General features: G+C 36.2%; 1 protein-coding gene across 1 annotated transcript; it reads right to left on the reverse strand.

Annotated features, from left to right (window-relative positions):
- Nucleotides 1–48,459: 48,459 nt before the first annotated feature.
- LOC145686026 (cilia- and flagella-associated protein 70-like) lies at nucleotides 48,460–190,904 on the reverse strand. The gene is made up of 20 exons (XM_081758876.1): nucleotides 190,798–190,904; nucleotides 178,822–178,944; nucleotides 176,438–176,621; nucleotides 164,220–164,333; nucleotides 158,671–158,921; nucleotides 150,969–151,087; nucleotides 130,952–131,104; nucleotides 125,787–125,998; nucleotides 116,579–116,754; nucleotides 113,558–113,694; nucleotides 107,552–107,867; nucleotides 102,829–103,014; nucleotides 98,091–98,224; nucleotides 97,369–97,541; nucleotides 96,471–96,613; nucleotides 87,913–88,074; nucleotides 76,857–76,987; nucleotides 65,990–66,110; nucleotides 61,778–61,927; nucleotides 48,460–49,029 (listed from the first exon to the last, which is right to left on the reverse strand). Exons 1-20 carry the CDS (start codon nucleotides 190,813–190,815, stop codon nucleotides 48,820–48,822), a joined length of 3,213 nt encoding a protein of 1,070 aa, XP_081615002.1. The 5' UTR covers nucleotides 190,816–190,904; the 3' UTR covers nucleotides 48,460–48,819.
- Nucleotides 190,905–274,983: the final 84,079 nt, after the last annotated feature.

Consider the following 274,983-nt stretch of genomic DNA (forward strand, 5'->3'; position numbering starts at 1 on the left):
GGTTAAAGGAGCAGTTCGAGTCAAAAACAAGTTTGGTGCAATGGAAAGAGTAACAAAAAATAAGAGGCCTGTATTTTTTATATCTTGATAGGCCGTCTCGTTCAGCTTCTATAGACATTTGTTTTTGATGAGTAGTAAATGCTGACCTCACGCGTGGGCTACGCGAGGAACTCAATGTGAGTCAGCAACCACTCCCTTGTATGCAGCTGATAAACCTTTAATAGTGCAGTGGATTTAATAGATTGTGTTTTTGGGTTCGTTAGTAGTCTTGCTTTGTGTTGAATTCTTGAGGGACGTTTTTGTTAGTTGTTTTACCTACAGTATTAGTATAAAAAAAGAGTAGAGAGGGAGCAGTATGGTAGTGTTGTGCGAAGCAGTGTTTCTTCCAGACATGTTTTTAGGGGGACACTGTCTTCCGGAGCTCTGAGAGTGCCCCCGGAGGAGACCAAAATAATAGTCTATTATATAAGTAATAATATAATAGTACTAATATATAATAATAGTAGTAATATATAATGTAATAGTACTGTGCGAAATTAATGCGCCTCTCTGAATACTAAAAGTGTGGCCCCCAGAATTTTTTTTTCTGAAAGAAACAATAGTGTGAAGTAGAAAACACGTGTTAGTACAGCGCGTGCTGTGTGAAGGAACGTAGAAATGCCTAACACTTGCTGTGTTTTCGGTTGTAATCAGTGATCGAAATGAGACGGTATGCGTGGAATGCCATACCTCCTCTGATTTCTCCGTCATGAAGGCATACCGCCTTTGGTTTTAGAGTGATCAAGACATACCGTTACTGAAGAGTAGATGCTAAATACATTTAATAAATCCATTTTCTTCCGCAGTAATTAACGAATAGCTTTGTACGTAAAAAGCTTATATAGAATTAATTAATTTTTAAGTTGACAACACAGACATTTTTGTTATCTTTTTCCTAACTTTTGTTCTTAAAATGAGGTGTTTTCAAAAAATTTCATATACTTTATAGTTTGATGTGCCATATTGAATTGTTTATTTCTTATGTATTTATGTGTCTTCTTGCTTTAATGTATGTAAATGTCGTGTTGTATACATGGGTGGATCTTCCTGGGTTTGGAATACCCCTCAGTCGAGTGGGGGGTCCGGTAGTTTTCCTGCAGGAAATTGTTAATATAACTAAGTTTTTGAGCATTTTGATGAATAATTTTCTATAATGTAAAATAAGTGGATATTTTTATTTTTTTTTTCAGAGAGATTTTGGCGGGGGTCAGTTTTGCCATGTCTCTCCCTCCTGTAACTACAGAGAAACTCTGTAATCATGTTTAGTCATTATGTAAATAGAAATGCAATCTTTTAGGCAACATACCTTGTTGTATTTCAACATTTAGATAGCCGGTATGTCGAGTCAAAATCAAAATGAAACATACAGCCTCTGCTTTTTCCCCACTTCGAGCACTGGTTGTAATTCTCGTGCAATTAAAACTGAGGACCTAAAGTATGTTTTTTTACGTTTCCAAGTCGTGAGAAATCACCAGATCGATATAAATTATGGCTCAAGAAAAACAATGAAAAAAATGTACCAAATAAAAACACTCGTGTTCCAAACATCTTGAAGAGTCTGCCTTCGAAAAGTCAGGTTTACTGAAAGAAAAGCCAATGCCAGTGGCGGATCTAGGCTGGGTCCGAGGGCCTAGGTTTCCAGGTTTTTTAATGACAAAATTGATTTAAGCTATTTTTGAAAGTTTTTAATAAACATGATACACCTATCAAAGTCTGTGTTCTGACTGCCCCTCCCCCGAGTTTTTATCGTGTAGATCCACCTCTGGTTAATGCCAGGAGAATTATTTACACTCAAACTGAGAAAGAATGCTGTTCCAAGTGTATTATTGAAAGGTTTAGAATCCGAGCCATTGAACAAGCGCCGATTTATGTCCAGTTACCAGCGTAAAAATATCGTACAAGACGCAATTGATGGTTGTAGTCAAGACGAGGCATTAGAGGGTATAGCGACGGTGTCACTCATGATTCTGAAGGTACTGCTTTAGAAATAAGCTATACAATATGAATTGGGGAGTGAAATATACCGGCTTGTAGAAGGAATTAGTGACGATGACTGTTCCTCATAACATTGATTCATCGTTTCATTTTCCTGTATTAAGTGACAATGATGATGAAACGGGTGATGAGAGTTGTTCCGCGGAGAGCGATGCGAATAAAAGAAATTTAACCGGTAAAGTGTTTTTCGTATTCTGGCAAACTTTACAGATGTTATTTCAGTTTTGCCTCATATGTCGCTCCAGTGGCGTATTTAGGGGGGTGGCTTCCGGGCTTAAGCCCCCCCGAAATCTTACTTAGTATAGTAAAGTAAATGAAATATCTTGGAGAATTTTCACATTTCCAGGCAAAGCCCCCCCCGAAAGTTAGCAAAGCCCCTCCCGAAACAAAATCGTAAATACGCCACTGTGTCGCTCTCCTGTACGTACCGTGTAGCACAAAATTATAGGGTCAGCGTTAAAAATTGCAACAAAACGTGAAAATGAACATACTTATGTTTGGGAATCGGAAGAATGATTAAAAGAAATGAAATTTTTGAGTTTCACGTCCCACGTTTATGCCGGTTAGACTAAAGAGGACGGTGATGATGAGTAATGAACGAAATGGTGGAATGAAGAAAGAGGGAGAACCCCGAGAAAGCCCACGCACACGGTGTTTGTCCACCACAAAGTTCATTTGGCGGGGACTGGGATTGAACCCGGGACCCCAAGCACCAGAGGTGAATGCTCTACAACTGAGCCACCGCAGCCCCGAAGAATGATTAAAGAAAAGGTACTTAGGTGTTGTAGCAATCTCGTCCGCCATTTATATATGTTATTGGTTTCGAAATTTTAGCTCCTTTTTTGAAACGCTGAACTTACGCTTTGTAGGCTACGTTTTATAATATTATAAAAAATTTGTGCAGCCCATCATCAGATAGTATCATTTTCTATATGTAGATGACATTTCTAAGTCTTCGCAATCAGTTTTGGGAAAGGAAATCGCACTTTAGAAACGCACCGCACCTCTCACAAACGAAATGCGTGGCACTGTGTATGGAAGCTCGCTCTCGCTGCTTACCTACGTATGACGTCATCACAAAATCTTTTTTCCTCTGTTACTCGCTGACGACTGAACGTATCACCATCAAACAAACACCATTCCTTTTAGAATTTTCAACTCTACAAATGAAAATAATTTGTAATAAATGCATTTCTAAGTCGAACTGCTCCTTTAAAATAAGTGAGTGCATATTTAAAATGACTGCACTAGATACTATTTTTCGCCGGTAGAGTATTTCTGTAGAGTATAAAAGCTTACTTTATGTTTACAATTGTAGTGTTACTAGTGTAAAATATTACCCGCCTTATGCAGAGTCGTTTTGACGTAATGATTAGCGTCATACTAAAAACCTAACTACTGCAGAGAACATATGTTAGTCGAACTCTTTAGTATGCTACTAATCACACATCAAAACGACTCTGCATAAGGCCCTACAAGTGCAGTTGGAGTTCATTTCGAAAATCCACATGTTTTCATTATCCTCGTATATAGTGGCTCTGTACCACAAGGCAACTATAGGCACTTGGCTAGGGGCGAAAGGCTAGAAGGACAAGCTATCAGTAAATAAATAAATAAATTGATAATTAAAAATTGATTATTTTTTCAATCCTAACGTTTCATTTGGTTTTAGTTTTGTTCGCCCTTAAGAATTTGTGCGTGTGTCAGGTAAAAACACTATTTCTTGGTAACGAATATAGAAAATAAACGTGATAACTGTGTCGTTTCTTAAAAATGACACATTCAGCGAGAGCTGGTGTTTGTAAAGGGCTCTGGTTATATCTTGGAACACAAAGTTCGATTTCACAGGACTGACATGAAAAGAAGTTGGTTTCATGCAAGGAGTAGTAGGCCCCGGCGTATATTGCGTCGAGTCAGCAAAAATTTTTGTGACGTCATAGGTCAAAGGTCAATGACCTTGGCCCGGGGTCAATGACCTAGGGGTACATAGGACCACCCCCTCTAAATTTTGGCAGGGGTACCTTGGCCCACCCCCTAAATTTTGGCAGGGGTACATAGGACCACCCCCCTTAAATTTTGGAAATTGCCAAATTTAAAAATTTGGTATGGTAGCCTGGGACCATAGTATGTATGTATTGGGGGTCTATGTCGTTCCCTTTCATGGGTAAAAAATTGCCAAAAAGTCAAATTTCGGGGGTTTTTGACCTAAATTATTCAATTTGATGAGGTGTTATTACCCTATATAGTTATATGGGCGTATACAAGGGTCCATTACCTTTCATAAAACATGGGTATATTAATGCACCCCTTTAAATTTTTGGGAGAGGTACCTTGGCCCACCCCTTAAATTTTGGAAATTGACCAATTTAAACATTGGGTATTATAGTACAGGACCCTAATATGTATTATGATAAATTTGGGTGGTCCACCTCATTCCCTTTTAGGGGTACAAAATTGGGCAAAAATATAAACGTAAGCAATACGTTGTACCACGTGTTTGGTTTTCGACCTAATTATCTCCTTGGATGAGGTCCTATTACCTTATATAGTTATATGATCATGTATAGGGGTCTATTACCTATCATAAGACATAGGTACATTTGTGCACCCCGGGAGGGGTACCTTGGCCCACCCCTTTAATTTTACAAATTGCCCAATTTAAACATTTGTTATTATAGTATAGGACACTAATATAGATCACTATAAATTTGGGTGGTTCACCTCGTTCCCTTTTAGGGGTACAAAATTGCCAAATTTTAGTACAACCACGTGTTTGGTTTTTTGGCCCAATTTATCCCCCTTTGATGAGGTTCTATTATCTTATATAGTTATATGGTCATGTATAGGTGTCCATTCCCTTTCGTAAGACATGGGTATATTGACGCACCCCCGGGAAGGGCACATTGGCCCACCCCTTAAATTGTAGAAATTGCCCAATTTAAACATTTGGTATCATAGTATTGGACACTAATATAGATCACTATAAATTTGGGTGGACCATCTCGTTCCCTTTTAGGGGTACAAACATATTGCCAAAATATAAACGTAAGCAATACGTTGTATCACGTGTTTGGTTTTTGGTGCATTTTATCGCCTTTGATGAGATCCTATGATTAGAGGGGTCCATTTCCTATCATAAGACATGGGTATATTGTTGCACCCTTCTTAAAATTTGGCAAGGAGTTCACTGAAATTGTCCAATTTAAGCATAGTACAGGACCTCAATATGTTTCGGTGGTTCTATTTCCAAAATTTTTAGTACAACCACGTGTTCGGTTATTGACTCAATTTATTTTATTTGATAAGGTTATAAGGTATGGACGGGTATTCCCTTTCAATTTGGTAGGACCCTTCGGGTGTAGTACGGTCACGTGATCGATGATTTGGTTTTGATGCGCGACGAGGTCCCTGGTCAATGTTCTCTAGGAATTAGGTGGAAACTTTGCCCAGGGTTCTCGTCTTATATCGCACAGTTCTTTAGGAGAATCTGATAACGCTGTATGTATCGTATTGATGGAATGAACAATAAAAACACATAGATCAGCATAAATTGTATTTTATTCATTTTTCTGGTTTCTTCTTTTTCTTTCTTATTGACAATGTTGTATATTGAGCTGGATTTCTTCATTAGACCTCCTCCTCTTCTTGATTGCGATGATTTGTTTCCATGTTTTGCAGCATAGCACCCGTTTGCAAAGCTTCGTATTGTGAATTCTGTAAAAAGAACGAGGAAAAAGATGATTAGAATAGAAATAGATGATGATAAAAACAAATACACTTGCAATGATAAATATGATAAAATTACCTGGAAGGTATATTGCAACAGTCTACGATCATTAACCGTGGGTACTGTTGTGAACAAATATTGAATTTCACGCAGAGATTTTCCTTGGGCTTTACAACACAAATAAAAATAAGCATAATAGCCACATACGGATGAACCAAGACTTTGCATTTGGCTATTATTATATTTATAGTACATACAATGAAGTTTTAAGAATGCAATATGTTGTGGTACATAAGGAGGAAGGCCATAGCTGTCAAAATATTCTCCAACACCGCGATTATCAATATAAATTGCAATCCAATGACTTCCTAGTTTTGTAGATGGATCTGTATTTACAATGATTGCCAGAGGAAGAGAAATCCGTGAGGGCAACTCGTCGCTTGCAAGTACCCCGGTAAAATGATTTCTGAACAATGGACTACCGTTTAAAGCACTAGCTAATTGTAATGTATTCAACAACGTGAATGGAAATGATACATAACGTATACGTACCTTGTAATTTAAAAGTCCAGGATAATGTTGCGCTGGTGGTCGATCTCTAGGAGTGAGGAAAACTCCACATACACAATACAGTTTGCAGGTGCTGCTAATTTCTCTTGGAAATGAACTTCCAATCGGATGGCTCCATGTCGTTGTAAATTCCAATAGTGACAATCTCCAGCAGAAGAATCGGGAGTTAGGTCAAATACAAACAGTGTATATCCATTCTTATAGTCGGCTCTTGAAATTGTATTTCCAGTATTGGTAAAATGTATGCCAGAGCCTGAGAACAATGTGTGGTACGATGAAATGTATAGATTTTCTTCAAAGTTGGGTTGCAATGGTTTCGAAGGTACAGCTTTTCCATCCACGTACAATGTAAAGAAATTAATGTTTAGATGTTGAAATTCAAATGGATTGCTGGTAATAGTTCCACTGGATGCTTCATTCGATGTAAATCCTGCAATAATACGATTTGGCAATGTTCCCATAAACAGATTATCAATAGTTTTGGATTGTATATCCTTCGGGATGGTAAATGATTTCATTTGAACCCTTGTCAGAGGATACTTTGCCGGTGTAGATTGTAAAATTTTATTTTGTGCCAATTTGACACTAGGGCTGATGATGACTTTTTTCACCTGCAACGATGCATCTAGAATATTGATTTTTGCATTGACACCACTTTCACCGACCATGAGACAAAAGTTTGGCTTTGCAGGAATAAGTTTCACACGTAATTCCACTCCATGAATTAAAAATTTATCTTGATTAAAAATGTCACAATGATGTCCAATCATATCGAATTTCATACTTTGCTTTGTCAGTTCATAGCGTTGTTGAAATCCTTTGTTCTCACTTGTGGTTGCGTTCATATGACCAGCCGTATCTTGAAACCACATTGCTGTTTGTAAATGTGTATTTTTAGCTCCATCACTATAATTGAGCAGTTTTTCCAGGTACGAACGATATGGATGATTATGTGACGGAAATGAAATCAGTTTATTGTTCAAGTAGATTTGTACTTCACTAAACATAGCATTTAGAAAATCATTGACAGGTGCAATTGCTTTATCCGTATTGGTGAAGGAGGAACCATCTGGTTTCACAATTTGTGCTTGGATGTACAATAAGGTTTGTGGCAAATCAATATATTCATCACTGCTACCACTCACTACAAATTCTATTGGTGAATTTTCAGCTATTGAACTAATTGGTTTGTAGCCAATAATACGATTGTCCAGAACACTGGTTTGCGTGGGTAACGTTGAAAAAAATGCCCAATTCACTTTTTACACATTCACAGGATTGATGATGTAAGAAAGCCATCGTTGAATTAATCAAAAATATCTGGTGACGATGCCAATTATCTCTTCTTCTTCTTATGTGATAATTTACGTCTCTTTGTAGGATTGATGGTGTTGTTGATCGTTGGAAGGTCAACCTCAAACTGAGAGCAGTCATCCCATTTTCGTTTATGATATCCACTTCCCAGCATAGTTTTCAACTTATTTTTAGCTTTTTCTTGTAAATTTGTTTTTGCCTCTTGCATCCGTTGATGAAACGATTCTTCCAGCGGTTGATTCGAGATCACAACATCATTAATCATATTGGCACCTGATTTTAATAATTGTTTTCCCACAGTTTTAGCTCCTTGCTTCACAAGTGGTAACACTGAACGAAATAAGCCACCAAGGAAACTTCCAATGCCATGTTCTGCTTGATAGGGACTTCCCACATAGACGTTGCCGTTGTTTTTGGTAGTATTGCAAATACGGATCAGTCATGACGAGGACGACGGAAATGTAGTTTTGTACACACCGTTCCAAAGGTGAATGGCATCCGATGACCTGTGCTATCCCTTATATCGATTTGTATTTGCTCAAAATTCATTTTTTCCACCGGAACATAATGTGCAGGATTAAAGATTTGTACTGCATGACTTCCAAAAGTATGATTCACAGGATCCATGTTGACAATTCGTAGCAAGGGTACCATTGTATCTCCAACAATGACAGATTCAATAATGTCACGGTAGACATACATTTGTGATGGTAAACCTAATCGTACATCCGGTGCATATTGTCCCTTTTGCATATCTTTTAAATCACTTTTCGGTTCAAATCCAAGCATTAAACTAACACTTGGTGGGAATTGTACAGAAGTATGGATTTCCTTATTGGGATGTCTTATGAGGCATATATTATTAGTTGCATCATGGGATATAAATAAATTGGTTTCTTTATGATGTATATTAATTGCATGAATAAGATCCCGTATATTGTTATAATAGCGTACAGGGATCGTTACAACCTTCCACGGTTCCTGATCATTACTACTTGATGATTTGTAATATATTTTATTGTTTTCACTGTTAATGTTCAGTAAAGAATGTGGATAATGAATCTCTACAATTGCCACATCCCATTTCTGGCGAAACTCTACACGTCGTTGTAATTTCGTAATATATGAAGTCAATGTATTTTCTGGAAAATAATCCATGGAACTATTACTGGGAAGTATAATCTTGATCAGGTTCCATTCTTCTTCTTCTTCTTCTTCAATGAAGTTGCAGGGATCCACGAATTGAATGAGGAAGGATATCCTTTCCACTGGACGAGATACTCCTTTCTGCGACCTTTTGTTCTTGTACGTAATATTTTATCGATGAGGAACGTCGAAGGGAGCGGCACTGGTTGTAATTCTTCTCCGTAGAAAACGCCATCGATGAGTTGATGATTTAAATCCTCTAGTCGATACACTGGTGGGTTTCTTGGTACAATGGCTTTTACTCTAAATATTTCCCAAGTCCAGTTCTCGAGGTAACCCTTGTCAAAGATACGTTTTGTTTTACTTATACGAACAGTATCACCAACAGATAAATCCGTATCTTGTTTTGAACGTTGTAGCTTTTTGTCGTATAAGTTATGCCACACCTCCAGTAAATTGTCCTGAGAAACGTTTGCAGGTGCCATTTTAATACTGGAATGCCGACTTTCATTGTATGCTATTACAAGTAAAGGCAATACTTTGATGTAATTGTATGTTTGATATTTGGTAAAGTATTTCCACATACGATGTTTCAATGTCTGATTAAATCTTTCTGCGATGCTGGCTTTAATATCTGGATCCTTTGTTGTAACATGTTGCACGTTGTGTTTTCTGAGAAACTTTTGTACTGTCTTGTTCGTAAATTCAGTTCCTTGATCACTACGTAGCACAATTGGTTTCCTGTCCTGGAAAATCATTTCAAATGCATTCACTATATCCTCGGCACTTTTTGATTTTAGTTTTACAGCCCATCCGTACCGACTAAACACATCAATCACTGTAAGAATATAGCGGTAATTGTCATAGTTTTGAAGTGATTGTAAATAATTTAAATCACATTTCCATTGATCATCAATATTGTTGACAAGATAAAAACCTCTATGGAAACGACAACGTACAGGACGATGTAACGTGTAGGTAGGTTGTTTGTTTAACCAAAGTTTATTTTGGCTAGAGGTATAGATTTTCCTGTGGCTTGCCATAATTTCTTTGCAGTAGAAAACGATGCAGGATGTGCTGGATTGTAATAAATGAATTTCAACCTTTTGTTCATTGTTTGTACGTTGACCATTGTGGAATGATACGTTTTCTTTTTGGCCGGACTTCTAAAACATCATCATCATCTTCTTCTTCTCCGGAAGAAAATAATTCAGGTGACGGTTTTGGTGGTGCAAATCCTTCAGATGCTGTTGTACTATTATGCTTGACAATATAGTTTAATCTCCGTGGATTACCAATCAATTCTTGAGGTGTGTTTGACGATGCAAGGTAGTTGCAAAACAATTCCCAGCCTTGAGGATTAGAATGTTTCCTCGGTCGAGTCACATCGCACATTAAATCTAAAATATTGGATCCATGTAGTTTATTATCGTTGATGTACACTGTTCCTTTATGATCCCACGTAATTGCGTCATCTTGTTTTAAACGACGGAATAGTAGTTCGGCTTTCTTACGATACATTTGTGGTATTGCGGCTAAAATTTCTTGTTTCGTGCTATCGTCAACATTCGGGACGTCACCATCAGGTTTCATTGATGTAATTGTAAGTGGTATTGGTTCTTCTTGTTTACGTATCACATAAAGATATTTCTGTAATATTCTATTGTACTGATTCCATTTTTCTTCATCACTTGGATACGATGTATTCAATATAGATTGCATTTCACGATCGAGATTAGATTCTCGATTTTCACTCACACGGGATGATGATGCATGCATTCTTTGAAGCATTTCTGGTCGCACTAAAACCATCTTCTTGCTATGTTCCATGATGTTTATTGTTTAAACAAAATACTGGATAACACACTTCCTACAATAGGTGCAAGTAATGCAGGTAAGAATCCTCCTTGTTGTACGGCTAAATGTTTCTTCTTTTTTCCAATGATTTTGTATTGTCTACGAGATAGCGGAGCGTGTTCTTGTAACGCTTTAATGTTGACTTCTGCGCACTTGTCAGTGGAACATTGCCTTCTAAGACATTATAACAACATTCACAAATACTATGAATTAATGAAGCGTCTGCATTGGCAATAATAGCTTTACGCAATCTTGGTTTAGCTTTGTGCAGAGCACGTAGCAGATCAGCGTGTTTCACTGTAGGAGACATCGTGACAGACTAAGTCATTCTTTTCACATGCACAATAATTTAAACATATTTTGTTGGTACGTAAACATAATGATGCAAATCGTCGGGAAAAATATTTGTACGAAATCGCATTTCATCGGGTGTATCTTGTTTAAGATCCATCAGTAAATAACCATGTGGACTTCTTGTTGCGTCTGCATAACTTTCTTGTAGAAACAGTGGATGCTCAGGCATGATTTGATAACTCATATGCTTGATTTGTGACTTGTCACGTGGATTTTTAAACAACACCAAATACGAACAATTTAAACTCATATTTCTATTTGCTTTACTTTGATGAAATACATTTTGTGTTATAAAAATCACACTAATATTTCGATGGTGTGATCCTTTTGTGAACATATCAACAATATCACTATTCACTTCTCGCATATGGTCATCAATAATAATCAAATCTGGTCCATCTTGAGACTGAAAATCTTTCATTCGTGGAAGTCCTTCGTGAAATTCTACTGGAACCGGCATTGTTGCATACACGTCTTGCCATTCTGCATAATACCAGCATATCTTACAAAATTTTGCATTGATCATGGTTGGGAGATGTGACAGTAATCGTTTAACAAAATACGTTTTTCCACACCCACTAGGCCCTGCGAGAATACAGGTAAATGGATGTTTCCACTGTATATCCATGATGAACACTAACACCTTGTTTCAAAAATGATGCGTATTTAAAGCGAGTACAATTTTTTTGTTGTTTTAGTTTGTAAATTCTTGCACTCACTGGTGTGAAAAGGAAAAAACCGTTCATCTGTTTATCGAGTAGTTGAAAACCGTTTATTTGTTAATCGAATAGTTGAAAACCGTTTATTTGTTAATCGAATAGTTAAAACCGGATAAAGTTTAACGGTTAACCGTGAAAGCTGATTACTGTTTGATTTAAATTCTATTTGAAAAATTTTTCGTTTCAAATTTGTTTTGAAATTTTTTTCAAAAATTTTGTTTGAAAATTTTTGTTTCAAATTTTTTTCAAATTTTTTGTTTGAAATTTTTGTTTGTAAATTTATTGTTTCAAAATTTTTTGTTTGAAAATTTTTCGTTTCGAATTTTTTTGTTGAAAATTTTTCGTTTCAAAATTTTTGTTTCAAATTTTTTCGTTTCAAAATTTTTCGTTTCAAATTTTTGTTTTGAAAATTTTTTAGTTTCAAGATTTTTGTTTAAAAGTTTTCGTTTCAATTTTCGTTTTGATTTTTTTTTAGTTTGAAAAGTTGAAAAAAAAGTTTTAAATGCCAAGAATCTTGTTCAAAGTTTCCACCTAATTCCTAGAGAACATTGACCAGGGGCCTCGTCGCGCATCAAAACCAAATCATCGATCACGTGACCGTACTACACCCGAAGGGTCCTACCAAATTGAAAGGGGATACCCGTCCATACCTTATAACCTTATCAAATAAAATAAATTGAGTCAATAACCGAACACGTGGTTGTACTAAAAATTTTGGAAATAGGACCACCGAAACATATTGAGGTCCTGTACTATGCTTAAATTGGACAATTTCAGTGAACTCCTTGCCAAATTTTAAGAAGGGTGCAACAATATACCCATGTCTTATGATAGAAAATGGACCTCATCATGTAATCATAGGATCTCATCAAAGGGGATAAAATGGACCAAAAACCAAACACGTGGTACAACGTATTGTTTACGTTTATATTTTGGCAATTTTTGTACCCTAAAAGGGAACGAGATGGTCCACCTAAATTTATAATGATATATATTAGGGTCCAATACTATGATACCAAATGTTTAAATTGGTCAATTTCTACAATTTAAGGGGTGGGCCAATGTGCCCTTCCCGGGGGTGCATCAATATACCCATGTCTTACGAAAGGGAATGGACACCTATACATGACCATATAACCATATAAGGTAATAGAAGCTCATCAAAGAGGGGATAAATTGGGCCAAAAACCAAACACGTGGTTGTACTAAAATTTGGCAATTTTGTACCCCTAAAAGGGAACGAGGTGAACCACCCAAATTTATAGTGATCTATATTAGTGTCCTATACTATAATAACAAATGTTTAAATTGGGCAATTTCCAAAATTAAAGGGGTGGTCCAAGGTACCCCTCCCAGGGGTGCACAAATGTACCTATGTCTTATGATAGGTAATAGACCCTTATACATGACCATATAACTATATAAGGTAATAGGACCTCATCCAAGGAGATAAATTAGGTCGAAAACCAAACACGTGGTATAACGTATTGCTTACGTTTATATTTTTGGTAATTTTGTACCCCTAAAAGGGAATGAGGTGGACCACCCAAATTTATCACAATACATATTAGGGTCCTGTACTATAATACCCAATGTTTAAATTGGTCAATTTCCAAAATTTAAGGGGTGGGCCAAGGTACCCCTCCCCAAAATTTAAAGGGGTGCACAAATGTACCTATGTCTTATGATAGGTAATAGACCCCTGTATACGCCCATATAACCATATAAGGTAATAACACCTCATCAAAGGTGATATATTAGGTCAAAAACCTCCGAAATTTCAATTTTTGGCAATTTTTTACCCATGAAAAGGAACGACATAGACCCCCAATACATACATACTATGGTCCCAGGCTACCATACCAAATTTTTAAATTTGGCAATTTCCAAAATTTAAAGGGGTGGTCCTATGTAACCCTGCCAAAATTTAGGGGGTGGGCCATGGTACTCCTGCCAAAATTTAGAGGGGGTAGTCCTAGGTACCCCTAGGTCATTGACCCCGGGCCAAGGTCATTGACCTTTGACCTATGACGTCACAAAAGTCGGGGTCAAAGTCCAAAGTTAGGCAGAGTGTCGCAATTACTACTCAAGGCTATTAGATTGTCGATAACAGTTTGAAAAATTGCAAACAGCATTTACGATAGTATTTTGGTTCTTTATGTTGGAAAGATTGAATGCTGTATGTAAAATGCTTCAATCTGTTGTAGAACTCTATGAATCTCATTGAGCTAATTGACACAACTAACAGGTAAGTCTGATTTTGATGCATTTGAAACAAAAGTAATGAAATATCTCATGTAAAAATTCAAAGGAAAAGGAAACAGAAGTCCTACTTTAATGACAGCGAAGAAGAAAAGAAGGAAGAAGAAACACTAACTAACAAAATTGAGCAAGAAAACTAATGGAATTCGGCGGTGGCAGTGAAAGTGATAACTTCATGTTAGTGTTGCTGCATAGAGGAAGAAGGATAAGTGGAAAATTTACACTTTACACTACATATACACCTATATAAGTCTTCACAAATACACATACAGACGTCCATAAGTACCTCACATTTTTTAATTTTACTCTCTCTTATTTTCCCCCAACTTTTCTGCCCCAACCATCTAGACAACTAGCCCTGTTTTAGCGCTTGAGCTCCTTTCCCGATTAAGACACTTACACATCCCTAATATGGACAATTTATTTTTATCTCGATTTTGATATTATCTATATCTATATCTATATCTATATATCTATATCTATCTATACTTATACATGATTCTGACTCAATTGCATTATATTTATACATTATATCAATTATATAAACTATAATTCCGGCAATTTGATCTTATTGTCGGCCAATAAATGCAAATAGCGGCGACCGCATTTGTAGTTTTTCTTATATTTTTTGAAATATATAATTCAATTTTTTAAATGCAAAATTCAATTTACATACATTCTCGCCACTCAAATGTTAATGACATCTCGCCGCACTCATCTCAGCCGGAATACCTGCAATAAGAGAACCCATTGGTGTAGCAGAACACATGGAAAAAGACCAGATTGGATGACTCTGTTACCGTGGAAGAGAGGTAAAGAACTAATTTGGGACTTTACATGTTCAGATACGTTCGCTTCTTCCAATTCCTTTTCTTCAATTCAGGTGGGAAATATGGCCAGCCGAAATGAAATGGAAAAGAGAAGAAAACACAGTAATCTTGTGGAGAAATATCACTTTGTAACTATTGCTGTTGAATCCAGTGGTGCATGGAGCAGAGAAGGTATTAGCTTTATAAAAGAAAAGGCAGACGGATCACGCAGATATCTGGTGATGACAGAGCAAGCACTTTCCTCATACAAAGACTAAGTATGGCAGTTCTAAGAGGCAATGTCGACTTAATACAGGATACATACCCAAAGGCAAAGAAATAGAAGTTTTCCTACTGTAAGAATATATTTATTATTTATGTTTTTATTTAATGTTACCATTTTATGTTCATTCAAATATTTTCCATTTGTTTGGTTTTCATCTTGGTTTGCTGCTTTCATCAGTGTAAAAGTTTTAGGATTTGCAAGATTTACTTATTGTGTTGTTAAGCTTAGACTAGAAATATTGTGGACACAGACTGTTAGTAAAATTTCGTATTATGAAAACATTAAAAAGAAGAGATTTTGGAACAACATATAAAATAAAAGAACAATAGAGCATTTGATATTTACTTACATTTTAGCTTCTAGTAATGGTAAATAAATAACTTCGAGCGTCTAAAAAATTACATACATTCGTATTACATAGGAACATCATATCTGGGGCACCTAATTAACACCACTAAAGTGATTAACACCAGACAGGTCAAGAAAACTAATAAAAAGGGAAAAAACTTCTCATCATTGAAAAGTTTGAGACAAGTTTCTCGGTACTGTAGAGCTTATAAAAAATATGTTGAAAATTTTACATCGTTTAGGAATATTCTTTGGTTAGATGGAAACCGTAGTGTAAGATTTCAGTCACAGACGGTCTTAAAAAGATATCCAAAAGGCTTAGAAGAACCCTTTGTGGTTGAACATGTCAATTTCCAAACTCATCTGAAATCACAGAATGTAAATCAGGCTGAAAGTACAAGTATTTTCTTTCTCTTCATCCCTGGTTGTAAATGAGCAGGGGAAGAAAAAATTAGGAAAACCTAGTAAGCAAACAGTACTTCATCTGAATAAACAAACGATAATGGAGTTTCATGAAACAATCAGACTAAAGAGAATGGCTCTCGAATTATCAGAAATGATGAAGGAGAACTTGAATCCATGATTATCCATCTATCCAAATGTTAAGATCACCTTTTGGTTGTTCCTGTGCACAACTACACTTTCAAAAGTATGTGGTGAATGATCTTTCTCAGATTTAAAAACAGAGAATTATTTAAGATCGACATTAACAGAAGACAAGATGCAAAGTTTTGTAAGGTATAGTTCTTTTAAATTTTAAGATTGAGATTTGAAAGTGATGATTAAGACTTAGTAGTGTTAAACTAAATTTTTTTGGATTTTAAATTTAGATGGTCACTGTAAAATTACAGGCAAATCAACCACAAATTTGGTGTTATCTATCTATTAAAATGCTACAATAGCAATTAAAAGCGTTTTTTACAGTCTACCCGTCTAAAGGGTTGCGCCCTTTCTTGATATTGTGGAGGCTATAACAATTATGGTTGGTCTAAGGGTTTTTTTCTCTTTATTCATTATTTTGAAGACATGAACACATATACATGAGAAATAAACTTGAACTGGTGATATACATAAATAAAATAATAATAACAGAAAATGTGCATGAAGGCGACGAGTAATGTGAAACAAGAAAATAACAAAATTAGTGCAGTGCATTAGGTTCAGTGCGTGAATATAACAACAAATATGAAAAAGATTAAAAAGGAATAACAATTCATAGCAAAAACATAGCAGGAATAATAGAACTCATAGGAATAATTATTTGAAATGATGATGAAATGAGGATGAATTGTTCTGGACGCCACACCACGAGGTTCTGCTAGTGCACAGATGCGGTTATCTTCTGTTCCTGGGGCTATTCAGGAACTGATGTAGACAGGAGAGGTCCATGTTAGTAGGTATTTACTGTGCATATGACGGATATATGGAAGATGACAGATGACGTGGATGATATATAGCAAATACTTCTCGGTCTCGTTCGGCAGGATCTATTTGCAAGTGGTACAATGTAAGATAGTGCTGTAGCGGAGAATCGACGTATCGTGGTGGTGCATCATGGTCTCGGTCATAGCGTATTACGTCCTAAAGCATGGGGTGTTTTAAGTCAAAACGTTGCGTAATAACGGATGCGAAGCTGTTCTAGATGGGTAAGCAATGGTGGAAAATCTATCAGGTCATAGAGAAGCCTAGTTGGACTTAGTAATTTAATTCGATAGGCCAATCTGAAAGCATGTCTCTCCATTATAGATAATTGTTTATAAAATTTGTCGGGGGCAGCAGCCCAAGCTGTATGGCCCTAAGTTAAAGTAGTCCTCATAAAAGCTTTGTAAGTATGGAGGACAGTAGGTGGTCGTAAACCCCAGCTGGTACCAACTAAGCGTTTAAGGAGATTTAGTCTGTTCTTGGCTTGAGTAATAATTTTCTGAAGATGCGGTGTCCAAGTGAGCTTTGTGTCAAATATCACCCCAAGGTAGGTAAGAGAAGATGAAAGAGGAACTGGCGTGTTGTCCACATGAATGTTTAATAGATTTGGATTGCGAAGCAGTATGGATCGTCTACCAGGTAGTAGAAATACAATAGATTGTGTTTTCGCAGAGTTAATACTGAGTCTCCATACGTCACACCAGTGGACAAATTTGTCGATGGCTGGCTGCATTAGTCTGCTGATACGTTGGATAGTACGAGCCGTTGTTAGAAATGCTGTGTCGTCAGCGAATTGATAGACTTGGGCGTGAGGAGTGACTCTGAGATCAGCAACGTAAAGTAAGTACAGCAATGGAGACAAAGAAGAACCTTGAGGTACGCCAGAGTGTAAGAAAATTGGGTGTGATAGAGCGTTATTAATAGAGATGTATGCAATACGTCCGGTTAAGAAGGCATTGATTAAGCGTATATAAGATATGGGTAGCAGATAATTATGTAATTTGTGTATCAAGCCAGGATGCCAGACTTTATCAAATGCCTTTCCTAAATCAAATGTAACTAAACAAGAAGGAAATCCCTTATTGTATTGGTTATAAATGGCAGTGGTAAGTCGCAATAATTGATCTAGTGTGCTGAAACGCGGTCGGAAACCAGCTTGATGGATTGGCAGAAGATTGTATGTAAGGAGGTGTTCCTGAAGCCGTCGAACGAGTATACGTTCGAATACTTTGCAAAGACAGCTTGTTAAATGGATTGGACGATACGACTGGACATCAGATGGTGGTTTCTTTGGCTTAGGAAATAAAAGAACTTTGGAGTATTTCCAATCGAGCGGAAAGAAACCAGTTCGAAGGATGAACGTATAAATATGACTGAGAATCAGAATGAAAGAAGGGGGTTAGTGGATTATTAGGTTCCAGAACATGCTGGTCAGATGGTTGTAAATGAGCATATGTCGGATCAGCGTGACGGTTGATCGAAGATTGAAGGCGTTGCGGTGTGTGCCATCCAGAAAGCAGAGTGAAGATATCTTGAAAAAATTCAGCAAAAAGATTCGCCTTTTCGATGTCAGTATTAAGAGATTGATTGTTGTGAATAAGAGGATAGGGCGTACGAGACGTTTTGCCAGTGAGTTGATGGAATTTACGCCAATATTTGCTGGGATGAGTTTCCTTGGTAAGGGTGTTACACGTGTGAATCCACTGTCTTTTCTTGTAGGCTATAATATAGTTATGTGTTATTCGGAGATATTGACGGTGTAAACGAAGTGCCTCCAAGTTGCCGCTTGTTCGATATTCTCGGTAAGCTCGACGTAAAGCAGAAATTAATGTAAGATACCTTGGCGGCAAGGTAGGATTATTCGGATGGACATGAGTAGATGGAATGAAATGATCCGCTGCTCCTTTAACTGCGTCAGTAAGTTCCGTGATGACGTGATCAAGACTATGATGCGAGGTAGGTACAGTGAGTGCGGTAATGGCATCATCAATGGTAGATCGATATTGATATTAATTAGCCTTATGATAGAGATAAATTTTCCTAGCTGGTAAGGGATTTGTTGACTTTGCTGTACATTGTAGTTCCAGCTTAATAGGAACATGATCATTGCCGATTGAGTCCAGTACAGTAATGTTGATAAGAGGAGATAAAGAAGACGAGGTTATTACTACGTCAGGATTCGTGTTAATAGCTGGTCTCGTAGGCTGTGGCAAATTGTGAAATTCCCCAGTAGTGGAAATATGTATAAAATGAAGGAAGAGCTGCTTGTCGCGTTGTGTTCGACTATGAAAATTTAAGTCAGCCATGATAATATAATGCCTAGATTGTGTATCAATGAAACGAAAGAAATCGTAATTGATAATATTTCCGGGGCGAACATAGATTGTAGCAAATGTGATTGTGCGACCGCAAAAGTAGATAGTTGCTATATTGTATTCAGGCAGATTGAAATCGTGAGGTATTGTAACAGTGCGGTATGGTAGACGACTGCTAATGCCGAGAGCTGTACCGCCATATAGTCGTGGCCCGGACGGAGCATCATGGTGTAGTAAATTATATTTTGGTATGTAACACTGTAGGTAAGGAGCCAGATAAGTTTCATTGAGCGCAAACGCTGAGGTATGTTCTTCCTGTAATAACTGCGTAAGCAGCACTTGATGTGTCAACAGAGAACGAATGTTCATAAATAATAAGTTGTAAGCCATCACGAAAATATAGAAATAGTAGCAGATAGGAGCTGCTATATTACACGTAGACTTCAAGAGGTTGAATTTGAAAATGGACTGTTGGTCCAGAATAGATGGCATGTAGCTGGAGATTAAACAAGAGTTTAGCGTGAATGATTTGGTTGAGAATGTGAGTGCGAAGAAACGGATGGATGTTCTGTAAACTAATTATGAGAAAGCGGAGCAGATCTTCGACAGTAACAGGATGAAGTAAAGAATTAGCAGGTGGAGTTGGACGGTCAGCAGACCTTCTGGGTGCAACAAGTTCTGGTTTGGATGGCTCAGGTTGTGGCTTAGCCTTACATCTGTAGCTATAAGTTGGATGCTTCTCAGGACATGTACTGCATTGTGGCGGTGCCTTTTGATTGGGACAATCCTTGGTAGAATGTTGTAATGAACAATATCCACATTTAATATCGTTTGTACATTCGGATGTGGGATGTGCATTATAGAGTTGGCATCTCTTGCATCGTAACGGTAGAGGAGGAGGTGTACAAGAGGGTTCGACCTTATAACGTCGTCGATAAATGTAAGCTCTCGTGGATAACAATTGGTCTATTAATTGTGGCTGATCTGTGAGTACCCTCATAAGATAAGTTGCACCATTGTTGTTCCTTATCCTGATACATTGTTTTACAGGGAATCCTTCCTGATGTAATTCCTCACAAATTTCCTCATCGGTGAGGTCCGGTTCTACTCCGCGTATAACTACTGAGAGCATTGGCGATCGTCTAGGAGGAGGAGGAGTTTTGCGTGTGGTAGGAGTTAGTGCTGTTAGTTTAGCCTTTGGCCCAAATATTTCAAAAGTGGCCTTGTTACGCACATGCGATACAAAGTTTGAATTGCTAGACTTTAAGATTATGCTCCTGCGAGTTTTGATTATTTCACATATCTCAGGACGAGATACATATTTAACAAGCTGCTGAAAAACTGCGCGAACGGTATCATACTTCTGGTCATAATCTGTTAACAGAAAATTATATACGGGTTCTGGTTGGTTGCGTGTGTTAGAAGTATCGACTGAAGTTGATGCCCAATCCATGTTGGAGCTGCTACTCTGATCGATTATAGGATTAATGCGTTGTTTCTTGAGATCTAGAGATTGTTCTCCATCCGAGAGAGACCGAGAGCGAATGTGATGACCTTTACTAATGCAATCAGCGCAACTAAGCGAACTAGAGGTGTTGAGTCCTGGAGTGCCGGTAACAATCCGGGGTTTAATTTTCTGACGTCCATTTGGTCCGATATTAACAGGAGGTTGTTGATCGAGATACAGTGGTCCGGAAGCGTTGCCAAGGTCAGTCATGATGAGTAACAATCCTAGGGCCGAAGCCCAAATGAAGATGGAAACGAAAAGAAAGATAATTAAATGATGTTCAAAAAGCAAGCTTGCCCTCCGAAAGTGAAAATCCCCTAAGTGTCCTAATTGTGTTATGCTCGCAAGTACGTGTTGCAACACTTGGTCCTCGCTGACACAGTAAGAAACACAAGAGAGGCTAGGCTTCTTGGTTAAGTATGAATTAAAAGCGCTTTTTTTTACCATGCAAAACCCGTAGAAGGGAATACCTTCTCTTGGAAGTGAAGTTAATTATATAGGGAAACTAAGGATAAAGTAAAAGGACAAAGAGGTTTTATTTCATTTATTTGATATATTTATTTATCCATTATAGGGAGATCTTAATTCATCAATTGATTAATAATCGTCAGTCAACGTATGCTCATTATTTGTCATTGTGTATGTATGATGGGATGAAAGATGTAGTGCAAGTCAGACGCCACAACACAGTGATATTGGTTAGTTAGACAGATGAATGGTTATCTTCTTGTGCCGGGGCGACTCGACACATAATGAGAGACAATATGAAGCCCTTGTTAGTGCGAATTACGGTGCAAACGATGGATAGATGTTGGGTGATAAATCTGGTGGTTGATATGCTAGTAGAAAGTCGTCTATGTGTTCGTCAGGATGTGTAAGAACATACAGTGTAATTAAGTCCTGAAGTGGCGTAGGTTGTAGACGAGGTGGAACGTCTTGTTCAGCATCGATACGTATACTACTGCGAAGGATGGGATGTACCTGGGTACCTGCCTCCAACGGGTAGTGATGTACCTGGTACGCAATTTTTCTAAATGAAGAAGGAGATGTGGAAATGGAATACGATCATATTAAAAGTTTAGCTTAGCTTAGCTTAGCTTGAAAGTGTGGTTTTGTGTCGAGTATCGGACAAAAGTCCCTGACTCGATGACAGCTATAGAAAAGAAAATGATTAGACCTGTGGGGGGTGAGTTAGAATATGACGACGTCATGTGACCTTCAGCTGCAACTGTCGCAGTGAGGGGGAGAGTGTGGGTAAAGAGTTATGCTACAACCGTGGCGTCCTGTAAGTTCGTCGGTGTGTATGCGCTGTGCCAATGGCTGCTATAGCGGGGTTGACGTGGCGGGGGAGGTTGGCCCAAAAACGAGTATGGTGTTGATGTAACACGTCCCGGATAGGATATATGTTTAAGTCCTCTAAAAGTTGACGATTGCGCGTATATCGGTCATGGCCTGTTATGATACGAGCTGCCCTGGTTTGCACACTCTCGACTGTGCGCAAGTGACTGAGTGCCGCATGTTGCCATGCTGGACATGCGTAGGTGATTGTGGACAAAATTACCATTTTAAAGACGTAGAGTCTTGTTTCATGACTTAAGGCACTGCAACGCAGAATAGTATAGAGGGCAGACAATTTTCGAAGGGCTCGGTGTTTAATGTCCCTGATATGAAGACCAAAAGTAAGGCCTCTATCTAATATAACTCCCAAGTATTTAGCATGCAGACGGTGCGGAACTTCAATGTTGTCATAGTATAAACGATGGATGACTCTGCTGCGTCTTTTGCTATAGCAGACTGCAACGCTCTTATCCGCGTTGATTTTTAGGCGCCAGATGGTAGCCCAACGTTGAAAGACATTGAGTTGGCGCTGCATGTAGTGGTAGGAAAGACGAAGATTGCTGCTGGTCGTAAAGAAAGCAGTGTCATCGGCGTATGTTGCAGGAAAACAGTGTGGCACAATGGGTAAGTCTGCGGTGTATAAGGTGTAAAGCAGAGGCGAAAGAACCGCGCCTTGAGGCACACCAGCTTGAATTGGTTTGGGAGCAGACTTGGTCCGTCCCACAGACATGGAAAAAGCGATGAAAGAGGTATGAAGTGAGGAGTTTGAGATAAGGTAAAGAGAAGCCTTGTAAGCGAAGTTTATAAATGAGGCCTGGTAACCACACTTTATCAAACGCCTTCGAAATATCAAGGTATACACCCACAACATATTGTCGTCGATTAAAAGAGGTAGTCAGGTGGTCGACTACCCTCACTAATTGGCTTGTTGTGCTGTGGTTAGCACGAAAACCAAATTGATGGTGGGGGAGTATATCCAGAGTGGTGACGTGCTCGTGAAGTCGGGCGAGAAGTACTCGTTCGAAGAGTTTGCTCACATGAGATAATAGGCTAATTGGTCTATAGTTTTCTGGGAGAGTCGGATTTTTACCTGGTTTAGGGAGAAGAATGACTTTCGCTTCTTTCCAAGCACGGGGAAAATAGCAAACCTGAAGGATGCCTGTAAACAAAGCAGCAAGATAGAGGAGTAGCTTCCGTGTCCCATGTTTCAGTAGTTCTGGGCGGATCTGATCAACTCCAGGCGCTTTTTTGTTGGGCAAGTGACAAATTTGACGCTCAACTTCTCTTGGTGTTACGACCTCAGGCAGGGGAAGTATTGGTTGAAAATGGAGCATGCGCATGGTGGCTCGAACGGCCTGCCGAATGTGAGGAGCGACAGGAGTCGCATTAGGTGTAAACTGGCGCTCTAGAGATGCAGCAAATAGATCTGCTTGCCCTTGGTCATCATGTATGACCCCATGCGGACCTTGCAGTATTTGAGTTTGACGAGAAGTCTCTCGGCGCTGGAAAAGGCGGGAATACTGCCAGATTTTAGTGTCATTAAGTGTGACCCCACGAAAAAGTGTCTCCCAGTACTGCTCGGTTTGTCGTCTAGTGATGGTCTTGATTTTGCGGCTTGTGTTCCATAGTGTTTTGTAGAGTGGATGTCTGGTGCGCTGCCAAGTACTTCGAGCCCAGCGTTTGAGATGGATATAAAGACGAAGTAATGGAGAGTCACATTGTGGATCGGACTGCGAGTCAGGAATTATTGATGTGCTGAGGGAGTCAGCCGTACGTAGAGCAAGTGTGAGATGGGCGACCGCCTGATCAATTTCCGCAGGAGAATTTGGACGAGCGGCTATGTCGAGCAAAGAGTTTAATTCCTGCTTATAGACATCCCAGTTCGTAGTTCGGGAGATATGAGCGGGTGCAGGACGGGATATATGACGATGCGAAATTTTGAAAAGGACCGGATCATGATCTGAGTCCAGTGCTGAGATCACGTAAGGACGTGTAGCTAAGATGGTATCTTTGCTTAGAACTATGTCCAACACATCCGGTTCTCCACCTGCTTTAGGATGGTGAGTTGGATCAGGTGGCCCATAGGCAATGAATGGAGATGTGTGCAGATACCGGTGTAATATTCGTCCGTTTTCGTTGGAACGTCTGGATTGCCATTCCCCATGTTTTGCATTGAAGTCCCCTGCCAATATGATTTTGGGGCCCAAAGTCGAGATGGCGTCGAAATCATTGGGATCTAAGTCATGTGCTGGAGAACGGTAGCCCGTGACCAATATTAGAGGAATCCCGGGGACGAAGACTTCTATAGCAAGAGCTTCTAGTGTGTGTAACGGGGGTAAAAGGAGTTGTCTAGCCTTGAAACTTCGTTTCAGGGCAATCAGTAATCCTCTTTTCCGTCCTTGAACTCGATCGAGACGAAATAATTGGTAGTTTGGCAGTCTCCAGTGTGTAACCTGGGCAGTGAAGTGAGTTTCCTGTATGAGTATGATATCTACCTGATGTTCTGCTAGAAAACGGATTAGGAGACGCTTCTGGTCGGTAAGACCATCTGCACTCCAGGTGACAACAGTTATGGTGTGATGAATGAGTGGTTGGTTAGAAGCAGCCATCAGCAATCATGTCAGCGAATGTCTCTATGACGACAGCAGCCTTAGACGCAGGATCCGTGGCTTCCCGAAGTCTAGTAAATCCCTTCTTGAGATGAGAGATAATGCGGCCAAAGTTGAAGGTTTTGATGTAAGTGAGGAGTGAGTGGAGATTAAAGTCACTAACGGATGGTGTAGACGCACTATCTGGTGTGCTCGACGTAGAGGGAGCATCCTGATTTGGTGGTGGAGGACGGTCGCTGCGAGGTGCCTTATCGTCCAGTGAAGTTGATACAGTAGGACCGGATCTGCGGCTAGAAGGAGTTGATTTCTTGAGAGCATCTGAGTAGGAGCGAAAGACGGGACAACCGCGATAATTGGCTGGATGGTCCCCTCCGCAGTTTGCACAGGTTGCTGGCGTGGATGCATCTGGTTTGGCACAGGCTTTTGTAAAATGACTTTGCCCACACTTGACACACTTAGGTTGAGCTTTGCAAGTGTCCTGTGAATGACCAAGGCGTTGGCACCGGTAACATTGCAGAACACTCGGCGGTCGATACGGCTCAAGTGTAACTTTATAATGAAGCAATGCTGATATTTTGTAGATCTCTTGTATATTTGGAGTTTTCTCGAGGGAGATGAGAAAAAGGGGCATGGGAACCCTATCTCCACCAGTGGGGCCCCGACGAGACATTTGATGAATCGTGAGCGGCTTAAAGCCTAAGGTGAACAGTTCAGACTGAAGGTCAACGACGTCTGTATCAATGGGCAATTTGCGAACGACAACCTTTAGGGGTCGGTCACTTTTGGCGATGCCAGTAGCGTATTCAGTTTTCGTCTGTTCGCAGTAGTTTTTTATAGCTGTGAAGTCGTCCCTAGAAGATACCTGAATCACGATACGTTCTTTGTTATGCCGAACCTGAGGCGATTCTCTGAGGGTCTTGGAAAGGCTTTTGGTAAAGTTGTAAGTGTTTTTGATGCCGTAAATGTAAATAGGAGGTGGTTTAATCTCTTTGGTGCTTTTGGGCCGTGGCTCTATCACAGGAGACTCGTCAGCTGTGAGAGTAGAGAGAGGCTCAAATCGGTTGCTCATCGGTAAAGCAGGGAAGTCTGATGAATGTTGTTGGCTCAGTGTGGACTCCAAGGACGAGCGACGTCGCTTGGGTGTAGTAAACAGGGTAAAGTCCATGGCATTGTCGTCCTGCGGTGAAGCAAGGGATGGAACGTCTGTCGTCGACCGGTTAGTCGAGGATGATCGTGACTTGGCAGTAGCGCCGGAGGTGGAGGGCCGCCCCAGCGGAACAAGGAAGTCCTCAGGCCGGTATTGAGATCGGCTGACTATCTTCGTTGGGATTTTGGTCTTCTTTTTCGAGATGACTGGCTTGGACGTAGCCATCATAGGAGCTCAGATGACGAGTGAAGCTGAGATGTCAAATGTATAAGCTACCCTCCGAAGAGGAGAGTAACTTAAGAAATCGTTTAGCCAATAGAAATTGCAAGGTCGTCAACAGATAATATCAATGTGGTGCGTTAACCTCCGTGGAGGTATTAAATATAATTCGACGGTCGTTTCCTCAGCCTCCAAGAGGCAAGTAATCCAACCGTATGTACGAAGATCGCGACTAAAATAAACCAATGGGAATGAATACCTAAGTGACTTGGTTATTTTTCTCCGCCAGCTACGGATACCCTATTTTTTTTACCTGGTTAGAGATTCCAGGTGGCCAGTTATATATATAATTAAAAGCGCCTGAGCTCCAACCTATAACTTTAGCTTTCAAATATTTCATTTACGGTTATGTGTGATTTCATGTTTAAAAGAGACAAACATGTTAAGTATTTGTACTTTAAATAGTCTAAATTAGTTAACTATATCTTTTTCATAAAGTTTATGATATAAAATTATTGTTCAAAGCCTTTGTATTTTAATAAGCCTTCTCTAAAATCAATGCATGTGAGTTGTGCTTCCATCTTCCGAGTTGTTTTAAACTATATGTTTGTGCCTTCCTTTCGACAATGAAATCTCGGAAACTAGATTCTATAGAAAGATGACGTTTTCACTGATCGATTGGAAATTTTGCGTAGATTGTCCAGTTCTAATTGAATATTTAAAAAAAAAACATGGTCATTATTTCCTTATTAAATTCTTTTAGGGTACGCTGAAAGCGTTGGATTTTTTTTAAAAAAGCATCATATCCTATGTGTTATACATTCCAACACCACAATGTTGTATATTGGGGTTTTATATGTCTCAGGCGTTTGTTCCATGGCCAAATAATAGTGAAAAAGGAAGGATAACCATTTCTCGAGTCTTAAGATAAATCTTTATTTTTTGAGTGTTTTGCCCAATGAACACCATATATAACTGACATTATAATTAATTGTATATGTAATGTATTTGCTTATTACATACTGCATGCAAGAAGAAAGAAAACACTGGTCATACATGAATTAGAAACTCCAACTGGAAGTAGGCTCAAATCTTGCAAACGGTGCGAGATATCGGGAAAAAATAATCGACAAAATCTCCCCTTTATGATACCCCTTGCCGATTTTTTAAAAAATCAAGATGACTTTCACTTGTGTTTGTAAAGGGACATGTACATATGTTGTGAGAAATGAGAAGGAGATTTATGCTCATATGCGAATGATGCGCTGTGTGGAGAGCACAGGTTCAGCTAGTCTATATATTAAAACGCTAAGTTTATATGTTTGTCTCCAATCCTTTCGACAATGAAATCTCGAAAACCACAAGTTCTAGAAACGTGCCGTTTTGGCTGGCCGATTCCAAATTTTATGTAGATTTGCCAGTTTTCATTCCAATTTTCAAAAAAGCTTGTTTTTATTTTTCTATTCCACATTTTAGTCGTCGTTTTGACCCTATTAGTTTAATATTGACACTAGGACGTTAAGGTTGGTACCCTCATGATGGGCAACCAATAGAGGAGCTACGTATAGCGGCTTGATGGACATTTCAGGCGCTATGCTTTAATCTGACGTGAGTGACAAAACCTATTGCAAGTTGGCAATTTCGAAGGCTTGTGGACCAACAATTTGAAGCATACTCGGATATAGAATTATAAGAAAAACATTTGTATTTGGTATCATCTATTACTTATCCAAGTTTGCCACAAACTCATCCCAACATTTTATATATTGAAATTCTATATGTATATGTTTGTCTATAGAATTCACTCCCCTTGAGACTTCTTGTCCTTTACTTGTGTCCGTAAAGAGACTTGCACAGATATAGTAAGAAGTGGGAAGGAGATTCACGCTCATATTAGAACTATGCACTGTGTAAATAGTGTAGGTTCAGCTAGTATAGTTATAAAAAAGCTACTGTAGAACAAATTTATCCGGCTACAAACCAAAGCCATATTATTTTTATTTTTATTTATTTATTTATTTCACAGGATGTGAAATTTGTGCATTGAAGTCAGAAATGAGTTTAGAAGAAAATGTGCGAGTGGAGCTAATAAGTTCTTTGTCCGACCTTCTTCCGCACATGGTATTCTGAATTCATTCATTACATTCGAAATATGTAAGTTTTGTAAGTTTGTCACTTCTCAGTTGGTATGATCGGGGAATCAGGGCCAGATTTCCATGTTTTGCGCCCATGGGGCCTAGCGAAATTGCCGCCCTAACCACACTAATCGTATCGCTCTCCAAAACTCCCATTGCCCTGGATTAATTCTTAAAATATTACTTTTACGTTTGCTACTAAATTATAATAATTATTATTACTAATTATTACTAGTACTAGTTATTATTGTTCTTATTTGTTATTACTCATTTTATGTAATATATTTTAATTCTTATATCTGACCAGCATTTGGAGTAGATTCACTAAAACTTACCTGGCTTCTGTATAACCTATTCAACATTATATGGTGTAAAAGACGGTAAAATATAAAACAATCTTAAATGATATAAAGGGTTATATTATTGTACCTAAAATTTTACAAAATTACGTTTCTGAAACTTTTGTGTAACAAAACTGTTTACTCCTTGCTTAGACATTGGTAAAATCATTATTAACGTCAACAAAATCAAGTTTAACAGTCAAGTTATTTTCGATGGCTAAAACAGCTAATTAAACTAGCCTCTTTTGAGAAAGAGTAGATGTCAAATAGTTTTTGATTCTTGACAGTGTGAAAAATGATCTTTCTGCCGCACAGTTAGTTGCTGGTGTAGTATATAAAAACCCTTTAAGGCAAGTACTTATGTTAGGATATAAGTCCTGAAGATTCTTCGATATAAGAAATCGGTTAAGTTGCGATAGTTACATTTGTTCAGCTTCCCAACTTGAGCTAAAAGTCCTTTTAAATGAAGGCATTCAACAACAAACGAAGATTTCTTGATATCAACTGCATATACTTCCTGCAAAGAAGTCACTGCTATGGTGATTTCTTTGGCACTCGAGTGGCATAGATTTACTTAGAAGGAAAATCTGCTGAGAAGTTCATTGTAGACTGCAATTCTCTTGTTCAATTCGGAAAGAAGCTTGTCAATGACAACAACAAAGGTTTCTTGAAGACGATGATCTGGGTTTTCTATCTCCTTTTCCTCTTCTGATTCTGATGATTCATCAAAGAATTTCTTCCATTTTCTTAATCCTTTAATCCTGTTCCCTATCCATTCATCATCAATTTCAAGAACAGTCTGGACAGTCTTTAGTTTTTTCTCAAACCACCATAATTACTAACTGACTTATGACAATATTTGCTAAAACTAATCTGCTACAATATTATTGTACTCACGGCCATTAAAAAAATGGCTTACGCTTATTTTATTAAGTTGTTGGTGAAATATGTATTTTCAATAGTTTTATCGTTATTTAAATAAAATTGCCGCCCCTTAAAATTTGCCACCCTGGTCCCTGGCCCATGTGACCAATGCCTGAATCCGGCCCTGATTGTACCACAAACGTTTTTCTCTTTATAGTCAAATTTGGAATTCACCAAGAAGTTGTAAGGTAGCCTTGAATTTCTGCTGACGACGTGATTTTAGTTAAGTGTTCTAGGGCTAACAGCAGGTGAAGATATTGATGTTCGACGTTTCGAGTACAGACATTGCATTCATCTTCAGGGATTGTGATGCAATGTCTGCATTGGAAGTGTCGGATGCCAATATCTTCATCTAGCTGATCGCCCGAGAACACTTACTAAAAAGTCGTAACGTATCATGAAGTTCTTCTTGCAACACAAATCGCTGAAGAAAATCCATGGTTGCATGCTAAATACATCGCATGTACTTTGCTGTTCATACTCCTCTGTAAAGAAATGGTGCTTACATTTTAAGTGTGGTGATTTTTCAACAGCAGATGGTGAAAGGTGCGGGAAGCCAGGTCAGTGTCATCTCTGGAAAAATGGATCAGGCTCATGACCTGATTCTGGATGACGAAGTTCAATTCAAACGAAAGCTGAGACCTTGCAAAATAAAAAGAACGTATCTGGTCAATAATCCATGATCAGTTGGACATGCACAAGTTTTCTGCGAAAGGGTACCCAAACATTTAAATGCCGATGAAAAACACAAACATATGACATCAGAGGCAATTCTAAGGACGATTTTTTTTACCCAGTACGAAAGTTTGTTCCACTACTTTGATCCTTACAAGGAAGGTGTCCGAAGTTTAAATCTCAGATTTCAAAAAGGTTTATGCAGATTGTTAGGGGGCTCATGGAATAAAGATCGGCACAACAAATTTCAGCGGAATCCCATATTTCGGTGGGGCAGTGTCCCATTTGCGATTTTCGACTTTCGTAGGAAAAATCGGCCTTTTGATTTGAAAATTGACTTATTGTCTACAATCGTTGTCATTTGTCTTCACTTGCCTAAAGATGCTTTAATTGTGGGTCTGGGATCCCTATGCGTGTGGAGGCTCCCTCACAAGTTTGATACATGTTCCCCGTTCATTTTGACAAGCTGAATTCAAATATGTGATTAAAAGTACTTTGTGGAGCACATGTGCTGCACAGGTCTCTACCTAGTTTCTGGGATGCTAAATTAGAAGTTGAAAGAGAACTGAAGGGCTTGAAATAGGAGTTTGGCAGAATCAGTGTTTACTATATGGATTGTATGTTTTACAGAAATGGAACGCTCCCACGGAATTAGTAGCAACAACGATATTACAATGTAGGTGATGTCATATTTACTTTAAATTGAGTTCATATTTGATATTTTGTAATTAACAATTAGCAAGTATGTACTGCAGAATCTTTTGATACGTGAACTAGAAAGCCCATTTGTTACTTAGTGGCTAATAGAAATAGTATAGGGAACATAACGAACAAACAAACTACTAAAGAAAACGGCAGAGACGTCAGCTAATCCAATGGCTTTGGATTACTCAGGGCGCGGGAGAGAGGACCTCTCTCCACTTGCTTACCCAACTGCTGCTTCAGCGAAGCCTGTCTGACCATAAGCAAATAAACTAATTTAGACCTGGACAAACTTTGTACATGCATTTATTTGGTACTTATGAGTATTTTAAAATTATAAAATTAGTATTCAAAAATAGAGCACAATCAATTCTATATTGTACAAACAAAATTAAAAGGAACCCCAGGCGTTATAAACGACGAAAAGATTGCGTGTACAATGTTAAATACTCTCACAGTCCATTTGGTGCTATTTAAACCATGCGCGACAAACCTATTTACTCCATTCGCGAAGTGAACGCGTCCTTGGACAGACACTGTTTCGAGTTATCGTCTTATATAGAGATTGCATATCTGTTATTAGGAAGCCAGTGTCTTATGTCGCGTTATGAATTTCGTTTAGGTTCACTGTACTTACGTATTTACATACGTCTTAGTAAATTGGATACGTTTTGAACACATGAAACGTCATACTGAGTCCTGTGAATATCATTTCACTTTACAAACTGCATTTCCTGTTGAAAATATGTAGCAAAGATTATTACAGATAAGGAAAAAGAATTGGCATCATCTTTCATTGATATTTTAGAATGTTGTATGAAAGATCCCATTTTTGTTGTCGAAAAGACGGCAGAACTCGACATCGATAAATGCTTAACAGTGACCATAGACGATCCGGAATGCGAAGTTGTAGATGATGACATCCCTAAAGGCGATGCAGTACCAGCAGAGTACAAGAAAAAAAAGTCGTCAAGTTTTGGAAATCTAAATCAAGTCCTGGAGGTAAAAAAATCAAGTGTACAAACTAAATTTAAAAAGTAAAACATGCGTCGCAACTTTACCGGTGGGAAGCTTAAATTGATAATCAAGGAACACGCAATGACAAATGTTCATCTATTTCCAATTTTGTGTATGCAAAGTTCATTGAAGCCAAAAGAGATTTGATGCCTGTACATGACATGGATCTCCGAAAATGAGCAATTGAAAAAGCGAAGGAAATTAATCTTGAAAACTTTAAGGTTTCCAAAAGTTGGTGCTCCCACTTGTGAGGGGAACCGCCCCCACACACAGGGATCCCCGACCCACAATTGAAGTATCTTTAGGTAAATGAAAACGAATGACAACGATTGTAGACAACACGTCAATTTTCAAATCAAAAGGCCAATTTTTACTACGAAAGCCGAAAATCGCAAATGGGGCACTGCTCCACCCAAATATAGGGTTCCACCGAAATTTATTGTGCCGATCTTTATTCCATGAGCCCCCCTAACGATATGCACAAATCTTTTTGAAATCTGAGATTTACACTTCGGACACCCTCCTTGTTAGACGAAACAACAGTTACGCGATAACATTGGCGCCATTCAGGACATCCACATTCAAAGAAATTCAAAGCACAGAGGTTAGCAGGCAAAGTGGTTGCCTCAATACTCTGGCACGCAAATGGTGTTTTGTTATCATACTAATTTCCAAAGAAACAAACCATACATCAGAATATTACTGCAGTATTCTGACTCAATTAAAGGACACTATTAAAAAGCACCGGAGAAAGTTGAGAAGAGATCTATTCTTTCTGCAGGACAATGTTCCCGTTCACAAGACTCGAAGAACAATAGATATAGAGACCTAGGTTTTCAATGGCATGACTACACACCTTACCCGCCAGACCTTGCGCTCTCTGACTATTATATTTTCTGTAGAATAAAAAGGTTCTGAAAGAACAGAAATTTATCATTAATAACAAACTTATAGTAGATGCAGGAGAGTTTTTTTCAGATGAGGTGAAATGATTTCTTTGGAGGAGTTAGAGAAGTTGGAACAAAGATGTACCAACTATATTGACTTTCGGAGAAAATACGTTGACTAGCCTGAAACTCCCATGCTTGTAGCTGAAGTTCCTCTGCGTCGGGTCGAAAACTTATCAGCACCTTCTCGTACAACGTTAAAAGTCTAGAAAGAAACAATCTTACGCTCACTTTATTTTGCTCACGCTTCTACAGGTAAGCGGCTTTCTATCGGTAGCTCTGTATTATTTCTGCTTCTTAATGGAAGCTCTGCAAACTAAATGTTATTGAAGATCGGAATTATTCTTCTTTAGAGAGTAAGGGGTAATAGAAAACAAATCTATCAAGGTAACCAAGAAAGTTCTGTCGCTTTATGTGGAGGTCTGTATTCCATTGGGCCTCACACCGGCAATTGAATGCGAATGGAGATAAGGCGAAGGTCAGTTGTTGGTGTGGGTATATCCAACATACTGCCTGGTTGTGGTAGTTCAGTTACACCCAACTTGCGAAAGGACAGAGTGAACATGGGACCTCCACAGAGAGTCCTAATAGCGTATATGCTGTCCGAGTTCAAACTGAGGTCAAACGCCGCTGCAGCGAGGCAGAACTTATGCCAGGCCTTTGGGGAGGGTGTCGTGACTACGTGGGTAGTGCAACAGTGGGTTACAAGTTTATGGACGGTGACGAAATACTCGAAGACGCACCAAGTGCCGGAAGACAAACACATGTACAAAATGAAGATCTTCAGGCAGCAATTGAGGCAAACAGTGGCTAGACATGTGAGCAACTGGGACTACAATTCAGTGTGAGTGGAGAAACCATTCGGCAGCACTTCAACTGCAACTACATTACATTACAAGTTGGCTCGATGGGTCCCACACGATTTGACTCCGGGCCAGAAGGCAACGCGAGGAGACACATGTGTTTCTTTGCTGTCTCATCTGAGGAAGGTGCCATTTCTGGATAGGGTGTTGACATGCGGTGAGAACTGGGTCCTGTAGAGAAGTTCCATGGAGCTGTTATCGTTGGTCAGCATACCATGAACCGGTTCCAAAACAGCCGAAGCCAGCACTGCACCAGAAGAAGGTTCTCCTGTGTGTTTGGTGGACTGCTCGCCGTATCGTTCATTGGGAACTGCTACCAGCTGGTCAGATCATCAATGCAATTGTGTATTGTCAGCAGTTGAGCCGTATTCAAGAAAAACTCAAAATTCTAGAGCATGCACTTCTGATTCGCAAAGGAGTCCTCCTGTTACAGGACAACGCTAAGCTCCATGTGGCTAGGATGACGCAGGACACAATTCTACGCATTGGATGGGAAACACTATTGCATCCTCCATTCTCTCCGAACATTACACCGTCCGAGTATCACCTGTTCCATTCCTTGGACTATCACTTGATAGGACGCCGTTTCAAATCCCTAGCAGAGGTGTAAAAGGCACTTGATACCGTATGCGCTCCAGGGCCCACCAACTTTTACCGCCACCAAGATGGAATCCATGGTTTTCCAGAATGTTGGCAGGTTGTCGAAGCTGATGGGAACTATATTTTTGATCTTCCAGGTATGTCTTAGGTGACATATCGATGTTCCAAGGTGGTGAGGGAAAAAGAAACAGAACTTTCTTGGTTACCTTTATAAATTCTGAAAATATGGTCAGACACTATATATTTGCCAAACTCGTCGACATCTACGCTGAGTCAAATAAACAAAAGGAAAGAAAATGAAATGAAATCTTTCAGTTTAACGTCCTACGATTATGCCTTTTAGACGGTTAAAAGAGATGGCAAGATCATTAAGGCAAGTGAATGATGAAATAATTGGTAGAATGAGTATGGGGAAGAAATGGAAGTACCCCGAGAAAACCCACGGACAAAATGTTGTCCACCGCAAAATTACTTGGGCGGAGATCGAACCAGAAACTCTACATACAAGAGGTAAGCTCTCTACCACTAAGTCAGAGTGTCTCCCAAAAGACAAAGATAAGAAAATTGCTTTAAACTAATAGCGTTTGATTACAGAAGAATAAGTTATTCACAGCATAAAACTATCTATATTTGTAAGTCTCGAAAGAGTCATTTAAAAATCACAAACGAAGTTGCTAATTGGACTTTTTTATGATCATAATCCTTCCAAATTGGCAACACTGATTCTTGTATCCGTTGCCTGAGCCCAAACTACGAAGTTTATCTTTTTCTTCATCTTCAGAATTTAATGCCCTGGTCAAGGGCGCCCATCAGGGGGGGAAGAGGTAGCGCTCGCCCCCTAGAGGAAATTTTACTTCAGAAGATCGAAAACTCAATAGAATTTTTAGAATAATTACAGCAAAATTTGCAACAATATTTGAAATGTCTCTTATACTTGCCCCCCTCTATAAACCACAACATGGACGCCCTTGGCCCTGGTCCTTATTATATATCAATCTACGTAAAATGGATGCGTCTGATCAGTCTGATGCTGTGCATGGAAGAAGCAAGCGAAAGGTTTTCTTTAAAATTTTACATCTACATTGCCTTTTTATTCATCAATTTCAATTCCTACCAACAATCATTGGTGTCGGCAGAGGGAGGAGGGTCTGAAGGGGTCAGTCTACTCCCTTGAAATCTAGTTAATATCACTTTCGAAGTGTATTTTTAAATATACAGGGTTTGTTCGTAAAGGAATGAGACTGGGCCTTGTAAAAAGAATTTATTAATCCGATCGGTACAAATTGTTAAAATTCTCAAAATAGTCTCCTTGGGTGTCGATACACAACTACCAACGCGATTCCCACACTGCAAAGGCTCCCTGGAAGTCAGTTGCCGTAACCTCTTTCAGCGACTCTGTGATAGCACGCTGGATGGCGGGAACATCGTCGAAGCGGTGACTTCTCAGGCTCCTTTTGAGCTTTGGGAACAGAAAAATGTCTGATGGGCTCACATCGGGGCTGTACGGTGGCTGCGGCAAGGTTGCAACGATTATCAGGGCCAGGTAGGCGGTCACAACGAAGACGGTGTGGGCTGGAGCTTTGTCGATTTTGCATATGTTGAGGTCTTCGGCGATTAATCTTACATTCAAAGGCGTCCAGAGTTCAGGAGATTTTTCACTTTAGCCACATATTTGTCCAAACCATTCGTTGCTGGGCATCCAAATCGTTCCATCTCTTCAACGGTCTCCCGTCCGTTCTTGAACTCACTGAACCACAGAGAAACCTAGGCCTTTGGCAGGGCATCGTCTTTGTAAGGCACCTTGAGCAAGGCAAGCTTCTCGGAAGCGGTTTAGCCCAGGTGAAAGCAAAATTCAATCGCGTAGAACTGCTCCAGTGAACGCTCCATTTTCCAAGTTTTCTGATGTGACAAAAACTCAGAAACAGCTTTTGTACCACTTGTGATCGTCGCTGCTTCAGAGTTCAGATGCGATTGCCGCCCAGAGCGTTGCTTAGCTTAGATCCCTCACCACAAATCTCCCAGCCAAGAGCACGCTGCTGGGGACTGAAGCGTCTCGTGGCGCTCAGTCTCATTATTTTACGGACAAACTCTGTATACACGTGTTCCCAACAGAAGCAGAATCTTATAGTCAGAAAGTAATGTAAGTACATATGTTATATTTATTTTAAAACGAACTTACGAAGAGAATGCCTATGTTTCTTTTAATACTTAATAGGAGTTCCTGTTTTCAGGAACTAAACTTTCTGGAAAGAATCAAGCAAAACAGGCGACCTCAAGCCTTGCCATAAAGGTGAAGGATCGTCTCGTACATTTCTCAGGGCTTCCTTTGTAAAACCGAACTAAACAGACTTTCTGACTCATTTGACTGATCTTTGCGACAGTTGTAGATGCATCTAACGAGAAACCCATTTGTGAAATGAATGAGCTTGCCGATTCCTCTGTACTTGTTTACTCTCAGGACATAGTAAGATGATATTGAAATACTCTTTTTGTATAGGAGCAATTCTAAGTATGTTGTTGGTTTACAGGCAGGGAAAGGGAGGGGGTAAGAAAAATAAGACTCCAAGTGAAGTAGAGACAATTTCTCAATGAAGTCAAACTTGGCTTGTTTTCAAGGAGAAAGTAATTGAATTTAGTTTTACTTTTCTTTGTTGACACCGTGCTTTCAAGTACTACGTTATCTGCAGTGAATGGAGGTTGCTTAGACAATCGACAATTTTCGAGGGCTTTGTTCGGTAAGATTTAGTTTGATGCTTTGAGTTGATTTTGAGTTTAACGTCCCGTTCTGCAGCGAGGCTATATGAGATATGGACCTAGGGTTACCATATTACCCGATTTTAGAAGCTACCACTCGATTTTCAGGTCCTATATTCATCCCTCGCTTAATCATCTCTTAATTACGAAAAAAACACCCGCTTTTTTGGATTGGAGAAAACTCTAAGGCGACTTTGTTGATAAAGTATTTTTATATTCAACGTAAACCGTTACATCTCTTTGTCAACCTCAATCGCGATTGAGTTAAATTTGGACTCAGCGCCCGACTGAACAAGTATATGTTTTTACCCAGTCTATGCGTTCACCTAGTCTTTATATATTCAGAAATGATTGCAAATTGAATTAAATTACAATCCTTAGCATTTTGTTTAGACTAGATTCATTATTAATATTTTCTCTTTTAAAATGTTCATGCTGTATTTCATATATTGTGAAGCCATGAGAATTTTGTATGTTAGTACGATTTCAAGTAGCAATCTTTAAAAATGATTAGAAATTTTATGAGATGGACCAAGACTCCTAAATATGTTTTACCTTTTCTATGATAAAAATTTAGGAATTATTTCGTGTTTCTTAGAGAGAAAACTGTATGAACAATATCTTACATATATCACTTTTTGTTACGCCTTTAGTATGACGCTAATCATACGTCAAAACGACTCTGGACAAGACAAAAACCGCGTTATGCAGAGACTTTTTGACGTATGATTAGCGTCATGCTAAAGGCCTGACTGCTGCAGAAAACGCATGTTAGTCGAATTCTTTAGTATGGCACTAACCACGAGTCAAAACGATTCTGCATAAGGCCCAATAAGTCATGAGGCGCCCGACTGGTCTCGATCAAATTTTTAACATAGATGAGGTTCTGACCTGTGGAAAGTAATTTATCATTTCACTTTGATGGTAGAACTTAGGGGAGGGGGAGATAAAGATAAATAAAACTTAATGGGCTTTATACACAGTCGTTTTGGCGTATGATTAGCGTCATACTAAAGGTTTGACTACTGCAAGAAACATTTATGTTAGTCGGACTCTTTAGTATGGCACTAATCACTCGTCAGAACGACTCTGCATATGGTTCAAATAAGATTAGTATCAAATTGTTCCCATCATTATTGGACGGAGAAAAATGAATAATCCAGTTCCTTTGTGCTACGTTAGTGCTGGATAGTGCCCAAATTTGAGTGTTAGTGCTGTTCAAATAACGCCGTTATAACGAAATTAATTAGCTCAAGTTGGCCCCGCTTTTTCCCTAATTGAGATAGAATTGATTTTCTAATGCCAAACGTTTGTGCTACGTTAGTGCTGGTTAGTGCCCAAATTTTGGCGTTAGTGCTGTTCAAATATCGCCGTTATAACGAAATTAATTAGAGTTAAGTTGGCTCCACTTTTTCCCTAATTGAGATAGAATTGATTTTCTAATGCCAAACGTTTGTGCTACGTTAGTGCTGGTCAAATAACGCCGGTATAACGAAATTAATTTCCATGAAGTTGGCCCCGCTTTTTTCCGTAATACAGGTAGAATTTTTATAATGCCAAACGTTTCTGCTACGTTAGTGCTTGGTTGTGCCTCCATTTGCCCGATACTGCTGTTGAAATTTCACCTCCCTGAACTTGGTCTTCACTTAACGCATTAGCAATAAAATTAGTGTCAATCGTTTGTTCATCTTACAAGGAAATGGTCCCAACCTGACAAGTTCGAATTGGACGAAATTTCGTATAGGCACTACTTTGAGGTCGGTGAATAACGTCTGAATAGCCATTCGATTAGCTTTTGCGTACTTTACGAGATAAACAGAATGTAACATAAGACAACTATGTAATCCGAGTCTGAATTGCACGAAATTTCGTACAGATACTAATTTGAGTGCACCAACCCCTAACGTTAGTGCTTCAATAGTGTACATGCTACAAGGAGGAAACCTTCAGAGCTCCAACTTCAACTGGCTCCCACTTCAAACACTAAGGGAATAATTAGTGTCATTCGTTAGTGCATCGTCAGTTCTTGTAGAAAATACTAACCGTTTCATTATTGTTTCAATATTAGTGTAGTTATGACCAATTACATTTTAGGAAATTTCCCTAAAGAAATATATGGGTAATTTTTCATTGCGTTAAATTCCCTGTAAATTCTAAAGCACTTATGATTTCTTATAGTGCAATCGTTAGTACTTCTTAGTGCACCAACCCTTAACGTTAGTTCTTCATTAGTCATTAGTCAAGTAAAACATGTTTGGAGGATCAGCGTGAACTTAGCCCCCTTTAAGCACTAACGAATAAATTATTGTTATTCGTTCTTGCATTGTTAGTGTTTCTTGAAATCTCTGATAGTTTCGTTAGTAGTGCATTATTAGTGTAGTTATGGGCAATTTCTGATTGCGACAAATTCCCGCCAAATTCAAGAGCGCTAATGATCTCTTTTTGTGCAATCGTTACTGCATCGTTAGTGCTTGTTTGTACAGCAACCTCTTACGTTAGTGCTCATTAGCGTAGGTGCTACAAGTAAAAACCTTTTGGGGATCAAGTTGACGCTGCACCCGCTTCAAGCACTAACGAAAACGTACTGTCATTTTTAGTGCATCGTTAGTGCTTATTAATGCACCAACCATTAACGTAAGTGATTATTAGTGCATGCTTTTGAGCCAAAACCATAGTAGGGATTAGTGGAGCCAAAACATTCTGCCCCCACTTCTAGCACCAACAAAAAGTAGTGTCATTCTTTAGTGGATTGTTACTGCTTTTTAGTGCACAAACTCCTAACGTTAGTGCTTCATTAGTGGAGGCTCTAAAGCCAAAACATTATAGTGTGTAATTACACTCTGGCCGCCACTTTAAACACTAACGAAAAAGTTAACAACATTCGTTATTGCAGCGTTGGTGCTTCTAGAAAACACTAATAGTTTCGCTAGTTTTTCACTATTAGTATAGATATGACCAATTACATGTCATGAAACTCCCGTAAGAAATACATTGGGAATTTTTTATTGGCTCAAATTTTGGTCAAATTCAAAAGCACTAATGATCTCTTTTAATGCAATTGTTATTGCTTCGTTAGTGCTTCTTAGAGCACCAACTCCCAACATTAGTGCTTCAATAGGTTGGACGCTAGAAGCAAAAAAACCTTAGTCCGTAAGAAAGCACTAACGATGAAATCTACTGAAATCGATAGTGCATAGTTAGTATTTCTAGAAAACTCTAATAGTTTAATTAGTGCTTCGCTATTACTGTAGATATGGCCAATTTTATATTACGAAGCTCCCATAAGAAATACATAGGCAATTGTCTCAAACTTCTGCCAAATTCAAAAGCACTAATAATCTTTTCTAGTAAAATCGTTGGTGCTTCTTGGAGCATTAACTCCCAACATTAATGGTTCAATAGTTTGAATGCCAGAAGGAAAGAACTTTGGGAGGCTTAAATGCACGTTAGATTCTTGAGAAAACACTAGCGATGAAACCCAGTGCATCGGTCGTGCTTCTAGAAGACACTAATAGTTTCGTTAGTGTTTCACTGGTAGTGTAGATATGGCAAATTATATCATGAAACTCCAATAAGAAATACATCGGGAATTTTTCATTGAGTCAAATTACCACTAAATTCAAAAGTAGTAATGATCTCTTCTAGTGCAATCGATAGTGTTTGCTACTGCACAACGTCCGAATACTAGTGGTTCTTGTCGTGAATGCTTTTGTGATCAGGAGCTGGCGTGTAAATAGCTTCCCCTGAGTTTAATCTTTTAGCGTTCATACAATTGGAGCACTAATATTAGGAGTTGTGGATAAGACCCCCTAACGTAATAGTTACCATTACACTATATATGTTATTAGTGCTTTTAAATTTGGCGGGAATTTTACAAAATGGAAAATGCCACTTTTCTAAATTTAGCCTAGCTCGCATCTGAATTACTACCAAAATATTTCACATGGTTAGTGCTTCATTCACTAAGCACTAACATTAGTGCTATGATAGTTTAGGAACTATTAGTGAATAGCTCTCGTGGGACTAAATTGAAATTTATTGAATTCTACAATAATTGTCTTACAAAGGTGGGATAAACGTCCAAAGTTAGTGCATCGTTATTGCTTACCGAAACACCAAGCACTAACGTTACTGCTATCATAGTTTAGGAGTTATAAGTGAATAACTCACTCGGGCCTAATTTAGTTTTATCGAATTTTACAATATTTGTCCCATACAGGTGTAGTAAACGTCAAAGATTAGTGCATCGTTAGTGCTCCGAAAGACACTAAACATTAACGTTATTGCTATCGTAGTTTAGGAGTTATTAATGAACAACTCGGGTGGGGCTAACTTTAAATCTTTGAATTTTATACAATTTTATACTAATTGTCAGACAAAAATTAGACAAAACTAGAGGTTAGTGCTCCATAAAGCACTAACGTTAGTGCTATCACAATTTAGGAGTTATTAATGAATCACTCGCGCAAGGCTAAATTTAAATTTATTGAATTTTACAATAATTGTCAATCAAAAAGAAGGTAATCGCTAAAGATTAGTGCTTTGTTAGTGCTCTAAAACATAGTAAGCCCTGACGGTAATGATATCATAGTTTAGGAATTATTAGTGAATAACTCGGATGAAACTCAATTAAAATTTATTGAATTTTACACTAATTGTGTAAAAGTTGAAAAACCTGATTTTATCCCCACCGAGTTATTTATTAATAATCCTAAACTATGATGGCACTGATATTAGTGATTAGTGTTTCATGGAGCACCAACAGTGCACTAAACTTTGGTGGTTACCTCCTTTGTGGGACAATAAGAGTAAAATTCGATAAATTTAAATTCAATCCTGTCTGAAGTATTTATGAAAATACAACGACAGTACTTAGTGTTTTATAGAGCTCTAGCAGTGTAGTGAGCGCTGGCATTTGTTCCACTTTTGTGGGACAATTAGTGTAAAATTGTGTAAGTGAAAAATCTAATGTGAATCTAAATTACTGTAAAATGAATACTCTCGCTTGAGTTATTCATTAACAACCCCTAAAATGAGATAGTACTAACGTTAGTACCTAGTTTTGTTTTGTTTCGAACTGCTAAGGATACACTAATCTTCAGCGTTTGTCCTACTTTTGTCAAACAATTTGAGTAAAATTCAATATAATAGCACTAACGTTAGTGCTTTGAGTTTTATGTAGCACTAACGATGCACTAATCTTTAGCGTTTGTCCTATCTTTATGGGGAAATTAGTGTAAAATTCAGTAAGTTTCAATTCTGTACCGTCTCTGTAATTCAGTAATAACTCCTAAATTATGATAAGACTAACGTTAGTGCTTGCTGTTTAATGGAGGTCCAACAATACACTGACTGCTGGTGTCTATCTTATTTCTGTCTGACAATTAGTGTAAAATTCTACAAAAATTGAAAGATCTAAAGGTAGCCCCATACAAGTTATTCATCAGTAACTCCCAAACTATGATAACACTAACTTTAGAGCTTTAATAGCACTACCGTTAGAACTTTTGGAGTACTAACGATGCACAAAAATTCGATGCTTATTCTATCTTTGCGAGACAATTATTGTAAAATTCGATAAATTTAAATTTAGTCCTGATTGAGTTATTCACTTATAACTCCTAAATTATGTTAGCACTAACCTTAGGGCTTACTGTTTCATAGAGCTCTAACGATGCACTTACCGCTGGTGTTAGTTCCACTTTTGTGGTACAATTACTATAAAATTGTATGAAAGTTGAACAATCTCAACTTAGAACTGCCCGAGTTATTCATTAATAACTTCTAAAGTATCATGGTACTAAGGTTAATCTTTAGTGCACTAATGTACACTAAAGAAGCACTAAACATGTAAAAGGTTTTAGTAGCATTTGAGGACCGTGTGCTGCTAACTTTAGAGACGTAGCATTTTTAATTTTGTAAAACTAAGGCCAAATTTAAAAGCACTAATGACTACGTGTATTGTACTGGTTACTACTTCGTTAGTAGGAATTACTGCAAAACTTCCATTAGTGCTTCAATAGTATGGACGCTATAAAATAAAACTTAGGGGATGGTAACTACACGCTAGCTCTTCCTTACAAAAATATTCACGATGAGAAGCTCTAATGTTCGGAGTTGGTGCACTAGCAGCCACTAACGATTGCACTAGAAGAAATCATTACTGCTTTTGAACTTGGCGAGAATTCGACTAGTAGAAAAACAGTTGCACTTTGAAACCCGAAAAACGTAGACATTTCTTGAACACTTAGACCCTAATGAACTGTAGTCTTGCTTAGGTGTAATTATCGAGCACACACACACGCACAGATTTTTTAAGGGCTTTTCAGGCAGCTACCCCGTATAGCTTCTACAGAGTCGTCACTTGCCGCTGGCCTACCACAACAGGGTTTGTCCAACAAACTGCCGGTATCCTTCAACTGCTTATCCCACCAAGTAATGTAATGGCGCTTCGTTGTACACGCGACGATATTCACGTTGCACTTTGGTCACGGATTTGAATTTAGAAACCCACAGAACACACTGAACTTTCCTCTTCACCGTCCACATCTTGACTGGCGTGCACGTGGGATACTACCCAATTCGTGGTGTTGTGTCATCATCTGTGCACACGCTTGCACATCATACTACGAAAACTGGGAGAATTTTCCTTTTCTTTGGTGAAAATTTCACATTTCTATCTTCTTTTTTGCTTTGTTTTCCTGTTGCTTACCTGTGACCGGTCAAAAGTGCACCATGACTTTACGGATATACTATACATCGTTTAAAAGGCTACTTACCTGCAACAGTGATTGCTTCTGTAATTTTCCTTTAAAGATATAAATATTTTCCTCCTTTTTGAGAAAGGAAAAATCGAGTTGAGTTTTCATTTTGCCAAGGACTCCGTGACCAAGGGACCCCCAAAATTTTAAAAATTACTGAAAACGTTTTGACCATAAAAGTTTAAAAATATGAAATCAATCACTCCTATATAAAACATGGCCCCCTTTGAACATGTTGAGAGAGGGCCCATCATAGGAGTTTCTGATGGGGTCCCCTTGTAGTTTCCCGCTCCAGGGCCCCCAATAGTCTTAGTCCGGCCTGTATATTTTCTATGCGGGAACCAACGGTGATGTAAAGTGTAAATTATTATTTAGTTTCAAGTTATGACATCATTTGAAATTCCGATTTACCGGAATACTTTAATATTAGCAAAATTGTAAAGCAGGGTGGGAAATCAGTAACCTTTCAAGGTTTGAATTACGAAAAAATGTGAAATATTCATGGGGCAACAATATTAGTTTGGGATTACCTGACTGTATTACCGGATCCCGACGTATTATCGTCCTCCGTTTCGTTACTCCCGTATGCGAGAAATGCGTGACGTATGCCATTTTTTTTTTTTTTTACATATACCGCTACTTAGCTTACGAATACAGGGCGGAGGACCCACTAAAAATTCACCTTTCAGGGTCCACCGGAAAATTTCTCGGTTTCTTGCCTGGCCAGTACAGCCCAGGAAACGGGTACTAAGCTGTGACACAATACAATCCAGAATAGGATAAAATACAGTGATACGAAATGTATCTTCCGATACATCTAGTCTACTATCCGTAGCCAATTCATCAAAATATTTCTTTACAAACCTTTTGCGTTTCTCTTGAAATGTTTCTGAAATACTCAATTTCGAGCACAGGTCTTTTGTGTATTTTACAAGTTCGTCATATTTTCCCCGAAGATCTTTCATTTGCTGAAGAGATTTCTTCAGATTTTTCTCTGCTATTTGCAGATCAATATCAGAAGATTGCAAACTTCTGAAAGATACATACAGGGACATTAGGATTTTTTCCCAAATGACTAGCATCAACACAAATTCAAATGTCTCTATCTTCTTCTTCTTCTTTAATGCCTGAGCTGCTCTCAACTCACCTGGTTTCTTACTTGTCAAACAAATAGCGGTGAGGGATTTTTGAACATCTTCATTTTCTCTTTCATGCAGCTAACAGCAATATGTTTTGTTTCCCATCTAGTTATATATATATAGTTTTCTTCTTTAATGTTAAAGCCATTTCAGCACAAATAGCTAATAGTGACCATCTAGGAGCACTAGAACTGAAAAAAAGGAAAATATCTTGAAGAACATCAAAATAATTGGAAACGTATGTGGAGACTTTTGCAGCATCGGCAGTAACAAAATTCAGATTATGCACACAGCAAAGAACGCACGGAGTGTCTGGAGTAGTATTACTAATTCTTGCTTGTATACCACTATATACTCCGTTCATTACTGATGCTCCATCATATCCCTGCCTTCTGCACCGTTGTATGTCGATTTGGTTGCTGAGTAAAATTTCACGAACGAGATGTTCATAATTCTCGGCACCATGCTTATCTAATGTATAAAATCCTACGAAACTTTCTTTAATTTCTAATGTCGCTTCTTCATAATATACAACAACGTAACGGAGAATGACACTAACCCGATCAGTTTTCTTATGTCCAATGTTGAAACCATGATTATTGAAAAAAAATGAGATTTTCGAACATAAAAAATAAGGTTTCTCAAATTGCTAGACAGAATGTAAATGAGTTCGTTCTGAATTGCGGAACTCAGATATTTAACTTCCTGTTTTTGTAGCAGCATGTTCAAAATCGGATCAAACTCTGCGACTAACTTTACTGTTCGTAGAAAATTCCCTTCTGCAAACTCGTCTTCATTTTTTTAAATCTTCATTTCCTCTTTAAGCTGTGTTTCCAGATATTAAAAGAAGTATTATATTAATGAGTTGTACTAAAACTTCTCTCCAAAACGCACTTTCTTCTGAAATTTGATGCTCAAAACCCGTATCAATTGTTTCACTTTTCATCCAACTAACTCTAACCTTCGTAGCATCCATGTAAATCACACTTCCCTCATGAACAGTTATTTTCTGAGAAAGATGACCCCAATTATCAATACTATCAATCCATTCTGTCTTAAAATGATTTGCACTTCAATCACTAAACAACCAACAAGTTTCACAGTACACTTTACCCATGAAAGGAGAGTAACTCAATCACAGTTGACGAACTTAACTTCTGATTTTGTTCTCATAAAGTAATAATCTTCAGAAAACTTGCCTTTTTGTAACTTCATTAACAAGAAAGTTAATGTATGGTTGGCAAGGTCCATAAGACAAAATGCTTCGCTTCAATCTGTCAGAAACATTTTTCCTGAAGTGCCCTCTATCTGTTGGGTATTGAAAGGAAAGATCTAATCTTGTCAGAGAAAGGAGAATGAGTGGGTAGAAGGAGAAGGAAATTTCAGTCAGTGTTTACAATCAGCTGTTTTTTCCGCTTTGTCATGAACACAAAGCAAACCAGTTTTAGGAAGTAAATAACAGATAGCAGGGGCCACTGGGCTTGGGGGCCCCAAAAACAGAACAGAATGTTACCAAAATTGCTAGTAATCTAGAATTTCACAATGATAGTTTTTCTCACACATAAAATGTGACAATATATGCTTGGGAGGGCCCAAAAAATTGTTATTAAAATGGCTGACAATTTTGACATTCACAATGATTTTTTCCCCACATATAAGAAGTGAATAACAATATAAGTATTCAGTACTGAGTAGGTCTAATTAACAGGTTAAGCGAGGCCTCTAGGCTTGGGAGCCCCAAAACAGAAAAAAATATTAATTATAGTCCGCGTCACCTGAATTGGAGTGTAGCATCAGCCAATAAGCTCGCAGTGCGCTGTTCCTGAACCTTCAGGGAGGAATCTAATCATTCATAATTGATTTTGTTTGTATTTGAGGACAATTATGAATGATTAGATTTCTCCCTGAAGATTCAGTAACAGTGAACTGGGAGCTTTCGACTGATGCCACACGCCAATTCGGGTGACGAGGCCTATAAAATTGCTGGCAATTTTAAAATTGATAATGATTTTCTCTCGCACATAAGAAATGAATAATAAAATATAAGTATTCAGTAGCGAACAGAGCAATTAACGGGCTTGGGGGCCCTGGTGCGTTGCATCGCCCATTGTTACGGCACTGCAATTGAGTAAAACAGTGCCATATTATCCGAGGGCGAAGTAATATTTTTCTTTCTTTGTTTAAATAAAGCTACTAGCTTGAAGAGAAAAAATACTTTGAGTAATGACTTTTTTTCCAGTGTAGCTGGATATATAAATTGTCCGATATAATACATTCGAGATAAATTAGTGTTTCTATAGTCTACTAGGGAAACGATTTGTTATAATCTCATACAGCAAATTAAGATTGCTTGACAGCTGTAAGAAAAATTGCTATTTGTAAATAATTGAGAAATAATAAAATATAATAGGTCCAGTTTAAAACAAAATATTTTACTAAATACTGAACAAAATAATTTACAGATTATTTTTTCAAAAAAATGTAACTAATATTTAAAAAAAAATGACATATCAAAAATTATTTTTCTGTACCATAAATACATTGTATAGATCATTTGTCGTTATCTTTCACACAACGGTCATTTTTTTCTGGATAACCCTCTATATAACTTAATAAAGCGGTTTACACTTACGCTGATTGTCCATGTGTCCCTCTGGGAGGCCAAAAATCCCCAAAACTACTTGATGGAACACCTTCAATTTTGGGCAAGATGTAGACGATCGTTGATTGAGGTAATATTCAAATCGGAAGTGGTAGAAATAAACTATTTCCGGTTTTAATGTTGATCACTATAGACGAAAAACGGTAATAGATAGTGGAAAGCGGTTTCTTGCAATTGATTAAGCATTCCAAGAATACGTTTCATCTCCATTCTTAACTCTATGAAAACTGGAGATTATACAAGTCCACTACAACTTCCAGTTTCAATATTGACCCATATAGACCGAATACAATAAGAGATAGTGAGAAGCGTTTTTCTCTGGAATCAATTTAGCATTCTAAGAATAAATACCACCAGTTCTCTTAATCCTCTATTTAAATGGAATGGCAGAATTCAACCACTTCCGGTTGTAATTTTGATCTTTGTAGGGTAAAAACTGTAATATATAGCTAGAAGCGGTTTTCTGCAATTAATTGAGCGTTCCAAAAATATATCCCATCTCAACTCTAATCTCCCTACTGAAACCGGATGTGGTACTATCGGATGTACTTCCGCTTTGGGTTCCAATATTCAAAATACCACACCATACAAACCAAACTCTTCCACGTCGTGTACAGTCAGCAACAAAAGTTGTTTCAGTTTAATGAAATTAGTTTCGTAAATAACTTTAGAATGGAAGGACAATTTGAGTAGTTTCCAGTAAATTAAAAAGAATGTAATTTTCTCCACGTCCCAACCATACTACCGTTATACGTTCCAGCTATACCACAGTTATTCCCAAAATAAATTTTATCAAACGGAAGGGACTTTTGTAGCTGACTGTACATGGATATTGTTCTGTATTGTTATTTTAACACATAACAAATAATTTGTTTCTGTGAAGTATATAGGATATATAGAGAAATTTCACTATAGTAAATAAATCTTAAAACAAAAAGAATCATAAACATAACTTAAAGAGGAAAATAATAATAAACTGGTCACTGTAATGTTCATTTGTATTTCATATTGAAATGAAAATAAGTTTGAAACAGATTTTCAACTGTAACCTAAGTTACATAACATTGCAAAAATCATAACACGCAAGTTCACAAGAAAATAAATTGAATCTTGATCCCTCTCTAAATATCTAGATTCTTTTTTCTCTGTAATGTTTTCACTTTAATGAATATCTTCGACGAAATGTTTTTTACGTTATTAAATCTTAGTCTCCATTCTCCTAATTAATTTTATAGATTAGTTCAGAAATACACGTTAACTCTTTCTCTCTCTCTGTCAATTAGCAACAAAGTGCTTTAAGTTAGATTTGGTTTACTTTATTGATCAAATGAGGTTTTCCTTCCCTTTTTTGTCTGCTGCGATTTCATTTCTTTACCTCTATCTTCCTCTTTATGTTCATCTTTATCCTTACTTTCATCTTTATCTTCTTCGTGTTCAGTATCAAAAGCAAAAATTTGGTCTCTATAACCAAGCTTCTTCATTAATCTAATTATCTGATCAAGTAAGGCATTGTCACGAAGTTTGTACTGCAGAGAAAGAAAGAAAAAGTGAAAATACTCAAGAAATGAAAAAAAGAAAATGCCTTTTATTGTACATGTGTCTGTATTGTAGGAACAAAAGTAAATTATGTGTATTATATGGAGATCCTCATATTTACGTATGCTTGTTCACAGAATATTTTATTAAAGATTATTTCATATTAAATCATCTCATTGATTTGCCATGCATTTTAGGCCTTGTATGTTTTCGTTAGCTATAGGAGTCCTTCTTAAACAATATTTACTAGTAGGAGTGTTTACACTTTGCTACGCACTTAAACTGACTGTATAAACATTATCAGCCCTATTCAGAGTCGTTTCGACGTATGATTAGCGTCATACTAAAGGCCTGACTACTGTAGGAAAACATATGTTAGTCGAACTCTTCAGTATGGCACTAATCACGCGCCAGAACGACTCTGCATAAGGCCCTATGTCTCATTTTCACACAACTTTGGAAATTGGATTTGAGTATCTTGTACGTTGAATGCTCCATATATATTTTTATTGGAAAGTAAACTTATATATAGATCCATTATATAGGGTGAGGTCAGTGTTTAAGTAGGTACCGGGTCCCGTAGAAGTCCCATCCGGCACCTACTTATATCATCGCAAGTATCTAATTCTTATCAAGAAATTCCGTTACCTGACAGTCACGATCATCGGTCTGTCCGATAGCCAACGTACCGTACGCATTCATATTGATGACAATAACGCACTATGAATTAGATTGACTTCCAGAAAGGTTTGAATACGGGGAATATATAAGAAATAAAGTGTAATCGCTCGAAGAATAAAGTTTGCACCGCAGTTACTTGCAACCTTGAGTTTGTAATATAACAGAAATAAAAGTCATTGAGTATAGCTATAGCGTCACCGCCATCAGCACAATTATAGTGTGCTTATCGTACCTGTATCCAGTGTAGTAAGCAAAACAGATAACTGTGTAGGCAAGAAATGAGTTCCTTTCGAGCAGACAACTGTCAGTGATTGGTAAGAAATTATTTATTTCAATTCTTCAAAGTAATTGCTGAAGCCGTTAAGATACTATTGAAGAAGTGCCATTTTTACGTAGAGAGAGATTGATGTTTGAGACGAACTTTGCTTTGTGAATCAATTACTGCCCACTTGCTATGGATTAATTCGTCTTCTGACCTATTAGATTTCACTGGAATTTATGGTAGTTTGGAACAAACGGAGACGTTATCCTCCTTAGGAGAGGACAGGGCCGTTAAGACGACGACATATGCTGGTTTAATTTGATGGGAGTAGTTTATGGTGAGCGATGATGAGATGGTAGTGGTTTGAGGCCACTGCTACGAACAACGTGTAATGATTTCCAGGTTCGTTTGATAAAGCAACGATTGTTTCTTAGGACTCTAAATAGTGGAAAGTTGGGCTTGCGTTGAAATATTAGAAATCTTTGTTGCTACAGTTTTTCAAAAAGTAGCGACAAAAGCTGCAAAAAAGCAAATTTGAACTGTTATTTTCAAGATAACGCTTAGCATTTAAAGCATAAATTTTCTTTCAACTCTTGGATACATTTTTCTCCCTAAACGATTGAGCAGTTTCTAGGCCAAGAATGGTTGCTCTTGCAGATAACAAGAGGATTTTGTCGCAGGACAGGGCTTCGTATCATGGCCACAATTCGTAAACATAGCAGCGTTGCATCACAATACATGGTGAAATGCTCGAATTGCATGAATTCAAAGCAGCAAAGAGCTACAAATATAAAGACGATCTTTGAGATGATAGTATCTAGCCTTTAGGAATTTCGGGATTTTGAATAGAATGAAACTAAGAATAAGTGACTGAAAGTAAAAGCAGTTCACTTGGCTTCTTTCTTTTGATCCTTAACCTGCCCTGCAGTGTAGCTAATTCCTGAATCAAGGGCAAGAGACAAATCCTTGACGCTATTGGGACAACTAGAGTTAAATACTTTCATCTGTTTCTGTCTTTTTTATCATAAGGTAATACACTACTGAAATCGCAACATTTGTCTTTTCCATAACATCTTTAGAAATAGATGCATTGTGGTCATGCTTTTATGTTTGTACTTTTTTCGAGGAATCTATGGCCCAAATAATTAAGATTTACTCATGAATTAAGATAATATTATTTTTAGTAAATTGAAAAATGCATATCAACGCTGCAACAGTACACCGAGGCGTGCGCATGGACGTAGGCATGCCCTCTCCAAATGATCAGCCTGGAGCCGATATTGCCAACAAAAATGGAGAAACACCAAACCACTATTCCTGTCAACAGATGATCAAGAAATAAAAAGAAATGGAAACGAAGGAAATGGAATGGTTAATAAAAAGCCAAAAATAACAAAACCACAACTTAAAACAAATGATAACGTAGGAAAAGAGTGCAGTTTCTCAACATTTTTTGATATTCTATTTTTCTTTAATTTAAAACTTTCTTATATCAAAAATAAACAAACCACAGGAGCAAACAAAGGAGATTGGGACAGTCCAAGTCCAGAGTAAGACTTCCACTGGTCATCCTCTTGTAAGACTCCCAGTAAAAATTAAAAAAAAAAAAAAAAAAAAAACGCGAGCTCTACAGAACATGAGTAGTAATGGCGATACTCTGCCGAACTCTTAATAATCCAATTTGGGTCCCCATGCACCATAGTGAATGAATTAGGGATGCTTTGGCCCGGGATTACGTCACCTATTGAAATTTTTGCTTATGCTTATTCAGGGGCCATGCACGATGGTACGAATGAATCAGAGGTACCTTGGTCAGGCTATGACGTCATTGAATTGGGAGTATTGGATCAGAGGTCATGATGATTCTTTAAAATTACTAAAAATATGATCTTGATGATTCATTACGTTATGAAATAGTACAGGTTTACGAATGTTTTCGTTCCCTTTTATGGCATAAAATTTGGAGATTGTTATGCATGGACTAACACGGGTGCAAATGAAATCTTTAGTTTTACGTCCCACGATTAGGCTAAAGGAGACGGTGACGATGAGGCTAAAGGCCCATACAGCAGAAGTGAACGCTCTACCACTGAGCCACCGCACCTCTACTGGTATGAATGAATTAGAGGTAGTTGGTTCGAGCTAATATGTTCGTTTGACGTCACTGAACTGGGATTTTTTTAGCTTGGAGCTTATGATGGCTTGTTTCGTTCCCTTTTATGGGTATAAAATTACCAAAACAAGGTTTGATTTCTTTCTTGATGACCTATTACATTATGAATTAGTAGACCCCAGTAATAGTATAAATTAGTATTAATATGAAACTTGAAAACTTTGGAGTTCCTCCGTGGCTAACCGGTTAGCGTATGCGTCTTTAACGTGAGAGACCAGGGTTCGATTCCCGGAAGGAGCTCATGCGGTTCGGATTGTTATCCCTTTGATGAGATGGACTAACACTGGTGCAAATGAAAAATCTTTACTTTTACGTCCCACGATTAGGCTAAAGGAGACGGTGACGATGAGAAAGGAATGAAAGTATGGGAGAAAATTGGAGCATAATGTTGTCCACCACAAAACTATTTTTCGCGGGGTTTGAACCAGGGACCCCATACAGCAAGGTGAACGCTCTACCACTGAGCCACCACGTCCCTTATTAGTGCGAATGAAGTAGAGGTATTTGGATTGAGGTAATGTGATTGTTTGATGTCGGGGTGACCTTATTTCACTTTTGGGACCCCCCCACATGGACCATAGTGAATGAGTTAGAGATGTTTTGGCCCGGGATTGCATTACCTATTGAAATTTTTGCTTATGTTTACTCAGGGGGCAGAGATCACTCAGGACACATAAGATCACATTGATTTACATCAGGAGTTGGGGGGGGGGGAATGGAGGGGAGTATCGCACCTCGTACTCTTTGATGAGTATAAAAATATTAAAATTTGAACGTTTTTAACTTATCCTATTATCTTTCACGAGACATTTTTGTTGTATAATAGAGTACAATGATTTACTTTTTGGGAGTTATCGTTCCCTTTGGAGCCTTATTACGTTATATGGAGACATATTTAAAATTATTCCATTAAATTTGATAAGTACTTTGTGATCCATTTTGTTCCGGTTCAGGTGTGAACATGGATACCTTGCAATCGTCCCGAGTTCAATTCTTGGTGCTAGTTTAGGAAATGTTGAATTTAATGTCTCCGCCGATGATGAGAAATGATGAAATGAGAAAACATCATAAACTTACTTGCTTGCGGATTGAAGCAGAGACCTCACACATCAGAAAAAAAAAAACGCTGAGCCACCATGCCAACTTCAGTGCGAGCAGTTTTGCGTATGAAAAGAACATGATCAGATTATGTTACATTACACATTTCTGCTTGTTGTTAAGCATAGAAGTTTGTTATTGTGAAATTGCAGCATGTGCTTTTACTACATCAGCATTTTTCTCAGCTGACGGACTTTTAAAGCTCAAATTTACATTTATGTCAAAGACAGTTTCATAACATATCGATGAGTGTTACATTTTTCAATCAAGTTTAAGGAAAATGAATCACATTTTAGATGTGTTAATTTGAATGTCGTATTAAACTAACGAGTCAACGGTATGATGTCATGATCAGAATTGCGATACTAGATGTCGTAACGATTGATGTGTAAGGAGAAAAGACGTTACGATCGATTGTTACATCACGTTTCGGCTCATGATACATGATGAATTCTGTGTTTTCATTTGTTCTTCGTGATGTCATTTATTAGTTTCCTTGTTTTTGATTGGCTGATAGTGATGTCACTTTATAGTTGAACACGTTTCTGGCCTAAATAAAAAATCCATTTTCATTTTTCAAGTCCTACTTCCACGAAGATCGTGAATGAGCGAAGGTGTACCTCTAGTGACAGCGTGACTTTACTCTGTTCCTTGAATTTGAGGTAAGTATCAACCGCGTTTTCTTAATATCAATGGAGTGCTTTTGAAATGTGGATAACATTGTTATCACTGTTTTTATTTTAGCATGAAATATTTAGCAAATGAAAGAATAACCCTCACTTACTTGACCGGGGATCGAATTAGGAATCCCACACATTAGAAGTAAGCACAAGAAATTTGTTGATTTTGGTTTAGCGTCCCTTCAGCGTTAATGCTAGGAATACAGCTTAATGTTGAATCTGAGCGCATACTGGGTGTTGAACCCGGGCCAGAGGTGCGTAACGCTATAGCCACTTAGCTCAGTTTCTGAAAGTTACCATTAACGTAAACAAAGAAACTACGCACGAATTTGTTCCCTACAACGTGAGACGTGGACTTGCAGTTTAATGTGGGATCTGATCTCCCGCCGAGAAACGAATTCGAGTCTTTATTGCCTTAGCTCGAGAAAAGCAAGCGCAAGAGATTTTGTTTTCCGTTTCATGTTCGTCATACGTTTTAAAGTTCAGTGTCAGAGGAAAAAATGCTTACTACTACAATGATTCTCTCAGCACAGTTAGAAAAACAATTTCATTCATTCTTTTTATCACTACAGAAAGTTAGGTCAGTTACATGTTGGTCCCGGGTTTGATTTCCAGTATGACGACAATAAAACGTTTCAGTAGTAGAACTGTTTGAGATATGATAATTCTTTTTAGGATTGATCGTGTAGTCATTTTGATACCATTAAACGTGTTATCGATCTCTGAATTCAATTTTAATTCGTGCTTTTTTTCGTTTTAGATATTTGTTTTCTTTGCCTATTCCTTTTCTGCTTACCTTACCTTTTTTTCTATTTGAATATGGCTACTTCTGGCTTTACTGTCTTGCGAGAAATCAATAGACATTATCGGCGTTTTAATCTCGAAGGACGAATGCTGGAAATTCAAATCAATGCTCCGACCAGTGGCACCGATATTGTTGAGTGGGTTCAGGCCTCCTTTCAACAGATGCTGGATTACTTATTGGAAAATGTCGACGAATTATCGATGGTTGGATTATCTATTTTATCTCATGATGAGAAGAACAAACCGTTTTATTTATCTTTTCGGCGTGCAAGTAATCTGACACTGGAGACTTTATGGGCTTCCTTTGATCGCATTCTTCAAAGTAACGATAGTTTTCTCATGAACGAACCTTTCATTGTACATTTTCATCATGTGGCTGTGCCCCGTGGATTTGGGAGAATGCGTCGAGGTCTTTTATCAAACGACGAATTATTAAAACGCAAGACTGGCATTTTAGGTGTAAAAAGCACGGACAAGAAATGTTTAGCGTATGCAATTGTGATTGCTATTGGCCTAAAGAAATATAAGGATACGAACAAGAAACTGTACAGACAATATCAGGACCAGAGCAAGTGTGTTGTTATTCCAGACGTACATGAACTTTTGTCCAGATCATCAGTGAATTTAGATCATGGGGGATCTGTGGAAGAATTGCGACAATTGCAACGCTACTTAACCGATTATAAAATTACCGTATACACCAGCTTTTCCGGAGAAGATATTCTGTATGAAGGGCCTGGTGGCGAAGACAAGATTCCAATCAATTTAATGTGCATCAATTCTCATTATGACATCATCACGTCATTAACGTCTGTTTTTTCTACTGGATATTATTGTGTAGCATGCCACAAAAAATATGATCATCTTAATAGACACGTTAAGAACTGTTCGGCCATGTGTGAGAAATGTTTGCAAAAACCGCCATGCAGTAAGACCAATACGGAGAAACAGTGCCTAGAATGCAATCGTGAATTTTATGGTGAAACATGCTATACAAATCATCTAACTGTACCATATCATAAAGGCCAACCAATATGCAAGATGGTAAAACAGTGTTCCAAATGTCTACGCATTTATTCGTTTGTCCATACAGGGGAAAGAAAACATGATTGTACAGATTATTTTTGTAATGTGTGCCATAAACACGTTACGTCTACTCACCAATGCTACATGAAGCCTGATACTACTCAATTAAAACCTGGAGTTCCATCAGTGTTACATGCCAAGAAGGCTATGATTGTCTTCTATGATATCGAAGCCACACAGGATACTTTCTTCGATGAAGACACGTTCATTCATAAGCCCAATTTACTGGTGGCCCAACAAGTATGTTACAACTGTGTTCAAGATGAGGATATACATCATCCGTGTGAAGTTTGTGGACAGCGGGAACATATTTTTCAAGATGATCCGATCAATGCCTTTCTTGCGTATTTACGTCAACCACGACCCAACATCAAACTTATTGTATCTTTGGCACATAACTGTAAGGGATATGATGGTCATTTTATTCTTAAATCTTTAGTGGAAGAACATGAATTGAAACCTACTTTGATCTTGAACGGAGCAAAAATTTTAAGCATGAAAGTGAATCACTTATCGTTTATTGACTCCTTAAATTTCATGCCAATGGCTTTAAGTAAATTATCCAAGGCATTTCATTTACCAGCGACCAAAGGATATTTTCCACACTTTTTTAATACTGCTGCAAATCAAGCGTATGTGGGAAAATTACCGGACATCCATTATTATGGTGCAGATGAAATGAAAGTGGATGAACGAGAAAAATTCATGACATGGTACAATCACGTCAATCCTTTCCTGGAGACTATCACTTTGGCGAGTGCGTGCAATTTAGTATTTCGACGAAATTTCTTAAAGCCCAATACTATTAGCATTCTTCCTGCACGAGGATACCGTCACAGAAACAATCAGTCACGGATTGCTTTGCAGTGGCTTGCCTACATGGAGGAAAAAGAGGGTCATCCAATTCTGCATGCGGCCAAAGGTAAAGAAGTTTATGTTGCTGGTTTTCATCTGGACGGTTACTACAAAGATCCCGACACTAAAGAGGAACACGTGTATGAATTTGAAGGCTGCAGAATTCACGGCTGTCCTCTATGTGTCCCTACAGGCCGTGATCAGCCCATTTATGAGAACTCCGAAGAAACGATGAACTATCGCTACGAGAGAACACAGCGTAAAATGAAGTTATTACGATCCATGGGATATAAAGTACATGAAATGTGGGAATGTGAATTTCGTCAAGTGTTAAAATCCAATCCAGCATTGGCCTCTTCTTTAAGCACACATCCTTATACTAATAAGACACCATTAAATCCAAGAGACAGTTTCTATGGTGGCCGTGTTAATGCCATTAAATTGTATCACGTCGCAAATGAAAATGAAGGCGAAGAAATAAAATTCTTGGATATCGTTTCCCTGTATCCTTATGTGAATAAATGTGGACGGTATCCAATAGGGCATCCACGAATATATCTACAGGGAGATCCAGAAATGCCCGACATTCAAGATGTCAACGGATTGGTCAAGTTGAAGATTTTGCCTAGCAGAAATGTGTTTCATCCAGTGCTGCCATTTCGCTCAAATAAGAAGTTGTTGTTTCCACTTTGTGCTGCCTGTGCCACAGCATTAAATCAAGATTCTGAATGTACACATTCGGACAGTAAACGAAGTCTAACAGGAACGTGGGTGTCCTATGAAATTCAAAAAGCCATTGAACTTGGGTATCAAGTCATTGAAATTTACGAAATTTGGGATTACGACATCACCGTATATGATCCAGAAACCAAGACTGGCGGATTATTCAGCGAATACATTAACACATTTTTGAAATCTAAGCTGGAAGCTTCTGGTTGGCCTGCCAATTGCGTCACCGAAGAAGAAAAGCAGCAGTATATTCAAGTGGTACAACAACGTGAAGGCATAACTTTAGATGCAGCAAATATAATGACAAATTCAGCACGTCGTAGTCTTGCAAAACTCTGTTTGAATGCCTTCTGGGGACGACTCGCTATAAGAGACAATTTCAGCCAAACGACCATCATTAACGACCCCAAAGAACTGTATCAGAAATTAACTGCTCCAGACATAAAAGTCAACCAAATTTTACCTGTTAACGATTCGTTGTTATACCTTTATTGGCAGTAAGAAGATGATGTTCCAGTACAAAATCACAATGCTAATGTTGTCCTTGGAGCATTTACAACGTGTCAAGCTCGTCTGGAACTCTACAAATATTTAGAACTGCTGCAAGAAAGAGTACTATATTTCGATACAGATTCCGTGATATTCACGCAGCGACCATCACAGCCCACAATAGAACCAGAAGTATTTCTTGGTTCAATGTCAAATGAACTGGAATCAATTGGACCAAAAGCATACATTAAAAAATTCGTGTCTGGTGGCCCAAAACAGTACGCCTTGGAAATCTACAACCCCGACACGAAATCAACCAGTTATGTATGCAAAATTCGTGGATTCACACTCAATTATACTGCAAGTCAAAAGTTAAATTTTAATAGTCTGGAGCAAATGATCATAAATCAATCGAGTGAAAAAATCTCCATTAGCACGCCGCACAAAATTTACAGAACCCACGATCATCATCTTGTCACAAAACCTGAAGAAAAGAAGTACAGTTTCAACTATTAAAACGCGCCGATTAATACCAGACACATACGAGACATTGCCCTATGGGTATAAAAAAGCCAGAACAGAATAACAGCCATATTTTCCCCTAATTCCACCAACATCACCTCCCAAAGACGGGGCAAAGAATCAACGCAACACGGGACATGCTTCAACGAGGCCACAGCGGAAACAAAACTCAGATGACATCACCTTGCAGAAACCCGTGGAGAAAAAAAAGGAATTCAGGTACGTCACATTTGCGTTTCTTTTCTCACCTCACTCTTTCTTGATCAGTTAGTTCGATGTTAATAATCTGTTTTTCTTCTTTCACAGGAAACAAAATAAATATTACCATGTATATTCATATGTTTTATTTTCTCTTTACAGAATTTGTACCCGTCACGGACACGTCTTCCTTTGAAGAAAAAGAAATTCTGTATTCTATTTCACTTGCTAAAAATAAATGTACAGAAACATGATTCTGTGTTTTTATTTCACATCCTAAAATCAAATTCTTTTTCCTGTACTGCGATTTCAATTTCTTTTTTCTGAATCAGTTTACCGATAAAATAAATCAATGTTTTGCGGAAAAAAAATCAAACTAAATTTTTGTTTCAGAAAATTTTTTTGTGTACGAAAAAAAACTGATTCAGAAAATTTTTGTGTACGAAAAAAAAATGTTTTCAGAAAAATTTTTTGTGTACGAAAACAAAATTCTGTTTCAGAAATTTTTTTGTGTGTACAAAACAAAAACTGTTTCAGAAAATTTTTTATGTACAAACAAAATTCTGTTTAAGAAAAAATTTTTATGTACAAACAAAATTCTGTTTCAGAAAAATTTTTGTGTGCAAAACAAAAATCAGTTCTCGTCACGAAACTGCTCCGACTAAATGAATCGATTCATTCTGATAGTGTTGGCAACACTGGAAAAATTTTGGTAAGTATCGCTCAGACCCTGAGTTACAGCGAACACAACTAGATTCGAACCAGCAACCTTAAATGTCTGATTCATCTCTAAATACAGCAAATTAAACAATAAGATTATGTGTATACGTCAATGCTTTGCACTGAGTCAACAAGGTTTTCTTCAAGGTCAAAAATCGCACACGAAGTAAAAAGATGACAACACAGATCTTCTATCTTTCTATATGAAACATAAACCTAGTATAAACTGCTCGCACTAAAATGTGTAATGTAACATAATCTGCTCGTCTTCTTTTCATACGCGAAACTGTTCGCACTGAATGGAGTACGGCGGCTCAGCGCTTCAATCCACAACGAAGTAAGTTCATGTTTCCTCCTATCATTTTTTTCATCATCGTTTCAAGGGGACGTTAAACTCAACATTTCTTAAACTAACATTAAAAAAAAAATCGAACTCGGGACCATGACATAGTAATCAACAAACTGAACTTCTCAATGTGCCATGGTGACTCAGCTCTTATTTCTGATGTGTGAGGTCTCTGCTTCAATCCGCAAGCAAGTAAGTTTATGATGTTTTCTCATTTCATCATTTCTCATCATCGGCGGAGACATTAAATTCAACATTTCCTAAACTAGCACCAAGAATTGAACTCGGGACGATTGCAAGGTATCCATGTTCACACCTGAACCGGAACAAAATGGATCACAAAGTACTTATCAAATTTAATGGAATAATTTTAAATATGTCTCCATATAACGTAATAAGGCTCCAAAGGGAACGATAACTCCCAAAAAGTAAATCATTGTACTCTATTATACAACAAAAATGTCTCGTGAAAGATAATAGGATAAGTTAAAAACGTTCAAATTTTAATATTTTTATACTCATCAAAGAGTACGAGGTGCGATACTCCCCTCCATTCCCCCCCAACTCCTGATGTAAATCAATGTGATCTTATGTGTCCTGAGTGATCTCTGCCCCCTGAGTAAACATAAGCAAAAATTTCAATAGGTAATGCAATCCCGGGCCAAAACATCTCTAACTCATTCACTATGGTCCATGTGGGGGGGTCCCAAAAGTGAAATAAGGTCACCCCGACATCAAACAATCACATTACCTCAATCCAAATACCTCTACTTCATTCGCACTAATAAGGGACGTGGTGGCTCAGTGGTAGAGCGTTCACCTCTGCTGTATGGGGTCCCTGGTTCAAACCCCGCGAAAAATAGTTTTGTGGTGGACAACATTATGCTCCAATTTTCTCCCATACTTTCATTCCTTTCTCATCGTCACCGTCTCCTTTAGCCTAATCGTGGGACGTAAAAGTAAAGATTTTTCATTTGCACCAGTGTTAGTCCATCTCATCAAAGGGATAACAATCCGAACCGCATGAGCTCCTTCCGGGAATCGAACCCTGGTCTCTCACGTTAAAGACGCATACGCTAACCGGTTAGCCACGGAGGAACTCCAAAGTTTTCAAGTTTCATATTAATACTAATTTATACTATTACTGGGGTCTACTAATTCATAATGTAATAGGTCATCAAGAAAGAAATCAAACCTTGTTTTGGTAATTTTATACCCATAAAAGGGAACGAAACAAGCCATCATAAGCTCCAAGCTAAAAAAATCCCAGTTCAGTGACGTCAAACGAACATATTAGCTCGAACCAACTACCTCTAATTCATTCATACCAGTAGAGGTGCGGTGGCTCAGTGGTAGAGCGTTCACTTCTGCTGTATGGGCCTTTAGCCTAACCGGCATAATCGTGGGACGTAAAACTAAAGATTTCATTTGCACCCGTGTTAGTCCATGCATAACAATCTCCAAATTTTATGCCATAAAAGGGAACGAAAACATTCGTAAACCTGTACTATTTCATAACGTAATGAATCATCAAGATCATATTTTTAGTAATTTTAAAGAATCATCATGACCTCTGATCCAATACTCCCAATTCAATGACGTCATAGCCTGACCAAGGTACCTCTGATTCATTCGTACCATCGTGCATGGCCCCTGAATAAGCATAAGCAAAAATTTCAATAGGTGACGTAATCCCGGGCCAAAGCATCCCTAATTCATTCACTATGGTGCATGGGGACCCAAATTGGATTATTAAGAGTTCGGCAGAGTATCGCCATTACTACTACATGTAACTGTACACACAACAAATGAATGAATTAAGCTGCCCTCTCAGCTCTACCCTACTCCCGATGATGGCAATCAACTGCATGAAGCAATATTGATAATTCATGCACACCTAAGTTATCACGCTTTTTCACATAATTTAGCAATCCATATTATGCAAGTATCTGATAAGATTGAAAAACCGTATATATAACTGTGTTTTGTGTATTGGATGCTAAAACAAGAAAGAATAATTTATAATATAAGATTATGGATACAGCAATGGAGACAAAAATAACTAATGTTATTCCAAATGTTTTGGGAGCCTTACCTTTAGTGCATGTTTGTAACATTGCTGAGATTGAACTGGCCTCAATAATCGAAGATTCACGAGACACAAGTACCCCCATACTTGATTATTCGTGTTATCTAGCAAATTAGCTTCTGCAAGAGCTTCTTCTGCTTCGTGATAATTCTTCAACTGAAAAGAATTTATAATAATCTTAAATTTTTGTGGACAAAAAATGACATTATAGATGAACCAGATTTAATTTTGTCATTGAGACAAATACAGTATATTTCAGAATCCAAGAGTTTCCCCCCCCCCACACACACACCAATTTCGTACTCAAAACTATGGGGTTACTTTGCTTTCGTTATGTTCGATGAGGCGTTCTTCACTGACCAGAATCACGGGTTTCCACTAAACTTTAACTTTAGTCTATCCTCTTCCTACCGTGTTGTTTTAGCCTTTAACTTTCACATATTCAATTAACCCTTCCAGTAGCGAAGACTAAAGGAAGTCTGTACCTGAATTTATTTTTAGTATAGTTTTACAGCAAATTCTGAAACTATGGCCTAGTATATACTGTAAATGTCTTTTTCGGTCTTTCTAAATATATGGGGGCTTGTCTTATGTTAGATTCGGAGTCGTCTTGGATTCAAAAATATACGGCACTACCATGAATTATCCACTTCACTGGGGTAAATTAATTAAAAAAATAGTAATACGTTTCGTTAATCAGTCACTTTTTACTATTACTAAAGCGCTCTCTGATTTTTTGGGTCATTTTCGATCACTTTAACATTTCTCTCCCCTCCTCTCCCCTATGTGGCTTAGCTGAATTTAGATTTAAAAGGTATCAAAAATGCCACTATTCTTCAGATCGACCACGAAAACTATGGATTTCACACTGATATTGGTAATTTCGATTATTTTTATATATCTCTCCCTCTCTCTCCCCAAGTTCCAAGTCTGAATTTGGATTTAAACAGTGTGTCACTGTTTATCTCTATGGATTTGGCACTAATATAGATCATTTTCGATGATTACACACACACACACACACACACACACACACACACACACATATATATATATATATATATATATATATATATATATATATATATATATATATATAAAGATAAAAATTTCATATGGACCTATTGCGAAAAATGCATAGTTTCAGAGCTAGGGCTGTCCAGAATCGCGAAAAAGCCAAATTTCCAGAGGCCCTATTTCGAATTCAAAAGGCTGTGGATGGTGGTTCTTATTAGCGTAAAGGAAGTCACGCAGTTCAAACGTGCATATTTCCTTAATATTCAATGGGTGTACAGAGTATTCCATACAAGGTAAATTTCCCAGACATGCCATCAACCAAATTTTGAGATATGCTCTGACTTTATGATTGGTCTAAGGTAGACAAAAGATAAGTCTTGATAGCAGTGAACAAGGAATCCTTTAGCGCGATGTCGGAAGTATTAAGGATCGTCAGCAGCACGGTCTCTCGTACTCGGGAAAACGCATTGTGCGATGTTTTCTTTCACGCTTACTAATGAAGAAAACGTGAAATATACCATGACGAAATATATGCTATTGTCATCACAAGTTATTGCGAACACAAAGAAACATGGAGCTGCCGGTTCCTAACACTTCCGGCTTCCCTCCGAAACATTGGATTTCCATTGTTGTCAAGGTTTACCTCCTGTCTACTTTGGACCCTTCTTGAAATCAGGGTATATCTGAAAACTCTATTGAAAACATATCTGAGAATTATACCCTGTAGGGAATACCTCCTTTTTTTATATACCTATTAACAATTGAAGAAATTTCCACTTTTGGATTGTGTATGCTTGGCTTCCTTTACGCCGATAAAGACCACACCATTTACAGTATCTCGAATTCGAAATAGGGCCTCTTGAAATTTGGCTTTTTCGCAATTTTGGACAGCCCTAGTTCTGAAACTACGCACTTTTCACCATAAAGTTAGGCCCATATGAACTTTTTATTTTATGTTGATGTGAGGAATCACCTCTTATCGGTATAGTTCATTAACACTCTGTATATATATATATATATATATATATATATATATATATATATATATATATATATATATATATAGATAGATAGGTAGATAGATAGATAGATATATCGGTTGGACAAAAAATCTAAAACGTTTGCAAAAGTGTGAAAATCATACCTAGTATGGTGTGAGGCCTCCTTTTGCGTCCAAAACAGCTTGGATCCGACGTGGAATGGACGTGTACAGCTCCTGAATCGTGGTGTGTGAAATTTTGTACAATTGTTTCTCCAAAACATGCTCCAGTTCCTTAAGGGATGCTTGTGGAGGGTAATGAGACCGAACACGCCTTTCTAACTCAGACCACAATGGCTCATGGCTCAATGATGTTCAGATATGATGATTGTGGGACCCAGGAGAGATGTGATAGCTCCTGGTCATGCTCCTCAAACCATGATTTCACCGTTTTTGCAGCGTGACAAGGTGCCAAATTATCTTGGTAGATGCCATTACAATCAGGGAACAATATTTGGGCCATGGGTACAACCTAGTCCCCCAAAATGGCCTCATACACCTTAACATTCATCATTCCATGCAGGGCTATGATGGGACCTGCAGAAAACCACGATATCACTGCCCATACTGTAACAGAACCAGTTGGGAGCAGATAGTCTGTATCATAGGTCTGCGACGGTGTTCTCTATACGTAAACACGACCGGTTGTTGGAAACAAGGTGAAGCTCGATTCATCTTACCACATTACGTGTTTCCACTGCTCATGAGTCCAGGCCTTGTGGTCCTTGCACCACTGGATACGCCTCTTCGCATTTACTGCTGTGACCAGGGGTTTGGCGATAGCGGTCCTATCATGAATTTTCCTTTTATGAAGTTCCCGTCGCACTGTTTTCGATGAAACCGGGTTCTGTAGGCAGGAATTGAGTTCAGACGTAATTTTCATTGCAGTGGTCTTCTTTTTAACTGCTACAATGCGTTTTAATGCCCTCCGATCCCTATTTGACAGGATTGCCTTTCGATCACTGTTGTGCTTTGCAGACGTCGTTTGCCCATGAATTGTGTATGCCCTCGTGACTTTGGACACAGTTCCTTTCGATACCCTCACAATATTCGCCACTGTTGCCGCTGAAGCTCCAACTAGACGGGCACCAACGATCATGCCTCTTGGAAAGTCTGTCAGGTCGTCCATTTTACCGCACCACTTTCACACCACGACACTCACAGGTGAACTTTTTACTGCTGACTGAAGAGGAAGGTCCACATGACACATTTAAAACAAAAAACGAACGGCAACCGCAACACGTGTTGTACAGTGGAGGGCCAAACTTAGGTGTCCTGTATGAAGAGTTTTTAGATTTTTTTTTCATCCCTGTATATATATTCCCTATCTCTCCCCGTGTTGCGAGGCACGGCATCGGACGTGTCACTGTTCATCTCAGCGACAGCGAATTCGATACTGATATTCGTCATTTTTGATAATTTTTATATATCTGCTTCCTTCTCTTCCGCAAGTTACGGTGCTGAATTTGGATTTAATCAACATCAGAAATGTCACTGTGCATCTAGGCAATCCCGGAAATTTTAGATTCGATACTATATAAATGTTCCTCCTATAGCACTAATCTAAGTTCCACCGTCAAAGTGATATGACAAAATCATCTCAGATCTGAACCTCATCTATGCTGAAAATTTGATCGAGATCGGTTGGGTGTTTCGAGAGTTATCTCTCTCACACACACACATACACAAAGGGAAAATGAAAAAGAAAATGCTTTTCAGTCCTGAATCTAATCTATGTTGAAAGTTTGATCGAGATGGATCGGGTAGTTCAGGAGTTATTAAGTTGTATTTATTTTTTCTATCTCCCTCTCCTTCCCTTCCCTTAAGTTTACCGTCGAAATGAATAGATAAAAACACTACCAGGCCAGAACCGCATCTACATAAAAAATTCGTGAAAATAATGGTTTTCAACCTCTTTTGAAAATAAGATTATCAAGTTGAAAATAATTGTTTTGAAGTGATAGGTGACAAGAATTTTTAAAAGCAAGACCTTATAAACTCTTTGATATTTTGAAAGCAAAGCTTTGTCTTCTGAAGTGAACTATTACTTCTGTTCATTTTTAGCATTTACCATTTTTGAGGAAAAACAATATTAATATTAATAATAAAGATGAACAACAGAACTAAAATCGATAATGATTTAATGCTGAAATGATACATACCTTGTAAGAAGCAATGCCAACACCTAACCAAGTAGCTGGTGATGGTGAATACTTGCACGCAACCAAGAACATATTTTTCGCCTTTTGGAAACTCTCATTTTTAAGGTAATACTGGCCAAGTCTGCTTAGAATAAATGTTACGAGAACATCCTTGTAAAATAGACAGTGGCAAGTACAGAGGTATTGTACTCTAATGTAAGTATTTTATTTTAATATCAATGTAAATCTTATGTAGTTAACTTCTTATAACTAAAGCCCGGATTTTTATGTAGTACAAAGTACCGAAATATGTACATAAATATGTAACAAAAATCAATGAAATATGTAAGAAATATGTTAAAAATATGAAAATATGTTAAAAAAATATTTTTTTCGTGTTTGTTTTGTGTCTGTGCATTTTCTTAGCTAATAAATATATTGTAACATATTTATGTAATAAAAGCTTAACAAGTGTAAATAACTTCCTACAGATACGTACAAATTTTTAAGAGAAACAAATTAAAATATGTATCAAGAAAGCAAAAAAATACATTATTGACCATAAAAAAAATATTGAATTTTTTTCTAGCTTCTCGCTAACATTTGCAATCCACCCGAAATTACTTGCAATGTACGCTAGTGAACATTGAACAACAGGATTTTTGAGCGTAATTTGAGAATCACGCACTGCTGCACTGGTCTCTGCAGGAAATGTGGTGACAACTGACTTTAAAGCATCAACATTTTCATTGTAGAAGTTAACAGCCTGTATCCAGGTGCCCCACCGTGTCAGTACAGGCTGCGGTGGTAGCGACATATTTGGTAGCATATTGTTGTATAGCACTGCACACGACCAAGGGCTTTCACAAAAACTTTCTTAGTAGAAGACACAAGTTCATTGACTTCAGGGAAGTTGATCCGCACTTCCTCTGCTACACGATGTAATCCATGGACCAAACAGTACATATGAATGAGGGTTTTGTAGAACACTTTAAGCTCATTGGCAGCTCTTAACATGTACGCCGCAGCATCAGAACACATCAGAAGCACTTTTTCTGCAGGAACACTTTCTGGCCACAACACTCTCAGTCCATCATTTACGAAACGTGCAACTGTGGAATGGTTTGTTTTGTCCAAAACTTTTGAACAGATCAGAAATGGTCGTGATGGAGAATCAGGGTCAAGCTTTCCTACCACCAGATTGGCAACGAAACATTCTAATACGTCTGTAGTTTCATCACCGTAAATCATATATGCGAATCACCAATTTCAGCTCGAATGTGTTTGATAGTATCTTCATAGCACACATCCAAATAATTCTTGCGGAAAGTAGCCTAGATTCGTCAGGAATGTGTCTTTTGCAATGTTTTTCCAAAAAGGACGCGAACTGTGGGACTTGCAATTTGTGCCACGATATGTCTGCTGCTATGAACCTGCTATTGGCAAGGTCTTTATAAAATTCACTGCTGTTTTCAGATGCTGGGTTTGTTTGGGTTAAAAGTTTTGCTTTGTGGGACGCTGTAACACCTTGTTTTTCATATGAAGAGCTGTTTTCATGTTCTGATCCAATTGCGACTTAATTGAACAGCCCACTTTCTTATCGAATACTTCACAAAATACAATTTTACCGTCTGTGGTATAAGAGTCATCCATAGCTATTCACGATTTCAATTTTGACGATAAAGAGGAGCCATCATTGAAAACAAGAAACTGAATCGGTCACAAGCTGCACACTAACAAACCGGTCGCGAAACTGAATCCTTTTTCGTTTTGTTTGAAAGAAGAAGTGGCGGAGTAGCCACCGAGTCATACAAAAGCGATTTTTTATTCGATTTAAGAAACAAGTTATAAAGCCTAGCCGCTCCAATCACCTCCCTCTCACCGCCACCCCCACCCCCACCCGTAGAGGTTGCACATACAAAAAAAAGTGAGAAAGCCAGGCAACTGTGTGCGTTTTAGTTTGTTTTGTCGGCACACATCCGAGTGGCGTCTGCTTGCAAAGGCGATAAGCACAAAAATCCTTATATTGTTTTCTTTCTTTATATATAAAAAACAGATTTTTTTTCAGGATTTCAGGGTGTATGAGCTTTTGTGAAGGTATTCCTATTTTAATTCATTTTATAAGTTATTTTTATTAACTTCAAAAATTATTTCATAATCATAAATTTACGTTTATATAGCTCTAATACATGGAACGTAATATTTGTTATGAAAAGCTAAATGCATTATGCGGTGTAATGTGTAACAATACTAATAACGCTTGGTAGGTGATCCCCGACCAAGATAAGAAGTAAAGTCAATCTGGATGTAGAAATGCCTTCTTTCGGCTATATGACCAGTCAAAAATTTATCGAAAAAATCCAAAATATCATTCGGATTATAACTCGAGAACAAAATGGCGGATCAAAGTCGAGTAAAAGGGAATGCTTAGAATATTGTTCTTAGTCATATATTGTGGATGAGGTGCAAGGGTAACCACGAAATAAATTTAAAAAATTCCTTAGGGATTTTATCAAATGTTCAAAAAGGAAATAAAAAATAATAAAATAAAATATTCCAACAAGTAAAAGTCATAGAACATTGGTCAGTTAGAAGAACACTGTTAGATTAGACATGTTTCATTAATGTACTCTTTCTCTCTAAGAAAGAACTGAATGAAGTCGATGTCTCGCGATTATGCTCCTTCGGTTAATGGAGAAGGATGATTAATAAAAGTGAATTATTATTAAACAATTGAAGAAATAAGAGTGTGGGAGGAAATGGAAGAATCTCCACGAAACTAACGGACATCGCATTATACTTATATGGCTTGGAATTGAACCAGGAAATCCTTCGCACCAGAGGGAAGTGTTCTATTACTCACAAACCGTTTCCCAATTAGGAAGAGAAATTGATTTCGATAGATACTGTATATCGATTCAGTAAATACTTGGTGTGAGAGCAATATACTACCACCAAGAAAACTGCATCCAAACTTCCAATTTTTCACATCCTACAACATTAGACAACAAACAACGCAGTGAAGATTGTTTGTTTGAAAGCAAAATAAGGCGTTTTAGAAGTGCTCTAGTTGGTTCATAAAATGTCAGTATAGCAAACGGGAAAAAAGTAGATTAAAATTCATGCCTCTGCAATAAATAAAAAATCAAGTAGAAGATCCTGTTTAGTATCTACAGAGCGATTGATATCCTGAGAAAGTTACAAAATGCTCTTATTTAATCTTAAACACGTTAAGGGAAAATCAATGTTGGACAAGCATTCATTTTGTTTCACAGGATACAGTATTTTGTAAAATCTCTGCATGTTTTACATTAATCGTTTCAATATTGCCTTCACTTTTGTTAGTTTTCAGTTTTAATATCTCTATCAAAAAATATCACGTCGTGCGAGGTGATTTGACTTCGATCTTTGTTTTGCGACAATTTCATTTATTCGCAACACTATCGTAGTTTTAATTTTAAAAAGCATCATTATGTATCATTTACTCATTAAAGCTAACAAGAACATTTTCCAGTGTTATATTATTGGTTCCTAGTGTGTTTGGATAATGCAACCGAAAAAAAAAACAAAAGGACGATCTAAGTAAGTAAAGATAAGATGTGCAGTGTGTGATAATTTAATTTGTGAAAATTATCGCAACAATAGAAAATATGTCATATGCTTCAAATTTAACAAATAGTAGAAATGTATAATTTTCAGCATTTTGTGAACACATGAGTTTGTGTAATTATTAAAAGCATTTACTATATCAAAGAAACACGAGTTCTCTCTTGTAAAACGCCATGACATATTATTCACTATATCTTGCCACAATCAATGTTGGACAAGCATTCACATAATAAGTAATCGAGAACTGTAATTTCGTAAAGAAGAATAAACAGAAATGAACAAAACCTAATCAAACATGAATGTGAATGAATGTTTCTGATCATATTTCAATAATATCTATCTCTACTCTCTTTTTCTCTCGGTTATGAGTAATATGTGAGTGATTCTTGTATCTTATCTCCAGATGGAGAAATTTGAGCAAAGGGAATTTGTGGTTCACCTTACAAGAACAAATTAAATTTAAAAATATTATTTTGAATCAGTGGATTTGAACTGAACACCTCACGATTTTTAGACCAGCGCCTATAACAACTCGACTATTTTTCCATTACTGGCACAATTGTTTAACTGGATAGTTGCCTTCATAAAATGAGGATCGGAGACAGAAAGAACGGGAGGGGAATATTTGAATAAAATAAACACAGAAGCATTTTGCTTGCCGAATGAAGATTAAAGTATCCACGTCTCAGTCAGGACAACCCTTTTTTAATGAAATCTTGTGGGGTACTAGTAACTAAGCAGTTTTTGGAAAATCATACTTTGCTCTTTTAATCTATTTTTGGGATACTAGTTACCCAGAAAATTGGCAGAAATACTTTAACCAACTCACTCGGTAGCTTTAGCTAAGAAAAATAAGGCTTTAAGCTGTTTTTTTAATTCTCTATTAAAAAGTATTTTGTTATCCACTCGGCTAAATAAGCGAAGTAAATTTTGCCAAGTAGTGCTCGATTGTTAGTAATCGAGAGTTTGGCAAGGTATAATTTAACCTAGTAAGTTGGTTACTTGCAATACAGTATCGGCTTATTTAAGGCTGCAAGTTTTGTCAGTAAACATAAGTGCTAAAATTTTCCGTGTAGATTGTTTTATATTGAGTCAATATAACTACTATGATATTGTAAACTACTTGAAGTCGTACATTATACTATATACACATTGACGTCGTTAGCGGGGTGAAAGGAGATGAGAGTGCACCCCTTGAGTGAGACTGCGCAGCGTCTTTCACACCCTAGCTTTCGAGGAAGATAAGAATGAAGTTATAAATGAATATTAGAAGCATTATAAATTTTATTTCTAAGTAATAAGCCAACTTCCAACTAAGATCTTATAAATTTAAAAGCCTTTCGTATAGGAGTCTTGTCTTTACGAATTGCATTCTTTTCAATTCCTGTCGCTGAAATTTGGAAACATTGGTAAATTTGAAAGCTCACTGAGCTCTTTCCCACCGTTTTCCGCTGAACAGCATTTTTGAGTGATTTTTAAAATAAGTTTAATGTATTTTGTGTAAAGATTAGCTTTCAGACTTCATTTCTCTGATTCTTCCAAACGAGTTCAGAAAAAAAATTAATGTTTGAAATGCAGGATCTCTCCCGCGTAGCGAAGTTGCTTTTAAACCCGACTGTGTCTTCCTTTATTATCAAAATGAGAAAAGCAATATAGCATCTGATATAAACGATACGTCAAAATTGTACATTTATATCTGCTTTCTGCTTCTATTGAATATACATTCTTTTTCTTTAAATCCGTTCAATTTCTATGCTGAAGGATCTATCAGGTAATGCGTTATTTTAACAATGCAAAAGAGCACCTTCATATTTAAACGAGCACATAGAATGTTATAAATTGTTTATTGCAGCGATGCACAGACAGGACGGGGCACCTTTTTCCTGAACCACCTAATGCTTTGCTATTTGTTAAATAATATACTTGTGATTTGTCTGCACCAAGAACTTACAGAGGTACATTCAGTTCGAAATTTGGACCTCCAAAAAATTAGAATTAAGGAAAGTCGCACCAAAGTAGAAAAATGAGATTATCTTTGTTGAAACGAGATGTTTGGACATATTTGTCTTCTTGTCAGCAAACGAAAAGATTTCGGGATGTGATCGGGATATTTGCGTCCCCATTCAATCAAATTCATTTTAGGTATCAAGTCATCGTAACCGCTGAAATTCGTGCAATTCCCTAATATACGTACGTGGGTAGCAGAATAGCAGATTGAATTCACATTGTATAACAGATTGTGTTCTAAATTATCTGATAACAGCGTACTCATTTGTGTGTGTGTACGTGTCTGTGCTGTTATTTCACAGGGGCCGTTGAAGTTTTACTTTTCTTAAGTTATTAGCTAGAAACGCTTCTTTTATTCACAATAGACTAGAAACAACCTACTTAATAGGTTCTAAAACAACTCGCGAACAGTGCTGTATTTTAAGTGAAATACAAAAGCAAATTTCCTTGTATATAGTATTGGGTTACATTTCGAATGGGGTATATATTGCATGTGTTCGTACTTCACGTTAAACCATAAAATCATGTGTATACTTCTTTTCGGCTGAATGGATAACTGGTGTGCTTTCTTTATGCGTGATTCGTCCTCTCTTTGCCGGTGGGAACGCTTGCTACGGATAAACACTCAATTAGTGGTTTGCATTCCACTTTAAACAGTAAATGCAGTCTCATATAGTTTTAGTGCTAAAAGTTCTTTAAATTTCAATCAAATAATTAAGTATAGGTCTATATCTTAATAATTTCGATGCTTCAATAAATTAAACTAATCCCAACAGTGAAGATTTGTGACAGTAAAGTTGTGTATTTATTGATCAATCCTCATATTTCCAATGCCAGTTCTTGGAACTAATGTTTAGCCAGTCGGAATTCGCAGAAGAGCGAAACAGTGGAATTTTTCTACCCAGAAGGTGCCTCTTTCTTCAAGACATTTCAGCACCTCTCGCCAGATCATATTTGGAAAGATATTTGCTTGTTTCCTCATTCACACCTACGCAAAGCTGATTCCCAAGCAACAGCAGTGTATCATACGTTATAATGTCCATTTTTATTAATAATCCTTAATTATTTATATTATTATATGCTTCAATATGATCAAGGTGACCAGACGTCCCGTTTTAGCCGGGACAGTCCCTTATTTTCAACCGTTGTCCCGTTTTTTTCTGATTCTCAAACGGGACAACTAAATGTCCCGTTTTTAAGCAAACATGACCCAGGTGTCCCGTAATCATTATTCAAAATATAAATGGTCAATGCTAATTCTACACTTTTCCGTACCAACACTCATTGGGAAGGTTCAGCCGTGCCTAGGACTTCTGAATATTCAAATGAGAATTCAGTGTTCTGTGGTTCAAGTGGGAATTGAATGGAAATTCTGAGTGTTGAAGTAGTTAAAAGTATTGTTGGGTAGTACTTAAGTTAGAAACGCTGTGTTATCATTCTTACTTGTGTATTTTGTAAATTGAAAACTGCAGAGTCCCAAAAAGCAATGTGGAAGCCCCCCCCCCCGTCACCGATTCGTATGCGTCCCGTTTTTGAAAGTAAAAGTTCTGGTCACCTTGATATAATGAATGTGCTTTCAATCAAATGATAATTAATCAATTATATCTTATTATCAAAGCAGTTATATAAAATCTAAAATTTTTGTGGGAACTATTTTTTATTCCAATAATGTATCTATGAGCCTCCTTTGTGTAAGCGAAGAGAGCAGCATAGAGAAAGGCAGTGAGTGGATTCATGGGTACGATAGTGATTAGAACATACAACGACCCACTCCGACATCTATGTGCAGTAATAATGTCAAAACCTTTAACGCAATTACTGTGTGTGCTTTGTCAGTAATGTTTCAAATGAAAAGTATTTTAGAAGAACATTTTACATGAATCTACATGCAAGTAATTGGCAACCATCATGTAGAAGGAGTAAACATTTTAATAAACAGTGCAAAACATTCTCGTCATCAGTGAACAGTGTTCTTGCCTACGTTATCAATTCTTCGACTTTCGTAACCGTGAGTACGCGCGCGGAAATAATATTCGTTCGTCGCGCAACACGGGGCCACATCATTGCAATTTAAAAAGGTATCTTAGTGCTAATAAAACGTAAAGTGGCATAGTATGTGAAAAGTTTAAAATACATATATTAATCATATTTTGTATGAATTAATTAATATACAAGTGCCATAATAGTGTGCATGCTATATAATAATATTTTGTGTTAGAAGATAAGTATTCTGCATGTATTTTATTTATTATGTTTGCAGTTTCAGCAGTGCAGCAGGTTGGTATTGCTTTTCGTGGAATACATGGGAAAGAAATATACGTCGCACCCAACGTTCCCCGAACACTGACCGTATACTGGGTAACCACGAACGGAACAATCAGCTGATCCAGCTGAGGTGAATACAGGGAGTAATCACGAACACGATATATATCAAAAGTCCATGGTTCGAATCCTAAGTTTCACCAGTTTAGTTCTTAATTGGTTAATGTTTACTTGTGGGTTTGTATTTTGTAGTCCAAAAGTCTGTTTTCTTTCATGAATCAGTATAAGAACATTCAGGGATCAAACCCGATACCATTAAATCTGTTTACTCAAACGGTAGCCCATAGAATCGAACCCCAGTACTGTCATAGATTCTAATGATTAAATTACGTCTCGAATTCCTTATTTCTATGAACTACGTGTCATCGACAACTTGAGAATAAAGAAATACTTACACGTATCAATAATGTATAGTTCCTATCCATAGTATATATGATGAAACAAAATTAAATGTACTTTTATTTTACTACTTGTGCTAGTAGCAAATTCCACTTGTTGAAGTCCTGTTTGATTTCTGGTTTGATTTCGAGTTTAGCATCGTTTTAGCACCAAAGTTATATGAGACTTTGATCTACAGCTCAAGGTGGGATCCGAACCACATGAGCTCATGTCAGGGGTCGAATCTGGGTCTCTCGCGCCAAAACGCATATGCTAACCATATAACTCACTGGGAGCTCATTGTTGAAATCCAGATTGTAGTGTACCACTTTCTTCTATACTGACAGCAAGGTCAGTACATTCAGTTTCTGTTTCTCCCGTTTAAGACTGTCTCTATACTATTATTCGGCTTAGAGTGGAATCTTGTCGTTTCCTCAATCTAATTGTAATTATGAGTATTTTTAACACCGCCCTACTCTGAGAATTTTCGTGTATGTTGCCTAGAGAGGAACAAAGATATGAAGCAAGTATTCATCAGTCTCTATTATCAATGGCTCCACGCTCTCTCTTTAGTAAGAGGGTTCCTGAGTTTGATATCTAGTACGGACACTCGGTTGACAAAGTGTAACAGCGCTTATTTGGACAGCCATTCTGAATGTAGTTTCCTGGTTTTTCCTAACTCACACCAGACAAATGTCGGGATGGTACCTTACAAAATGGTCCCAGGTTGCTTCTTCATTCCTTTCTTTCTTTCCCATTTCCAGGGTAATGTGACCGTCGAGGAACGCTTTCTGAACTGCCAACTATTGTTCTTATTATATTCAAACAAATGCCGTTCCATAAAACTTACATTGAGACTCCGTCTTCATACAGTTTAAGAGCATTCTTAATAAAACTAAAACAAAACAAAACAAAAACAAGTAAACAAACAAGATAGGTTGACAAACTTCTTGAGGTTAACGCTGCATATGTCTTTGTCGCGGTGAATAAAATCAAAGAAGATTGCACATGAGTCATAAGTTTATGGTACAATGTAAGTCAAACTGAGGACGGATATTTCACTGCCTGAACAAGCCCAACAAGCCCAGCTTCACAGATCTCTGTCGCCATTTAACCCGTTCTGTAAGGGTAGGGACATGCCGAAGATACATCGCGATCGAGGTTTAAGTCGCGGTTGCATCTTCGATACTGGCACAAAAACCCATGGATTCAAATAAGTAAGCGCATGCCGAAGATGCACGCTACATCGCGACCTAGAGGTCGCCGCGAGGGTGAATTAGTGGTCGCGATGATGTACAACTGAGTTTGTTTTTACATCAATGTTCAACGGAAGCATCGCTGTGGCTCGTGTTCTCATTGGCTCTCCCTGAAGCGCTGCACGGAATAACGTGTTAATTTGTTTAGAATTTCGTCTGCATTGGATTGTGTGTGTCTACGCCCTAGAGGTTTTGCTGCACTATTATATTTGATTATGAAAGACATATTAATAGAACTAATGAGAAATGTTTCAGCAATATGGAATAAGAAACACAAACAACATCATAATAGGCACGTTTTAAATAGAGAATGGAAGAAAATAGCAACTGAAATAGGAATATCAGATAAGTTATTTATTTGAGAATTATACTGTAGCTTATTCTTATAAGGCAGTGGAGGCCACAGGGAGGGGGCTGAAGTCCGTAAATTGTAGAACTTTTAAAGAAAAAAGAAGCTGCGGTTAATCATATCCATGCTTAAAAACTAAACCCTTCCCAATTCTGAGATTAATAAAAAGGGTTTCTTCGAAATTCGTTATTGATATAAGGTAAAGAAATACCTGTAAAGGTTGGCACGTAACCATAGGAAGTAAACATCGAATAATGGAATTTCAGTGCCGAAACTTCATTTGTTGCAGTTAATACCCTCTCCACCTCGAAACCTAAATATATACCTGATTTAGTTATTTATTAAATTTTACTGGGAAATGATTTCTCTCTTGAGTGCTGAAAGAGGGCATTTCTTCACAGAAAATTGAATAAAAGGTAAATATCTCTGATTTAGAATATTGATAGAGATTAACTGAGAACTTAGCAGCGAGGGTGTGACCTCCTCGCTATGTGCGTCCTTCATCCAACGCGACCTAGACATCGAGGTAGCGACCGCGACTTAAACCTCCACCTCGATGTATCTTCGGCATGTCCCTACCCTAAGACAGCGCGCATAGCGGCATAAAATCTCATTATTATTTAGTCGAACCCGATGGAACTAGTCGTAATACCCGTTTCCTTCAACAAATCTGATGGTACGACAATGAAACGTAAAATGTGCAGCAGAATGAGGCTCTCATTATTTTGCCAAGTTTCGTCCAATGTATAAACGTAGAAAAAGGAGCCTGAACTCTCTTCATTATTTTCAAAATTAAAGCCAGTTAATATAGTACATGTGCATAAACGTTATAATTGTAGGTTATATTTCTTTCTTGAATAGAATAGAGGCAAACGTGACTGTGTAACAACATAGTAGAGCCACACCTGATCATAATCCTTCTTAACGTTTCATAAATAAAAACAATGGAAAGTACTGATCATTATACCTTAAAGAAACCAAATGCGTATCATCTGGGCGTTTTTCTATGTCGATCGCACATGTAAACGAAAGCATAGCTTCTTCCAGATCGTTTTGTTTGTATTGGATATGACCCATTAAACTCCATACTTCATAATCCTAAAGAAAATAATAAATAAACACAGTAGCATATTAAACACGTGATTTAAACTAACTTGTTTTATTTTTATTTTAAGTGCAAAAGCAGCATATATTATCATTGACTATTTTAATGCTTGCAACTCATGTGAAAAGAAAATGCGGCAAAATATATGTAACAAATGTTTGAGTGAATCTGGCTCGATACTCGTGGAATATTGCTTAGGATCGAAAATCGAGTAGCGGCTTAAATCTCATTTTAAAATTACAGATAGCATAGGTGCCACAAAGGTGTTCTAAACTAAACTACTCACTTACTCATATATCGGGTGTTGCAAAATAAGTGTTACAACTCTTGGGAGGTGACTCCTGACACTGAGACAAGGAAAAAAGTTCTCTTGAACTTTCGGCTATCGGACATAGTTTCAGATCTACAAGGTGCCGAAAGCGTGGGAAAATGACTTTCGGACGTCAATAGTTCGGAAACTATCCAACGTAAAGAGGGCGGGTAAAAAATTCACTGAAGAAGTCATACCTGCTCTATTGAATTTTACATGTTTCACAATCCTACCATGCACGCGCAAGGGATTTCCCAAAGGAACGTAGGGAGTCCCGGATAATCTGCCAAGTGAAACTTGGTCTAAATGGATATGAATTGATAGGCTTTCTACCAGGTAACAATAATTCGTTTGTATTAAGTCGATATCTGGAACAAATACAAAATGGCGGACACCTTCATGCCCGTTGTGTGTGGTTGCATAATCGCCAGATACGGATGCCGGCCAACATTGACGTTCTGCGTATTAAGTGTAGCGAATTTGTACTCAAATGTTCTAGAAAGACATCTGGAGTGTTGATAGAGCATAACAGATGAAGCAGGGTGATTCACATGTGTGGAAACACTTAACGAAAAATGCCCAGAAATGCACACATACTCAGTAAACGTGAGTTCAAATCGTCGGAAATATAAGGACTAACGTCAAGAACATGAAAGCCATTGCCAATTCACCAATAATATTCCCTCAAACCGATGCTATATGATGTGCACGGTTGCATACCAATAAGGATCCAACAACTGAAGCCAAGTTGAAATTGTACAATTGGACTCACTAAGAAACTGGGTAAACTAAAGGAATGTCACTAGTGGGATCACATGATCGATATTGAAATGTGGCCAATGTGTGTGTTGATATCAACATGTAGCTAATGGACAAATGTCAACATGTCCCACTACTGCTGGGACAGCGTTCCACGTGCGAAAAATAGGAAAATAACTACTCGGGTCTTGAATCTGAGGCCGTGGGCTGCCAGTAGGATTGGAAACTGCGACCACGCGAGCAAAAGCGAGCGCTCTAGCCGTGAGGTTCGAAGGAGCCTCACTTTCTATGTATTAATTTCTTTGAGGAGTACCCACTTTGTTTGGCAAGCGCTCTTGTACAGCCTCCCGACATGCTTGTGTGTTTCATTTTGTTACTCCTACTGCACAGTTGTAAACAATCAGAGCTTTAAGACGTTTCTTCCTATTTCTCATGTCGTTTTACTTTCCATATGTATGGTGTTTCAGCTGTAGTGTTAAATGTGCCAAATCGGTTCATTTTCGTCTTTGTCTTGGCATGTGCACGTGTGTAAGATACAATTTCTGGAGGTATTTTCCTATATTTCGAGTACGTCATATGTCCTAGAAGACGTGGGACATGATACAAGTTTGTTATTTTTACGCTCTATCAGAATTTGAACCATGCATTAAGCGATTTCTTTTCATATGTGTCGACTGTGGAACAATGTCCCAAACAAAGAGGGACATTGATACAATCGTGTTCTAGTTATGTTCTACCAAAAGGTGCACCAGATGTAATAGCAGAATGTACAATGTTATTTTCCTAGTTTTCACACGTGAGACGGTGTCCCAGCAGTAGTGGGACATGTTGATATTTGTCCATTAGCTACATGTTGATATCAACACACACATTGGCCACATTTCAATATCGATCATGCGATCCCACTCGTGACATTCATTTAATTTACCCAGTTTCTTAGTGAGTCCAATTGTACAATTTCAACTTGGCTTTAGTTGTTGCATCCTTATTGGTATGCAACCGTGCACATCATATAGCATCGGTTTGAGGGAATATTATTGGTGAATTGGCAATGGCTTTCATGTTCTTGACGCTAATCCTTACATTTCCGACGATTTGAACTCACGTTTACTGAGTATGTGTGCATTTCTGGGCATTTTTCGTTAAGTTTTTCCACACATGCGAATCACCCTGCTTCATCTGTTATGCTCTACCAACACTCCAGATGTCTTTCTAGAACATTTGAGTACAAATTCGCTACACTTAATACTCAAAACGTCAATGTTGGCCGGCATCCGTATCTGGCGATTATGCAACCACACACAACGGGCATGAATGTGTCCGCCATTTTGTATTTGTTCCAGATATCGACTTAATACAAACGAATTATTGTTACCTGGTAGAAAGCCTATCAATTCATATCCATTTAGACCAAGTTTCACTTGGCAGATTATGCGGGACTCCCTACGTTCCTTTGGGAAATCCCTTGCGCGTGCATGGTAGGATTGTGAAACATGTAAAATTCAATAGAGCAGGTATGACTTCTTCAGTGAATTTTTTACCCGCCCTCTTTATGTTGGATAGTTTCCGAATTATTGGCGTCCGAAAGTCATTTTCCCACGCTTTCGGCACCTTGTAGATCTGAAACTATGTCCGATAGCCGAAAGTTCAAGAGAACTTTTTTCCTTGTCTCAGTGTCAGGAGTCACCTCCCAAGAGTTGTAACACTTATTTTGCAACACCCGATATAAAAACGTACTACCATGCGCAGACAATGTTCCGTGTAAACTATTGTTCATGAATTTTTGCATTTATTACATTTTCCCTTCCGTCCTAGGTTAAAGTCTAGTGATTAGTAAATGGAGCTGATAGAATGCATTCCTCGTATAAAAATGTTCCCAAGAAATATAATATTGTAAAATTCTGTTCCATACAGTTTATTGGTAGAGCTAGGTTGAATAAAAGACTGTTCGGAATCTACTCCCACTACCGGTTTTATTAAAAATCTAATATTTTACAACAGTATTCACATACACTTAATTTACAATTTCTCTAATATAAGGTCTTGGGTAAATACAGGTGTCCCTTCACCTATGGTCTCCTTAAGGAATCATCAATAGCGTGCTACGTGAGGGGTTGTAGGAACCTCTCTACTTCACTGCAAGTAGAGAGGGGTTAAGAATCTCGTTATTGCTGCAAGCATAGCCGGGTTGTGGTAGGATTCTGCCGCTGCTCCACTGCAAGCAGTAAAGAGAGGAAAGGCTAGGAATTGTTAGCTGCGCTGCAAGCTAAGGCTCTGGGGAAGGGTAAGTACCTTCTAGACTCCACTGCAAGTCTATAGAGGGAGCACCAGAGAACTAGTAAAGATCTGCAGGCTGCGTCCCATTATATGGTCGTCCTGGCGGGAGTGGCGCTGTTGCTCCGATGTCATTATGTGATTCGTAGGGGGAGCCAGTGGTCTGTCGTCTTGTGCTTATAGTAAATCCACGTGAGTAAGTACCTCCTACACTTCACTGCAAGTCTATAGAGAGGGCACCAGAGAACTGGTGAAGTTCTGCAGGCCGCGTCCCATTATATAGGCGTCCTGGAGGCGGTGGCACTGCTGCCCCTATGTCATCTTGTATTTCGTAGGAGGAGCTAGTGGTCTATGGTCTTGGTTTATAGTAAATGCACGTGGTGCGTAGTACTTTGTCGTAAATCCATTTGGTGGTATTTACATACAAGAGCATAGAGTATTGTTTGTATATAGTAACACATGGTACATTACAATATACTAAAAATAAAAACAAAACAAAATTAGGCTCGATTGGTGTATCCTGGCAATCATGCTTTCGAGGAGTTTTACAAGTAATAGAAGGAAAGAAACCGCGATATTGACTTAACATTCACTTAAATAATCTGAATGAAAAAGTAAACCTAAAGCAGAATGTTGTGCCACTTGGTGTAAAATTAGTGGCCGTATTTTTTGCCTTTATCTTTAGTCGTCTGTAATCAATATTTTGTACACATATTTTTTAAAAAAATACCTTTCTTCTAGACTCCAAGCGATGCATTATGTGAGATTTTTTCAATATATGTTAATAGAAACCAAGTGTCCCTCTAAAAATCTGGCTGGCTCATTGAGTAAAAAGACTGAATGCGAAATAAAAAAATAAAAAGGGCTTTGGTTCTAAGAGCAACTTCGTTTCTCATTTCTTTTTACTTATAAAATATTTTAGTAAAATACATAAGATATTCAAATTAATGCAAATTGAAACTAAAGGATAATGAAGTAAACGTAACGAAAGTGTTTCTTAAATGTGACTAACTTCAGTCACATATTGACCATTTTTTTGCTTTTACGTGGAGATTACATTCAAAAGACAAGACATAAAATCTGAAGCATATTATAAACAAGCATATTTTCAGCATATGTAATCATATTATTACCAAATTATGAAAAAAACCATATATTGAAAGCTTAAGCATATTATCATGACACCTATTTTCTGCAGAATTATAGAAATAAATTTTTTACCATTTTCGATTTTAGTAGAGAGTTCATTCGTGGCTAAGCGGATAGCGTACGCGCCTTTGGCGTGAGAGACCCGGGTTTAATTCTCGGTGGGAGCTCATGTAGTTCGGATTCTATGTTAAATAGTAGGTCTCGTCTCATATAGCATCGCTGCTGAAAGGGATGTTAAACTCCAAATCAACTTAACTCAACGATTTTAGTAGAGTAATTCTGACACAGATGGCGTGTTTACTTGAAATGCTGGATCGAATCCAGGAAACTGTTTGACGCTGCTTGTTATAGATTTTCTTCTATGGCATTGAACGTTGAAACCGAAAATGCTTTATTTCAAAAACTTTCGGTTTGAATAGAGGGTTAATGAAGAAGATGGAACAAATTTTTGGAATGTTTAATCGATTCTAAACAATCGCTTCTAGATATATCTTACTTTTATCTATGGAAAATCAATACTGAAACGGGAAATACTAGAAAATTTCTACTAATTGAGGTTATAGTAGAGTGTTACGAGTGAAAATGATTTCTTGAGACGTTAAATCGATTTAAAGAAACCACATCTTGCTATGTATATATATTGTTGTCTTTGTCGTACAGCGATCAGCATTGATACCAGAAGTGATAAAAAAATATTTACTCTTTCGGTTTCAATAGAGTAATACGAGCGAAGATAATATAATTTGTTAGATCGATAAATTGAACAGTTTCTAAATAACTCTTCACAGTTTTGTTCAAAGGAGTTAAATTTTGAAAAAAGAAATTCAAGTAAATTTTTAGTACAGTGTTACTAGTGATAATAATTTTCCTAACGTAATAAATCAATGCCTATCACTACCTATTATTGTTTTTGTATGGATATCAACGTTGAAACTGGAAATAAATAAATGTGGCTATTTCCGGTTTCAGAGGTGTAATGCGGCTAGGGATGAAATCAATTCTTGAGACATTGAAGAAACTTCTTCTCGCTATCTGTTATAGTTCTTGTCCTATAGTTATTTAATTTGAAACCAAAAATAGTTGGTTTCTACAATTTCCGTTTTGACTTGAAGGTTAACGGAGGAGATAGAGCCTGTTCTTGGAACGCTGAATCAATTTCAGAAAAAAATAATCTCGAAAACAAATATATCTTACCGCTTTTGCTTCATGTAATTCAATACTGAAACCAGAAGTAATAGGAAGTGTTGGCAGGGAGGGTCACGAAAGAATGTACATGCAAATGAAGCATTAGGTTAATGGTAGATCAGGGGCGTCATTTCAGACTTCGCTTGAGGGCGGCAAGAGCACCACCAACATAAGACTTTCACGTTTTATACTAGTATATTAGTAGACAATCGATTAAAGTATATGTATTCCTCAAACTCTTGGGGGGGGGCAATTGCCCCCTCCTGCCCTCCCCAAATGACGCCCCTGTGGTAGATAGTCTGTGTTGCTACGAAAAGCAAGATGTAATGAAGATAGAATATATGTCGTAAGGACAAAGAATAGAGTTTATATAAATGTATGAATTCGTAAGATTCAAAGAATACTATTGTTAAGAAGATTTAAGAGCACAGGTGCGATTAATGGAAGAATCAAGAATCCAGATTTATGTAAGATTGAATGCATGAGTTTTGATTAGTGTTGCAGTACAATTTCAGACAGTTTAAGATAATTGTTATTTTAAAGTACCAACACTAGCCAAATACGCTTTTAGTAAGTAACATTATATCATTTTATAACGTAACAGGAAGTCTCGTCTACTTCCAGTTCTGGGAGAGTGCTATCTTGTCGCATGGTACTTTTTTTTGAGGCTTCAATCGATTCTGAAAAACAGTTTATCATTGGGTATTACCGTTTTTGTTCTATGACGATCAACGCTGAAATCGGGAACGGTTTTTTATTCTACTATTTTCGGTTTTAATAGAGTGTGAATGGGGGGATATGGAACACAATCTGAGTAAACTGAATCATTTGCAAAATTCAGCTTCTTGGTATCTCTTACCGTATTTACTCTGATGTGGACAGACGGGAAGGGGGACAGCTGCTCTGTAAGATTTCCAACCTTATGCTTTGTATAGTTTAGATCTCTAATAATAGAAATATAAACTTTTGCTTCTACAGTGCACAACATTATTAGTTAAAAAAAAACAAAGAATATTTCTAAATATCTGCAACTATTCTATCATGTCTGAAACTTCATGATTGATCAAAATTATTATGAGGTTGGGTCCTTTCATTTCACTAATTAATGTTTCTATTGCAAACAGGGTAAAAGTGAGGGGGAACGCGGGTGGACTTCGTCCCCTCACCTCCAAAAAATACATACCGCATCCTCCCAGTTCATAAAAAATTACAATGTGTAAATAAGATTGGCAGGGGGACTGCGTGACGTCATGCAGCTATCTACCGTTCCCCTACCTTTTCAGATCCACTTTTACCCCTGATTGCAAAGAAAAATAAAAATCCTTTGCTGACAGTTGGAATAGGTTCTATGCATTAAAAGAAATAAACCTAACATGAGCTGGACTAATTTCTAATGTTTGGGCTTCAGATCATAGCCTTTATACAGTTAATGAATTTAAACAAAAAACTGTTTTATTTTTCACGTAAGGTGTACGGAACCCTAAAACCTGCTGTCTTCAAAAAAGGATAACCTGTTGAACGATGTCAAACGTTTAGCTAGAAATGTCGTAACTTTCCACAGTACGAGGTCCTCGACACTGCTGTAAGACAATATATTCAGTTTCTTTATGACTGTAGGGTATTTGATTCTGTGTGACCGTTTCGCACATAGATACAGACAGGAGAGTGTCGGAGAAGAAAATACAATTCATATGCCTTTTATGAGACTATACACATTGCAAGCCAAGTAACATGTAATCATTCGAGTGTGCTATCTGCCTACAGGCCACATCATTAACAAGGTTTTGAAGAATAATAAAAGAAAAAAAAAATAAAGGAAAAGGGCTAGGATTCGAACCGGTCAAAATATTTATTACATATTTTCGTTTCACAAACGATCGTCCTACTTAATCAGCCACCCATACTTTACTCGGAAAGCTGGCTTTGTATTGCCATACATTGAGCTATACTGTCCAGCACATCGCTTCCAGCTAAAGAAAAGAGCTCTTCTGTGTTGTTCTATATTTATAAACGAAATATTGATTGCCGGAAAGTAAATATGTTTGGCAAACGTGTAGCTATCAATTGAGAACCAAGCAATACAACATTCTGGTACAGTTTCATTTCTTTATTCAGGTGTTTTTCCTTAAGGTTAAGTCAATTTTGTACTTTCTTTCCCTCCGTCATGTTGAAAAATCCCTTCAAAGTGTGATTGACAGGTTACATTCAATCGAACTTAATTTTGTTTTCTGCTTGTATTTTTACTACCAGATAATTTATCTTGAGAACATTTTCATACAGGAAAGGCTTTCTATTATCTACACCTACTAATGACTCAACTTTAGCAAAAGGTGGAAGGAAAAATGTAATATTTAGATGTGACAAATCATGAATTAGAGTATACGCACAAGTTTTCTGGACATGTATATATATATATATATATATATATATATATATATATATATATATATATATATATAATACAGGGTGTTAATGAACTAAACCGACAAATTGTAAGAGGTAATTCCTCACATCAAAATAAGAGAAAAAAGTTCATATGGATCTGTGGGGAAAGTGTATATTTTCAGAGCAAGGGCTGTCCAAAATCGCGAAAAAGCTAAATTTCAAGTGGTTCTATTTTGCATTCGAGAAACTGTGGATGGTGGTTCTTATCAAAGTAAAGGAAGTCATGCTTACGCAGTCCAAAATTGCACATTTCATTAATGTTCAATGGGTGTACAGAGTATTCCCTGCAGGGTGAAATTCCCAGACATGCCATCAACCGAATTTTGAGAAATGCTTTGACTTTAAGGTTGGTCGTAAATAGGCAAATGATAAGTCTTGATAGCAGTGAACAGGAAATCCTTTGGCGCGATGTCGGAAGTGTTAAGGATCGTCAGCAGCACGGTCTCTTGTACTTCTGAAAACGCATGCTGTGATGTTTTCATTCATGCTTATAAGTGAAGAACACGTGAAATATACCGTGACGAAATACATCGCATCACACTTTATTCTGAACATAAAAAAGCATGGAGCTGCCGGTTCCTAAAACTTTAGACTTCCTTTCGAAGCATTGGGTGTCCACTGTTGTCAAGGCTTACCTCCTGCCTGCTTTGAACCCCCCTTGAATTCAGGGTATGTCTGAAAAGTCTATTGAGAGCACATCTGAGAATTACCCTGTAGGGAATACCCTGTACACCTATTGAAAATTGATGAAATATGTATTATACTTTTGGATTGTGCATGCCGTGCTTTCTTTACATGATAAGGACCACCATCCACAGATTCTGGAATTCGAAATAGGGCAGAATGAATTATTTGCGTACACTTTTCCCTTTAGATTACTCCATAGATAAAAATCACAAGTGGTCAGGTTCGGTGAACACGGCGGCTACAATCATTTCCTGACAGTTCTTTCTTCTGTGAATCTTTTATGAATTCTTGGTAGTGAATCGCGTAAAGTGTGACAGGTCGCCCATACTGTTGAAGGAAGGCATAGGAACGTTCATGGGGCGTCAACTGCGTGTAAAATTCCTTTAATATTCGCATATACACATCACTGTTTACTGTTGTTTCAAAAAATACAGGACCCACAATCCGATATGCTGACACAGCACACCAGACTCCTATTTTCTGATCGTTAAGATGTTCCTCACGAATCTTATTTGATTGGTTGTTAACCAGTATCTGCTGCTTTGGGTGTTTACATGTGCTGTCAGATGGAACCAGCTTTCATCACTCATAAAATACAGCATTGGGATCAACATTCCATTATGACCTATTTCAAGTAACCACGTACTGTAATTCACACGTTTTTGTTTATCTCCCTACTTCAGTTTTTGTACACATGCCACTTTGTACGTCTACATCCGTAGATCTTTTAAGACACCTTGACAAGACCTACGCGAAATGTTCACTTGTTGCAACAATTTCCTTGTCGATTTCTTTGAACTCTGAATCATTCGTGTTTGAATATCTGCGATCACAGCAGGTGTACAAACAAACAAATCTCGATTCTTTTTTTATTTTGGTTACACACTGCACCTGTAGTACGCCACTTCTTTACCAAATACTGTGTAGTGCTCTTTGCCAGTACGGAAACGCCAGGAAACTTTCCTGCAAAAATGTTCTGCCTGACATGAACGGGTAGACCACGCCTGCACTATTGCGATTCTTTTCTGTAGAGAATGCATTTCGCTGAGATTTGCTTCATACGTCTTAACAAAGTCTTCACGGCTTTCTTACTGAAAACTGATAACAAACTACACAAACGTTGTCGCAACAATAGACGACAAAAAAAGTTATCGCAACAATAAACGATAATGCGCATTCTGCGGTTTTTCGTACGCCACCTGGTATATATATATACGTATATATATATATATGTGTGTACATACATGCATTCATATATACAAAAAATACATTGGGTGATTGGGTACATACGTACATGAATATATGAATATATCTATCCATACATACAGTACATATTTACATAAATAAATAAAAATATTACATTACACACACACACACATCACACCACACTACGTTACGTTGCATACATGGGTCTTAATGGCCGAGTGGTAGTGCCCTCAACTATGATGTGTAGTCCCAACTCCACGAGTAGTGTATGCCCAACTCCCACCAAGTGAGTTTTGTAGTGGACAAACACCGTGTACGTGTCCTTTTCCCATCTTCTCCCTATCAACGTCATTTCACATCATCCTCCATCTTATCACTATCATCTCTCTTAGCCTAGGTGAATTATCATGGAACACTAAACTAAAAAATACATACATTATATACATACAAATATTACATACTAACCTTGCCCACTGATCTAGTGACTACCGAGTGCGGCTTTGTTGAACTTTGTTCCGGATGCAATTCTCAATGGAAGAGCACAAAAATGTCAGTCATTTACCTACATTAATTATCTGTCTCATACGTGTGGAACGTTAATCTAAAAAATAATTTCATTCAAATATTGCATACTATGTATATACGTTACATACATACAGTATATGCCTTACTTATATTACACACACACACACATACACACAAACATACATACATACATGCATGCATACATATATACATTACATACACATATACACTACGGTATATACTAATATATATATATATATATATATATATATATATATATACATGCACACATACATGTTTATATACATTACATCAAATCAATGCATCCTAGACTTTTCTCCTTAGGGAAGAAGGTAAAATTACTATATGTTTACTTACATTATGTCCGTCTATCCTTGATTTCAAAGCTTCATTTAGATGCTCATTTGCCTCACTGTATTTTCCATCTAAATAGTGCGTGACTGCTAAGTAATATGAATATGCTGTTGTCTCTCCTTCAGGATTGCTTAGAAGTTCTTGAGCTAATGCTCCTTCTGCGAACTGAACAATAGAGAAAAATGATAAGAAATTTATTATAAAAGACTCTAGTTGTTATCATCATCATTATAGATATTCTAATATTATTGTCAGATTACTTGCAACAAACTGAGAAAATACCATGTTGCATACTCAACCAACCTCTTCGTATTCACGTAGGACTTCCCTGTTTTAATACCGGCTATTAAGTATAGCTCTTTCTCTGTTTGCTCTTTTTACCTGCCACCAGTGGCGGCGATTGGACGTTAAAAGTGGGGGGCAAGACATAATTTGAATATTTGTATATCAATATTAGTTTTCCTGCTTGATGCTAACACTTTGACGAAAGGTTGTATAACTAATAGGATATTATCTTTTTCAGTTAAAATAACGTATATCGTATTTCATATTTTATTAAGTAAATTAACAAGAGCAACGTAAGTAGGTACTGGCCTTTTGTATTCTTAAACAATGAAAGTGTAAGAGTAGAGTTGACTTCTTGCTCATGAATATCTTAAAATTCTGTTTGGAAACTTGTGTGATCAGATTATTTAATAACAAATTTGCAAAACAAATAAATAGAAAGGATAATATTAATCATAATAATGAATAATGAGACTTGTTTTGCTAAAGTTACATTGAAACCGGGGGTTAATGAACAACTTATATTTTTAATTCCACACATGCTATTAAATATATGTTGCTACTCTAGAAAGACAGTAAATACTACGAGCGTATGCTACGACATTTAAACAAATATTTTTGTAGCTTCCCGAAACATGTTCGCTGCCATTAGGTGCAGTTTTCACTTTGTTGGAATACATCTAAACTCAACAACACTTGGAATCAATCCAGTTATACAAAATAATCCTGAAACCAAGAATTATGTTGAATTCAGTAAATTGAATTGTATATACACTCGTACACCCCTAAACACACCACTTCACTCGTATATTACACTGTAAAACAATGGAAAAAATACAAGTTGGTTCTTATTACTCTGTTTTTAATGAATATTCCTTGCTATTAGAAAAAAGAAAATACATTTTAGTCAATTTTTATGCAATTAAATATTTTTTTTTTTTTTTTACAAAGTGTTTTCTGAATTAGTTCTGAATTATAATGAAAGCTGCTGACTAACATTATAAGAAGAAATGAAAGTACGCTGGAATTATTGCGCTCCAATAGGTTAAATTTTGGACCACTTTCCGTGGCAATTAAAACGCAATTCCTGTAGCTTTCTTAACACCACGGGAAGAGAAATAACCAACACGTACTTACGCAACGGCAACTATATGGCATCATTCTTTTCTATGAATCAGTAATATATACAATAACTTTACATTTCCAAATGAAACTATATACATCAATGGGTCACTTGAAAAAAGTGAGGGGGCAACTTCCCCCTTTGCACCCCCCTAATCGCCACTCATACCTGGCACTGTATCTTCTAGCATGTCCCTCACGATAGTTTATTCTTAGCCAGTGTCCCAACAAGTTTCTCAACCTGTTTTTCAATTACATCTAAAATTATTAGTTTATTTCTTACAGTTTCCAACACTTTCTCATTTATGTTACGTTCAATTCAGCTAATTTTGTCAATTCTTCTCCATACGAACACTTCGAAAACACCCATTTTTTCTTCATTGTTTTTGCATAATGGCCATGTTTCTGCTCCACAGAATTCAATATTCCACACGCAACATTTTATATGAATCTTTTTATTAACTTTCTATGCAAAGATCCACAAAATGACTTTTCCTCTTACTAAATGATACTTGCTAGTGGTAAGACGTATTTAAATGTTCAGTAAGCTTTGTGTCACTTCTTATGAGAAAAGTAAAATCAATTGTTATTTTCATTTGTGTGCACATCACATGGGTATATTGTGTTGCAAAAGGAATGATAGTTTTTTGTGCAATTGACTAGTTGATGTACGTTATTTTTTTAATATCAAACATCTCTTTCAGAGAGCTTGACATATCGTACATTTACATTTGCATTATTAAACTCAGATTTATATATTTAAACTGAGGAACTAATCTAGATTGCATTATTGTTTATTAGGAATTAAGTTTGTTTCTGTGACAGACGATGACATTGGAATATTTTGTTTTTCGAATGATGTTTTTTCATGAAGATGAGTGGTAGATGTTTGTTTTAATGAAAATAATAATCATATAACAGTTATTATTCCTACCACCATCTCTATCTGACGCGTTGAGCAACCTTCTCAGCACGGGCGTGCCCGCCCGGGGGATGATGGGGACGCGTCCCCTCAGAAATTTTCCAGGAGGGGATTGTCCCCTTCAGAAAATTGTATAGCGGTAGTCTTCTCCAAATTCCTCGGCAAAAAAGATGAAATACTGAAATGGGAACGTCGATTGTCAATTAATGATTCCTGGAATGGGTAAAAAAATTACAATTCTTTGAAGAAAATTCTTCAAAAAATATCATAGTATATAACTGAAGTACAGAACGTAGCGAGATTGTATTAGATATACCAAAAATTACCATATAGCATGCACATGTTCAATTGCAATATAAGAAGGTTTGATGAAAATAGTAGATTTAGTTGAAAATACGCAGTTCTTAGTGTGTCTTTTTATTTTGTACAGCTACCGATTTGTAAGAGACTTACAACTTGCTTCCAAAGCGAAAATATTTCGAATTCTTGCCTAAAGAGACCCTTTTCTTTATGTGAGGATGTGTAGTTCTCTTTGCGTGTTCTTTCTAACGTATTGTTCAACTTCATCCACTGTGCTGTGCGCGCGTGCGGCACTGTTCTTGAGAGGACTTATTTTGCAGCGTGTTTTCTCCAACAATAACGTTGTTTAGATAGCTATGTCCATGTGTGATTGTTAATATAACATTGATCTGAAATTTTTAATCTCTTTCTTGTGTTAAGTGTCGTTTTATTGTTTGAAATGTATAAATTTGTCATAAGAAAAAGAAAAGAAGACAGTACGTGGGCAAAAGTAGTGCCATTATTGTAGACAAGAAGAGAAAAATTAATTCAAATGATAGTTCAGCTGATGGATTACAACCTGAAACTGACAATGGAAATTCGAATTTCCGTACCAGGTCACTATCCCCATCAGTGTCTTACAGGAGAAACCCCTCAATCCCCATGTTTAGCAAGTGGTTAGATTTTCTCCATTCTTTGAACTTTTCGAAACCCAATCAGCCTTTAGTGCTACCTACAAATTTTCCACAACAGTCTCTGAAAGGTCGAACATTGAAATTTGTACCAACCTGATTCCAGATTTCCATTGCTGCATGTTGATCCAAACAACACTAACAGTCTTTTCTGTTTTTACTGTATGTACTTCTTGAAAAACAAAAAAGAACAAGTTCATACTAGAAACATTGAAGACGCTTTCACTATTGTAGGATTTTGCAACTGGAAGAATGTTAAAGAGAAATTCCGTATACACGAAACTTCAGAATTCGCTACACGCAGATTAAAAATCCAATGGAAAACCAACTAAACAGTTGATCAACTGAACACCAGGAAAAACCTGGAAAAAATAATTTCAACTATACGCTATCTTGCAAGACAGGAACTCTCATTTAGAGAGCATGATTCCTGGTTCGGGAATTTCTTTCTGTTGATAAGCCTTCACTCTGAAGATTTTCCACAATTGAAGAGCTGGATCGAGTTAAACACGAAGAAATGTAATTTTATGGATGGTAGAATCCGGAACAAAATTCTGGAAATCATGGTCCAAGAAACTGGTTTTCACATATGCAACAAGATCAAGTCTCAAAACTCTTCTCTGTTCCCTATCATGTGTGATGGTTCCCATGATGTGAGTGGTGAAGAACAATTAAATATTTGTGCCAGGTGTTTGAACAATAAATATTTGATGAAGATCTTTGTCCTCATGAAAGTTTTCTTGGGTTCTATAGTAGTATGTCAAAAACCACTGGTGAGTTTATAGCTTAAGTTTTTCTGGGTGCGATTGTGAGACCCAAGCTTTCCATTGCTCAACTCAGAGGACAAGGTTATGATGGCGCTCGAATTATGAGTTGTGCAGATATTGGTGTTTAATCTACTCGCATTATTTGTAAACAACAACCTCTCGCCTTGTACGCACATTTTAGAGCTCACTGTACTAATCTTGTGATTTAGGATGCTTGTTGTGCGTCAGAAGTACTAAGAAACTCTTTGCAGTGGGTGCATGAACTAGGAGTATTGTTTTCGCAGTCACTTCAAGTGAGATCAGGATTTTCTTCTCTGATCGAGGCTAATGCTGGTGGTTCCGTCTCAAACATTATAAAACATTTAACCTTTGTGTCCCACTAGGTGGATTGTGGACTCACATCAGTCAAATAACGGGAGTTGCTGAACATTATAAAGAAATTCTATACATGTTGGAAAAGCTGAAGACTGAAGGAAATGTCAACACTTCTTCAGGATCAGCATCTGGACTTTTGCGCTTTTTGAAGAAGGATCTACGTTTCTTGAGTTCATAATGGCTGAAGATATTATCAGCACGTTGGAACTACTTAACAGGACACTTCAAGGCACACTTTCAGTGCCAAAATAGGAAACAATGCATAATGTTTCCCATAAATGAAGACATGAACTCGAACAATATGCTGAGTTACTGACCTTAAATTCATTGTGCTGTCTCGAAACATACAAGTCAATATCATCACCCTGAAAAACCCATTAATTTTAGTATATTTTGTCAACATCTATAAGTAGAATTTTTCGTGCCGCTGGAATAGAACCAGCTATCCCATTGATAGGATTTATCCCAAATAGTAGAATTTAGTCATGTGACATATTGAAAATTTCTGGAAGGGTGTAGTGCCATCAGCCTTTCTTTAATTTTAGCTCACAACGTTGAGTGAAAGGTACTGTCCTCCCCCAGAAAATATTTGGTGGGCACGCTTATGTTCTCAGGAAGTGTTGGATGTTGAGAAAGTAGAGATTGTCACAGAGTGCTTTGGCAATAATTTCGTAAATGAGAAATCTATTCATCGAACTTTTGTCAAATAATTTTGAAAGTGAATTAGCGGTTACGGAACGGTTGCTTATAATTTTGTAAGTTACAGAACCCCACAGTTAGGTAGGCAATATGCATTACATTAAATAAGCTAAGTCAGGAGGAATGGGACATGCTTAATTTAATAATCTTGAATTTAACATCCCACGATTTAGCTTTGCTCTCTGGGATAACAGAGATGGATAATTGTTTTAAAAGAGTGAATGGTTATAAATGAACTAATTGAATAAGAATGCGGGAGGAAACAGGAGAAGCTAGGGGAAACCTATGAACAAGAAAACTTTAAATAAAGATTTTTTGAGAGCGGAGAAATTTAATCTGGCAACACTGTTTTCTGTGACAGTTAAGATTACAGTTCTCGATTGTTTTGAGGTTAGTTTGGTTTGGTAAGTCATCATGAGTAGACTCACGCCGGAGCTACGTTGGCAAATTATTCATTTTTTTAAAAAAAAAATATGGTTCAATCCGACAAACTCATTGGGCATTACGAGCATTTTACGGTACTCACAATCGTCCATAGAGCGATTAATGCGAGAAACTATGGATCGTTTTTGCAATACGTTTACTCTAAACGGTAGGACACATCCCGTAAGACGTCGCGCAGTGCGGGCACAACAAGCGATTGATGATGTGCAGCGTAGTGCTGGTTAGAACGTTACAGCCTACGGTGAGCGGTACAGACATGATTACTAAGTTTTTCTTGCCTTAATTGAAAGACATTAGTGTTGCAGACATGTGGTTTCAGCAGGACGGAGCCACATGCCACACAGCACGCTCCACAATTAATTTACTGAAAGAAACATTTAACGAACGATTAATTTCACGAGGTGAACCTGTTAACTGGCCACCTTGTTCGTACGATTTGACGTCATTGGTTTATTTACTTTGGGGATATGTAAAGTCACATGTGTAAGCCGAGAAACCAGAAACAATTGAGCACTTGGAAGCCAACATTTGACGCGTTATTGTCGAAATACAGCCTGATTTACTGCTAAGAGTGTGTGAAAATTGGACCTCCAGATTACACCATATACGTGCCAGCCGTGGTGGCCATATGCCGGAAATCATATTCACACATTAATGTCATAAAAGAGATTGTCAAATAAAGCCAATTTCATGGATATTAAAAACATTTTTCTGTGCTTTATTTCAACATAAAGTTCTCCGCCTCTAAAAAAGAAAACACCGTTTACAAAGTGACATGGCTTTATATCAAACTAGTTTTGTTTCACAAAGAGGTGCATGCTCCATCACTGAGTCACCGTGGCGCCGAACACTGTATTTCTTATTCATTTTATACGAATAAAAGAATAGATCACAAAACTGTAGTACAAACATTATATCATATACAAATGCGATAAGTAACAAAAAAAAAAAAAAAAAAAAAAAAAAAATCCGGTTGGTAGGTAAACGCCAATACGAACTACGTCACCACATCTTTCTTGTACTATATTATGTTACGAAAGTAAAATAAAGATAGGAAATGGATTAATAAAGGTAAGAATATGATAAGAACAAAGGATGAATGAAAAGGACAAGAGATAGGCCTAAATAAGAAAACTCAAAAATGAGCAAATGAATTATAGGAATGACTATGTACTGGTTAGGCGAATAAATTCTGATTGCTACAAATAAAAGAAGCACATCGGTTAACGACAGAAAAAGGAAAAGCTGTATTTTCCCTTATTGTTAGATCAAAATCGAATGATAATGGTCTTTATGATCAATCGAACGAATTAAAAAAAATCTATTTAAGAAAACTTAGGAAGCATTGCCGCGGAGGTTCCGTTTTATATAGGGACTCCAAAAGTGTAAGTATGGTTTGGGAAGAGACACGGGGTACTGAGGACATCAAAAGTAGGGCGATTACGGACAACAGTTTTAACATTTGTGACCTATGTGATATAACACTTGAATGGTCCGCGGGGAGCAAGACGTCGTGGGGTGTGAAGTAGCCATAGAGCAACCCCATGTGGATAAATAACTCATTCGAAACATCTAAGAAATCAATATTTCTTGCAAAAGGGGTATTTTGCGGTTAATGTGAGATGTGCAGGCCTGTAAATTATAGGCTCATAGGACAATGGCCATCCATTCAAATTCCTCGTAGTTCGAGGGAATCATTGCAAAATCAAACTTTCCTACTCCATATGGTACGATACAAACACATACGTATAAATGAGGTATGGAATAGGTTAACCATTTCAAAATAATACACCTACACTCACACCCATACCCATACATACATACACACATTCACACACAACTCCTAAATGAGATCTGGATCCTTTATTAGGATCCTCAGAAATAATATATATTTCTTGAGGTTTGAAGTTATGTCAAATAGTGACTCACAATTTAACTTGTGAAGCATGGAATTTCAAAAAGAACACGAAGTAATGAAAAATGCTGCTAGTGTTACATCTCTAATCAAAATATCTTTTTTTTCCTAAAATGAATCCTAAATGCAATCTGGGCACAACTTTATTAAACACTAACTAACCTAAAAGAAATAGAATGTTTATTAAGGTATTAAATTCTTGAAGGCTCAAATTTCAAATTTGATAATTTAATAGGGGGCTCAATCCATATTTTTTTCTGGGGCCCAAATATTAATGCTTGTTTCTCCAGGAAAAGTTTCAAGTTACGACGCTGATGATGTGTATCAGGTATTGCTTCGCTGAAACTTTGATGGAAAGAGGAGGAATGATTTCTTAGCCACCAACAAATTTAGACCTGACTCCTTGTGAATTTTGCCTTAAGAGTCATAGAAATAACATAATGTACAGTAATAAATAAATAAATAAATAAATAAAATTACAATATCAACCACTTCAATGCATCAATCTGTGCGTTATTGAATACTTATTTTTCTGAAACAATGGACAAACTTAAGTACCGTTATTACATGTGTCGTATTGGATAGTTGATTTGGAGTTTAGCGTTCTTTTCAGAAACAAGGCTACATGAGACGTGAGTCCCCAGATAAACTACATTAGCTCCCACCGGGAATCGAACCCGGATGCACCGTTGCGAAGGCGCGTCCTCTATTCATATAGCCATAAGGGAATTAAGGTGGTTTGTGCTGTCAATGTGCCATATATCAGAAACCTACTTAACTACATATTCGCTTTTCATGTTTCTTTCCACTTTACTTATATTGCTACGGCGAGTTTAGCTCCATCGTGGAAATTATTTGAACTTCCAAATGCAAGAAAGTAATTTTTACTTTATCTCATGTAAGGTAGGATTCACAATAACCCAAGCACATCACTCCATTGTTCTGCAGAGACCATGTAGTTTATTTTCAATGATTCTTAAATTAATTTAACTAACAGAATGAATTTAATTAATATTTTGTAAAGTATATGTATATTGTATCTTCACAATGATAGTACTTACTTTCAACGCATTAAGACTAAGTAGCAATGCTGTTGCTCGAATGAAAATACTTTCATTCTCATTCAAACGTAACCAACTTAAAGCTGGATCCACTGTTATTGTATTTTCCTCATTTGTAAGTTTATCTTCGAGACAGCATTTAGCTGGGAAGTAATGAAGACATGAATTAATTACAGAAATTGCAAAACTATTAGAAAAATAGAAGACATTGCACAGTTATTTGTAGATACTACCTTTCACTCTATGGCAGATGGTATACACTGACAGAATACTCAATTTCAAATGTATTATCTTATGTCTCATTCAATCTCAAGGTGTCGTTTGAATTTGATACATGAAAATAGTAAAAGCAGTCAACTTGTGATCGTATTTGTGCTTGACGCCCTGATACGAGAGTGAGAATATGAAAAACATCCATTTTTACATTGAGTAGTATTCGAAACACCATTCTAGTTTGTACTCAAAGTATTATGCTGGTATTTGGAACCTATGGTTACTCGTACTGAGATCACATTACAGAGATGAACCTTTTGCCCTTCAAATGCGGATATATCTACGTATACTTATACCGTATTCAAAATAACACAAATAGTATTCCAATATATATTTTTCTTCTGTCTTTTAACATTTATTTTTGTTGTTTCATTAAAAATGTGAACGAACACTTAAGTTACGGTACAGTATTTTAAGTAAACCGATGACCACAGCGACTGTTACAACAGCGATGTGGTAGTGAAAAAAAATCGAGTATTCTTGTATTGAATGGAAGATAGAAATTTGGTAAGCAAAGGATTATTAACGTTTGTCTATATACATTTTCTTACCAGGATCTTAATTCTAAATTCAACTGTCGTTCTACTATTTACTTTGAGCTATATTGGAATGACATGTTGTGTACCTTCTTGGAGAGTTCTATCAGCCCCTATTCTGTTCTCTGTGAAAAGGTAAAAGACATGAAAACAAGTCCAGCCTTCACACAAATACGGATAAGTGGTAGTAAGAGTTTCAAAAACTGTTTCAGCACCATAGAAATCATTCTGCTCATATAATAATGTAGCATACAGTATAAGTCTGTAAGATATTAAAAATACATATCTATTAAGGTTTGTCTAATTTAGTTAAACATACACTATATTATAATATTTACAGGCAAGTTTTAATAATGGCAAGGAAAGAAGTTATTTGTTGTGTACGACTTTTTAATACAAAAAATGTAACCAATATGCCATTGATAAAAGTTGCATAACATAATCGCTATAGTACAAATTTGACAGAATAGAGTATAAAACCTATTTAAATATAGTGTTTCGGATATATGTAATTGAATTTTAAATAAGTATCACAAAATAATTTGAAAAGCATAGGACAGATGTTATGAGCATTTTTACACATTTCATGTGTAATATCTTCACTACTAAAACTTTTTTCAAAATAGTTTTCAAATAACTCCAGTTTTCGAAAAGATATGATTAACCCTAGGACTCCCGGTGGGGTCTAATGGACCCCAAGACTAGGTTTGACAGTTCGTCAGTATTATTTTCCGGGATTCTAAGAGTTAATTAAAATTCAGAAAATTTTCTTATAATCTACAGTTATGTTGAAAGAAAATATACTTCATACCCTTTCGTGTGATTTTTATCAATTGACAAGACTTCCTTTAGACAACTTAATGCTTTCTCTGTTGATTTTGTCCTCAAGTAATATATTGCATAATCCAAAAAATAATCAGCATTTTCCGGATCTCTACATATCCTCTGAAAGAGTATAAAAATTATATATATATATGTATATATATATATATATATATATATATATATATATATATATATATATATATATATATATATATATATATATATACAGAGAGAGTGTTTCAAAACACCAACAATGTTTGGAAGGTGATTCCTGACACCAAGATGAGATAAAAAGCATAGACCAACCTGCGTGCACAAATGCTTCCTTTCGGAGTTACAAGCTGCCGAAAACATGAAAAAAAAATGTAGTTTAAAACTATGGGATCTACCGTAGTCTGGTCAAGACTTTACTCAGGAACTAATATGTGCGCTATTCAAAAATACATGTTTCAGAATCCTGTGATTCCTTCCGCAACAATTTTAAAGGTAGTTGGTGAGTACTTCAAATTATATGCCCGTATCCACACTGTCTTTATAAAAAATGTTGCGTGAGTACCTTAAGGTTTTGAAACATATATTTTTGTATAGCGCACGTATTAGTTCCTGAGTACACATATGTGCATGCTAATAAAATCAAAAGATGCAGATTTTGAGTATCACAACTTATGTGGGCACATGTTTGTGTGTTGGAAAGGTCAACAGTGTCAGGGTTAGTCTCTCTTCTAACTTTCCTAAACATGTGCATGTATAAAATTATAATGTTAAAATAACATTTATACACGAATATGTTATTGACGATACCATAGGGAAAACATCACAAGACATTTATTGTTATTTGGCCGGAGTTAACAAACTATTATCCTTGTCATTTATGAAAGTTCCTTTGTCCATTCTTTTAATGAACCACTTCCTAAAAACCAAGAACGCATTTGAGGATTGCACAGAACAATTACTTGTTTACTATATAGATGAGGTATTATGTACTCCTGGTTTCAAATTATCACTATCGTTTGTAGTCACATTTAAGTGTTACTTTCAAAAAGATTACGTGATTTAATATACTTTTGTTATAGATAACCGATGTTTCTTTGCTATTGTGCAGATTGCATGGAAGCTGGGGATATCAGACATTTTAAACAGGATGCGGACAGCCATAGTTAAAGTTACCGTTACCCATGTTATTGGATGAACTGCATTAACGAATTCAACTAAAATAATCGCTCTAGCTATTTATTGCAAAAAACGGAATATACATTAAGCAATGCTCAAGCCCGTAGTGAACACACATTAAGCAACAGTTTCCCCCCATTCACTATGGCATTTCAGCCCTTACAATAAACATAGTTAAATTGAACCACAACACGTCAGTTTTGATTCAAGACGTATTTTTTCTTTCCTTAATTCTTTTTCTGAAAGCATTTCTATTATCCACCACCTATGAATCCCGTATTTTCAGAACTGGCATTCTTCCTGCTGCTCAAGTGGCTAGCACGCTCGCCTTTGCTGCATGAGATCCCGGGTTCGCTTCGCGGTTAGAGAACTTTGAAACTTAAACGCATTACGGTGGTTTGAATGTTACTTTACATTTTAGGTTGACTTTTCATATTGCCTCGGTGCTGAAGAGAAACAGTAAACCACAAACCCAACGAACTGATCTGACAATCGGTAACCGCAAAAAATAAAGAAAGAAAAAAATGTATTATGCAAGTAGTGGTGACAAAAATATAGGTTATTATTCTTTTACGATATTACGGACTCCCTATCATAAAAGCAATAGGCGTTGGTAGGGAGGGCTAAATAGTTTAGCCTATTATGTATCCTACTGTGATGAATTACACACTCATCACTCGTACGATCAAGCTGCTTGCACTCAATCTGTAGACAGATCCAAAGTTTATCCCATTACATACCTACCGATAAGAATTGAATCTTTCAGTTTAACGTCAAACAACTATGTCCTTTAGGCTGATGGAGACGCATTATTAAAACAAGTGAATAATGATGTAAGAATTGGTGAAATGAGAATGTGAAAAACGGAGTATCTCGAGAAATCTCACGGAGATATCCGAATGCGAAAAACGGAGTATCACGATGTTGTTTATCACAAATTTACTTGACCGGAGATAGAACCAGAGATCCCACGGACCAGAAGTAAGCGTTCTACCACTGAGTCACCATGTCTTCTGATAAGAGAACAATGTTCTTAATACCGTTGTACAGAGACAAATACATTTCGCAACAAGGAACGCACATAATATCTTTCGTACTAATTATAGCTTATTTTCTTACGGTTCTTTTCTTCAGGTTAAGAATTTAAAAAAAAAAAAAAATATTTCCTGTCCTTCCTTGCAAGATTTTTGCCCCAACATTTTTGCGCCTCTCGGGACATTCTTATTATTTTAAGCTTAATGTTCCACGATTATGCACAGAGGGTAAGGGAGAAGGTGGGAATGAGATGTATGATCATAGTAGAATGAAGAAAGTGGAAAGAAACGAGGGAAACCCGAGAAAAGCCATGTACACAGTGTTTATATACCACAAAGTTTAATTGACGCGGGCTGAAATCGAACCAGTGATTTCATGTACTAGAAATGAGCGCTCTACCACTGAATCACTCCGGCCTTGGCACATGCCTAATATGCCCCATTTATAAAGAGGCTTATATGAACCAAATTTGACTTTCCACTATTAAAGAATATGCTATTATGTAAATACATCGAATACAGTCATATTTAAAACATTTCAATAGACCTTTGAAACTTGGAAAGCTGGATATTAAAAATCTAATTAATATTTTAGTTTCCTCTCTGAAATCTGTATTGTCTTTTTAAAGTTTGTTTTACGACCTGCGAATTAGGTAATTCGTCTCTCCTTAATCTTGTTATGTTTTTCTTAATTTTTATTTGGTAACTATTTCTTTTTAGTTGGGAAGAATAAAATTATAGTAAAGAGGAGACGAGTTTCAAGGTAGGATAGTGTCCCGGGATATGTTTACCTGTTGAGATCCTGTATTTAAAATGTTTGTTTAAAAAAGAACAGGACAGTTTCCAATTCCAAAATAGTTTTGCTTTCTTTCCTTAACTTAAAACTATTTTGAAATTGGAAACTGTCCTCTTATTTTTTAAATAAACATTTTAAATACAGGATCTCAACAGGAAACATGTCCTACATTTTGAAAGTTGTACCTAGATTTAAAAAAAAATCGTTTTTCTTTTCTTTTTCAATAAACTGCACAATATCATTACAGTAAAGTTCTTTAGAGAGAGAAATAAATGACATTTTAAATATAATATTGTTAATGAAATTACATGCCTTCAATGATGTCCGAGTTAGCTATTTTCAAATTTCTTTGTATATTTTACACACCGGTCAGCCACACTGCAGAACGTTTGTAATTTTATAAGGGTGGTATCGAAGAAACGGAAGTCATGCTCTAACAGTTGAATGAAAAAGTCAGACAATTGAAGTGTTGTCCCCTTCAATGTACTCCCTTCTCGATTCCTACACCACTTCATGCGAATTTTCCACTATTAGGAGCAGTGCTGCAGGTAATTTTGTCTTATACTGTTTGAGAGTTACGTCACTTTTGTCTTCATCACATCCACGGACTCGAATCTAGTTTCTTTCAGCACTAGCGTCACTTCCGAGAAAAAAGTCGCAACTTGCTAGGTCCTGCACGATGGATGCACCATTACTGGAATGTTTCTCAGCAACTATTTCACAGATATCTCGTTGTGTGCCAGTGTATTCTGCTGATGAAGAATAATGCTGTTGGTGAAGATAGTCTTCTTCACCACACACGTTCACGGGAGCTTTCAATCACTTGTAAAATAAAGTAAATTCAAAATCTGGCCTTCAGGCACACAGTCAAGTTAGAGAATACGTCGGATGTAGAGGCAGTTATCATTGCTTTAAATTTTAACTTGCTCAAGTGCGCTTTATTGTTCGTAGAGATTTAGGGACACTTTCAGTACACGGATTGTCGCTTACTCCTTGGATCATAATGAAAAATCCAACTTTCATCACACGTAATTACGTTTTGGAGGAAATGAGGATAAATTTCAACGTTTCCAAGAACGTTAACAAGCAATTCAACGTTAACAAGTTGCTTTTGTCCGAGTGCGAAGATTTGTGGCATCACTTTACCACATACCTTTCTCATGCTCAGATTGTGGTGCAAAATCTGTAAAACGGTTTTCTAATTGATGTTGGTAAGCTAAGATACAATTGTATCGATTTTTTCCACATTCTCCTGAGTTTTACAATGGAAAGACGGACCTGAAGCCTTGTCTTTCCTCCGTATATTTCTTTGACAGTACTCAAACACTTATATGCGAGATAGATCCTGATTACAATAAACTTCTGTAAACAATAAAGTTTGTTTGACAGATTTTCCCAGTATTGTGAGAAATTTGGTATTTACATGTTGTTCAACTTTAGCATTTAACATATTTCCGACGTAGCACTCACACATGATCTGCTTCTTACACAGTCAGATTAACCAGTGTGTGTGCGTGAAACTTCGTGTGAATGTAGAGGAGAATTCACAAGTTATAACCTGTACTCTTGGTCTCGACATAACTGAAGTGATAAAAGAAATCAACCCGGTTTCATTATTGCCATCTGATATTGTGTTCATTCTTTGGGTAAGTCATAAAATTCAAGTTGTGAGTGAACAATGTAGAAAAAAGAACAAAATAAAAAATGGTTTGCTTAATACTTACCTCTTGTAGGAGCTTCTCAGCGCTGTGGAAGTTCTCTTCTTCGATCGCCTCTTTCGCAAAATAACGTAAGTCTTCGCATGTAACAAGATATGGCAACGGTTCAGGAGGCTCTCCACCTGCTATTAGACTATTAAGAACTTTGTGCATTTCTTCTACTAAGTAGATGTAAATTTCGGATGAAAAGTTCTGAAAATAAATGAAACATGCTAGATGTAAAGCTTTAGTTGTATTATATTTCTTAAGGTATCCAGGATTCTAAATAGTTCTGAACAATGATATAGAAAACAGAAATACATTAGTCGGGAAAGGAAAAATATTACTTTATCGAATGGAATGAAGAGTTAAATAATTGAAGTATAAAATGAACTTTTGATATACTGTGCATCAAAACGCCCAACACTGCTCGCCATTAAAAATGCAACACCAGGAAGGAAATATCGTAGTAAGTCCAAATGTACAGAATATGTAGAACGTGGAAGGACAAATAAAGAATTAACACAATAGCACCGTGAAGCAGGAGAGATGCCAGTTATGCCGTCTAGTGTCAGCAAGCGGAGGATGGTCAGCGAGCCACAGTTCAATGATAGACGTGGGTTGGTGTGACGTGAGTGTGTAAATAGGATCAAAAGATGCCTCCTTGTCAAACACAGACTCCTTCAAACAGGTTTTGACCTCTTCGATCGCGAACGAAGGAATGGTGTATCGCGAATGTGGCTTATTCTTAAATTACACTGGTGCCCGTATTGGCGGAGTAAGACCAGAGTTATAACATATGGATTAGATGAATCCACGAATGCAGTTCACAATGACACGCTGGATCTGAACGACCGCAGTATACGACAGACCACAGGGGCAGACGGCTTATGCCTTAGCTCTGGAGAGTCGGAGAGTCACATTCCACACACTGGTTCCAACACTGAAGGCTATTGCACAGTGTCCAATTTCCCCACGAACAATTCTACGCCATCTTGCAGAGCAGGGCATATTTGCACGCACCAATTTCTGTGGCTTCCGCTGATCAACAGTATAGGCATGGGAGAGACAAATGGCAGGACATATTCTTTTAAGGTGAATCCAACTTCTGTATGGAGCGTCATAGCGGCCGCATCTGTGTCTGGTGCTACCGAGACGACTGTATTTGGTTGGGGGACGACTACATTTTCGATTGTCACGTTGAACCGTCACCGAAATGCGGATGTCATTGAGTGCCGTGTTTGCTCCTTCATTCTATGTACTGACTTACACTTGATCAACGAACAGTCCATTATGAGGTGTTGGATGCGATTATGGTCCCTTTTATGCAGTTCTTGCTCGGAATTATATCTCAGTAGTGTAACCCGAGCCTTCATGTTGTACGTTCTGACTTACCTTCCTGGCCAAAAGTATTGTTCCCTTGCTTCCTTGGCCAACACATTGCTCCGATCTCTCGCTGATCGAACACCTCTAGTCGATGGATGCACGACGTCTCTCACATCAGCGATTTTCGCCAGCTACAGTTGATGAGGCGCAGTAGCTTGTCAAAGAAGCATGGTTTGACATACCCCAGGAGGGCATCCTCTCGTTGCTTCGCCATGTTGCAGCCATTCTGACCGCTAATGATCGGCCCATATGCTACTAACCGTTATGAGTTCTGATCCACTGTTGCCACATGCCACGCGTCACAAAGAGTTGTAAGTTTAATTATTTGCTACTTATACCAACAAATCTCTTCCTGCCTTCTTCAATGGTCCTATCTTATTTTCTTCTTGATGTACATTTTTTATATTTATTTCTTCATTTAATAAATGCACATTTACGTATTTCTGAGGAGGGGGTAGAGAAAGTCTGTAATAGTATAAAATTTTCACCTTTTCACTTCACAACATAAATCAAGAGTTTGCAAGAGAAGAATTAATGTTCGTGACAGAACCCTTTAACTTTTATATATGGAGCTATACAGCAACTACCCACAAGGCTTGATATGCAAACGTTATGGCAAACAAAAATTTACTAATACTAGCTAGTTAAGTAATGAAATCTATAAAAACAATGTAAGAGAAAAACATCGAAACTTCTTACACTGGATTACACATAAAAAGTGAAAAAAAAAGTATTGGCAAAAACGTTTCGCAAACTATATTAGTCTTGAGGTTTTATTTAATCAATTTTAAAATGTTCGTCATTTGTTTTTAAAATTTGTCACTCAACCAATTATACCACAATCTGTAAATATTAGTCCCGAAATCAGTCCTTTTAATAAACAATTTGAAACTACTTTTTTCGGAATTTTCCCTGTCCTAATATCAGGCAGTTATTAATTTCCCCTAATCAATAGTTTCGTTGCTTCTGTCAAGCAAAGCGACCTTTTTCAAGTAGAGCAAGAAAACAATAGCAGTCTTTTGAGACTATTTTGAATTAACGGATTAGAAAGGGAACGATTCCATCTACTCGGTTTTTTCTTTCGATTTTCTTTTTAAAAAATAATATCGTAATCTATACTATTATAAATAGGAAAAGAGTAGAAGTGAGTGACTCACCATCACCCAGCTTATACTACTATAGGTATTAATGTGAAGTGTGGAGAGGGAGGAAGTGTGGAGAGTACTCCTATTATCACAAAAGAAAGGGATAACGAAGGAGTTTTATAAGTGCCAGTCCTAAGGAGGGTAAAGGCAGGTTCAAAGTTTGTCCCCGATAATAATGTATCTAACGGATGCTTGGCGTTAGAGCGATGAAATTCGACACGTGAGCTCTTCTTTACAAATATAGGAAACGTGTTTCAGTGCTCTTGAAACTTCTAGCATAAAGGATGGAGGAAGGAGGGGCATTTATGAAATATTCAAATTCCACTTTGTTTAATGCGAAAGTATCGAATGTGAACGTTCGCTTAAGTTGGGGATATAAAATTCGATATACAGACTTTTAATTAAGAATAAGTACAGAGGTATTTCAGCGTGTCTGATTAATTCCCTTCAGAAAGGGAAAAAGAGGGTTATTTCAACCATGTTGAGAGGGCCTACCCTGTTTGCCATAAGGACCAGACTGTACATGTCATCAAGCCAAAAATCATGTTGCGTGCTAAATCGAGTATGGAGATTCCAAATCCAGATGCAACGTATTTCAACCACGTAACCTCTGCGTGGGGCCTCCTTGGTAATTCGAAGAAGATGCATGTACTTTACCATTATTATTGATTTAATTCAAACAACCTGACCTTTGCCAATGTTCTATCCATATTTACCTTACACATTATATATCGTTTTTAAGCTCTTTATTTTGTCTTTGCAATAAGCATTCAATTAGCCATCTCCTTAATAGTTTTTGAGATATGTGGATGACTTCATTGTTTTCATTGATTTTACATTGACTTTAAAGTCCATGGTTTGTAATTCTTTTACTGTGTTCCATCCATTGAAGGACAATTTCTTATTTGAATGTATAATCTACATAGCCTTTTCTATATTTAAGCTGATTTTCAGTCATCTTTCTCTCTTTTGGTTTTTGGGATAAATGGAGAAATTATTTGTTTTCCCATTGATTTTCCATTGACATTAATGACATAATGTTTCGTACTTTTTGACTATGTTGCACCCATTTCAGCACAATTTGCTTTTGCGATATAGAATTTACATTGTTTCTTCTATACGCTTTTGATATAAGTGGAGAAATTATTTGTTTTTCAATGTTTTCCATTGACGTTAATGTTAATGTTTCGTGCGTTTTGACTATGTTCCATCCATTTAAGGACAATTTGGTTCTCGAATATACAATCTATACAATTTCTTCTATATTTAAGCTGAAATTCAGCCATCTTCCTCTTTTGGTTTTTGAGATAAGTGGAGGAATTGTTAATTTTTCATTGGTTTTTCATGGACATTAATGTTAATATTTCATGGTTTCAAACAATGTTCTATCCATTTTAGGACAATTTGCTTTTGAAATATAGAACCTACATAGGAGCTTCTACATATAAGCTAAATTTCAGCCATTTCCCAGCCAAGTCTGTTCACATCATTGCAGCCGGATAAGTCACATCTATTTAATTAATCACAAAATGCCGAATGTGAGGACTTGCGTAAGTTAGATGTATAAAATTCGATGTATAAATTCTTGAATAAAAGTAAGGGACACGTGTTCTTTAAGCGTTTCCGAAAACTCTGGTTCTAAGGGGAAAAAATGATAATTTCTATAAAATCTAAATGTTTCTTTCTTCATTTAGGAAGTGTTCAATGAGAGAATTTACTGAAGTTGAAGAAGTGAAATACGTTATACATAGGGTCTACTATTAAATAAAAGTTAGGGGAATACACGTTTCAGCGTTTACGAAAATTTCGCGCCTAAGGGAGGAAAGGGGGACAATTTTAGTAATATTCAAATTACCTTTTATTTATTCATAAGGTGCTGAATATGGGAATTCGCTCAAGTTGGAGATGTGAAATTAAGTATATAAATTCTCATATAAATATAAGGGAACACACTTTTCAGAATTTTCGAATATTCTGCTCCTAAGAGGGAAAACTGGGGTAAATTTTATAACATTCAGATTTCCTCTTCTACTTATGGGTAAGTGCCCAATGTGAGGATTCGCTTAAGTTGGAAGTGTAAAATTCGGTTTATAAACTGTTAACTAAAATAAGAGTATACATATTTCAACGGTGGATTTACTTGAGCCAGAGACGTGAAAATTGATCTCACAAGATTGAAGAAGAAGAGGAAGATTAATTTTACCAAAAAATGTTCTTACCTGAAACTCATACTCTGTCTTAAACTTCATATTATGGCCACATTTTTCTCTAAGAAGAATGGCAATTTCTTTCCTAAGCTCTTCCTTGATAGACTGATAAATTCCTTTCTCAAGAAGATAAATTAAAAAATCATGTTTTAGTTTGTCTTTGGGAACGCTGGGCGTCTTTTTCGACTGTTGTATTTCATAATGTTTAAAATGCTCGGTAATCAAATTAGAAAGTTTATGGATACACATTCGATAGTGTTCCTCAGCAAACTGAAGAGCTATTACTTTTTCTGGTAATCTCTTCCTTTCGGGGATGTAATCTGCAATGCTATAGAAACAAAAGAAGTGATAAAAATACAAGTATTTTTTTAATTTTTTCTTACAAATTGCTTAATTTTCAAAACTAATTCAAGTAGTATGCGTATAGCTACTAGAAGCATATGTGTCACCTTTAAGGAAACACAAACAAGAATAGATATAGAAAGCGCGCTCGGATGATAACCAGTCGTATCTCAATCTGTTTTCCTTCTAAGAGAAGGAATGAAAGAAAAAAGGATCATTCAAAAAGATTTGGCTACAGATTGGGTTCAGTTTATTGTCTTTAAGTTAGTTTTCAAGGGAGAGAAAAAAAGAAACCAAACAGGACAGTATGAAGAGAAACTGCACATAGGGGCGGCTTCCCTTTGTGAGCAAGTGGCTGCTGTCTTTAGATCGAGACTACAATACAATGTGTTATTTAAGGGGTATATTTTTTACATTTACAGTATAGAAATAAACGACATTTTCGAGCGGGACAAACACTGCCAATTGTAATTAGCAACGAATGAAATAGTTTTTGGCATCATAAAATTAGCATAAATGGGTTCACATTGGATATTTTCTCTAGCTTATTATCATTTATTGACTGATAAGTGTACCAACTTTGGACAATATTTTAGTTACATAGGAATTAAAGTTTAGGCTTTAATGTGTATTTTGACTATATCCCATTAACTCTGAACAACAGTTTAGTTACACAGGAATTAAAGTTTAGGACTTAATGTATAATTTGTAATATATTTCATTAACTCTGAACAGTATTTTAGGTACACACGAATTGAAGTTTAGGACTTAATGTGTATTTTGTACTATTTCTCATTAACTCTGACAGTATTTCAGTTACATAGGAATTAAAGACTTAGTGTGTATTTTGGACTATATCTCATTAACTCTGAACAATATTTTAGTTATACGGGAATTAAAATTTAGATCTTAATGTGTATTTTGAACTATATCTCATTAACTCTGGACAATATTTTACTTGTATAAGAATTAAAATTTAGGACTTAATGTGTATTTTGGACTATATCACATTAACCCTGGACAATATTTTAGTTATACAGGAATTAAAATTTAGGACTTAATGTGCATTTTGAACTATATCTCATTAACTCTGATGGCCGTATGCATCAACGAAGTTCAACTGTTTAACAAGGGTCATAACCAAGCTCGGTATAAATGTCTGTTACACCAACAACTTTCAAAGTTAAGTCTCGGACAAATATTGGATAAACTTGGTTTTAGCTTGAACGGCCGAATTTGCGGGTTTAACTTTCGTTGATCCAAGGCAGCCTGTTTACATTCAATAATGTCTTTGCATTTTTCCACTAATGAAATTACAATATATTTATCGTGTTCGTAAAAAAAATTTTGCTCCCGGTTTTATTATTTTCTCCATCACAATTACGATCACTGAAATTAGATTACTGACAACTCTATGCACACAATCTCGAAAGTCGAAAAGGCCGGCATGCGGTATGCTATCTTTATTTGTTACTTTGTTAAACGAAGATTAGAGACAAAAGACGACAACCAATCAGAGTCGATTTTACAAATTGACCGAAGTTTACTTAAACGACATGTACTGAGCTTCGACTTTCAATGGCGCAACAAAAGTCCTGGAACCACGTTTAAACTTGAAAGTTTAATGTAGAACGCGTTTAAGTGAACGCTCGTTTAAACTTCGTTGGTGCACACGGCTGTGAACAATAGTTTAGTTAAACAGGAATTAAAGTTTAAGAGTTACTTTATATGTTTACCTTTATCTCGTAAACTTTACTATATCCTGTCATATTGCTAGTTTCAAAATAGAAATCTTGACGAGGATTTGCTTCAATATGAATTTTACCTTAATAGATTGCGTGATTGTCTTTCTGAATCAAGTTTTAAGTTTACAGGCTTAAAGTAAGTTGTAGATGTTCATTAGATAATTATGAAACACACACCCTTATGTTTCAACAGTCATTCCCGCTAAAATAAATCATTAAATATTTGGGAATTGGCGAATGAGAACCCTACATTCGTTCTTCAAAATTCAATTATCTTTAGGAGGTAGGTGTTCAGATGAGTGTTAAGAATTTTAAAATGGTGAGGACAGTGACGCCGATTTAGAGTTGGAAACTGATGTTAAACTAAACTATATTTTATTGGTGTTATTAGTAATATTATGCTTGTTTATACAGTCTTCACATGCATAACGAATATATAATAATTTTTTTGTAATATACGATAACTTTGACGAAAGTCGATAATTTTACTCTCTGAGTTTGGCAAATCTTGTTTTATATACACAGTCGGTTTCCCCGATTTTCTTCAACACTATGTGTTAGGTTTTACATTCAACCATAGTATTTTGTTTAGGTCAATCAGATCTATCAATTAGTTGCCTATATCTTATCTTTGAAAAATCTTTTCCCCGTTAAACAGTAATAACTTTCTAGTTTTTGAAAAGAATAAATTAACTTTTGGAAACTATACGCTATGTTCAGTGGTCTTTCGATAATGCACACCACATTTCGGCATAACAAACCAGGATGTAATTTAACCGTCAGACCTGGTCTTCAATAAATTTTAACTTCAATACAAGTTAACAATATGATTCAGTTAATTTAAAACATTTATTTATTTTCAAAATCACTTTTATAACACCAAATTTACCATTATCAGTCGAACATCTTATATTATCCGAGATATTACTTAATACGAAATTAATGCTTATCAATCAATATATATAAAATTGAAAATCACTATATTTGTGACTCTAAATCTCCTGAACTGCCTGACCGATATCGACCAAATTTGTAACATGGATGAGGTTCGAGATTGGGCTGGTTTTAGGCTATTGACATTGATGGTAGAACTGAGGGCTGGGAGGGGGCATAAAAATAAATAAAACTTAATAACTCCTGAACCACTCCACCGATCTTGATCAAATTTTCAACATAGACGAGGTTCAGGCGTGGAATTGTTTTTATGATTTAAATTTGACGAAGAAAAGTAGTGGAGGAGAAGGAGGAGGAGATATATAAAAATCAATTTATATAAGACTGAAAATGACTATTTTGTAACTTAATAATTCTTGAACTATCCGACCTAATTCAATCAAATTTTCAAGATCTATGAGGTTCGGGTCTGAAAAAAAATTGTAATTTCACTTTAACGGTAGATCCTAGGGGAGGTGGAGAGGAGAGGGACGTATAAATAAAAACTAATAAAACTTAACTTTTGAACCACGCAACCAATCTCGATCAAATTTTCAACATATATGAGAGTCGGGCCTTGGGTGTTTTTTATCGTTTCACTTTGACGACGCAACCTAGCTACGGGGGAGGGGGAGATGTAAGTAAAAGATTAAAATAAAAATGACTGCCTTTGTGACTTCATCACTCTTGAACCACTCGTCCAATCTCGATCAAATTTTCAACATACATGAATCTAGGGGCAATGATTAGTTTAGGCTATTCATTTTGACTATGCAATGTAAGGGAGGGGAGGGGGAGAGAAATATAAAAATGATCATAAATGACCGATATTGAATCCATAGTTGTCGGGGTCGATGAGAGAAACAGTGACACTTCTGATACTGTTTCAATCCAAGTTCAGCCCTGATAGTTGGGAAGGGGAAGGTACAACGTAGGGGAGGGGATAAACATTTGAAAATGATAGAACCAATATTAGTGTCTAATCTATAGTTTTCTGGGTCGCTTAGATGAACAGTGATTATTTCGATCCCGTTTAAATTCAAATTAAACCCGACAACTTGAAGAGGGGAGAAAGAAATATTTAAAAATGATCAAAAATGGCCGTTATTAGTGCTGAATGCATATTTTTTTGGAGTCGCTGAGATGAACGGTGACACTTTCGATGCCATGACCAGCAAAAATGAGGAGGGGGAAATAATAAAATGATCGAAAATGACCAATATTAGTGTCGAATCCATGGTTTTCGAGGTCACCGAGATGATCAATGATCTTTCCGATGCCGTTTAAATCGATTCCATTAAAAACGAAAACAGCATATTTTACGGGTACTAAACACATGAGATACGGACTTGTGCATTTAAATTTTCATTTCAACCCAGCGAAGCGGGTACTATATGCTAGTACAGGTATAAAACTTAAAGCAAAATATAAATCTAAACATTCTATGATAAAACCAAGAAATACACAATGAACAGTCGTTAATTACTTGTTACTACTGCAAAACAAAGTTACTTACTACTACAAGCATTTTACAGTAAAAGTTTCCAGTACAAATTCTCTTTTGAAAAGTCTCAAAACTTCATCAGAAAAAGGTGTAGCATGTCAACTTAGTAATTAAGCTCCTTTCCTACGTAAAACTAGAATATTTCAGTTTATATTTTCTCCGTGCTGAAACGTAATTCATCAATTTCTTCAAAACATTTCAATAAGTAAGTGCAGGAATTAAGTATGTTAAGAATAATAAAATAAGAAAATAATAGAAGTAAAAGTAAGCAAGTTAAAAATATAAGTAGAAAAAAGTTAATAAATGTTTTAGAAAATATCATTTGTGAAGGTATACACTGACTATACTGTTGAATATTTATATATTATTTAATATCTTACCTTAATTACTGTTGTGCTACATACTCCACCACAATCGAGGACGTACATTAGTCTTTTAACTCATTGTATGAATATTGTACGTATTACTGGTAAAAGTTTATTTGTTCGTTTTAGCACAACTACTATCAAATCAGGCTATATTTTTCAGTACGTACTATACCTTAGTAATCATGTAATGCATCAAGTTAAATTCTTAACTTCATGCATCTATCACCCTGACCGATGGTCTAGCGGGTAGAGCGGCCTTTGGTACAAGAAGTCTCGGATTCGATTCCTCCTGAGAGAGCCTTGAAATTTTACCGCATTACGATGGTTTGGATTCCACCTTAAACTGTAGTTCACACCTCATATAGCGTCGCTGATACAAAACACACAAAACTCTATCCCAAACAACCAATCTACGCTCGTATCGATTTTCCACTTATTACATACTATCTGGAAACAATACCACGACATTCTGAACTTATCAACATTTCCTCGCACAACTGAAAAAAACTCCATACACAGTGGAATAGTCATCGCTGCCAGATGTACAAAATAACTTTTTACTCCTCAGATGGAAAATTAGTGTGTATAAAAGTGTTGAATTTCCGCAGATGGTTTTAACATCTCTTTGGTAAAGATAAAGTATATTACAGCTAAATTATTCAGTATATTATATATATGAATAATCTTACACCTAAAACACTTGCTGAACTTTCTAACACGTGTAAGATGAAGGTTTACTATTGTTATTTAGCTTTTTTCACTAGGAAATATGAATAATCCAGAAACCAGAAAAACAAGTTGAAACTATAGACACAAATAATTATAGAAATTATTAACTTCATTTTCGTTTTAGTATTGATAGGAGTTAAAGTTGAGTCTAGCTTAGTTACAATAGTGCAACAAAATCTGGAAGTAAAGTGCTATGTAAACACTTAAATAAATCTGGAATAATAATATCTAGATAACTAAGTTTACTATTTACGTTTCGCAAAGTTCAGAAATCTTGAATACCTTTACAATGTGAATATATAGATAACTAAGATTTTGGCAGACGCTTCACGAAGTTCAGGAAACTTTAGGGATACGTTTACAGTGTGAATATTTAGGGAACTAAGTTTTTACTTACTCTTCACAAAGTTGTTCGGGTTTACGTTTCGGAACAACTGGCTTGTGAAGTTCTACCTCAGCGACTATGAACATCGGATCTCCTTGTTGAATTTCCTCTGCACTTAAGACTAATTCTACCGATTTTGAGGGTGCTCCCTGCAAAATACTATATGTTATACAAACGTATTTAAGAGGTACAAACGTAATTGATATCATATTGAAAATAGTTTCTTACGAAAGAAGTGTAACTTAACGTAAAGAGTAAATTTTTAATAAGATAAAATTTGTAACATGAGCACATAATTTTTACATTAATGTATATTTTCTAATACAGCAAATTGTTCAAGTTCTCAATCAGACAAGTCTTCAGAGTTTGTGAAATGATAATTTATAATACATTTACAAAGATACAAAGCTAAAACGCTGAACACATCTCATATAGTTTCGCTGCTGAACAGGACGCTAAACTTAAATCAAATTCACATAAGTTTCAATTGGTAACTATTCAACCGCAAGCACCAGGCATTGTGGAAAAAACTCCAATAAAGTATACAGCGTATTTTTATCTAAATCGAATTATTTGTATGGAAGTAAATGTGAAACATTTTTTTTGAAAATCGGGGACAAGTAAATTCACTCCTTACTCTTGACAAATTGCAGTCTCAATCAGTCGGAATTATTGGGAAATTCCAAAGAAAATGAGTACCCCGGCAAAATATTACGAAGTGTGGATATTCTAGGGGACTTGTGGAAAGTGATCTAGCAGAACAATACGCTTGTAGATACCGCGGATATGAATACCGTTTGTTACTTGTGACAGTTTGTGGCTAGTAAGACACGTATGCTGATGTCTTACACGTATCATTTCAGTGGCTAGTAAGACAAGAATCATTTCATTACAGGTTGAACCATAGGCCGAAGAAGGGATGTGGCGGAGTGGCAAAAGGGAACCATTGTCTTCGTGCATGAACATGGGCATACACTGTGGGGGAAGAGAGTGCAGTTCGTTAACATGTCCGAATCCACGATCAGTACTGTCTATACAGAGTGAAGTTCTAGCAGAAGTCAGTGGATATTCTAGGGGACTTGTGGAAAGTGATCTAGCAGAACAATACGCTTGTAGATACCGCGAATATGAATACCGTTTGTTACTTGTGACAGTTTGTGGCTAGTAAGACACGTATGCTGATGTCTTACACGTATCATTTCAGTGGCTAGTAAGACAAGAATCATTTCATTACAGGTTGAACCATAGGCCGAAGAAGGGATGTGGCGGAGTGGCAAAAGGGAACCATTGTCTTCGTGCATGAACATGGGCATACACTGTGGGGGAAGAGAGTGCAGTTCGTTAACGTGTCCGAATCCACGATCAGTACTGTCTATAGAGTGAAGTTCTAGCAGAAGCCAATCATCTTGGAGCAACAGTGGCAGGAAACCGATCAAGCCCTAGCGCGTCCATAGATATCTGGAGAGAATTTCTACCTCTAAACGGTTCCAAACACGGCGAGAACTACTGCAGAAAGAGTTGTTAAGACTTTGAACGAAGTCTGCGACGAGAACTGCACCGTGTAGACATATTCAGTTGCGTTGCCAGGGTACGTCCCAGGCTGACTGCCATACAGAAGAAAAATCACCTATCGTGGGCGAGGGAATATCGCAACTGTACTAGAGACCAGTGTCGCCGCATACTCTAGTCACACGAATCCCGGTCCTGATTTTATTCCAATGACGGCCGTTCCAGGGTGATGGAGCGGCCCAGAGAAGCCTACAAAGCTGAATGCGTGCAAACGACTGTACAGAAGGGAGTAGCATTGTCATGTTGTACGTGTGTATTTCGAGTGCTGGTGTGGGTCCCTTGATAGAGGCGCCCAACTGCATGCAGTTTTTGGATTACATGTTCATTCATGATAATGAGGTGTCCAGTTTCTGGGAGATGGTCATATCCCAGAGTCCCAGTATCAAGACAACAACTGCACCTTTCACCGAGCCACTGTTGTGCGGGAATGGTTTGCTGAACATGAGATGGATATCCTACATCTCACCTGGCCCGTTAATTTACCTGATCTCAACGTTATCGAGTAAATTTAGGACATGTTGGTACGGGCGGTGAAGAGGAGACATCAAAGTACTCTCATGTTGGCTCTCTGCGGGTCCAATTGTTCCAGAAATGGGTCAAACGGAACTTGAATTTTATCCTGTTCCACATTGACAGCATGTCATAGAAAATCAAAGCTGTAATTCATGCCCATTGTGATGTAACACCTTATTGACCGATAAAGTACACACTTCGTATTTTTTATCCTTGTTTTTTTTGTCCTGGGTGTTTTAGTGAAGAGTATGCGATGAAAATTTCAAATAAGTTTTACAACGTGAAGCACAACTAGTTTAAATTAGGGAACTTCGAATTTTATAGGAATATACCTCTCTTTCACCTGTAATCATTCAGTTTTTTAATCTAAACAATGATTAGAAGGCACTAAAGTAAATATGCATATTATTTCAAAATTGAAAAACTCCTATTATAGGGGAAAACTAATTTACAGTGCTGTCAGGCCATATTAAGTTGTATTATTTTTCAATTTTGCATGTCATATTTCAAATCTGCACGTGGCACATGTGAAACAAAAATGTGTGTTACCACATTTGCTATGCAGTGTTACAAACTAAGAACGTATTTTTCCCCGCGTAACTTCTTCCTACTTATTTGAAATCGTCGTATCATGGTCCCAGTAATTGGCACTACAGTACTTTGCATGTGCTTTGCCAGTTCCTCTCACTGCATTATTACTGGTGTAGAGACCTTGAAGTTTGGATGCTGAAGATACTATAGCGTTCTTAGTTTCAGACATTGAATAATAAGTATGAAGTATGGCATTGCAAATTTTTGTTTGGTATATATATGATTTATTCCTGTCGATATTTGCATCGTACAAAGTTTCAGCAATTTTTATCTATTAATTTATAATTTACATGAGCATTTGAAGCTAAATGTTCAACCCTGTGTATAAAAATATAATAATTATTAAATTGGAAGCAAAACCTTAGTAGCAGGTTTCGAATCTCCTTTCTCCCCTTTCTTGGATTTGACGCTACCTAGGGAAGCATCTGGAGATGGAGCGGTGGCGGTTTCGTAAATTGATGTCTCCAGACTTGACCTCTTCTGAAATTCTTGAACAAAGTAAGTTTGCAACGGACATGCCACTCGAACCTTCGTTACTGAAATAGAAAATAATTTACACTTCACTAAGAAAGAAAAATAAAACTTGTATCTGTTTTAATCACTTTGGTTTAGCATCCATTTATAACACCAACTATAACAAGCCTGGATCATCAAGCACGCTACACTGAATGAGGACACGTTTTTGGTGGAATGTAACTTAACACGTGCAGTGAGAAAAATCTATTATCCGAACAGCGCTATATTACACAAATATACTGAATCCATTTTTTACTATGAAATTCTGTACAGAGCATACCTTATCCACGTGCTACATACACACTGTCCTATTCCCGCTTAGATGTTACATAATGTCGTTGCTGGATATCGAACATCTAACAGTCTTCCGTATATTACATACGTTTATGTATGTTATACACATCTATCTGTATGTGAGATCCTGACCGCCTATATACAGTTCTTTCTTCCGTACGAAAAGTACCTATATGCGGAACACGTACATGGAGAGCACGTATAAAACATACGTTTTCAGTTATACATTTGTTGCAGAGTGTTATATGCGGTTGTAAGTCCAAAAACTAACGGATATATGCATGTAACCTATGTTTTTACGTATTGCACATAAGTTTCTTTTCTCGATGTGCTGAGTCCCGAGCGTACTACTACACGCCTGACACGCAGTGCGCATCCGGGAATTTGAACATAACAATTCACAACCATATTGATTCCTGATAACAGAGTGAAATTGGTTGTGCGTAGATGGTTATACTCCCGAAAGACGGATTTCTATTAACACGGTATTTTAGAACTTGTGTCACAACGGGAGAAAGGTGTTAAGAGACTTGATAGACATGCTGGAAAGTAGTTTTAATATGAACCTTTACTTTGTAGTTATACATGAGGTGTGTACTATAATGATTTACAGTTTCTTTTCTCGTGCCATGAGCAGTGGATCACTGTAGGTGGAAAGGCAAATAACTTTTATAACCAATTGGGAGAGTGACTGGGAACTGGGTTCGGAACGGCTGGCCAGGAGAATTTTACTAACGGACAACATGGAAAGTGATTATGAAGGACAGTGCTGGATGGACATCGTGGATATTGTAGAAAGAGGGCGTGGCCGTTGCTGAAATCCATAGGCAATTTGTAGCAGTGTGTGAAGAACATGGACCGTCGTGGAAAACTGGGTAGAACTGGGTAAGGATGGAAAGTGGGCAGCACCTCGACCAAAAAGAGGAGCAGTTCTGGAAGGAAAACAACAGTAACAACACCAGCCGTCATCGCCGTGATAGAGAGAACAAATGCATCACATTTCCTGATATGGAGGCTGTTACAGGACAGACCAGAAACACTCTGTAGCGCACAGTGCACAACCACTTACAGTTGGGGAAGGTCAGTCAACATAGGTTTGAAAACTCTTGTCTGCAGAGCAAAAGCAATCTCGCGTGAACTAGTGCAGGGAACTTTCGCAACGCCACGATCATGATCCCGAAGATTTCATGTCTAAGCTTGTGACTGGTGATGAGATTTGGCTCCATTATCATGAGCCGACGATGAAGCAGCAATAAACTCAGTGGAATCTCATGACAGTCCACTGCCAAAGAAATTTCGAACACCTTCAACTGGGAAGCGTATGGCGACAGTGTTCTGGACATGAGAGGCATTATCTTGATCGACTGCCTGAAAAATTGAACCACAATTAACATAGCAGCGTATGTGGAAAACCACAGGCGGTTTACGCCGTGCTATTCAAAAGAAATGACCAGAAAAATGGGCGAAAGGAGTGCTCCTGGAACATGCTAATGCACGTCCTCACACTAAGCAAGAACACCCTACTGCCATTGATCAACAAGAGTGTACATTACTGACACACTCTTCCTACTCTATGGACTTGAATCTCAGTGGTTAGTACCTGTTTGGGGCAATAAAAAACCCTCTGCGTGGTTGTCGATTTGGAGGTCCTTAAGAACTTGAACTTGCTGTCCAAACATGGGTATGTGGGCTCCAAACAATTACTTTCTGCAGGATCTCTTCAAGCTGACACACCGCTGGCGAAAGTGTATAAAGGGATATTATATTGAGAAGGTAGACATATCAATTGCTGTGTATTCTGTGTGAGTATGTCTGAAAAACAAAAGTGTAAATCATTCTAGTACGGCCCTAGTATTATTAAATGCTACTTAGTACACTTTCTTCAAATTATGATGCATTACATACTGATTTGGCCTCGTATAGACTAGGAATCACTTTTTTCTTACCAGGAATCGAGGGGTTTTATACTAAAGATTTGATTTCTGAACATTTCAAACCTTTTTCACAATACTTTTATTAGATTACTTTTCTTTTCTTCTTCCTCTTTTTTTATAGCATCAAATGTTTCAACTTAAATTTTACGCGCTTGTATACTAACTAGAGCTTGAAAATTGTAAACAGATACAGAAACTGGATGAAAATACATACATAATTGGTACATAATTCTCATTTTCACTTATCGGTTTAGTGTAAAATTAATTAAGTTACTACAAATGTATTTAGATTACGTCAGTGATAGCTAAGTTCTTGCATTTGGGGCGGCCAAAATGTATAAATTTATGTTCTGTTTATTTGGATAAGTTTCTTTTAAAACTAGATTTCATACTTATTTTTGAGTATTTTGTTGGCGGTATTACCCCCCTCCTACGTATTTTTCACAATATGTTCTACTTAGTAAAACATTGTATATTGCATTTGATCAGTTTAACATAATTTGTGTTTTACACTCATTGAAAGTAAATAATTTCAACCAAGGCCAAGTAAGAAATACGAATAATTCCTCGTAAGGACATGAAGAAGGATTGTTATTTATCTTGTGTTATTCTTCAGAAAGAAGGATTATCGTGAATTTGACTAGTAGTACTAGCTTTTCCTGTAGCCCATACTGTAAAAGTTTAAGGTACTAGCAGACTTATCTTATTACTGTATAAATATCTAAATAAAAAATATCAGGCTTTGATAAATAATCACGACTATCTGCAGATGCATCATATAACCTACATATGGTGTTTTATATTTCTGATGTTATATTTTTTATTAGTATATCGGTAAATGAAAATAGGTTCTCCCTTTCCTGCAAGTTCCATAAAAGATCACATATCATTTCTACATGTGTTATTTAGTTTATTTCTTTAGAATAGAAAGCAGCTACATAGTGGTGACCAGTTACTTTTTTCATACATTACCAGGAAAATTTCTGCTTTTACATAAATTCAAAAAAGTATTTCATTGTGAAATAAGATTTGCCAGCCTTTATATAGCCCCTATACAGTATGTGTGTGTGAATAATTAAGTGAATCTTTATTTAAATGTAGTTTCAGGAATACTAGTTGCTGGACCCAAGCCTTTGGCCCGGTGTACACTATTGGTTAAAGTCATGATAATTACAGCTCTAATTGTTTACATTATAAACAGATTTGTTTATTTTCTTTGACTTTGCCCACGAACCACCACAAACTTCATATCATATTTTTTATACAATTATTAAAGGTCTTTCTTATACACAACAGTCGCTCAGGTAGCGACATCCATAACTATCAAGCATGCAAGCGATAGCGCATGTAGCAACATTTATTAGCGTGACCTTTCTAGTCCAGTAAAGATAGCCCATTTTTCTACCAAGAAAGGAACAAATTAGTAACAAGCTGAAAATTGGTATGAAAGTAGGGAGATGTGTTACGAATAACATACTAAAAGTCCTCTAAAATCCCACTTTAGCTTTTCCCGCAATTTTGAAAAAATGTCCGCCATCTTTAGACCACTACAAGGAATTTATGGAAATCGTCACCCTTTATCTTTATTCATCTAGCCACCGTTCTAATTATCACAAAGCCACGAATCATATATGGTTGGAAAGCTTCAAAAGACAGAAAATCTAAATAAATAACATATATGCACATTGTGCTAAATTTCTAGAAGAAGAGGAAGATGAAACAGTTTTTTATTTAAAAAAGATATATTTTCAGAAATCATGAGAAGTTTGCAACATTGACAGTTATTGCACACCAACGAAACAACACCAACAGATGTCCTTCATATTTATCTCAATCATAGCCAGCAATGACACAAATCGGTGCAATACAAGCTGAGAAAAAAATACAACTAATGTTACTTTCTGACGTCTTTGTACAAAAGTTCATAAGGTGACATATACTTTCACGGTTCTAGTCACCTTCTTTTATCACATAGGACCAAGAGTTGTATAACATTGGAAATCTTAAGAAACGTAAATTCGAACGAGGTAACACTTATACTAATCAATCCCAATTTGTGGAAGAAGCGCAAAACCCAAAATTTCGGGACAAAACGTGATTTTCGCATAAGTTCTTTAAAACTTGCAACATTGACAATTATTGTATGTTAACAAAACTCAGCCACCGTTTTCACTATCATCATTATTAATTTACTTTTAAAATGGCCAACGTTTTTCCCAATGGAGTAAACTTTTATGACACATAATTTTACATCAGTTAAATATAGCACAACAACTATTTATTGACAGCATTAGAAATTAAGAGAAATTGGCAGTCTCCTATTCATAGGAAAATCGCAATTCACATATTTAAAATCACTCTCAATTGCAATTTTTCTCCTAGCATTCTTCAAATCAACTTAATATTTACATTAGACGTTAGTATGAACTTTAATAACATTTTTGTAACTAGTCCATTCAGACTTAATTTATTAGAAATCAATGAGGTTATCATTATCTCGTTCATCTCTATGGTCTTCATCATTTATTTTTGCATTCATACATCCAATTCCTCGGAACCGACATAAATTAGAGCACACAATTCCTGCTCTCCGACAACCGTACATACTTTCACAGCCCTTTTTACAGTTACAGGATATTACTCGGAGCGGGTTCCTTGGTCATTCTTGCTGATACGAGAATACCTCCTAATGTTGTCCATTCATATTCAGTCGCTCGTAAATCATTTCCACGGTAAAATTGAACCTGATGATATGGTGTTTCGCAGCGTAACTGATGGGTGGCAATTTTGCCAATTGCATTTCGTTCTGAATGGGGAGCGACATACTGCGAGGATGTATGAATTATACTGGAATTCATTGTTGGAGAATCGTAGTGTGCTAGTAGAAATGATGTGCCAGCTTCATAGATTGTACACTAGCATTATCGTCGTTCAAAACTTCAAGTGATCGGCATAAATCGTCCCGTTTTTGAAGTAATCGCAATGGCTTTTTCTTTCCCTGTCGATACAAACCATATGATGTGTCACATCCAGTTAAAGCATGGTAACTGAGCAAAACAGTTAGTATATTTGTCTGTGTATCTTACAACTTCTTAGTACTAAATTCTTTACTCACGTCTTCTCCACGTCCAAGCTTTCGAAATGTGATGTACTGATTATTACCTTGTTCAAGCAAAATGATTAAAATATCAACATCCTCGCCAATTACTATGACGTGCCTACAAGGATTTATAGACTTGGCTACAGCAGTTTTAGCTATAAGTGCGTCAGCATCACTTCTTGCTTACTGGGTTTGAATTCCAGCTTGTGTCAAATGAACCATCAACTCACGAGCGAAACAATCCTTATTTTTTAAATTACCTAAGAATTTATCTTTTTTGTTAATAGTGCGGTTTCATTTGTGAATAACACCAAAGCTAATTGAACCTTTGACTCACGTTGCTCCCGCTCAGCGGCTTTTGTACAGTTTTCTGTGCAACACCCATAAAAAAATAATTGTTGCTTTAGTTCCTGAGTTTGTGAGTACATAGGTCATATATGAGTTCTGTACGTCAAGATATGTTCCATGTTGTGGCTAAACAACATGATGTAGAAGCTAGCCTCCATCTATAAAGTACACAGTGTTTTCAATTAGAGTTTTAAAATTTATCCGATATTCAAACATGTCGTGCAAAGCAGACTTTTTCGTTTTTGTCATGGACATTTCTGTGAAGAAAGAAAGTGAATACGGGGCAAGCTCGTAAGCAAAACACTGCTGGAGTTCTTTTTCGGACTACTACTCATATGATTCAGTTGAAGTATGGTGTATACAGCCAGTAGCTCATCACGGATACGCACTACATTGTGCATTATGGATAGTGGGATGACTTTATCTTTTTGTTTAAGTTTCACATTTACAAAAGTCTGTCCAAACATTTCTTCCATAGCAGCCAATCCGATTTCCTTAGATTTATCAGTTGACCATTTCATTACTTACCATGGCAGTGCTTAGGAAGCGAGCTCCGGATATGAGGGGAATGGAGAATACTAGCAAAACAGATGTAATATATCACGCGATTGACTGCTTTGGTACAGGCACACATGCCGACCAGTGTGAAGTTCATGCCTATCTTTGTTTAATAATTTTTCAAGACATTCTCGTAAGTGGCACGCTGCTGGCATACTTGACACACACCTAGATATTATCTTTTCAGTTATGCCTTTCCTATGGGTCAGTCCACCGCTGCTCTTCATTGTTCTAGCTTAAACCTGCTCAATCGTCATATCAGACCATGTACCACTCCAAAATATATCTTTTCTACGAATAGTGAAGTAACCGTCTCCTGCAAATAGCTGGAACTCATGAAGATCCATTTCATTCTCCAACCGCAACATTTCATGTAAGTACAGATGTGCGTATTTGGTATACAAAAGATGCCCAGTTGCATAGAACTATGGTAACATTTCTCACATGCAGTGAAGATGAAGATTCAAGTCTCCAGTTCTTTCGAATTAAAAGACGCATAATTTCTACGTGACTAAGCACGCTTATTTGCTTATTTCATGCACATTCTTTGCTGGCAAACATAAGCGCCGAGTATACAGCATCCATGCTTATTTGCTGAAGATTGATGAAAGGTTGAATTACTACTTGATATGTTTGGTACTTATTTTTGTTGCTTGTCACCAGCTGCATAAATACATTCCAATTCGGGCAAGTTGGTGTCTTCAACCACTTGAGAATCATCCATGTTACATCGTACAGAAGATGGATTTCAGTTTGGATATTCAGAACACGAAGGTATATTATATCTTCAATGATTAAATCTGAAAGGCCATTATCTTTGTGTGCGTACGTTAAAAGTGGTATATTCCATTCATTGTTTGACAGTGTACGTTTTTTGAGCCCAGGTATTGCTCAATGATATGCGAGCGACTGAATATGAATGGACCACATTAGGAAGTATTCCCGTACCAGAAAGAATGACCAAGGAACCCGCTCCGTGTAATATCCTGTAACAGTAACAAGAGCTGTGAACGTATGTACAGTTGTCGGAAAGCAGGGATTGTGTGCTCTAATTTATATCATTATCGAGGAATTGGATGTGTGAATGCAAAATCAAATGATGAAAACCATGGAGATGAATGAGATAATGATAACCTCATTGATTTCTAATAAAATAAGTCTGAATGGACTAGTTACAAAAATGTTCTTAAAGTGCATTCTAACGTCTAATGTAAATATTAAGTTGATTTGAAGAATACTACGAGGAAAATTGCATTCTAGTTATAAATAAGGCATTTTTTAAAAAATATACTCAAATGACTATTGTAGTTGAAAATGATTTTAAGTATGTGAATTACGATTTTCCTATAAAAAGGAGACTACCAATTTCTGCTACTTTCTAATGCTGTCAATAAATAATTTTTGTGATATATTTAAGTGATGTAAAATTATATATCACAAAAGCTTACTCCATTGAGAAATACGTTGGCCATTTTAAAATTAAATTAATAATGATGATAGTGAAAACGGTGGCTGAGTTTTGTTAACATACAATAATTGTCAATGTTGTAAGTTTTAAAGAATTTATGCGAAAATCACATTTTGTCCCGAAATTTTGAGTTTTGCTCTTCTTCCACAAATTGGGCTTGATTAGTATAAGTGTTACCAGGGGCGTAAATAACTGCCCCGCAGACCCCGCATTGCAGGGGTCCCCAAATCGTGAAGTGGGAAGTAGAGACGGGGCCCCATTCCTCGTCGTCTGCAGTGGGGCCTTCAAGCCTTTAGTTACGCCACTGAGTGTTACCTTGTTCGATTTTACGTTTCTTAAGATTTCCAATGATATATAACTCTTTGTCCTATGTGATAAAAGAAGAACCGTGAAAGTATATGTCACCTTATGAACTTTTGTAGAGTACAAAGAGGTCAGAAAGTAACATTAGTTGTATTTTTTTCTCAGCTTGTATTGCACCGATTTGTGTCGTGGTTGGCTATGATTGAGATGAATATCAAGGACATCTGTTGATGTTGTTTCGTTGGTGTGCAATAACTGTCAATGTTGCAAACTTCTCATGATTTCTGAAAATATATCTTTTTAAAATAAAAAACTGTTTCATCTTCCTCTTCTTCTAGAAATTTAGCACGATGGGCATATATGTTATTTACTTAGATTTTCTGTCTTTCAAGCTTTCCAACCATATATGATTCGTGGCTTTGTGATAATTAGAACGGTGGCTAGAGGAATAAGCATAAAGGGTGACGATTTCCATAAATTCCTTGTAGTGGTCTAAAGATGGCGGACATTTTTCAAAATTGGAGAAAAGTTACAGTGAGATTTTAGGGGAGTTTTAATATGTTATTCCTAACACATCCCCCTACTTTCATACCAATTTTCAGCTTATACTAATTTGTTCCTTTCTGAATCCTATCTTTACTGGACTATTCAGTGCTAGGAATTAGCGACGCATTGAGACGTTTGTCGTTTGTTATAATCGTCATTGTGCCCCTTCTCTGCCTACAACCAACATTACAAATCTTTTAAGCAAGGTCGTATAATATTCCAGCATAGTTTGATGTAAAAAGCAGGGGTGCTCACAAAGTGGGGCTATGGCGCAAACTACGTCATTGAAATATTTGGGGGGTTAAAAATCTATATAAATATGTTTGAGGGGGGAGTAAAAATTAATCGAAAAGATTTTTTTCATGGAAGAACATCTACGGATAGACAATTGGGGGGGGGGGTGCGTAATGGACATAAGGAGGGTGGGCACCACTGTAAAAAGTAACGTATCTCCCTTTTATACTTAGGAATTATCATCACTTATGTATACCTATGGCCTACCTCCTGGATAGAGAAGAGGTGTTAGATCTAGATAAGCAACAAAATGTATATAATGATTTGCAGGTTCTTTCTCCTCTTTTTCTTTGTCCTTCTCTTTATCCTTGTCCTTACTTTTATCCTTATCTTTATCCTTGCCTTTACTTAGAGATTTAGAAGATCCTGTTTCAGCTACTCTTGAAGTCATGATAACCTCCAAAGGCCAACAATAATATCTATATAAAGGGAGAAATAAAAAAAAAATGTTGACAACTAATAAACTGGACAAATTAAAGGAAATAATAGTAGCATAAACACTGATCTAACCTACTCTCGAATTTTACTGAACTGAATAATAATTTGAGAAGTCCAAAACTCAGTCATATACATAGTTACACCATTTATTCACTAATTTTAAAAGAAAAATGAAATGAAATCTTTCAGTTTAACGCCCCCACGATTATGCTCTTTAGGCTAAGGAAGACGATGATTAAAGCAAGTGAATGATGATGGAAGGGTTGGTGGACTGAGAAATCTGGAGGAAAGGGGAGTACCTCAAGAAAACCCACGGTCATGGTGTTGTCCACCACAAACTTACTTGGTCGAGGATCAAACCAGAGGTCCGACGCATCAGAGGTAAGCGCTCTACGACTGACAAGGAAATGCTCCCAACCACACACACCTGAATTGGACAAAATTTCGTATAGATGCTAATTTGAGGTCGGTGAATAACCTGGGAATAGTCATTCGATTCGCGTTTGCGTACTTTACAAGATATACAGGGTGGTGCAAAACATAATGCAACATAAGACAAGTAGGTAATCTGAGTTCGAATTGAACGAAATTTCTTACAGATACTAATTTGAGGTCAGTGAATACCGTGGGAATAGTCATTCGGTTCGCTTTTTGGTACTTTACGAGATATACAGGGTGATGCGAAAGTAAAATAACATAGAAGCATTCTGTAATTCACCGGTATAAAACGACGAAAGCCTACACGTGGATACCAAAATGAATATGCGTAATCTCATGGCGATAATGAGGAACACAGTGGCGTCACAGGAAAATCTCCCGTTGAGTAAAGGGGGTTTCACATTAAAAAAATAGGAGAAACACTGTTCGATGTTGAGATCCTGGAAAGAAGTATGAGTCTTTGAGGATACATGTCCCTGAAATTGCACCATTTACCAACTGCAGCAGCACCTTGGAAGGTCAACAACGGAAACTGGGTTCCACCGACTGTAAAGTAAACAGTAATAGATGAAGTTTGGCAAAAGAAACAGCCCAACTCACATATTCGCTTGCGGCACGCCGCGTCTTGCTTGTGAATGTCGCTTGCTGTGCATGTCATACTGTCATTCTGCATACACGATTCAAATATAGCAAGTCTCTCTCTTACCTACGAACAACAGATTCGTACGACAGGCTAATCCAAGCACATTCGAAATCATCGTTGGAGACGCGCACATCGATCACATGATACACAAATGAAACCTTAATCTCCGCCGGCAGTCATAAGTCATAACGGATGATATACGGAGGATCAATATCCCTGGTTATAATTTCTTGTTGGACTCTGATTACATAGTTGTCTTCTGTTGCATTCTGTTTTGCATCAACTTGTATATCTCGTAAAGTACGCTACAGCGAATCGAATGACTATTCCCACGTTATTCACAGACCTCAAGTTAGTATCTCTACGAAATTTCGTCCAATTCGGACTTGTGAGATTGGGACAATTTCTTTGTGAGCCACCGCGCAACCTAACTGGAAAAGAATAGTGCTGTTTAAATTATTGTGGAAGAAACTTTCATTTGTTTATTTAATTCATCGGCGTCGTAAATTATAAGTTTACGCTTGCTGTCTACTGTAATCTATACGGAGTCTACGTTTACAATTCTATCTAAACTATGTAATGGATCATTAATATATATATATCTTACAGTAGACAATCATAAATAATAAAGTATATTCGCATAAATCAATAACAATAATAAAATCATAAAACATCATGAAAGAAGATAAACGACTATTACTCAGAATTAATAAAATATATTAATGAGATGTTTGTGAAAAGAGAGGAAGGAAAGATATAATTATTACTCGTCTGATGAATTAAAAGCATATACAGTTTGTTACTAGCAGCATCATTTCAAATTTTGTTAGGAGAGGGGAGAGTCTCCATTTATGTATGTCTTCACGTTTTCATTACTGTATTATTATATTATTGGCAATGGAATTGTACATATAAACAGGAGGCAATTGACGCACTCAAAGCTTTTACGCCATTTCTTGTACATCTGTATCAAACCCAGCAAGCTTATTTTTCTTCGATGGACTAACCGTGACCAGATTTAGAAAGTAAAGAAAAGGACTACTCGGCAAATTGGTTTAATTTGACAATCCACCTAACCACCTATAATCATTGTTGTGCCGTTATTTGTGTCAGTGAGAAAGAAGTCTCTAGGTTTTCAAAGCAACCACATTATTACTTATTTAACTACTTTCTAATTTTTAATTTTAATATTGCGTTTTAACACTTAACAGTAACGAGGGTTGGGATCGTTGATTAGGCCCCACATCTGGAGTGTCATTGTTTTTTATGGTTGAATTTATTGTAGAAGGCTTGGTATTTCCCTTAAAAAAAGAACTAGAAGTCTATACAAGAAATGGCTAGTATACTACTTAATTACGACCCAAGAACAAATCTCTTTTTTTAAGGGACATTTTGTGTTCCGTTCGCATCCTTTTCTTTACACTGTAATTTTTGTCGACACCGGACAACTTTCTGAAGAAAGGGGTAATCCAATTAAAAACAGGACATCTGGTCACCCTACTAAGTTAACATTGAGTTGAGTTGATTTTGAGTTTAACGTCCCGTTCTGTAGCGAGGCTATGTGAGACTTGGACCTACTAGTTAATGTGGAATCCAAACCACATGAGCTCCCACCGGGAATCGAACCCTAAAGTTAACATGAAACACGCACATAATAACTTAGAAATGAAATTATCGTAAAATTTATTATTTTTTCCTCTTTGGATGGTACTTTTAAAATATTATAAACATATTGTATCGTGCAGCTTGACAATAGATCTATCTAAGTAACAAGATGTGTAAAAATATTGTCTTTTGTATAATATCTACATCTATACCATAGAACTCATTCCACTAGCTATTTTTTTAAAGAGGTATGAAAATTTGTTTATAATTCACTGGGCGGAGCTATAGCCTTTGTAAAATTAAATCAGGGGAGCAGCACATTATCCTATTTCTGAATATATAATGTAGCAACTGCCACTAGGTGTACCTTTCTTATATGTGATTGTAGTAATTCCTTCATTTATTTATGTTATTTGCAAATAATTACTACGGTTAGAGGTGCGTCAACTATGTGAATAAACTCCTCACATATTATTTGTATATATATATATATATATATATATATATATATATATATATATATATATATATATATATATATATATATATATATATATATATATGTATATGTGTGTGTGTGTGTGTGTGTATGGAATTAAAAATATTAAGATCAGTTTATTAAAAAAAGACTTATACACTTGTACCGAATCCATTATTATCCTCAATGTTAATAACATTTTGTATAATAACCTATTTTACAGTGTTGATCAACATTTAAATGGAAGTGAGGTATGGTATTAAAGTTATTACTTCAATTAGGAGTCATCCTATTTAGTTTTAGTACATTTGAGATTTTCTTTTGTACATTACATTTACTTTATCGAGCTTTTATATGTACACAGTATATACTTTTACTGTGTTGTATTGTATATGTAGTATTTAATGTATGACGAAATAAGTGTGGTACAACACACGTTAAGGTGAATACAAATCAAGCAATTAATCAATAATCACACGAAAGTTTACAACATGTTAATATTTCTAACGGTTGTATTGCAAATATTGGAAGATAAATAAATAAATAAATAGAATAATATTAATATTGCAGCACCATATAACATTTCTATTACAATGCAATGTTAGGAGAAACATAGATTGCAGGTCTATCTGTAACAAGTAAAAGAAGTAACTTCTCGCTTACAAAGACGGACCTTTCAAACTGAATTTCTTCCATCTGACTTAGTTATTGTAATGTCAAAAGTTCAGAGTGTTAAATACTGCAATCAGTATATTAATTGTATTACACATTGTGTACAGAGATAAGGGTTGCCAACCTAAATTTTATTTTCCTGCGAGATTCCGAGTTAAAACAACGAAAACAGCATTCAAAAACCAGATCGTACTTTATCATTCATTATTGTAAGTAATAATAATAATAATAATAATCGTACATATTTGCAATAGGTCGTCTAATATAAAAGTATATTTTATAGCAGTGTTAAAGTTTTAAATGATAGTCTAAAACATTTTGCATTCTAATTTTTCCGGCGCATGCTTAAATAATTGTTCACAGATTGGTATTATGCGTCCAAACAGATGTGCCATGAAAACTACTATTCATGCAAATAACACAGATGAACGTGTGCTAGAGCAGAGTTGAGTAGGTGAGGTTAGTAGAGTAGGGTAAGTTAGGTTACTAGAATAAAATAGAGTAGAGTAAGTTAGTGCAAGACTGCGAATACACTAAGTATTAGTACAATTAGAAATAATCGAAATAATCACTTCAATAAAATATACATTTGTTTTTAAAAGTTGAAAACTAAGTTATTATTAAATATTTAAAAGAAAAACTAGCTTTCAACTATATGATATTTTAAAATAACTAGATTTTCCACTAGCAATCAAAACATGGATTCTCACTACCAACTAGACAATCTTCCAAAAAGACTAGATTTAGTTGGAAAACAACTAAATTGGTAACACTGACATGAATTGCTTAGTTTAAGTTACCTACGCGTTGTTTGCGAGCAAACGTGGACTATATATTTTTAGCCGTAGACACATATCACTGATTTAATTTTTGGGGAGATGTATGAGCGATAAATGATTAATACAGTGAGATTACTAAATAGTAGGCGTATTTCCTCAAGGCAGGAAATCGATACTTTTTAAAATATTCCTGACTATAGAACTGAATAATTTTTGTGTGTTTTCGAAATATTTTTGGGAAACAAAGCTATCTATATTAATGAATATTAACTTCTTTGATACCTTAATGTAACTCATCTGCTTTCAACGTAGTACTTACTTTCCTAAAACCCTGTGGAAAGTGTCAGTAGCTGCAGAAGTCATCCAGCATCTGCGAAAAGTGTTCCATTCAATTCTGGGAACATCCATCTCTAATACTTCAGGGATGTTTAATCTTTGCTCACCTCTTGCTGAAGTGGCTTCTTCATCAATCCTATAGCAGAAATAATAGACTTGCTTTTCATTGTACGACATCAGAAAACAAGAATCAAGTTCAGTTGTATTCTAATACGGATAATGGGGTCATATAGCAAATATTGTTGAGAAACTAAAATTTATATTCTGTTATATTATCAAGAATAGATGAATTACAAGCTAGGGTCAAAATATAAATATTAACTTTCATTAATTCTAGCATATTTTAAATATCTAGTGAGTGCAATTGAACTATTCCACCGAATAAGCTTTGTGTTACATTTCAGTGGATTGGAGAGAAACGGAGAAAACGTTTAGTGTGTTCGTAGACTTTAACAGAAATAACACAACATGCAAGCACATTATCAATGGCTGAGCAATAACTTTACTTATGAGTAGCGAGTTTGTATATGCCAATCATTTTATTAAGTTTTTAAATGAGAGCAAGAATTCTCTAAAATAAAAATTTAATAAAAAATAGAGTGCAAAATTTTTAAATCTGAAATTTTTTAATAAAGATGTTCAAACAAAAAAATGAAACAAATTCAAAAATTTAAAACAAAATTTCACGCTCAGCAAATCAAATTGACGAAAGATTGCGTTTCAATAACGACTTAGACTATGAGATGTGACTAAAGTTCAAAATGTGAAATTATTAGTAATTACATATTTGGTTTCAGGTCCTAAAGTTTTGCACCAACGAGCTTAGACTCGTAGCTACAATACTAAGGTTCAAAAAATTTTGAAACAGTGATCGAGAAAAATTAAGCAAAAATCTTGAAGCCTTTTAAATACTTTAAACAGTAATTTAAAAATAATCGGACGATAAGACTACATTAAGAACAACTTTATTACAGTATTTACAGTATGAATCGTAACTACAAAACTAGGATTCAAAAATTTTCAAAATAAATATTTTACACAATTTTTTCAAAAATCTCAAATAAAGATTTGAAAGTGATCAGCCATCAGATTGTACCAAGAATAATTTTGCACCAATGAACACAGGCTATGAGTCGTAACTAGTGTAAAATTTCCAGAAAGTTTGAAGCTGATGGTAGAAAACCGTTGGAGAAATTGGAAAAAATAAAAATTTTTGTATTAGGTTCATTTTACTAGTAATGGAATCTAGTTTCCTTGAACACGTGAAAAATGTAAGTTCAGAATTCCAATATTGCGAATGTTGTTTTTAAAAGCACTCGAAAATAAAACTGTTGAAATTTTTCTTGAAAACTAATAGTCTGTACTAATTTCTGTTATGTGCTTTTAAGTTGTCGATTTGTGGATGTGCATTAATTACAGAACTTATACAGTTACATACAAATCTACCATCATGAAGCTTTTCTGTTGAAGCAAATAGGTCTCTTGACTGAAACAGTTTTTAATATATTCTTTGATATGGTTAAGTTTAACAAAACTTAAGCAGATCAAAGAGTATATTAAAAACCAAATTAACCAAATTACTTCTTAAAAGAAAGAGAAGTAGGCAAATTTCACCAATACTCATGTACTAAAACATATAATTGCTGTTATGTAATATTCCAATATAGACTTTTATATAAACTTTATGTACATGTATGTATGTAAACAAATACCTGTTTTCTAGTGCGACATTTTATCTATAATGTATTAAAATGAAAGTGATTATGTTTGTAACTTAATAACTCTTGAAAAAATCAACCGATCTCGATCAGATATTCAACATGAGGTTCGGGATGGTTTTTATCATTTCAGTTTGAAGATGCAACTTGAGGGAAGAGGAGTGGAGATATATCGTAAACGACTGATATTAGTGTCAAATCCGTAATTTTCAGGGTCACTGAGATGAACAGTGACACTTCCGTTGCCATTTAAATCCAAATTCAGCCCCATTTGTCTCTCCTAAGATGGGGATGGAGTTAGATAAAAAATAATTGAAAATGACCGATATTAGTGTCAAATGCAGAGTTTTTGGGTCCATAAGTTGATTGGTGACAGTTTTTGTGTCCTTTATGTCCAAAATAAAAGATATTCTCCCATTGCGAAGAACGAATATTTTGCAAGTCTGTAATAATAACGAATGGAAGCTTGACACATTCAACCCGTTAACACTATAATCGTAATATAACACCTGAAACGTTAACTGTAATACGCGGCCTGTGAGACCGCTACATTGATTTTTATTTATGAACCATATATTTTGATAATTTAAGCTACAAAAAGCAACCAATATCTTTATATTATTCTTTCTACGTTTATACAAAATGTTTAAACTTATTTTGTGAATGAACTTCTTCAGTATATATGTAATTCACGAAAGTATACACAAATGCAACAAAAATAATTAAATATATGCTTTAAGAATTTTTGTTAATTAGAAAACCATTACGAAAAAGGTACAAATGCGCTATTATATGGTGGACCATTCTTATCGTTTCTCAATCGACCAAACATGTACTCAGAAAGGTTATTATTATCAATAAGTAGTCCAGTCTTCTCAGGTATCTTACATTCCATTTCATCATCTTTCTCATTTTCATCTACACAATCACACACGTGATTTGAGTTTTTCTTCTTGTGAAAGTACATAATCCGGATCAACGTCGGAGTCATCCATAAGATCACTTATTTCACTACCACTGTCACTAAGTTCTCCGTCATATAACATCAACCTGATACGATCTATAGGCACAGATTTGTTATCTCTAACTGAAACATTTTTACTTGTACTTGGATGTTCCAAATGTCTCTAGAAAAGCATATGTAACTAAAATAATAACAAACTTACATTACTATAATAAAACTAGTCGAAATAGCGTATATGGCGTACAACGTAATATGCGGTACGAAAGACCGATATGAAAGTGACGTATACTGTAATATTCGGTATCTGAGACCAGAAATGTTTGAAAAAGCAAACTGTAAAGATCGAGTTGCCCACTAAAACTGCGAAACAACAAGATTATTACCTAGAGGGTTAAATGGGGAGAAGCTACTGAGGCGTAGAGGAAGCTAAGTGAATAAGGGTTACCGCACGATAAAAATAAATATTGTTGAAGGTCTCACAGACCGGTATTACGGTTAAGGTTTTAATATATTTCTTGCTGCGCAAATTTATTCACTTGTGCGATGTATGTGTGTATGTGTAAATAAGATAATATCTCTTTTTGAGTTATTTGAATAATATACAAATAATAAACAGGGATTTCAACCAGAAATCAAAAAACAAAAAAGTCAAAGTGAAAATTGTTGCTTTAAGTATTTTTCCTGTTAGAGCATGACATTGTATATACGCTGCAGACACGTTACAGCAAATAAGATTAGCAGCATGCGAAGAAATATTTTTTTTAAATTATATTTTTCAGTTTTGCCAATATTTCAGAACAAATGATATTTTCTAATGGATTCAAAATTTCTACAAATTTTACATAACACAAGGAAGATATCTATAAAATATATGTTTGATTTAACATAGTAACTACAATGATTCTGGCCCGTTATTTTAACACTTCCCTGTCATCAGAACTTCGTAAGATTGCTTAAGATAATTTAAATGCGTCTATATTAATTACGATAACTAGGATTATATTTTAGTTTCTTTTGTAGGCATAACTATATTCTATTACGGTGCTAACATTAAAGTATTTGGATGAGTGGTGCACATATATTTGTTACAACAAAATTTCCCTATTCTTATACAACAAACATAACTAATCAATTATCTTAACTCTAAACTAGTAAATTCAAAATATTTATCATTTTAAAAGGATAATATAGTAAAATATTTGAAATTTCAATTTTTCCCAAACTTTCTGTTTTTTCCAAGCTCGGGGGAAAAACCGTAAGAAAAGGGTTTTTACCCAATATTTCCGGCTTTTTCCAGATCTTCACAACACTAGTAACTATAATAGGGTTACAATTTTTTTGAAACTAAAATTTAAAACTCAAACAGCGATTCAGATAAATTTAATTTAAAACTTTAAACTTAACTTTTCAAAAGCTTTTTGAAATATTTAAACAATGGTTTGAAAGTGATTAGCAATCAGATTACTTCAAAAATAACTTTCCACCAATGATCTTAGGGTATGAGTTTAAACTAAAGTACAAAGTTTAAAATTGTTATGGTTTCATATCAATCCGTTTTTACTAATTATCTATCAGATTCCAAGTCCTAAATTTTACACCAATGGCCTTAGGTTAAGTTGTTCTTAAGTTTCAAAGTTTTAAGATAATACATTTTTCCAATATCTTCAAATTTGAATTTTGGATTTTTTAGCCATGAAATTACACAAGTTACACAATCCAAATTTAATCGAATCGAGAGGACAATTACGAATTTATATTTTTTGACAATTACAAAATTTAATCGTGGGTCAAATGTACTCCTAGCGAAATTTGAGAAGAATATCTCAAGGCACTAATGTTCAAGGAAAGAATATGGGACTCTGCATTCATCCATAATGATTATATGTTACAGCCTTAGTAAACATTAAGTGCGACATTCAAAGTTCGTACCTCATGCTAAATTTAATTTTCCTATCAAAATTTAAAATTTTCTCAAATATCAAAATTTGACAATATATTTTTGACAATTCTATGCCCATAAGAAGGGATAAGCAGAAACCACAAAATTTTCAGAGTTATATACAGGGTAGGATTCAAAAGTAATGAGCTTTCGTTCAAAAAGATAAATTTATTGAGCTGATCGGTACAATTGAGTAATAGTCTTCAAAATAGGCACCTTCTGCATCAATGCACTTCTGTAGGCGGCTTTTCCATGACTCAAAGGCTTCCCCGAAGGCCTGTTCCGGGATGGCTGCCTTAACATTTGCTTTAATGTCCTCGATGGAGTCGAAACGTTTTCCTTTCAGCGCTGATTTTAAGCGCGGAAACAAGAAGTCAGGAGGCGACAGGTCCGGACTGTAGGGAGGCTGGAGTACCACAGGAACTTTGATTCGGATCAGGTAATCGGTGACGATGAAGGCGGTTAGGCTGGGGGCGTTATCGTGGTGAAGCTTCCAGCTGTCCTTGATGTCCCTGCGCTTGCGCGCGACGCTTCTTTTCAGCCTTTTCAGGACTTCCTGGTAGTAAGCAGCGTTCACGTTCTGTAGGGACAAACTCGTAGTGGACGATCCCCGTCACTCCGAAAAAGGTGATGAGCATGGTCTTCGTCTTCGATTTGCTCATCCGCGCTTTCTTGGGACGGGGTGAGTTTGAGGTGTGCCACTCAGCACATTGTCGTTTTGTTTTTGGACCGTACTTCGTTCTTCAGTCAAAACTCTCTGCACAAGTTTCGCACAGACTTTCCGCATGTGCAAGTCCTCGGTAACAATGCGTTGCACCGTTGTCTCCGATAAGTTCAGGGCTTCTGCTACTTGGTAGAGACTCAAACGCTGGTCCGTGTTAAAAAACTCACGCACTCGCTGCACATTCACGTCACTACGGGCCGACGACTGGCGTTCAGACCGGGGTTCGTCAGTCACCTCTTCCCGGCCCTCACGAAAAGTCTTGTGCCACTTTTTGATTTGAGAATAGGACAGACACTCAGTCCCAAACGTATGTTGAAGCCTGGCGAACGTTTCGTATGGAGACTTGCCCAACCGGAAGCAAACTTTGATCGCGTAGCGTTGCTCTAACGAACTTTCCATATCGCCGTATCATGCACCACCGTATAGGCGCTACTGTTAAGGCCGATGCTACCGCTCCGAAAGCTGGGAGCCAACTGACCCGCGTTGCGCTGTGAAGTCAACACCCACCACCAGCGGAGCGCGCTGCAGGGTGCGCACGCGTCGTATAAGGTGAGGCTCATTACTTCTGAATCCTACCTTCTATTCGAGTCCTAGAGAATATTTCTCAAAACTTGTTTTTTAACAATTCTCAAATGTAAGTGTGTCAATGTACCTCTCAAAATTTGAGAGGAGTGCATCGATATCCTTATGTCCTATGAAAAGGGAATTGACCTTTGTACTCAGCCATTTAACCATATGATGTAGTAAAGCCCCATACTGGAAGACAAGTTAGGTTAATAACTGACCATACGGTAAGCACATGCTTATATATTGGCGGATAAGCGGACTACTTAAATTTACAACGATGTTTGAATCCTGGATTAACATTTACCATTTTTAGACAATTTTCGAATTTACGTGGTGATTCTATGTACTTCTCACAAATTTTGAGAAGGGAATATAGGATACACTCGCATTTTAGGAATGAGAATGAACCCAGTACTTAATCACATAATCATATAATGTGTTAAAACCTCATCAGAGAAGATAAATTCGGTCATTAACCGACACGTGGCGAACCCTTAGTAATTCTAGCATTTGATAATTGTTTACCCCAGAAAGGTATGAAACAGACCACCCAAATTTATAGCTATATATTCGAGTCCTGGAGAACTTCTATCAATTTTTTTTACGATTTCCAAATTGAAGAGGTTGTGTTATGTGTTCTTTCCTAATGTTGAAAGGAAACATCAATATACCTATATATTATGAAAGAGATTGGAAAATCTTTGCCCTAGTACTCATTCATATAACTATATAACATGATAAAACATCATCAAGCAGGACAAAGTAGATCAAAAACCTCTGAAAGTTTGATTTTGGGAATTTTTTCTGATAAAAGAGAGCAAGATGGATCATCCTAACTTACAGAGGTACATACCCCTTTTTCTATACCACCATACGTAAAATTTTTGAACTTAGCAATTTCCAAATTTATGAGGTGATCCTATGTGTCATTTTCAAAATGTTAAGAGACATGCGTCAATGTACTTATGTCCCATTGAAGAGAATAGACCCATGTATCAAATGTGTGATAATATAATGTAATAAACCTATATCAGATAGAACAAAATAGGTTAAATACCCTCAAATTTGGATTTTTTGACATCTTTTACCAATAAAAGGAAACGAGATGGACCACCAAAATTTACAGATTTACATATCATGGTTTTATAGTAGTATACTGAATTTTTAGATTTGTCAATTTGCAAATTTTAAGAAGTGTTTCTATGTATCTCTCCAGAAGTTAGAGGGATGGATCAACGTTCCAATTACCAAAATATAATGAGTTGATCGTAGGTCAGGAATCCAGGGATACAAAAGTTAGGCCAAGTGGTGCCATTACTACTATAGGACAATTGAACAATGGTGGAAGAAAAGCTCAGATTATTACTGTAATAAAAGCTGGGATAAGAGATCCAAGTTTAGGAATTAATTTAGAAACACTGGCTTATTCTAGATTCGATGTTCATTATTATTGCCCCTTTTCTCGAACTTAGATCAAAGAGTAGCAATAGGAATCACAGTTGAAATTATAAAACATTGAAATTTAACTTTTATTTGAATTAAACAAAACACCCTCGTTTTGACGCAGGTCAACCATTGAGAGTACCGTATTGTAGCGCCCCAGAGGATGGCCCGGAACTTCTGAGTGCTACAGAGCGGAAGGCGTCTAACGTACTTAGAACGCAGACTAAAGAAAATCCAGAAAACTGAGTATCAAGGGGTCGCCAGTCTGTGAAAGATGATATGGCAATGAAGTATAGGGCGCACAGACAACGTCCGACAACACGAGGCTTGCCCACACCAGCTCTACGAGAAGGCATGAACAAACCCCCCTTCCTCTTCTTGCTCCTGCGTATACCATAATCTAGAAATAGCTACCCTTAAATTAAACTTATCTAGCTACTAGGGACTTGCACTTGAACAACAACACTTAAAATGGAAAAGATTATTTATTATTTGATCAAAAGTTGGTATTAGGGCCATGGAAGCTTGATATAGAACAGGTACTTTATAACAGGTACATATACTATCATGCACGAGAACATATATTCGTATATTTATAAAAACAATAAAAAAAAAGTCATGCGTGAAAATATTCAGTTACTGATGCATGATTACATCAAAATTCTTGCAGCTATAAACAATTGAGGAGGGACAACCATCTTCACCTCCCTTGTATAATGATTGAAAGATTAACACACTTCATAATAATATGCAAGTTAGACTCTTACCAAATTCCAGAAGAATTGTCACTTCTGAAGATAATGAAAGAAATAGTTTAAATTTATTATGCAAAAGATAATATCGTATCATAATTGTTAATTGTTGTACACTGCAACTAGACTTCAAGGATAATAATATAGCTATAAGGTACTAGCCAGCGTATACCCACCATCGGGTGCGCGCCTACATGTGCACTATCCGAACATAAGTGCAAAACTCAGTATTAAAATTGTTACCACTAAGAAAAGGTATGCAATAAAATTATACACATTCATCTAATAACCCATTGAGACTGATTACCTGTTACTATGAGATTTACATTCCACATATGGGCATTCTGTGCCCTTTTCTTGATTGAACTGGCAACATTATGCTCCACCCCGGTGAGAGTGAAGCTGCCATGAACACTTGTAGCGTTAAGCTTGTTTATTCAACATTGTGATTCTTACCTGAGAATATGCACAAAGCATACCTACTAATGAATGATGCATGTATTCAGGATTGATGCTCAATAAGATAAGATAAGATGAAGACACTTTTGTGTAAACAACACAACTGCACTAAAATGCGAGTGGCCAACATTATATGGAGATTATAAGGGACACCTAGCACTGGTGAGAACACAAAACAGCTATTCGTGAAGTAGCACTGACAAATAGTAGAGGATACAGCTTACTGCAGCTATGAAGCAACATAAAAACAGGATAATTAAGTAGTGCACCACACTTGTAAACACAGTTCTTCAAAGAACACCATTGAAATGAGCTTGGAGAGATAGCTGGAGGATTCACTATTATTATGAGAAAGCACTGGCTAATATGCCACTTTCACTCAACTCAGAGAGCACTGAACATTATAAACACTAAAGAGGGCTTAGAAAAAGTAAGCTTTCGAAGAGCTTAACTGGGCCTGATAAATTAACAGGCTATATCAAAGATGAGCTTTAATACGCACAAACATGCTCAAACATAATTGAACATAACTAAAAACAACATACTCATCAAAAATGACGAATGTGGTTGCTACGAAGGCAACCTTTATCAGGAAAACACCTTTAAACTGCCCATCTTCATATAAGAAACACTAACACAACAGCATCTCATCTCACTACCAGTTGATCCTGAGCCAAGGCTGGGCGGAGCTAAACCAAAGGGGGCTCCAAGGTAATTCCTAAATAATGGAAAAAAAGTGTGAAAAACTCCAGAGAAATGTATTGTGGTGTAAAATAACATGTCCCAGAACTGCATTGTCGCTCGACTAAACACTGAGCGAGCGGCGGCGAAAATAACGGGTGGATTCTTCATGCTGCTCATTCACCTGGGCTATGGGCCACTAAAATGCCTCTAAATTATTCCAACTGAATATGCGTTTGGCATAAATCCTGCACCACTCTACAAGCTGCTTGTTAATAGACTAATACTGCTCACTTAAGAAACTGCACTGGTTCACAGCAACACATATGAAAGGATATTGGTTTGGAATAAACATGCTACTTGCTACTAAAATGCCATAAGTAGCTATAGAATCCAATACTTGGTACAGTAACAAGTACACTAGAATGTAAAGAAGCCACATTTTGTTGAAGTACATGTTTAAGTTCAAGGAAGTAGTGTTGTAGCAAATATATGAATGGGAATCAGCATTTAAGTCGTTTGTACGTGAAAACCAAGTTACTTCCTGGGAAGGTACATTGCTGATTCGTTACAATCCTTGTAAAGATCTGGACTCTAGATGATTCTGTGCTAGAGGTTGAATACATTGCTTCCTTCACTGATATGATACCGGACAGAGCGTGCATGGGGCGGGTTCCCACAGAAGTTTTTAGTGCTTCATTATGATTTCATACGTTATCACAACTAAGAAAAACTTCACGAAAATTGCCATTGTCGTATTAAATGGAGAATGTCACTAGGACGAACACAGAAACTTGAAATATAATTAATGGAAAGGCACACACTGACAGACAAAAACTTGTAGCTGTAACAAAACACGTGGGAGACCACTTGCTCATCTTTATAAATTCCTCTTGGAAATTGCACACCAAAATTATGATGAAAAAGTAACCGTAAAGCTTCACTTACACTCAATGTTGCTCTGTCAAAACTGTTGATTACTAATAAAAAGAGGATGGCTACGAGAGGCCTAGATTAACTATAATTTTAGGCTTCATTTTTACAGATATCGAGAAGCCATGCGGTACACAATCTCTTTCTTCGTAGTACCCCGGAAGTCACCCGCTCGTCTTCCCTCCACAGAAGCGGAAGTATCAATGTTGCCAGATCTTACAAAAGAGAGTTAACAATACTACTTAAAAATATTACCATTATAAAATAACACAATTACTAAGGGCACTACATCCTCGCCCTAGTTGAATAAAAAAAAAGAAACTTTGCTGTCAAAGTTTTTTTTTACAGGTAAGTGTTTACCAACAACTCCTGTCTTTTCTGTACAGAGCAGTTAAATAATTTTACATTATCTAAGTTTTGAGTACCAACCCATTCATTATTTAAATTTACTAAATCAACGGTATTGCTTTCCACACCAATTACCAAAAAAGGTCCGAGATATTTAACAAAAAACTTACTGATGGTTTTATCTAACAATGAGCTATGTTTACGATTTTTAACAAATACGAGGTCACCGATTTTAATCTCAGTGCCTGTTTGTTTTACCTTGGCTTCATTCTTCTTATGACTTTTCTTAGTATTCAATAACACATGTTGATGCCGAACGGCATGGTCTACATTACCAAATTCAGGAGGCCAATTTAGCTCCTTTTTAAAATTTTCCAAAGCTGAATGATTTAGAAAAAGTTCTGAAGGTTGCGTACCCTGTGGTAAGTGACACAGAGTTGTTCAACAGCGTTTGCACCTCAGATAAGTGTTGACTCCATTGAGTGTGATCATGACTTATAAATACCCTTAGTAACCTAGATATCTCTGAATGATAACGTTCCACCGGATTAGCTTTGGGGTTGTACGGACTCAAAAGTAAGTGATGTATACCATTCCTGCGACAAAAACGTCGCCAGAGGGACGAGAGGAACTGGGCGCCTCTGTCAGTTATGATTTCCTGAGGGATTGGAAAATGATAAAAGTATCTCCTAGAGATTATAGAAGTGATTTCCTTGGTGCTAGCATTCCTAACAGGGTATAATACAAGAAATTTACTGTAAACATCTAAGATAGATAATAATAATAATAATAACCATTACTTTTTGGTAACCTGCCAACGAGGTCCACACTCAACTTGGCATGTGGGCTGTCAGCATCCACATGGCAAATTTGATGTACAAAAATTTGAGATTTACTTTTAGTTCTAGCACAAGTTTCACAATCATTAATGAACCTAGCTATATCTCGTTTCATGTTCGGCCAGTGAAATAACTTTTTACAATGTAGATAACATTTGCGTGAGCCGAAATGAGCTTCCTTGTGAATTTCATCTATAACAATGTTTACTAGACTCTTAGGAATTATTAATTTCCAAGTATCATCTTGCTTAATATACACTAAATCTAAATGCTTACAAAAATTAGGATTACCCTTTTCCAGTTTAGCAGAACATCTAGCTACAAACTCATCAGAGGTTTGTTCTTCCAATAACAGCTTAACAAAAGAAGATTGACTTAAATTTCGAAATACAGCGTTTACTATGAAAGTAGAATTAATCGTATTCTCCTCGTCAGGAGGATTGCGTGAAATAATGTCTGCAATACGGTTCTCTGCTGAGGAGAGATGTTCAAACTTAAGGTTAAAATCTTGCAACTTTAATAATAGTCTGGTTGTTCTAACATCCAAATTTCTAATAGTTTTCAGATGAGTAATAGCTTTGTTATCTGTGTGAACAATTACCTCTTTTCCTAGAATGTAATCAGCAAAACGCTCGCATAAAAACACTACTGCTAATAGTTCAGTTTGAAAGATGGACAGAGATCTTTCCGTAGGTTTAATGCGCCTGCTGGCATACGAGATAACCTGAAAATCATCCCCTTCATACTGCCCTATATAGCCTCCAATGGCAATTATGGAGGAATCTGAGAACAAATGAAATGTCTTATTCATGTCTGGGAGCACTAAAGCTGGCGGAGAAACCAACGCTTTCTTTAGCAGTTCAAATGAATGCATCTGTTCAGGACCAAAGTGAAACTTTACGCCCTTACGCAATAAAGTTACCAAACTTTCGGCGATGTCTGCGTAATTGTGAATAAATTTCCTTCTCCAATTTGCTAGACCTAAAAATTGTCTCAATTGCTTACTATTCTTGGGAATTGGAAATCTTTGTATGGTTTCATTAAGTTTAGGATTAACTTTAACTTCTTTACCTGATATAATGTGACCTAAGAACAACAATTCGGAAAACATGAACTTACATTTCTGAAAATTTAAGGAAAAGTTTAAGTTATTCAAGGTATACAACACGAATTCCAAATGCTCAAAATGCTTACTGATAGAATCGGAAAAACAAAGTAAGTCATCTAGATAACAAGAAACAAAATGCTTAGTGCTTAAATCGAAAATGCTATTCATTACAAATTGAAATAGACTAGTGGCAGATTTAAGTCCCATGACTAAATATTTGAAGCAATATTGCCTACCTTCGAATAAAAATGCTGTTTTTTCATATGAATCTTCCTCTAAAGGCAAACAGTAATAACCGTCTCGGCAATCAAAAGAAGAGAAAACTACTGAACCTTTGAGACGTGCTAATATGTCTTGAATTGGCTCTACCTTAACATTAAAAGATACCACTTTAGTATTTAGATGTCTTAAATCTAAGGTGGGTCTTACTGATTGTTTGTCAGCTTTATAAACACAATGAATTGGATTGAGATAAGGAGATAACCTTTCTTCGATCACTCCCCACTCAAGCCATTTTTGAATGAGCTTTCTGAAAGGTTCCCGCATAGCATATGGTATGGGGTACGGTTTACATACAACAGGTTCGTTGTCTGTTAATTCTATCTTTAAAGGCTTAACCTTAGCAGGCCTAGGGCGTTCAGAAAACAATGATCTATAGCGAAGAAGTAGTTCCACTAATTTACTCTTAACTTCAGATGTTAAATCTGTTCTTTGGAAAATTGTATTTCGAATTTCACTTTAAGATACTAAGTAGTCTTCCTCTTTACTAACTTCCTGTATCAGAGGTTCAGATTCTACCGAACTAACCCAGAGAGAATTTAAATTTAATTTAACAGGTTTACCATCCAAATCATCCAACGTTAAGATTTGCTTTGAAAAATCAACTACACAATTATATTTGGTTAGGAAAGGAGTACCTAACAAGACGTCCGACTTCATTCCTTCTACAATAAAGAAAGGAATTTCTAAAACATGACCTGAAAATTCTAAATACAGTATTTTCTGTCCTTTGACATTATACTTTTCATCACCTACAAAAGATTGCAATGTTACATTTCTAGCCGGAGATAACTTAGCATTAAGCAACGTTTCTACAATTCTTTTCCAAACACCAAAGTTTAATAAATTAGCTTCACAACCACTATCTATTATACATGAAAGAAAGATACCGGCTATTTTACCTGATAAGAATGGGGATTTGATAAAAGAACCAACATCATCATTATCTAAAGATTCACTCTCTTTCAAAATGAAAAACACATTCATGGGCTTTTGGGTATACCAAGTGCCATTACATCTATTGGAAAAATTACCTTCTGGCCGCTGAATTTCAGTTTGGCGGACTCCAGGCGACCATTCGGGAGCCTGCCTCACTGGTTTAACGCAGTGCTGCATTGAGCATAAGGCTCGGAAGAGGTGGAAGTGGTTGCACCAACCTCAGTATAGCTACTTCTAAGGTTAGGACAATGAGCGCAAGCACAAGGTGCTACTCTTGATTCAAATTGATCACATGAATTAACTAAACATTGAGCCACAGAGCTATCAGTATGGTCAGAGTGAACATTGTTCTGATTCTGATTTCTTACATTTGCTCGTCTTACATTACCATTATTTGGCCTACCCCTAGGGCGATTGTTATTATTATTAGCAAAATTATTGGTATTTGGCCTAAAATTACTATTATTGCTTCGTTTGTTAAACCAAAACTTTTTCTTATTACTATTGTAATTGGCATTAGGTTGCTTATTATCAATATAATCTTTAACACTAGGGTAACTAGTTTGAACCCATTTGTCCTTGGTTTGCGCCTTGCCTTGCTTATCATTAACTTGAACTGAACTAACCTGATCAACAACCGGTTCCTTGTCTACGACTGTAGCCAAGTTTACGTCAAAATGAACATTACGTTTCTTATTTTTGCTAGGATAATTATCTGAGTCTAATCCAACCTTACGCTTGGTACCTACAGATTCTAGTGAAATCAATGGACAATTCAATAACTTGGACTTGTCAGGAATTTCAAGTCTCATTAACCGTGCAGCTAGTTCTGACACAGAGGAAATATCCACTTGACTCAGAGTAAACTGATATTCCTGAGGTAAGGTATCAATAAGGTAGTCTACCAACTCTTCTTGAGGAATATTCCCTTTAAGCATTCTAATACCTTTGGACAGCTTCCACACGAACTCTGAAGCCTTACCGTGAACATTAGGATTGTACTTTGTAGACAGTAGATATCGCAACTGGGCCCTACACACCTTAGGATTAAGGTACTGTGCAAGAAACAAACGTTTGAAATCATCGTATGAAAAGATTTGATCTTTAACCTGAGAAATCCAGCAAGCAGCTGACTCTTTCATAGACCTAACTGCAACCAAAATCTGGTACTCAGGGGACAAATTGGCTAACTTAAAGTTTTGCTCTAATTGCTGAAGGAAATCTAAAGGCGAAATTTCTAACACATTTCCTGTAAATTCGGGAAAGTGACTAAGATCGGATAATTTTAATGACTTTTGACATTTATTGGACGAATAGGAAACAGCCAGTATGGGACAATTATCAGCCCCTAGACAGGAACTGGGCATGTTCTCTCTCAACATTCCACAACAACCAGGATTAACATTATTCGCATTAGCAAGTGACACACCAGGAACCTTATTCACACCTACTGTGCACGAGGAGACTACAGGTTTTATAGAAATGCGACTGCTAACTCCAGAGAAGTTCCTATCCCCACTGTCTAACTGACCTCTATTCTGCGAAAAGCATGAATGAGTACAACAAGCGTGGCTTGGAGCATGAGAGAATGAAGTGTGAGTATTATTACCACTATTAATCCTGTACGTATCAGTAACGACATCTAAACAAGAGGATGGAAAACAAGATGTAGTAACAAATGAAGTGGTTCCCATTAATGGGGTGGAAACAACCACCGGCACCTTCGGAATGGTGTCATAGGAGTTACTTCTAGTATGAGAAATTCCCAAAAAACGGTCCACATCTTCAAAATGCCTAGGTTCCACATTTATAACTGAACCAGTCTCTTCACCACTTTCTTCTTCTTCATCTTCACCTTGTTCAAATAAACTATCCAATTTCTGTTTCAACACCTCAAGGTCTTCCCTCATATTAAGACATGAATTAGTATTACGCTGAATTTCCTGCATCTGATTAGCCAAACTATCTAATTGACGCTTACTAACGCTGTTGTCCTTCAAGACATTTAGTAATGCTTCTTCTTGAGAGGCTAGATTTTCATTAACAACTTCAATTTGATGGGTAAGTTCTACAGTATTATTCTCCAAACGATTACTTAGAGAAGTAATTCTGTCATCCTGTTCCTTGAGATGACGATCAACAGTTTCTTTTAAACTAGACGCTTCTTTATTTATAGCTACCTTTACTTGGGAAACCTCTTTATTTACCACCTCAGACATTTCACCAATGACCACTATTTTTACCTGCGAGACTTCTTCGGTTACGGTGGCTTTCATCACTGAGACTTCTTCAGTTACTGCCACCTTTATTGAGTCTATTTGACTAGAAAGCTGAGACATCAATTCAGCAAAGTTGGAGGTATCACTACCTTTTTCACTAATGGTATCATCCTGATTCCTAGTAACTACGACTATAACATTTGAATCTCCATTCTCAGTGGAATCATTTATTGACCTACTGGGTTGTGCTACACATTTATTACAATCCCAGAGGACTTCAGGTTTACTTCTCTCACTAAATTCCTCTTCTGTTAACTCGGTGCAATGTCTACAGTACCAAGTGTTACAGGAGGTACACTCTAACAATGTGCCGGCATGGCCACATTGTCGCGTTTTCTTTTTATTCTTGTTCATTGTGACACTAATAGTTCAACACAATAAAAGAAAGAAATAAAGTTCACTATATTAGCACTACACAATACTGTTTATATATATATATATATATATATATATATATATATATATATATATATATATATATATATATATATATATATATATATATATGAACACCAATTCATGAAGATGGGGAACCCGTAACCCTTGCACTCCTGTTCCGTCTCAACAGCGATTTAACAGCCTTGCTTTTTTTTTTTTTTTTTTAGGAACCACATTACTACATCAAACCAGAAATAATATTCAAAAGAATCTCAAAGAATATTTAACTATAAAGTATGACGCGCTGACGTAGAGAATGTTTACCTGCTTTCCATGGCCAACACAACTAAATAAACCAACTAATAACACGTGATAATTGACTCATAAACACAAGAACAGAATCAAGATTTCCAGGCACCTTAACGTAAGTTATGACTAACAAGAACCGAAATAGTCAATACCAATGAAAAAGAACGATCCAGCAAAGAACCTAGCTAAGGGGAGCCAGAGCAATGGTATGAGAAAGGGATCAGAAGATTTCAGCTGAAATCCTGGGTGAAGGTCGCCAAAAACCTACACACCCTGTAGCGCCCCAGAGGATGGCCCGGAACTTCTGAGTGCTACAGAGCGGAAGGCGTCTAACGTACTTAGAACGCAGACTAAAGAAAATCCAGAAAACTGAGTATCAAGGGGTCGCCAGTCTGTGAAAGATGATATGGCAATGAAGTATAGGGCGCACAGACAACGTCCGACAACACGAGGCTTGCCCACACCAGCTCTACGAGAAGGCATGAACAAACCCCCCTTCCTCTTCTTGCTCCTGCGTATACCATAATCTAGAAATAGCTACCCTTAAATTAAACTTATCTAGCTACTAGGGACTTGCACTTGAACAACAACACTTAAAATGGAAAAGATTATTTATTATTTGATCAAAAGTTGGTATTAGGGCCATGGAAGCTTGATATAGAACAGGTACTTTGTAACAGGTACATATACTATCATGCACGAGAACATATATTCGTATATTTATAAAAACAATAAAAAAAAGTCATGCGTGAAAATATTCAGTTACTGATGCATGATTACATCAAAATTCTTGCAGCTATAAACAATTGAGGAGGGACAACCATCTTCACCTCCCTTGTATAATGATTGAAAGATTAACACACTTCATAATAATATGCAAGTTAGACTCTTACCAAATTCCAGAAGAATTGTCACTTCTGAAGATAATGAAAGAAATAATTTAAATTTATTATGCAAAAGATAATATCGTATCATAATTGTTAATTGTTGTACACTGCAACTAGACTTCAAGGATAATAATATAGCTATAAGGTACTAGCCAGCGTATACCCACCATCGGGTGCGCGCCTACATGTGCACTATCCGAACATAAGTGCAAAACTCAGTATTAAAATTGTTACCACTAAGAAAAGGTATGCAATAAAATTATACACATTCATCTAATAACCCATTGAGACTGATTACCTGTTACTATGAGATTTACATTCCACATATGGGCATTCTGTGCCCTTTTCTTGATTGAACTGGCAACATTATGCTCCACCCCGGTGAGAGTGAAGCTGCCATGAACACTTGTAGCGTTAAGCTTGTTTATTCAACATTGTGATTCTTACCTGAGAATATGCACAAAGCATACCTACTAATGAATGATGCATGTATTCAGGATTGATGCTCAATAAGATAAGATAAGATGAAGACACTTTTGTGTAAACAACACAACTGCACTAAAATGCGAGTGGCCAACATTATATGGAGATTATAAGGGACACCTAGCACTGGTGAGAACACAAAACAGCTATTCGTGAAGTAGCACTGACAAATAGTAGAGGATACAGCTTACTGCAGCTATGAAGCAACATAAAAACAGGATAATTAAGTAGTGCACCACACTTGTAAACACAGTTCTTCAAAGAACACCATTGAAATGAGCTTGGAGAGATAGCTGGAGGATTCACTATTATTATGAGAAAGCACTGGCTAATATGCCACTTTCACTCAACTCAGAGAGCACTGAACATTATAAACACTAAAGAGGGCTTAGAAAAAGTAAGCTTTCGAAGAGCTTAACTGGGCCTGATAAATTAACAGGCTATATCAAAGATGAGCTTTAATACGCACAAACATGCTCAAACATAATTGAACATAACTAAAAACAACATACTCATCAAAAATGACGAATGTGGTTGCTACGAAGGCAACCTTTATCAGGAAAACACCTTTAAACTGCCCATCTTCATATAAGAAACACTAACACAACAGCATCTCATCTCACTACCAGTTGATCCTGAGCCAAGGCTGGGCGGAGCTAAACCAAAGGGGGCTCCAAGGTAATTCCTAAATAATGGAAAAAAAGTGTGAAAAACTCCAGAGAAATGTATTGTGGTGTAAAATAACATGTCCCAGAACTGCATTGTCGCTCGACTAAACACTGAGCGAGCGGCGGCGAAAATAACGGGTGGATTCTTCATGCTGCTCATTCACCTGGGCTATGGGCCACTAAAATGCCTCTAAATTATTCCAACTGAATATGCGTTTGGCATAAATCCTGCACCACTCTACAAGCTGCTTGTTAATAGACTAATACTGCTCACTTAAGAAACTGCACTGGTTCACAGCAACACATATGAAAGGATATTGGTTTGGAATAAACATGCTACTTGCTACTAAAATGCCATAAGTAGCTATAGAATCCAATACTTGGTACAGTAACAAGTACACTAGAATGTAAAGAAGCCACATTTTGTTGAAGTACATGTTTAAGTTCAAGGAAGTAGTGTTGTAGCAAATATATGAATGGGAATCAGCATTTAAGTCGTTTGTACGTGAAAACCAAGTTACTTCCTGGGAAGGTACATTGCTGATTCGTTACAATCCTTGTAAAGATCTGGACTCTAGATGATTCTGTGCTAGAGGTTGAATACATTGCTTCCTTCACTGATATGATACCGGACAGAGCGTGCATGGGGCGGGTTCCCACAGAAGTTTTTAGTGCTTCATTATGATTTCATACGTTATCACAACTAAGAAAAACTTCACGAAAATTGCCATTGTCGTATTAAATGGAGAATGTCACTAGGACGAACACAGAAACTTGAAATATAATTAATGGAAAGGCACACACTGACAGACAAAAACTTGTAGCTGTAACAAAACACGTGGGAGACCACTTGCTCTTCTTTATAAATTCCTCTTGGAAATTGCACACCAAAATTATGATGAAAAAGTAACCGTAAAGCTTCACTTACACTCAATGTTGCTCTGTCAAAACTGTTGATTACTAATAAAAAGAGGATGGCTACGAGAGGCCTAGATTAACTATAATTTTAGGCTTCATTTTTACAGATATCGAGAAGCCATGCGGTACACAATCTCTTTCTTCGTAGTACCCCGGAAGTCACCCGCTCGTCTTCCCTCCACAGAAGCGGAAGTATCAATGTTGCCAGATCTTACAAAAGAGAGTTAACAATACTACTTAAAAATATTACCATTATAAAATAACACAATTACTAAGGGCACTACAACTAGTGCTGCTTCTTTAGAAAGGAAATGTGTTCATAAAATAGAAAAGGCAAAGTAAAAAAATGAAGTCTATTTTTATACTTATGTATTTTAAGTTTTACCTGTACTTAGAAAAACAAGCTCTATTTTGTATGTGCATTAAATTGAACCATTTTTTCGTTTTTATTACATCTCGTTTTTCCACACGTTTACCATTCGGAAACCAAATATCTTCCAGATGCTGTAAAGGAAGAGTTGCTATATTTATCATACCAAAGCGTTATACGCAATGCAAAAATTATAAATCCACTTTTGTATATACAGGGTGTTTCAAAAAACACTGCCATCGTTTGGGAGGTGATATGTGACATCAAGACAAGACAAAAAGTATAGACCAACTTGAGTGCACAAATGCTTCCTTTCGGAGTTATAGGCTGCTGAAAAAAAAAGAACTTTAAAGGTCCATAGCTTCAAAATTACGAAACCTACCGTAGTCGAGTCGGAAGTTCAGTTAGGAATTAATATGTGCCCTATCCTAATATCCAAGTTTCAGAATTCTGTGGTACCTCAGCAGCCATTTTTATAGAGCTAGTTGGTGAGTACTTCTAATTATATGCCCATAGACAAACTGCAGGTATAACAATTGTTGCGTGAATATCTTAGGATTCTGAAATATGTATTTTTGGATAGCGCACATATTAGTTCCTAAATTAAGTATTGACTCGACTACGGTAGGTCTCATAGTTTTGTAACTATGTATCTCTAAAAGTTCAGTTTTTCATGTTTTCGGCAAGCTATAGCTCCGAAAGGAAGCATTTGTGCACCCAGGTTGGTCTATACTTTTTGTCTTATTTTGGTGTCACGAACCATTTCCCAAACGTTGCCAGCATCTTTTTAACTATGAAAACGGACGTACTGTAAAATTTCCTAAGTAGCTATTGCAACAGATCATATTTAAAACTTTATCAGCTAAATTTATTGTGCAATGAAAACGCAATAAAATATACAACAATAATTGGTTTCGGTAGATTATGGTATTCTTTGTATAAAATAAAATAAAGTGAAGAACATTCATGAAATGATTATTTTACATAGAAATAGCATTTTTCTTACAAGAAAAAGTATTATTTAATCTAACGGAACTTTTGAGAAAAAAACAATGAATACCATTTCTGTACAAAATAACAAGAACATATCGTTTGTAGAAATACTTTCTAAACTCAATTCATAGACATAGCTGTGTCTCTATTCCTTTTGGATTTCAATAAAAGTTTAACATATGAATGTTTGAGCATTGACATAACCATGAAGGTTAATATAGCAGTATTACCTGACCAGGATAGTAGTGCTGATTTTGGAGGGTTCACTGATGTGTTTACTTCAGGTACTGGGCGAACGCGGTGAAACAAGGAGTGGAGAGTTCTACTTGTGTGTATCCAACGGCTTTTCAAAGTTGCAGGTTAGATGTTATAAGTAGCCTCATGTTTGCGTTTAACAAAAAACGTCATAAATTATATACTTATTATTGAATGTAGGAATGGTTTGCCATTTCTGTACTAACGGAGACGTATTGTGGGTTGCAATATATGCATGTAAATACCAATGCAAAAACAACATAGCACAATTGACAATTCAGCGATCTTCTACCATGCATTAAATAGATTGTACAAAAGATATTCGATTTGATTATAAAACAAGAACAACTTGTAAAAGGCAGGAATTACGATTCAGTGACTAACAGACTAATTTAAGGTTGATAGTTTAGAGTTTTACAACTTGGATGCTACGAGATTTTTTTGTTAGAAATTCAGAATTTTAAACGAATGAATAACTTGTTATAAAACAATACTAAATATCCTTATTAATTATCATTCAGTGCAGTAGCTGAGTGATCGACATGTCATTTCTACAATTTAATATGTGGAGTGTTTAATATGTGGAAAGAAAGTAGTGAATATGCGTCGTACAGAGGCGTACCTACCGTATTCCTTCTCAAAACTTTGCAACTTTTTAAATAATGTACTCGTTTTATCTGCGTCAGGAGCACTCCATCTAATCTTTCAACATTGGATACCCCTACCAAAAATTTCTATTGGTGGGCGCCTGGTGTCATAGTAAATTTGTGTATATTCATGAGATATCGCCATTGTTCAAAGGTTGCAAAGCACTGGTTTTGAGAATTCCGGAATATCTTCTAAGTTTAAATCAAGTTACAGATAGGCTTAACAAATTTTACAGTAATCGTGTGTGTATTTTAAATGTATGTATGGCAAATAGATTTTGGTCTTTAGTTTCAGCCAGAAGAGAACTCAAATACATTTTCACTCTAGAAATGTGAAAGTCATGTTCGCTGATCTATTAATAAATAAATTAAGAAATAAACAGTGGGTAGATCGTGTGCCTTTGGTATACATGGTTTCAGGTTGGATTCCCGGTGGCGAACACGAAAAATTTAATTTTACAATCATTCACTTTCATTAACTATCCGTTTCCTTTAACATAAGGGACGTATCCATGGGACGATAATCTAAAGAATTTCATTTTCTAGAAATCCGAACCCATCAAAGAGGAAAGAAAGTGAAGAAGAAGTAAATGGGTTATGAAGTTGGAAAGCTTTCCTTTCGTGATTGACTTGTAAAATTAGATTAACAAGGATATGTTAATCAAATGTGTATCTTCCTTTTAATATCATTATCGAAATCGAGTTCTTTGGTAGAGTTGGAATAAACGCATTTGATAACACATGAGTAAATGGCTGGTGTAAGCGGAAGTATTGTTTCATCATATAATAAATTCACAACTTTTATTTAAGAGAACAGAAATCCTCCCTGGACTCCCTTTGAATTTATCTCTGGTTCTAGCACTCAGGTGAAAATAATTTATTTTACTGTCTTCACATACAGTGTAATTTTGAATCTTGGGAGCCTAGTGTTATTTTTGTATATATCTTTCTAGACATAATAGTGTTAATACGCTTTTCTATTGAACATATTTTTAATTCTATTAGTCGATTGATTTGAATGGACAAAAGCACAAGATGCCTATAGTATCAGATATACGGTCTTCTTTAACGAAACCTGCTTTCCCAGCCTCTCTGAAATACCTTGTATTGTTATCCACAGATGTAATTCAAACAAACGTAAATCCTCTTTAACCAGCTGTGATCTTTATTTAACCTCTTCAGTGCGTAATTTTCAGATGCGAACCGCTGTTAAAAGTGTACCGATAGTTTTTTGAGGACTTTGGATGTTGATTCTAAATCTGTTTCAAAATCATTTACATCAAAATCACTAATTGATAACTCTTTCTCGATGTCAGCATCGTTGAAATATCGTTTTGAAGCCATTACTGTACTGTCTGCTCTCAAACAAAACAAAGAATGAAAACTATATTTGACGAAGCCCAAACTCTATTTTAATTTCTTTCTTTTTTTCGTCTTCTTCTTTTAATTAAACAACAATTGAAACCAGCTGAGCGCAAACTCGCTAAATATTGTCGGGATAACATTACTCATACTATGGGCAAGTATATTCGCCATACGCAATACAAAAGAGCCATAGCAAAATGAAAGCGTATATATATGCCACCCACACTGAAGGAGTTAAGTCAAATATTAAAATGAGAAACGTATGGTTGCAGAAAAATGGGTGACTCTTTCCTTAAATTATCATTTTATATTTATTTTTAAAAAATGTGAATTTACGTACTTAACATTAACACTACCTACTTCAAGAATTGGTGTAAGAAGCGACCGCGTGATTTTCTACCAATTGTTTTATCTTCGAGCATTGAGGTAACACATACCCTCTACGTAATCTCGTCAGTAACTTCGGAACGAGTCGAATCGACAATTTTAATTCAGTTTCCTTTGCCATATAGAGAGGCTGATTCTTTTTACAGTTCGCAGCAAAAAATCTGCAACATGAGCATGTAAGTTTATTGTGAAACTACGAATAACAGCTCAGGGAATCAACATAACGTCTAAGTGGCACGAATCACGCCAGAAGAAACTTAGGCGTCCTCCCATCAACACTTATTTTGGAGCAAAAGACTTCGTCATTTCACAATAAATTTACATGCTCATGTTGCAGTTTTTTTGCTGCAGACTGTAGAACATTGAGATCAATTTACTAACCAGGTCTTACTAAATAATTATCGAGGATGTGTATACTTTTATGGGTGCCTTAAAATGGTCTGGAAATAACTTCAGAAATTGTATTTGTCTTAACTTGAATATATGTCTGAAATGGTTTATTACAAACAAAATTATAAGAAGTGTGATAGATTAATTGTAAATTAACTATAATATTTTCCATAAGTAGAAGCTTTGCTTTGTATATGCTTAAACACAGTTACAGTTTCGCCAACTAACACGTATGTAGTTTTTTATGTGAATATATTGTTTTGCTCAGCAAATAGTTTGTTTGTGTTTAAATTAACTGGTTAGTAATACTGATTTTTACATTTTAGTTACAAAATTGACCGTCTGCATTCGTTTGCTGATCGGAATACACATGATAGTGTGTTATACTTCATTGTAATTGTCACGTCTTCTCTTTGTATCAAATGAAATGGTAACCTGAAATTTTCTTCTGATTCTATATTCATTGTCCTCTGTGGTCGAATTGGAAATTAGTTACTACCGGTATACTAAACAAGTAAAAATAAACAACAGCAAAAGGGAATTAGGTGTTTGGTAAATACTGTTTAATAAAATCTATTTTATTCAGCTCACGTAATACAGTATAAACTACAAACTGTGTATACTTAGATATTCCTTATATATAAGCTTCAATTTGATATTTCTTTAGGTTTGCATGATTTGAAATTTTATTCTATTACTGGTATGCCATATCGGCTAATATGAGCTTAATTTGACGACTGAATACCTTACAAATATAAATAAAGGAATAGCTTGAATGATTGCGGGATTCTCTGGACGGAGATTGAAGAGAACAATGGAAGAAATCTTCAAAGAAATATGGTTCCAATAAAGTGTTCGTTTAACAGTTAAAAGTGCAGGAAGCATTCATACAAAATATTAGACACTTAAAGTACAAGTAAATGAAATCTTAACAAATCGAGTAAATTACATCAGTAATAAAATATCAATATCAATTGAATCAAATAAGAAACAGAATAAAAATTTACGTATAATTTTTTAATTTTTAATATGGTACTGATATAGACAAATCGTTTGCACGTTACCATTTATCAAAAAGTAAGTGGATTTAACGGATATGGATTTCTTTGTTTCCCGAATAGCTGCCGTTAATATACGTAGCTCTCAGATACAGAAAATACTCTTTCCAATACAAGTAATTTTGTGACCGTCTTTAGACTACTCGATCACAGTTTTCTTGATGAAGGATGAACTTGAATCCCTCTATGTTACCGAAATCTTTGTCCAAATTGCTCGTTTAATTCAGAAGCCTTGGGAAAAGGACCAAAGAGTGCATTTTGCTGATTACTGTACGCTTATTTCTCAACTATCTTCTGGAGATAGTTCCAAAGTATATATTTCGGATATTAGCATGGGGAGGTATAGGAAATTGACACGATGTTTCCTTTCCAGTGTGGGCTTCTGACTCATCGGCTCAGTAACCTATTATGCTTCTCGTTCAGTGTCTCCTAGGGCTACCCTCAAACTTTAGGAACCAGATTTGGGAGACATAAAATTGAGAGACACTTATCAAAATATAAGAATCATAACTGGGATTGTAACATTGAGATGCACACTTCTTAGTTGGAATTGTTTTAGATGAAGTCGCTTGAGGATTTCTTAGCTTAACTTGCGTTGGGCCACTTTTCAAAATTTTGAATATAGTGTACTTGGAAACCATGATCTTGAGAGATATCCTTCTTACTTTGAATTATCTTCAATTAGTTCTAAGTTGTGTAATACTAGTCTAACACATTCGTGAGAATGATTTTATTCTGTTTGATGTTAGGTATCGTCATAGGCGCCGACTTGAAGAAAATATTGGGGGGGGGGTCCAAACAATGAATAAATATATAATCATATTCAGCCGTTTTCTACCAACTGCTGGATAAAGGCCCCCTTCCCTCCACATCACGGTCTGGTGTATCCGCTCCGCTGCTAAATTCATGACCTATGTCAAATTTGTGTAAACGCATTAAAAAAATTCAAGTTCAAATTCTGGGAACTTCACTGCACTACATTGATCTTCACTTCTCATATCAGTGTTACCATAATCTTGGTTGAAGCTTCAGTGCTCTATTAACCCTTTTAGGATTTTTAGTAACTTTTGTTACCATGGTGCACTATTGTCTTTGACCTATTATTTAGGTTCTATAACAGGTACTTAAAACGTTCTTGTATTAGTCAAGTCAAGGATGGACTAAAGAACATCCCAGATGCATTTTGGAACCGGATGGTCAACTTGGCTGCGCCAAGTGGGGGCGGAAGGGCGTGACTTTTTACTTTTTCTTAAGGCAAATTTCAAAAATCTTTCACGCCTTAAGTTTTCACGATATCTGATTGGAATTGTATGTATCTTTGGATATTTCTCAAATTTTTTGAGATCTCTACGTGAAGCCGAGTCCGGACACGAGGGGCGCAAATGTTCCGAGGGGCTGATTTTTAAAGTAAAATTTCAGTTTTCCCGATTTTTCCGGTTCAAAAATACGATACTTACATGTGGGTGGCACCGTTGGAAAGGGCTTGTTATACTAAAGAAAATAACGTTTAAGCCATGACTCTAGGTTAAATAGTAATGACGCAGAAAATTTTTATAATAAGTATATACGTATATGTGTGTATAAAGACAGCCTAAATTCAGACTTTCAACAATTTTTCTGTCCTTTGATTTTAAGATACAAGATTGGAATTTTTCACACGTATTATGTACATAAAATGTATTATTAAAAAAAAAATCAGATCCCTTCGTCAACCCAGCCTAGGCCAGAGGGGCAAAATGTTTTGGTTGGATTTGCAAAAATACTTCTGAGTTTTTCCCTAATTATCTGGTTCAGGTGTATGATACGGACATGTGAGTGATAACGTTGGAAAGGGTTTATTATAATGAAGAAAATGGCGTTTGAATCATGACTCAAGGCTAAATAAGAATGACGCAGACGTACATTTTTTAAATATTTTATACCTAGGTATATATATTTATATACATATATGAAAAGATGGGTCACCTTCAGACTTTCAAAAATTTCTCCCGACCTCAGTTTTCAAGATACAACAACGAAATTTTGCGTACGTATTATGTACATAACAAGATATTTTTTAAAAAGATTCAGATCCCTACGTGAACCCAGGCCCGGGAGAGAGGGGCACCAAAATTTCGATTTTTTTTCGAAAAAATTCATGATTTTTTTCAGTTTTCTTGTTTCTGGTGTATAATACGACAAGAGAGTGATACCGTTGGAAAGCATGATTTATCCTGAGAAAAACGAGGCAAGAACCGCGATCCTACGATAAATAGTAAGGAAGCAGTAGCTGTTTGAGTAAAAGTCTAAAATTTACCTCAGAAAGTAGAAATTATAAAAGCGTTAAACGCCGATTTGAAAACGGTGCTTTTTATCGAATAAGAAGGCTGTTTCTAGTATTGAGTTAAAGGCACGACGTAATTTACGACAGAAATTCTTGCTTCTTTTTGGTAATTCTTTCTCAACTGGATTATAATGGGGGGAGGGGGAGCACCTAACCTTTAAATATTGGGGGGGGGGCAAAAGTGCCCTGTTCCCCAAAGTCGGCACCTATGGGTATCGTTTCCCTAAATTTGTGTCCAATCATTTAAATTATTCTCACTCTTCACAATCTATAACACATCAAAATACACTACTACTTACATGTGTATGCATTGGTAATGCAACTCCAAGAGAATACGTGTATGCTTCAGTCATTCTGGGCAACAAGTTATACATGGACTCAACACTGAGAGAAAGCACATTTGACTCTTTCACTAATTCTGGAGCCAACAGTGGTGCACTGGTAGTTAGTTCAACATTTATACGAGGCAAATCAGGCCAAACAACCATGTCATATGACGGTGTTGGGGTTTGACGCTCGAGAATCACAGTTTCTAGAACTTTGGTTTCTCCTGGCAGAAGGAAGTGTTATTAATGCAAATTAAGTACTTGACTAATTCATACTAACATGCTGGTATAATGTTTATGTTATAATATCTCACAGAACATACGTTAATTAACCCTTTAAATAAATGTGAGAGTGTCAGTCAAATCACTCTACTATTTATCATACAATGTAATGTTGATAAATGCTTGCATCATCTTTATTTTTCTAGCCCATTGATTTATGTGTGGCCTTATTTTTGTTTCTTTCTAATAAATTGGAATTTAGTGGTTTAAGTAATTATTTTCTTCACATCTACTTAAATGTGCTTTACTATATGAAAATTAGAGAATCGCCGTAGCTCAGTGGTAGAGTGTTCACCTTTGGTGCGTGGGGTCCCTGGTTTGATCCCAGTTTGCACCACGTGGGCTTTGTCGCAGACAAGCACGGTGTGCGTGGGTTTTCTTGGGGTTCTTCCGTTTCCTCAAACTTTCTTCACTTTACCATTTAATTCATTTCTCATCATCACTGTCTCCTTTAGCTTACATGGCTTAAACGTGAGACGTAAAACTGACCGATATATGAAAATTATTTTTATATATAATTTTAATATTTAGTAATAACAAATCAAAAATATTCAATTTTTATATAATGCAAATACACTTTGACAAATCAAGAGACATTTAAGTACACTTCAGGAAGGAGACAAAAACCCAGTAGAATTAATTTACTGCAGTTTCTGCTAATTTCAAAACAAAACGCAAAAATAAATCTCAATATAGAACAATCGGCCAGAATGAGAAAAAATGGCCTAGGTATACAGACAGCGTCGAATAACACCAGTAAGGTTAGTGTAAAGGGACAAATTTCGCAGATAGATGTCACTACAGTCTTCGTATCTCTCTCATGTATTTTTTACCTTTTACGAAAATTTACAACTTCTCTTACAAACCTCAACCTAGGGTTTTCAAATTTTTAGAGAAGGAACTTCATAACCTATCGAAGGCAACAATCCGTGCCGATTTCTTATTTAGAATTTTGTTCATTGTTGAAATAGTTTAATTGTTGAAATTGGATATCCAAATCTTTAACAATATACTGTTTCAACAATGAAGAAAATTATAAATAAAAAATCGGCACGGTTTGTTGCGTTCGATAGGTTATGAAGTTTCTTTTCTAAAAATTTGAAGTCTGTAGGTTGAAATTTGTAAGAGAAATTGTGAATTTTCGTAAAAGGTAAAGAATACACCAGATAGATACGAAGACTGTAGTGAAATCTATCGGCAAAACTTGCCCCTTTAAACCAACCTTAAGATACTTTTACCAAATATTTATTTCATTGTTATATAAAATAGAATTACCACATCTTACTCACACAATATACCAGTAACTTGAAATTCAATCAGGAAAACTGTTTCTATAGGGCGAAGTAAAGTCACCAAAGGTGATAGATAAGAGAGAAAGAAGTAACAACCATACCACTAGTAAAAAAAAAAAAAGAAAAAAACCGGGCATATTTGGATAATTTACCATTGCACTTGTTTATACTAATTTAAGGATGCTGAAAAAATGGAAAAACAGTCATTCACAGAGTCAGAAGAAAAATGACATCGAAGTTCAAGTCTTTGAAGTACCGCTTATGGCAATAGTAAGCATACCATGCATTGGGTGCTTAGGAAAGTGATCTTAACTCTGGGTTATAAATATTGCAAGTTTGAGTTAATTTTTCTATTGATTCCATGGACAGATAGGTTCGAAAATAGTCCCACTGGAGTTGGAATCCTGAAGTTAGTATAATAAGTTCAATTAGAAAAGTATTCAAGAGTGGCATGATCATTAGTTCTTTCATTGATAAAATGGAACAACTAACTGTAATAATGATTTTAAAATGGAACAAGAAGTGGAACCTCATCCTTATTGAGGAAGTTACCCACTTTATTGGAAACTAGCTGAAATACAATTCTTCGCACGGAGAAGATAGGATTTATGGATTATATCATATCTTACCTAATGTAAATAAAATAAAGAGTTTGTGAGTTCGTCTGTCTGTCTGTCTGTTGTACGGTCTGGAGACCAGACGAGTCGACCGAGAGTTACCATATTTTGGTCAGGGGTACCTTGGCCCAGGCCCCAGATCAAGACGAAGCTCTTTTTTTCAAATTTCGAACCAGGGGGTCTCAGGGGAAACGTTTACCGGAACCGGCTTGGGAACCAGACAAATTGACCGAGAGTTACCAAATTTTAGTTACGAATACCTTGGTACAGGCTCCAGACCAGAGTTAAACGTTTTTGTCAAAATTCGAACCAGGGGGTCTCAGGGGGAGTTTACCAGGACATGTAAAGGTAGTAGAAAATGACCGATATTAGTGCTGAATTCATAGTTTTCGCGGTCGCTGAAATCAATGGTAAAACTCTGATCGAATTAACTTTAAAATTCATGATATTCGGCTCGGGCCGAGGGTACATATAAAAGTAATCCAAAATGACCGATATTAGTGTCAAATTTATAGTTTTCGCGGTCGCTGAAATCAATGGTGACACTTCCATTAGCGTTGTCTTCCAAATACAGCCCCCGTGCGAAGCATGGGTATATTCAACTAGTATTTAAATAATTAATACTTTTCTGACCACACTATATACTTATTTATTAAAATTAAAATAAGTCGTAACAGTTTCAATAGCTTTACGTTATCTTCATCAGACGTCAAGTGTCAGAAATATCTCCATAACATTAAATTAAATGGTTGTATGTTTTTAATTGTTTCATTTTACAATATAATTTTTAATTTCTAATATATAACAATCGCGTACTGTCATAATATACTGTTTCATTTAAAATGTTTAGTGTAAGTGAAAATTATTATGATTGTGAAAAAACAGTTACAGTTTGAAATAAATGTAAACTAATTTTGTTTATTTACTATATGATTATTACAAATTATATCAGCACTGCTAACTAATATAAATTTTATACCTGATAAAATGTTCGTTTCTCATCTGATTAATTTTCGAAGAAGTTTTATACAATATTGATTAACACGCAAAGGAAAAAATTGTGTTACACAATTTTCTGATTTTTTTGCTAAAATTAAAAATGTATTGGAAAAGGAATACATGTCATAAGTAATTCTATTTATTTGAAATCTCGATAAGTACTGACTTATCATTTCCTGACAGATGTTACCAAATACTGTAAGCCAAACTTATCAATTTTCACAGAGAAGAGACGGATTAAAAAATACTAAGGTCTAGTTAGGTGTTCAGTTATTTCAGTAGTACTGAATCAGTTTCTGAGTCCACCATCACACTGGTATACAAATTTTGATCAAGGTCGTGCTTATGTTGGTTTTTCGTCAGTTTCTTAATGATTTGCACCCGCTGAACACGAGTATGGCAGTTATTTTCCCGTAATGTCAAAATTTGTGATAATATAAGCATATCAGATTTTATTAAAACAGTAACATATTATACAATTGTATCTTATGAGAACATTGAACTACAAGCACAACACAAACATTATAGTAGTGCTTCTGTTGATTTTTCATTGGTTTCTTAATGATTTGCATCCGCTGAGCACGAGTATGGCAGTTATTTTCCCATAATGTCAAAATTTGTGATGATATAAGCATATCAGATGTTATTAAAACAGTAACATATTATACAATTGTATCTTATGAGAACATTGAACTACAAGCATAACACAAACATTGTAGTCGTGCTTCTGTTGATTTTTCATTGGTTTCTTAATGATTTGCATCCGCTGAACGCGAGTGTGACAGTTATTTTCCCGTAATGTCAAAATTTGTAATGATATAAGCATATTAGATTTTACTCAAACAGTAATATATTATACAATTGTGTCTTATAGGAACATTGAATTACAAACATAACACACATTTTGGACATCAACTTTCTGGGTAACAAAAATCTACATAACAATACATAAATACTAAAATATATGAATATTACATTTCTTATAAAAATTATATACAAAAGTACTTGAGATTGGACGAAAGTGTTCATCAAGCACTGGAATTCCGTAGTCAAAAGTGAAATTACTGGTTCTTTTTCTTTTGTGGGAAACGTTCACTTCGTCATGGACTAACCCCCAAATGTAATCACCCATCATTGCACAGTCCCACCTTTCTTGGTATCTGCTTTCCATTATCACAATGTCCTTATGAAAACGTTCCCCTGCTCTTCGCTAACATCTCCTTAATTCTCCCTAAAGAAATCCAAGTGTGAATGAAGCATATGTAATTTTAAAGACATTCTACATCCCAATGCTCGATATTGATCAATGAGTGTCTTAACTTGGTGTTCAAACGCTTCACTTCGGTTATGCACAAGAAATCCCGTCACCAATTTATGAAAGGCCTCCCAAGCGTTTCTTTCCAACTCCGTCATTTTTTGTTTAAGTGGAGCACTATTAAGCATGACATGAATCTGAGGCCCTGTGAAAATGCCAGCCAGAACTTTTGCCTCTGATAAAGCTGGAAACATTTGTATGATACATTGTAGGGCAGGTGAATTGCGATCCAGAGCTTTCACAATTTGTTTTGCCAATCCCAGCTTAATATGTAGTGTTGGCATGAGAATCTTCTCCCTGGGCACTAATGCTTCATTTATCACATTATGTGTTCCTGGAATAAGCTCCGTTCTTTCAGGCCACACGGTTTGATCATAATGCTGGTTAGTTGTCCGACTGTTCCACAGATATAGAAAGCAGGAATATTTAGTATAACCACTTTGCAACCCAAGAAGAAAACCAATAATTTTGAAATCCCCACACACGTCCCATTGATGTTCCTTATATTTTGTTTTCTCCAACATCAGATTCACACTTGAATAACACTATTTAATCAATTTACAATTCTGCTATGTATCTTTAGAATCTATATTCTCTGTTTCGTACTCCGAACAATTATCTTTATTAACAAATGCGATACCACCTAGCAAGTATCGAAGTAAAAGGACGCAAATTACTCTGCATAAATCAGTATAGGAGAAAAATTAAACATGCTTATATCATTGAAAATATTAACACTACATAAAAATAAGTGCCAGATTCGTGTTCAGGGGGTCAAAATACATACAAATTCATCAAGAAATAATAATAAGCAAAATTTTGTATACCAGTGTTATGAGCGTATTTAAAAAATATATTAAATGATTAATGTATGATGAAATGGTTTAGTTTCGCTGTTTATTTTTCTTTCTGTACTGAGATAATTTCAAATGTATAAGTTGGGCATTATATTCTTAAGTAGCGGAGAGACTATAAAGGACGGGATATATAGGTCTATATTGAATATTAAAATCATACCCAACAACAATGGAAGAAGATCAACATTACATCTACCAAGAACATTCTCTTCTTTAGCAGCTTGAGCTTTCTTGTCTTTCTTCCCTTCCGGAGTCTTTGCTTCAATACAAGATACTGAAATTAGAAAAATGAAAAGAATATGTACACGATACGAAAATGTATTAACAAGAAAACAATAAAATGGTATTACTCTACATCAAGAGTGTAAAACTTCTAAGATAGCAGTCTCTTTCTATCCCCAAGAATGAAACCATGGAGCTTCCAATTTACTTTATTCTATAAAGGTAACCAAGAAAGTTCTATCGCTTTTTTTGTGGAGGTCTATGCTCCATTGGCCTTCACACCGTGAGTTGAATGCGAATGGAGTAAAGGCGAAGGTCAGTTGTTGGTATGGGTATAGTCAACATACTACCTGATTATGGCAGTTCAGTTACACCGTGAACTTGCATAAGTACAGAGTGAACATGAGACCTCCACAGAGCGTCGTAAGGGCGTGTATGCTGCACGATTTTAAACTGGGGTCAAACGCCACTGCAGAGAGGCGAAAGATATGCCAGGCCTTTGGTGAGAGTGTCGTGAACTACGCGGACAGTGCAGTGGTGTTTAACAAGTTTAAGGACGGCGACGAAACACTTGAAAATGCACTACGTGCCGGAAGACCAACGCATGTACAACATGGAGATCTTTACGCAGCAATTGAGGCGAACAGTACCCAGAGATGTGGGGAACTGGGACTACAATTCAGTGTGAGTGGAGAAACCATTTGGCAGCACCTTCATCAACTTGGGAAGAACTACAGCTTGGGTCGATGGTTCCCACATGATTTGACTCCGAGCCAGAAGGCAAAGCAAGCAGATACCTGTGTTTCTTCGCTGTCTCGCCTGAGGAAGGAGCCATTTCTGGACACTGTTGACATGTGATGAGAAGTGGGTTCTGTGCGAAGCTCCACGGCTTTGCCATCATTGGATAGCATCTTATGAAGCGGCTCTAAAACAGCCGAAACCAGCACTGCACCAGACGAAAGTCTTCTTGGGTGTTTGGTGGACTGCTCGTGGTATCGTGCATCTGGAACTGCTTCCAGCTGGTCAGAGCATCAGTGTAACTGTGTACTGTCAGCAGTTGAGCCGCGTTCAAGAAAAACTCAAAACTCTGGAGCCTGCACTTCTGAATCGCAAAGGGGTCCTCCTGTTACAGGACAACGCTAAGCCTCACGTGGCTAGGATGACGCGGAAGTACATGCTACGCCTTGGATGGGAAACACTATTGCATCCGCCATACTCCCCGAACATTGCACCATCCGATTATCACCTGTTCCATTGCTTGGACAATCACCTTAGAGGACGCCAGTTCAAATCCTTAGTACACGTGCAAAATGTACTTGATACCTCCTTCGCTTGACGACGCACCAAGCAAAAGCGCGATGGAATCCATGGCTTTCCAGAAAGTTGGCAGAAGGTCGTCGATGCTGATAAAGACTATTTTTGATCTTCCAGGTACGTCTTAGGTGACATATCGAAATTCGAAGGTGGTGGTAGGAAAAAGGACAGAAGTTTCTGGGTTACTTTTGTAAAAATCTATTGATTCTGTAATTATGATTTTATAAAATTTATGTAGATGTAGTCACGGCCAGGCTTTCTTTAGAGAATGTACTGGCATTAGATACAAATTACCAAACACATAATTTTATCGTAGACCCGCGTACGATTTTGCCGGAGTTCAAGTAATTGTCTCCGGGTGGAAGATATTCTTAAATCATAGTACGTCAGTTGAAGAGGTGATGGAAGTTAGAGAGAATAATATGAAACGAAACAGGTAGAAATACGTTTCAATATGTCTTCTTTGGACCAAATGGCTGTGGGCTACAGGGTGATAGAGCATAAGAAGCTTAAAGGAAAGCTGAACTCTAAAACGTATTAAAAAGGGACCTTAACAGGAATCAGGACGTCGAGCCCCAGGAGAGATTGTAGGTTCTCTCCAAGTCATAAAATGCATACCTGGCTCCGTTATAGATCCATACGTCAAAATAACAATTATAAGAATAGATACATTAATATGAAAATGTACTTTCATTTGAGAGTTACGCAATGGATGGTAAAAAGGTTCATTTGCGTAGTAGCAGAGGCAAAGATGGTAGAGACCTATATCTGCTTCGTCATTATTAACGTCATATCCTTCTCCCTAACTAGATGGAATAAAGCTAATAATACTCTCCAGCCTTCCGCACCTCTCAACACTGGCGAAGAAAGTGCATTTATTTTCCTTTCACTATTCTCAGTAATGGACGAAAGACGGTAAAAATGCGGGCGAAAATCAGCCATTGCTGGATTTGATCGTTTGCGCCGTTAACCTGAGACATCTCTGCTTTCATTCTGCAGCCTTATGGTGTTTTCTCAGATATGGGAGTAAGATAGCCTAGTCTTCGAAGATATGATAGTTCGTAGCAAAACACACGATAGTGAAGGCATAATCCATAAACACTTTCGAACTAGTCTGTGCAGCAAAACTAGAATCTTCAACGACGACCAGGACTTAGAACAATCAGAGATTACGTATTAAGACTGTAAGTGTATCATTTGACTTATGTTAGTAGTTCAGCACTTTCGGCGAACATAATCATAATTTAAGAGTTAGTTCGTTCAGCGCATTTGATCTGCAATTATGCGTTTACCTAGATTTCAAGTTCGTTTCTACCACAGTTTGAAATGGTGCTATACAGTATCGGATATTAGCCGCCTTGGTGTGTTATTGAATTACATATTTCTATACTATGGCTACACAACAGTGGCTGATAATGACTATACAATAATATAAAAATTAAATATCATGTGTTCTTGGTTTGGGATTTTAATAAAACTAATACTGTGAAACATGGTCGTCGGTCATGTCAAAAATCGAATCACGACTCCTCTTTGCAATCCAAGTTTAAGTCTGTGGTATTATGCTGTATAATTAAAGTATCGGATTACGACAGATATATGAGTAACAATTTTGCTGTACCATTGACTTATGTACGCACGAATTATGCTGCTACTCAAATAAACTAACTCATTCTCCCCTACAACTCTTAACGACCACAGTTCGAGCCCGAAACTTGGCAATTGCGGAGTTTTCTCACAAGTGAATTCTTCGAATCAATTTGTAAGTCTGTGGCCCCGCGTAGCGTAGTCGCTAACGCTCTCGCCTTTGGTGCGAGCGGTCCCGGGTTCGATTCGCGATGGGGGCACTCGGTCGAAAAAAGTGTCAAAGCTTTTTCAGGCCAGTCACCCTGAATGAGGTTTTCCTCATTCACACCAGGCAAATGCCGGGATGGTACCTAACTTATAGGTCCCAGGCGTTTCCTTCCTTCCCCAATCCCTTCTTCCTTCCTTTTCCCCGGATTGTGTGCTCGCCGAGGGACGACATCCCTCAAAACGTGAAGGGCTAAATGGCCTTAGAAGCCGAAAGCCCAGAAATCTAAATCCTAAATCCCCAATTTGTAAGCCTAGAGGAAAAAGGCAAGGACTGAGTGGAGGTTGTTGAGGTCTTCGAGCTAGAGGTTCGGAATTTCTGGCACTTATATCGGACCATATATAGTGAAGGGCTCTCGATGGAAACAGTTTGGCAGAAAGATTACAAACTTTTAATTCCAGAACTTTAAGATTCCAGAAAGCGACCAATTTACGGATAGTTTAAACCATGAAAATTCGCAGAATGTTTTACACATGTACCTCACGAAGAATTTTTTTGGATGTTATTGTATGAGTTTTTAAGTAAAGGATGATTTGTTTTCCTCTTTTCGTAGCTTGATGTGCTTATGAAGAATGCAAGGTAACGGATAGCCCTAAGTAAAAGTAACTCTTTCTTTCCTTTAGGCCTAAGAAGTACTCCTCTAGTAATGCTTCAATCATTTTTCTTTAAAGAAAATTAAAGTTCATCAGATTTTGATGTTTCACTGTAACACAAACTTTGATGAAGCTTACTTTGGTGAACAAAGAAATGAAATGAAATTTTTGAGTTTTACGTCCCACGGTTATGCCGGTAAGGCTAAAGGAGACGGTGATGACGAGTGATGAATGAAATGAAGAAAGTGGGAGGAAACGGGAGAACCCTGAGGAAACCCACGCACACGGTGTTTGTCCACCACAAAGTTCACTTGGCGGGGGCTGGGATCGAACCCGGGACCCCAAGCACCAGAGCTGAACGCTCTACCACTGAGCCACCGCGTCCACTTGGTGAACAAAGAGAATGTGGCAGAAAATCATATCTCAACTCATTGAATTTAGCTACTCCAACGACATCCGTATGGGGAACGAGTATCCTTGCGATGCAATGTAAGTTTCTGCTTTGATAAAGCTTTCTTATGATCTCTTTCTTGTATTTGGTTCAGGAGCTATTCAGCGATTTTTTTAAAGAGAAGCTATTCAGTGAGAAGGATACCTGTCGGAGGCAGAAAGACGGAAGCAAGATCTCTCCGATACAGTTTATACACAAGATCTTCTATGGACACAGGAAAACAGAATATTTCCATTGTTTTGATTGCAGTTTCATTTCGTAAGTGTAATAGTTTACCCATGCTTCAACGGTGGCTATGAAAGGAAGCATATAATACATTACATTTTCCTTTAAACAGGCTAAATGTTCTTTAGAAATCTTTATTTTGATTCGATTTTGGTCAAGTATCAATAGTTACGGCACTCTTCTTGCAAACTATTTTTTATACATGAAGAAAATTTACTAGTAAAACTTAGTATAGATCACAATGAAATATTAACATTTAACGAACTTATTTTTACATGCATCACATTTCTAACTAAAGTGATAAGCTAAAATTCGCATAATTAAATCACGTGCCATTACCAAGTAATCCACGCAAGAAGAAACAATTAACCACAATATCAATTCTCTACGTATAGATTGACAAGCTCGGCACAAAGAAAGCAGTGCAAATATACGATTTTTGAAAAGGAAAAATCGATACCTACTTTTAGAATAATGCTAATCCTATTGGCGCACATACATTTCTTCTGTCCACGTCCACGCTTTTCACAATAAGATTGCACAATTCTGTATAATGATTGAAAAGTATATATATATATATATATATATATATATATATATATATATATATATATATATATATATATATATATATATATATATATATATATATATATATAGTGCGTTCCATGAATAAGGCCCGTCCCCTGAAGAAACCAAGGCAGATAGAAACATGCTTCAAGGAACATAAAAGACAACATTATGCTGATAAGGAGAATACACCATGAGGGGGTCCAAGTGGGTTACGGGGGGTAACTCCAAAATTTTAAATAGCAATTCCCATCGTGTTTTACTTCGTTTGAAAGGTAATCACGTGTAGAAACAAGTTCTGGAAACTGCATGTTGGTAGCATGTCCCTAGCCAACATGGCGGCCATCCGTAACGTATGGTCGAAGTGCGTTCCACGCGTAGCACTAAGGCCCGTCTCGTGAAGAAACCAAGCCAGATAGAAACATGAAGCCTTTTGTAATCTTCAAGGGACATAAAAAATATTATGCCGATAAGGAGAATACCCCATGAGGGGTCCCAACCGATAACTCCAAAAGTTTAAATAGCAACCTCCATTGTGTGATACCTCGTTTGAAAGTTAGTTGCGTATAGAGATCAGTCCATATTCACTACCAACTCCAACGTAGAACTAGTTAGGAGCGAACGCACAATATGCATACCACACGTTTAGCACTGAAACAGTATTGTAAATACAAAACACGCAAATTGAACTGAAACGGACAGAAAAGACAGTGCCATAATATTAACGAAAAAATGAACCTTCCGTGGCTCGAGCCCCGAAATGCACGTGTGCTGAACGCACGCGTTACCACTGCGCTACTGTTGAACTGCTACTCTTGTGGACGAGGAGATGTAGTTCATGAGGACAAGTTGCCCGTGGTGGTGCTTTGGTGTTGGACACACGTACTTGGGCAAAGTGACTCTGCTTACTCGTGCATCAATATCAGATTTGGATTCCCAACCAACAGTGCGCTACATTACAAGCAGGAGCAGTAGGTCTGAAATCTGTACACGTATGTTTGTGCTGGCGCGTTTGACCCTCCTATATTGCAGACATAATGTGGTCTTTTGAACAGAGAATTGAAATTGTGTTACTCTTTGGTGCTACGAATCTTTCGTGCAGCGCAACAGCACAGTTGTTCAGTGAACAAAACATGCGCAACCCGATTAGTGTTTCTTCTGTACGCCATTTATTAGCTACTCAAAGTCTTTACGACAGGCAGTGTGACCAATGCCCCAAAGCCTCGAAACCCTAGTGTTGGTACAGAGGAGACACGGATACAAGTGCTGGCGGAGTTGACTGTGCATCATCAACAGTGCTTAACAACGCTGGCTCAAACGTGCGGTGTGTCACACACAACAACACACAGAATCTTAAAAAAAAACATATCTTCCAATCTATGCAAACTACGTATGTTCCAGGAGTTAAGTGAACATGTCCCCGATGTACGTATCAAATATTGGGAGCAGATGTGTAAAGTATTGACGCATGGGACCATTGTTCTGACAAACGTGTGTTTCAGTGATGATAGTACGTTTTACTTGAATGGCAAAGTCAGCAGGCATAACTGCCGATACTGGGGTAACACAAATCCTCATGTATTTCGTAAAGACAACACGCAACAGCCACAGCCGCTGAATGCCAGAACGATTACCTTCGGTAACCACATAATCGGGCCCCTCTTCATCGATGGAATGTGAAAATACCTGGCGATGCTGCAAGACTTGATTGTACCGTTGATTGCGGAGGCAGTGGGAGGGAGTCCGCAAGAATTTCGAGATTCCGCCTGTTTTTAAGCATGACGGCTGTCCTGCCCATTTTCATCGCCTTCTACGTAACTATTTAGACGGTGTGTTTCCACGACGATGGATTGATCGTCGCTGCACCATTGAATAGCCAGCACGTTCGCCAGATCTTGTTCCACCCGACTTTTTTGTCTGGGGCTATTTGAAGACTATGGTGTTTCGCACACAGCTCAACAGCATTGCGGAGTTGCGCCAATGCATATTTGATGTCGATCATTCCATACCGATAATGACTTTTACAGTGTTCGATAGGAGTTCGTCCAACATTTATATTACTGCTAGGAGGTGGGCGGTGCGCACTTCGAGATCTTCTGGATTAATGTGGTATTTCCCAAATGGCTCCATGTTTCTCTCTGCTTACAGTTTGCAATGTTCCTTCGATTGTAATTTACGGATGGCTAGGGACAAGAGCGACATGCAGTTCCCAGGGTCTACGTGATTATCTTTCAAACGAAATGAAAATAAAATGAAATCTTTGAGTTTTACGTCCCACACTTATACCGGCTAGGCTAAAGGAGACAGTGATGATGAGAAATGAATGAAATGGTGGAATGAAGAAAGTGGGAGGAAACGGGAGAACCCCGAGGAAACCCACGCACACGGTGTTTGTCCACCACAAAGTTCACTTGGCGGGAGGAGGGTTTGCACCCGGGACCCCATTTACCAGAGGTGAACGCTATACCACTGATCCACCACGGCCCCACTACCTTTCAAACGAAGTACCACACAATGGAGGTTGCTATTTAAAATTTTGGAGTTATCCCCCGAAACTCTTTGGACCCTCTTCATGGTGTATCCTCCTTATCAGCATCATGTTGTGTTTTATGTCCTTGGTTTCTTCAGGAGACGGACCTTAGTGTTATTCGTGTAACGCACTGTACACACACACACACACACACACACACACACACACACACACACACACACACACACACACACATACATACATACATACATATATATATCCAGTAGGGTGGGCCGAAAAAATCTAAAGTTGATGAATCGACTTCCAATAGTGCGGTAAACTTGCCTCATGACCTCAAAACAACGTCTGCGAGATTTCAACGAAATCGATTAATATCTTGAGGTTCCCCAGAGCTGCCAAAAATTTGAAAATTATTCAAAACAGGTTTTTTAAAAAAAATATTTCATAAAAGTTTTACATTAAACAACTTCCGACAGCAATTAAAATTCACTTTTAATAGTCTTGAGCAACAGTAAAAAATTTCAGATATATCAATGCATATCTTTAGGTTCCTCAGAACTGCCAAAAAATGACAAAATTTCACCAAAATCCTACTTATTTGAAAATCTTTATAATATTTTAATTATGCCTGTAAAACAAATTCTGATTTTTTTAAAGATAAATTGCCGATTGTTCAGTTGGCAACACTGTACGTAGTAACGAGTAAACTAGTTGGAACTGGTAATTGTTAGCGAGCGGTTGAGAAGAGTGTTGTACGTACAAATCAGAAACAAACAATACGTGGCGTTGAATGTGAGGTTAAAAGTTTTGTTTTTATTTTAGTATAGTTAGATATTAATTATTAAATCAACATTAAAATAAAACGTGTTTATCTGTTCCATTTTCTTTGAACGCAAGCCAAGGAATTGAGGTAAAATGTTTTTGTTATTTTACTCGTAGTACAGTAAGAAATTAAAGTTAACTTCGAAATGGCTTCCTGCAAACCAGTAGACAAGAACGAGGGGGTGACCTCTAGGCCAAAGTCAAGCAAAGTATTGCGGAGCGAAATGGAGTGTCCAATAATTGGACCGCCAAAGGATTTGATACGTTGCCAACTTTCAACTATCCTCGATGTACTGCGATGTTGCTTAGAAGAGAGGTCCAACATTATAAATGCTGCAGGCAATAAGAAGGACCCAAGTTTTTCTGCTATTGCCGAAACAGTTGCAGTAAAAATTGAGGAACTGTACGAGAAGTGTTCCATTCCATTTGTTAGTCACGACAGAGTTATCAAGATGATTAAAAGCTTCCACGTAAACTATCAGGCACTAAAGAAGAACTACAAACGTGATAATGAGAAACCGCAATATGCCGCTAAACTGGATGAATTCATCAGGGAAGCTGGGGCAAAACTTTTTGAAGTAGCTGCTTGCAAGTGCAAGGATTTCAAAACCTGCACTTGTGAAAAAATGAAAAAGGTTCCTTCACTTGAGCAACCCTTCCTTTTGGACCAGAGGACTGCGAGGAAAGGGAAGATTGGTTCCTTGGACAGGAACGAAACTAAAAGGATTCAGCGTAGAGAAGACATAAGGAACTGTGATTCCGTAAGGAAAGAGAGGACTCTCCGAATGGAGGCAACCGATCAGCCGGACTTCGAATGCGAAACTATGCACATGCAGAAAGACGATTCACATTCAGAGGAGATGCAGGCAATGGATCTGTCTGAGGCACTAACAGTAATCGAGCAAACTGACGACCAGCCCTGCTCTTCTGCCGGCACCGCTACAATTACCCGCACGAACAGTCCCACAATACAAAACATATCGTCATCGACATCACAAATGCGCTTTCATCTGGCGAAAACAGCTTTGGCTAGCGACAGGTTAGGCGTTTCGGACCGTGCCACGGCAGCTATTGCCACAAGTGTTCTGCAAGATCTAAAGCTCGTGAAACCAGGTGAAACAGTACTTGTAATCGATAAGAATAAGATTAGAAAAGAGAAGATGAAAGTGATAGGTTCGCTTCAAGCTGGAAACGACACCAAGGTGAATGGTCTTTACTTTGACGGGAGGAAAGACAAAACTATATACATTGAGTAAGAAGAGTCTAAGTCGTATCGGAGGAGCAAGACTGAAGAGCACATTTCTCTTATCGAGGAGCCAGGATCGAAGTATATCGGCCACGTTACACCCTCATCTGGCTCAGCTGATAGCATTTTCAGAAGCATAACTGTTTACACGGCAGATATTGGGGACGATCTGGAACACCTTATCGCTGTAGGTTGTGTTGGTACGGCTATCAACACAGGTTTGAAAGGTGGGATCATTTGCCGCCTGGAAGAAAAGCTTAACAGACCCCTTCAGTGGCTGATATGCCTTCTGCACCTAAACGAGCTTCCGTTGAGGCATTTGTTTGAGCACTTGGATGGTGAAACCAGAGATCCACGATCCTATGGGGGTGAGTTTGGTCAGCAAGTGGAGGAATGTAAGAGCCTGGGAGTAACGACCTTCGAAGCCATAGATTGCGAGCTACCTAACGTCAATGCGAAGACTTTAGCTCTGACCAAAAGTATCTGCTAGAAATTTCTCAAGCAGTGAAATCCGGAGTTCGCAGTGACGATTTGTCCAGGCGTTTTCCAGGGCAACTGTCACACTCCTGATGGCTTACGACAGCCAACCTCATTCTCCGTTTATACATAGCAACAGAGAATCCAACACCTCAGTTGAAGACACTGGAAGAGTTTGTCATGAAGTGCTACGTACCCGGATGGTTCACAATCAAGTGCAATTATTCAATCAAAGACAGAGCCCGTAATCTCTGGAACATCATTCAGACCAGTAGATATTTGCCAATGAACCTGAAGAACGTAGTGGATAAGGTCATCTTCCGAAACGCGTTCTTTGCTCATCCGGAAAACATTATCCTCTCCATGGTGACCGACAATAGGGCGCACAATCGAGAGTTGGGTCTCAGAAGAATTCTGAAAGCAAGGGAGCAAGAGGAGAGTGTCATCAGTGTTTGAAGTTCCTAAAATCAATTTTGATGGAACAGATTAGGTGGATATTATTGACTGGATGAACTGCAAATTTACCTCGCCTCCAGTCATACAGAATGTGGAGACAGACTTTATCAAGTCATTTAACAAAAATAAGGAAACAGTTATGGACTGGGAATTTTCAGCCTTTCCGTGCCACACGCAGGCCGTTGAGTGTTGTGTGAAGTTGGTCACAGAAGCGTCCCAAATGGTATGTGGCTCCCAGAGAAGGGACGAATTCATTCTGCAGCAATTCCCAGAAAAAACTGGCTAGTCAAGCGGCAATTCCGAAGTTTGATCACAAATCTGACTACGGTGCAAACTAAGAACTAATGAACAATGAACGTTAAGAACTGAATTGTCAAATAAGTGGATTTTGGTGATTTTTGTGGGCAGTTCTGAGGAACCTAAAGATATTCATTGACGTAGCTGAATTTTTGCTAAAGACTATTAAAAGTGAATTCATTATGCTCTCGGAAAGTGTTTAGTGTAAAACTTTTAAGAAATAAAATTAGTACCAAAAACAGTATTTTAAAAATGTGTCAAAAAATTGGGTTTTTGGTAAAATTTTGTCATTTTTTGGCAGTTCTGAGGAACCTAAAGATATTCATTGATATATCTGAAATTTTTTACTGTTGCTCAAGACTATTAGAAGTGAATTTTAATTGCTGTCGGAAGTTGTTTAATGTAAAACTTTTGAAATAAAATTTAAAAAAAAAATCTGTTTTGAATAATTTTCAAATTTTTGGCAGCTCTGAGGAACCTCAAGATATTAACTGATTTCGTTGAAATCTCGCAGACGTTGTTTTGAGGTCATGAGGCAAGTTTACCGCACTATCGGAAGTCGATTCATCAACTTTCGATTTTTTCGGCCCACCCTAATATACAGGGGAGAGAGAAAGAAAGAGAGAGAGAGAGAGAGAGAGAGAGAGAGAGAGAGAGGGAGAGAAGACACAACAACTTGTAGGCATCTGTGTGTGGGGAAGTTTTAGTGCCTACAAATTTCTGATCAGTCGATATGTATTGTATCTTTCCTTACTTTTCCATTAACTTACAAAAACAGATATACTGAAATTACAACATGAAAACATCCAATTATGAGAGGTTTACCATAGATTTTAAATAACTTAAATAGAGAACTTAAGTTATCTTCAAGTTTATAACATTACCTATGATACCGATACTGATGAAGCCAAATTTTCCAGGACTACTTATATTTAGTATCTGACAGTGCACTAGAAGAATTTACTTAAGGATTTAGCACAGTATAACCCCAAAATGTATCATTACACAAAATGTGTATCAGAGGGAACATTTTCCAGAGTATGTGAACTAGTTCATTTCACTTCAACTTCTTATCAAATCGTTCTGTGATAGTATTTAACATATTAACTACACTAATATGTTTCAATCATTTTTTGAGTTGAATTGAAATCTTAAAAATTAAGTATGGAATTTATTAGAATGTTTCCAATGTGGAAATGAATACAACACTATTTTTGGTTTGTATTTAAGTTCTTAGTCCATGTTCTTTAGAAAATAAAATGGCGATTACCATGGTAGCGAGCAAGGTACTTTAAACTATTTCATTTCGTGTGCTGAAAATTGTAGGAAGAATAGACAGAAATGAACTTTTAAGGTACTTACTTAGAATGGGATTTCCGGTAACTTCATCAATAGTAGTTGCCCTCTGAAGATCAACTCGTAGCGCAGCAACGTAATCAATTGTAGCTTTCATATCCTGACACGTTATTGGAGGTGATATTCCAACCAGCCTACCCAAAAATTCAACCTTCACTTGGATTTCAAAGGCCTGTGCTCCTTTCTCTTTCTGAAAACATGCAAACAATTCATCAATCAATAGCTGAGCATGGTTGTGTTAACAAAAGTCAGATGTGTTCATATTACAGATTGGACACAAAGTCGGCTTCCCTAATATGTAAATAAATACTTGCTTTTGGGGAAAACAGCTTTGCACTTATCCTGCAAATATCCAACATGGCAAAATTCGGTATTGACATATTTCTTTTTACTTTCCAGTGCTTTTATACTTGTATTGCATTGGATTTTGAGTTTAGCGCCCCTTTCAACAACGAGGTTGTATGGCAGTTGCATCTACAGCTTAACTGGGATTCGAACCACATGAGATCCCACCGGGAATCGAACCGGGGTCTTCTACGTCAAAGGAGCTTTTCCTGAGAGGGAGCTCTACAGGCATTGTAGAGCGAAATCAGTACATCTTATATCGTCGCCGAAGTGGCGTATATTAGTTTTTTCGTACTTTACAGGAGAGCGATTTGAAAATTTCTCGTTTAATGTTATACTTCACTACTCAATTAATTTTTAGTACACTGTTTCGAAGCTTCGTATATACAAAGAAAGCTTTATCCTTAGTGTTTTTAGAGGTACTATTAAATATCGAGTACATCGTACTTTTGGCATGAAGAAACATGCCTGAATAAATTACGTCCATCTGCCCTTTATTTCTAAAGAGACAAAGGTGTATTTGTGTTTGTAATAGATAACTATGAAGGTTCATTTCCTTGTCTGTAAAATTCCGATTGCTTGTTTCTTACGTTGTTAGTTCGTAATTATTACGTTTTCCAATCCGTAATTATCTCCGCATTTACTGAAGCGTAGTACTTGACAGTTTATAACATTTTTGTTATATTCCAGAACCGTGTTTTCCTCCCCAAATGGAAATGAATGTAGAGAGTAGACTGAAATATTTTTTTGCAGGGCTGAAACTCTGCTCAGAGCATAAGTGTTATGCCTAGTCCTGTCATCTTAATCGTCATAATTCATTCATTGTCTTTAGACAGAACGAAATAAGAGTGGGACATGGATTCAAAAATAAAATACAAATGAGCTTTCTCAACCTCCGTTAAGCCACCATAGTAGAAGCGCGTGTGATGAAGAAACTCTCCTAAGTTCGTACTTCTCTCTTACTAGAAGGCAAGCTTTGCTACTCAGTAATTGTGGATTAGCATGCATGAAAACGTATCAAGTTGAATCGAAGCGCCTGCCAAGTGTGAACTATGTGGTATAATTCGATTTCTTCAGGACAAAGGGCATAACACGGCCTTAATTCGTCGTCGAATTATTAAGGAATACCACGGGAACTTTATAACCGATTACTATGAGCACAAGGCTACAGAAAATTTAGAGAAAGACTTATCGTCGTGCACAACAAGAGTAGCTAAGAGTGGAAATCTGTTTCGGATGAGGGCGCGATGAACACAAGAATCATGTGGTTAATGGATGGTGTAGAATATCATTTCTGAATTGTTTGATCCTATAATTTCAGCAATTCAGCAGTCGCCTGGGAAAATTGAATTATACCACACAGTTCCCACACAGTTCACCTTCGATTCAACTCGATATGTGTTCACGCTCGCCACTCTATAATAATTGGACGACAGAGTTTTTTTTTTGGTATGGGGTGTTTGTATTATCCGCGTTTCGCCATCGCGTGTGATTCTCTCTGGTAACTTAACAGAAGTTTTAAAACAAACACCCTCGTAGAAATTGATAAGTAAATAATTTTGATTTGATTTTTTTTTTAGTTTTTAGCATACCTTCAGCAGAGAGGCTATATGAGTCGTAGACTACAGCTTAACGTGTGTCCAAACCACAAGAACCCCCACCAGAGAATAAGTAAATAAATAAAAAATTAAGACAAGATTTTAAAATCATAGTACAAAGTTAAACAAAAATATACTTACTGATAATGTAAACAAATATAATCTTTATCTAATAAATTTTAATGTGAACACTTACGAATTCATAATCTAGGCTAGTAGTAAATCAAGCTGATTACGTATGAAATTATTTCCTTTATTTTTCAAGCGAAAACTGTAAGTTAAAGATATAATTCAAGCAAAAATGTAGTGAATTATATATCTTTATGTGTCTGGTGGACTTTGAGTTTCAAACCTGCCATACGGAGTAATTTATATGTAAACATGTCCTATTAACAGTGAAGCATTTTTAATATTCAAATAGCAAAAATATTATTTATTTTAACTTACCAAATTATCTACATTGCATATCTTAATGAAAATAGCAGGTAATTCTGATTCTGGCCTAATGTCTATCTTATCAGAAATAATGGACGTAGCATCTACTTCAACATCTTCTAGTTTCCTAGGAGCCTGAAATATCCAAAATCGAAACAACGTCTCTTGATATATACTTCAATATAGATTAACAGTGTGTTAAATTTTACTATAGAAAATACAAATTTCAAGAATAAACTATGTAAAGCTGTATATTACATAAGACAGTACATATATCTATATACAATGAAATGTATGTTTATATATGTATATACGAACGTGTGTCTGTGTTCCAGGATAAGTCTGGAATGCCTGGAACAATTTTAACGAAACTTGTTACACCTATTACCTATAGTCTAGAAAAGAGCACTGCTGGGGGTAAGACCCCCAGTCACTCCTAAGAGGGGGAATGAGAGGGAAAACATATAAAATGATCGAAACGACCGACATTAGTGTCCAATTCATAGTTTTCGGGATCAGAGAGATGAGGCGTGACACACACGATGCTGTTTCAGTCGCCAATTGTACCCAGGGGTATTGGAGTGAAATGGTGGCGTGTAACCATAATTAGAAACAACCGATATTAGTGTCGAATCAACAGTTTTCAGCGTCGGGTTACTTAATTGGTGGCAGTCCCGATGCCGTTTTAGTCCGACTTCAGGCTCTAGTGGAGGTAAGAGCTCCTTAACACTCTTAGGGAAGTGGGAGGGAGAGGCATATAAAATTATCAAAACGAACATATATTAGTGTAGTTTTTGCGGTCGCTTAGATCAGCGTTTCCCAACCGGTGTGCCGCGGCACACTAGTGTGCCGTGAATGGGCCGCTGGTGTAGCGCGAAGAATCGAAACAAAATTATTAATTTTATAGCAATCAAATTGCAAAACGTAGGGAAAAATGTATATTTGTATTTCACATTACTATGAACCTCTAACTATGAATCTAAAATTTTAAGTTTCATACCGGGTTACTGTTCTGTACATTTCTAATGTGGAAAAAAGTATTTGTTATCATTGTTATGACCATTATTGCTTCTTTATTGTTGCAGACTATTTCTTAACTTGAAAATTTAAAATATTATTCAATCCTTTCGACAAAGCAAACATGCATACAAATTACCTACGCTTGTGTTTTAAAAGTAAAAGGGATTTGTTTGTTCGTTCGTTATTTAGTGATCTTCCTTCTTAGTAAAAGATTAGATGCAGTTTTTAAAAAGTAATCTATTTTTAAAAACCCGAGTCCAATATTTCATTGCAATTATTTTCTATTTTTAAATTGGAATGAAATATAAGCATAATGATTTACCACAAAAAAAAAAAAAAAAAAAACTGTGATACAGCTTTCTTCTCTGTGAGATGGAGATCAATAATCACAGAAAAAATACCACTGTGTTTTATATTTACAAATAATAATATCTATGTGGGCCGCAAGAAGTGTGCCGTAGTGTGCCGCAAGTTGAAAAAGGTTGGGAAACGCTGGCTTATATAAATAGTGACAATCCTATTACCATTTAAGTCCAATTTCAGCCTCCAAAGCACGTCTGCTTGGAGGGAAGAGTAACAAATTAAAAGGAAAAGACTGATACTACTATCGAATCAATCGTTTTAAGGATAGGTAAGTTAATTGGTGACATTTCTGATGTCGCTAAATTCAAGTCCCGCTCCCACTGAGAAAGGCCCTCTAGCACCGCTAGGGGGTGCGAGAAAGGGAAACATGTAAAATAATAATAAAAAAAGATCGGTATTAATGTTTTACCCTTAGTTTTTGGGGTCGCTGACATGAATAGCGACACCTCTGATGCCATGTAAGTTCAATTTGACCCACCATTATTACTCCTAGGAAGTGGGAAAGAAGTGATGCGCAAATATAATCGAAAACGACCGATATTAGTGTCAAATCCATAGATTTTGATTGCTGAGATGAATATTCAAACTCCAGATACTGGTAAAGTCCAAATTCAATCTCTATCGGTACGAGAGATGAGAAGGAGTGAAAAAGAAACTAACATTTTTTTTTTTCGATTAGCCAGATTACTCTTGAATCTATTAGGATCCATCATCCATTACTGTGTTTCCGAGGTCAGTTAGCTATTGGGGACCAATCCTGATGACATTTAAGCCCAAGCTTACACAATAACGGTCATGTCAGCTGACTCGCAAAATTAAAGAGGCAACGCCGAAAGTGTTGGGTGTTGTTATATATTCTACTCAGTTCTTTACATTCTGACAGGATACCGTCAGAGGTGTTGCTCGCACATATGTATGTATAAAGATTTGTGTCTTTGTGCCGCCATAACTGTGAAATATATGGAGCTATTTCGATCGAACTTAGTACACGTATGATCTACAATCTGACAATGAACGGACATGAACATGTCATCAGGGCATCCGAATCAAACCTAGTCCATTCAATAAATATAAGAAAGATATGTTCATGCTCAAAAAAGTAGGTGCCATGGACAATGGAGTAAGTCCCTGGGGCCCAATAACCCTGTTAGCATAAAGAAAATCGTACACTCGCAAAGAAATATCTACTGTACCAACACTGTTAATTGGAAAGTCATTATTTGTAATGAATTCTCTTCAGCGTGAAAGAAGAGGTGCTATATATTGGAGTCCATAACGTACTTGAACAGCGAAAATTGGAATAATGTCGGGAACATTCTCTCCAAAAACCTTCCCATTAAATTTGGCCCTCTCTGTAGTAGCTCCGCGTAAAAGCATACAATCCAGATTTTTCCACAAAATTTGTAGTATTAGTTAATTTGCTCTCGAATTGGCTGTTTCCTGCAACTAAATTATAATAGTTATTTCGTAATTAATAAAAATGTATATAAAAATTTCAGTTAACGGGTTTCCGCAATTAAACTAGTTGTGTCGGAAGAAAACGCAAAGTTTGCTAGCGAAATAACGTTTGCTGTCATATTCTGTTTTAAAAAGAAAAACACAAAGTTATTAAGTATACCTATGTATTTGAGTATCAAATGAGAACTCGGGACATGATTAGAATAGGAATACCCATAGTAACAACGGTAACACGTTATCAGTGTCCTACAAAAAAAAAAAAAAAAAAAAACTTTTAAACTACTATGTCTCTTTGTCTGGCTGGAATACTCATCTTCATATTCCCTGTCTACGTTACACGAAGATTTTGTTTTATGTTCAAGTCAACATAAGTTTTTACTACTTTAAGGAGAGCTTTTTGCAAGGGACAGGTGTTCTTTTTCGTTTAACCCTTTCCAGCCCGAATTTTTTTGTGTGTTGGAAAAACATATGTACACAGTATTTCCTGTTGCAATGATGCCACATCATAGATCCTCTGTTTTGCTTCAACGCGAGTAAGTAGAGATACCAAATTATGAAATTGACCCGAAAGAAGAGTGTTATGATTACATGGGGAAACTGCATGAATTAATATTAGATTTATGATTATAAAAAGTTTGTGATTCCAAATGGCATCATTGGGCTGGAAAGGGTTAAATGTTACTTTCAAGCTGTTCGTTTATCTTGACAAAATTGCAAACGTTTACACTTACGCCCATATGCTTTAAACAGATGTTTTTTAACTTCTAATGTTTTTAATAATAATATGGCGTATGTTTCACTGCTTTATTTCAGATTTTTCATAACTATAAACATAAAGAACATTATAATACATTTTAATAGTTTAATATTCTTTTTTCTTATTTTTGTTATAATTATACAGACTTTTATTACTATAATGTTTTTTTTTAAGTTTCGCCACACGCCATAGAATATGAAAATTTAGATTAAAACAGCACGAATTAAAGAGTTAGATCTCGTTCGTTCATACATCTGCATAAAAGTTATGGTAGCTGTTAAAATAATTCAATGTTAAAATTTCCAACCTGAAAAGAAGGTTAGTGCAAATTATGGTGTTAAATTTAAGAAGCTGACCGAAGATGAGAGGGAATTAGAGCTGCATATCTAGGTAGAACATACAAAAAGAAAGGAGAAAACGAAGAAAGGAAAAGTCGAATAGAAAAATGAAACCCACAAACTGATTTGTTCTGATCTTACAGCAACATTATTCTGCGAAACAGGGATACTGCTGTAGGGTAGGAAAATAAGCTTTAACAAAACTTCAACACGAAATTCTTATCAGCGTGTATATAGCTTATGGAAAGTTAATTACAATTAAATTGATTGATAACATTCAAGATTATTTAAGATTCTTGATAATAAATCGTAGTTTTCGGGCTATTTCTTAGCACAGATTCAACGATTTCTTTTAAATTTTTAGGAGAAATGACAAGATAGCCATGAGAGCCTATTCTCCAAATATTGTGACAATCGGTCGAACAGATACTGAGGAATAGCTCTAAAACATTAACGGACTATTGAGGCTCTGTTGTATAATATTTTTACACCCAAAATCTTAAAACTCATTAAATATATCTTTTTTCATACAATTAAATATGATAACACTATTTTGTTGTAACGAATTCACAGTGTATTCTCAAAGTGATAATCCGTAGTTATTATTTTCGGAATTTAAACTATTAATCTTGAAAAAAATATCAATGTAAGGAAAATATACTAGAACTTTTTCAGGTATATATTCAGGAACCATATTACTATCTTCTTCCAGCTCTGCACACTCAGTAGGACTATCACAAGGTGACCAGACGTCCCGTTTTAGCCGGGACAGTCCCTTATTTTCAACCGTTGTCTCGTTTTTTTCTGATTCTCAAACGGGACGCCTCAATGTCCCGTTTTTAAGGAAACATGACCCAGGTGTTCCGTAATTATTATTCAAAATATAAATGCTCGATGCTAATTCTACACTCTTCCGTACCAACACTCATTGGGAAGGTTCAGCCGTGCCTAGAACTTCTGAATATTCAAATGAAAATTGAGTGTTCTGTGGTTCAAGTGGGAATTGAGTAGAAATTCTGAGTGTTGAAGTAGTTAAAAGTATTTTTGGGTAGTACTTAAGTTAGAAACGCTGTGTTATCATTCTTTCTTGTGTATTTTGTAAATTAAAAACACTGCTGAGACCCAAAATGCAATGTGGAAGTCCTCCCCCCCGCCCGTCGCCGATTCTTATGCGTCCCGTTTTTGAAAGTAAAAGTTCTGGTCACCTTGGACTATTATCGTCATTATACGTTAGAAATCTGCAAATATCCTCTTTTGCAATAATTTTGCTTTGTCTGTTATTTTCATGACTTTTTTGTTCAGCTCCTCCTAATACAATAACTAAGTTGCTTCCTTTCTTATAAAGTTGAAAAAAACACTTTTATAGGTTATTAACCACGTTTGTAATAACAAAGTCGTAAATGAATCCAATTCAACGAATCGAATTCAATAAATCCAATAGCTGTAGACGATCGACATCTATCGGGAGTTGAAAATTTCAAAATCGGAAAAAGTGTAAGTTACGGTTTTTTGTATTGAAAGTGACGACATAATTCAAACGGCTGTATAATTTATTAGAATTTCAGTACTTTCTCCCATTACTAAATAAGATAAATATAAAATCACCTCTTAAATTTAGTCAATGTCATTATTGCGTATCCTGTATGTGTAGTCACAAGTATCATACGAGCTACACAAAACAAAAACAATTAGGAAATGAGGCTGATTTGTGACCTGGAAAGTTGTTTTAGAAACAGTTGAACTTCTCATGGTCGTCAAAATTGCGTGTAAGCTTTGCAACAAGCGAAGAAATTTTTATTATTTTCAGTAGTGACATGGCTAACTATAGGTTCATCTTGTGATACCTTCCGTGTTTCCCGTCTCTCAATGACAATTATTTTCCTGTGATTCTGCGCAACCCTGTGAGTTTACGCAGAAACAATTCCTATAAATACTGGTAGCAACCTCTATATTTCTAGTCGCCAATGGAGACCGGAAATTTTGCGCCCTGAATATGTCGAGGATGATGAGCGATAAAGTTCAACCAAGACTCTTAGATCAATGAAAATGTTTTTTAGAAAAGCTCGGGATATTATATTGAATGACGAAAATGCAAATTTCAGGGTAACATTAGACCTCGTAGTAGTGAATAAGAACAAACTTCGCTCCATAATATTGAAAACTTTAAATTAAATTAATCTATGGGCTCGTTTAGTACTCCATTTCTTAACGGCGGAACAGCAATTAGAAAAAAATGCAACATTACCATGGAATGCAGCTCGATGCTAAATGGAGCCAAATTTTAGTCCAAAATGTCATTGCAAAGAACGAAACATGATGTCCCTTTCACATTATCCGGCGATTTGCCGGATCCGTTTCCGGCGAATTGCCGGACGGGGTAGAAAGACATTGCAAGCAATGAAGCTCTTCACATATGTGCGGCGGTCGCCGGACATTTATCTGGTGAGCAAAAACAGCCGGATCTCCCTGCTAGAATCCGGCGCGGCAAATCGCTGTGTATAGCCAAGCGGGACATTACAAGCAATGAAGCTCTTCACATATACGCGGCAAACTACCGGATGGGTGTTGACGGAGGAAGCAAGTGTTGCCAGGAAAGAGCAGAAAGTGGCTGCTATAATATGGGAACGTGTGGTTTTTTTTGTGTGTGGAGTGTGTTTGTGTATGTGGTTATGTTCTAGCCCAGTACATCTGGAGTAATTAACCAAACCTGTACATACAATATATGGGGAAAGATGACATGTAAAATTAATTGAAATCGACCAATACTACCGAAGCGTCGAAATCAATATAAATTATTTTTCTATGTAATAGAAGATTGGGAGATGTCCGGGTAGCACTGGACAAATGAGCTTCTATAAATTTGTGGTGACCAAGAATTGAAATATACACTATCAAATATTTCAGCAATACAGTCTTTTGCTACATATTTATGTACTATTTTGCTACGCAAAGCAAGAGAGAATTCATGATATGATATTTGATAAATATACCGTACTTTATGTATTTTATAATTATCTGGTTGTAATTTCTTGAATAGTCCTCTGAATTCAGGGACTAGAGCAGTGCTTTAAAGAGGCTTGAGTCAATAGTTGGAACGCTTCAAACAAAAGAATAAACCCGAAATAGTATAATAATAATAATAATAATAATAATAATAATAATAATAATAATAATAATAATAATAATAATAATAATAATAATCTAATATAAATAAAATAAAGAGTTTATGTGTCTGTCTGTCTGTCTTTGTGCGGCCTGGGGACCATACGAGTGGATCGAAAGTTACCAAAATTTGGTCACGGGTACCTTGGTCCAGGCTCCAGATCAAGCCGATGCGTTTTTATTCAAAATTCGAACCAGGAGGTCTCAGGGGGAGTTTACCAGGACATCTAAAAGTAGTAGAAAATGACCGATTAGTGTCAAATTCATAGTTTTCGCGGTCGCTGAGATCAATGGTAACACTACCATTAGCGATGACTTCAGCCACCATATGTATGCGAGCCGGAGGTCACCAGAGGGGGGGGGGAAGGAATTTCGAGACATGTAAAAATAATCGAAAATGACCGATATTAATGTCAAATCGGGGTCACTGAGAACAATGGTGAAACTCAAGATAGCGTTTACTTTCACATTTAGTCCCCATCAGCTAATGAACTTGGGCCAGGAGATCACCGAGACATGTAAAAATAATCCACGACCAATATTAATGTGAAATTCAAACTTTTCGCGGTCTCTGAGATAAATGGTGATATTTTCATTAGTGATGATTTTCAAATTTAGCCACCATTGTATGCGGGCCGCGAGTCACCGGGCTGGAGAATTGCGAGACATGTAAAAATAATCGAAAATGACCGATATTAGTGTCAAATCAATAGTTTTCGCTGTCGCTGAGATGAATGGTGATACTCCCAAGGCGTTGACTTCCAAATACAGCCCCCGTCGACTGGGAGCCAGAGGCGTTGTTTTTTAAAAATTGGAACCTGAGGATCACAGAGGCGTTTACTTTCTATGTAAAAGTAGTAGAAAATGACAGATGTTAGTGTCACATTCATAGTTTATGCGGTATCGACTGAAGGCCAAAGGCGATTTCTTCACAATTCGAACCAGGAAGGGGTCTCAGGGGGCGTTTACCGGGACATGTAAAAGTAGTAGAAAATGACCAATATTTGTGTCGAATTCATATTTATCGAGGTCCCTCAGATGTATATTGATACTCCCGATAGTGTTTACGTTCAACTTCAGCCCCCATCGGCCTTCCCAATGAAAACACGTACGTTGTTGGATATATATTCACACAAAATGTACAGTATCTAATTTTAGAAATGTTTCTCAATTCTTCTCTCATTGTTCAGTTTGTTTACATTGATATTTTATCTGACCCGTGCGAAGAACGGGCATAACAGCTAGTAATAATAATAATAATAATAATAATAATACTAATACTACTACTACTACTACTACTACTACTACTACTACTACTACTACTACTAATAATAATAATAATAATAATAATAATAATAATAATAATAATAATAATAATAATAATAATGCCTACAGACCAGTCTTGGGGTCAGTGGCTGAATGTTGGCTTGAGATTCTCGGATAGACCTCAACGGTTGACTATCCCGAGAAGACTTTAGCCTGGTTTTCTCACTCACAACAGTTGAATACCGGAACGGTATTTTAAATATCCAGAACCGGACCGCTATTTTACCCAAGTTTATCAATTGTGGAAACAGTATAGAAAAATCTCTTCCTACGCGATCCAACAACTCATCAAAAGATGCGATAGACATACGAAAGTAATTAAAGAATTTACCTTCGTCGTCCCTTAATTGTGGGAACAGTATAGAAAAATCTCCTTCAAGATACCGCTTCTCTAAAAAACGGTGAACCCATATGTGTCTCTGACATTTTTTTCTGCCTGTATCTTAACAAGGCGAGTAGAAAACACATTTTGCGTCTGTCCATTACAACCACCACAACACGACAAGAGTAACAGAGTTTTGTTTCTTCAGTTGCACAGCAACCCTGCTCGCATATTTTTCATCCACGGCAAAACGCCGGATAATATGAAAGGGGCCGAAAGCGGATCCGGCAAATCGCCGGATAATGTGAAAGAGGCCTGAGTCTTCCAGTACGATCCGGAAATCAAGTAGCAAAGTGGTGAGTGGAGGGGTGATGATTCATCCCAACCCCCAAAAGTCGGCAAAATCAAAGTAAAGAAAAATAAGACACTTCTATTTCTTTCATGACAGCAAAAGTACTATTTCTCGGAATTTTGTAAATTCCGAAACGTTTGTTGCAAATAATCACATGTATAACACAGAAGAATCGGTCTGGTCTTCACTGGAGGCTGTTTGGTGACAACACCTAGCATACAACGCAGTGATTGCTTGTTAAGTTTTTAATCCAAGAGATTGTTTGTGTGCTACCACACCTATTTTACTCACCAGTCATGTACCCGTGAAGCAACTGTGTTTCTAAATTTAAAAAAAAAAAAAAAAAAAAAAAAAACTGAAAAAAATACTTTTAAATTATGTTTTGGCCACCCGGAAAGCATTGACGAGGTTCTTGAACACCATTACAGTCCACCGAGCTTCCGGAAATCATTTCATGATTTATTGGATAGTACGTACAAAGCTGGGTTTGGACAAAGTCTCTACTTTGAATAACCAAGATAAGTCGGTTCCACTTACTAGTCATTTACTCCGTCCTGACCTAATGTCGTTTCCTAATTGCCGCACTGTGTACAGTATTGAAATTTAAATTGAATATTATGAATAATATAGTAAGGTGATTTAAGAGTTGTCGGTAACAAGAAAATGATGCAATAGTATACATAGTTTCAAAATAATGCTTCTCCCATTGTGCTTATTACATTTCTTGTGCCGAACCTAGCACAGATTCGTAGTATGAACGATAATGACGGAATTATTATTTTTTCTCTAGAAACTGCTATCTTCTATCGTGAAATGTATGTTACAGTTTTTCATGCAAAGGCTAATCATCATTAGTGTGCAAATGAAATGTTTAGAGATTAACAATAGTGATTATATACAATATGTATATAGTGCAAAAATTCTGATTCCCCTAGCGCGCTTTCTCATATGAGAGTGAACAGCACTGCAAAAGAAGAAAGTCTACCCGATTCGATGGAAGTTTTTCAAATCGTGCACAATGTTAGGGTATCGAGAAGGTAGAGACGGAAACAGAGCAAATACAGGTAAAGTGGAATAAGAACGTGGGAGCCGCGAGGGACTGTACTTTATTTGGGTTAAGTTTAGAGTTGCTCCTGCGCTTTTTATAAAAAAAAAAAAAAGAAAGAAAATAGGAAAATTTACGGGAGAAATGAGGTAAGAAATTATGATTTGGAGTTCTTATCTGGTGTTTAGGTGTGTAAGTTTGGCAGCAAAGTTATGTTTAATACGGGAAAAGATATGTATAAGTGAGTACCGTTTGCAACACGCAGAAGGTTTCGGTGATTTAGCAGCATGTTAGTCCTACATGATACGTTGAATGTGATATTTCCGGATTGAGTTCTACAGAATTATTTAAGAATAATGAAGAGAATCTATTAAATTTTTATGAGAACCAGAGATTTCTGAATTAGAATGATAATTGAAACTTCTATGAGAACCGATTCTAGTCATTGTTCTAGTCTGTTAAAGACTTCTCGGATAACCTAGCTTAACTAACCAAACATAACCTAACCTAATCTCTCCTAACCTAACCTAACCTATGTTTAATGTTTTAATTGCTTTTGTGTAGGTTTGAAACTGGAGGGGAAACTCTAAACTTAAGCCCTTTATTTTTCTGCTTACTTACTCGAGACCAAGGCAATTCTTTTTATGATTATTTAAAGTTGTATATTAATATTTAATTTTGTTGGGTATTTGTAAACAATACAGTTGAGATTAGTTAAGTTTCAGCTATTTTTTCATGACTTACGTGTGCTTCATTTGCTCAAAAATAAGCATATCCCCTTCCTCGATAAAATCGCAATCAGTATTCATTTCGTAGCGCAATGGTCTTGCATCATCATGGGATTTAGCTTGCTATAAAAATATTTGAGTGAGTATTGATAGTGAGCTGGATGCATTATTTGCATTTTTTTTAATGTTTCAAAGGGTGGGGACAATGAGGAACATAAAAACACTTCTTGAGGTCTATGTGCAGCAAAATTTAAGGTAACTAGTTGTTACATCGCTCCAGTAATGAATTCATTCTTGTAGTCTTTATCTTGTACCGTGCAGTTTTACTATACGGATCCATAATATAAACAGCAGTAGGAGTTGGAGTAGGTACGAGTTAGAAGCCCCGCAGGGGTTCGTTGGGTTTTATTCTCGACATAAAATAGGCAAATTAGGTTAAGTTTAGAGTTACCTCTCCGCTTTTTATAAAAATCAGGAAAATTTACAAGAGAAATGAGGTAAGAAATGACAATTTGAAGTTTTTATTTGATGTTTAGGAATGTAAGTTCGGCAGGATAGTTATGTTTAATGCGAGAAAAGATATGTGGAAGTTAGTACTATTCGCCGGATGCGGAAGCATTCGCGGAAGGTTTCAGCAGCATGGTGCTTGTAAAATATGGCGAACAGGTGTAACAGGATGCGCAAGAATAATGAAGAAAATCTTTTAAATTTTCGTGAAGCCCACAGAGTACTGGTCAAGTGAAATGTAAAAATTTTTAATACTTTGAGCACTGTTTTTTTGTATGTTGCAAAGTCCAAGGGCACCTTCAGATTGGAGGGGCAACTCTAAACTTAAGCCGGCAAATTAAAGATTTCCCCAAATTTTTCTGTACATCTTACCATCTGTGGATCCGTATAGTAAAACTGCACCTCTTGTACTTATAAAACACACTTGTCTCATGTTATTAAAGATATAACGGAGAACAAAGTTAATATCTTGAATATTAATCTATTAATTACAGTCACTACTTTTCTTTGTAAAATTACTAGTTTGTTTTTACTGTCAGATTTAATATCTGTATCGAACATAGTTACGGAAATCGTAAAAATATAATTCTAAATAGAAAATATGTACTACCAATATTGTTCGCTGCATGATGATCAAACCGTTGTTACGAGTCTTCGATTTCCTTCAACCGCAGTAATTCAATTGTATTTTTTAAAAATATTTACTTAACGCATTTTTTCTTCTTCTTGCAAACTGTTGTCAGTAATAGGAATCTTAAATACGAATGACTTAAATAGGCTACGAGATCCACCTTGTTAAAAAAAATTCTCTTTTGAAACAAAATTAATATTTTGCAAATTCTACGCGTACACTTTGAACGATTTCTGGCCAATGGCCAAGTTTTCGTATAATTTGTATATTTTTGAGGGTTCAGTTTTACTACACGGATCCACAGATTGTAAAATGCACGTAAAAATGTGGGAAAGTCTTTAACTTGCCCATTTAGTATCAAAAACAGAACCTAATGAAACCCTGCGGGGCTTCTAACCTGTTCCTACTCCTACTGCTACTCCTACTCCTACTTCTACTCCTACTCCTACTCCGTTTGGACACATATGGTCAATCTCTACCCTTTTATTTTGACATGGGCCATACCAATAACAGTTCAGATCAACTTAGAGAACCATTTAAAGCAAGAAAAGTGAAAGAAAAATACTGTCTAAATTTGACGGACTATTTCTCATCAGCACCGTTAATGAATTAATACGAAAATAGTTCAGTGCAGTTTAAAAGTAAGTCGAAATGGGAAGGTAATTTTACGGTTAAGATGACTGATTCCATATTAAAGAGGCAGGGGCGTCATTTAGGGAGGGCAGGAGGGGGCGATTGCCCCCCCAAGAGTTTGAGAGGAATATATATACTTTAGTCGATTGCAATAGTAATATACTAGTATAAAACGTGAAAGTTTTCCGTCGGTAGTGCTCTTGCCCCCCCAAGCAAAGTCTGAAATGACGCCCCTATAAAGAGGACTATATTAGATAATAATCTTCTATAACGGAGATTTTAATTGTAGTGTAATACAGTTGTTTTTATGTTTACAAGTGAAAAGTACTAGTATAAAGCCATAAAAAGTGCTATAGTATGATTAGTGATGGGCAGTGGGAATATTCCCGGTGGGAAGGAATTTAAAAATGGAAATATTCCCGGGTTTTTCCCCTGGCCTATAAATTCCCGGGAAGGAATTTATTTCCATTTCTTTACTTTATCTTCCAAATTATAAGAACCGTATGACTAATTACTTTATTTTAATATATTATGATTTACTTCCAGGTTTTAAAGAGTTTGGAGGTTAAAAAATGTAAAATTTTTTGACGGTAGTTTATATAACTAATAATATGATTTTTTAAGTTCCATTTCCATTTGCACTAAAAAGTAAGGTAATTGTTTAGTATTGGGGGGCCAAAACTAGCAAAAAGTAGGATGATTTGTACAAGAAATGAGTTGATAGTGATGTTCAAGTAGTCAAGAAAGTATCGAACACATTTTTTTTTACGGCAGTAGGGAATTTATACAAAACGGAAAGGTAAGTGGAAGTGATTTATGTGAGAAAAGAAAGTGAATTATTGGTAACGAATATAGAAAACAACGTGCCATGCGGGGCTCTAACCCACCTTCATTCGCTAACGTTCGCTCTGGAATGCTCTCTGAGTTTAATGTTGGTAACGTAATTTACTGTATGAAACCATAAAACAATCGCATCGGAATAGAATATCACAAAAAACTAGGTGCAAAAGCTGGCCCCCAATGCTAAAGAACAGCCAGAATTAGCAAAGTGCTAATTTACAAATGATGAAAAGGAACCATTTTGTAAAGTAATTTAGAATTATGTAGAAATAGAGATGAAGTACTATTAACAAACCCTGAACCACCATTAGTAATAGACGTCGGTCTGTCTCCTCTCTCTGACTCGAATTTCTGAAGAGGTACTCGGACTTCTTTTACATGTGAATTAATGTATGGAATTACGAGAAATAGGTAGAATGAAAGGTCGTGTATGGCAATGTTACGTGCTAAAATATAAAGATAAGTAAGTATCTTGCAAATTTTGTGAACATAAATATGTATGCGCAAATGTTGATAAAATGGTGAGACATGTATCTTCTAGCATTTAACAAATCTAATTGCTTTATAACATTTATAAATTTAATGTGTTCATAATATCAGTAATAGAGTCAAGTTGAGCAAATACACTTACATATAAATTTAAACTGTTACTATATAATTTTTTCACACATATTTAATTGATAGAACATATTATAAATAAATATACATTATTCGTACTCTCTAAATATAATAAAGTGTTAATAAAGTAACATAGTACCGTTCAGAATATACATTTTAAAGAATCCTCTGTGGACAACAGTAATAATATGCTGTGATATAAAAATTAATTCAACTTTGAAATCATAATATAGTAATAGAATGCAATTTTCTTTCTGATTGAACATAAATTCCCGGATAAATTCCCATTTTGATAATCTTCCCAGGGAATATTCCCGAAAAATATCTTCCCGGGAATTTACCCATCATACTGTATGATCAAATTATGAGTACAGGGTCAATCCATGCAAAGTGATCGAGAAAAAACATTGCCGCTCGACCTTTTTAAAAATATCTATTTTTTCACGAATGTTTATCCTATATCAGGGCACTTCAAAACGACAATTACTTATTTTTTTGCAACATCCCATGGCGACACAGCGGCTGCCGCCATTTTACGTTTTTTTTCGATTTTAGGCGTTTATGTTGTTTTGTATATCTTAGCATGCATTTGTCCTACCAAATTGAAAATTGTTGGATGTCTCCTACTCGTACAGAACTAAAACTTTGATCTCTTAACATTTTTGCCTAAAACCACTTGAAGGAGGTGAAATCAGGATCTACAGTAGCAACATTTTTGGACATTGAAAACATATTTGGCAAGAGGAAACAACTGACGTAGAGGTCTGAATTTGTGTGTGCGTGTAGTCCGGAGTCATAATTTAATACACAAAAATTTACAGACCTGTAGCTGCTTCCGAAAGCCTGAAAAAATCGTAAAGTTAGGGAATTATGCCAATTGAGCATGTTTCACTGTCCAATATCTCCAATGGGCTTGGATAAAAAAATTTAAAATTTTGGGAATAGTTAGTCCTTTAGCATACAATAACACAACAAAACGCGTTTTGTGTTTTTGAGCAGAAGGGGGTCAAAGTATTATGTAATGACGTCATACTCTTGGAGGTGTTTTGTTCATAAAATCTACTGGAAATTTGTTGTTGTGAAGTAAAATAAAGTAGGATGAATGGTTAGTCGTATCAAGGCTCTCAAGCTCGTTTCTTTCCTCTAGTTGTAACACTGTCTTATTACACCCACACCTGTACTGGTGAAGATTGCCGCTATCAGCAGAAGGCGAGGAAAGTCAAAATCCACCCTTGACCAAAAAATAAAAAGTCCGTAAGTACTCATTCTTCTTGCTGCTTGCTATGTCAGTTATATTCAATCATGTTTATTCTTGTTTTAACTATCAACTCATGCAGGAGACTGTTGTTATTTCGTTTGAAGTACTACCATGAGCAAAATAAATGACGCGTCTCTTTATTTTGAAGTTTTTTGAAAATATCTCCGTTTTCTTTATATGTTCGAAATTTCGGAAGGTTTCCCCAGCAGGACAGGTTAATAACAAACCCGTTTTTAATATTTGTGTTAGATATTAGCTTAAAATAAAGAAATTAGAAGCAAAAAACATTAAATCGACAGAAATCTCGAGAATTACCAACTCTGCTAAAGTGGGAAATTTTCAAGAACACGAGGGAATTCTGCATTTCAACACGAAGCAGCGACATCTACGTCATTGAGAGAAATGTGGATTAAATCTACAAACTAAACTTTTAACGAATATTTCTAGTATGTCTTATTATATGCATTATCTGCAAACTCCAAATATATGAATATATGCTAAGTATTAACATAAAGATAGAGCAAATAGTGGAAATTATCTATGGAAAAGGACGAATTGGTATGACGATCGTAATGAAATATCGTCTTTACCGGAACAGGCTCAGTTCACAGAAAAAAACAAATAGCTCAGTTAGTTAAAGCAATGAGTCTGTATGCTGAAGGTAGCGGGTTCGATCCCACGGAAGTGCCGTTGTCATTTTTATCTCTACACTACGGTTATTTTATTTATTTTTTTATGTGGGAAAGAATTAAATTGTAATGTATGTGTAAAACTCATGACGATACCAAAAAAAGAAAAAAATGCCGTTGTCGCACTTGCATTAGCGTCCCTAATTTTGTTTCAAACAGTTTCGTAATTATTTCCCTTGTGCTCACTGCTCACCATATGCTCGCTGGCGCATAACGAATGTTTCCCAGTAAATGTTAATTCTAATTTGGAGAATTTTATAAAGTTTCACAATATTTCTCACTAGATACTCTTCTATCTACGTGTTTGGATATTTTGATAACAGATGTCCCTATTAAATGTTTAATTTTCCCTAGATGTTTAATTACGGAAAAGTTTTACAATGTATTTGTATTGAATTGAAATTGTTTTGAATTTACTACATAAGGTAAGTAGACCGAAGGAGGAGAACTCAAGTAATTGATATTCTACGTAAAAGCAACCTATTGTAGAATGATGATGCTTCTTACCTTCAACACATAATCTTTACGTTAGAGAGTCAGACAGAGAAAAATCCTGGTTTTTCCTCCTCTATGACCACCCATCTTAAACCTCTACATATCACTGTTCGTCTCACAAAATTTCGGTGCTCCAAAAACATTCAAATAATAATAATAATAATAATAATAATAATAATAATAATAATAATAATAATAATAATCCTGAATATGCCATCCTTACATAATGTAAGGATATCTTAGTTTCCTAGTTTAAATCTTAAATATCTTAGTTTAAAATGATTTCTTTAGTACTTATTTGAGCAACCATGTAGGAGGGGGTACGACTTTTTATTTTGCCCCTCTCATTTCAGTACCCTTCCAACAGAAAGTAATTTTTGATAAGCAGGACAGACAAAATGAATAAGAAATATATTTACAGCATCCTCTCCCCTTTCATGATTGGAATATCACGTAATATTTTTTATTCTACGAAAGATGGCCCTGTGCGGTTAGGGGTAGGTAACTAAAAAAATACCTAATATATAGCGCCCCTTGATTGTAATATTACCGCTTCTTTATTTGTACGAGGGAGCCCCTACACAATTAAGGGTGACAAAAAGAATAGGAAGAGTGTCTATTGATTCCAGTGGTGGATCCAGCACGAACTCCTGGGGGAGGGGAGGGGAAGTGAAACATTCTTTTGATGATGTGAAGCTGTCACAAATTACCACTTAACTAAACTAAACAATAGTGGGGGGAACCGGAACCCAGTCAGTTTAAATTGATGTAAAAGTTTAATTTTTGGCTTCATATTAAAAGTTATGGTTTCAAATGAGAATTTCAGTCCAAGTGGTCAATCATCAAATCTCGTGGGGCTCTTCAGTGTAGGCTAATACGGCCCCCTTATGAGAAAAGGCAAAATTATTAACATGTTTATAACTTTCGAATTTTTCGTCTATTTTAAAGAAATATTTTGCTTTGTATTAAAGTGTTGGTTTGAAATGACAAATTCAGTCCGAGTGGACAATGATCAAATCTCCGGGGGGGGGCTCTTCAGTATAGGGGGCTACGGCTCCCTTATAAGAAAAGGCAAAAATATGAAAATACTTATAACTTCCGAATTTTCCGTCTATTTTAAAGAAATTATTGGCTTCATATTAAAGCCTTGGCTCCAAATGACAATTTCAGTCCGTGTGGACAATGATCAAATCTCGGAGGGCTCTTCGGTGTAGGGGTTTCGGCTTCTTTATGGGACAAGATTCACGTAGTTGATATTGCAAAATTGTTTTGTATATATAAGTGGAAACTTGCACCATTTGGTTAATTTTACCTCGTATGTTTTGCAGATTCATATTCCAAGCAATAGTTACTTCGCAGAGCTAAAAGAAGGCACTTACTAGTTTCATTAAAATGAAATGTCTTTTATGAGCCGACGAACGAATAGGCACCCAAACGTTGGTTAAGTCGAACGGTTGAAACCCGTTGAGCTCGCTACAATTATTATTATTATTATTATTATTATTATTATTATTATTATTATTATTATTATTAATAATAATAATAATAATAATAATAATAATAATAATAATAGAGCATTAACTTTTGGTGCATGGGGTCCGTGGCTCGATTCCACTTCGCGCCAAGTGAAATTTGAGATGGACAAATGGTGTGCATGGGTATGTGTTTTCTTGAGATTTTCCATTTTCCTCCCACTTTCTTCATTTCACCATTTCATTCATCATCATTCTCCCTTAGCGTAGGTGCATAATCGACCAACGTTAAACTAGATATTGCAATTTCAATAATAATAATAATAAAAATTAATTCAACTGAAAGGACTGTAATTTATGTGGACAGCAATTATCATAAATATGAAACCATTATAAAAACGATGCTTTGAGTAGAAAGATAATCCTTTCCAAGTGTTAACGAATGCGCACGAGATAAGACATGTCTCGAGAAAGAGACAAGACGCGCTTTGTGACATCCAAGATAATACGAGGCAAATGTTTTGGATACGAGATAGCTTGTAAAATGTCTCGTCTTGTCTGGAATGTCTCGAAAACAAAAGTCTAAGTTTTAATATTATCTTTCAAGATCTATTCTCTCAGAAGTAGTTCTCTGCCTTAAAATTAATAACAACATTTGTGATTTAAAAAAAGATAAACAATGCCTAAAGTTAATAGTTAACTTTTCGAAAAGAAGCTTCATTAAGGGTGAACCTGAAAGATGTCCACAAACTTCGGGAGGTGATTCGTGACATCAAAAGGAGACAAATGGTCCTCTTGCAGTTTTCGAATTCAGCTTCGTTGTCGAGATACAGGGTTGCCAACTGGTCGTGTTTGAGAAACTCACTGAGAATAAATTCAAGTCCAAGAATAAACTACTACTCATATATTTTTCAGGTCAATTGACTTATACCATGTTGTAAGGTCAAATATTTATTTATGAAGTGTGTACAAAATTCGCCAGGGTCTTTTCTGAGAAAATCGTCGAGAAAAAGTCACCTCCAAGAATAAACTACCCCTTGTAAATTTTTCTAAGTGAAATATCTGATACTGCAATATAGGGTTGTTAATTAAATATTGATTAATGAAAAATAAACAAAATTGTTAAAACCATTTTTGAGAAAATAGCGTTTTTCGATTTTCGGCTGTTTGTAAACCACGCTTATTTTAGGTGGTAGGAAAAAATGGAAAAGCTCCTGTAAGAATACTAAGTAAACCCTACGTTTAAAATTTGGTGTAGATAAGTTGAACGGTATGGCCTCTAGGCGAGTGCATATAAAAGTGTGCCGAACGGACGGACCGGAAGGACGGGTGTCGAAAAGTCACATTTTCGGTATGTAGACGCCATGAAACATGTAAATCCGTTGAAATCTGAATTTGATATTATTTTCATAATCACTATATTTTCTTCTCTCTTTTGTCGCTCGAAAAAGAAAAGCCTAAGTTTACCACAAAAAGCTAGGGAGTTTCTCAAAAAATATTCAATTACAGGGCCACCGCACTAAACTTTTTCAATTCAATTTCTTAACTGTGTTAGGCTGCAGTTGTTACTGAAGTGTGTATTTGGATAATACGAATAAAATTATCGTATTATTCAAATACATCGAATGTCAGATTATCGAATGAAAAACTTCGATTGAAGAAAATCCACACTACAAAACTAACTCACACTTTGAGCACATTTTCATTAGACATATAATAGACCAATTAATGCAATCATTGTTTATGAAATATGAAAAAAATCAAATGAGTCACTTTGGGAAAGTCGTTCAAAAAGAACACGTCAAGAGTAACCTACCTCTTGTGAATTGTTTCGAACAATGAGTTAAGATATACTTTTGGTTATTAATGAAATATTTATTTGCGAAATTTGAACAAAATCGCCTGTCGTTCGAGAAAATTGTCGGGGAAATAACCTTGACCCCAAAAATAAACTATCCGTTGTAATTGTTTTTCATAGAAATGACTTATACTAAAATATAGGGTTATTAATGAAATACTTATTTATGAATCATCAATAAAATTGTCCGAGTAATTTTTGAGAAAATCGTGAGGGAAAAATAACTCCCCGAATAAACTATCTCTTGAGGATTCTTTCAGGGTAAGCGAGTTATTCCATATTACTAGGTTTTTAATGAAATATTTATTTCTGAGTACGAACAAAATTGCTTGACTCATTTTTGAGAAAACCGTGGAGGAAAAACACCCCCAAGAGTAAACTACCCCTCGCATATTTTTTCAGGACAAACGAGTTTTGCCATATTGTTCGGTTATTAACGAAATATTTATTTTTCAAATATGAATAAACTCTTTTGAGTCGTTTTTGAGAAAATCGCCCAGATAACACTCCACCAAGAATAAACTACCCCTCGCATGTTTTTAGGACAAACGAGTTATGCCATATTGATAAGTTATTAATGAAATCTTTATTTATGAAATATGAACGAAAACATTTGAGTCCATTTTGAGAAAATCACTGAGAAAAAACTCACCCCCTTAGTATAAACTACCCCTTGTAGATTTTTCTCAGATAAATGCCATATACCACAAAATAGGGTTGCTAATTAAATATTGATTTATAAAAAAAGAAAGAAAACAAGATCGTTAGAGCCAGTTATGAGAAAATATCTTTTTTCTATTTTCATCGTACAGGAAACTACCCTTGTTTTGGGAGTAGGAGGGAAATAAAAAAAACTATAGGAAATACTATGAAAATCTTAAACTAAAATTTGGTGCAGATAAGTTGAACGGTATGGCCTCTAGGCGAGTGCACAGAAAAGTGTAGCGAACGGACGGACGAACAGATAGACATGTATCGTAAAATAACTTTTTCGGTGTTAGGGGCTATAATACGTATAAATTCGTTGAAATCTCAAATTTGATTTTTTTTTCGAACACCATACTTTCTTCTCTCATTTGTCACTTCAAAGTAAAAGGAACTCAGAACTACAGATAAAAGACACCTACTTTTACACATAGACATTATTTATTGATTTAAAACTGTTTTAGTTTGTGTCATTTCACTTCCAATTGAAAGGTTTTACAATGATTAACGGCATACCAATGACGAGACGGAAGTTTTCAGGAAGTAAATGCATTCAGAAGTCTAGATTGCATTACAGCTATCAGCCTGTTTTTATTTCTGCAATTGTTAACAGTTGTAATTTCGTCCAAACGCTGCATGAAATAATTTTTGGTTGACGTCATTGTGTTACTATTTTAGTATTGTTCTCTTCAGACTTGGTTGAAGTTTTGTCTTAACGGTTATACATTTTTTTCTTATTTCATCGTTACACATAAGAATAAAATGTTGTGGTGACTGGATAGATTCGAACCTACGAACATTGAGTTTTTATTCTTCAAACAATTTACCAATGGACCAAGCTTTGTCCTCACGTTAACGTACGGTTACAGGGTTTATTACGATTTAAATAAAATGGCTGGCTGTTAGACTTTCCTGCCCAAATATTTCGATAAAAAATTTTCATTGCTTCGTTCATTGTTTAGATACACATTTTAGGAGAGTGAATTTTGGTGTATATAATAATTTCATGCCAGGTAAAAGCTGGATAAGTTTTAATAACATGTTTCATATGTAGTTCTCAATAATAGACTTGTTGTTCGGGATGACGTTCCAAGGTTTAGCATTGACTAGCAGTTTTTGCTATTAATATCCCTTCTAGCAATATTGGCAGTAGACAAAAGTTAGCCCGTGTTAAAGCTTTTTGCTCCTAATTTAGTTATTTTACTTTATTATTTAACGAATATATTGAAAATTGTCAGAGACACGTATGCAGTAATTTATTTCGGTAGGGGTCCGACTTCAATATTAGGATAAATTATAATAAAATTTTAAAAGATAATCCCCAAAATTAGGCTAAATTTACAGAAAAGTTGGGGTTTCAGAGGGGGTCCGGACCCCCTAGACCCACCCATAAATGCGTTCTTGTTTGTCAGTAACATTTCCTCATTTTGAAACCCTCAAAATCTTCGGATAGACTATATAAAGGAAAACGAGTTATTTTCGATGAAATATCACTTCAAGGAGACGCGTCAGTTTTATTGCACAGTGTGGTATCCCACGTTCACAATGGCAAGAGTTTCTTTCCTCTGATTCTCTGTCATTGTGCTCTATCGAAAGGTTAGGTTTGTAACATATTACTCCTACGAACAAGCATGACTGGCAGATAGGAATACTGAACACAACTCCAGAGAAATGCATGCTGGAACTTACGTTTATAGCTACGCTTTGGTGATTTGCCCTCAAGGTCAATCGAGTGGTAATTCAGTTCCGTCTCTGTTCTTAAGCCATGTTCGTATTACTTCGAACAGTTTTGATAATGAAAAGCATGCCTCTTAATACAACAGACTTCTCTCACGTAAGAAATCGAAACTCAGTTGGTCAGAGCAACTAGTCTGTACGAATTAGGTTGTTAGTTAGGAGCCCAGTACGAGTGAGGGTTTTTATTACTATTGTTTTTATCTTTTTTATGTGAGGAAAAATCAAATTGTGACATCGCGATATCAAATGTATTTGGTTAGGTAGCTTTGTCTTAGCTAAACTTTAAACATCAGTAACCGTCGAAATTATTTCACTAACCGATCACTTACTGAACATTTCAAACACGTCAAACCAGTGGCATAACATGAAGGTTAACCTCTCCTCCGCAGTCCTTAGTTATGCGTCCGTACTTTCAAGGGCGGACTAAGGACCGGGCGACTGCCCGGGGTGCCAGAGAAAGAGGGGCACCAAAACGAGCCTCAAAAAGTAAATTTTACAATGTGCTTTCTACTGACGTTTTTGGTTTATATTCTTGTAAAGTAGTGGCAATTATATGATCTTTTTACATTTCACTATGGAAGAAGAGAGTTTCATAGTACTAAGGGGGCTGTATCGAAAAATTGAGAGATGGCATGTAGAATAAAGAGTGCCGGGAATTAAGTATTGTTTGTTTGTTTGCTTGAGTTTAGCGTTCCACGGTTATGCCTTAATGGGCAAGGGAGATATGGATACTAATTATAGTGGAATCCGAACCACTTTTATCGTTCAACAGTAATCCACCGGGAATTGGACCCGGTACCACAGAGGGCAGGCGTGCTAGCCACTAGACCAGAGGGGGTGGAGTTGGTATTGTTTATAGCGGGCCATATTCTTTGTGAAGTTTTCCTAGGTAATGGATTTCTTTTTGAAAATGGGTTTAAAACAGGGGCGTCATTTAGGGAGGGCAGGGAGGGGCATTTGCCCCCCTGAGTTTGAGATGTATATAGATTTTATCATTAGAATAGTAGTAAATCAGTGAAAAACGCGAAATTTTACTTATATCAAGAGGTCTTGCCCCCCCCCAAAGCAAAATCTGAAATGACGCTCCTGGTTTAAACTATTAAAAACACTATGATAAAATGTAAAATATAGGCTACTACTAGGGGAAGGGCGCCAAAAAGTCACTTTGCCCGTGTGAAAATTTGGCCTGCTCCGCCCCGGCATACTTTCTGTATATTTTTTGGCCTTGCAGCTTGTGCGGTCCCCACGCCACATTGTTGCGGGGGCGCTATTTACGCCTACCTTTCGAACGTAATTCAATAACTGTTTAAGAAATTCTACCATCAGCGTGGAAACGGGAATATATTTTTCTAATAATCCCATAGAACTTTCACTCAGAACGCCAGATGCAATTTTTCAAAGTGGGCTCTGGCTCATATTCAGGAATAATAATAATAATAATAATAATAATAATAATAATAATAATAATAATAATAATAATAATAATAATAATAATAATAATAAATATGAATGTCTTTGGAGAGCCGAAATTATGTGACACGAATCATTATAGATAGAGCTTTAAGATGAGTGGTCATAGGGGAGGAAAAACAGGATTTTTCTCTCTCTGACTCTCTAACGTTAAGATTATGTGCTGAAGGTAAGAACCATCATCATTCTACAATAGGTTGCTTTTACATAGAATATCAATTACTTGAGTTCTCCTCCTTCGGGCAAATTTCCTTATGTAGTAAATTCAAAACAATTTCAATTTAAGACAAATATTTATAGAGAAAATTAAACATTTAATAGGGAAATCGGTTATCAAAATATCCAAACTTTTCTTTTTTTGGTATCGTCATGAGTTTTACACATATGTTACATTTTGATTCTTTCCCAAATAAAAAATAAATAAAATAACCTTAGTGATAAAAATGACAACAGTACTTCCACGGGATTCGAACCGTCTACCTTCGGTATACAAACTCGTTGCTTTATCTAACTTTTTTTTTTTTTTATTTCACATGAATGTTAATAGTACAATGTACAACACAGCATATCAGGAGAAGTAAATCACTTCAGAGAGAAAAATAAAAATACTACATTATTGTTGGACAAGCAAGATGCGTAAGAAATTAGCAAACTTTTTTGTCTCTATTTGAGGAGTTGCATTAAACAAATGCAATCTCCGAGTTTGTAAGAACCAAAAAAAATCCAAATATGACAACTTAGTAGGATATTGTAACATAAAGTATATATAATGTCCATTCAACCAATTAATCGCATTTAGTTTGGTCTGCGGGTACCAGTAATAGTCTGGAAATCGTAAGATGGAGGGAGAAAATGTAGATGGTGGCTGTCGACAAATAAGTCCCAGCATTCGACACAAGGCAGCCCAAATTTGTCTTGTGGAAATACAGGACGTGATGCGATGGAGTAAAGTATCAAGCTGACCACATAAAGAACACTCCTCTTTCACTACACGATGGATAGCAAATAATTTCTCATTTGTAGGCAATAAGTCATAAATAAGACAGTACCATGCACTTCTAACATCGGCTGTGAGACACTCTGAATTACAGTTTTTCCATATACGTGACCAATTATACTGCGGAAATTTGTGACACACTATTGGACTAGTACTCGCATACACTGGTTTTATTAACAGCGAATACAGTTGTTTGGAAGACAAATCACTGGGATTATCTTCAATACCACTGTAAGCCCAGTATTGAATAAGAGTACGTGCATAATCTGGGATCAATTTATAAAAACGAATTAAAGGCGGATTATTCGGAAATATATTTTCTGCCCAAAAGTGGAACCACAGATACGTATGAGTCGTTTGGTCCATGTAATAGCGGTAGGTTGTTCGCATATACAGTGTCTGACATTTTTTTCTAATATTCACTAAATTGAATCCACCCGCAGAACATGGAAGATAAAGAGTATCTCTATGAATTCGAAAGAACATGTTCGACCATAGAAAAAAACCACATAAAGAATCCAGTTTTTTTGCATACAGTTCTGGTAACGGGTATATATGTGCGACATACCAAAGTTTGGAATAAATATAAGTATTCAGGAACCAAGTTTTCTGCAGTAAATTCAGTCGACGATACTTATGTTCTTTAGTTAATAAGCGAATCTGCTGTACGATTGGATCCCATATTAAATTGTAAGAGCACTGTAAATCACAAGAGAAACGTAGTCCCAATATTTTAACACTATCGGCTATAGTATAAGTATCCATTAAAGGAAAATAGTCCAGGTGGGCATCCACATAATAAAACATAACCGTTGATTTCATATAATTAATCGTAGCTCCACTCACATTTTGGTAGTCGCGTAAGCAGTCTTGGAGATAACAAAATTGCTTCGGTGTCGTGCCCATTAAACTCACATCGTCGGCAAAAGCTTGCACATTTAGTACTTGAAAATCATGTAACTGAGGTTCATGGAGTTGCATCAGTTTTTGTAGTAAAACGTCGAGAGCAAAACAATATAATCCCATAGATAACGGAGATCCTTGTTGAATGCCACAATTAATATGGAGAGGGGAGGTGAGATGCCCATTTATTTGCACTTTTGCCGTAGCATGTGTATACATTGACTGTACAACCTGGACAAATGAATGAGGAAAACCATATGCACGAAGGACCGCAAATAAGTAGTCATGAGATAGACAATCAAAAGCCTGTTTAAAATCAACGGATAAGAGAAAAGCAGGATTCCGTTTAAACTTAAAGTATGCTGAGATATCACGAATTTTACTAAGCGCTGCAAACACATTATACTTCGGATTTAATGCGGCTTGGTAGTCACTAATAAGCAAAGGGTAGATCGCTTTAAGGCGATTATCAAGAACTTTTTGGAAAATTTTGATATCTGTGTTAAGTAGCGTGATGGGACGATAATCATTAACAGTAACTGCTTTCGCTTTCTTTGGAATTAGTATTATTATTCCTGGATTATCGGGTATGTTACGTTGACAGAGCATTTCATTATATAATTCGCATAAAATATCCTGTAAGATCCCCCAATATTGCTTGTAAAGTTCATAAGGGATGCCATCAGGCCCTGCGCATTTGCGATCTTTGCAACTGTTAAGCACACAATAAATCTCTTCTTTCTGTATAGGTGCCATAAGAGTATTAAATAAATGTTCAGGTACTTGAGGGAGTGACACTTGTAAATATTCACTAATAGTGCGCTGATCCTTGTTAATTGGTCCATACATGTCACTAAAATGATTAAAAATAGTCTGATGAATACGATGAGTGTCTGTCAAAATCCTACCATCTTCTGTCTTAAGAGAGTTCACATATTGAGAAAGTCGCTGTTTTTGGTGACGCACATAATGGTAAAGAGACGGTTGGTCATTGGGAAGTACATCACTCGTGTCCATTGTCACATAATATTTCTGAAGTAATTGTGATTGGACACTGAGAATGCGTGCTTTAATATGATTGATCTGTTGACGATTGGCAGGGCTACTAGGATGATTCCAGAAGTCATTTAAAACACGATAATAATATGCCAGGGTATTGTGTATATTATTATAATATGCCAGGGTATTGTGTATATTATATATATTATTATTATATTATTATCGTTCACGACCTTTGGACCTGAAAAAACCACCTATTTTCGGTTTAACATAACGATTCCACCATTGAATGATATTTGAAAAATATTTTCTTTGCTTTTGCCAATATATCCAACGCATATGAAAGTCGGTACGCACATCACTATGTTGTAAAAGGGTAGTGTTTAATTTCCAATAGCTTGGTCCGTATGTTGGTCTAATAAAGTTCTGAAATTTTATAGTACAATAAAGGGCAGCATGATCACTGAACGGTGGAACAAGAATATCAATTTCGACGACCTTATACACGTGTGTATCCGTGGTATAGAACCTATCGAGCCTGGACATCATTTCCGAATTTTTGAACGTGAATTTAGGGAACTGCCAATGGAACCACCATACATCTCGAAGCGATAAAGATTTCACAAAATTCTGAAATGCCATGCTAGGACGGAAGTGAGAAGTCGTGTCCCGTTGTTGTTCCAACGTGTTGAGGTCACCACCCACAAGAAGGGAACTAGAATCAGCCGGTAAGAGGGACAATATATCTTCATTATAAAAACGTTCACGTTCAACACGTTTGTTATTGCCTGATGGACCATACAGATTTAACACATAGATGCCATCAGTGTAAACACTGATACCACGTCCCGATGGAATTCGTTTCACTTGAGAGTAGTCAATACCAGCTTTCACTAGGATCGCAGTCCCACGGGCATTGGTACCTACATTTACAATCGCACTGTATGTGGGAAGAAAACTGAAGTCAGAAAAACTGACTTCTTGTAGTAAAACGTATTCAAAATTATGTTGTTGAATAAATAGTTTAAGGCTCTGCTTATAACGGGCAGACTTGATACCATTTATATTTAAAGAACAAAATTTTCTTGCATTTGTTTGAAGAAAAGGGGGAGGGTTTGACATCACAGCCGGATTGAACTGCGGAACCTCATATATGATATAAACTTCGGCTGAACATATAATTGACAATATCGGAACGTAACTCCCGCCAAATCGACATAACAGAAAAAACAATAATAGTAAATACAAAACAGAAAGAAAACACTGCTTCACAGAAATGCATTCCATAGTTGTAAACAAAAGGATGGTCGCAAAACACCTGTAACAGACACGCACAAAAGGGGAGGGAAACACTCCAAAGCTGGTTATGTAACAGACTGCTTCGTTGCTTGGACGTGGTGTTTATCGCCTGAGGAGGTCTCCTGGGTTTCAAGGCTTGGTTCAACGTCGCTATTCTGAGTCAACGACTCGATTTCACTTCCACTGTCTGTAACCGTACGGCTGTCCTTGGACAACACTTTCCTCTTCTTCCTTAAAGAACGTCTAGGGAGTTGAAAAGAACTCGGCTTCAATTGTTTTTCAGAACGAGGGGAGGTAGCATTAATATCAAGTGAAGCAGAAGTAGATTTTTGATTCTTCGTATTTTGGAGGGACATGGCATATGTATTTTCACTAATTGGTAAGGCATCCTTCGGTTCAAACTCTGAAGTATGCACTAAAGGGTCTGGGTTCGAAGCCGACAACAGAGGTTCTGGGGAAGTTTCTTCACATGACGGCGGTTTGAGAGCAGGAAAGACAGTAAGATCGGCAATTGCAGGCATGATACTATGAGAGTCATGATTGGTAGATGTAGAGGGAGGAAAATGGTTAGAAGACTGCCCTAAAGCATGCGTTCCTATTTTTCGTTGATTCGGTAATCCTCCAGTGGACAAATCAGTCATTTGTAAAGCACTCGGTCGAGAATCTGGTCGAGGTGAAGCACGGGATGGTACTTTACACTGAGATAGTACATGATCAGTCCCCAGACATCGGAAACACGTTTTGGGTTGATTAGAGTAAGCAACGTATGCAGAGTATGACATCACTTTAAGTTTTGAAGGAATTGGTTTTTTTAGAATCATATATACAGAGCGAATCCCATTCAAAATGGCATATTTATAAGTAGCACTCCACTTTTCGTTAATAATTTGCTTGATTTCACCATATTCACTCAACACATCATGAAGAAAACTATTGTCTACTTCAAGAGGCAAATCAAATACCCGAACTTTGAGGTAATTGATTTCAGCATTCGAAATACGAACAGTGCTGCGTACCCCATTTGAATGAACATAGGGAACAGTTTCAGGTAACTGATTCAACACTTCATTAAACACAATATCATTTTCAAATTTCACATACAAAGCAAAGTCCTCATTATGCAGCTGTAAAGCGACTGCTTGGTTCATAACGTCACTGAAGTTTTCAGATAACCAAATATGTATGTCACTCGGACTAGGTTTTATATATCGCATAGAGCGGTCGAATTCAAATTTCCCCGCCAAGTGAACTTTGTGGTGGACAAACACCGTGTGCGTGGGTTTTCTCGGGGTTCTCCCGTTTCCTCCCACTTTCTTCATTCCACCATTTCATTCATCACTCATCATCACCGTCTCCTTTAGCCTAACCGGCATAAACGTGGGACGTAAAACTTAAAGATTTCATTTCATTTCATTTCGAATTCAAATTTCACAGTATTTTTACGAATTGAAAGCATGGCTTTTCCAATAATCACAATCCACAAAAGAAAAAAAAAAAAACTTAAAGCACACAAGCGTTAGGCACTTATCGTGATAGCACAGGAGCAAGTCGAAAGCACTTCCACACCTTTCGACGTCCACCGGTGAACTCATCTAACTGAGCTATTTGCTTCGTTACGTAAGCTGAACCTGTTCTACAGTAAAGACGATTTTACATTACGATTGGGCTAACAATTCGTCTTTTTCCATAGGTAATTTCCACTATTTCCACTATCTATACGTTAATACTTAGCATAGATTCATATATTTGGAGTTCGCTGATAATGCATATAATAAGACATACTAGAAATATTTCGTTAAAATTTTCGTTTGTAGATCTAACTCGCTAAAGCTCGCTGGGGGCTCCGCCCCCAGGCCCCCGGTAAGGCCTTTGCCATGAGGTGTCATGTTCTAGAAAACCATTCCTTCAGGAATTCACTTCCATTTACAGCAGACACCTGTTACCAACACGTACTTCAATTCAACCGGTATTATTCCTTCCATGTAACTTTGAAAAGCAAACACACAATTTATTAGAAAGAACTCTATTACTACTTCTACTCTGGCAATCATGTGCATGGCTTATTATGTACACTTTGCGCACACCTATACATGTTAGAGACAATAACAGAATTTATTTTCTCAAACATAAACAGCGGACACCGTCTTCCAATAGCCTACCTATTAAACCTTGCATTTTGCGAAAACACTCACTGTTTACAAATGTGATTTTTGCAACCTTTCAAATATTTATTCGTAACATTTTTTAATATTATGTTCTGCAGTGTAATTTAGTACAATGTATTATAATAGTGTCCTTGTAGTTAATTGTACATATTACCTGCAGGAAAAGTAATTCATATCTGTGATATAAGGGTGGGAAAATATTTCAGTCTTCCTGCACATTTAGTCTTCTATTTACAATGAATACTACAATTTACTAGATAATTTACAAATATGAATATTGTTGGAGATTGTTTAAATCTTTTTCATAGCATTTGAGTGAACACTACTTTTGTACTATAATGTAGTACAGTGGATTATAATGGAAACCTTGGGCATAGTTGTACATATTACCTCAGCAAGATTTCTTGAAAAGTTTCATATATACTGCACAAATTCTTGCAGTCTCCCTGTATATTTATTCATGTATTTTCACTGAAGATACAATTTGTAGGTGATTTACAAATATGATTAAAGTTGGAGGCTTTTTAAACATTTGTTGGTAACATTTGAGAGAACATTACTTTTGCACTGTAATATATAATGGAACCCTTCGGCATAGTAGTACATATTACCTGCAGCAAGACTTTTTGAAATATTTCATATTTACTGGACAATTTCTTGCAGTCTACCTGTATCTCCCGTCTTGTATTTTTATGAAGACTAAATTTGTTCGTAATTTACAAATATGAATTTTGTTAAGTCTTTTTAAACATTAGTTCATAACATTTGATTGAACACCAGTTTTTGCACAATAACGTAGTACACTGTATTACAATGCTGTCCTTTGGTACAGAAGTAATTATTGGGCAGCAAGACTTGTTGAAACGATTATTTATACTGGACAATTGCATACAGTCTTCCTGTATTTTTACTCTTATATTTTCAATGAAGACGACTATTTACTAGGTAATTTAGAATCTGAATATTATTGGAGGCTTTTAAAAAAATTTGTTTATAGCAACTTAAACAACACCACTTTCTACATTGTAGTAGAACATTGTATTAGAATCGTGTCCTTGTAATTTCTTATTACAATCAAATAACAAGAAATCATTTCCTTAATCATCCTAAAAAACACATATATAACACGATTACAATTCCGATTTTAGAGGTGTAATTCCATGGACGCGGGCCCGCTTCGTACCAGTACTATGTGAATAGTAAGTAGGAAGACCAAAATCTAAAGTATTGAGTAGTGTAGGGGAACGACGTGAGCCTACTGTGCAAAAGATCTGGGTTCGAATCCCAACGAGTTTTTCTCTCACTTTTTCTTTCTTTGAAAGTTAATTTTTATAGCATAGGAGATTGAAAATAAGCTTGCCTTTATTATATACGGCATTTCATTCCAACCGGACCCGCAACTAAAACTATTAAATCGAAAGCAGCACTTTTCCACGTATCTTATATATGAGCGTGTGTGCGCAGTAGCGTACGCAGGAATTTATTTCGGGAGGGGCCAAACTCAATATCAGTGTATTTTATATTGAAATTCCTAAACTTGTACCAAAAATTAGGCTAAATTTACTCAAAAGTTGAAATTTCGGGGGTGGTCCGGACCCCCAGGACCCACCCCCTGCGTACGTCCCTGTGTGTGTGTGTATTTCCTTAAAATTAATATTTTATACTTTCCATTTGTGGTATTCACTTCAAATTTGGTATACGCATATATCTTAGCGAGGAACATAAAAGGGGAGAGAGATATTTTGCAATCGTTTCCGGTTTCAAGCAGACACTGTTGTCGCGAGACAAAATGTATTGTCGTCTTGTATGGACACTATATCGTGAAAATGATGCCCAATGTTTCTTTCAGACTCTTTTTGGGGGACACTGCCTCCTCAGAGCGCCCCTGGCGAGATCAAAATAATACGTTTATAATACAATAACAAATAGAATGTTATCAGCAGTGCCCCCGGAGTAATACTCCCCTCCCCCGAACATTGCTTCCGATAGAGACACTGGTGATGCTCCATTTCCAAAGCTACATATGTTTGATTTTAAATACTTCAGTATCGTTTCGAAACTTTACACGAACATACTGCCTAGCTTCGAGACCATCTCAACAGTTAGCGTATAAATATATCCTTTCCGTCTATGTCTGTAATAACGAAAATATTTTGTTCACGCAATGCCAACAGAAACTATTTTGATAAAACGAAGCAACGTGATGAGAAAAAAACGTAAGATAAAACAAGGTCCGGCGGGGAATCGAACCCAGACATGCTACTCAGAAAGCAGACACTTTACCGCGGAGCTAACTAACAACGTTGAATTTTGTTTGTTTTATTCTCCTCAATATACCACATAAGAGTCCAAATGAAGGCAATTCAAAAATATGGCAATTTTGCATTCAAGATGGAGACTTCTCGAATGATTTGTTTCTTCACTTAAACTGAACTACGTTCTTAATAACATAGCGAAACCTGGCTTACCTACCAAGAGCACAACTTACAATTTTCATGGTTACAAATTTTTGAGCCGCCATTTTGAATCGAAGATGGCGACTTTTCCAACATTTCGGATTTTTCCCCTCACATGCGTGGTAATCTGCACACTTAAACGCAATTTCGTGATTCCACCATATCTACAAGTTGTGTAGAATTAGACGCCCCCTTATAACATTCCTAGCATTTTCTTACACCGAACATGACTATTTCTTTCAAGTTTAAGGGCGGATTCGCAAACTACGCATCAGAATAAACATCACCTCGAAATTTCAACGTCCTACATATAGCCATTACAAATTTCACACTTTTTCGATTTGCGCCGCGAAACGAAAACGAATTTTAATGCTCTTTTTTCTATCATAAACTATGTTCCTAGCTTCACTGCCTAACAAAATATGACGTTTCTATGGTGTGCGGAACTACTCTAAAAACCAGCATTTCGAACCGACGAAAAACTTCGACACTTCATTTACATGGAAAATGTCGCCTTTTTCGTGATATCCGAATTTTCCCATTACTCACATCCCATGACGAACAAGTATGCAAAATTTGGTTTTTGTATGTTTTGTGGAAGTATGCAAACAATTAAGTGTGTTTCCGATTATAGAGGTATATAATTCCATGGACGCGTGCCCGCTACGTACCAATACTATGTGAATAGTAAGTAGGAAGTCTAAAATCTAAAGAATTGAGTAGTGTAGGGGAACGACGTGAGCCTACTGTGCAAAAGATCTGGGTTCGAATCCCAACGAGTTTTTCTCTCACTTTTTCTTTCTTTGAAAGTTAATTTTTATAGCATAGGAGATTAAAAATAAGCTTGCCTTTATTATATACGGCATTTCATTCCAACCGGACCCGCAACTAAAACTATTAAATCGAAAGAGGCACTTTTCCACGTATCTTATATATTAAAATTATGTACGCTGCCGACGAGACAATTTTCAAAAGGTGCCCATTTGTGTGTGTGTGTGTTTGTGTGTGTGTGTGCGTGTATGAGCGTGTGTGCGCAGTAGCGTACGCAGGAATTTATTTCGGGAGGGGCCAAACTCAATATCAGTGTATTTTATATTGAAATTCCTAAACTTGTACCAAAAATTAGGCAAAATTTACTCAAAAATTGAAATTTCGGGGGTGGTCCGGACCCCCAGGACCCCCCCCCCCTGCGTACGTCCCTGTGTGTGTGTGTATTTCCTTAAAATTAATATTTTATACTTTCCATTTGTGGTATTCACTTCAAATTTGGTATACGCATATATCTTAGCGAGGAACATAAAAGGGGAGAGCGATATTTTGCAATCGTTTCCGGTTTCAAGCAGACACTGTTGTCGCGAGACAAAATGTATTGTTGTCTTGTATGGACACTATATCGTGAAAATGATGCCCAATGTTTCTTTCAGACTCTTTTTGGGGGACACTGCCTCCTCAGAGCGCCCCTGGCGAGATAAAAATAATACGTTTATAATACAATAACAAATAGAATGTTATCAGCAGTGCCCCCGGGGTAATACTCCCCTCCCCCGAACATTGCTTCCGATAGAGACACTGGTGATGCTCCATTTCCAAAGCTACATATGTTTGATTTTAAATACTTCAGTATCGTTTCGAAACTTTACACGAACATACTGCCTAGCTTAGAGACCATCTCAACAGTTAGCGTATAAATATATCCTTTCCGTCTATGTCTGTAATAACGAAAACATTTTGTTCACGCAATGCGAACAGAAACTATTTTGATAAAACGAAGCAACGTGATGAGAAAAAGACGTAAGATAAAACAAGGTCCGGCGGGGAATCGAACCCAGACCTGCTACTCAGAAAGCAGACACTTTACCGCGGAGCTAACTAACAACGTTGAATTTTGTTTGTTTTATTCTGCTCAATATACCACATAAGAGTCCAAATGAAGGCAATTCAAAAATATGGCAATTTTGCATTCAAGATGGAGACTTCTCGAATGATTTGTTTCTTCACTTAAACTGAACTACGTTCTTAATAACATAGCGAAACCTGGCTTACCTACCAAGAGCACAACTTACAATTTTCATGGTTACAAATTTTTGAGCCGCCATTTTGAATCGAAGATGGCGACTTTTCCAACATTTCGGATTTTTCCCCTCACATGCGTGGTAATCTGCACACTTAAACGCAATTTCGTGATTCCACCATATCTACAAGTTGTGTAGAATTAGACGCCCCCTTATAACATTCCTAGCATTTTCTTACACCGAACATGACTATTTCTTTCAAGTTTAAGGGCGGATTCGCAAACTACGCATCAGAATAAACATCACCTCGAAATTTCAACGTCCTACATATAGCCATTACAAATTTCACACTTTTTCGATTTGCGCCGCGAAACGAAAACGAATTTTAATGCTCTTTTTTCTATCATAAACTATGTTCCTAGCTTCACTGCCTAACAAAATATGACGTTTCTATGATGTGCGGAACTACTCTAAAAACCAGCATTTCGAAACGACGAAAAATTTCGACACTTCATTTACATGGAAAATGTCGCCTTTTTCGTGATATCGGAATTTTCCCATTACTCACATCCCATGACGAACAAGTATGCAAAATTTGGTGTTTGTATGTTTAGTGGAAGTATGCAAACAATTAAGTGTGTTTCCGATTATAGAGGTATATAATTCACGCTTCTCTCAATGACATAGATGTCGCTGCTTCGTGTTGAAATGCAGAATTCCCTCGCGTTCTTGAAAATTTCCCACTTTAGCAGAGTTGGTAATTCTCGAGATTTCTGTCGATTTAATGTTTTTTGCTTCTAATTTCTTTATTTTAAGCTAATATCTAACACAAATATTAAAAACGGGTTTGTTATTAACCTGTCCTGCTGGGGAAACCTTCCGAAATTTCGAACATATAAAGAAAACGGAGATATTTTCAAAAAACTTCAAAATAAAGAGACGCGTCATTTATTTTGCTCATAGTAGTACATTCTCAAGTCAGTAAATACTCACTGTAAATATAGACTGCGAAATGTAGATCAAATGAAAGGACACCAGTCTCCTGCACTTTTCACTTTTCAAACTAGTCCAGGAGAACTCTTGTGCACCTGTACTCTACTATATTTTTCAGATTTATTTTCAATTTTGACTAAGAATAGATGAAAATTTGTTTAGACAAAATCTTCTTGGGTGAAAACGTGTCCTTTCCTAGTTCGAATTTTATAGGAATATCACAAGACTGAGTTTTTTTTTTTTTGTGTGTGTTTAATGTTCATGTTGTCGGCATCTTTCTATCTTTTCGTTCCAGCATTTCTTTCTTTAGTCTGTTAATTCTAGTATATTTTACATTGTTAGATGAATATGATATTGCTGTTTTCGCATGTAGAATCTTTTTCTTGTTTCTAAGTAAGGTAAGTGTTCACAAGTTCGCCACGTTTGCATTTCTGCCAGGTACCTGTATTTCCGAATACGTTAGCATAAGTAAGTAGATGGGGCTAGTGTATAGGTAGATAGCGCACGATCAACGTGTTTTGTTCCGCTGTTGTTATGAGATCGAGAGCAACAAAGCTTCGAACCAGGAGAAACGTTTTAAGCTTTGTTGTAAGTATTGCATTTTGAAGACGAATGCTTTATGCCTACAAAGATAGGCCTATGTGTAACGTTGTTTGTTGTACATTGGGATTCATATTGCCACTCCATTTATGTAGCCTTTGGAAGTGCTTGAAATTTTGCTATGCAGAACAAAGGGTAGCGAAATTGGAACCTATGCTAATGTGCATGACGTAATGAAACAACGACAGTGCTATCTCCTTTCCTTCGATTTCGTTGGAGATAATGGAAGACTGATGTAATAAAAGGAAGTACTGGAAGTTGTCAATGATGGATTTAAAGAACACAGTGTCCAGCGTTACTCAGCATCAGCTATCTCTCAACTCTACAAGTAAACAGTACAACATACCACGTCGGACATTAGGCGGAAGTACGAAAGACAAAATGTGCACTCCGTGGTGGAAAACCTGTGTTAAATGTAACAGAGGAAGAGGTCTTAGTCCAGAGGATTGTGTGTCTAACGAACGTAGGATTTTTCTCACACCTCGACTGTTGAAAGAACGTGTCTATGAGTTTTATACAGAAAACAAAGCGCCCCATCCTTTTAGCAATATACAAAGTGCAAGAGATCGAACATGGCTTCGTGGACTTTTCTTACGGCATCCTGAATCGGAATACGGAAATCTGCTTTTCTTTCTTTTGAGACATATTGGGATGACGAACTTACAAACTACCGGGCACGAATAGAAGACATATGTTTGAGAAAACACCGCGTCGGTGCTGGTTGGGGAAAGGACACAGTTTCTAGAAATGTTGAGTCCGGATTTGAGATATGTGGGTTGTTTTCATGGAATCCTAATCGAATCCTTGATGAAGCTTTCGCACCGAGTGAAGTTACAGACATGTCTGTTGTACCCGAGGAACAAAGAGATGTCGCAGTCCCTGGAGCAACCAATGTACACTCATGTCCAAAATTATTGTTGCATGTCTATAAATATGTTGTTGGAGGAATATAACCTGATAACGAATTCGCCCGGTATTTCTTATAATCTTAGCATGTGTATAATCGGCGAAGACATGTATGTGGTAAATTTCATGTCAAAAGAACAGTAAATAAGAACAATAAAACGAAAATAAAATTTTCTTGTCCGTTTAGCAATATTTTATTTGACTCATAATTTTCATATTTATAATTCTTTCCCTATGAAATTTACTACAAATATAGTTTCCGATTATACACACACATAGTGTCAGTATTAAAAGTACTCTGCAAAATCATTATCAAATTTTATTCTTACAAGAAAACAGTTATAGATATGCGACAATAATTTTGGACATGAGTGTACACCAGCAGCCTACAAGTATGGCCACACAGCATATTGTTATCAATGATAATAGTGTGGTATGTTAGCGTAAGTATCCTGCATTTCCGGTTACCAGCATGAAAGTTCGCCATTTTGTTACATGTCCAATCAAGGTTGGAAAATTACCGGGAGACAGTTCGTAGGATCATTATGGTCGACCCTGGACGCCATATTGGAAAATGGCTAACTTCTAGCAACTTAATCTAAATATTTACATGAAAGCTTTAGAAAACACTTTTCTTCTTCTCCAGTCTGCTGCCAAACAGAATAAGAAACAATTAATAGCAAAACTTTTCCGATTTTAGTCATTTAACCCTTTGGGGACCGATGAAACAGGTCTGTACCATAGCGTCGACTTTTGGAATTTGCCTTATAAGTCTCTAGTTAAGATTTTCACACCGGCTTTTTTTTGCATTTATTCAAGCGTGGAAGCATTAAAGAACGTGTTTCATGAGCATTTTCCAGTCACGCGTGCGATGCCTACGGGTGGTGACGTCACGAATATTTAAGAAGAAAAAATTGGGTAAATTTTAGAGAATTTTTGGGAATTTTTTGAAACGTTTCTATTTATTCTAGGATCATGGTTCGTACCTCGTTGTGTTCATAATGAAGCACTGTTTCCAACTGTACCATTACAATTTCCCTACTGTGTATCAGAAGCGAGAAAATCGCGTCCAAATTTTAAAAAATGATATTTTATCAGGAAAAATTACCTTTTTCGGGATTTCCCCCCGCCAGGGACACGATAGAGACATGATAGTGGTACCATTTGAAAGCTACCCTAATTTGACACGAAATCGTTTGCGAATTATGATCCTCGGATAAATAGGGACGTGCCAGGGATTTTTTTGTTTTTTCTTAAAATAGTACGGGTTATGCTTTCGACGTGGGGGGAATTTTCTTTACCGCACTTAGTTTTCAAGATATGAGATTGATATTTTTCACAGGTATTACATACACCATGTAGTATGTTTAAGGAAATTTTGAGATCCAAGCGTTAACACAGGGGGGAGAGGGACCCAAACTTGAAAAAGAGTGATTTTTCTGACAAAATTTCCCTTTGGAGGTAATTTTCCCTCCACAGGCACATGGTATCCACATGCGAGTGGTACCACTTGAAAGGGTGATTCATTCCAAAGACAGCAAGGTACAATTCATGTTCCTACAAAGAATAGTCTTTCGCTGAAGCTGATCGAAAGATAATTGACTGACAATGTATTATTGGATGAAATTGGTAAATCGGCTAGAGCATCTACACTAATTTTGGGGGGACTATCCTTCATATCTCATTCTATTCATTATAAAGCAAAGTTTTTTTGGTACCACTTGCACGTTCGTGTCATGTACCACTTGCATATTCGAGGAAAGACATTGGTGGCATTTTTTTTTTTTTTTTTTGCAATTTCCGTTCTTCCCACTTTCGGCAGAAATTTCCCGCCTGAGGTACAAAATAAGGAAATTTGACTAGTACAGTTGGAAACGCAGCTTCATTACAAAAAGCGAGATATGGACCATGATCCTACTATAAATAGTCTCGGTGCAATAGCTGCTTGACTGAAACTCTAAAATTTACCTAAAAAAGCAAGGTCCCATAAGAGTTAACTGCATGAATGGTCTCCCCGGTCACCCGACCTCACTGTGAGTTTTTATTGTAGATATGTTGTATATCAAATACAAACTAATACGGTTTATCATTTTACAAGTTTAATACATTTGCTACAATGTTACACATCTACATAACTCATATACACTTTCATATTAAAAAAAAAATTGTTCAGCTGCTGTGTTCATCGTGATATCACTGTGAGCATTGTCCTTCACATTCGCAAAGCAACGTACAGACGAGGCCGTTTTTAATACAAGTACATTTCCCAGTACAGCGCCTTTTTCAACGGCATGTCACTAGTTGTCGACAGTTATCAGATATACTCCTCAACGTAGTCAACACAGGTTTTTAACCGAGTCCATCATCTGTTTCCTTCCAATCCCAGTTCAGGGGTTCAACATCATGCACATTCTTTTCGAGGCCCTGCGCTAGATCTTGCACTGAAGAGTTGCTCTTCTTGTATGGAGATTCAGTGTGTCTTCGGTTAGAGGTATTCTGTCTATTGTGTGAGTTTTCTTGCTAAATAGAATACGTCTGGTTTCGTTGACTTCCTCGCAAGTACTTGATCTGTCGTACATGAGCGTCACAAATCGCTGGATTAGCATGCGAGATTGGTAGCTTACAACATCGTGAGAATGAACGACTGACAGTTTCCGGAAAGCTGTGTCCACTTCTATAAACGCCATATACGTATTCCATGCACTTGTCTTGCCAACGCCAAGGAAGGCTGACACTGTCACAGTCCGTAAAACTGTGAAAAACGGCAGCAAATCTATCGTTCCAGAAGGTAAGTTCGTGCACATGGTGTGTATAGGAATGAAATGTTGCATTTTTGCAGAATCAAAATCAATCCATAGTTTCTCCAGAGTGGGTGACAGATGCAGAAACGCAAAGAGAGCGATAACAACAACATCGGAGTCAACTGTACGAACTAATATTTTGTGTCCCTTCTCGGCAGCATGACGGACGTGCAGAAGGATTCTTCCATCAGCTTCTATGTGGGATGAGGGAGAAATACCAGTAATATAGGATAGTCTGAGGAAGAGGATAAGACTTGATTTCCTCTTGTTTAGAATATTTCTCTTTCTGAAGCACGTCTAAGCTTTTAGTGTCTCGGAGTGTGAAAGAAACACAGTTATTCACAACTGCGGCATATTCCGCAAATGTTTTCGCTGCTTCTGGTTGCAGTTGGTGTACCAGCATCGCTCCATCGACGACAAGACAAGAGGAATGGGGGATCATAGTACTTGTACACCCATCAAATGTTTCAAAACAATTCAAAATATCCGATTTAAAGGTAGGAAGTCTGAGATCTCCAAATTCAAATATTGATGGAGGATAAGTTGTGTTCTCATGAGAAAATAATTCTCTGATATCGCCCTCCCTTTCCTGACATGCTATGAACATCTTGCAGAACAGGTTAGAATCTTTGTGTGCACTAGCACGTTTTATCTTTATCTTTGCAACGAACATTCAACGAGCTACAGTTGGAAAGCTGCATATTAACTTTCCTTATGACACCCTGTATGGACTGCTTGCATGTCATTAGACGGTTATAAACGAAGTTCTCAAACATTTTGGTTCCTGTGGGAGCTGCGATGCGGACAGACTGGCACGAATCTTCTGGCGCTTACGTCTGGTGAACCCAACTGTAGACAGATGCTCTTCTAGAGGGGGCAGTAGAGATTTAGGGGGTGGCCCCCATGACTCCAGTGGATATGGGTCTGTCGTGAACCTCCTTCCCAGAGATGTTGATTTGATATATAGGTCAAGTAACACAATAGCCTTATTTTTTATGTATACAAAATAACTGCCCCCCAGAATAACTATGCCCTTTCACTAGCCCTCTTCAAGAAATTAAAGCCATTGCCGTTATTGTCTAGCAGTTCACAGTCTTCTATAGTCGTTTTCCCTGTGAATTTGAGCCCAAAGACGGTGTAACTTAGACAAAATGTAGGGAACTTGTGAAAAGTAGGCCATTTTTCAAGATGGCGCCCAGAGTCACACGAAACATATTGAGAAGCTGTCTCCCGGCTTTTTTCTCATTTACATGTCGCGTTAAACACTCTGACCAAATTTCGTGTTGGTAACCGGAAATGCACGATCCACACAAATTATTGCACTTACAGACCGCACTATAAGTTCGATTCTGATAGCGATTCAGCTACACAGAGCAATCGCTATCGGAAACAAAAGGACAGACGCGCTTACCAACATTCTGTCTACTCCAAGGAGAAAAGCCCCTTAAAAAAGCCATCAACAGTCGGGCTACCGTTATTAACAAATGATTATTTCCAGAAATACATTCCAAGTCGAAAATCATATTCACGGAGAAATTAAATGTCGACTAAAAGCAGGGAATTCGTGTTACTATTCGGTTCAAAATCTCTTGTCGTCGCGAATTCTGTCGAGGAATTTGAAACTTAAAATATACAAAACGATAATCATGCCTGTAGTTCTGTATGGCTGCGAAACATGGTCACTTACTCTGAGGGAAGAACATAGACTGAAAGTATTTGAAAACAAGATCCTGAGACGAATATTCGGACCCAAGAGGAACGGGAATGGGGAATGGCGGACACTTCATAACGAGGAACTACATAATTTATATGGTTTACCCAACATTGTTAGGGTCGTCAAGTCTATGAGGCTTAGATGGGCGGGTCATGTAGCTAGAATGGAAGAAAGTAGAAACGCTTTCAAAGTCTTGACTGGAAGACCAATCGGAAAACGACCATTAGGTAGACCTAGGCGCAGATGGGAGGACAATATTAAGATGGATCTCGCAGAGATTGGAATACAGAGTAGAAACTGGATGCAGTTAGCTAAGAATAGAAGTCAGTGGAGAGCTTTTGTGAACGCGGCATTGAACCTCCGGGTTCGATAGGCCATAAAGTTAGTTAGTTAGTTAATACATTCCAAGTCAAACACATCCACGGATACATCTAGAAGAAAAAACAGACAGCGTGGGATTACAACAAAATATTGTAATATTTGCACACTCCGCATCAAACAAATTGCTGCAGTTAACGCCGTGTAGTTAGCCCACCCAATATACACCTTCTTATCCCATAATCGTGTCAGGTAAAGAGACCCCTCTCTCCTCCTCTCGTCTCTCCTATACTAAAATTAGCTAACAACATAAGCGCAATTCTTATTTCAAACTACCCATGTATTAGGTTTGATAAAATGAAATAACAAAACCGAGAAGAAACAAGATTCATAAGTTGATGTAGGGAGAAACTGAGACACACGCAATGAAAAATTGAAACCAATGGATGTCTATTACACAGAGATTCAGAAATGAGGCAGATAGAGAGAGAAGAGGAGAGAAAAAGAACAAGAAAAGGGAGAACAGATAAGACTGTGGAATTCAAACGTAGTAAGAAAAGAACCTAATACTATAAAGTTCCGTTTCCAGAAATCCAACAGTAATATAGAAATAACGTTTGTTTTTACATATTTTTTCAGAACTATTCGAATATATAGAATGCTCTAAACATTCATTATGTCCCTTTCACAATTTATACTCAATTTCAAGCAGAACTGTAGATATCCGAGACACATCTAGGATAATTTCAAAAGTTTAACACACATGCTTTGTTTCCGCGTGATTCCATTGCAAATTCGGTAGTGTTTATTGGATGTACTGTTCCAAAATACTTTCTAATAAACCCAGTACAAGTAGATAGCATTGGTCATATCCTCCATTTCAGACTACTAATGCAAACTGAACAAAAAACAAACAAACAAACAAAAAGAAACAAAAGGAAAAGAAAAGAAATGAGAAAGAAAGAAAGATAAAATAGAAGAGTTCTATTTTACTGCTAAATTTCTATTAGAAATACCCTATATTAAAAGTCCAAAGTGTATCGTAATGAAAACTTACAAATGTTTGAAAGGAAAAGTATATGCTCCTCACAGATGTATCATGTTTCAAATTTCAACTTGAAAAGACACATTGAATTATAGGATGGAAACAAATTTTGTGTCGAACTAGTATAAATAAAATTTTGTTTTCAAATAACAAAAGAGGTTACCATTTTCTAGTCTTTTCCAAAGATTTATCTGTTCCGAACATCCAGCATTGATTTCATCTGCTCCATATATAACGTAATTTGCACAGATAAAATGAACACGCTAATGGGGCGTTTACACTTGGTCGATTTAGTCGCACGGCTAAATCGACTGGTTGCATTTGCGACTAAATCGAAGCAACTAGGCCGAATCAGATCGATGGATGTGTTCAATTGTTTCATCCGAAATTGAATGCTGCTTGTCGACTCGCTCTCCTCTGGTCGATTCGAAATCGACTGGCAATTTTAAAGATGTCCAAGCAAGCAGTAATTCGTACAATTTGCGGTGTTATAGCAGAAGAAAATAGAACGTCTTTCAATTCAGTTGCCAGTCGATTAGTCGCCTTCGATCAACAAGCGATTAAATTGAAGTCCCGTTTACACGGTCGATTAAGTTGAAAGTGACGTCAATTCAACTGAATCGAACGCAAATCGACTAAGTGTAAACGCCCCATAAGAGCTCAAACGGATGAAGTAGTAATTGCAGCACCCTATCGAACTTTTGATTATCCAATTTTGGGGCCACCATGGACCATAGTGAATGAATCAGGGATGCTTTGGCCCGGGATTGCGTCACCTATTGAAATTTTGCTTATGCTTATTCAGGGGCCATGCACGTTGGTGTAAATGAGTCAGAGGTAAATTGGCCCTGCTATGACGTCATTGAATTGGGAGTATTGGATCAGAGGTCATGATGATTCTTTAAAATTATTAAAAATATGGTCTTGATGATTCATTACGTTATGAAATAGTATAGGTTTACGAATGCTTTTGTTCCCTTTTATGGCATAAAATTTGGAGATTGTTATATCTTTGATGAGATGGACTAACACTGGTGCAAATGAAATATTTAGTTTTATGTCCCACGCTTAGGCTAAAGGAGACGGTGACGATAAGAAATGAATGAAAGTGTGGGAGAAAATTGGAGTATCCCGAGCATAATGTTGTCCACCACAAAACTATTTTGCGGGGTTTGAACCAGGAACCACATACAGCAGAGGTGAACGCTCTACCACTGAGCCACCGCACCTCTACTGGTATGAATGAATTAGAGGTAGTTGGTTCGAACTAATATATTCGTTTGACGTCACTGAACTGGGATTTTTAGCTTGGAGCTTCTGATGGCTTGTTTCGTTCCCTTTTATGGGTATAAAATTACCAAAACAAGGTTTGATCTCTTTCTTGATGACCTATTACATTATGAATTAGTAGACCCCAGTAATAGTATAAATTAGTATTAGTATTAATATGAAACTCGAAAACTTTGGAGTTCCTTTGTGGCTATCCGGTTAGCGTATGCGCCTTTAACGTGGGAGACCAGAGTTCGATTCCCGGAATGAGCTCATGCGGTTCGGATTTCACGTTAACTAGTAGGTTCTATTTTCGCTGCTGAACTTTGGGAGGAATACTTGATTTTTGGTTGTTAACCCTTTGATGAGATGGACTAACACTGGTGCAAATGAAATCTTTAGTTTTACGTTCCACGCTTAGGCTAAAGGAGACGGTGACGATGAGAAATGAATAAATTGGTGGGAGGAAACTGGAGCATAATGTTACCCATCACAAATCTACTTTCACGGGGTTTGAACCAGGGACCCCATACAGCAGAGGTGAACGATTTACCACTGAGCCACCGCACCCCTACTGGTATGAATGAATTAGAGGTATTTGGTTCGAACTAATATGTTCGTTTGACGTCACTGAACTGGGATTTTTAGCTTGGAGGTTATGATGGCTTTTTCGTTCCCTTTTATGGGTATAAAATTACTAAACCAAGGTTTGATCTCTTTCTTGACGATCTATTACATTATGAATTAGTAGACCCAGTAATAGTATAAATTAGTATTAGTATTAATACGAAACTCGAAAACTTTGGATTTCCTTCGTGGCTAACCGGTTAGCGTATGAGCCTTTAACGTGCGAGACCAGGGTTTGATTCCCGGAAGGAGCTCATGCGGTTTGGATTTCACGTTAATTAGCTGAACGGGACGTTAAACTCAAAATCAACTTAAATCGAAAACTTTGGGAGGAATACTTGATTTTGATTAAGGTATAGTTTTCATTCACGGGACTTATGGGACTCGAACCACGATATTCAATTGTCAAAAAGTGTGTCCAGGAAAACATAGCCTACATTTATTGAGACGCATAAAAGAGGGGGAGGGGCGATCCCGGACCTGGTTAACAACAATAATTTATATCGTATTCGTTTGTGGGTTAAATAAAACTGTTGGAAAGATTTAAAAAGTTTCTTCGTGTATTGACTTATAATCATATGTTGAAAAGGAAACGTCAGCCATATCGTGTTACCTATGCTTATGTATTCGTTGTCACAGTATCGTTGGCATTGTTTGTTCGAACAAATACGGTGTTTAATTGTCAAATAGTGTGTAATGGTTTACTTTGAAAAAATATATTCATTCTTTGAGAAGGAGAAAAGGGATGAGATGAGGCTATTTTGGACCTAATTAGTACCTATCGTTTTCGTCTGTGACGTCACATTTACTTTTCGCTTAAATCTGATTGGTTCATTGTAATAACGATTAATCTACTTATGTAACGAGATAACATTGAGGAGTTATTTCTTATGACAAAACAAGAACATATATATGTAATGGTTTACTTTGAAAGAATATATTCATTCCTAGAGAAGGTAAAAGAGGGAAATGATGAGCTGACTTCGAACCTAGTTACTACCTTTATTTCCGTTCGTGGATAAATAATAATGACGTTACATTTACTCTTTGCTTAAATCTGATTAGTTCATTGTAATAACTCTTACAAAACATTATTATTGGTTTGAACGATTTAAACGTTCAGCGTTTGTGTTTAGTTTAATTAGTAAGGGCTTAGCTGATGGAAAACTGTTCCGACAGTACTTGTTATATGCTTGTTATATGTTGTTTAGGTTCATGATTAAAATGTTCTCAATATTGTGTAATATTTCTAAGCTTGATTGGTTCTTTATTACAGTATATGGATGCGTATAGGCTTTTATAGAGCAAGGGTACATGGACGAACGTGATTGGTACCAACTTTTTGTGGGTTAATTTGGCAGAACCAAAGTCATGGTCCCCAGAACTAATGTTAGTATTTGATCACCTAAAATTGCTAAGATATAATTTGGGAAGGTTTCTAGCCTCATGTGTTCTCTTTATTACGTTATAGCCATGCACGGTCTGTATTTAGTCTCCGAAGGTCATGAGTTTGATTCTCGATGAAAGTTTATATGACTTTGATATTAATTTAAATTCTTGTGCTGTTTAGGATTTATGCTCTACATAGACGTTGTCTGAGCTCTTCAAAGTAGAGTTTGCTGTTACTTTATTTACATATAATGAGCATATGCGTACCTAAATGCACTCATCTTAAGCTTTTTGATAAGAGAGAACCACGATACTTTAAGGTTACCTTCTTGGTCTTGGTGTTAGTTCGTGTAATTTATATCTTAATTAACATTGACGGTTTAGTTAAAATCATCTCAAAATATTTTAGCCAAAATTTTTCAGTGAGTGCAAAGAGAGAATTGTTTCACGGTTAACCGCCAAACGCTATCCGGTTTTTAACTATTCGATTAAAAAATATCCGTTTTTAACTATTCGATTAACAAATAAGCGGTTTTTAACTATTCGATTAAATTTTGAGTCCACTAATTTCCAGTTATTACAAAAGTTCAAGTGAAAATTTGAAACTAAATTTTTTCGAACTCAATTTTTTTAAATAAAAAATATTCAAACTTAAATTTTCGAATTGAAAATATCAAACTAAACTTTTCGAACAAACAAGTTGAAATCAATATTTTCAAATTCAAATTTTCAAGCAAAAGAAATCAAACTGAAATTTTCGAATTATAAACATCGAACCAAAATTTTCGAACAAAAATTTGAAATAAAACATTTCGAATTTAACTTTTCAAACCAAACAATTTCACTGTGAAATATTTTGAACTAGAATTTCTAAACTAAAATTTTCGAATCAATACATTTCAAACCAATTTTTAGAACTAGAAAGTTGAAACTAAAATTTTCGAACAAAAAAAATGAAATAAAACTTTTCGAATTCAATATTTTTCAAACCACACAATTTCACATTGAAACTTTTGAACTAGAAATTTTAAATTACAATTTTTGAAAAATGAAATCAAAATTTTCGAACCAAAACATTTCAGTCCAAATTTTTGAACTAGAAAGTTGAAACTAAAATTTTCGAATTCAGGTTTTTGAAAACAAACAGTTTCACACTGAAATTTTTGAACTAAAAATTTTAAGCTAAAATTTTTCGAAAAATGGAATCAAAATTTTCGAACCAAAAAATTTCAATCCAAATTTTAGAACTAGAAAGTGGAAACTAAAATTTTCGAATTAAAGGTTTCAACCTGTTTTCGAAATTTTCAAATGAAATTTTTGGACCTAAAATTTCAAACCAAAATTGTCGAACTGAAAGTTAAAGTTTCGAACAAAAGAAATAATTCGAAATTTTGAAACGAACTTCTTGAAAATATTTAATCATAGCCGTTTACTGATTTTAAAATTTTAATTGTCTTGAAGAAATATTTGGGACTAAGTTTTGAGAGATGAACCGTTTGGTAAGCCATAGCCAGACCGAGACATTGATATTGCTTGAAATGAAGTTTAATCAAGCTTTATTTCATCAGACAGTAGACCTACTAACTTACGTTCCGTTTTAGTGCATTTTTGTTTCAGATCTTTTTTTTCGTATCATCATGAAAGCACGCAAAGCTTCTTAGAACGGTTACAGGCGTTACGCTACGTAAAAACCCGAATCCCTACCACAGAACAAACATAAACGCATATTTTTCAAGACCTTGAATCGAACCTGGGTCCATTTTAAGAGAAGGTTACTTACCACAGCGATTCTCATCTGATGAGATCAATCGACCCAGCCAATCTCTTGAAACAGTATTATACTGTAAACTGATCGACTATCAATTTAAAGAAATCTTTATTTTGCACTTGAAATCACTCTGTTTCGTCACAGGTAAAGAATGCAGCATTTGCAGTTTTGTTTTGCGTCATCATTCAAAGCTGAGTTTGCTTCGTGTTCTGCAATAGGATTTCTTGAAAAGGTGTTTGTAATGTTAGTTTGATTTCTTCCCCCACCAGTGTTGTGCCGTTCGCGATAAGTGTCTACTATTATAGATCGCCGTTTCACAACAGTGCGTAAACTTCATTTGTCAGTCTTTCCATGAAACGTTATCGTACAGCTGATGCTGACTTTTGCAGAAATCATCTTAACCTACCTTGCCACAGAAAATCGCATTTGTTTCCATTACGAAATCCAACCATTCAACCTATCTTGAGTTGTACTTTGTTATTACAGGAGAGGTGGTAAGTAACCTTCTCTTAAAATTGTCCCAGGTTCGATTCAAGGTCTTGAAAAATATGCGTTTATGTTTGTTCTGTGGTAGGGATTCGGGTTTTTACGTAGCGTAACGCCTGTAACCGTTCTAAGAAGCTTTGCGTGCTTTCATGATGATACGAAAAAAAAGATCTGAAACAAAAATGCACTAAAACGGAACGTAAGTTAGTAGGTCTACTGTCTGATGAAATAAAGCTTGATTAAACTTCATTTCAAGCAATATCAATGTCGCGGTCTGGCAATGGCTTACCAAACGGTTCATCTCTCAAAACTTAGTTCCAAATATTTCTTCAAGACAATTAAAATTTTAAAATCAGTAAACGGCTATGATTAAATATTTTCAAGAAGTTCGTTTCAAAATTTCGAATTATTTCTTTTGTTCGAAACTTTAACTTTCAGTTCGACAATTTTGGTTTGAAATTTTAGGTCCAAAAATTTCATTTGAAAATTTCGAAAACAGGTTGAAACCTTTAATTCGAAAATTTTAGTTTCCACTTTCTAGTTCTAAAATTTGGATTGAAATGTTTTGGTTCGAAACTTTTGATTCCATTTTTTGAAAAATTTTAGCTTAAAATTTCTACTTCAAATATTTCAGTGTGAAATTGTTTGTTTTCAAAAATTTAAATTCGAAAATTTTAGTTTCAACTTTCTAGTTCAAAAATTTGGACTGAAATGTTTTGGTTCGAAAATTTTGATTTGATTTTTCGAAAATTGTAATTTAAAATTTCTAGTTAAAAAATTTCAGTGTGAAATTGTGTGGTTTGAAAAATATTGAATTCGAAAAGTTTTATTTCATTTTTTTGTTCGAAAATTTTAGTTTCAACTTTCTAGTTCTAAAAATTAGTTTGAAATGTTTTGATTCGAAAATTTTAGTTTAGAATTTCTAGTTCAAAATATTTCACAGTGAAATTGTTTGGTTTGAAAAGTTGAATTCGAAATGTTTTATTTCAAATTTTTGCTCGAAAATTTTGGTTCGATGTTTATAATTCGAAAATTTCAGTTTGATTTCTTTTGCTTGAAAATTTGAATTCGAAAATATTGATTTCAACTTGTTTGTTCGAAAAGTTTAGTTTGATGTTTTTAATTCAAAAATTTCAGTTTGAATATTTTTTATTTAAAAAAATTGAGTTCGAAAAAATTTAGTTTCAAATTTTCACTTGAACTTTTGTAATAACTGGAAATTAGTGGACTCAAAATTTAATCGAATAGTTAAAAACTTTTATTTGTTAATCGAGTAGTTAAAAACCGATATTTTTTAATCGAATAGTTAAAAACCGGATAGCGTTTGGCGGTTAACCGTGAAACAATTCCCTCTTTGCACTCATTGAAAAATTTTGGCTAAAATATTTTGAGATGATTTTAACTAAACCGTCAATATTAATTAAGATATAAATTACACGAACTAACACCAAGACCAAGAAGGTAACCTTAAAGTATCGTGGTTCTCTCTTATCAAAAAGCTTAAGATGAGTGCATTTAGGTACGCATATGCTCATTATATGTAAATAAAGTAACAGCAAACTCTACTTTGAAGAGCTCAGACAACGTCTATGTAGAGCATAAATCCTAAACAGCACAAGAATTTAAATTAATATCAAAGTCATATAAACTTTCATCGAGAATCAAACTCATGACCTTCGGAGACTAAATACAGACCGTGCATGGCTATAACGTAATAAAGAGAATACATGAGGCTAGAAACCTTCCCAAATTATATCTTTAGCAATTTTAGGTGATCAAATACTAACATTAGTTCTGGGGACCATGACTTTGGTTCTGCCAAATTAACCCACAAAAAGTTGGTACCAATCACGTTCGTCCATGTACCCTTGCTCTATAAAAGCCTATACGCATCCATATACTGTAATAAAGAACCAATCAAGCTTAGAAATATTACACAATATTGAGAACATTTTAATCATGAACCTAAACAACATATAACAAGCATATAACAAGTACTGTCGGAACAGTTTTCCATCAGCTAAGCCCTTACTAATTAAACTAAACACAAACGCTGAACGTTTAAATCGTTCAAACCAATAATAATGTTTTGTAAGAGTTATTACAATGAACTAATCAGATTTAAGCAAAGAGTAAATGTAACGTCATTATCATTTATCCACGAACGGAAATAAAAGGTAGTAACTAGGTTCGAAGTCAGCTCATCACTTCCCTCTTTTACCTTCTCTAGGAATGAATATATTCTTTCAAAGTAAACCATTACATATATATGTTCTTGTTTTGTCATAAGAAATAACTCCTCAATGTTATCTCGTTACATAAGTAGATTAATCGTTATTACAATGAACCAATCAGATTTAAGCGAAAAGTAAATGTGACGTCACAGACGAAAACGATAGGTACTAATTAGGTCCAAAATAACCTCATCTCATCCCTTTTCTCCTTCTCAAAGAATGAATATATTTTTTCAAAGTAAACCATTACACACTATTTGACAATTAAACACCGTATTTGTTCGAACAAACAATGCCAACAATACTGTGACAACGAATACATAAGCATAGGTAACACGATATAGCTGACGTTTCCTTTTCAACATATGATTATAAGTCAATACACGAAGAAACTTTTTAAATCTTTCCAACAGTTTTATTTAACCCACAAACGAATACGATATAAATTATTGTTGTTAGTAGTAGAAAATGGATCGATCTGGCTCAACATCACTCAATTCAGGAGCCCCTGGGAAAATGAGCATCGTACACCGTGAGCCCACGGTCTTTTACGACCTCCATTTTAGGGGTGAATTTATTCCCTTTTATGAGCACTTTTTAGGGGGTGTATTCGTTCTCTTTTACGAGCACATTTTAGGGGCGAACTCGTTCCCTTGTATGAGCATATTTTCCAACCCCTACGTAACATCAGACTACGTAACATAACGAACATACAGCAGAGCAGATGGAACTCGTTCTCTGTTATGAACACTTTTTCATGGGTGAACTCGTTCTCTTTTATGAGCACATTTTAAGGGTGAACTCGTTCCCTTTTATGAGCATATTTTTCAACCCCTGTTTTAACATAGGAGATAGCACATAAGATTACGAACACATAGAAGAGAAGATAACACATAACACTACGTAACACACAGCAGAGCAGATAACACATAAGAGTACCTAACATAACAAGGGTGTATTTATTCCCTTTTATGAGCATATTTTTCAACCCTTATTTTAACATAGAGAAATTACACTGAGACTATGAACACACAGCAGAGCATAAGACTATATAACATAGAAGAGCTAATACAAGAGTATGGCTTATTTTCCAACCCCTATTTTAACATAGCAGAAATTACACTGAGACTACGAACACATAGAAGAGACTGCGTAACATAGCAAGGGTGGACTCGTTCCCTTTTATGAGCACATTATGAACACACAGCAGATACATAAGACTCGTTCCACCCCTATTTGAACATAGCACAGCTAATAAAAGAGTATGGCACATTTTTCAACCCTTATTTTAACATAACGAAACATAGCGAAGATTAAACATAGTCTATTTTAAGGGGTGAACTCGTTCCCTTTTATGAGCATATTTTTCAACCCCTATTTTAACATAGGAGATAATACATAAGACTACGTAACATAGCAGGGGTGTACTCGTTCCAACCCCTATTTTAACATAGACAATGAGCACATTATAGCAAAGATTACTGAACCGTTCACCCACGTTCTACAGATAGTCATTTTAAGGGATGTATTCATTCCCTTTGATGATCACTTTTTCCACCCTTATTTGAACATAGTAAATTCATTCCACCCCTAATTGAACATAGTCCATTTTTAAGGGTGTATTTATTCTCTTTTATGAGTATCGTTTCCAACCCCTATTCGAACACAGCAACAAACTAGAGAATAATGAGGATGTACTTGTTCCCTTTTTTAACCCCTATTTCCCACAGAGGCTACGGACATAGCAGATTACATAGCAAAGAATTCTTTCTACCTGGGCCCTATAGTTTATGTGGCATACGCCCTTTCTGTGACAATTTTAACCGATTTGGATGAAACTCGGTATATGGGGGTTTTCGGACATGCTGATTACGAATATCATATTTATTTTTACCTGGGTCTTATAGTTTATGTGGGATACGCCCTTTGTATGACACTTAAAACCCAATCACTCGTAAACGAAGCAACATATTGAGACCGTGTTTCCACATTTAGCAATAGGTCATCAGGTACTACATGTCCCAAAATTAGTGGTCATCGAGGTCAAAGGTCAAAATACTTAAAACCTAATATCTCGAAAACTGAGCCACATATTGAGGTGCTGTTTCCTCATTTAGTAATCGACCACCAACTACTACAAGTTCCAAAATAATGACCATTGTAATGCCCCTCGATCTCGGTCCGATAGGACTCAACACTGAATTAAAAAAAAAGAAAAAAAGTAAAAGGAATCCTTACCCCACAAGACCAGAGGCTCGTATCCACTAAGGTTACCGCAAGCAGCCGTGAAATTTTTCCAGAAAACAAGACAATATTATTCAGTTTTTAAAATATTATGGCAAATCAGAGCAAAAATTTCATCTGATAACAATTTATTAACAATAATTCAAAAATCAAAACAGCTGAATAAATAATCTGAATTAAAGATTGAATTGAATATGTATGCAGTGATAATTTCCTTCAATTATGCAATTCACCTTACAATAATTAATATTTAATTCAAGATACAATATACAAAGCCTTTAATAGATCGATTGTCCAATTTAATCAAGAATTTTTAACGATTTGACAACTTTACTAATTTATGAACGATGTAGCAACAAATGACGTAAGGTAGTATTTTCGGAACTAATTACTAAACAGAAACGAGGCAGCAATAAACTGCATACGCTAATAACTTAAGTAATGATTACATAAATAGTTAAATACGTTAGTCTTTCTTAAAGCTTGTCTTGCAATTTCTGGAATTTTACTTTTTTTTAAAAAAAATTACAGAAACGGATCCGAGTTCGATTTCTTTAACAAATTAGACTGATCAACCAAATGGAGCAAATAACACAACCGAACACATACATTAACTGTCACAAAGACACAGAAAGGATAGAAAAGGAAGTTAACAAAACTGGTTTCTTACCTTTAATTATCCGCAATCTGCTCACCCTCCTTTTTACTTCTCTGTCTGTGCCCAATGTTAATAAATTCAGGAAAGAAATAAAGAACCAACAACGAGCAAACAACGACAGGTTCCTTCAACAAATCCCTCCTGGACTCGGCCATTCAACAAATACTCGAAGCGAAGGCAAACGGAAACTACTCGCAGCAACACCCAGCGGAAGCAGCGACAGGTCACAACTGACCTCCCACTACCTACGGAGCCATGAGGCAGGGAAGAAACGCGTTGTTGCCACATCGTCATAACTATAAACTCTTATTACTTCAATTCACATAATCCAATATTATTTCTGTTCACAACATACATTATTTAATTATTTCTTCTTTCTTTTCATGTCCATAATAAGTATTTTATTTAACAATTTTTATTCATTTATATTCAACTTTATTACGTTAAACAGACTCGTCCATATTTCTGGGGGGTGTTTCCTAAGCCGTCAAACCAGCGCAGAAGTATGTCCCAAGGAACGTTATTCAGTGGCGGCTCGAAGGGAAGTCACATCAGTGGCGGCTCGAATGTATGAACCATTACAACCTACCCCTCCGCGAAAAAAAAATTTACACAGTAAATTTTTTTTCTATTCGGATTATCTAAATTTTTTTGGGCTGGCGGCTGGAAAACTCAAACAAAAAGATAAAAATAAACAGGAATTAATAACAATTACACAATAAAATTTATATTAACACATTAAAATATTACTTCAATTTTATTATTTTCCCTTTCATTTGAACAACAACATGTATCTCATTTATACTATAAAATTTTACTTTATCTGGCCAGATTTAAAAGACAAGAATTTAATTCTTAACAACCACAATATACTTTCATAAAATAAACAACTTACACATAATATTTATTTACATCAATTTATAATCATTGTATTTTTACGGAAGTGTACTGGACGAGTGCTATGTGTTTTAAATTGTCATTCTTACCTTCAAGTTTTTTACATTCTTCGGGGATAATACTTTTTAAGTTCAGTTACATGCGATCGTCGCCAGCTATCTGAAGCATCCTCAGGATTAGACACAAGCACCGTATTAGGAGTTAAAAATCTTTGCACAATAAATGGACCACACCATTTATAAGACAATGATTTATTTATTTTATCTTTTAAAGAGGATTTTACGTGGGTTTTTAATAATACCATATCCCCAACATTAATTACCACAGCTCGACGTCTCTGCAGCATTAATTTTCTTCTAGTTTCCCAACTCTTAGTCATGTTACTTAAGGCATTTTTCCAGATTTCTGAACTATTATGTGTGTTCAAGTCGAACTCTGAAACTTCCCACCTCATTTCTAAAGGAGTTAGTAATGGACGTCCAAAAAATAATTCAGATGGGATAGCTTTCAGTCCCGAGTGCTCACAAAGATTTAACATAAATTGAAATTCTGGAATTGCCTCAGACCAATTTTGTTGATTATCCCCAAAATACGCTCTAAGGGAAATTTTCAGCGTTTTGATAAAACGCTCTGCACAATTCGCCTCAGCGTGATAAGGGCTTATTTTAATATGTTTTATACCATGACTATAACAAAAAATTTTAAAGGTTTGAGAAACAAAGACAGAAGCGTTATCTGATGAGAGGGTCTCCGGAAAACCCAATCGACAGAAAACTTCAAGTAGTTTCTTACATATGGTCATAGCTGACAAAATTCTTAATCTCTCTAGAAAAACGTACCTAGTTGCATTATCGACGCCGATTAAGATATATTTAAATCCTTTAGACACAGGTAATGGACCAATTGCATCGACCATTACATTTTCCAATATTCTAGAGTTATGTGTTGATTGCAAATGACCCATTTTCTTTTTATTACATTCCTTTATTCTCTGACAGAGATCACAAGTCTTGACGTAGTTCTTTACGTCATCTACGATCCCCTCCCACGTATATCTTCTCATTACCTTATGTAAAGTACGGAAGGAACCGGAATGTCCACCCGTCAATCGATGATCGTGGTAAAACTCAATAACAGGAATACGGAGATCGGATGGGATCACAATTTTATAAGGATAAGAAAGAGCCTTAGTCTTTTTCATAAGTAATCCTTTACTAAGAATGTAATTCCCAACATTTCGACCATTCTCAATTTCTTCTATAATACCCTTTAATGCTTCGTCCTTTCTTTGAAGATCTTTAAGTGGTTCCTTTACCAAAGGTAAACTCCACGAGTTGGCAACATTTAAATTTCTTTTCATGATTGCCAAACCCATCGGCCCATCAATTTGACTGAATTCAAACGGATCGTACATACGAGTAAAAAAATCAGCAACTATGTTTTCCTGTGATTTTATATGTTTTAATTTGAAAGAGAATTGACAAAGTGTTTCAACAAGTGGGCCATACTTTTGCAACCTTTTAGCATTACCTAATATCCAACTAAGTGCTTTGTTGTCGGTATAAACATCAAATTCATTTATTAGATAATGCTTATAGCGCTCTATTGTGCGAACAAGACTAATAAACTCTATTTCATAGATGCTTCTGTGTCTATCTGCTTCAGATAGTTTTTTCGAATAGAACCCTACAGGGAGAAGGCGATTATTGTCGTCATATTGTGACACGCATCCAGCCACCGCTTTCCCTGACCCATCAACATGGATCACAAAGCGTTTAGACAGATCAGGCGTTTTCAAAACCACATTATCGATGAGTGTTTTCTTTAACTGATCTAAGCAAGCTTGATGTTCCGCCTTCCACTCAAAAGGTTTCTTAGGAGAACGCAATTCACTCAGTGGTGCCATTATATCTTGTAAATTTGGAATAAATTTTCCAAAATAAGAAAAAAGACCACATATTTTTAACACACCACGTCTATTTCGAGGTGGGGGAATATTTTGAACTGCTGATATTCTACTTTGATCTATTTGAATATTATTTCCATCAACTACAAACCCAAGATAATGTATACGTTTGTAAAAGAAAATACTCTTATCTGGTGAAATAGTAACACCAAAAGCGCGCAACCTATCTAAAACCTCTTTCAGAAGTATCTTGTGTTCTTCAATAGTTGATGAAAATAAAAGTAAATCGTCAAAATATATTCTTACACCTTTTCCTTGCATGTCACCTAATACCCTTTGCATCCCTCGAGCCAAAAGGCTGCTACCAGTTTTAATTCCTGCAGGAACTCTATTATATTGGTAGGAACCCCTTGGTGTTACAATAGTAGTAATCTCACAAGAGCTTTTATGCAAAGAGATTTGTTGGTATGCACGTTTCCAGTCTAACCTGCTAAATACAGACATGCCTGCTAGACTTGTTAAACATTCCTCCAAATTGGGGGAAGGAAAAACATCATTAACTATGAGCTGATTCGCCCTACAGTAGTTTCCAACAATTCTGTAAGTGTTATTTTTATTACGAACTAGAAAACAACTACTTCCATAATTGGAATGATCAACTTCAGTGAGAATACCTTGTTTAATCAACTCATCGATATGATCATAAAATATTTTTTCCTTAGCCTTTGGTACAGGGAAAGGAGCTTCCTTAAAAGGCTTTTGTTCTTTCAAATAAATTCGACCCTCAAACCCTTTTATACAACCAATATTATCAGATATTACGTCACTATACTCTTTCTTTAACTCGTCCACGAATGCAAGAACCTCAGGCTCAGTATATTGTGTAGGAGAATTTAAACCAAGGGAATCCACTGTTGACATTCGAGGTTTAATATCACAAACTGTTTTTTGTACTTGAACATCTGCTGGAAAAAACTTTTTATTTTTTGCTATTAATTCATGAAAGTTATTAGCTTGTTCTATATCGATGTCAGAAGCTTGTGATGAACTGTCATCCATAACTGCATTCGGAGTTTCACTAATAACATTTACGGAACTATTATTCGAAACAGTCAATTCCGGTAAAGCCTGAACCTTATTATCCACATCGCTAGCAGTCTTCTTACTTTTTCGCTTTCTTTTCCTTCTTTTATTTCTACTCGAAGACGAAGAATTAGTGAAGTTCGAATTTAAACGATTTGACTGTAATTGCTCTAACTCATTAGCTGATTCAACCACTACCTCATTCTGACAAGCACTAACTATATTGGATTGTGTTGTATTTTCATCTATCACCGTTGCCAAATCAATCACTTTATGGTTATCACTAACCATCGATGAACGCATAGTGTCATAGTTCCTAATATTGGGAATAACATCATCAGCTCGATGGACAATATTTGCAGAGTTCAATTCATTCCCAATTACACGATCATAATTTCTAAATTCACTTAAACTAGAATAATATCCATTATCAACGTCCTCTCGAGGCTTACGTTCAGACGATAATATAGAACGCAATTCATTTAATTGATTAGTAGATGGCACTGATATTTCTAATAACTGTCTCTCTATATCATGAAGCTCTATCTCACACTGTATTCCAATATCCGCTAACGATAGCCTTTGATCACTTGCCTTTACAAATAACGACGCTATCTTGCCGGTATTTTTCTCTAAGTTCTTAGTGTTAACGGAATTTTGGCCAACCGGGTCACCTGATCTAAACCCCTTATGCTCCAATGAAGGACCAGAACTATTCAACGTATTGTATATTATATTAACTATCTTCTTGTTATTGCGTAATCTTAGTTTATTTAATCCATAATCTATCACCGAACCGGTAGCTCTTAAAAATGGCGTTCCTAATAAACAATCGCAGGGAAGATCCTCAACTATCCTGAATCTCACTCTTTCAAACCAACCTTGTATGTTCAGTACTAACATAATCTCACCAGATGACCTGTAATTTTGTCCTAAGGGAGCACTTATATTTAAGGGTTGTACTTCAACACGATAACGCTCCGCCCCACACTTCCGAACTAGATGTTCTGTCACTAAGTTATATGATGATCCACCATCCAAACAAGGAAAAACATTAACATCGTTCACTTTCGCCTTAATAAAGGATGCCACTGTGTATTTCATCTCAACTGGAACACAATATTGTTTATCACGCATACTGAACCGACGCTCATACCCCGCGGAACGAGTATCATCGAATAAAGTGCCGCAATTCTGATTTACAATTCGTTTATTATCATCTTTTTCTAATTTACTTGTTTTAATTGAGGATGTGCAAGCATTTGTACTTTTCATATTCATTTTACGACTATAATCCAATTGACTTCTATTAAATTTAACATATTGACTAGCCTTATAACGCAATTCCTCAATAGAGAGTGGTATAAGGGTTTGCAACATTTTGAACCTAACTGCCGGGTTCATTCCATTAATAATTATTTTCACTAACTGTTGTTCATTATCAAAAACATCTAATACTTTGGCTGAAAAATAGATAGTATCAATATAATAATCAACAAACTCAGAAAGAGCTTGTTTACGATAAATGCGTTCACTAATTTATGTATGTTTAGCCGTGTCTGTAATAAATTTTTCCACAATGTTCTTTCTAAATGGAATCCATGTAACATTATTGCTCAATGCCCTTTGAACCTCACGCAAAAATGCACCTTCACATTTTATTAAAATAGATGACAAAAGAAATGACATTGGATAACTACTTTCCGATTGTACACGCTCCAAAATGAGTAATAATTCAAAAACAGCAAAACTGTTATTACCATTAACCGGCTTAATATGCTTAATATTATTTTCCAATACTTCAATGTTCTTATTAAATGAATATTTTTCAAAATATTTATTATATGAAAATGTTCTGGTAGGTTCGGATCTGGTACCATTACTTTTAGATTCACCCTCACATAAATGATCACAGCTACGAACAGGAATTTGATTTACTGTCTCAATTCTCATTTGATTATAACGACCAGTATTTAGATGTAATGAACCTATGGGAGTTGAGTTTCTCAAATAAGATACTCGTCTATAATAGTTCTGCATATTTAAATAAGGATTTCGAACCCCTTCACTTCTATTCGGAGTAATATCCGCAGAAGGCCCACAGTATCTGTCACGAAACTCTACACGTCTTGTTTCATTACTCATACTATCAGGAAACACTTGATCCGACATAGGTGGTTGAACGACCCTTTCACATTCTGAATGGTTCCTGATTCGATCCCAGAAACAAACACTGGTTCCACATTTCCATGCATACTAAAATTCCTACTCTGAAACGTGTTGTCTAATAGAATAGATCGGGCAGGGGGTGTTAGACTCATAGAAGTCTCACCGACTGTACTATTATTTACAAAACCGGTCTGGTCAATTGTATAAAGATCATTATCACTTGGCATGGTAATACTGACATATTCGTTATCGCAAGACATTTCAACCAATATAATAGCAAGTATATTCAATAAATAATAATACATATAAATCTAAATATATACAAGTAACTACCTTAATACTAAACACAAACTAAACTACAAAGAATTTCGACTAAAGCAGAAAAAAAACAACGGTTCAATGCAAACAAAAACACGCAGCTCTCCCAGTACACATCCGCATTCCAACGATCTCAACTATTATGCAATAACTACAACATTGTCGATTATAATTAATGAATATTTCCTCACTTCTTTACTTTCTGACAGACTAACGTTTCCTTTTATTTAAGTTAAGCATCAAATATTATTCAACTATTTTCATTACATTGAACTGAATACATACCCAAAACATTCCGTAAATAATAAATAAGATTTTTCTTTTTTTTTTAATGTATTGAGTAGTACTGTATTGAGGAGTTGAGTTATGAATTGAGGTGGGTTGTGACCTGTCGTTTGTAATGCCCCTCGATCTCGGTCCGATAGGACTCAACACTGAATTTAAAAAAAAGAAAAAAAAGTAAAAGGAATCCTTACCCCACAAGACCAGAGGCTCGTATCCACTAAGGTTACCGCAAGCAGCCGTGAAATTTTTCCAGAAATCAAGACAATATTATTCAGTTTTTAAAATATTATGGCAAATCAGAGCAAAAATTTCATCTGATAACAATTTATTAACAATAATTCAAAAATCAAAACAGCTGAATAAATAATCTGAATTAAAGATTGAATTGAATATGTATGCAGTGATAATTTCCTTCAATTATGCAATTCACCTTACAATAATTAATATTTAATTCAAGATACAATATACAAAGCCTTTAATAGATCGATTGTCCAATTTAATCAAGAATTTTTAACGATTTGACAACTTTACTAATTTATGAACGATGTAGCAACAAATGACGTAAGGTAGTATTTTCGGAACTAATTACTAAACAGAAACGAGGCAGCAATAAACTGCATACGCTAATAACTTAAGTAATGATTACATAAATAGTTAAATACGTTAGTCTTTCTTAAAGCTTGTCTTGCAATTTCTGGAATTTTACTTTTTTTTAAAAAAAATTACAGAAACGGATCCGAGTTCGATTTCTTTAACAAATTAGACTGATCAACCAAATGGAGCAAATAACACAACCGAACACATACATTAACTGTCACAAAGACACAGAAAGGATAGAAAAGGAAGTTAACAAAACTGGTTTCTTACCTTTAATTATCCGCAATCTGCTCACCCTCCTTTTTACTTCTCTGTCTGTGCCCAATGTTAATAAATTCAGGAAAGAAATAAAGAACCAACAACGAGCAAACAACGACAGGTTCCTTCAACAAATCCCTCCTGGACTCGACCATTCAACAAATACTCGAAGCGAAGGCAAACGGAAACTACTCGCAGCAACACCCAGCGGAAGCAGCGACAGGTCACAACTGACCTCCCACTACCTACGGAGCCACGAGGCAGGGAAGAAACGCGTTGTTGCCACATCGTCATAACTATAAACTCTTATTACTTCAATTCACATAATCCAATATTATTTCTGTTCACAACATACATTATTTAATTATTTCTTCTTTCTTTTCATGTCCATAATAAGTATTTTATTTAACAATTTTTATTCATTTATATTCAACTTTATTACGTTAAACAGACTCGTCCATATTTCTGGGGGGTGTTTCCTAAGCCGTCAAACCAGCGCAGAAGTATGTCTCAAGGAACGTCATCCATTGGCGGCTCGAATGTATGAACCATTACACCATCGAGGTCAAAGGTCAACATACTTAAAACCAAATAACTCTTAAATGGATCCACATATTGAGGTGCTGTTTCCACATTTAGCAAGAGGTCATCAACTACTACAAGTTCCAAAATAATGACCATCGAGGTCAAAGGTCAAAATACATGAAACCTAATAACTCGAAAACGGAGCAACGTATTGAGGTGGTTTCCAAATCTAGTAATTGGTCATCAACTAGTGCATGTTCCAAAATAATGACCATCGAGGTCAAAGGTCAAAATACTTAAAACCTAATAACTCGTAAATGGAGACACATATTGAGATAGAGTTTCCAAATCTAGTAATTGGTCATCAGGTACAACAAGTTCCAAAATAGTGGCCATCGAGGTCAAAGGTCAAAATACTTAAAACCTAATAACTCGAAAACTGAGCCACATATTGAGGTGCTGTTTCCTCATTTAGTAATCGACCACCAACTACTACAAGTTCCAAAATAGTGACCATCGAGGTCAAAGGTCAAAATACTTAAAACCTAATAACTCGAAAACTGAGCCACATATTGAGGTGCTGTTTCCACATTTAGTAATCGACCACCAACTACTACAAGTTCCAAAATAATGACCATCGAGGTCAAAGGTCAACATACTTAAAACCTAATAACACGAAAACTGAGCCACATATTGAGGTGCCGTTTCCACATTTAGTAATTGGTCATCAGGTACTACATGTTCCAAAATAATGACCATCGAGGTCAAAGGTCAAAATACTTAAAACCCAATTATTCGTAAACGAAGCAACATATTGAGGTGTTGTTGCCACATTTAGTAATTGGTCATCAACCACTGCAAGTTTCAAAAATAATAACCATCGAGGTCAAAGGTCAAAGTACTTAAAACCTAATAACTCGAAAATGGATCCACATATTGAGGTGCTGTTGCCACATTTAGTAATTGGTCATCAACCACTGCAAGTTCCAAAAATAATGAACGCCCAATGAACCAATGAACGCGAATAACTCTTAAACAGAGCAACGTTTTGATGTGCTGTTTCCAAATCTAGTAATACGTCATCAACTACTACATGTTCTGAAAAAACTGACCATCGAGGTTAAAGGTCAAATATTTAAGCTTTAATAACTTTAACCAAAGCCTATGTGACCTATTCAGTTTTGTACCAAGCAGAGAGAAGTGAAGAATGAATAAATATGACTGGTTTACTTCGAGAAAGAAAGCAACGATATACATTTTAACTAGCTGCGTATTTTAAATCATTTTGTACTATTTAAATAAACAATCGGATAAATTTAACCGGCTCAGAAGTTCAATACTATTTTGTACTCTTGAGTGAGCTTTCCAATTTTGTAGCAAGAAGGACCATTTTTAAAACTAACTCAGAATTTCATTTCATTTTGTAATACTCAAATTTGGATGGAGTGTTTAGGTTTGTACGAACCAGAAACATTTGATTGGATTATTTCCTTATGTACCAACTGGAAAAAGTGAAGGGCCATTATTCAAATAAACGAAGGAATACCAACTAGAAAAAAGAAGTGAAGTATGAATAAAATTTAGGTGGACTATTTTCTTTTGCACCAACTGGAAAAGAGAAGAAGAGCTACTTTAACTTGCTCATTATGTACTGTTTAAAGAAACAAAAATTGACTATTTAACTAGCTCAGAATTTATGTAAGAATAATTTCGATGTTCTACTTTTTATACCAACGAGAAATAAATGAACTAGCTGAATATTTAAATATACGAAAGAATAAATTTAAGTGACCTATTCAATTTTGTACCAATGAGAAATTGCATTTTTAACTGGTTCAGAATTTTACTACTCAAATAAACAATGGAATATTTAGTTTTGTACCACCGAGAAAAAACAAAGAATATTGCACCATTTTGGAGTATTCAAATAAACAAAGGAATTATAATTTGTGTCAACTCTAAAATCAATTAAACGAAGTAATGCATTTGAGTGAGCTATATTTGAAAAACCGAAGTTGAGTATTTTATACCATTTTGTATTATTTCAACAAACAAAAGAAAAAAAAGGACCATTTTAAACTAGTCTAATAAACGAAGGTATAAATATGAGTGAGCTATTTAATTTTGTAGCAACCAAAGGATTTTCACGAAAGAACAAAATTGTACTAATCAGAAAAAGCGAAGAAGACCCACTTTAACTAACTGAGAATTTCTGTACCTTTTTGTACTATTAAAACAAACGATGAGATAAATTTGAGTGGCCTATTTTTTGTACTAACCAGAAAAATCGAAGAAGGTACCTTTGTACTAGCCCAATGAACGAAAGAGCAAATTTGAGTGTTCTACTTGTTATACCAAACAAAGAAGAACCATTTTGTACTACTCAAATAAACGAAAGAAAAAACGAAAAAAGACCAATTTAACTAGCTCAGAATTTATATACGTTTTGTTTATGTGTCCTACTTTTTGTACCAGCGTGAAATGCCTTTTTAACCAGCTCAGTAGTATTCAAATAATCAAAAAACCGAAGAAGGATCATTTTAACTAGCTCAGAATTTCTGTACTTTTGTGCCATTCAAACAAATGAAAAAACTAAATTTGGATGGAGTATTATTTTTTTGTGCCAAGCAGAAAAAGGAAAGAATTTGTACTGACCAGAAAAGGCGAAGAAGGATTTAAATAAACGAAGGAATAAATTTGAGTGATCTATTCAATTTTATACCAATCAGAAGAAAAGCAAAGAAGGGCCATTTTAACTAGCTGAGTATTTTTGTGCTACACAAATCAACAAATGAATAAATTTGAGTGACCTATTCAATTTGGTATCACCAAGAAATACCATTTTAAATAACTCAGCATTTTATACCGTTTTGTGCTATTTAAATAAACGAAGAAAGCGAAGGAGGTCCAATTTAGCTAACTCAGAATTTTATACCATTTTGTACTAATCAAATAAACGAAGGAATAAATTTTTGTGACCTATTCAGTTTTGAAAACAAGCAGGAAAAGAAAAGAATTAACCTTTTGTACTAATCAAATAACCATATTAACTAACTCAAGAAACGAAAGAATAAATTTTGAGTGGCTTAAGCAAAGGTCAATTTGTACCTTTTGTGCTATTAAAACTGAGTGACCTATTCAATTTTATACCAAGTAGAAAAAATTTTGTTTGCAATTAAAAAAACGGAGAAGGTCTATTTTATGTACATTTTGTACTACTCAAATTCTACTTTCTGTACCAACCAGAGAAAAACAAAGAAATACCATATTCTGCTACTCAAACAAACGACGGAATAAGCTCAGAATTTCTATACCTTTTTGTGTTATTCAAATAAACGAAGGAATAAATTTGTGTGACCTATTCACTTTTATAGCAAGCCTCTTTTAGTTTTATACCAACCATGAAGGTCCATTATACCATTTGTATTACTACAGCTCAGAATTTTATACCTTTGTGGTGTTACATTTTGTATATTTTTGTGTCATCCAGAGAACAATTTAAATTGACTCTCACTGACAATTCAGTTGCCAGAGTCCAATGTTTGTAATATTACAATACTACAAATTGATCCATTTAACAGTTCAAGTTCTTCTATTTTTACACAATCAAATGCATATGCTACAGTGGGCTTAGTGTTCATTTACAGAATTAAATAATTGTTTATCTTTCTCTAAAAACATTTCTACTATTTTGTTGATATAATAATCACACTCTGTAATGTATTCATATACCAGATTAAATTTTTTCTCCAAAGTATAAGTGTTCTTAATATTACAACCTTTAAAATGCTTCTTTATATAAAGTTTATAGATTTTCTCTCTCACTTCACATTTAATTAAGATCGTCCAGACCTTTTGCAATAATTCGTAATCATACTGCAGCAAACAGTTGTGATCTTTTTCATTTTCATTGTTTAGAACATGCTTCACATAATAATACTGAATTTGGTGTATACTCATTAAATAATTGTATAACACATGTATGACTAATACTTTCACTAGTACACTCGCACTCATTAGCTTCCAGTTCAAAACAGGTAATATTTGAAACACTGTCATCATCACTTTCCGGGAGTATTTCATCATTATATCTATTATAGCGTCTAAAATAATACACTTCTTCTATTTCTTGTGTTGGATATATGATTCTCACTTTATCACGTAATTCATCTGGCAAATCGGGGTCAGACGGCTGGATTAACAGTATAGGTTTCTCGTTTTCACGCTGAATTTCTTTTTCTCTAGGTGAAACATAAGCAATTTCCATGCTAGTCATTTTTCTACTCTTCAGCAAAAACAAATCAAGTGTGATACATCTATTTATATACCTACAATAAAAGCATTCTATGCATTCTCCGTGTTTAATAATATGTTTCAAGCAATATAAAACATCATGATGTATGTTCTATTATTTTCCAAATATACTCTATAAACTTATATCCCATTATAATAAAATACATAAATGCAAAAATATATATTTGAAGTTTCATATAATTTACCTTAGACGAGGAAAAAAGTATTAAAAAATAATTGAATCGTTGAGCAATACGCAGTACCTTAGGACTCTCACTATACTAGCAATACAAATGTTAGGTAACGCATTCGTAACGTTGTTTAAATATCTGTAGCACTCTTTATAGATGGTATGAAACATGGAACTTTGAAAACTTCTCTTACTTTGATATAATCTCTTCTTCTGCTGATTCAAAATGGTCAAGTATGCTCTTTCTTCTTTTTTCTTTAGTACGCAAATTGCTATGTAGTCTGTTCTACACAATTATAACTCAACTCTGGTTTGTTAAATCTCACGTTTCATATTTTATGAGCCTTTCTTAGTGACGGGAGAGTCAATTTAAATTGTTCTCTGGATGACACAAAAATATACAAAATGTAACACCACAAAGGTATAGAAATTCTGAGCTTATTCCGTCGTTTGTTTGAGTAGCAGAATATGGTATTTCTTTGTTTTTCTCTGGTTGGTACAGAAAGTAGAATTTGATTAGTACAAAATGTACATAAAATAGACCTTCTCCGTTTTTTTAATTGCAAACAAAATTTTTTCTACTTGGTATAAAATTGAATAGGTCACTCAGTTTTAATAGCACAAAAGGTACAAATTGACCTTCTTTGCTTAAGCCACTCCAAATTTATTCTTTCGTTTCTTTGAGTTAGTTAATATGGTTATTTGATTAGTACAAAAGTTTAATTCTTTTCTTTTGCTGCTTGTTTTCAAAACTGAATAGGTCACAAAAATTTATTCCTTCGTTTATTTGATTAGTACAAAATGGTATAAAATTCTGAGTTAGCTAAATTGGACCTCCGCTTTCATAATATGCTCATAAAAGGGAACGAGTTCACCCCTTAAAATATACTATGTTCAATCTTCGCTATGTTTCGTTATGTTAAAATAAGGGTTGAAAAATGTGCCATACTCTTTTATTAGCTGTGCTATGTTCAAATAGGGGTGGAACGAGTCTTATGTATCTGCTGTGTGTTCATAATGTGCTCATAAAAGGGAACGAGTCCACCCTTGCTATGTTACGTAGTCTCTTCTATGTGTTCGTAGTCTCAGTGTAATTTCTGCTATGTTAAAATAGGGGTTGGAAAATAAGCCATACTCTTGTATTAGCTCTTCTATGTTATATAGTCTTATGCTCTGCTGTGTGTTCATAGTCTCAGTGTAATATAATATAATACGAGTTTCGTATTAATACTAATACTAATTTATACTATTACTGGGGTCTACTAATTCATAATGTAATAGGTCATCAAGAAAGAGATCAAACCTTGTTTTGGTAATTTTATACCCATAAAAGGGAACGAAACAAGCCATCAGAAGCTCCAAGCTAAAAATCCCAGTTCAGTGACGTCAAGCGAATATATTAGTTCGAACCAACTACCTCTAATTCATTCATACCAGTAGAGGTGCGGTATCTCAGTGGTAGAGCGTTCACCTCTGCTGTATGTGGTTCCTGGTTCAAACCCCGCAAAATAGTTTTGTGGTGGACAACATTATGCTCGTTATACCCCAATTTTCTCCCACACTTTCATTCATTTCTTATCGTCACCGTCTCCTTTAGCCTAAGCGTGGGACGTAAAACTAAAGATTTCATTTGCACCCATGTTACTCCACCTCATCAAAGATATAACAATCTCCAAATTTTATGCCATAAAAGGGAACAAAAGCATTCGTAAACTATACTATTTCATAACGTAATGAATCATCAAGACCATATTTTTAGTAATTTTAAAGAATCATCATGACCTCTGATCCAATACTCCCAATTCAATGACGTCATAGCAGGGCCAATTTACCTCTGACTCATTTACACCAACGTGCATGGCCCCTGAATAAGCATAAGCAAAATTTCAATAGGTGACGCAATCCCGGGCCAAAGCATCCCTGATTCATTCACTATGGTCCATGGTGGCCCCAAAATTGGATAATCAAAAGTTCGATAGGGTGCTGCAATTACTACTGATGATCGTGTCAGTTGGATGATGTTGGTTAGGTTATAGACCACCACTGGGTCGAGGATTCAAATCTGTAGTGACCCCGTAATTCGACTAAAACTCGGTAACCCATAGAATAAAAATGAGATTTTACTTATCCTTTGCTTTTAAACAGTATTTCTGTCAGAGATGACCAGGATTGGAGATGTTATCCCCAGAGCACGAAAAACACGGCGCCGAATTTAACAGTTAATTAGATTCTCCAGACCAGGCATATCGGGGTCTTGCACGGTTTTAACTTTGAAATATGAAGTGCGTGTGTGAGAGAGAGGGAGAGAGGAGGAGAAATAAAAGATCCAAAGACAGGATAGGGAAACGTCAAGAAAGAGAGAAAGGGGGACGAATATAAACATGAAACATACTTATCATTATAGTGTATGATATAGAACGCACACACTGTTTATTTAAATTATCGCCAGTGATGGGTTGTAAGTTCTCCATCAGAAGATAAATTTCTGCAGCCATTATTTTATGCGAAAAAATCATACTACCTGATGGGGAATCGAATCAAGATTTTCCATTTGGAAGTCTGGTTAGTTACCACTGCACCACCGATTGCTTTAGCCAAACTTTGTTTAACAAATGGTGTTTTAAGTGTTTCTTTCAGAGAACGATAACACGAAAATTGTATACTGTAGATCAATGATGTCTTTAGAATGTCCTGGTAATGCTCTTGCCCTTTCCCAACCAGCATTCGTAAATCGTCTCTATCATGATGCACTGGCGGATCCACGGGGAGGGCGGAGGGGGCGACCGCCCCCTCCAAAGGGTTTCTTGAAATTTCAGCATTTATCATTGGGAAATACTAATATGGTCTTTTTCCCGACCGATACAATCTGTGTGACAATCATAGCAGAATCTAATCAAAATGTGTGGTACTTAATAGTACTTAATACAGACATATTTGAATTGTGAATACTTCTCTCGCTAGTTCCTTGGGGCGGTCACCATAAGCCCCAAAGTAGCGAGAATATGATTCATTCGTTGAACGAACAGCTGTAGGAAGGAGGGTAAGAAGGCTTACTCTGTACTAAAAATGTGTTATTGTGTCCTAGAAAAAGGATATGAAATGGATCTCGGAATTCCGGATTATAACCTCAATTATCTTTATCTTTAATAAAGAGAAATATAGAAAAGCTCTCTGAATCTAAGAGAAGACTTTTCGGTTGGTTGATTGATTAATATGTATTTAAATCTTTTGTCTAAAGCGATGCTTTACAGAACGAGAACTAGAGTTTAAAGTTGGATCTGAGCCACCGTAGTGCGTTCAATGCTCACTCACCAGGAATTAAACAACAGAACCTCATGCATCAAAGATCATAGGTACGTTCGCTAGCTACTAGATTAACGAAGAGAGCCGTGACTTTTGGGATTCAACACGGAAACATTAGGTAGGGACCAGGGATTTATAGTGACTTCAAATGGCATTTCATCTTTTCTTGAGAAATAAGAAAAGCTACAAGCTGTTATTGTAATTCATTCATAAAACACGATATCCTGAGTGAGTAACTTCGCACAGGCCAAACCACTTAAGTCAGAAACTTGAAATTAGGAGAGTAGATAAGATTTGTTACGTAGAGTATCACTAAGGAAGGATTTTTTGAAGGGGGGGGGGAATTCGAAGAAGGGAAGGGAGAATGGGGTGGAAATTATTTTAATAACATGGTCATCTCTTCGAATCCGTTAAGACTAGAGACTTGAAATTTGACATTTGGATTCCTCATTTAAAATAATTTGACACGCGTTTCAACGTTTTTTTTATATTATAGTAAAACGGAGAAAAAAGAGATGGAAAGAAAAAGTGGCGGCGATTGCAAATATTATAATAAGATATCAATATCTAAGAATCTTTGAAGGTTAGAAAAATGAAATTTCGTATGTGGACTTTCCACTTAAAATAATTCAATACTTATCCCAGCGTTTTTGATATTTTACCTAGAAGGGAAGAAAAGGGGTATTATTATTATTATTATTATTATTATTATTATTATTATTATTATTATTATTATTATTATTATTATTATTATTATAAGATGCCCATATCTCGGGATCTCTTGCGGTTAGAAACATGAAAGTTGGTAGTTTGATTTTTCATTTAAAATAATTCAACATGTATTTAAACTTTTTTTTTCACTTAACGTAGAAGAGAAGGAAAAAAGGTTCATTAAAATGCCTTATAGTATTGAAAGTAACTATGTTTGTGACTCCTAATCTCTTGAAACACCCAACCGATCTCGATCAAATTTTCAACATTGATGATGTTCCGGCCTAGGATGGTATTTATCTATTTTCTTTTACGATATAACTTAGGGATTGAGGGGAGGGAGGGGTTAAAAAATAAATAAAACTTGATAACTCGTGAAACAAAGGATCATCACGGTGAAATTTTTATCATAGGTGAGGTTCCGGCCTGAGATGATTTTTATCGTTTCACTTTCACGGGAGAACTTGGGATAGGGAAATGGGAGAGGGAGATATATAAAACTAAATAAAACTTAATGACTCTTGAACTACCAAAATAATCTCGATCAATTTTTCAACCTAGATGAAATTCGAACCTGAGATGGTTTCTGTCATATCACTTTGACGGTGTAACTTAAGAGATAAGGAGGGGAAGCAACATTTAAAAAAGAACAAAAAATGACCAGTATTAGTGGCGAATCTATAATTTTTAGAGTAGCTGAGATTAACTGTAACATATCTGATGCTGTTTATATCCATATTGAGCCCCTCAACTTGAAGGAGGGGGAGACATAAAAATGATCGAAATAACCAATATCAAAATATAGTAGAATTTATAGTTTTCCGGCTCGCTGAGATCAACAAGGACACTGTAGATGCCGTGCCCCACAACATGGAGGGGGGTGTGATATATAAAACATATCGAAAATGACCGATATCAAAGAGCGCTTTAGTAATCCTAAATAGTGACCAGAGTAACGGAACATATTACTATTTTTTCTCAATTTAACCCAACGAAGCGGGTAACTGATGTTAATAATAATTATTTATTTATTTATTTATTGATGATGATAAAGACCACAGCCGAGGCCAAAATGGTCATATGTACAATAATATACAATAAAAGATTACAAGAGAAACACAAACAAAACAAAAATTTAAAATACATTAAGTCATCTCGACCTAAAAAAATGAATAAAAATTTTACACATAAGTTTGATACAAACTAAATTATAAAATAAAGTTACAACATAACCTCGATTCAATAACTATTAAATCAAGCAAAATGTAGATAGTGATCATACAAGATTAAGAAATTGAATATAGTGATCATAAAAAAATATGCAAATTACAAAGAGATTATATAATAATACGCATAAACAGATTTAAACAACGTAGGTAAAACAAAAACAATGAAAATTCAGTAGACAATATACCAAACCGTGGTGCATTTTGTATATTTATTAAATAAAACATTCCGAATATTGTTGTTTTAGTATTGTAAAATTCGGATCAAATAAATCAATTTTAAGTTTTTTATTTATGTTGACAGCACTAGTAAATAATGGAGAACCAACCAATTGATTGTTACAAAATGTAGAACTGTGAACCCTAGAGTTATACAGAGGAACTTTGATATATAAATATTCAATTAAATTCACTTTAGCGTGTATTATATCATGAATAAATTTGATTTGCCTTAAATTTCGCCGAACTTTAAGAGCTAGTATATCCAGTTTAGCAAGAATCTCCCTATTAGTCATATCGTGTAATTTAAATTTATATTTTAACCAAGCCAAGAAAGAAATCTGGACTGACTCCAGAACTTGAGTGATATTAGAAAGATTACGATTCCAAATTAAAGTAGCAAATTCCAAATGTGATCGAACATATGCACAATATAAGATTTTACATGTTGAAATGTCTTTAAAATCTCTAGCAACCCATTTGATGAGCCCCAGTGTTCTTCTAGCCTTGAAAACCATGATAGAAACGTGATGATCAAATAGTAACTTAGGATCCATCATAACACCCAAGTCTTTGTTGATTGAAACTGCTTGAATTGTATGCTGATTTATTGAATATGAAAAATAAGATGTATTCGTTTTCCTAGAGAACGATATAATTTTTATTTTGTTCACGTTCAAGAGAAGTAAATTTTGTATTGACCATTCTTAAACTGAGTTAATATCGGCTTGTAATTTAAGGTGATCCTGATTATTTACTATTTCTGAAAATATCTTCAGATCATCCGCGTACAGTAAAAAGGGACATTTCAAATAATTACCAATATCATTGACATATATTAAAAATAATAATGGACCCAAGTTGGATCCTTGAGGAACACCCGAAGAAATCTTGTACACAGATGACTTGTAACCCATATGTCTAACTACAAATTTACGATCAAACAGGTAGGAAGCGAACCAAAGTATCAAAGATTTAGGAACTTCAAAGGAATGAAGTTTCTTAAGAAGAATATAATGAGATATTTTGTCAATGGCTTTAGGAAAGTCAAAATAGATAGTATCGACTTGACCACGATTATGCACAACAGGAAAAACCAATGTCAAAAATTCATTCAAATTTAGTTCAGTGATTTACCCTTCAGAAAACCATACTGTTCGGAAATAATACAGTGTTTGACGGAACTATAAAGATAATTGTAAATAAATTGATCAAAAATTTTAGGTATTACATCAAGAACAGAAATAGGTCTATACTCAGTTACGAACATTCCATCAGTTTTCGGAATTGGAGTTACAACAACAGTTTTCCTTACATTAGGAAAAAAAAATGAGATGCTAAACTCCAATTAAACAATGATGTCAAAATTGGTGCAATTATGTCAGATATACCTTTAAAAAGTCGGAATTTGATCAAGACCTACAGAAGCTTTAACACTTAAAGATTTAATAACATCAATTACCTGTTTAGTAGAAAAAGATATTTGATCATTATAAAATTGACTGGCCATAAACGTAACATTATTATTATTCACATTAATTTCATCTTTATGATAAACAGCTACAAATTGTTTGGGCATAGCTTCAGGTATCAGTTTAGGATCAGAGAGGAATTCGTCGTCAATTAATATTGGCTTATGTCCATCTTTACCATTTATTTTATTATTCGTATAATTCCAAAATCTTTTAGAATTATTTTTTAAACTATTCTCAATTTTATTATAATATTTAGTTTTATCAATAGTAAGTTGCTTCTTAAAATCAGAACAAAATTTAGAGAATACATTAAAATTTTGAAGAGATTGGGTTCTTTTATACTTCTTATGAGCATTATTCTTTTCTTAAGCAAGTAAATTAGATTACGAGAATACCATCTCGGATATTTAGAAATTGATTTGGTTACTAAAGGAACATTATCCCTAATTGCATTCAATATAACATCATTAATATTTTTTTGAGCAACAATATCAATATCTGGATTTAACAAAATATTGGCCGAAGGAAGTCCTTGGACTTCTTTATATAAAGAAAGATAATCACCCTTTTGATATAACAAAAAGCTATCACTTGCTATCTCCTGTATTAGAGATGATAATTTAACAATAATCTCAATCGGAACGTGATACTGATCAGGCAAAACCAGAGATACTGCAGAATTATTAGATTGAACATCGGTGTTGTACAAAATTAAATCAAGACCAGACGTCCCTGAAACAACGTTCAAGTTCATATCATCTAAAAAATTAAATAGAATTTCAGCCTTGATTTTAGAATAATAGTTTATATCATTTGAAAGATTTCTATTCGTCCAGTCAACTTTGGATATATTAAAATCATCAATAATCACTAGTTCATAGTTCAAAAAGTTCACTTCGGAAACAATATAATTAAGATAGTTCGTAAAACTTGTAACTGAATAAGTTGGATGAAAATAACGGCATGCAACTAATATTTTTTTCCATTAAACGTATCAATCTCATTCCAAACACACTCAATTTCAGATTCCAAATCAAATCTCCTTTGACAATTTATATTTGTTTTAACTGCTAGCAAAACACCACCACCTCTGCTACAGTGATCAGTAATATAATTCCTATCGGAACGAAAACATTTATATGTTTCAGGAAAATAATCATCAGTATGTTGTTTATGATTAAACTATGACTCAGTTAGAGCAATAATATCAAAGGAACAGTCGGCAACAGAAGAAAAAATATATTACTTTTTGTTCTAAGTCTTCGAACATTTTGATACAAAATATGGACTTCCATATTGAACTAGTTATTGTTATTAACATTATTTATTTGATTTTCAGAATTAGTTGTTAAAAGTTTGCCATAAAACGGACCGATTAATATGCCACAGGGCCAAATCGTAGGATCATTAATAATCCCAAAGTCAACTTCAAACACTTCAACATGAAAAGAGGCATAGGTATCGTGTTTAGTTTTTAATCTTGTACATTTACATAGGTTACATTTTTATCACTCACAATAGTCTCAACATCACTTAGTTTTACTGATGGATCAAATCTAGTAACAAATAATGTCCTTTTTCTACTTTTAGCAACCAAATCAATTCTGTCAGAACCACTACCAGAAGTCAACTTAAGTTGATTTTTATTTAAGCCAGTACTGAAATTGCCTCTAATATCTGTCTCTCTTGATCTTTTGTTCTCTGATATCCTTTTATTACGTGAAATAACTTGAACCCATTGATCTTTGTTCGCATCAAACTCAACTTCTACCTGATTACGGTCTACAAATTGTATATTCTCATTTCTAGTTAATTCTGGGAAATGATCAGGATCACTTATATCAACAACCTTAGGATTTTTAAGAGAAGGTTCTACTGATACATTCCTCAAACTATTACAGGATTTATTCAAAAGTAATTCATTAAGTTTTTCATTTTGAGACCTTAATTGCATTATTTCCTCTTCAAACTTTCAAATTCCCTTAGAAACACTCTCTTCAGATCATTCAGTTTATTTTCAAAAATTTTCTTCAAAGAATCTTTAAAGTTTGACTTTTCAAAATCTCCAAAATTACCATCTTTCTGAGATATTTCAGAAACCCTGTCACCCTGAATACAATTATTACATAAAAATTCAAATAGCTGTATGGAACTACTGTCAATTTTCGAATATCATTCAACACTTGCAAAATGACACTTTATTAAACAAGTATTACATTTGATGGACTTTTGTCTACCATAAATGTGCTGACTACAAAAGGACAATTCTCGCCAGTAGGAACCATAATATATTGTCTATTGAATAAGTTATATATTCACCTGACAATTCTACACATTACTGGCCATAATGTGAGAACTAAAAGAAATTAGACAAAGTGAACAAAATTACACAAAGTTACACAATATTCACAAAAATTCGGTTCTCGACCTGCATTAGATCTAAAAAAGAAAATACCAAACGACCCAGCCTACCAAGTGACATGCATATATAGAAAAGATAGTAGTTCCGTTTTAGACACTGGTAGCACATCTGCGACACACTTCCCACCATAAAGCTTGGAAGGCAGACTTACTGCCGACAGTGTTACCAGCTCGACCACAAGGAGGCAGGGACAGTGACTCATAGATGGATACTGGCCAGAAAAAAAAGAAAAATGTTAAAAAATGCGCGACCACGGGGCCAAAGGCCGAGAAGCGATAATAATAGTAGTAATAATAATAATAGACTACTGTACTGTGAATGTAAATTATTATTATTATTATTATTATTATTATTATTATTATTATTATTATTATTATTATTATTATTATTACTCACGTACTTTAGAACTTGCACGACGAAATTACGCCAAAATATGTTTTATTTCAGTAATTTTTCCTGGATTGTATGTTTTTCCATTATTAGCGGGCAGTAATTTTTTTCTAGGCCGTCGAATAAGTCAAGTTCTGTGGTGTGATTGTTCGTTGCGCGTATTCTCATGAGCCATTCAAAGAGAACAAGGAGAAGAGGAGCAAACCTTGCGGTGACGGGCAAACAAGACCTAGTCGAAAGTTTTGCAGGTACAATAATTGTCGTTTCATGACTCATTGATAACGACCATCTTTGCTTTATTCCATCCCTCATAACAACTGTCTCGTTCCCTTCCCTATTTTGTTTAACCTGTTCTTTTCTCTTGTCTCTATTCAGTGGCGGATTAACGCACAGGCACAGAAAGCACGTGCCTAGGGCACCAGCGCTGAAGGGGGGTCCAAGAAAAAAATATATTTAAAAAATTAGTTATCGAGAAATCGGTCTTAGTTTACAAAAATCACTTGAAAAACTTATTTTATAATTTTAGAACAAGGTACTAGTCTAATGTTGCACTTGCACTTTATTTTTAAAAAAGCGCTGTGCAGTTTTGGTGCCAATAAGGCACTGATTTCATTTGCTTAAGCGCTTCCTGTGTACGCACATCGCATTCGCTTCCTTTCTGTTCTCTGGCAGATTAAAAAACTAAACAGAGGGCGCTGCCGACTTAGATGTTGAAAAAAATGTAGATGAAGGAATGCGCTGCAATGTTTGTTTCAAGTACACCCGCATAAAAAAACGAAACAGGTTATGTAGTTATATTATGCACACGTGGTATCGATAACTAGATCAGTATGAGTGATTTAAGAAAGAAAGCATCAGATGCAGAAAGACGCAAGTTAAACAAAGAAGAGGAGGAAAACAAAAGAGAGCAATGGAAGAAAATTCCTAAACTCGAAACTTTTTTTGGTGGCAGAAAACGTGATAAGACAACAAACACGTCAGCACATGATACAGTTGCTTACATATGCTCACAGGGGCTTACGCTGGATTACATGCAAGTATTAAAGATATTAGTCCTTTGACAGAATACATAACGTACCCTGTTTTGCGCATTCCCTAAATCTTGTATGATCTGAATCTTGTCGGGACGCTATTTCTTTTTGGTTTACTGCAGAACCTATACAACTTCTTCTCAGCCTCAGACAGAAGGTGGACAATTCTACAGGGTGATTTTTTTAAAACTCACGAATTTCATTTGGATCTAGAATTTCTAACTGAAGTCTGATTTCATGCGATTTGTGGCAAATGGTCAAGGAAGAATGAGAGATATATGGGACTATGTTTACTGCTTTAAATTCATCCTGGGTAATAGCGGCAACGCCTCAAGAAAAACAGCAAATATTCCCCAGTGTATATTACAATTGGAATGAGGTTTTGGGTTTTTGAAGAGAAATTACAGAATACAAATTAAGTGTTAGTGAGAATCAAATTAAGTGTTATTGCTAACACCCATAAATCGCATGTAGAATAGCTAAAGTCGGGTTTTTCGACAAACGACGGAGAGATTTCTTGAGCCACCTCAGGAGTTGATAACTGACATCTTCCACAACACCTGTCTGCAGGGTCTGGTGCTTCCCTGTCTCACTCAGAAGCGATCCTCTTTTTTCCCATTTATTCACTAGCGACCATATTATGTTCCTGTCTCGGGAAGAACGCGAGGAAAGTTTATTTCTAAATGTCATTTGAGTAGCAACAACATACTGTGTTCTCCAAAACTTTAAACGATGAACTGACGTTGATCCAAAGAATACAATATTATCACTGTGTCCTGATCATACTCACATAGTAGCACCGAACTGTACAACACAATTCCCAATACAACATTACAGTCTCCTGTTTCGTATTGACCTTGGCGAGGTTGCCATCTAACGAAGAAAACTCATTTCACCGCACCGCACCTTATTCCAATTGTAAGGTACACTGGCGAATATTTGCTGTTTTTCTTGAGGCGTGGCCGCTATTACTCCGGATAAATTTATATCAGTAAACCTAGTTCCAAAAAAATCCAATCCTTTTTTGATCATTTGCCACAAACCGCATGAAAATTGCACTTCAATTGGAAATTCGAGACCCAAGTGAAATCCGTGTTTTTTTTTAAAAAAAATCATCCTGTACTAAATCATTTGAAGCTAGAATCAACTATTTTGAAAAGCTTATCAGCAACTCGTTGGTGACCAAGGGTACATTCGTGTAAAGCACTTTTTAGAAGATACAGTGAAATTTATGTAGCTCTGGAACAAAGTGACAACAATGATAAACAACAAACTCGTAGCGATGCTGATGATTACTGGCGAAAACTACAACAATTAGAGTCAGTATTGATGTGTACTATCTAGGCAAAGACCATGGAGCGATTCGATGCAGCCAATAAAAGCTAGAATCATCAGGTTTTGATGTGAGGGAAACAGCAGAAGTAATTGCAGGATTGGAAATATATTTGCAAACTGTTCGTACGGAGTTCGGTGCACACAAAGAGGAAGCAAAGAACCTAATTTAATGTCAGGAATATCTGCATGACAAGGGATGGAAGATAAGTAGGAAAACTGCTCCGATGAAACAAAAGAGGGAGAACAAGTGTTTACAGGAAGACAACGATTTCGTATGGAGACATTTAACGCAATGTGGATCCCCTCATCTCTGAATTGTGCAGAAGGAAAAAGGCATACAACATAATTTGTATGCTTTTTGCGGTAGTATGCCTTTTGTATGTCTTTTAGGATAGTGAGAAATTTAATTTCCTGGATAGTGTGGACTGGATAGTGTGGACTATGATAGCATGGATTGTGCGCTAAACTGGATAGTGTAGACTGGGAAACCATCCGAGCAAAAGCGAATGCATTATTTCCATTACAAAGATGACTTAGATGACAGTTTTTCGAATGAATGTATTCATTTTAAAGATCACTTGAAAGTGTGTGGTGTAGTCACCAAAACGGTACCTGAAATGTTGCAATACATTCGGACAAAGAACTCGTAACCACCTTTCCCAATGTAGATATTTGCCTACGAATGTATGTATCTGCCCCAACTTCGAACTGTACGGGGCAAATATCTTTGTATGTGTTAAAACGCGTTAAGGATAAGTTACAGTCCAGAATGCACAACAAAAAAATTTTCAGGTCCTAGTAGAATGTGGATTGAAAGCGAACTGTTAAGAAAGATGGATTTTGAACCTGTTGTTAGTTAATTGCAGACCTAAAAGTATGAAGAAGTATTTTACTCTGTAAGAAATATCGTATTATTTCCAGTAACTGTTGATGATTAAAGGTGAAAAGACAATATAACCGTCCATATTAAGACATGTAAAGATGTAGCCTATAAGCACTAAGATTTACATCGTCATAAATGTTCGTTTTATATAATGTGATGAACGGAATTTTTGTATACTGGTATGTATATATTTTAAACATGAGTTTTGCTCGTGTTTTATGAGAAGTTCATAGGTGTGTGTTAGGGAGGGGGCACCTTATGTCAGAGTGTCTAGGGGCGCCAGAAACCTTAATCCGCCCCTGTCTCTGCTCGTAAAAGCCAGTTTCTGCTGTATAAATCGACAAGTTGGAAATTGTTCTTATAGAGGATGAAGGCTATCTTTGGAACTTGAAGCCGATACAACATCACCCTGGACAGAAAAATCCCTTACCCAATTGCTAGTGGTGTGTTTAGGGGGCTTCCGGGCTTAAGACTCCGAAATTTTATTTACTATACTAAACTAAATGAAATATTTTGCAGAATTTTCACATTTCGAGGAATACAGTTAGCAAAGCCCCCCGAAACGAAATCGTAAATACGCCACTGCCAATTCATATAATTATCTTATTTTCGAAGGAGCTTTGTTTACTACTACCCAGGTACCACTTGTTTAAAAATATTATAGTAGCAAACTACTATTGCTAAGCTAGGTCACGCTAAAATATTAATATACATACCTTCAAATTAAAGTAATTAATATTGTTGTAGAACAAAAAAGTCTACTTTGAAATATTTCTCTTGACTTTTGTTATAAGCACATTCAATATAATTATGTAGATAAAGTGACCTGATTATAATGTTCCACAAAGAAAGAAAGATCTAATTTTGTGTATGCTATTGTTGCTAGTTGACGCTAATGATTTTTATATAAATTATGCAATACACTACACAACACGCTACTCTTAAGTTAGCAGTCATTTATTTAATGTACTCGTATTTGTGTAACTGTTATTGTGGAATGAACACGTAAAACGATTGAGTTAGAAGCTAAATTGACATAACACAGTAGAATCTATGTAGAATTATTTTTCGGATTATTGTCGCTCAATGTCGAAACTTATTTATCTACAGTAGTGGTTTAAATATCTGAGTTTTATAAATCTTTAGACTTCTCTCTGGAATTGAAAAAAAAAAAGACAACCATCTAATTTTCGTAGAAATAATAATTTAACAATTTGTTGTAGTTCTAGTATTAGTGTTTTTTTTTTTCATGTGCTACGATAAGAAGAATAACAGAATTATACGTTGTGTCAGCGCTTAGACAGTATTAGTGCTAATTAAGCACAGTTTCTTTATTTTCAAGGGAAGTTGCTACGAAGTTTGTTAGCAGATTAAAGAGACTTCTAATATTGTGATGCTGTTGTGTATCAAGAATGTATTCTCAACAACTTCCATTCATGGTTTCGGTGAAATTGTTCAGAACAAAAGATATATTGTGGACAGGTAATGCTTTCAAGTACAATTATCTGTCATGTCTTTTAACGTTCTATGTCTATTCATATTTAAAATGTCTTCTAAGTGTCTAAGAAAATGTCTGTTCTTTCCTTTGGAGTTAGAATCATATTTGTAATTTCTGGTATGGGTGTAACGTTATTTAAGATTCCTTTTGTTACATATAGTGCCCACAGTTCGATTAACTAGACAAGTCAACACGATTCAGTACCTTAATTTTTACACGTAATTGCAAATTCTAATAACTGCATACCTTGAAAATTAGACACATCAAACGCATAGCACAACTAATTTTTTATTTTTCGAAATTTCATGAAATATTTCTGTTGTCATAGCAACACGAAACAAATAACTATCTCTAGTTACAGCAACTACCATTACATGAACATCAATCTATCTCAACATATATTCTACATTTCTTCTTCTTCTTCTTCTTCATAACATATTGTGCACTTTTAAGCACCGTTGCCCAAAATAGCTACAATTAAAAATGGAAGTAATTTATAGATCAGATATACAATATCGTTGTATGGGTATACCGTACTTTAGATCCTACACTCAAGTGTACGATATGTTCTTTTCTGATTTAGGGAACTGACTTTAAAATTACCTTTAATTTTCATTTTCTTTTTACTAGTTTTCAAAATATTATGAACTTCAGAAAGATATCCCAACTAGTCTAGCGGCTAACGTTCTCAACTTAGTTGTATATGGCTCCGGATTCGGCTCCCGGTTCCGCAATTCTGAGAGAATTACGGTAATTCGAACTTCATCTTAATCCATATAAGTCCACGTGTTATTTTGTCTAGATGGTGGAGAGTAAACAGGTAACCAAGAAGGGATCCGGGGAATCCGGATCTCCTCCGAAGCCAAAAATGAAAAGAAAAGAAGAATGAAACAAAAGAAAACGAGATAAAGAAGAATTAGCGTTAAAAATTAAAAGGAAACTACATAAAGCGTTTGGTCACTCTTTCTTATTTAGAAATTTTAAGTGGAGAAAACGGGGGTGGTTTAAGTTAAAAATGGATATTATTGGAACGGATCATTCCGGATTCCATCTAGCTCCGACGAGCGCGTTAGCGAAATTACTTGCAATACATGGTGTCGAATGAGCGGGATATCCTGGAAAAGTCAGGTGAAATTTATGGAAACGTTACGGAATTCTCAGAATTTATGCTACTTTAGTCAAGGAAATTTCAAGCTTTGGAAAACATGTTGCCGTTTAGTAATAATGTGGATATTTTTATCACAATTTTTCGTCATCGCTTCTTTGGTATCAAAAATGTTATTTCAGAAACACTTTTCTACTGCTCCTTTAACTTGTTATTTGGAATAGATAGTATTTGACGGAATAATAAAAGCAAAAAGTTATGTGGAAAGGAAGTTCAGTTAATACTTGATTAAGGAAGACATTATTGGATATGTACTTTTTTTATAATAGTTGAGGTCTTAATGAAAGGAAAATTGTTATATTTGAATGAACAGAGGAACGAACATAGATATTGTAAATTTTTATTTTCTTAACTATTCTCTTACTCGAGATTTCTTCATAGTTTACTATTAAAATACTAACATATCCTCATTTTATTGTAATCACAAGCCAATATATTTTGCCAGTTAAACAGTTTAAATTGATCGAGCCCGTGGTATGATAATCACAGTATTTCATGTCACGCCCACTATTACAAATCCTGGCTACGTGCCTGTGGAGAGGGACAGTAAACTGTAACAAATGAATGTCAAACACAATAGTAAAATACTGCTATGTGATAAATTAATTAGTATTTGGAAAGTTCAATTAAGTGAATGTTTTTAATGTTTATACAGGGTGGTGAATTTAAAATTTGCTACCCTCTGTATCTTCCAAACGACTGTGAATATGAGAAAACACAAAACCACAGCCATCATTATTTTAAAAGGCTTGAATTTTGAGCTATAAAAGGTTCACCCCGCCCCCCCAGGATCGAGTGATACATCGTTGAAGAGGTCTCGACAATAGAAATAATTTGCCAAAAGTTTCAAGTCCAATACGCTGACCCCATCAAAAATGACAGGTGTTCACATTTCGCGTCCATGAAGTCCGTTGCCACCTCATAAAGTCGTTTCGAAGATACACTATGTGGCAACAGATTTTATGGACACGAAATGTGAACCCCCACCATTTAGGATGGGGTCAACATAGAGACTTGAAACGATCGGCAAAATATTTCTCTTGTCGAGACATCTTCAACGATATATCACTCGATCCTCATTCCCGTTTAAAATTTCCAAGTTGACCCCAAGTACTCCTATATGAGGGTGCCTGGGGTGGACCTTTTATAGCTCAAAATTCAACCCCCTTAAAATAATGATGGACGTGTTTATGCGTTTTCTCATATTCGCAGTCGTTTTGAAGATAAAGGGGGTGGCAAATTTTAAATCCATCACCCTGTATAATGCCCATTCTAAAGCACACGCATTTAAAGTAATTTGGACATCATAATACTAGAAAAGAAACTGGATAAAAATAAAGAAATTCGATACCATACGAGAGCTCATGTAGTTCGGTATCACGTTAAATTATAAATCTACATTTCGTATAACTTAAACATCTGATCTATTTCGACTATTTATTAGCTGATGACTGTTACCTTTTAGAAATTCACATAATAATAATTTATGCTTCGATATCTGCAATTTTAAAGCAGTGAGCCAGTGATGATTCGATAGATGTTGTAACTACTTTTGAGCTTCAAATTATCTGAAAGTTAAACCAGATTACCATTTAATTAAGTACTCTTTTATTTATTTGCTCATAAATTAAAAAACTAATAAATTTTTAATTTAGTTTCTAACAGTTATATCTTTTATGGTACAGGAGATTAATGCTTAATGAAAGAGAATAATTATAAGAAACTAGTTGGAGGGGACGAGAGAATCTCGAGAAAATTCACAGACAATGTTGTCCACCACAAAATGATTTGCCCTAGGGTCCTGTTTTGCACTAGAAGTAGGCGTTTTCACCACTGAGTCATATTTCCTGTTACCTGTATCTTTCGAAAATTTGCCTGGAAAATTGAAGCTCTCGAAAGTTATTACATATAACTGATCCATCGATTTTCCTAATATGAGGTGCCACCTACTGTCCTTGGGGGTACTGAGAAGCGCCTGGACAGAGGATCGTTTGGGCCACTGTAATTGCCAAGTGACAGCTAGTGCCACTGTTGTCTCTATGTCGCCATCACAAACGCTAAACAATCGGTGGAAAGTAGGTCTACGTTCCTGCATTCTAGTTGCAGGATTACCAGCAACATGTTTATATCCCAGAATGTTTTTAACAATGTCCCGCGCCGTAAGAGATTGCAATGTCAAGGCGAATGGAGAACGTTGATATTGAGCGATAAGACTGATTTCTGTGTGTGGTAGGGACGACTGTGTCTGTGGGTGTAAATCTTACAGGCACCATATTGAGATTAGTACTACCTACGGTTACCTTATTGTTGAGTTGAGTTGATTTTGAGCTTAACGTCACGTTCAGCACCGAGGCTATATGAGACGTGGACCTACTGATTAACGTGGAATCCGAATCACATGAGCTCCCGCCAGGACTAGAACCCACCGTCTCCCGCGCCAAAGGCGCATACACTAACCCCCATTCCCCCACAGTGCCCCCATTGCCCCACAAGTTACAGCCCTGCGTGATGGCAATCAGTTTTCTTAATTGGAAGGTATTGTTTACGTAATTGATTTTGTAATTCTGTTATTCCTTTATTATTATTATTATTATTATTATTATTATTATTATTATTATTATTATTATTATTATTATTATCATTATTATTATTATTATTATTATTATTATTATTATTATTATTATTATTATTATTATTATATCATGATTGCAAAGTCGAGACTTGGCTACATATTTTATATTTTATGAATTTACTGATTGGATTCCAAGTCTTTCTGTTGAATAATCAACACATTCCACTTTAGAGGGTTTGGAGGAGAGAAATATCCTGTTGCTTTTCATTTGTTTACTTGCACGCTACACCAAGCCTGTATACTATATTTCACCTTTCTATATCTACGGGAAGTACCCTAAAGGTTGTGATGATCATAAGAGAATAAGTGAATAAGTGATGAGATCAATGAACTTTGCGTATTAACAACATTTAAAGTATCAGGTTGTCGGAAAAGGCATGACGTATTTCGGTAAAATATGACAAATGATGGGTTGTGGATATACGAGAGTTATTCGGATCATGCAATAGTTTGTCATGAATAGCTAAGATGGTGAGCTTTCTGTGTAGTAATATTGCTCTCTTTTGGTTTGGTTTTACAGATTTGATCAAAGAAGACGTTTGTCAATGAAAACTTGAGCCACCACCCACCGCGACCTACTCTGACCCATGATCCACTACCCACCTTGGCCCACTCTGATCCACTACCCACCATGACCCACTCCGACCCACCACCCACCATGAACCACTGACCTACCAAAACACCTCGTCATCAACTCTGACACATGATCCACGTCCTCTTTTCTACCGACTAAAAAGTTTATACTTCTAATAAAACCAGGTTGTCAAATTCTAACTAATCGGAGTTTGAATTTCTACGGTCAAGCCCTGAAGCATCGCTCTGTTACAGTTATGATAGATCTGATCTTTACGATATAAAATGGTAAAGTGTTTGTCATGGGCAAAATTACGATGAATTTCAATTAAATTATCACGGTCTAATTACTTCCTTGTTTAATTATTGATACTTTTCAGTGGAAAAAAACGGATGAAATTTGAAAGTTCCAAATCAAGGTACGTAGACCAACATACAGAAGTTTACATTACAAATTTGATGTCTATTTTTCTCACAATTTTATGGATTGATTGCCCTGTGCTCTAAGCGCTCCATATAATAAACAAGCTTCAGTAATTATTATAATGCACATGGTAAGCATATACGGATATATGATGCGAAGCACTGTATTTGTTTGTTGAATTGAGTTGATTTGATTTTGGGCTTAATGTTCCTTTTAGCAGCGAGACTATATGAAACATGGACCTATCCCATTCAGTAAACGTCGCCAACACCTAGTTGCCTACTTGCGGGCAAACGCCGATCGTCAATATAGAGACGAATCGAAGGATTGCCGCTAGTGTCCGACTGCCTGCAGGGTTTCGTCGAGTCGAAACAAAGGGGTGTTGAAGTTACCACAACGCAGCACTGAGGACTTCGTTTTGGTCCACGCTCCTTAGATTCATCGCGGAGAATCACAAAGGGATCAACACGAATTATCGCCAGTCATGTGCATGCGGTTATTATTATATATTATTTTTTCCTGAAGAAATGTTCCTAAAGTGAGCTCCGGGGGTCAAGAATAACCTCTGCCTCAACATCATGAAGTGAAAAATCTTTAGTGCGATAATTGTATGAATTTAGATGGCAACTGTCGTCGATCATTAGAAAGTGAGTAGTGGAGAACTATGAAATAAAGTAAATAGACACGCGTCAGTTTGTTATAAAATTACATGGCGAACGCTTTTTATCTTATCCCAAACAGTTATCGTCTCATATATACGAGTAAAAGAGCACTCTGATTGGCCAAATTAAAAAGAGCTCAACTAATCATCCCTTTAAAAGCTACGTCACCTTCATCTTCTCCATGGTGAAGTCGGAAGAGCACCCGCCCAGTAATCATAAGGCTGGTGGTTCGAGCTCCCTCCGGGATAATTTTTTGGTACTTTTTAAAAGTGTTTTTGAGACTCACCTCAATTTAAACAAATCAAACATATAGGCGATGTAACTTATTTTGGGGGAGTAATTTTGTGGTTCATTGGCGTTTTGTCGCGTCAGAAGATGCTGTTTACAATGCATTGAGCAGAGAGGGTCGGTGGGTCGGAGTGTGTCATAGTGAGGGGTGGGTCACGGTGGGTGGTGAGTTGCAGAGGGTCACATGGTGTTTACCCACTAACCCACTCTGAAAATCAAAAACTGCAAAAGTGAGTAAAACGCGTAAAAATAGGAAGCAATGTACTGAGGAAGGTTTGTTAAATTAATTAACTTAAAAAATATAATCCAGATTCTACTCAATATAAGTATCTCTCCAATGTCGCCGTGAAAAATCAGGGCCCGAGGCGAGAGCATTTAAAGTTGACTTCTCTCGACTATCCTTTCTGCATAATACTTTACTATTTTATCATGACTGAAAACAGAAAGTTTCAGCATTATTACAGTGGAATCGTATAACTGTGTAATTACTGAATTCACTAGAGCTTCATTTTTCCTTCTCCCAGAACAGTGATGTCTTAGAGTAGTGGCTTAAGCGTTAGTTTCATAATGTTGAGGACGCGAGCTCGATTGCGGCTGTTGCAATTTAGGAAATTTTTATAATATACAAAATTCATATTTCTGATACTAACATGAAAAGTATTTAATTTCTCTGGGTCTAAGAGCTGAGACAACTTCCTTTACAGGTGAAATGCCAAGAACACAAAATTACGTCATCCGTATCAACCTTCGTAACTGTCTGGCAAGTAACGTGTTTGGACAAGAATTGATAAACACATAAGAGCTAAACACGTCCTTACTGCTGTAGAATAAGCCAAAAATGAGTTCCAAGGAATTGTTCCTTGCTGTGCACAATTTGCAAATAGTGATCCAACTTACAATAGGGATCGCTAATCACGAGAATGATCCTATTTAAGATGTCACCTCACCTTTCTACTTAGAAGAAGGGCGAAACAAAATGCATTACTGTTATCAGCTAAAAATCTTTACATTCTATTTCTTGTTGTCATAGATAATTTTATCTGTAAATCCCTAAACGTAATAATATTATTGCGTTCATGTGTAAACCTAAGAAACATCTGACATTCCCTATATCTTTTCTGTTCCTATTAATACCTTCGACTATGTTACTGTTTATTTCCATTGTGGTAATAATAATAATAATAATAATAATAATAATAATAACAATAATAATAATAATAATAATAATAATAATAATAATAATAATAATAATAATAATAATAAAGGAATAACATAATTACAATACCAATTACATAAACATTATCTTCCCATTCAGAAAAAAATACTAATTACGACCACGGGATTTGAACCCAAGTAGCTGCAAAGAGAGTTTCCTGCTTTTACAATTTTTTTCAAGAAATTGCCCCAGCTGGAATATTGTTCACCATTGGCACCTCATGCCCTTTCGACGTATTCCGAACACTACAGGAACACGAACATAGAAATATTGAGGACAATTAAAATTCCGACCTTGTTCTTCGGAGGAATTCGAACCCCTAGTGGATTGAGCCTTATGATCAGAAGCCTAAAGCCCGGGATCACTCGGCTAGTGCCACCCGTTCAATTTGCTACAAATTTCTCATATGAATATAAGAAAATAAACTAGTAGTTATGGAACATAGACATAGAACTGTCTATTTCTACTCGTGTTGATACAATTCGAAGAATGTAAAAATAATTTCTGTCGTCTTTTCTTCTTTGGAAATTAGAAGTTATATTAAAGACGAAATGTAATGTAAATCGGGACCATCCTTGCAACCGATGACAAGCGCCGTAACTTAGATTCTTTTCTGGGGTGAAGCATTAATAAGCTTATTTAAGCCCCCTAGAAAAGGTTGATTTTCTAATTATTGGGCCCCCTTCTTCCAACTGTCTCATAATCTTTATGAGCCCCCCGGAGCCTGCTTGCCCTCCCACACGCCAAGGTCTGCGGTTCCGTTACTTACTCCCTGTTCCCATTCCATACATGACAAATATTTGAGGGGACAATATTGATGAATCTCAAAGCCATACGAATAAATGTTACTGGAATGGGTCCACGACTCATTTTTGTTCTATTTATCTTTTGTGTGCTGTTTAGTTTATGTAATGTAGCGACCCTATTTGATGCTTCATTTCTAATTTCATGTTCGTATCGTATATGAAGTAAGAAAGTATTGTGTCAAAATGGGCCCCCTCGAACGACGAGAAAAGTTACGTGTAAGTTGGGTTGCGTTTGTCTAGGCGTTCTCACAACTGCAAAAGACCTGGACCCCAAGTAATGGAATTTGAGCACTTAGGGTGGAAATACTTTTGTGGCTGGGTGTGCAAAGGTTTTCATAGAAGCAAACCTTTTAGCACTTCCAAGCTTATACGTTTATAAAACTATCCTTTTTACTGTGAAAACCAGACACCTTTTCACCTTTAACAAAAATATTCATAATCATAATACAAGGCAATGACACGTTTGTGATGTATCATAATATATGCTAATGTAAATAACATTACTCATATAAAGCAGTGTATATGAATTGTGTTAGGTTGTATAATAAACTTCGTATGTGCTTAAAGTATATTACTAATGTTACCGCTTTTCGTGAGAAGTTACTTAACTTACTTGCTGTAAAGTGCTATTATAGTATTAAGGAATATATATATGATTCATTAAATGAAGAATTGGTAACAAATATTACTTCTTAATGCATGCCAGCTGTGGTACAAATAGTTTACTAATTACCATGTAAATGATCATATGTATATACTGGAATTTATATAATCTGGTATGTTATGGTTTTATAGTTTAGTAAGATGGATAAGCGCAATTTTATGTATATCTTTTCTTACGTCATAATATTTTGTATGTATATTGATGACAAGTGTAATGCTTAAATGAGAATGAGCTAATGAAAGAGGCAAATAAATGAAATGATATGAAAGTATACAAATCAGAATTACAAAACACGTTCAGAAGGCAAGAAAGAAACGTCTACCATATTTTAGTTGAATAATTATCTAATAGATATATGGTTTACATTCTAAAATAACGTTTGATTCAAAAGTACTGCAATTGGAAATGAGATTGAGCGAAAATGCATTTAAAATTAGTCCTTGAGTTAATTTATAATAAAATTATTTTGTATCAATTAGAGATAAATCATCAAAATTATCATTTCTTATGGAATACAGAGTTAAGAATAATCATTGTACTAAAGTCGTGAATTAAGAGAGTGTAAAAATATTCACTTCACAAGCTCTTATCAGACATGAATTATTGCTTTTCATGGGCTCCTAAACACATTTCATGATATCATTGGTTACAAGCATGATTGACAACAAATCAAAACACCTTCACTAACTGATTCTAGAAACTAATATTTGAAACGTTTTAACACACATCGCACAGTTTTCTAAGATTGATTTTTATCTAAAGATCATAAAAATCAGTGCGCTTTTTATTGGTATACAGTACGTATTTTAAGGATTTTTCTTGTGGATTCTGTTTGTTTTCGGATTGTTTTTAAGATTCTTTCATTGAACAGTAAGGGGTACTTCTGGATGGTACACTCACATGGAAATTTACGGCAAGAGTTCTCCACCAGTTGTGTCCAAAGCATTTGCCGGGAAGTATTGCAACCGAATTAGATTTAAACGTAAGTGGGTGGCATAATCGCCAAGCACTGAAAATTTCCGTACACTTGGGTGAAATTTCCACTACCATCTACAGCAGTTCTCTTAGACGGGCAGTTCTTATGCCAAACATACTACTTGATATTTGTCATATTTGTGAAGATAAAGTGCAACAAGAAATGAAAGTCCAATCCTGTTGCTGTTGGACTGAACTCTTTTCCAGTCGTTTGATCTGAAATGACTTTGCAGAACCTGAATAAATATTCTGTCACTTCAGGGAGTGGAGGGTAGGGAGAACGAATGCTCCCCTCCTTCAGTATGAGAACATACTTTTAATAAAATGCTTAGCCCATTGGTATAGCGCTTTTATGATTTGAAGTTTAACTCCCAAGCCGTCTTATGTCATAGCTGACGACATAGGTGAACGGGAGATGTAAATATGATGGAGAAATACACTCACATGTGCAAATTTAGAATTGGAGACAAAATGATCAGATAGCATCCGTATTTTGTTGCAAATTTTGATTTTGTAAGTAGACATGTAAAAGCTCACCCGAACCTGAGAGCATCCCACTACCAATTGTTGAATTCAAGTGGAGAACTCAGTTGAAACCATCAGATGATTACGGAGGGAGAGAAACATCTTAAGTTATGGGGAACGAAGAATGAAAAAAAAAAAAAAAAAACAATTTCCCTCAACCGGATTCGATCCATAAACCTCAAGATTACCAAGCAACGCCTTTGCTCACTCATCCACCGAGCCACACAGAATGACAAACAGTGATACGTCTGGCACAAAGCGTTCGTTAAGAGCAGTGATTTATTTGTAGGGGGAAGCTAGGGAAATTCCCCGTCTCTAGGTTTTCTTTCCCTGGCATTAACTCAATTACTGTTGTCCCAGCCTGGGAATAATATTCTTCACCTCTCTAGAAAATTTAATAACTATTTTCATACATTTTAACAACACAAAACATTTATTCATGGCTGTTGTGCATAATTACCCTTGCACAAAACAATTACTTCCAATTCTATAAATTCTCGTACGAAGTAAAGAGAAGCGCTGAGTATGAAATTCTATATCTCGCGAATAGTTTTGCAGAAAATACCCAAACTAAATTTCTTATTTGGAACAGGGGGAAGCACACACGCGGGTCTTAGGGAGAAGATTGTGCCCATAAGATTTGTTATGGGAATTATGGAAAATAAATTTACATTCAAATGACAAAATCACACGCTTAATTATAGCATAATTTTACTTTTAAGAGTGCCAAAAGCGTAGAACGAATGCATTCTTTTTGGCTTGGAAGAATAAAATTATGGCTGAAAGTGGAAGTGAACAGACTGATTATGATCAAGAACAATGGATGCTCCCGAGCAGTGGCGTAACCAGGAAGTCTGGAACCGCCGACATTTGTAAAAAGCCTAAGATTGCGGTTTTATTCAAACTTTTCCTACTGTGGATCAACGGTTACTCCCAAATGAACGATTAGCCAGCGGCCCTCCTGAAATTAAATACTGGCTACACCCCTGCTACCAAGTGATATATTCTCCGTCACATAAGAAAATGCATGTTTTCTGCGGGATACTATCTTTTGCCCCTTTCTATGAGAGTAAAATCGGTACACATTCCTTGCTACCACATCACGATTTAATTAAATCTTTTAAAAGTTTTTAAAGCTCAATTCGATAACTGCACTATCTATCTCTTTGCAGTTCACACAAGACACTATAGAAATATCGTAAACCTTAAAAAAAGGAAAAAAAATGTTCATTCACAGCTTACGGTTATTTCCATATATTTATAGCGTACATGTCTTGAGTACCTTATTCAGCAGCTCATTGGATCCGTGCAGAGTTCCTGCGATCCGTTTTCGAATTTTTGTCCCCCTACTTTTTTATTTTTTCATTGACCAGGTAGGACTCCAGTAGAAACACATATATGGTTACAATTTAAGGCGTGATTCAATATTCTGCAAGTATTTATTTCTTCGAAAAAATGAAAGCGAAAAAAATGAAGTAGAATTGTATAAGCGTAAAATTGTTCTAGATTTGACTGTTAGTAAAAACTATGAATAAGTTTACACCTCAAAAATAAATTGCACTCTCTTCAATTGTAGGAAATGGATTTAAGCTGTTTTGTGTCTGATCAGCACATTGACTTCCATCATCCCTATTTCTGGAACTAAATATTACTAATTTTATTATTTTCGTTTATATATAAAATTCTCATCTTTTAGTTCTTAACGAAATTATAGTTCAAACTGTCACTATGCCAATACATTTCATTATATAAAGAAATGAATATATATATATATATATATATATATATATATATATATATATATATATATATATATATATATATATATACTTAAAATGCCGAAGATAATGTAACAAATATTATGAACAATTTTATAATAGAAGTAAGCGATAATTTATAATAAAATAAACTGCAATGAAATGAAGGGTATTTGAAGTTAGGGAAAATATTGCCAGTAGATGCTGAAGTACAAGTATCTTGAACAGATAGGGACACTTCACCTTGAAATATACACCTTGAGTTTGATTCTCGATAGAATGTGAAATATGTTAAGAACTTTAAACCTTGAATAACGCAACACAAGTTTGAATCCCATGGTTATAATATTGTTACAAACTTACTAGCGATAGTGGCTCATTGAAAGAATTCCTGCTTCCCATTATTTTTAATAAATAAACCAATCTAAATGCAGAGTTTTGATCAAAAGATATTTTCTCCTTTGCGTATATTTCAGGAAGAACATGTAACGTCAATTTTTATTAGGAATGTAGCAACTGATCAAATTGAATAATGCTAAAAATAGCCTATTTTGTTTGCTAGAACCTATGTTTGGTAGAAGTTTATACATTAAATAGTTTTTTGTTTCTTTCTTTCTTGTTTTCTTAGGTTTCTGAATAGTTCGGAAGAATTTTACAGCATGGCTGTTATTATACTTTTATGTTTGTCTTGTTTGAAACGAAAAATGTTTATTATGAAGAAAATGGTCTGATGAGCTATTTCTAGAATGTATGTTATTAGTTGTCGTAGTTGATTTGATTTTAGCGTTCCATTCAGCAGCGAGGCGATATGAGACATGGACTTACAGCTTAACGTGGGATCCGAAACCATAGGCTTCTATCGAGAATCGAACTCCGTTTTTAGAAAAAGGTATCTGATCAGTCAGTTCTTACCCGTTTGGGTTAGAACTGTCCCTATTATTATACTGGTATTTGAAAGCAGTGATGAAACTGGTTACGAAATTCGTGACCTGGAAGCAATCATACTCGTGTCCCGGTATGAGCAGAACAGACCTGAAGACGACGAACGTTAAATTCTATACATGCAAAAGTCAAGTGCAAGTTCTTTGTAAGTTGAAAAAAAATTTCTTGAGAACTAAAACTGAACGATGCTTGGTATTCATTCTTTTACTACTAATTTACTACTAACATGACACATTAAATTCAATATAATATACACATTACACAAATTATCGGATATAGAAGGTAAAAGCCGGGGGCAGCCGGTACCTAGACTATGGTAGGTATATTTAGACTTTCAAAAATATATATAAATAATACTTAAATTATTTTGTCACTAAAAAAACTAGAGGGCGTAGGCCTTCCGGACTTGACCTAGATCCGCCAGTGATTACACTCAAAATTCGCTACTTGACTGTTGATAACATAGAAAATGCTAGGTATTGTTAAACATTAAACATAACACCTCACTTTTTATGTCAATGAATAACTTAAATAAATAGACAGACACTAACAATTCTATTAACGCATATTTACATAGTATATAAATGAAAAATACCTTGTGTATCATAACAAAAAATATCTGAACCGTTTGAAATGAATTTTATTAACATAGTTAACAGTTTCCTCGGATTGGGTTGTTGACGACTAGGTCGGGAGAGTACTCCAGGAGGTAGTAATTAAATACACGGTTCTCATTGATTGGCGTTATCCGTAACTTGCCACGTAGCCTATACCTATGTATATAACAGAAATAAGACGATTGTTACTGTCGGTCCTTGTGGCCGTGCGCGCTAGCGCTCTAGGCTGGTAACGAAAATCGCTTTTGACGTGGGTTAAAACCCGGTCTAGAAAGTTTTTTTATTTATTTTTAATCGTTCATAATACTTTTCCTCCTCTCCTCCTCCTCCTAGTACTACTACTACTGGTACTACAATCTTGAAAGAAGTATGTTAGCCGGGTAAACGGAATAAATATTTCCAACTTTGTTCACGTGAGTTAACTTCTCGAAGAGACTTTCTGCTTTCACGTGAGGTCTGTGAGCAAGTGACTCCTGTCAAACAAATCTAGTGTCTGCTGAAAAGCAATCTTCTTTTCGAGACTAAGCTTAGTTTTTTCAGACAGAGAAGAAAAACAATACTTGAATTTCTTTTTGACCAAAAGAAGAAAAATAATTTATACACAGTAGTTTACAAGTGCCAGGGTACTTATTATAATTAATTTAGGTATTTAAATACTCATGATCTACTCACAAGTAATTAGTGTGAATAGTGAAGATTGATTTTGGAAATTCCATATTCGATTATTGATCTAATACTATGAAATGAAACGAAAATTTTTAACATTGCACGATTATGTTCTGAAAGCTAACGGAAACGAAGTGTGAAGAAAATGAATAAAGAAAGAAACTAATGAATGAATTGGAAGGAGAAAAGAACCCTTAGAAACCAACGGACACGATACTGTTCAACACAAACTTCTTGGCATAGACTGGAATCGAATCTATGTTTTTAAAGCCAAAGGTGACAACTCTATCATTGAGCCACTATATCCCAATTATGACAGTTAAAGGCGCTCCCAAATCTGACTTCAATTGGTTGGTTAGTGGGTTGATTTAGAATTTAGTCTCTTGTTCAGCGCCGAGGCTATTTAAGACGTGGACCTACAACTTAACGTGGAATTCAAACCAGAATAAGCTTCCACTAGGAGTCGATCCGAGATATCTCGTGCCGAAGATAAATACGCTAAGTATATAGTTACGAGAGAATTCCCCTCGGTCACGACGTAAACTTCGGGATTTTTGTAGTGTTGTTAACGTGAATGAGATTTCGGCTTCTGTCGTCTTAAGATTCAGGTTCGTGTTCAAAAAGGTTTACCTATTTCTATTGGACGAGGTCGCCTTGTCTCGTTTCCTCGCCAATACTACTTTCTGCACACAAGAGCACACACACACAAAAATAAATAGCATGTATATGAGTTCAATATGGCGTTTTGTTTACTCGTCATACATTTCAATTATAAGATCATAGTTGTAGCATCTCTATTATCGTAATTAAGTATATAGGGATGCGCACAAGTTGAATCGAGTCAAGATTTAAGCTTGTCTATACTCGTCTCGAGAAAACGTCTCGACTCATATCTCGATTCGAATAAATGTTTCTATCCTGACTCATGTCTTGACCCGACTCGAATTCGAGACGAGACGTCTTGAAATTCGAGTCGAGAGAAAATGTATGAGTTAAAATATACTCACAAATCAGCCAGAACATTATGACTACCTACCTACTTGTCAGTATATCTACCTTTGGTACAGATAACAACGGCGACGCGTCTTTGCATGGGCGCAATGACCCTTGATAGGTCGCTGGAGAGAGTTTACACCATATGTGCATACACAGGTCACCTAATTCCCGTAATATCCGGGGAGGGGGGCGATGTGCTCTGACGTCACGTTCAATCACACTCCAGATGTGTTCGACTGGGCTCAGATCCGGCGAGTTGGGGGGACAGCACATCACTTGAAACTCACCCATGTGTTCCTCGAACCACTTATCACACTCGTGACATTGTGACATGCTGCATTATCTTGGCAAAAAGGCAGTCTCTGAGTGAAGGTTTCAAGGCAGTCTCTGAGTGAATTCTTTCTTCAAAATAATATTAAAAATTGTAGAAAGATTTTCCAGACATTCGAGTCGAGTAGAGGTTTTTAAGAGCAGTCTCGACTCGGTTCGAAATTTACAAAGTGTCTCGCCTCGAATCTCGACTCGAATTCGAGTCGAGATTCCAGACATGTCTCGACTCGTGCGCATCATTGTGTGCATAGGCTA

This window comes from Thermobia domestica, chromosome 5, assembly GCF_964235325.1.
Source record: "Thermobia domestica chromosome 5, izTheDome1.hap1.1, whole genome shotgun sequence".
NCBI classification, from domain to species: Eukaryota; Metazoa; Arthropoda; class Insecta; order Zygentoma; family Lepismatidae; genus Thermobia; species Thermobia domestica.

Coding starts and splice junctions, on each gene's coding strand:
- LOC145686026 (XM_081758876.1), bottom strand. Junction 125,999..130,951: donor TTCCACAGGGTTTTAGGAAA/GTAAGTACTACG, acceptor CCCTTTATATAG/ATATTATTGTTGGCCTTTGG. Junction 113,695..116,578: donor ATTCGAAACCTGCTACTAAG/GTTTTGCTTCCA, acceptor AGTATTTTGCAG/GGAGCACCCTCAAAATCGGT.